General features: G+C 35.5%; 2 protein-coding genes across 2 annotated transcripts; both read right to left on the bottom strand.

Annotated features, from left to right (window-relative positions):
* Positions 1-26,507: 26,507 nt before the first annotated feature.
* Positions 26,508-33,196, bottom strand: LOC131857834 (bidirectional sugar transporter SWEET4-like). Its single transcript, XM_059210575.1, has 5 exons — positions 33,078-33,196; positions 27,305-27,521; positions 27,029-27,190; positions 26,748-26,867; positions 26,508-26,642 (listed from the first exon to the last, which is right to left on the bottom strand). The coding sequence occupies exons 1-5, from the start codon at positions 33,194-33,196 to the stop codon at positions 26,508-26,510; spliced, it is 753 nt and encodes a 250-aa protein (XP_059066558.1).
* An 87,247-nt stretch (positions 33,197-120,443) lies between these two features.
* On the bottom strand, positions 120,444-254,606 carry LOC131857833 (receptor-like protein 33). The gene is made up of 4 exons (XM_059210574.1): positions 254,055-254,606; positions 240,961-241,045; positions 121,195-122,301; positions 120,444-121,090 (listed from the first exon to the last, which is right to left on the bottom strand). The coding sequence occupies exons 1-4, from the start codon at positions 254,604-254,606 to the stop codon at positions 120,444-120,446; spliced, it is 2,391 nt and encodes a 796-aa protein (XP_059066557.1).
* Positions 254,607-288,358: the final 33,752 nt, after the last annotated feature.

The raw sequence follows: 288,358 nt of genomic DNA, 5'->3' as shown, positions 1-288,358 counted from the left end.
GAGAAAAACCTTTGAACCATCAAAATATGCAAGACCCTGATATACTCAAGATTACCTAAAGTATCATCATCAAAGGGTATAGAATCTACATGTGTAAGGGGAATGGGACAATATACAACATAATCCTTTGGGAATGGAGAGATATGTGTTGGAAGAATGAGCTTGTATGGTTTTCATTGATATCAGACTTGGTTAGCCAGATGGATGTTGGTCCAAATATGCTCTTGGTTTTTGCAGTTGTGTTTTGTGTTGCAGATTGAGTTTAGTATTCTTGGTGTTGGTTGTGGCATTTTTTTTTGGAAAATTATCTCTATTATTTGGAAAGAAGTGTGTTTGTTAGAATGGTCCAAGAAGCCTTTGGTGCCCTTTGGATATGTTGTAGATTATGTTGCAGTTTAATGGACTTAGTTTCATGGCATGTGTAGTATTCTTAGTATGTTTCTCAAATGGTTTCTTTGTTCCGTAAGAGAGATTTACGTAGGTCCCGGAGACAATTGAGAGGGGGGGGGGTGAATCAATTGTCTAATAAATTCAAACCAAAAACTTATTAACCAACTTAATGCTTAATACCGGTAAATTAGTTAAGTATGCCGGTGGACAATGTTAATAGAAAATTGTTTTACCGGTAAGAATTAATGCATGAAACATAAGCACAAAGTCATCCACAACACATGACACCAATATTTGTACATGGAAACCCTGTAAGGGGAAAAGCCATGGTGGGAAACCTTACCCACAATCAGATGATACTACTGTAGATAGTAAGTGTACAAAGAGGGGTCTGCACATGCAGAAAGGCCAACAACCTAGAGCTCACTGCTCAATCACAAATGGGAGTCACACTGACTACAGTTGGATGGTTAAATCCAATGAGAATGTACTGCACAAAATAGCATCTTCATATGCTGGATTCAGTACCGGTGTAATGCTGATATGCTTCTACAAAAACTTAACTTCACCTTCAAATGATGTCTTCGTGTATATCCCTGCTTGATCTCACATATACCTTTCCTTAGATCTTTTTTGCATTCCACACTTGATCTTACAAATAAGATCTTACATTTATACCATACCCTAAGACCAATTTTAGTAGGTCGGCTCTACAAGATATTACAATAAAAACATTTTACAAACAATACAATATCCGATGCGATAACTGATTGAACATGTTGGCTTAATGCATTTACAACAATAATAAATCATCTCCATAGCGTGCCATGCTAATCTGGAGAAGATAAACCTGCCGGTGTAACCCTAGATAACCTGGACCTATTTGCCGGTAAAAACAAATATGCAAATGAGAATATACCAATGATTATTACTTCAAAGTAAAGTGTCCACATGATGTCTTCGACATTACCAAGTGTCTTCCATGTCAATGCAGGTACCGATGAACATTATATCCCGTCGGTTAACCATATACTGGTAACTGTTTGCCGGTGAATGTTGCTGGATCTCAAAAGTAGGTGTATTTAGCAGGTGTTGACATCAATGACAAAACCATACCAAAATACCAACAATCTCCCCCTTTGGCATTGATGGCAACACAAGATGGAAAAACCATCAAAGTGCCAAAACAGAAATGCCAAGTACAAAAACCAATTCTCCCCCTGGGAGTAATATGTGTTTATACCAATCTCTCCTCAAAAAGATAATGCATTTTTCATACATCTCTCCCTAATGTTTTTCCATATATCTCTCCCCCTTTGACATCAAATGCCAAAGTCACAAAAGGTCAAGTTCATACAAAATACCAACCAAGTCAATATACCAACTACTCCCCCTGGGAGGTAGCCTCCTCATCAAATACCGGAATAAAAGATTTGTCCATTTATTTCTGCCGGTTGATGACAATCATCAACTGTCTAAGTCTCTACTAGTGGAGGTAAGACTCCGAGCTGATCTTTGAGATACTCAAAAGTTTCCTTAGGCAAAGGTTTTGTGAAAATATCTGCAAGCTGTTCTTTAGTATTCACATAAACTAGTCTTATCTCCTTTTCTTCAACTTTTTCCCTTAGAAAATTTAGTTTGATAGAAACATGTTTTGTTTTAGAATGTAATACTGGATTCTTAGATATATCAATTGCTGCAATGTTATCACAATATATAGTAATAGGTTCCTTGCATTTTACCTTTATGTCTTTCAACATTTGCTTAAGCCAAAGTACCTGTGTACAGTTTGTTGTTGCTGCAACATATTCTGATTTTGCTGTTGATAAAGATGTACAACTCCGTTTCTTACTTAACCAAGAAACTAATCTCTTTCCAAGAAAGAATGCTCCTCTAGTGGTGCTTTTTTTATCATCCACATCTCCTGCCCAATTTGCATCTGTGTATGCATATAGATCAAAATTTTCATCTTTAGGATACCATAATCCAAGATTTGTTGTGCCTTGTAAGTACCGAAAAATCCTTTTTACTTTTGATTCATGATTTTCCCTAGGATTACTTTGAAATCTAGAAACTATACACACTACATTCATAATATCAGGTCTGGTTTGTGTCAAATACAGTAATCCTCCTATCATAGATTTGTATCTAGTTGGATTAACAGGTGTAGATTCATCCCTTTGAGATAATTTGTCATTTGTAGTCATAGGTGTGCTTACCGGTTTAGAGTTCTCCAGCCCAAATTTCTTAAGTAGTTCTTTCAAGTACTTAGATTGACTCAAAAATATGCCTTTATCAGTCTGTAAAATCTGCAATCCTAAAAAGAATTTTATTTCTTTAATCATAGACATTTCAAATTCATGCTGCATTTCAAGAGAAAATTCTTTGCATAATCCATCTTCTCCTCCAAAGATTATATCATCAACAAACACTTCCATAGTCAAGATGTCATCATTAGTTACTTTGTAATATAAATTGCTATCTGCATTTGCTTTAGTAAAACCAATCTTTAAAAGATACTTATCCAATCTTGCATACCAAGCTCTTGGAGCTTGTTTTAATCCATACAGAGCTTTTCTTAATCTGCAAACCATATCATTGTCATCTGTCAAAGAAAATCCATCAGATTGTTCAATATAGACTTCCTCTTCAAGATCTCCATTCAAGAATGCACATTTAATATCCATTTGATAAACTTTGTAATCCTTGTGAGCTGCAAAGGCCAAGAATAATCTAATTGCCTCAATTCTGGCTACCCGTGCAAAGGTTTCATTGTAATCAACTCCTTCTTTCTGAGAATATCCCATACATACTAGTCTTGCTTTATTTCTGACAACCTTACCATCTTCATTGAGTTTGTTTCTAAATAACCATTTGGTTCCAATTAGATTTTTATTTTCAGGCCGGGGAACTAATGTCCAAGTATTGTTTTTCTCAATTTGTCCTAATTCTTCTTCCATAGCTTTAATCCAAAATTTATCTTCACATGCCTCATTGATAGATAATGGTTCAATTTGAGAAATAAGACATACCTCTTCATTAGCCAATCTTCCTCTTGTCATGACTCCTTTAAATTTGCTTCCAATTATCTGATCTTAAGAATGATTCAGTCTTACATACCAGGGTGTCTTAGTCTGTTGTTGTTCTTCAATTACTATGGAATCCTCTGATGATACCGGAGTAATTGGATCATCATTCTATACTGGTGGATTTACTGTTGGTTCATTTGTCATAATTTCTGTTACCGGTTCAGAGTCTATATACCTTGAAGTTCCTCTGAATTGTTCATCAATCTTTACATTTGTACTTTCAACAATTTTCTGTAATCTTTTATTAAAACATCTATAAGCTTTACTCTTAGATGAATAACCAAGAAATATTCCTTCATCACTTCTAGGATCAAACTTGCCAATATACTCATCTCTTCTAATATAACATTTACTTCCAAAAATTCTGAAATACTTAAGAGTAGGAGTATTACCAAGCCATAGTTCATGAGGGGTCTTACCGGTTTCACCTTTGATGTGAACTTTGTTGAATGTATAGACAGCAGTACTTACTGCCTCTCTCCAGTACACATGTGGTAGATTTTCTTCAGATAACATACTTCTTGCTGCATCCAAAATAGTTCTTTTTTCCCTTTCAACAACTCCATTCTGTTGTGGTGTCCGAGGTGCTGATAACTGTCTTTTGATTCCATTTACTTTACATAATGTATTAAAATCTCTAGATGTGAATTCTCCTCCTTGATTTGATCTTAAACATTTAATTTTCTTACCGGTTTCATTTTCAACCATTGCTTTGAATAGTTTGAACTTCCCAAGTGCTTCTGATTTTTCTCTGAGAAAAGTAACCCAACACATTCTAGAATAATCATCAATAATTAGCATGAAATATCGATCACCTTGTAAACTTTTAGTTCTAGCTGGACCACATAAATCAGTGTGAATTAAATCAAGAGCATTATTGGATTTTTCTAGAATACTTTTGAAACTAGCTCTAACTTGTTTTCCAAATTGACATTCCTTGCAAATTGTATTATGAGGTTTCACAATTTTAGGTAGATCTCTAACTGCCTTAGAAGTATTGATTTTTACCATGGAATCAAAATTTACATGACATAGTCTTTTATGCCATAGCCAACTTTCATCTATATGTGCAATTAAGCATGCCTTTTCACTGTTATTCAAATGAAAGATATTACCTCTAGTCTGATTTCCGGTTGCAATTTCCAAACCAGTTCTATTCATGATTTTGCATTTTCCATTTTTAAATTGTAACTGAAAACCTTTCTCAACTAATTGACCAACATTTAAAAGATTGTGTTTTAATCCTTCAACATAGTAGACATTGCCAGTGTTATGTTTACCATCAAGAGATATTGAACCCTTACCTTTGATTGAATAGGCTTTGTCATCTCCGAATCTTACTAAACCTCCATTGTATTCTTGAAAGTTCAAGAATTTACCTTTGTCTCCAGTCATGTGATGTGAGCATTCCGAGTCAATAATCCATTCATCCTTGGATTCAACTTTAGCTGCTAGGGCTTGTTCTACCGGTTGAGTAATAGGTACCGGTTGATCTTCTATTATAGCAACAAAGACCCATCCATTGTTTGCTGGATCCTCATCAGAATCATCAGTCACACCTTCATAAGCAATGTAACAAGATTTATCTTTGTTTTTCTTAAATCTGTATCTCTGATATTTAGGATTAGGTTTGTATGTCCTTCTAGCTTCTTCTCTTAGTCTAGCATGTCTATCAGGGCATCTTGAAGCCATATGACCAATCTTATTGCAGTTGAAATATTTAAAGGGTGCTTTACCTTATACTTACTTCCAATTGGACCTTTTGGCATTTTTCTTGCAAATAGTGCTTCAAGTTCTTCAAGCTCTTCATTCTCCTTCCTGGTTTCTTCAAGTTCTCTTGCATAAAAGGCTCTCTAGTCTGATTTGTCGAAGGATGGAGCAGATGATGTTGATGCTTTGAAGGCCAAATCAGTTTTTATAGTAGCAACAGGACCAAATTCCTCAATTTCAAAAGTTGAAAGTTTTCCAATCAATGTATCCCTAGTTACTGATGTGTTAGGCATTGTTCTCAACTCATTTATAGCAATAACCTTCATTTTGTATGCCGGTGGTAAACCTCTTAAGATTTTTGAAACAATCTCATCTTCACTCAAGGTTCCTCCACAACATTTGATACCCAAAACAATTTCATTTACTCTTTCCATAAAAGCAGAAATCCTTTCATCTTCTTCCATTTTTAGATGTTCATACTTGACTCGGAAGCTTTCAAGTTTTGCAATTTTGACTGTGGAATCCCCTTCATTTAGTGTTTCCAAATGATCCCAAATAGCTTTTGCAGTGGATCTATATGATAATCCCATGATTTGTTGATCTGATAATGTGCTCAAAAGTGCTTCTCTTGCTTTGCAATCATTTTCTTCATCTTTGGCTAAAGTAATGGGAGCAGTCTGACCAGCTACAGTAGCAGTATAACCATTCTTAGTAACTTCCCAGATGTCTTTACCAATGCAATTTAGATGTGTCTCCATTCTGATTTTCCATATCCCATAGTTGGTTCCATCAAGTTTAGGACTATCCTTTTTGAAATAATTAGTAGACATTGGATCTCCTCAAGTTGTTAAACTTCTGCAAAAAGAGGACTAGGCTCTGATACCAATTGTAGGTCTTGGAGACAACTGAGAAGGGGGGGGGGGGGGGTGAATCAGTTGTCTAATAAATTCAAACCAAAAACTTATTAACCAACTTAATGCTTAATACCGGTAAATTAGTTAAGTATGCCGGTGGACAATGTTAACAGAAAATTGCTGTACTGGTAAGAATTAATGCATGAAACATAAGCACAAAGTCATCCACAACACATGACACCAATATTTGTACATGGAAACCCTGTAAGGGGAAAAACCATGGTGGGAAACCTTACCCACAATTAGATGATACTATTGCAGATAGTAAGTGTACAAAGAGGGGTCTGCACATGCAGAAAGGCCAACAGCCTAGAGCTCACTACTCAATCACAAATGGGAGTCACACTGACTACAATTGGATGGTTAAATCCAATGAGAATGTACTGCACAAAATAGCATCTTCATATGCTGGATTCAGTACTGGTGTAATGCTGATATGCTTCTACAAAAACTTAACTTCACCTTCAAATGATGTCTTCGTGTATATCCCTACTTGATCTCGCATATACCTTTCCTTAGATCTTTTTCTCATTCCACACTTGATCTTACAAATAAGATCTTACATTTATACCATACCCTAAGACCAATTTTAGTAGGTCGACTCTACAAGATATTACAATAAAAACATTTTACAAACAATACAATATCCGATGCAATAACCGATTGAACATGTCAGCTTAATGCATTTACAACAATAATAAATCATCTCCATAGCATGCCATGCTGATCTGGAGAAGATAAACCTGCTGGTGTAACCCTAGATAACCTGGACCTATTTGCCGGTAAAAGCAAATATGCAAATGAGAATATACCAATGATTATTACTTCAAAGTAAAGTGTCCACATGATGTCTTCGACATTACCAAGTGTCTTCCATGTCAATGCAGGTACTGGTGAACATTATATCCTACCGGTTAACCATATACCGGTAACTGTTTGCACAGTTTACTGTTTGCCGGTGAATGTTGCTGGATCTCCAAAGTAGGTGTATTTAGTAGGTGTTGACATCAATGACAAAACCATACCAAAATACCAACAATTTATCTTCAGTATATTCAATTATGTTATGAATCGATGTGTCTAATTAAGTTTGAGATGTGGTTATGGGTGTCACCATGATGTGTGGAGATCCCCATGAAGTATTCTGCATTAGTTGTTGTTTTGTGTTCAACTGATTGCTATATCTACACATTAATTTTGACAACAACTTTGGAGAATGTATTAGTATGTGCAAATTGCTGGATTAATCTTGTAAGGATGTATTGTAATATGTTTTGGTTCCTTCTTTCACCTAGAGTGGACAACTTTAAGGATTTTTGGTCTGAGTGGCTTATTTTGTGTAATATTGCTTATTCTATTTTGGTCGACCCCAAATTAAGTTTTCAATGATTTATCTCATATTTAAGAAGTGTGGATGCATGAGTTGAGTGTGATATGGTAGAGTGGTATGTGGTAGGAAGTGGAGTATGTGCGAATTGATGAGAAGTGTATGCAAATGATATGCAAGCAGATTTGAGATTGCAAAAGTGAGAAAGACAAAGATTTGAAGGTGATATATTTAGTAAGACAGTGGGTTGTGATTGTAGAGGTTATCGAAGATGTTTTCTAGGATGTTGGTTTCTTGATCCATTTGTTCAAGGATAATTTCATGTTTAGTATAATCCTTCTGAGTTTTAATACAACCATTTCCTTCATTGTTGATTGACAGTGAGTCCTTTGACAATAGTGTGTATCTTGTCCTGAAGCAGTGAGTATCAGTTATGCAAGTCATTGTATCTTGCCCTCCCTAAGGAAGTGTGCATTATCCTTGAAATTTTTTCAAGTGTTGTTGCTCCTTGGAAGTTAGCCTAAAACTTTGTAATCATTCTTATTTAGATTGTGAGTTAGATTCTCACCGTGGTTTTTCCCTATTTGAGTTTTCCACATAAATTTGGTGTTTAATGGTTGATGCTCATGTGTTGATGAATGATGTGTTGATTTCTAAGTTAGTTGATGTTTATAACTAATCTATTTTGAAGTTCTAGATTGATTCACCCCCCCTCTTAGTCCTTATGTGTGTTCAACAATATGAACATCTCCATGGATCTCTCAAAGTACAGTCCAAAGTGTGTGGGGAATATTAATGTATGATACAACACACATAGTGTCAAGATCAACATTAGAAAACATAACTCCCACAACATGATCAATAATGTTACTCAAAATTAATCTATAAGTAATTATCCTTTGCCAAGATGAAAAAAATATGAAAGAACCCATAATACCTCCTCAAATGACAAATTTAGAGACCAATAACCTCAAAGCATGTAAAAGAGATCAAATAAAGTCATCTCATGCAAATGGATCCTTTCTAGGTGCCAAAACATCCAAGTAATTGACTAGAATATGGAATGATGAAAAAATGAAAAAATGTACTTAAGGAAGATTTTGAAAAAAATGCATGGATGGAACTAAAGAGCTTGAAAATACCTTTTCAATGTCGCCAAAAACATGAAAATGGAAGAAAACGACGAAGTTGTAATCTTAAAAGAAAAAAATGATGATCTAATTTTGACTAAAAATAAACTCTACTAGTTCTAAATATGATGATGAGAACTACACTGCTAGAAGGTACATGAAGGTAGCTTTCTGTTGATATCTTATTTGCTTGATTTTGACTTTGTATGCCCAAATTATGGTCAAAAGAAAAAATAGCTAGTTTGGGGGCAAATGGGGGCTAGGATGAGGTAGGTGGTCAAATGTAAAGTTGATGTCATGTCACGTCAACATGACATTAGTGAAATATTCAAAGAATATACTCATTGATAAAAATGTTGACTCCCGAAAAGAAACAATTCATCAAAATATGCCTTAGATTCCTATGAAATAAACTAGTTGGTAGGGAATATTCTTGTCAAATTTTTTAGCATCACCATATAGATAAAATATTTGGTTATGTCTAGATATTGTAGATTTTGATGAAATATTCAAATAGACTTGTCATTGGTCTATTCACAAAGAAAATTTGTGAGGTGTTAGATTTTCCATTATGAATTTATTTTTGATCATCAATTTTGGTTTAAGTTGATGGGATGATTTTAGTCATCAAACAGTGATGTGAATCACTTAGATTTGAGGTTGCTGACAAGGTGAAATGACCACTAGTCGATTTGAAGCCACTGATAATTAACTTGATATCAAAGGAATGACCCCTCTCCCATGTCAAACCCTATCGACTTGTCAAATCAACAAAAAGATCATAGGGTATTGTATCCTTAGGCGAACCAAAAATGCCCCCTTTTTTATTTTTATTTTTAATTTTTAAATATATTTTTGGAAAAAAATGATAAAACCCATTTATTGGAAAAAATAAAATAAAAATTTGTTTAAAGATCAAAAAATGTACTAATATTATGTAGTGAATGTAATGGTGAATTTGGGGATAGGGCCATATGTACTCATATAGATCTCCGCGTTCTTAAAAAATTGCCAAATTTTTTCTTTTTTGATTTTAGTGATTTGATAGGTGTTCTTAGGTTTTTTTTTTCATTCTAAACTCAATGACAATGCTTGTTTTGCTCCAAGATGAGCTAATTTCCCCCTCAACATCACATCTCTCAAAATTTGGATAGGAAGCTATAAATATAGTTTCAATGATACCATGTTGGAGTTGATAATGAACACCACAATTCTTATAAATCACATGTAGCCAAATGCCTATCAAATCTAAGGATAAAAAGTGAGTTCTATGCAACCTTGAGAGAGATTGATTAACACAAGCATCTTATATTGAGATTAATATGTATTGAACTGATTGAAAAGATTCAATTACATGATTACAATTAATGCTTATAAATAAAAAAGGATAAAACCCTAGATGAAACATATTAGACACATTAAAATACTAAGAGGGGGGTGTTGGCAATTGACACTCATCTAGTGGACTCTAGTTCTTGGATAATGGATTAGGGTTGCCATTGATGGAAACTCTATTTGGAAATCCTATCTGGTAGTTATGGTTTTTGGTAACCGGTAGAGAAAGTGATCCAGTAGTCTGTCTTCGGTATTTCAGGATATGTAGAGCACTTTTGGTCCAGAATCTTTGCAATGATTGCGATGGTGAGATTCATGCATGGGATGATAAGGCCGACATGTAGAAATAATTGAGACATCATTTGATTGATCTGAATATGTTATGTTGATCCAGTCTAAGCCGACACCCGGTTACATTACATTGCATATTGTTCTTAGCTGACTTAATGATTGTTTTATTTTTGTGATTGCAAATATATATGACTGATGTAGAAGGTCTTTTTGGGTGATGAAATGAGCGAGTAGTGACCGAGAAACCATTTTGGAACAATTTCATGTGCGCATTCTTGATCTGGTAGCTGATTGAGAAAAAGCATAGATCAGAGTTGCAGAGGTGTTACAGTTAGACTTTATGCACTTAACCATAACTCATCCAAGCATTGTTTGATGCTATTTTGGAGTTCAATAATTGTAGTTAACATTGTAAATGATTTGTAAGTCATTGAGACTTCCATATTGTATTTGAACCTTTGGTTCTAGGTGGTGAGCCTAAATGCAAGTGCATTCCCCTTATGTAATAGTTATGTACTCCTGATAAAAGTATATGAATATTATGGGTTCCAATTCCACCATGGTTTTTCCCTTTCCGGGTTTCCATCTAAAAATCCCGGTGTTATGATTTTGTGGTTGATTATCTCATGTTTCTACATTTTACTTTCTTGCATTTTCTTCCAGTGGTCTACAAATAAGTTTGAAAATTCATATACTGGTAGAACACTAATTCACCCCCCTTCTCAATGTTCCTTGATTTTAACAATTGGTATCACCGGGAGATGGTGGAAGGGAAAGTTGAAGAGACAAAAGAGATACCTAAAGATAATATTGCACCAAGTGGTGACACTGGTGCACAAGCTGAAGGAAAGGATAAGGATAAAGAAGTTCATACTGAGCAAGAACTAGATACAGGAAAAGGAGAAACTAAGAAGGACAAGGTACATGAGAAGGGAGAAGAGGTCGATAAAGAAAAGTAGAAAAATGGCAGTATCCCAGTAATCATGGCAATTGACACTCTGAAGGACAAAGGGAAAAGAATTCTCTCGCAGATCTCCATCAATTTTGATAGATCTAGTGACATTGGGTAGATGTCTCCAGTTGAAAGGCTGATGGTTGTTGCAGTGGTCTTGGCTCAAGCTAGTCAGGACTTAGTTAAATATGAGAATGAGGACAACAAATTGATTGAGATGTCTGTAGGTGTTTTACAAAATTTAGTACCAGAAGTGCAATTAGATCCTAATTCTAACTCCTCTCGCAAGCTTCTATACTTAATCAACAATATCAATATTAATTTTGAATAATTGGAAAAGGCAACCACCAAGAAAGTATTGGACATATTCAAAGAGGTGCATATGCAGACTTTCCAGAAGATGATTGAAGATGACAAAGTACGATTGAACAAAGGACTACAGACTATCTCCGAGGCATTGAGTGAAGGAGGAAAGATATACAAGTCATGCCCTATGCTGCCCAAATTCACCTCAGATATAGAAAAGCATATAAGTGTTTGTTAAGGCAAGCTTGATAGTATATCTCAGTAATTTGACTCCAATGTAGCCCTTTCCAACAACATAGAAGGACATGTGATGGCTCTAATTGATCAAATCTCAAGCCTAAATTCAGAAAAGGACAAGATACTAAGGCGGGTTGGTGAACTCCAAAACCTTATTGCTCCCCGGATGGACACCATGTTGAGAAACAAAGTTGATTTCTTGAAGACAATGGCTCAACCAGTTCTGTCAGAATTAAAAGATGTGGAGATATATGCTTACATTTTTAGTGCATTAATCACAGTTTTGGACAACATGAAGAATGGGTGGGATACCCACTTAGGATTTTTGAAGACCATTTTTGCATATATCTTCAAGTATGTATAGTACATCCAGTATATACCCCTGCATATAATTTTTTTGAGCAGCACCCCATCTTTGGCATTGCTATCAAAGGGGAAGAGTAGAGTGACAGATGTACAAAGAAGGATACAAGTTTTTGGGTTTTTGGTTGAAGGGGGAACCTCAAATTTTTTGATCCGGTATATTGGTTTCAACACTTAGTCATTTTTCACGAGTAGAATCTAGTGCTTGGATAATGGATTAGGGTTGTCATTGATGACAACTCTCTTTGGAAATCCTCTTCGGTAGTTATGGTTTTTGGTAACCAGTAGAGTAAGTGATTCAAGTAATCTGTATCCAGTATTTTCGGATATGCAGAGCACTTTTGGTTTGAAATATTTGCGGCAATTGTGGTGGTTAGATTCATGCATGGGATGATAAGGCCAATATGTAGAAATCATTGAAACATAATTTGATTGATCTACATATGTTTTGGTGATCCGGTCTAAGCCAACACCCGGTTACACGTTACATTGCTTATTGTGCTTAGCCGACTTGATGATTGTTTTACATTTTTAATTGCGGATATATATGATCAATGTAGAAGGTCATTTTGGGTGATGACGTAAGTGAGTAGTGATCGAGAAACCATTTTGGAATAGTTTCACATGCGCATTCTTGATCCAATAGTTGACTAAGAAGCATGACAAAGCAAAGTTGCAGAGGTGTTACAATCAGACTTTATGCACTTAACCGAAACTCATTCAGGCATTGTTTGATGCTATTTTGGAGTTCAATAATTGTAATTATCATTGTGAATGATCTATAAGTCAGTGAGACTTCCACATTGTATTTGAACCTTTGGTTCTAGGCAGTGAGCCTGAATGCAAGTGCATTCCCCTTATGTAATATTTATATACTCCTGATCACAGTATATGAATATTGTGGGTTCCAATCCTATCGTGGTTTTTCCCTTTCCGGGTTTCCACATAAAAATCCTAGTGTTATGATTTTGTGGTTGATTATCTTGTGTTTCTGCATTTTACTTTCTTGCATTTTCTTCTGGTGGTTTGAGAATAAGTTTGAAAATTCATATATCGATAGAACACTGATTCACCCCCCTCTTAGTGCTCCTTGATTTCAACAGGGGGTTGAATCAATATTTAATCAAATCTCAATCCCTTCAACACCACTAGTAACAAAAAAATCTTCTTAAAGGAGATAAATGGAAATGAGACACATAAATAACTAAACATTAAAAACCATTGCACATGAAGACAACGTGGTTACATGGAAAACCCAACAAGGGAAAAATCACAGTGAGAAAGCTACTTAGAGCTATTATCCAAATCTAGCCTCACAATAAAATAAGTGGATTTACAACTTTGTTTTTGTGCTACAATCTAAGGAAGCTACAACTCCTCGAATAATCATTTTATGGTTTGAACCAAAGGAAGTTCACTACTCCTTGTAGATTACAACACTTATAGAAGAGGCTACAACCTTATAGTATCACAAATGATTCATGATTTCCCATAGTAATACTTTTGCACCATCAACTACCTTCAACTCACTACCTCTTGCAAACTTTTGGATTTATCTAAATGTAGATACCTTCAACTCACTGCTTTCAGTGTGTATAAAGAATTTCAATGCACACTTGACAACTACCACATTCATCACCCATCAACCACACCCTTGCAACTAATTTGGTCTTTCACTTAAATATCCTCTACAAGCATCAATAATATTCTCTAGGTCAACCAAGTATAATGAAACATGAACTATCCAAGAGGCTAGCTTCAACATCATCAATGGATAAATGCAATAAATTATGGTCCAATCCAAAAGATAGATAGTACCTAGTTCAATCTTAGATCATATCTCCATGCTTATAAAAACATCACAATAGTGGCACATGCACTCCAAATCAGTTGAGATGAAATGTGTAGGCATGAAACATGCATACCCCAAGGAGGTTGGTCCTAAACACTCTTATGATGGAAGGGAAGTAAATAAAGATCAGGGAAAGAGATATACAAGACCCAAATCATCTTGAAACACCTCTCCATGCTGACACAAACCACAAAGTATTAGTGCAAATATGTCATGTTGGCTAGACAACCACTTATCCTTCCAAACTACCACTCTAGTCAACTGTTCCAAAAAGATCAATAATCACAATGCGGAGCATGAAAAAACTTCATACAACATTCAAAAATAATTTTGTTCAAACTTTTCATACTATCATGTCCAATTGAGCTAGCACAAACACATAAGTACTAAAACCAATCATCAGGTTCCCCAAACTGTAATAGAAAATATTGAAATGCATAGAAGTACGAAGCATTCCTTTGACCCAACTTGATAAGCAATACAATCGTCTCAAATTAGTATGTCTTGGAAATGGCTATATTGACTTTTGTGACGCTAACTAAGAAACATACAAACTAAATATCCTACTTTGTCTAACTTCCATGTTGTAGAATCATATCTTCAACTATAGAGAAACATGGTACAATCTTTTGAGCCAAAAACACCAAAACTAGCACAACCTACTTGAGTTGTTTCATTACAACAATTTATCAGTTAAGAACATTTTGATATCCAACCATGAAATTTATAACATCATTTATTTGACATCTGATCATTAATGTTATATCAAGATTTTGACATCCAATCATGAATGCTAGATCAATATTTTGACATCCAATCATGAACATTCAAGCATACAAGCATAGATTGACCACACTATCACTATACCAACATTCCAAACAAGAATATTCAATATCATATTGTTGAAATCAATAGACAACTTCTCCATGTTTGCAATAAACCTATCATCAATTACAACACCATATTTGCAATAATCTCTTGTTGACATATTTGCAATACACATATCACCAATGGCAATACCACATCAATGCTCTATATATGCATTAATTTTCTAGTTGATAGGATCAATGACAACACCATATTTGCAACAATATCCCCCTTTTTATTGATGACAACAACTACTATGCGCCCTCAACACACTCCAATTTCTCTCCCATTTTGACAACAAGGGAAAAGGGTAAGGGGTCTTCATCAGGATCTACAACAATAATCTTTCTCCTCCTACCAATATTAATCCACTACCTATTCCCTTTGAGAGGTAGGCTTCATCAGTTTAAGAAAAAGATATATCATGAATTGCTACCCCTAGATAGATGCATCATCTTATACATCTAGTTTGAAGGAGTGGCAACAACCCCTAGATTCAATCTAAGATGCTCAAATGTGTCATTTGAAAGATATTTTATAAAATTGTCTGCAACCCGATCCTTGGTAGGTACATATTCCAGTTGCACCTCTTGATCTACAACTTTCTCCCTTAGAAAGTGATGCCAGGTAGATATATGATTGCTTCTAGAGTGCATAACTGGATTCTTTTACATATTAGTGGCACTTGTATTGCCACAAATAATAGGAATGGACTCATAATATGTTACTTTGATATCCTTTAAGGTTTGCTTCATCCGCAATGCTTGGGTACAATAGGATGCTACTACAATATACTTTTCTTCTGCTATTGATAAAGACATTGATTTCTAAGTTTTGCTAAACCAAAAGACTAATGTACAACCTAAGAAAAAAAATCCATTGTATGTCCTTCTCTTTTTATCAATACTACCAACTCGAATAGTATGAGTACAAGCATTCAAGTTGAATTCATTTCCTTTTGGATACCATAATCCATAGTCTGGATTATTCTTCAAATATCTAAAGATTCTTTTGACTTCCTTCACATGAGTTTCTTTTGGATTTGTTATCCTCAATTTTGGATTGCTCAAAATTGTGGGATAACCCCTAAAAAATTTGTCCAATTTGTAGCCCATGTGTTCTAAGCACGTTGATCGAAGTAAAATTTATTGTCTCCATTCGTGTCTTGGCCCTCAAGAAATCATCTCAATTTGAAGTCTCAAGTTGTCAATTTGAAGGATTGAGCAAAATTCCTTTTAAGAGTTAGTTTTATTTCATCTTTGTTGATTTTGGTGTCAAATTGGGTCTTAAACTCGAATTTACACTTGTATAGGGTTTTCTAGTGTGAAATTTGGTCTTAAATCCGATTCTACACATGTAGGTAGTTTTGGTGCAAATCAGGCTCGTAGACCCGAACTGCACCTAACTTAGTTTAGTTCAGATATGTAGACCCAAACTACACCTAACTTGCACTTCCACTCTTTCTTGGTGTTGGTCGAGTGTATAGGCTTGACCTACACCATGATCTTACTTTTTGGTATAGTTTGGATCTATAGACCCAACCTACACGTGTTTCATCAAGTGTAGTTCAGACCTATGGATCCAATCTACAATGATGATATGTTTTGCCTACGTGTAGTTTGGGTTTGTAGGTCTGAACTACACCTAATTTTGTTCTTCCCTTTTCAATATGTAGTTCGAGTGTACGAACTCAAACTAACCTTTGATCCACACTTAGCCTTAAGTGTAAATCAGGTCTATGAACCCAAATTACACCAAATGCACACACATGTAAACAGGGTTCATAGTCCCAATTTACAATTGTTCTACCATGATACAATGAGGTTTTTTGTAACTTTGATGGCACCAAATTCAACACATACATGATCCTGTTCAGTTTAAATTATCAAGATGATTGATGATTGTTCTTCTCAAGTATTGATGATTTCTCTATGCTACAATGCCATTCTTGTATAGATGACAAAACCATCTCTAGATAAGAAGACAATAAAGTTTAAAAAGTAAGACTCCTAGCCATCCTTCCCAACATTCTCAGTGGCATCAAACATTGCAAACACCAGATGATTTTGAAATACAGGCTACCTGGCAACAATACAAAGTTTTTTTGAAGAAGGATGATCATAATAAAGATGTGTCGAGTTGAAAACTTATTCATTTTTATGAATCTCTAGTGCAGTAGAATTTTGTAATTTCAATTGACACCTTAGGTGCCATTCCATATATGCACTTGTACCCATATAGGACTGCATGTGTCCTAAGTCTAATAGGTTTCTACTTTTGACTTAGTCACAATTAGTTGTAATCTTTCCCTATTTTTATGATCATCCCTCTTCTATATATGTGAGGGATCTTTTTGTATTATCTATCTTTTGGCTAATACGTCAAAACTTTGTAGAATTGAAAAGCTATATAAGGCTTTGAGCTTGTAGTGTATTCAAGAAGTTTAATCAAAGAAGAAAATAAGTTGCATCCAATATTTGTCTTGGAAGTGATTTATTGTGTGAGGGAATGTTCTTATGTCACTCTTTTCTACTTTGTTTGAGATTAAATATTTCTTTGTGAAAAGTATTTGAGTTGAAAGAGATAAAGTAAAATATTGTAGACTTTGTGTTATGATATCTTACTAAAAAAATTGTATTAAGTGGATAATAAGGTGAAGACTTTGTGCTTTGTTGAGTTATCTTGTTAGAGTAGAAAGTTTTGTGATATATTTGGAAGACTTCGTGCTTGCAATAGATTGTGAACCTTAATATAGCATTGACAATAGTCATTATTTGGGTTATAGTGGTTGATATGACTTGATTATTTGAAGGAGACTTTGAGCTCTTTATATACAAAAGACCTGTCTCTTAAGCCAATTTTAGAAAAAAAGGAAGCAACGGAAGAATTTGTACTTTCATGGACACTTTTCTTCCAATTAGAATAGATTTTTAATATTACTACAAGTTAGAATTATTTTTTTGTTCTATTCAAAATAGAGAATTGGATAAACACTTGTTTTGAAAAAAGAGAACTAAGTTATTGTATCATCCTGAAATTAATGTAAAGTTAGCAAGTAGATTAAGAATATATATATATATATATATATATATATATATATATATATATATATATATATATATATATATATATATATATATATATATATATATATATATATATATATATATATATATATATATATATTGTAGTATAAAGGGTGAGCCTTCCCTTAGAAATAGGAGAGACCATATCTTTCATTCTAAGAGACCGTATTGTTTCACACACTATGGTGAAAATCCACATTTTGTAAGCCTCTCGGAGTTTACAAAATTTTCACCCAACATGATTTGATTAAAAAATTGAAACGAAACATACTTCATGTATAATGTAATGTTTGGATGTAGTTAGGTATAGTATGCCCCCCAAAATAGATCTATATTGAGTTTGATCAACAAGAGGTGACTTGTCATCCTTGATCAAATGACAACTTGTTTCCATAGGAGTACTCACCACTTTGCAGGCTTCAATACCAAACTTCTTCAACATCTTGTTAGCAAAATTATCTTGAGAGATAAAGGTTTCATCATCTAACTGAGCAATTTGAAGACCAAGAAATAATGATAACTCACCTAGCATAGATATTTCAAGTTCCTTTTGGATCTCTTCAGCAAACCTCTTACACATTGCATCATCTCCATCAAATATTATGTCATCAACTTACACAACAATAATAAGAACTCCTCCATTCTCAATTTTGATATAGAGAATACTATATGTGGTACCTTTCTTGAAACCTTGCTGATGTAAACACTTGCCTAATCTTTCATACCAAGCTCTAGGAGCTTGTTTGAGTCCATATAATGCCTTCTTGAGTCTGCATACTATGATTGGGTATTCTACTAGTTGAAATCCATCGGGATGCTCAATCTAGACGTCTTCCTCCAAGCCACCATTCAAAAAGGCAAATTTGACATCCATCTCATATACCTTTAAATTCTTGTGAACAAAAAAGAAAGAAACATTTTGATTGCTTCCATTTAGGCCATTAGAGAGAAAGTATCTTCAAAATCAATTCCTTTCACTCAAGAATAACCTTTACACATAAACCTTGACTTGTTTCTTACAAATTCTCCATCTTCATTCAATTTCTTTGTAAACAACCATTTTGTTCCTATCACATTCTTATTGGAAAACCTTGGAACCAATTATCTATTAAACAATTGATTCTAACATTCATTTCATTTTCTACTACCAAGTTTAAAATATTAAACATACTTAAGGCTTATGATTTTTCTTTTAAGAATGTAACCCAAGTCATCCTAGAGAAATCATCAATAAGTAACATAAAGTACCTTTCACCTATAAGACTCTTTATTCTAGTTAGTCCACATAGGTCATTATGAATCAGTTCCAATGGCCTTGTAGATGTGAATTCATTTGTCTTGAATATTTTCCTTTTCTACTTCCCAATATGACATTCTTTGCATAGACTATGTGCACGATTGATTATCTTTGGCATATCTCTAATGACATGTATAGAGGTGATCTTCCCAAGACTCTCAAAGATAATGTGTCCTATTATTTTGTGCCATAGCCAACATTGACTAGTTTGTCCTAGAAGACAATTTCTTTCATTAGCTTCCTTAGGTTAAATACATTTCCTTTGGTTATGGTTCCTTCTACCACTAATATTTCAAACCTTGAATTCTTTATTTCACATCCTTTATTATGAGAAGTAATATTGCAACCTTTGGAACACATTTGAGTTAAATCAAGAATATTGTGATTCAGACCCTTGACATAAATAACATCTTCTCTCTCATTCTTTCCATCAATAGTTATTATGCATTTTCCAAAAATATTTGTAGAAGAATCATCTCCAAAATAAACTAATCCTTCATTCCACTTTTTGAGATTGATGAACTTACTTTTATCAATTTTTGTGTGGTTGGAACAACCACTATCAATCACCTAAGAGTTTGTTTCTTCTTTTGCATGAAAGGTAGTTTACACAATCATATACCTTTCAATATTTTCATCTTCTAAAGTGCAATATGTCTTGATAGGATTAGGATCTTTAAGAACAATCTTCTTCACACATTTTCTAAGGTAAAAAATCGTTGTTTCCAACATTCACAACCATGAAAAGAGTATTCAATCTATCATTATTAGGAGCACTAAAATCCTCATCATTTGAAGAGTAGAAAATCTCTTTGGAATGGAGACTTAGTTTAAAATTGTTTCTCATGAAATTTTTGTTACTATTTTTTGATTCTTCATACAGACATTTAGAAGTATAATGACCAATTTTTCCACAATTAAACACTTGAAAGATGACTTATCTTTGTATTTTCTAGTGCCCTTCTTCAATTTAAAATAGAGTTTACTTCTTCCTCATTAGAACCATTCTTCTGATTAGATGCCTCATTCTTCTCCTTTCTACTAGTTTGAAGGTTGCTTACTTCATAGGGGAATCCTTATCAAAATATCTTATCTCAAAGTGAAGGAACACACTCAATCCATTGAAAGGGGGGGTGGATCAATAGATGGAATTTTTTTGTTTATTTAGAACATAAAAGAACTTGAAGGCATAAATAAAAGAAAAAGATCATTAAACACACAACCACATAGAGAGAAAACTCACAACACAATATTTATGAGTAAAACCCACAATAGGGAAAAGCCTTGGTGAGAAAAAATGCTAGAGTCTACTGTTCTAATCTAGCCTCTCAAAAAAAATATCTTTGATTACAAATTTATGGAAACCAACCCAAAAGAGAACCAACCTCTAGTTCTTGGACACCAATCCAATGGAGCATCAAACCCAAATTATTGGACACCAATCCAATGAAGCACCAACCCCAAATTTGAGCACCTACTCAGATGTCTACAATACTGATAATTAAAGACAGTTTAAATACCTTGTTATAATTGAAATTTTGTAACCCTTAATATTCACTGCAAACCTAAGTAGTTTACCATACTCTATATCCTTCTTTTGTTTATATCCTCTTCTTTTAATCTTTTCAAAGTCTCTTATTTGGGACAACTAGTTCAATCCTTTGTATGTTTTGTACCTTTGCATGCTATTTTACATCATCCAAACACTATCTCCTCTTGCTAACAATGTCTGCTCTCTTACGTTTAGACTTAAGTGGTTTTTGTTTTCACTGAGAGCATCCACCCCACCAACTAACAAACAATCACTACATTCTTTCTTCTTGCTACGTTTTAAAGCATGCACACTTCACTTTAAATCTGGAAGATTTTTTCACACCTTCTCAAAGATTCTCATTTAATAAATATTAGATTGTACCTTAGGACTATAGGCTCTAGGAAGATAACTGAGTACCTTTTGTACTGCAACTGGTTCTTTCAATTCCTCACCAAGACCTCTGATTTCATGGACAACTTCATCTACTTGGAGCAAATAAATAGAAATATCCTCGTCTTCTAATTTTTTTTAGATTTTCAAATTTACCTCTTTAGATTTGTAGTTTGGCTTGCTTTACTTTTGTATCTCCTTTATAGATACAACTAAGCATCTCCCAAACATCCCTAGTAGTGTAGTAGTGCATCACCTTTATAAACTCAGCATCGATTAGTCCACTAAAAATAAAATATTTTTCTTTAGCATTATTTTTTATATGCCTTGATCTTAGCAAGATTAGTTGGAGGAGCCAAATGAGGAGTATAATCATTCTCAATAGATTGCCAAACACCAAATCCTAACGAGGTCAGCTAAGATTCCATGCTTACCTACTAGAAAGTGTATTTTGTTCCATCAAACTGAGTTAACTTGTGAGATCCTTCTTGTGCCATCCCAATTATTTCTCAAGTTATTGGACTTCTTCCAAGGAACTTAGCTCCTATACCGATTGTTAGACACACAAGAATACTAAGAGGGAGGGGCAAGGTAGGATTGAATTAGTATTCAATTGAATCTCAATCTCTTTAGCACCATTAATTACCATAAAAACTTCTTGAAATAGAATAGCAACAATGAAAAATAGAAAGAACTAAAAAGTCAACATCATTGCACATGAAGACACTAGATTCATGTGAAAACCCCAACGAGGGAAAATCCATGTTGAGAAAGCTACTTGGAGTAAATAGATTTTAAAAAATGTTTTATGGCTACAACCTTAGGAAGCTACAACTCCCTAAGTAATTATTGTATGGCTTCAAACAAAGGAAGTTCACTACTTCCTGAAGATTACAATAATTACAAAAGAGGATAAAACCTTGGATTATCACAAATGGTTGATGAATTTCCATCGCAACACTTCTACACCATCAACTGGCTTCGTCTCACTGCCTCTTGAATTTTTTTGGACTTATCTAAATGTAGATACCTTCAGATAACTGCTTCTAGTATGCATAAAGCATTTCAACATAGAATTCCCAATTGCCATGTTTTCCACAATTCAACCACACCCTTTCAAAATTTTTTTCTTTCATTTATATCCTCCACAAGTATCAGTAATCTTCTCTAGGTTGGCCAAGTATGATGAAACATGCACTATCCAAGAGGTCAATCTCAACATCATCAACAAAGAAAAGAAACAAATTGTGGTCCAATCCAAAAGATAGATAAGACCTCATTCAATCTTAGAAAATGTCTCAATGCTTGTAAAAACATCACAACAATGGTGCACATACTCCAAGTTGTCTAGGATGAAATGTGTAGGTGTGAAGTGTACATCCCCAAGGAGATCGATCCCAAACACTTGCAGTGAAAGATAGTAAATGTTTACCAAGGCAAGAGATAGATTGGACCCAAATCATTTTGACACACCTCTCCATGTTGGCACAAACCACAGTAAAGTATTGGTACAAATATCTTAAGTCAGGTAAACAACCACTTATCCTTCCAAATGACCATTCCAGTCAACAACTAGTATTGAAAAGATCACAAATCACAATGCAAAGCAAAAACAATATCATACAACATTTAACAACAATTCTATTCCAATCTTTCATACTATTATGTCCAATTGAGGTAGTGCAAAAATAGAGATATTGAAACCAACCATCATATGCATGTCAAGAAACATAGTCAAGAGATATAACAATTTGATTCATACTTATGGTACACTTGAACACCTAAAATTTGAGAAGTAAAGTACACATTATGATCACCCTAAACCATAATATCAAAATTGAAATGTAGAGAAGTGCAAAGTATTCCTCTGACACATTGATAAGCAACAAATTGTCTCAACTCAACATACCCTAGATTGGTTGTATTGACTTTTATGACTTGAATTAAGAAAGATACAAACTAGTCATCCTCCATTGTCTAACTTCCAAACCGCAAAATCATATCTTCAACTATAGAGAAATGAAGTACAATCTCTTGAGCCAAAAACACCAAAACTAGCACAACCTACTTGAGTTATTTCATTATAATAATCTATCAATCAGGAACATTTTAACATCCAACTGAGAACTTTAGAACATCATATATTTAACATCCAATCATTAATATTATATCAACATGTCCAACCATGAAAATTAAATCATACAAGCATAGATTGAACACACTATCACCATACTAACATTCTATTTTTTTTTCAATATCATAGTGTTGACATCAACACACATCTGCTCCATGTGTTTGCAAATAACCATATCATCAATTGCAACACTGGATCTGCAAAACTCTCTAGTTAACATATCTACAATACACATATCATCAATGACAATACCACATCAATGCTCCATATTTGCAATACTTTTTCTGTTGACATTAATGATGATACCATATCCACAAAAAACCCTAGGTGAGGATTAAGTTGGATCATGACAAGTTTCCTCATCCTATGCTATGAGACAACATGACCTATAATTAGATCAATATAATATAGAAAACACCCCTAATTTTAAACTAAGTGTAATAAAGTAATAAGGGAAAGTAATTAATGATTGATTAATTTATTACTAGGGTGATTATGCCACATTTGGCTATCTATAACCTCACCTCACATGTCCTCATTTTGCCTCACACTCTCCATGGCCCTTACCTCATATCCTACATGAATTATAGCATCCTGTGGATCCTTCCCACCACATCTCCTATCTATGCAATATTAATCTTCATTTAATCTTACTATGCCTCCTATCCTACACTACCCCCACTAGATGCAACACAAGCTACATGTTCTTCCTTCTAGATCTAGGGAGATCATCATGTAACTCCGTTAAAATCCTTTTTATTATAGAATTATAACTAATCCATTTCCTTCTACATTTTTTCTCCCTCATTTTACTCTTTAAGATTGCAAGGGTGTTCCTAAATGCATGTATGCTCTTTCTATACCACCTACATTAACTATCCATATGACAACTAAATTCTAGTGAAGTTATTCCCATGTACTTTCAAGAGATATTCTCTTGAATGATTTAATTCATTTCCTCATGGCATTATTCAATCATTTGATGAACTTAATTAATAATTTGTAACCCCCACTTTTGAGTCTAAATAGAAATGGAAGTTAACTTTTGGAATTAATAAATTGTATGAAAGGGATGAATGGGTAGGTGAGTGATTTTATTCTATGATTTCAATTGATTTTAGAAAAAATTAAGGTATGACATGCTCAACATTGAGATTCATTAAGTTTTCGAGAAAAATTAGTAACCATCCATCATGAAGAAATTTATCTCCCAAAAATACACCAATTTGTTGATAACTATACTACATTTGTTTTTACTATGAGACTAACATAACTAAAGTTCTACAATGTTTTATAAGCCTCATTTGATTTGATTAGTAATATAAAAATAATATTTTATTTGTCTACTAATTGAATACCTAGAGTTATATACCTTAAGTATTTTTAAGGTATTATAAAGTCACACCTTATAATGATACTTGTATATGTTATTTAAGCACACTTAAACTTAAGTGTGGACCCTAATAAACATTATGTTCTACAATTTTCCATTCATGTTGCATGATTTCATGTTTATAGCTTTTTATTATTTAATAGATTGATCATTAACTTTCATCTATACAAGTCAAAGACCTTTCCTAAATAACTTGAAGCAAGTTTGATTGTGCTTCTTAGTATGAGTAAACTTAGAAAGATGTACAAAAGATAAGGTGATTTATTTTTGAATTTTCTTCTAGTAAAGGTTAGGTCACATCATCTAGACCACACTACATGACATAAACTAGTCCAAGATGAGATCATATAACGATGCCTATTTCATGATCAAACCACACATTGTGGCCTATTCTAGGGTGAGACCACCACACAACTTATGCCAAGATTAGATCATATGAGAAAACCTATTTCATAATACAAAAACCTCTAAATAAAACTATAACAACTTTCTAAATGCAAATCCACATCCTAATCCCAAATTCAATAGTTACCATGCAAATTAGATAAACACCTAAACCTTTCTCGACTTAATATAATTACACCACTCATTTAATTTTTTTATGTTATTGTTTAGATTTGGTTATATAATTAGATCTAGAATAATGGTAGATAAAATAGAGAAGCACATATTTTTGGCACATATTTAGCTAGGATACAATTTTAAATTGCATTGAATTATGATAAACAAAATTCTCCACTAAGATATATCACTTAATTTAGAAATTGCTTGATAATAAAAACTTATAATAAATATAGGAAGAAAAAAAACCTAAAACTAGAATGAAACAACATGAAGTTGTCAAAATGAAAATCGCCCACTTTGCATTTTTTAATCTTGTTTAGCAAAAATATTTCTAGTGTATTTGTTTAATAAGCATGATAGTGTCCATTTTTAATTATCCCTAGACCCACACTATATAACATTCTTAAGCCATTTTTTTCTAAAGGATCTTTTTCTATTTTAGTCTCCATCTTTCCACAACTTGTATGTTAATTTTTCGCAGCTGCATTTGCAACAATATAAAGCTGTTTTTCCTATTTTAGCTCCTACATTTTCATTTCATTTCACATTTCTATCCTCTAACACATCCAAATATTCATTGGTAACCTAGTTATGCTTGATAAATGAATAATTAAAGGAATCAACACACAAACAAAACATATAACAAAAATAGCTAAAAGCAACACCACCTAAAAAGCACATAGACACTATAAGAAGCATGATATACACTTGAAGATACTCCATTAATGTATTCTCTATGCCACATATATGAACCTAGTACTCACAATATATGCATTTTCCAAGAAATTGTAATATTCATCTCTTCCAAATCCCCATGAGACTTGATTGTTAATAAATTGCCATAGAACAAGTCTCCCAAAGTTCCTATGATGCAATACCCTATTCAAGCTAGCAGTTTTTTTGTTGCCCTAACTTCAAACAAACTTCAACATCTTCACCATATGCCTAAAATTTTTATAATCCCTTCTTTATAATTTCTACAAACATCATCTTTTCAAATATTTCTATTTAAAATCTGAAAATATAAATTCTGAAATAATTCCTTTATTTAAAAAAAGAACAGGTCATTATTAACTCAGCGCATTCATTAAACACTCAAAACTTTCCAAGTTATTTTATCTTTCAGTCTACAAAACAATCTCATAGAATAACCAACCACCATAATGCAAGATAATACAATGTGACATACACAATTAGATATTATTTCTAAACAATACTCCCATATAACAGTCGCAGATCACATGGTACTAACTTTTGTTTCTTTGAGTTGGATGGTGCAAAATTTTGTTTGGAGCATGTATTCAACCAAAGACAGTTAAGGGTTGAAATTATACTTTCAATTCTAATTATTTCATCAAACTGTGAGCTGAACAACTGGGTTCTCTTTTTTTTGTATTTATATGTTGTTGCTTTGAGTTTCTGTACATTGCATACACTGTAACCTGAACAGTTGCCAGAAGGCAGCCAACACCATTGGGTACCTACAAGAACTTAAATCTGTTAAGAAAAATGTTGAAAGTAACACTTTAAAAAAAAATAATAATTCAAAAACAATGAAAAGTAAACCAAAAAACTGGAATCCTTACACCAAGGAATATGTCCTTTGTGAGCAAAGAGAATGAAGCCCAAACAGCAGCATTCAGGAGGTTAAATACTGAGAGGAGGAAAGGCATGTACTCAACACTCTTTGTTCTAATCACAAGTCCCTACAATATTCATCAGTATAGTCAGTAGTATAACAGGTAAGTTCATAGCAGACAATTTGTTTATAGAGTAGTGATGAACATAAAACTTCAAGAGCTAGTTAGAATAGGTGCAATAAAAAACAGTTGAGTTTAGAGAAGGTAATATGTGTGTGTATTCTTACCATGACAGACAAAGGTGAAGCATACATTACTATAGACAAAAGACCACCAACAGTGCCTGCCAAAAGCTGCCTTGCAGTATATTGGTGCAGGACTGTAATAACAACCACTGCTAAAGTAATATATGCCATGATCATTGAAACTATAATCTTCAGTGTTTTCACCTAGAAATGATTTTCAATGTCAGCTTAGTTAGTACATGAATTAGTACAGTGCATGCACTCCATTGAATTTATCTAAGGCCTATTCATGAAGTTACATGTTTGTAGAAACGATACCTTGATCTTTTTTGAAGCAAATGCGAGAAAGATGATGAGATAACAGAGTTCCAAGATAAAGCCAGTCCCATTGACAGTGAGTATTAAGGTGCTATGAGGCTTCACAAAAGGCATTCCATACAGTAACCAGAGGCTACAATTGAAGAGAGTGCAAACATAAGGCATGGCCGAGTACTCCTTTGTTGATTTTAGTTTGAGTATAGTACAAATAGCTGGCCTGCAATATTAACCATGGATAATACTTAATGACTGCTATAGTGAGTGAAGTTTAATTGTCCATACTGCACAGAAAAATCAAGTTATTCATAGCACTCACATTGGTGAGAGGAAAAGTGCTAATGCTGTTCCATTCCCTGTGTAGAACAAAATGTATTGTAAGGTTATATGACTTCAACTAAGCATCTTTCTTGACAGACAATTTATTCAAATGTATTAACTTTTTGCAATCTGTGATCCATCATCTGGATGAAAATGTGTGATCATATTTTGTTTCTATTTCTTGAGCATTCTTTCATTCTGATGATAGATCGCAGAGTGTGATCCAAAACATTGATGCAAAAAATCACACACACAATCAAAACCAAAAATTACAACAATAATCAATTTGTTAATATACCACACCACCACCCTACAAATAAACTATTGTACCAACTAAGCTGACAATCCCTGCAACTCCAACTTTACAGTACAATTTTAATTGGTCTGTAGTTAAAATGAATGTGCCTCTTGTTTAAGCCCTTCCATGCACATTAATTATTAGACAACATGTAATAGATATATATTATGTTATAGAAAGAGATACATACACAAACACACGGTTATTATATTTCTATAAAGTAGCACAGGCAATACCCAATATGCACATATGACATATCTTCAAAGCTCTAAACAGTTAAGATATCATATGTATGCAGCATACCTAGAATACCCAAAACAAGTTTTAGAGGGAACATCATAGTGATACTCAATACTGGTTAACAGCCCCAAGAGTTTTATTTACAGCAGAAGAACATATAATACCTTATATATTCTTATGTGCAGTATTGATTTGGGAGATAGTTGAAGAATTTTCAGTGTTTATAAAGGCCACCATTTGGTGACCCTGCAGTTGTGGTTTGCTATCATATGATAAGGTTGTCCCTTCATTTCCTGCTAAATTTTGTTCTGCCCTCCACATGCCATGATCAAGAAAGCAAAATATTTACTAGTAATAAATTAAAGCAGAAAACTTTATTTGTGAATAATACTTTCACATGCATATACTCTCTTTGCAAGTACTTGTGCTTTCTTATAAGGTAAAACTTCTTGTTGGGCATGCCAGCAAGGCAATGGAATATATGTTAGATTTGTAAGGTTTGGAGTCATATATCTTCTTAAAGAAGGTATTAAAAGCCCATTTTCTTTTACCTTCCCTTCAAAAGAAATTGCAACCAATTTTAAAAATCACTCTCCCGGTTCCTCTTTGCTATGATTATAATGTCGTGTTTAGGTTGATTATTTTTTCTAGGGAATTTGTTAGAGTGCCATGATGGGGTGAAGGAGGGCATCTTGAGCCTTTAGATGTCAACTATAGAATTTTTTTTTATTGAGCTTGCACATTTAATTCATTAAGCAATGGCCCATGGAAAACTATAAGACTTTTTAGCTGGATTAGAGCAGGTAGCTTGTTATTTTGGGGTAATTTTTTTGTTTTCTTGTATGAGTTTTGATTAATGGGTAAGTATTGAGTGTTTTTTAATATATAATTTAAAGTTAATTTTTTTGGAGGTCAATAGTTCTATTGATATAAAAAGTATAGTTTATTTGATTTTGTGAAGAATGATGAAATGATTCTTTTAATTCTTTAAATACCAAAATTTTAAGTTATGTAATATCAAAAGCTAATAATACTTTTTCTTTGAAGAGTTTATTGAATTATTTAGTCAACGCTCCCATCTTTATGGTGGGCATTCACTAAAGGGCTCAATACCCTAACAATGTAAGGTGGAGATGCAATCACTTGAGCTTAGAGTGACCCATATAGTAATTATTAGTCTTTTTGAGATAAGTCTTTTGTTTATTTTCAAATAATAATTAAAGAATAAGTTGATAGCTTATAATTTTCAATGAGTATACCATAATCTATAAAAAATATTAATAACACACACACACACAAAAAAAAACAACGCGCGCGCGCACGATTTCCATTATCCAAATGAAATGAAACTACAAAATTAGAAAAAATAAGATGCCACAACCACATGGGATTTCTCATTACAATAATTTGCAAGCCAAGGTCACAATCTACACTAGTGGAAGTATTTTGTGAAACACTCATTTTCCTTCTTTGTCTAGAATGTTTAACCACCTACAAGATTCTAGAAAGTGTAACTCCCTTTTGGGAACCATCAGTCAAATCATTCATTTTCTCACTCAAGAAGACATTTTAATTTTTTTCGATTTTAGTAGTCAACTTCTCAAGGTCATAACTTTTGATCTGATAATTGGATCTTCAATTATAATATATTGTTGGGAATCTCCCAAAAAGGATCACTCTACAAAATAGTACTAAAGCCTATATTTTGGTTTTCAACCGCTTTTTGGGCCGATTTGGAGCCTATAAGTGCCTTAAATTTGAATTTTAACATTTTAGAAAGATTTTGAAAAATGAAAATATTAATCTCACAAATAAAAAATGATATTGAAGTACTTTCTTCACAATTGGCTCCATTTTACCATTCCAAAAGACTATTTAAGTTTTTGTGTCCATACATGCACAAATGCCAACTTATTAAAAATAGTAACCCTACGATTTTAGTCCTTATTGAAAAGAAACAATATTTTTGAATGATGCAAGATTGATCTTACACTCTGGATGCTCCTGTATCAGATAACTAGTGTAATTTGAGAAGTGACCTTGTCATATCTCATGTGTTCTTAGGAAAATAAAGACAATCGACCTTTTCCTTAGATACCTATGACAAATCTTCAACAGGTCTTCCTTTCCATTTAAATACTTACTCTTCACATTTCCCATTTCTTGGGCTTCTACCCACACGAATATCCAAGATGTCATCTATTTGGACTCCTTTTCTAAAGTAGGTGTTGGAATATTCCACTATGCTTTTGTTATTTCATCTTCAATACCTCATTCATTATACTCTATCAAATCTGATATATTAAACACAAGTGGGATGTTAAGTTCACTTGGAAACTCTACCTCATAAGCAATCATGCTTCTTTAGGATTCTACATGGCCCAAATTTCTTCATCTTCAACTTATTATATGTTCATATTAGAAACCTTTCTTTTCTCAAATAAACTATGCCTTCATCTCCAATATGAAATTCCTTATATCTCCTCTTTTGATCCTCTTTAACCTTGTATCAAATAAATTCATCTTATTAATATGCTTCCTCACCTCTTCATGTAAGTTCTTCAAATGCTCTACAAAGTCTTCAAAGCATTAACACTCTTTTTTTCTTGTTTATCCATATTCCTTAATTCTGAAGCAATTCTTGGACTACTTCTATTTACAATTTGGAATGGTGATTTAGCAGTGCTCCTATTGGTAGATTGTTGTTTGAAAAATATACCTATGGTAAAATCAAATGTCATCCCTTGGGATTATCTCCTACTAAGCATCTCGATAGGTTACCCGAAATCCTATTCACCACTTCGGTATGTCCATTAGTCTTTGGATGGTGCATGCAGAACTGAATTTTAATTTTGTCTTCAGCTTCTTCCATAATGCCCTCTAGAAATAACCGACAGACTTGGTATCTCAATATGAAACTATGCTCTTTGGTAGACTATGAAGTCTCACCACCTTTCTAAAAAATAATCCTACAACATGAAAAATATCATTAGTCTTTTTAGAAGGAATAAAATGTGCCATCTAAGTTAAGAATCTATCCACCACAACAAAAATGGAATCATGTCCTCTTTGTGTCCTTGGTAAACCAAAAACAAAATCCATACTAATGATCTTCCATGGCCTCTTGGGTATAGCTAGTGGCTGATATAAACCAATGTTTTGACTTGTCCCCTTTTTCATTTGACACACTCTACAATTATATACAAAATTAATCACATCTTGCTACAAGTTTGATCAATAATAATTTCATCTAGCAAGTGCAATGGTCTTATCACAAGCAAAATGTCATGCAAGTCCTCCACTATGCTTCTCCCTTATTAGGTTCTCTCTTATGGAACTTCTCGGAAAACACAACTTGCCTCCTCTAAAAACATATCATCTTAGATTATGAAATCCAACCACTTCATCCTATACAATGCAAAATCTCCATACAAGCTTTCCAAGCTTCTGCTAAATCTAGATCAGGCTCTAAATACAAACTCTTGAGTTTATTTAACCCAACCACTTCAACCTGAATTTATGTCAAAAAAATAATCCTCCTACTTAAGACATCTATAGATCTTTTAGATTTTCCACTTCCATGCTTCAAAAAAATGTAAAATTTGCAAAAATTCAACCCATTTCAAATGTCTTTGATTTAACTTTCCTTGACTATTCAAATACTATAAGTTTGATGATCAATAAACAAAAAGAACTCCTTAAGAAAAATATAATGCCTCCATTTCTTTAACACATGTACTATAGCTTAAAATTTTTGATCATAAACACAATACTTCTTTTCATCATTGGACTTTTCATTGAAATAAGCATTGGGTTTACCTTCTTGACTCAAAACAACTCCAATGACACTACCACTAGCATCAAAATATACTTGAAATACCTTATTAAATGTAGAAGTTCCAAAATATATTGCTTTGCAACTTTTCTTTTCAACAATCAAAAGTTATTGCTACCTCTATAGTCCATTTGAATTATTTCTTGTCCCCTCTAACTATTTTAGTTAGTGGTGCACAGATACTACAAAAATCTTTGATAAACTTTCTATAAAACTTGCCAAACCATTAAAATATATCACTTTCATCGCACTCCATGGGGTAGGCTATTCAAGGACAAGTCTTTATCTTTCTTGGGTACATTTTAAGACCATCTGCTAAGATGAAAAAACCATAGGTACACAAACTCTTTCTTCACAAAGTTGTACTTCTTGAGCTTAATCAACAAATTTTTTGTTTTTAAAATTTTTGAGGACCTCGTGGATATGAATCAAATGCTTCTCCAATGTATCACTAAAAATCAAAATATCATCCAAGTAAACAATAACAAATTTACCCAAAAAATCTTTTAGTACTTTGTTCATGAGTTGCCTGAATGTACTTAGTGCATTGGTTAGCCCAAAAGGCATGACTCACCACTCATACAACACCTCCTTGGTTTTGAAAGTAGTTTTCCACCATTCATTCTCCATTAGAGTGTCGAGAGAATCCATCCATCCATCTTCAATCTTCTTGCTTTTACCTTTAGTAGTTTCTTTTACTTCCAAATTCTTACTTTGTTTCTTCCTTTACTATTTTATGTTAAATTGTTAAGAAAATTTTCCCATCACTTCTTTTTGCATTAAATTTCATTAATAACTAAAATTATGCTTCCAATGGAATTTTCCATCACTTTAAATTTCTCCACAATTTTAGCTAAGTCTATCCTAGAATCCAAATTAGAGATGTAGACATGTAGGTCTGCAATTTGTATTTTGAGCTCATCAATATTCACCTTATCGATCTCAATCTTAGAAGTTCTAGTTCCTAAAATATCCTCTTCTTTCTTTAATTCTTCTTCCTCACAACTAGTCTTAGTCTCATACTCTTTCTCAATATTTACTTCTTCAATATTTATTCCTCATAACTAGTCTTAGTCTCATACTCTTCCTCAATATCTACTTCTTCAATATTTATCTCTTGACTATTGTCATTATCAATATTATAGTCTTTCACGTAGTCCGTTTGAACCTCCTCCTCCTCCTCTTGATTATTGTTCTCCATATTCCTTTGAAACATGGGAGTAAAATTGTTTATCTATAGACTCCTCATCATCATCATCAAAAATAGGTTCTTTACATTTTTTCTCATTACCTTATCTTGAGAAACTTAGCCTTTTCCAAATGTGTAGACCTCCTAACACCAAACTATATAGAACTAGAACACTCTACATTCTTACCCTCATTATGATCTATGTCCACATCATAAACAATGTCAATAGTTTACCACTTAGCACCATGACCAATGTTGAATTTTAATTTCTTCTTTTTGGAGGAGGTAGAGAGGGAAGATGAGGGATTTATTTTCTCTAAGGTGATCTTCAATAGATCCTCCTCAATGGAATGGGTAGTATCAACATTAATTTTTAGAGTACACTTTTTAATTTTAGCAATTTCTCCCTAGGTGAATGGTTTTATAAGCCAAGTGAGGTTTACTCCTAATAATTTTTATATTGATCGAATTTCAGGTGAGGTTTACTCCCAATAATTTTTATATTGATCAAATTTTTATTAGGAGTAGGGTTGGGTTGTGAGATGGAGGAGAGGACATATACTTATACAAAGCCATATTTAGGCCTTGGTTCAAGGGATGAGAAGCCCCATTTTCAATACAACGTTCCACAAGTAGAAGGGAATATTGATATTGTCCTTATGACGAATGTGGTTTAAATTGAAAAATTGTACCAATAAATCATCAAAAATATACCTTATAATGTAAAATACTTTATAAAATACAAACTAACTAGACCCCAGGGGACAAGAAGATTTACTCTTTTAAAGCTATTATGGAAGTTCATTTTTTCTCCATCTTTAAAGAACCTATCAATAAACCTCTAGTACTTATTGTTTCTCTTCTTTGCAACCTTGATTCCATCACAATTCAACTTTGTCATAGCCACAATTAACTAGGGGGTAACTGAGAAATGGAAACTCCCAATTGTTACTTCATTGTCATTCCAATATTTACAAACTTTAAGGTGAGCACATCATTATAGCCCTTCATAGCATGCAAGAATGGGGTTAAGCTAACATTGTCAAAAATTTCCACACTTCAACATTCTACTAAAGTGAGTCACATGACATTAGTTCAAAATGTTTCCTTGGCTTTTACATTATAATCCACCCAATAGTCTTCTCAAGGAAACTATTCTTCTACTTTGAAAATAGAGTCACTACAGAGTATATAGAATAGGGCTTCAAACTGTTATTGTTGTGAACACAAACACAAGTAACTTGGTGATTTAATTTATAAAATCTACAAAGCAATCTATGACACATACAACTAAAATTTTTTGAGTGAATTTTTCCATTTGGTGTGATTGTAGTACATGAAAATACTATAAAAATTATTAAATCCAGGTTTTTGCATCATTCCCAATCAATTATACCTAAATATGAAGTTAGAATCCTTGTATAGAAAAAAATTATCATACATGTGAGATAAGATAGAGCTCATCTTGTAATTGTAATTTTTTTAAATAAAATTAATTAGCCCTTGTAAGTTATTATCAATAATAATTATAAGCTAGAGCTACAAGCCTTCTTACTTATGCTCTGCATTGAATGACTACACTCTAAATGCTTAAAATTTTATCTCAAGCCCCTATTTATTGTTCTCTTATGCCTCTTGCAATTCTCACACCCCCTATAAGAGAGAAACATATGGCAATCAAGAAAGCAAGTTACACATGGCCAATATATGACCTTTCAACTTCTCTAGGAGGCCAGCTAAAGAGGTGTCTTTTCAATTTTCCGAAGTGGGTTCCTATAAGACATATTTTCTATTTTTTATGTAACCATTTAATAAATAGGAGTGTGTGACTCTTAGGATTCATTATTCCCACATCAAGAAGTGTATTTTTATGATTTTAGTATTATAAATGACAGAGTAAGGTGTCCCTTCTTGAAAATTACAATTTTCATTGAACATAGGCATTAGTTATCTCATATATTATTTAATTACTCTTGGACAGATTAAAATCACGTTAACACATATTTTATTGAATTTAATTAATTAATTGAGTGATAGAATAACGTATTTAAATTCGACTATTAAAATTAACTATATCAGATATAAAAATAATCTAGTCAATAATCTCATTTTATTGTCATAATAAACTCCTCAAAACATTAAGTATTAAATATTTAATATTTGACATTTAAATTACCTCTTGGATTAAATTTAATCACTAAACTATATAAAAATTCCCATAAACAAAACTCTTCTAATAAATTTACTCAATATGAGTATATTGTTACTCTATGAATAATTAATCCCCAAATTTTAAACAAAACTCTTCTAATAAATTTACTCAATATGAGTATATTATTACTTTATGAATAATTAATCCCCAAATTTTAATTATAATCCCAATAAAAAGTACCAAAATTAATAATAACATAAACTAAATGGGGCAATTCCCATTTCAAATTTTAAAATCAATTTTCCTCCACTTTTTATCATTTCCTCTTTTATTATTATTTAAATTCCTAACCCTAACTAGGGTTTCTAGTTTTAAATCCTTATGACTCCCCCATTTATTTTTTTTATTTTAATTTTATTTTACTTTACCCTAACCCGAAATAGGGTTAGGGTTTTATTAAGCCTTACTAACACATTTTTTTTTTTTTTTTTGTGTGTGTGTGTGTAGGTGTTCATGGCGGAGGAGGCAACGTGAAGAAGGCCAAAGGGACAGGAAAGGAATGGCCGCAAGGGCAGGGGGGGTTCAAACTAGCGGCGACAGGGAGGTGGATGGCTGCGGCGGCCATTGTGAGTGACCACCCACAGTGGCGGCCAAGACCACCACTGGGCGTCGCGGCCCACAGTGGCGTCGTGGGCGCCATGTGGGACACGAACCACAGTGGCGGTCGAGGCCGCCCCTGTGGGTCTCGACCCATAGTGGCACCGCGGGCGCCATGTGGGACACAGCCCACAGTGGTGGCCGAGGCCGCCCCTGTGGGTCACGGCCCACAGAGGGGCTTGAGCCACCCTAAGGGTACACACGCAAGGAGCTCGGCTCCGAGGGTAGGGTTTGCCATTATGTATTTTTTTTGTTTTAAGAATAAATGAAAATGAATATATATGAGCCTAAATGGCCGAGAATATGAAATTTCTTTTTGCATAACTCAAAATAGGATTAACCCACCCTTTTTTTTATTTATAGGGAAAATGTATATATATATATATATATATTTTAATAATGCAACATACATCTCAATTTATCTTTCTAAAACAACAAATTAGTTAGATGTAAAATAATAGATGTTTTAAATAAATAAATAAATAAATATATATATATATATATATATATATATATATATATATATATATATATATATATATATATATATATATATATATATATATATATATATATATATATATATATATTTTCATACACTTAAATCTGCACCTTTTTTTTCTTTTTCTTTTACTCTATCTTAGAGCAGGTATGTCAAAATGAACAAAATGGTTTTCTGTTATCTTTTCTATTTAGATAAAAATGCATAAATTAAATTATTCCTCTAAACCATGCATTTTCAGATTAACTAAAAGTAGAGTTCTATAAGAATGCAATGATGAACTCCCATTTTCAGAATATAAATTTTAAGAGAAATGATTTAATTTACAGCTGCAAATAAACCTTCTTAATTTCTATTTGTTCAATAAACAACAAGGTGCAAATGTAAGAATAAAATCAACTCTAAGATGTCTATTAATTTTTTTGTTTAAACTATAGACATAAATAAACGTTTCCTCTCTTTTATTAATAACTACACTACAACATTTTATTTATTTCCTTTCTTTTTTATTTATAGCTAGTAGGCAGAAATAACTTTCCTAATCTTTTTCAAGCAACTATATCAATACATAAATAATCAACAAATACATTCTTCTTTTTGCAAGGATATAAATACTTCAAATTTAAAATACATCTTTATTACATGGTAAAAACTATTCCAATAGTTACATTTTCTTTTCTGCAACTTAAGTACAATAAGAAACTCTTTTTCTTTTCTGCAACTAAAATACAATAATAAACTCCTTTTCTTTTTTGCAACTAAAATACAATAAGTAATAGGATCATTCCAAAGCTTCCTTTCCAATCTTTTCCCAAGCAACCTGCAACAAAAACTTGTAGGTTGTGACCATGGAGGCTCACCTCCCAACCTAGGCTTACAAGAAGCCACCCCCGAGCTAGGAGAACCAAGGCTAGACGAGAAACACACATTCAAAACACATACAAGCAGAAAACTCATAACATAATTAACACTCCCATCCCAAGGATAGACAATGTCACTTGTGTGACTTTTCAAGTGGGATGAAGGTGGACCATATACCTAGAGGAGAATTCTCCAAGTAGAGAACATAATGCCATAGAAAGGCCACAAATAAACACATCCACAAGTTCCAAACTTGTCCCTATAATCCCTTATGTCCCCCAAGGCATACAAGCCAACAAACTCCCCTTATGACCCCCATTTTATAAACAAAATATCATGTAGCAAGGGTCCCATAACCCCTTTTAAATCACTCTCTTCCAAAGAGAGCCTCTACACTCATAGGCTGTCAAACAACCCTTCACCCCAAGGCCACTCTTCTCTCCCAAGGGCGAGTTTGGCCTTGAAAACTCCCAAAAAAAAACTAAAGAAAAACACAATAACAAAAGAAAAGAACACATTGGGAAGAAATCAACATCTTCCCAACACACTAAGATATCAATAATGAAAATAAACTATAACAAGCAATCTTTTCAACAATACAACAACATACATGAGCTAGAAAACAACCAACTTTAAATCTACCAAAAGGGATGATGAATCTTGTAGAAGAGTTTCCCAAATCCACTATCTTTTCCCCCTCAAGACTTAGCCAAAATCTCCCAAAAAAACTTACAAAAATTGCTCAAGAATCTAAGTCTCCAAAATGGAGAGTGGGTGATCAAACTTCTCCCTCCCAAACTATTCTCTATGAAGACACTCCTCACTCTTTCCAACCCACTTGGTAAGGGTGAAAGATGTTCATTGGTTGGTCTTTCCAATACCTTACAAACTCTCTAGCCAAGACACCTCAAAAAAGGTAAAAGGAATGGGGAAGAACAATGTCACTCATGAGGAAGGTTATCTAACCTAGGAAAACTCCTCTAAAGTTGAAATTCGGCCAACTTGAGAAACTCAATTTCTGGGGAGTCTAAATAGGCCCTAGGGAGTGGACACATGGCTAAATTTGACCTTCATCCATAGGTATATCACATGGCCCACTAAAAATGCCCCTAACTTGACCCTAGGAGTTAGTTTAACCCCCTAGAAACCCACCCAAAGTTTACCTATGGATCAACCCTGAGTTGACCTTTTTAATGGCTCCCTATCCAAGACTTTCTTGGGACCATACTAGGATAATTGAAAAATAAACATTGTTAAAAAAAATTTCTTCCAAAGAGACATGTCATTGCCAACTCATCTTACAACACGTGTCAAGTGACACCACAAAAATAATTACACATCACTAAAGTACACATGGCAAATGTCCCTTTTTTGGGAATTAATAAATTAAACAATTTCCAAATTAAACACACATCCAAAAATAACATTTACAAATTAAAACACATTTATAAACGAGGTGTTGTCTCTCCAAATAGGCAACCCTTGGCTTCACAAACGCACATAGGTCTAGGCTTGATTCTTCGAATAGTTTCCATGGTCACATGGAATAATTTTCCTGCACATCTCACTTGCACATTAGTAATTCCAAAAATCACATATAATATTATCATATAAAAAGAATACAATTCAGACATTGCATACAATTTCAATTATAAAAATCAAGTATCCAATTATCTGATAACATCCATATAAAATAATCTACTAAATGACATCATCATCATATTCACGAAATTAAATCATTTATAGAGCATGCATCCATAATTTCAAGCATCAAAATAAAGTACTGCAAATCAAAGTAAATGACATAATCATATCAATGTTATCCAAACACTGGATCATATAAAATCTATGTCCATAATGCATCAAAATATAGTATCAATAATAGGTCCAACATGAAAATAACTGAAATGCTATGACGGCTCAGGGTAGAGCCTCACATCACAAATATTAAATAATTTTTGTTGGTATTGGATTGTCATTGATGTCAACTTGGTACAAATTTTATTGCCACAGAGAAGTGATGATATTAAGCAGATCATCAGAAATGAAGTTGTTGAGCATATTAGGCAAAGCATAAGTGGTTTTGTGTAGATGAGAAGGTATGCATGCACTTGAACAGACTGAAAAGAATTATCATGATGCCATATGGTTGGATCACTTCTATGTTATGGCTGTGGGCATTTATAGGAGAGATGGGCAAAGTGCTGATCATCATCAGATCGGTACAACATAGAGATCAAGCATTCTAATGGACACACGTGTGCGTATAATGGTCTAAACCATTTGTCCCACATTGGAAGTGCGAGGGTAGTTTTGAGTCTTTTTATAGACCATTGCATAGAGTTGAAGTGAGCAATAACTCACATGTTTAGCGTGCGTGAAGGCAACATAAATTTCTAGATGCATGATTGCAACCACCAGAACAAACTACCAGAGGGTGTTGCAATGCTACGATGGAGTGATGGGCACATGATTGTAACAATTATAGTTAACCACTAAATGGAGTTGTGATGTTGAGATGGACTATTATAGATGACATTAATTTCTCAGGTGCAAGATCACATTGCTGAAGATAAACCACTGGTGGAGTTGCAATGTACTAATGAACCATCAAGGATGACTATGATGTCTGAGTGTAGGTTTACAAATGTCAAGGTAGGTTGCCAAGAATGACCGGTATGTGATCAAATCATAAGCCATCACATATATTGTTAGGCACACAATTGCAACGATAAAAGATAACCATCAATGTGACCTATGACTTTGCAATCTAACCTTAAACGGTCATAGTAGGTGCTACCCCACAACCTTGTGGCTTGGAGGTAACCATGAAAGTTTATCCTACAATGTGGTGAGAGTCTGCCACGTGTCATGTTGGGTCCCATGAATCTAGAAGGATAGAAGAGATCAAACCTTTGCATGGAGATGGGATGTCATTAGGTCAGAGTTAGAATGTTTTGCGCAACTGCCATGTTTCGTGTTGGTATCCATGTAGCTAGAAGAGATGAGTAAAGTGTAGCCTTGCAGGGTTTGGTGAGGTAAGCATATAGTAGGTCACGATGTTGCAAACCAACTCCACATGTCCAAGATGAAGTGTTGAAGTCCTCACAATAATTTGATTAGATAGTTGACCAAGCTAATGTGCAGACATGGTCTAACATAAAGGTTAATTGTCATCTATACAAGCATTTAGTAAAGTGGCTCTATTTTGCACAAAGGAATTTTTTATATATCTTGGTCGATTGTCTTTCTTGGGAGATGCCTTATTGAATGAATGACCATAGTTATAGGTGAAACTACTATTGTCACAAAAGTCTACTTGCTTGATGAACAACCTTGATCATCAACCTTGTGACACATTGAAACAATCTCCAAGTGTGGGAACTTGCATAATTGAGGCTGAGTCTCTAGAGAAGGCCAACTTCCTTATCAATTTAGATGCAGGTGTTGGTCTAACCTAACACATATAAATCCTATTCTATTAATCTAGGGAGGAAAAAGGGGAAGAAGGATTGTTTGAAAGGGAAAAGGTTTGCACCTAGATTGAAGTTGTGATCCTCGCTGCCTATAACTGCATAAGACATCAATAGGACTACCCAAAGCATGCACAAGATCCTATCCTAATTAGCTTCCTAAGTGAAGAGTGAATGGTGGAATTCTTGTAAGATGGCAAGAGGAATTGATATTAGTTCACAACTGACATCCAAACATGATCTATTTAACTTAGTCACCTACAATTAAGAAACAAATGAGAATGCATCTGAACAATAGATAAAATCACTACACAAATTGTAAGAACTGAATGAAGGCAAAAAAAGTAAATTCTATTGATGCAAAGGCTAAGTAGTTTTTACAATTGTAGAGAAATGTGTATTCTGCAATAGAAAGAGAAAAGGAGATCCTTGTAACTAGGCTATAAAGTTGCCTTTATAGTTCAGGCATAACTTCAAGATGATTTACAATTAAGAAACCCTAACCCTAGCTATCGTTAGGCTACAAAATATCAGAGAAGGGATAAAAATCATCAAGATGATTTGATCTTCATTTATTATAGTATCTAAGAATGTCCTTCATTATTGGGAAGAAGCAAAAATATCTGCAGATGAGGGGAAATCCCTACGTTCAATGCATATCCTTGTCATCTATAGGCCAAGAAAGTATCCATTTTGAATTAAATGGGCACAATTTCCATTTGGAATCAACCCTAGGGTCACTTGTGGAGTTATGGCGGAGCTCTAAAAGTGGTTGGATTGAAAGCTAATTTGATTCAAGTGTCGACCAATCCTATAAATGGTTGTCTCCTGTCAAGTTGACAACCAACTCTCAACAAAGATTTAAATTTTAACTTGCTTGTGAAGTTTGAATTCTGGCCCTTCGATCATCTAGATTTCTCTAAGATGGATGCATGAGATTATGCCACATAGCCCTCCACAGGGCCAAATGAAAGTTTAAAGCACCATCATCCAATTGGGGCCTTTAGTGAAAATGAACGGTTAAGATCGCTCATTGAAGATCAGTTGGGACCATCAGCTTCACCCCCTTCACTATGGTACTACAAGGAATGAAAACACTTTTCTCTTGACCACTGTGGTAGTGTGGTAACATCTTCCTTCAAGCCTCATCAACCTCACTGCCATACTGTAGGGGTGCCCTAATCTTCCAACCAAGCCACTGCGGTAGCATGGTAACAACCTAGTGGTTACTGCAATCATCACTGCAAACCTATGGGGAGGGGCCTGCGATGAGCTCCAACTATTGCGGTAGAACGGTGAGCAAAACACTTACTGCAATACCGTAGGGAAGCAAACAAAGGGGATGTCGGAGGCTACGGTAACATCGTGATGGGAAAAATAGACTATCGATTTCTATGAAAAAAGAGATTGACCCCAAGATGAAACTAATGGCCCTCCAACTAGTTGAAACTTAAGTGATTTGACCGGCTAGGGTGGTCAACACAAAAATGGATTTTTTAAAGCTCGAATAGAATGAAAGTTATAAAACCTTTAGAGTTTAGGGTTTTAGGGATTCATTAGGAGTTTTTTGTAGGGTTTTAGCTAGTGTGTTTAGTGTCAGACCATATTTTATCAGGGTTGAAGTTAGCATTAAATCTGTCAAAATTTTGGCAAATCAGAGGGGGTCCTTGTTAGCAAGAATAATGAAGGAAAACTGAGACGGGGGGTGAATCAGTTTTCACAGGATTTACAAACTTAATCACAAATACATATTTGATAAATTGTAGTAATAACAAAGATAAGAAAATTGATAAAACAACACAACACCAAAATTTTGATGTGGAAAACCTGATAAAGAGAAAAACCACGGTGGGAACCTACCCACAATAAGATGATACTCTACAGTAGTATATGTAAATATTATAGTGGGGAATGCACATGCATCTAGGAACACTTCCTAGAGATCATTGATCAAAATATAATGACCTGGAAGGCTACAACCCTCTGGGAAGTCTCACTGACTTACAACAAGATTTGGACTACAATCCAGAAAGAAAAAACTGCAATAATAGCATCTCCAAATGCTTGATGATAGTTCTGGTTAAGCACAATTGTTTGCTCTATAACACCAATATTTTCTCAATCACAATATCGAAGGATGAATCACTTGTTCAGACATACACTACTCTATGATAATGTAGACACAATTTTGATACCTAAATTACATGACAATATCACCTATTTATACAAATCATCAACCTTGACAACAAAGTTGGCTAAACCCTCAACTCACAATTACAAAATTACATCACACAATACAAGGATCAATCAATGGACTAATATAATGATATACATGACATACCATGGACCTAAATCAAATCTCTAAATGCTTAACACCACCAGAAATCATGCCAAGATCAACCGCATAACACAAAGAACATCACTGATTCAACAAAATCATTGAAAAATCGCACAACGATCAATATGGATCATCAAAATAAATAGGACACAATTAGGAAACACTATCTAGAATCATCAGAGATAGATGCACCAACACCACTTATCAAATCTTCATCTGTCAATGTCTGAAACTCAAAATACTCAAATAGCAGCATCTGTCAGGAAGAAAGATAACTTGTGGAGTACCAAATCATGAACCATCTGAAATGAAGATACACAATATCATCCCAAACATTCTCCTAAAGACTCAACTCAAGATTTGATCACATCGAAATATAAAAGAGGAAATACTAAGCTCTGCAAAGTACTGATCAGAAATACAAACTGCAAACTAGATCATATGCTATGATCAATTAAGCATCCCATATCAAAAAACCAATACAAAAGAATATAATGATACTATAAATACTCCATACACCAAACTAGAATCTCAATAAACTAGTTTGCAGGCACCATAACAATAAATCACATGAATATGTTGACATCAATGACAACAACATATCCTAGTAGCAAGAATGTCCAACAATCTCTCCCTTTGGAACTGATGGCAACATATGAATGTGAAAAACAATCAGTGAAAAGAAAGAAAAACAACTCCAACAAACTCCCCCTAAGATCAAGTAGATAAATTTTTTTTTCACATGCTTCTCTCCCCCTTTGACAACAATGCCAAAGATAGAGAGCGAAACTCTCCCCCACAAAAATAGATAAGCAATCCAACAAACTACACTTCCAGAGTAGCAACACTAACTCATCAATTTAGATAAAAGGAAAAAGACTATGAAGTCCACCAAATCGATGCAACTTAATGCATCTAGCTCTCATTAGGAGGGGTGGATACCCCTAACTTGTCTCTCAAATAGACAAATGTATATGTAGGCAAAGGCTTAGTGAAAATATCAACAATTTGTTCCTTTGTAGACACATATTCCAACTTCACTTCCTCTTCACTGACTTTTTCTCTCAAGTAATGATATTTGATTGACACATATTTAGTTTTTGAATGTTGCACCAGATTCTTTGACATATTAATAGCACTAGAATTATCACAATATATGATAGTAGGCTCATCATAGATAACTCTGATATCCTTCAACATTTTCTTTATCCAAACTACACGAGTGTAGCTACTAGCAACAACAATGTACTAAAATTCAACAATAGATAAGGACACTGAATCTTATTTCTTATTATACCATGAAACCAATTTCTTACCTAAAAAGAAAGCACCACCAAAGGTACTCTTTCGGTCATCAACATCACCAACCCAATTAGCATCAGTGTAAGAACATACCATAAAATCATCATTCCTCAGATACCACAAACCATAATCCACAACGCCCCTCAAGTATTTGAATATTCTCTTTACATCAGTGACATGACTCTCTTTCATATCAACTTGATATCTAGCAGCCATGCACACAACATGCATAATATTTGACCTAGTCTGAGTAAGATATAGCATTGCACTAACCATAGATCTATACAAAATCTGATTATCTTTCAAAGATTCATCATTCTTAGATAATTTGTATCCAGTCACCATAGGAGTTCCAACTGATTTGGAGTCATCTAATCCAAACTTCTTCAACAATTCCTTCACATATTTAGTTTGAGATATAAAAATATCTTTTCCACTTTGTGAAATTTGTAAACCTAAGAAAAATTCCATCTCTTCTATCATAGACATCTCAAATTCTATCTGCATATCATCAACAAACTTCATGCTCAAGTCATCATCTCCTCCAAAGATAATATCATCAACAAAGAATCCAACAATCAAGATGTTGTCATTCTCAATCTTAAAATACAGATTACTATCAACAGTCCCTTTATTAAATCCTAATTTCAGCAAATACTTATCCAATCTAGCATACCAGTCTCTAGGGGCTTGTTTCAATCCATAAAGACCTTTCTTCATTTTAGATACCATGTCTCCATCATCTAATAATGAAAATCCATCAGGTTGCTCAATGTAGACTTCTTCCTCAAGATCACCATTCAGAAAAGTTGACTTGACATCCATCTGATACACTTTGAAATATTTATGGGCAGCATATGCAAGCAACAATCTAACAACTTCAAGTCTAGATACTGGAGCAAAAGTCTCCTCATAATCAATTCCTTCTTTCTGTGAATATCCTTTGCATACCAATCTTGCTTTATTTCTGACAACTTTAGTGGCTTCATTCAATTTATTCCTGAATACCCATTTAGTACCAATCACATTCTTATCTTTAGGTCTAGGCACAAGCTCCCATGTGTTATTCTTTTTAATCTAATTTAACTCTTCTCCCATAGCTCTCATCCAATTTTCAGCTTCGCAAGCCTCAACAACATCTTTAGGTTCAATTATAGAAATGAAACATAGCTCTTCAACAACTAGCCTTCTCCTAGTCATCACACCTTTATTTGTATCTCCAATAATCTGATTTTCAGAATGATTCAATCTTACATACCTAGGAGTCTACTGATTGTTTTGATTTTTAGGTTCCTGCACCTCTCCACTGGTAGCAACAACATATGGATTAACTATCTCTACCAGATCATTCTGCTTCAATTCTTCAGTCTGAATAGGATTTAGAACAATGTGTTGAGCATCATCATATCCGCAAGATCTGATTTCTTTTCTAAGGTTCTCATCCACCTTCACATTTGCACTTTCCACTATCTTTCTCAGTCTCTTATTGTAGCACCCGCAGGCTTTTCTCTTTGTTGAATATCCCAAGAAAATTCCTTTATCTTTTCTTGCATCAAATTTTCCTATGCCATCATCTCTCTTGATATAACATTTTCTACCAAATACTCTAAAATATCTCACAATAGGAACATGACCAAACCATAGCTCATAAGGAGTCTTACTAGTATCACCTTTAATATGAGCTTGATTGAGTGTGTAAACAATAGTGCTAAAAGATTCTCTCCAATAGATCTTCGGAACATTCCCTTCAATCAACATAATCCTTGCAACATCCAAAAAAATCAGGTTCTTCCTTTCAACAACTCCATTCTACTAAGGGGTTCTAGGAGTAGATAATTGTCTTCTAATCCCATGCTTCTCACATAATGAATCAAACTCACTAGAACAAAATTCTCCTCCCTTATCAGATCTCAGACATTTTACCTTCAATCCTAACTTAGTCTCAACCTTTGCTTTCAATATCTTGAACTTGTCTAATGTTTTAGATTTCTCCTTCAAAAAGAAAACCCACATCATCCTGGAATAATCATCAATTAGAAACATAAAATATCTATCTCCATGCACAATTCTAATATTTGTAGGTCCACATAGATCAGTATGCACAAAGTCTAGAAATCCACCGGATTTATACTGTTTGCTCTTGAAAGAAATTATTGTTTGCTTACCCAATTAACATTCCTTACATACCGAATTAGCAGGCATAAAAATATTAGACAAATCTCTAATAGTTTGAGTAGAACTGATCTTAATCATTGAATCAAAATTAATATGACACATTCTCCTATTCCACAACCAACTTTCAAAAATCTGAGCAATTAAACAACTTTTCTCATCGACATTCAAATGAAAGATATTACTTTCAGTCTTAGTTCTAGATGCAATCTCTATACCGAAGGCATTTAGGATTTAACATTTACCGTTCTTGAATTGTAAATCGTAACCTTTGTCCACCATCTGTCCAACACTTGAAAGAGTATTCTTCAAACCTTCAACATACAAGACATCATCAGTGTTATTCTTACCATCAAAGGAAATAGAACCTCTACCACATATCACACAAGCTTTGTCATCTCCAAATCTCACTATTCCACCATCATATCTTTCCATACTAACAAATTGGCTTTTATCATTGGTCATATGATGTGAAAAACCGTCATCAATCACCCATTCATCTTTTTCTTCAACTTTAGTAGCTAAAGCTTTCTCCTCAATAGTGCACCTAGTGGAATCAACACATGCCGATCCATCTTCTTTAATGGAAAGAAACACAACTTCACCTCCTTCTGATTCTTCATTTGTAACACCTTCATCAACAACATAATAGAAATTCTTTTGATGCTTGTACTTCTGGTTAGACTTGTAAGGATTATCATACTTCTCATGCTTCTCATATCTATCATTTCTATCATGCTTATCATATTTAGCTATTCTCTCTGGGCATCTAGAAGAAAATTTTCCTACCTTATTGCAAGAGAAACATTTCAAGGGAAATTTTCCATCATACTTACCGGCTCCTTTAGGCAATCTTCAGGCAATCAATGCTTCAAGCTCATCCAGTTCTCTTTTTTGCTCTTCCATCTCTTTCCTTTCTCTTTCATATATTGATATTCTGCATTCATCAGGATAATACTTCTATTTTTTGGATATAAATTATGTAAATACTATCTTATACTTTCCATGTGGTTCACCAAATTCGCTCAGCTCAAATGCAACAATCTTTCCAACCAACATATCTCTTATTACTGTAGTCACACTCCAAATTTCATCAATAACAGCTACCTTATGTTTATAAGCAGGAGGCAAAGATGTTAGCACCTTAGCAACAATTTCATCTTCTTCAAGGGTTCCACCGACACATCTGATACCTAGGACAAGATCATTCACCTTAGCCATAAAGGTATTTATGTTCTCATCTTCTTCCACCTTCAACATCTCATATTTTCCTTTTAGGCTCTGCAACTTATCAACTTTGGTTTAGATGATTGAAAGCCAGTTAGTACTCCTATAGTGACTAGATGCAAGTTGACAAAGAATGATGATTCTTTGAAAGCAAATCAGACAAGATACAAATCTATGATTGGTGGATTATTATATTTGACTTAGACTAGATCGAATATTATGAATGTTGTTTGTCTTGTTGCTAGATTTCAAGATGATCCTAAGGAATCTCATGTTGTAGTTGTGAAAAGAATTTTTAGATATTTGAAAGGGACAATTGATTTTTGTTTTTGATATCCTAAAGATGATGATTTTACTTTGAGTGCCTTTACTGATGTTGATTGGGACGCTGATGTTGATGACCGGATAAGTACTAGTGGTGGTGCATTTTTCCTATGAAAGAGATTGGTTTCTTGGATGAGTAAGAAGGATAATGCAAATTCCTTATCTACAATATAGGTAGAATACATTGTTGCTGCCAACAATTATACTCAGGTGATGTAGATGAAGAAGATGCTAAAGGATATCATAGTTGTTTTTGATGAACCTAGTACTATATACTATGATAATTCAAGTTCTATCAACATTTCTAAAAATATGGTGCCGCATTCAAAGACCAAGCATATATCAATCAAGTTTCATTTTTTGAGAGAACAAGTAAATGAGAAGGAAGTCATATTGGAGTATGTATCTACAAAGGAATAGATTGCAAATATCTTCATGAAACCTTTGCCTAAGGATACTTTTGAGTATCTCAGAGAGAAACTAGGGGTGATTGCCCCTCTTGATGAGAACTAAGATGTATTGAGTTGCATCAGTATTTTGGATTTCATAGAGATATCTTGTGATACAAATTGATGAGTGGTGGCTGCTACACACCCCAACTTTTTGCTTCCTGAGTTGGGGGGCCCCCTTTTTTGGCATTGTGTTGTCATTGATGTCAACTGGTATGGGATGACTACCAGCATGAGAAGTGTATGTGCAACATTGTTATGAAAGAGTAGAGGATGTGATATCTTGGATATCACCTTGTGTTGCAGAACACTGGTAAGGTAAGGCAAAGTGATCACTAGTGACACCGATACACAAGTTAGTGCCTGACTTATTTGGATGAAATGGTATCGACACAGTGTATCACTGGCAAGGAAAGGATGTCAACTGATAAGTGTTGTGTTGACAATATGTGGTTACCAAGGATGGGCAAGTAGGAAAGGCAGGATGCTTGGATGGTGTTTGTGATGAAGAGGCAAAATGTTACCTGAATCACATCAACACTAGAGGAGAAGAATGAATAGGTATTATACTGTAAGGTTGCAGACAACATGACTCCCACCTAATGAAGATGCAATCACCATATGAAGAGATGACTAACAGGGAATGTGCCCACAGTAGATCACATGTTCCTGTTTGAAGAAATGTTGCACAAATAGGAAAGTCAGATGAGAACACTGCAAGATGCAGAAGGCAAGATGCCACTCCACCGATAAGTGGAACTTATCTCCAGGTATGCATGGTGTGCATCATGATTCTTTGAGATAAGAGAGAAGAGGTAAAGGCATGTTGAAATGCCGGTATAGAAGGAATGTGATGTGTTTGTCATCTTCACAAACTGGTTGTGATATGATCCTAGCTGATCAAGGAGAAGGCAAGGCTGAGCAGATGCAAACAAAGGAAGTGGCCCGACTGAAGATGGTGTTTGGTGAAGGTTGATGACAGAGTGTCATCAAGAAGGTTTACCAGTATGTAAGTCCACTAGTAATATAAGCAAGGTGTAGATGAAGATGTCTTCCCACCTTGTGGGAATGAGCATGCTCAAGAGAGACATGTCTGACGATCGGTCAAGGTGTTCCACTAACAGTTTAGGAGAGAGCAGACATGATGAGTTAACCGGTAGAGTGTGAGATACCAACAAGGTTTGTATACTGGAAGAGAAGAGTAACTAGTAGAAGTGTTTGGTCGGTGATCCTATCTAGACCGACATGAAAAGCCAAGCTGGCAAATGGTCGACATGGGTGCCACTTGGAGTCAAGGTGGAAAACTTGCATTTGGATAAGGATGGAATGTACACTGACGGGGTAGTTGCTGGGTTGGTCGACATTAATGGAAGGTCCCACAAATCATGGGACATGTTGCAGAAGTATTGCAAGGGTTTGTGGCTCGAGGTCTGGAGGACAACTACGAGATAGCTAAGAGTGATTGAGGAGATCGAGGTGGATGAAGGAAACAACAAAACCAAATCTTGGTGTTGGACCAAGAGACCAGTCGATAGGGTAAAAACAAGATCACCAGAGATGGAAGGAGTGATCTAGGAGGTGCGTAAATGACAGAGTTGTGCAGACTGGTAGTCTGGAAGATCAGATTGGATAGGGTCTAATTGGATTTGGTTTGCCTCAAGGATGGTGAAGAAACCCTAACTGCCTAGAATTTGAATGAGCCTTCGACAGGAAAACCAGTCTATAAATATGAAGGCAAAAGACATTGTTAAGGGTTGCTGCTGCTGCTGAAGAGAAGAAATATATTGTGCTATTGCGAAGTGATTAACTATTGCTTCTGCATGTTAGAGTAAATCAGCCAAGTGTTCAGAGAGTATCTAAGACAAGAGGGAGAGTGAAGAGCAGAACCGATAGTGGTTATACCGGCAGAGAAAAAGTGAAGACAGCTGCAGAGAAGGTAGATAGTGGACTGGTAGAGTTTAGCACTGGCAAAGTGCAAAGAAGTGAGGAGAAGATCCTATAGAGAGAAGAGTAGAAGAGGTGTACCGGTAGGGCTTACCAATAGAGAAGAAGAAAGTGAAGAGCAGCAAGAGAAGTGAGTCAGTGTTGTAGAGAATGTATCTCATCGACAGAGTAAGGTATATGAAATGGTTGCAAGATTCACTTGTAACAAGATAAATACTTTTGTATTTGAAGTTTACTTTAAGAACACTGAGTTGTAGCTCAGTGCAGGGGTCATAACTCCTTTGGGTTGTAGCCCATAAAGTTAGGTGTTGGTTATCCTTGGTGTCATGCCCACTCTTGGGCACGAACGGAATTTTTTTTTTTGAAACACTTAACTAATTAACGACCTACTTAACTAATTTAATCAACTAAGTGCAATGATCTTATATAAAATGATACATCTTGGGTTTGGTCTTAATTACATTTGTGTCAATCGGGTAATTAAATTCAATTGGGAAACATGGTTTGCTAAGTTATCAACGGGCTAATGTTACCCCAAAAGGGAATCTCTAAGCTTCATTAATAATGAATTAAAATCTTGAATACAACGTTTAATTTTCGAATATAAGCGTTTTAAAATTTGCCTTATCCTCCGTAATCCACTAGACTTTTAAGTTCAATTATCCTCGTAATTTAAAACATTTTATTTAATTGAAACCACTATATTTAAAATCACTTTATAATCTTTTACCGATTTGGCCCTCTTGGCCCTACAAAGGACTTAACGTTTATACCCCTTTATTATTATTTATTTATTTATTTTTTAAAGCTAAACTGCTTAAGATTAAAAATCCCTCTTATAAAGTTACTTCTACATTCATTAGTAATTTTAAAAAGGGGAGAATAACATTACTTAATCCTAAGATCAAATGCTTGAACCCAATTTATTAAAGAAGTTAATCCCCCTCAATAAATTAAACCCTCTTATACACTTGTCAATATTTGTAAACTTAGTTTAACAACTAATTATTTTAAACCTTAATAAATATCGTTTTAAGTCTACTTATATAAACATATATATATATATATATATATATATATATATATATATATATATATGTATATAAATATATATACACATATATGTATATATATATATATATATATATATATATATATATATGCTTTATATAATTATTTATATGTGTTTAGTTATAACCCACATATATGTGAGTTCTTTTCTTTCTATTATCATCTAACCAGGGGGGGGAAAATGAAAAGCCCCTTTAAATTGTTATATTAAGTTTCCCGAGAATGTTTTTCCCTCTTATTTACTCCTCTCCTTTTTTTTGAGTAATTTAATCATGTGTGCCCTAACCCGAATATAGGGTTAGGGCTTGCATAAGAAAACATCCTTTTTTTTTTATTATTCGTGAGTGTGTGCAGGTGAAGGGGGAGACGGCGGCCACGAAAAGCACGCGCAGGGGGCGGACCGTGCCAAAACCCCATTGTTTCGAGCGATTTTGATGCCGGTTCCAAGCGCCGTTTTAAGTTTTTTTTTTTTTATTTGTTAAACTTTCACTCGGCAAAATATATTGGAAGTGGGAAAGGCCGAGCGGCAGCCGCTGCGGCACCCCGCAGGGAGCGGCCGCCGTCCACTATACGTGGCGGCACCGCTCACTGCGGGTGGCCACAGTGGCGGCCACCGCCGCTATGTGCCGTCGTGGTGGCGGGCTACGCCTTGCCCACTGCGGCGGCCCACAGCGAGCGGCGCCGCTCGCTGCGACCTCCGCAGGGTGCCGAGGGAGCGGGGGTAAGTGCTCGTTGACAGTTTGTATTTGCATAATGCGATTTGCTCCGTGAATAAACGGGGTTTAAAACCCTCGGTGATTTCTAATACGGTTTTTTTTTGTTGATAATATTTTTATTTATATATATATATATATATATATATGTAAATATCGTTTGGTCAATTAAATACCTGCGGTTCTCTGATTAAAACTAACAGATTTTTTTTTGAAAAGGAATAAAACAGAAGTAAATATATATATATATATATATATATTCATTTATCATATTAACAGTTTTCATCATTTCTTTAAATATTAAATTCTGTAACAAAGCATTACTGTGTTATTTTGCTATAACTGATTTTAAAAAAAACAGTAAGTAAAATATATATATATATATATATATATATATATATATATATATTTATATATATATATATATGTATATATATATATATACATACGTTTTGTATTTTACCATTTAAGCTACTTGAATACCCTTTTTTTTGAAATCCTAAAGAACCATTCGTGTATTCATAGCAGATTGTTTAATGAGAAAGAAACATAAATATCATCTCTTTTTTTTGCTAATCTTCTAAGACTAAATGCAAATCTCTTGGAAGATAAATAGATTTCAACTATTAGGTTTCTTTTTGCAAATAATGGAAAGTAAATTGCTGTTTTTTTTTTTTTTAACTAATACATAGCAGCTTATTCAACTCAAGGAAGATGGTGTAACATATAAACTTTAAATTTCAGTTTACTCTATAGTGCCTACTTTTCTCTCTTTTCTTTATGCAAAACATTAAAAATCAAGGTGCAACTTAACATTTTATTTTCTTTTGCAAACTACAAGTAGGTAAAATCAGTGTCTTCATTGACAATGTAAATACAGGCTAGTTTTGAGTACAAAATAAACATGAGTTCATAAGGGATGAAATCCCAACAATACTTTTTTTCTCTACATAATAACTTGAAAATAATGCAACTTTTTTTGAAAGAGAATACTACAACATAGAATGCTTCCATTTCTTCCCTATTTTTTTTTTAAACATTTTTCTGCAACAAAATCAGCCACATAGCTCTTTAATCCATCTTTTCCCATTCCCATGCAACCTGCAACAAAGCACATTTTGACCATGGGAAGCTCACCTCCCAGCCTAGGCTTACTAGAAGCCACCCCCGAGCTTGGAGAACCAAGCACTAGACGGGTTACAAACATACATACCCCACAACAAACATAGAAACACATTTACATTCAATTATCCCTTCCCAAGCTACATATTCACCACTTTCATGGTGACTCTTCCATGGGTGGAAGTGGACCAAGTACCAATGGGGAGAATGCATGCCAAAAACAATACTACATTAGCCACCTCATGGCAACACAAATGCAACCCAAAAACTTTCACAAACCTTATGCCCCCCAAAAAGGCTCAAGGCCATATATGCTCCCCTTATGACCCCCAAATGCATACACAAGGCTATGCATCAAGGGTCACCAAGGACACCCTTGAGAACACTCTCCACAAGGAGAGCCTCTCACCCATGGCTGTCATACTTCTTCCACCCCAAGATCTTCCTACCCTCCCAAGGATAGGAGATCTTGGACACTCCCAAAAAACAACAAGAAACACAAACAAACACATAGAAAAGAAAACTACACATTTTACTTCAACACAAAAACTTCATAAAACACAATCTTTCAAGCAACTCTTTCCTTTTACAAAACAACATAAACTATCATTTACAACATAATAAGAGAAGGAAGGGAGTAACCAACCTAATTCTGCCAAAAGGTTTGCTAACTTTAGTTGGGGATGAGCTGCCCAATTCCACACTAACTTTCTCCAAAATTCCACTAAAAATGCCAAACTCCTACTAACTTTCTCAAAACAAGCAAAATCTCCAAGAAAGGAGAGTGGGTGATTACTCACTAAGTTTGCAAATTCTTGCCTAAGAAGACCTCTCACACACTTCCCAACCCCTTGGGTGAGGTGTGAGTTCCCATTGGTTGCCCTTCCCAAACTCTTGCACATTACTCAAATTGGAAAGGGAAAAGGTGGAAGAGGATGGGGAAGAGAGTTTAACTCCTAAGGGGAAGGTTCTCTATCCTAGGAAGCACTTTCTAAGTTCAATTTTCGTGCATCTTGAAAACACCACTTTTTGAAGTAACTTCATAGTCACATGGGAGAAGCCACATGTTTCAAAGCACCCCTAACCCATAGGTATACCCTTTGGACCTTTGGAAAAGCCTAAAAACTTACCCTAGGAGTCCATTAAACCCTTTGGAAACCCCACTGAAGTTTACCTACGGGTCAAGCTTGAGTTGACCACTCCCATGACTCCCTACCCAAGGCAGATTTGGGACCACACTCAAGTTTTTGAATGGCTTGGGTAGAAACAAAACTCCCTCCAAGAGACAAGTCAACATCAATGACACTTAATCAGCACATGTGTCAAGTGACACAACAAAAATACAATATAAAAATCACACATGGAAAATTGGTCTCTTGAAGGATTACACAATTACATATAAATTAAATTTTACACTCAAGCATTATACACATCACAAATAAAATACATTACAAGGGGAGGGGTGTTGTCTCTCCAAATAGACAACTCCCGGCTTAACAAACGCACATGGGTCTAGGCTTGGTTCTCCATTAAATTCCATGGTCACATGGATAATTTTCCTGCGCATCTCAATTAACACATTAGTAACTCCAAATAATCACAATTATACATAATCAAATACATGGATTCCATTGCAAATCAAACACTCATACATTAGGCAACAATAATTCAATTTCTCATTTGTTTTCAAATTCAATTTCACATAAGCAATTAACACAATTTCCCAAAATTGAGCCATTCATAATTAAGCATCATTTTTCTATCATCAAAATGAAATCCTGCAAATTTCCAATAACGACATTCACCATCATAATGTAATTCTATTCTAGTAACATATCTAAAGTTTCATAATCATCATGCATGAAATAAAACATCAACAAATGTCAGTGTGATCCAAATCATGGAATCATATAAGTTCTAAGTTCATAATGCATAAACTAAAGCATCCATAATAGTCTCAATATGCAATAACTGAAAATGTCAAACTGAATCGGGGTAGGGCCTCACACCCTCCCCCTCTAGGCATGAACTTCCTCCTGGAGTTCATCAAAAAGGTGGGGGTACTGTGATCTCATAAGTGCTGCATCCTCCCATGAGGCTGTGACCTCATCATAGCAATCCCACTGGACTCTAACCTGGTCCAGCTCTCGCCCTCGAAGGCTCAGCGTCTGACGTGCCAAAATGTGAATGGGCTCCAAAGCTAGCTGCCCGTCCGACTCCACCTGCAAGGCATCCCAATCTAGAATATGAGACTCATCATAGATATACTTCCTCAAAACTGAAACATGAAACACATCGTCGATGCGTGACAGGCTAGGTGGCAATGCTAGACGGTAGGCAACTGGCCCTATCCTCTCAAGGATCTCAAAGGGTCCTACAAATCGAGGTGCGAGCTTAGAACCCTTTCCATAATGGATTGGACTCTTATGCGGTCGCACTCTCAAGAAGACTCTGTCCCCAACTGAGTAGCTACGATCAACCCTCTTTGCATCTGCATATTTCTTCTGTCTATCCTGTGCCTCTCTAAGACGCTGCCTAATCAAATCCACCTGCTGCTCCATATCCCGAACTATCTCTGGACCAATAGCAACTCGGTCCTCTATGCGGTCCCAACTCAATGGTGTCCTACAAGGCCTGCCATATAATGCCTGATAGGGTGGCATCCCCAAAGACGTGTGATGCCCATTGTTATAGGCAAACTCCACTAAGGGAAGATACTCTTCCCATCTAGTCTGGTGATCCATGACATACATGCGAAGCATATCCTCTAACACCTGATTAACTCTCTCTGTCTGGCCATCCGTCTCCGGATGATAGGCTGTACTGAAATTGAGTTTGGTACCCATAGCTGCCTGTAATGCCTTCCAAAAAGAAGTGAAGAGGGTATCCCTGTCGGAAATGATCTTACGTGGAACACCATGAAGTCTGACAATGTCTCGCAAAAACACCTGTGCTACTGCTGGTGCTGTGAAAGTGGTACGAACTGGTGAAAAGTGAGCCACTTTGGTCAACTTGTCAACCGTCACCAAGATGGCATCATGGCGGCGAGATGACAGAGGGAGACCAATGATAAAGTCCATGGATATAGTGTCCCACTTCCACTCTGGTATAGCATTAGATTGGAGCAACCCACCTGGATGGCTTTGCTCCGCCTTGACTCTCTGACACTCAAGGCATCGGGCTACCAACTCGGCGATAAGCTGTCGCATACCTGGCCAATGATATAGTTCTCTCAGGTCTGCATGCAACTTCTTGACACCGGGGTGCGCTGCATAAGGAGCCCTATGTGCCTCTGTGATAATGAACTCCCGCAATCCTCCGGAAGAAGGTACATAGATGCGCCCTCTATGGCGTAATAAACCATCGGGCTCTAAGGAATAATCCACATATTTCCCTTCTAAGGTTTCCTGAGATCGAATAGCCTCGCAAACCTCTAAATACCATCTGTCCTCTGGCAGTCACTGCAAGATCCGATCTCTCAAATCCGTGCTCATAGACATGGTATATACCTCGTGACGTCTCCTACTCAAGGCATCTGCAACTACATTTTCTTTCCCTTTGATGTAGTGAACGTCAAAATCATACTCACACAAGAATTCCATCCATCTCCTCTGACGTGCATTAAGATTCGGCTGAGTGAATATGTACTGAAGGCTCTGATGGTCTGAGTGCAACTCAAAATGATGACCCAAAAGGAAATGTCTCCATCTCACAAGTGCATGCACTACAGCTGCTAACTCAAGGTCATGAGTGGGGTAATTAAGCTCGTGAGTCTTGAGTTTCCTAGACTCAAACGCTATAGCTCTGCCATTCTGCATAAGTACTGCTCCTAAACCATCTAGGGAAGCATCCGTGCAAACCATGAAATCAGCTGATGGATCTGGTACTACAAGGATAGGTGCGGTAGTAAGTGCCTTTTTAAGTTCCTGAAAGGCCTTCTCGCACTTCTCCGTCCACTCAAACTTCTTCCCTTTGCGCTGAAGAGAAGTGATAGGATGAGCAATTCTAGAGAATCCCTCAACAAAACGTCGGTAATAACTTGCTAAGCCCATGAAGCTCCTGACCTCTGTCACACTGGTAGGTGCTGGCCAATCCATAATTGCTCTGATCTTTGATGGGTCTACTGAGATCCCATCACCGGATATAACATGACCAAGGTACTTGATCTCAGTCTTAAAGAAAGCACACTTTGACAAACTGCCATACAACTGATTTTCCCTCAAACACTGCAAAACCTATCTCAAGTGTTCCTCATGTTCCTCCTCATTCCGTGAATATACCAAAATGTCGTCAAGAAACACAATCACAAAGCGGTTGAGGAATGTACGGAATACTCCATTCATGAGACTCATAAAGACTGCTGGGGCATTCGTAAGACCGAATGGAACCACGGTGAACTCATAGTGGCCATATCTAGTGCGAAATGCGGTCTTGTGGATATCACTTTCCACTATTCTCAACTGATGGTACCCTGACTTTAGATCAATCTTGGAAAATACTTTGGCACCTTGAAGTTGGTCAAACAAATCGTCGATCCTGGGCATTGGATATCGGTTCTTGATGGTTACTTTGTTCAACTGACGGTAGTCCATGCATAATCGGAGAGATCCATCTTTCTTCTTCACGAAGATGACTGGTGCACCCCAAGGGGATACACTAGGGCGAATGTGGCCCTTCTCTAGGAGTTCCTCAAGCTGAATCTTGAGCTCATTAAGCTCATTTGTAGTCATTCTATATGGTTCTCTTGAAATTGGTTCGGCTCCTGGAACAAGGTCTATATGAAAATCAATCTCTCTACGGGGCGGCATACCAGGTAACTCTGAAGGAAAAACATCTGCAAATTCTCTAAGGATAGGATGGTCGTCAATAGATGGTTCCTTTTCCTCCTCTTCTTCTCTATCACTAATGGTGATGGCAAATAACTGACATCCCTTTCGCATGCTTCGCTTAAGCTGCATGGCAGAGATCATACGAAGAGACACGGGTCTCTGAATTCCAGTGATCACTATAGGAGAGCCATGATCATCCTCACACTCGATCTTTTTCAGGCGACAATCCATCTTGGCTCTATGGGCATAAAGCCAATCCATGCCAAGTACAACGCCATATGATCCAAGTGGTGTAACTCTAAGGTCTACTAAGGTGGTGATGTTGCCAATCTGAAGCTGACATCCCTTAACCTCTGATTCCACTGACACTCTAGCCCCTGAAGCTAATTCCACTTCCCAACTGACCTCTTGCCTAGTTGCCACTAGCCCGCAACGCTCCACAACCGATGGAGATATAAAAGAATCAGTAGCTCCCGAATCAAATAGTATAGATACACTGCTACCTCTGATCATACCTGCTACCTCAATAACCGTGGCCTGATGCTCTGCCTGGCGGTTGTCAACCGCTGCGAAGACTCTGTGGGACTTGCCCATGTCCCCAACTGTCGGCTCTGATGCTGCCATCCTCTGATTCCCTGTCATCTGACCCTGAGGACACTCTCTCGCTATGTGTCCCATGGCTCCACATGTGAAGCAAGGGCCTCGTGCCTGAAACTGTACTCCCTGTGGTCTAGAGAAAGACTGTCCCCCTGTCCTACTAGAACCACTGTACCCACCTCTAGAGGACTGCTGTGTCCTAGCCGGAGGTGTGTAAGGAGCCTGAGATTTCTGATCTCGCCTCTGACCCTGAGACTGCCACTGCTTGGGCTTTGTGCCCTGCTGATTCTGCGGAGGCTTTTGCCTCTGGTTTTGCTGTGACTGCTGCTGCGGAGGGGGTTTGGAGAACCCCGATGAGTGCCTGTTGTTACCTTTCCAATGGGGTTTCTGAAACCCATAAGTCTGTGGTGAAGGGTTACGGTTCTGAAACCGATCCTTCGAGTCATGTGGTCTGGCCTGAATCTCCTCGGCTATCAAAGCCTTCTCCACGACAACCCAAAGGCTCCCTGGAGCGGCCATTCTCACTGGTCCTGCTATGCCGGAATTCAATCCTCTGATAAATCGGTTGACGAGAAGCTTTTCATCTTTCAGGTAATCTACATAAGGTAATAGTTCAAAGAACTTGTTCTCGTACTGTGTCACTGACATACCCTTCTGCTGGAGGTCATGAAACTCATCCACCCTACGCTGTCTGAAATGCTCTGACAAATACCTCTCCCTGAATCTTTCTGTGAAAATCTCCCAAGTGAGGGTCTCTATCTCTAATCCACACTTATATTCTTCCTGTCTCCACCATGTGGAGGCTGTTCCTCGCAATAGGTGAACTGCGGCTCGTGCTTTTAGATTGCTCTCATAAGAGCGCAATGCAAAGCACCTATCTAGGCTTAAAAGCCATGCCTCTGCCTCTACCCCATCGGTAGATCCCCCAAATGATGGTGGCTGAAGACGCATAACCTCTTTGATTAGATCCCCTGGATCTCTTCGTGCCCTCTCAATATACACTGGTGCTACGGCTGGAGGTGGTGCTGGTAGGTGAATGGGTTCGGGCTCATGCCCAGCCTGACTCTCCACGGGATTAGGAGGTGGACTCCTACTCCGTTCCCGTTCTACTGTTCTATGACTTCCTGAGTTCTGGTTTTCAACATTATGGTCTGCTGCTGGAAGCCTATCCTGTACTAATCCAATCAGGTTCTGAAGGGCTACCAAGATGTCTCGGTTTGGGTCAACTGATTGCTCAGGAGGAGCTGCTGGGTTCATTTCCTGAACCGATTCCTCCCTAATGACCTCTTCGCGTGCCATGCGTGCATGTCTAGGGCCTCTACCACGTTTGCGAGCTTGTCGCGTAGTTGGAGGCATCCTTTTTAAGAAAATAAAACAAAATGAAATAAATAACTATTTTATGAGAAAATATTTTAGCTAGTTCAAAAATAAAATTGAATACAACTTTAATTAATTAAATAATTGTAGCGAAACGTAATGGAGTAAGGTTCCCTAGTGTTGGCAACCTGGCTCTGATACCAAAATGTCATGCCCACTCTTGGGCACGAACGGAAATTTTTTTTTTGAAACACTTAACTAATTAACGACCTACTTAACTAATTTAATCAACTAAGTGCAATGATCTTATATAAAATGATACATCTTGGGTTTGATCTTAATTACATTTGTGTCAATCGGGTAATTAAATTCAATTGGGAAACATGGTTTGCTAAGTTATCAACGGGCTAATGTTACCCCAAAAGGGAATCTCTAAGCTTCATTAATAATGAATTAAAATCTTGAATACAACGTTTAATTTTCGAATATAAGCGTTTTAAAATTTGCCTTATCCTCCGTAATCCACTAGACTTTTAAGTTCAATTATCCTCGTAATTTAAAACATTTTATTTAATTGAAACCACTATATTTAAAATCACTTTATAATCTTTTACCGATTTGGCCCTCTTGGCCCTACAAAGGACTTAACGTTTATACCCCTTTATTATTATTATTATTATTATTTTTTAAAGCTAAACTGCTTAAGAATAAAAATCCCTCTTATAAAGTTACTTCTACATTCATTAGTAATTTTAAAAAGGGGAGAATAACATTACTTAATCCTAAGATCAAATGCTTGAACCCAATTTATTAAAGAAGTTAATCCCCCTCAATAAATTAAACCCTCTTATACACTTGTCAATATTTGTAAACTTAGTTTAACAACTAATTAGTTTAAACCTTAATAAATATCGTTTTAAGTCTACTTATATAAACATATATATATATATATATATATATATATATATATATATATCTATATGTATATAAATATATATACACATATATGTATATATATATATATATATATATATATATATATATATATATATATATATATATATATATATATATATATATATGCTTTATATAATTATTTATATGTGTTTAGTTATAACCCACATATATGTGAGTTCTTTTCTTTCTATTATCATCTAACCAGGGGGGGGAAAATGAAAAGCCCCTTTAAATTGTTATATTAAGTTTCCCGAGAATGTTTTTCCCTCTTATTTACTCCTCTCCTTTTTTTTGAGTAATTTAATCATGTGTGCCCTAACCCGAATATAGGGTTAGGGCTTGCATAAGAAAACATCCTTTTTTTTTTAATTCGTGAGTGTGTGCAGGTGAAGGGGGAGACGGCGGCCACGAAAAGCACGCGCAGGGGGCGGACCGTGCCAAAACCCCATTGTTTCGAGCGATTTTGATGCTGGTTCCAAGCGCCGTTTTAAGTTTTTTTTTTTTTTATTTGTTAAACTTTCACTCGGCAAAATATATTGGAAGTGGGAAAGGCCGAGCGGCAGCCGCTGCGGCACCCCGCAGGGAGCGGCCGCCGTCCACTATACGTGGCGGCACCGCTCACTGCGGGTGGCCACAGTGGCGGCCACCGCCGCTGTGTGCCGTCGCGGTGGTGGGCTACGCCCTGCCCATTGCGGAGGCCCACAGCGAGCGGCGCCGCTCGCTGCGACCTCCGCAGGGTGCCGAGGGAGCGGGGGTAAGTGCTCGTTGATAGTTTGTATTTGCATAATGCGATTTGCTCCGTGAATAAACGGGGTTTAAAACCCTCGGTGATTTCTAATACGGTTTTGTTTTGTTGATAATATTTTTATTTATATATATATATATATTTATATATATATATATATATTTATATATATATATATATTTATATATATATATATATATATATTTATATATATATATATTTATATATATATATATATATGTAAATATCGTTTGGTCAATTAAATACCTGCGGTTCTCTGATTAAAACTAATAGATTTTTTTTTGAAAAGGAATAAAATAGAAGTATATATATATATGTTCATTTATCATATTAACAGTTTTCATCATTTCTTTAAATATTAAATTCTGTAACAAAGCATTACTGTATTATTTTGCTATAACTGATTTTAAAAAAAACAGTAAGTAAAATATATATATATATATATGTATATATATATATATATACATATATATATGTGTATATATATATATATATATATACATATATATATATATATATATATATATATATATATATATATATACATACATTTTGTATTTTACCATTTAAGCTACTTGAATACCCTTTTTTTTGAAATCCTAAAGAACCATTCGTGTATTCATAGCAGATTGTTTAATGAGAAAGAAACATAAATATCATCTTTTTTTTTTTGCTAATCTTCTAAGACTAAATGCAAATCTCTTGGAAGATAAATAGATTTCAACTATTAGGTTTCTTTTTGCAAATAATGGAAAGTAAATTGCTGTTTTTTTTTTTTTTTAACTAATACACAGCAGCTTATTCAACTCAAGGAAGATGGTGTAACATATAAACTTTAAATTTCAGTTTACTCAATAGTGCCTACTTTTCTCTCTTTTCTTTATGCAAAACATTAAAAATCAAGGTGCAACTTAACATTTTATTTTCTTTTGCAAACTACAAGTAGGTAAAATCAGTGTCTTCATTGACAATGTAAATACAGGCTAGTTTTGAGTACAAAATAAACATGAGTTCATAAGGGATGAAATCCCAACAATACTTTTTTTCTCTACATAATAACTTGAAAATAATGCAACTTTTTTTGAAAGAGAATACTACAACATAGAATGCTTCCATTTCTTCCCTATTTTTTTTTTAAACATTTTTCTGCAACAAAATCAGCCACTTAGCTCTTTAATCCATCTTTTCCCATTCCCATGCAACCTGCAACAAAGCACATTTTGACCATGGGAAGCTCACCTCCCAGCCTAGGCTTACTAGAAGCCACCCCCGAGCTTGGAGAACCAAGCACTAGACGGGTTACAAACATACATACCCCACAACAAACATAGAAACACATTTACATTCAATTATCCCTTCCTAAGCTACACATTCACCACTTTCATGGTGACTCTTCCATGGGTGGAAGTGGACCAAGTACCAATGGGGAGAATGCATGCCAAAAACAATACTACATTAGCCACCTCATGGCAACACAAATGCAACCCAAAAACTTTCACAAACCTTATGCCCCCCAAAAAGGCTCAAGGCCATATATGCTCCCCTTATGACCCCCAAATGCATACACAAGGCTATGCATCAAGGGTCACCAAGGACACCCTTGAGAACACTCTCCACAAGGAGAGCCTCTCACCCATGGCTGTCATACTTCTTCCACCCCAAGATCTTCCTACCCTCCCAAGGATAGGAGATCTTGGACACTCCCAAAAAACAACAAGAAACACAAACAAACACATAGAAAAGAAAACTACACATTTTACTTCAACACAAAAACTTCATAAAACACAATCTTTCAAGCAACTCTTTCCTTTTACAAAACAACATAAACTATCATTTACAACATAATAAGAGAAGGAAGGGAGTAACCAACCTAATTCTGCCAAAAGGTTTGCTAACTTTAGTTGGGGATGAGCTGCCCAAATCCACACTAACTTTCTCCAAAATTCCACTAAAAATGCCAAACTCCTACTAACTTTCTCAAAACAAGTAAAATCTCCAAGAAAGGAGAGTGGGTGATTACTCACTAAGTTTGCAAATTCTTGCCTAAGAAGACCTCTCACACACTTCCCAACCCCTTGGGTGAGGTGTGAGTTCCCATTGGTTGCCCTTCCCAAACTCTTGCACATTACTCAAATTGGAAAGGGAAAAGGTGGAAGAGGATGGGGAAGAGAGTTTAACTCCTAAGGGGAAGGTTCTCTATCCTAGGAAGCACTTTCTAAGTTCAATTTTCGTGCATCTTGAAAACACCACTTTTTGAAGTGACTTCATAGTCACATGGGAGAAGCCACATGTTTCAAAACACCCCTAACCCATAGGTATACCCTTTGGACCTTTGGAAAAGCCTAAAAACTTACCCTAGGAGTCCATTAAACCCTTTGGAAACCCCACTGAAGTTTACCTACGGGTCAAGCTTGAGTTGACCACTCCCATGACTCCCTACCCAAGGCAGATTTGGGACCACACTCAAGTTTTTGAATGGCTTGGGTAGAAACAAAACTCCCTCCAAGAGACAAGTCAACATCAATGACACTTAATCAGCACATGTGTCAAGTGACACAACAAAAATACAATATAAAAATCACACATGGAAAATTGGTCTCTTGAAGGATTACACAATTACATATAAATTAAATTTTACACTCAAGCATTATACACATCACAAATAAAATACATTACAAGGGGAGGGGTGTTGTCTCTCCAAATAGACAATTCCCGGCTTAACAAACGCACATGGGTCTAGGCTTGGTTCTCCATTAAATTCCATGGTCACATGGATAATTTTCCTGCGCATCTCAATTAACACATTAGTAACTCCAAATAATCACAATTATACATAATCAAATACATGGATTCCATTGCAAATCAAACACTCATACATTAGGCAACAATAATTCAATTTCTCATTTGTTTTCAAATTCAATTTCACATAAGCAATTAACACAATTTCCCAAAATTGAGCCATTCATAATTAAGCATCATTTTTCTATCATCAAAATGAAATCCTGCAAATTTCCAATAACGACATTCACCATCATAATGTAATTCTATTCTAGTAACATATCTAAAGTTTCATAATCATCATGCATGAAATAAAACATCAACAAATGTCAATGTGATCCAAATCATGGAATCATATAAGTTCTAAGTTCATAATGCATAAACTAAAGCATCCATAATAGTCTCAATATGCAATAACTGAAAATGTCAAACTGAATCGGGGTAGGGCCTCACACTTGGGTAGGTGCCCTAAATTCAGGGGTTGGTGCTCCTTGGGTTGGTGCCCTAAAATTTGTAACAATGTTTTTATTGTGATGCTAGATTGGAGAAGTAGTCTCAAGTAGCATTGCTCACCGAAGTTTTTGCCATCTTGGGTTTTCCTCATATATATTGGTATTATGTAATGTCCCTTATGTTATTTCTCTTATGTAGGTCTCCCTACTAACTGATAAGTCTGCATAGAGTTAGATCCATAACCTAGTATGCTCATAGAGGACAACAAAAGAGAAAAGTTTGAGGACCACTGATTCACCCCCCTATCAGTGGTGCATTGTGTCTAACACCCTTTTCTTTTCTTTGATTTCATGTTTTCTTATCTATTTTTTTTTTGTCCACATGAAACTCCGGGTTTCAAAGGGATGATCATGTTGTTGGATATTGTTGAGAAGTTTGCTGGAATAATGCACGTTGTCATTGATGTCAACATATTCCTTTGCGTGTTCCAGTGTTGTAGTTAGATTAAATGAGTTGGTTTGGCTAGTGAGTTGTAGATGAATTATTGTGAATTAAAGGGCTTTGAGATAAGTATCTCTAGTTGAGAGTTTCGCATGAAGATTTGATCGAGTTATGAGATTTGGTATTGTGGTTTTTTTTTTAGTTATTCAATGTTGATCAACGTTTTGGATTTTGCTCCTCATTGCAATATCTTGGTTTGCAGATTTGGTAGAGTGTTTGGGATATTCTGGTGTGTTCTCAATTTAATTGGTTTGTGATTTGGAGGTCTGCAAGTGAATCTTTTAGTTTGATAGTCAATATAGTTGGTGTTCTTGAGGTTCGGTATAATGATGATGGTTATTCTAGTAAGTGGTGATGTTGCAGTTGTTATTGTTGTGGTAGTTCATGACACTTGTGGATGTTTCTAGACTGTGTCCTATTCATGTTGATGGTCAGCATTGATCATTGTGTGCGTTATTGATGATTTCTCTTGATCCGGTGGTGTTCTTCATGTTCTTGTCCGACATGATGATTATAGCATGTTGCAGAGATTAGAGGCATAATTCTTGGAGGTGTTTCTTGTTTGAGGTGTTGATTTAGGTCCATACTATGTCTTAGCTGACATTGTTTTGGTCTGCATGTAATTGTTACCAAATTTTGCTACACCTAAATTTGGTGACCTGTTACAGGCCTTATACATTGCATTTAAAAAAGGTACACAATTGTTTTTCAATTTCTCCATCTTTACATCATGGTTTGGAAGTCAAAATTTTATTTTAGATGTGCAAGGATTTTAATGTAATAACAACAAGATTGCATTGGTGACATTTGGAAAATATAAATTTCTGATTGCATTCATAAATAAACATGTATGCTATACAAAGTACTCATTTTCAGATATGAAATTGTTTAAACCAAAAACAAGAGATAATCAAGTTTAAGATTGCATAAAATACATATTTATTTATGAAAGCAAACTATTCACAAGATCCCACACAAGTCATGGGAATAGCTGAGAGAAGTACATCAATATAGAACTGTAAACATATAAGAAATAATATAGGGGTATGTGAAGAAAAGATAAGGAACCCATCATTGCCTGAAAAAGTTGACAAGTTCCTTTTGATAGTTGATTAGCATCTTTCGAAATCCAAGTGCCTCGTTGTCCGCTCCAAGGAATCACCTCAAAAATGAGAGAAGAAAAGATTTGTTAGAGCTCAGGGTTACTTGCCTCACCTTAACATACATACTACTATTCCCGATATGCTTATAGTGCTACATCTGATTCAGAAGACAAAGGAATCAATGCAGAAAATAGTGCCAAGCAAATAACAACATGTACTATGTTTTATCTAACTTATTGTGTCATGTGGAGATACAAATTTCATGAATATTAGGTATGTGGGTTAAAATGGGCTCCCACAAGGGTTGAGATTAGTACACCAGTCATCACTCATGAGGTTACTCTAATCATCTTGTTAGACAAGGAATACAACAAGTTCCACAATCCCATGTATTGTCACTCAATGACAATATAAGCTACCATTCAATGACAACACATACAACAATGAATAAGACTACATTCTATACCCAATGAGTGACTAGAGCCATCACATAGGTGTGAGAGAGCAACATGATACAATAATAGTCATTCAGGTAAAGAACAATTATAAAAAGGGGCTAACACAGAGTACAAAACAGTAATGGAGGTTTGTCACAAAGTGTATTCTACAGTTTTAACAAAGGACTCTATGGTTTTAATAGAGGTAAGTTCTAGGGTTAGAGCCATCCCAATATAGAGAAGTGATTGATATAAGAGAAGATAGGCAAAACTCAAATAGTAGCATCAATAGCCTTCTTTTTGACATTTAAAGTCTATAATAGTTCATTGTCCTCTGTCACCATTAAAGGGCATAATTGATTGATGTTTAATAGAGGTATAACAATTATTGAAATAGAGAATGATGCAGGACAACAATGAAGTAATCATTATCACAAGACATTAAGAGTAGCATTTAGAAGAAGACAGTGTGGCCACAATCACAAAGATTAAAGAGAAATCCCAATGTCCGCTATAGCAAAAAAAGAGGAGATAGAGGTATTATAGTAGCTTTACAAGAGAAAATAATGACACCCCTTGTTTTCAAAGAGTTTTCAAAGTCTTGGTAGTGCAAAGATCATACATAATAAACAATCCTTTTTATCAATACAAGAGCCTTCAATATTAGAAACACAATGATTGTCCTAAATCACAAATTTCAATGTAGGGAGCAGTCCCATGACAATATAAAAAGAAATCATTACCCCTAATCACTATCAAAAGATCCTTAACATAGTCAAGATCTAAAACCACCAATAAAGACATAAAAATTTGTCACAAACTCAAGAGAAGAACAACCTTGAGATTTTTGAATGCAGGCATAAAGAACTATAATAAAGGTCACAATGAAAACTACAACGGTATAAACACAAACATCATAGTTTATTCAAGGATATATCATCCATCAAAGCTAAAGGAAATATCTTATCCTTGTAGATACAGTGAGAAGCATTTAAAGGATCATGTACAACCAATACAAGTAAACATTCATACTAGTCATGATGGAGGGAAGAAGCATAATTAATATAAAGACAGTCTAGACTGTCAAAGACATATATAGTAACACATCTGACAAAGGAATTCCTTATCATTATCACCAAGACTGTCAAACTATGTTGAAGATAAGCACTCAGTCACAAAGACTGTCAAAGATATGAAAATATCAGTTAAATAGTAGTTACAGTCATAAGTCATAATAATCTTTGATCATTTTTGACAAATAATAGTCACAAGAAGATACAAGGTTCTATAAAAGATCCTAACAGCTAAATCCATGAAGGTACCATGTATGCTCATCTCTACCATCTGAGATGGACAACTAAATCATCTTAAGAACTCTTTCATAGATTACAGGGTTTCTACAACCCAAGTAAAAGAACAATCACAATCATAGCCCAAATAGTCTATACAGAGGAACAACTACAACAATGAATATAGAAGTTGCAAATTGTCTCTGAAAACATTTCAATTCACATGGACATATTGCAATCAATGAAGAGATTGAAAGAGAGATACTCCAACATAGTGCAAGTAACCCTAGGACGGGGTTATAAAGGAAATCACATTCTTAACAAAATATAGATGACAATCAAAACAATGATCTCCTAAATAGCAGCCATAGTTCTCAATCAAAACTCATGACAAAGACAATGAACAAAAAATGAGATTTGCAACCTTATTTATGAGAGAATAGTGTCATCGAATAAGGGTTGATAGTCATAAGACAACTGCTACAACTTAACAAAGTTATAAAACAATCATTAACCTCCAAGTTCCATTATTGGAGAAACAATCTTTGACATTGTGTAGGGGAAAAAGCGAGACTAGGCTAACATGCCCTAATCCTACCTTTTGACACACATTATGGAATATGAAAGAGCCTAGAGGTATCACACAATTGGCTGCTTCTTTTTGTGGAAGAGAGAGCCACGGGCTATCTATTAGGGTTTCTATTCCTTTGTTGTAATTAAAAGATAAAATGATGCAAGTTCAATTCCTAACCCCAAAGTGCAAGTATGAACTAATAACAAGATTGCAGAATTGAGATTAAACAATAGAAAGCTGTAAACACAAGGACAAGACAAGAATACAAATGCACACCTAGAGTTAAAATCTGAGTGAAAATGTTCAGGACGGGGGCGCAAGTGCCACTGTCCTGATTCTGCTCTTGAAACTGCTCCTGAAATTGCTGTTTTGCAACCTGAAAAGCTGTCGGAAATGCTGAAACTTGCTGTCTGACAGAGGGACCAGGGCACCCAGCGCCACTGTCCCAGGGACAAGGGCACCCAGGACCCCTGTCCTGGTAGGACCAGGGTGCCCCATGCCCCTGTCCTGGTCTTTTGCCCTGAAATTTGGTGTGTAGCTCAGTTTTTGTCTGCTTCAGCCGGATCTGCAATTTGCGGCGTCGTCCGAATCTCGAAATTTGCACTTATATCTGAAAAGGTATGGTGGGCGACTATATAGGGTTTTGCCTTAGTCAAACCCCCACTTTGGTGATTTCCACCTCCACGAATAGCCAAGTTGTATTGTAAAAGTAGTGTGTGTGCAGACCTTGTGTGTGTGCAAGATCCTAAAATGCAAGTAAGCAAACTAGAGCAACCTAGAAAGTAAACCCTAATTACTTGTAAATGATAATGTAAATGCTCCAAATCAAGATGCAAAGTGATCTAAAGCATGAATACAAATGATATAATGAGGCTTATTCAAAGACATGAAAACAATATGAAATCATACCCAACCCCAAGGGAGGGGTACAAGCCAATCTTCAGTCGGTGATCCCCTATTGCTCTTCAATGTCTTCAAAGCCCTAAATGGATGAATGAAATTGATGAACGCTTGATGGATGGATGTTGGATGTTGTTGAAGTCTTCAAAGATCTGCTCTTTCATTGCATAGAAGGTCCTTGAAACCAAAATTCAGATCCTTTCAAATGAAGAAAGAGAGCTCTTATATATGAAACCCTAAGTCTTAATTTCAACTTTTGGCCGACCTAGAGATTGAATCTCCTGTCAATTTCTTGGGGTTAAGCTTTATTTTATGATTGGATCGCGCTCCTAAAATTTCAAGAAAAATGTCTGGGACCGTGTGCACTCCGGGCACCATGGTCCCGACAGCTTTTCACCAAATTTTCAGGGTCGTCGGATATGATGATTTTAGAGAGAATCCCGAAGTTATAGGTGATTTCGAGATGTTTTGACCCCCGAAATCAAGCCCCCAAGTTCAAAATAGGACCTAATTAGGGTTTTTGATTAAATGATGTATTGGAGGAATAAAATGAAAAGGGCACACTTTAATGAAAGGGCCCAACTTTATGATGTGGAAGATGATGAAATAGGACCTTAGACCTAATTAATTTGATTAATTAAGTGCTAAAGGGGAAATGCAATGCAAAATGCAAAATGTGCCAAGGCGGGTGCTAAACTAGGTGTGAAATTGTACCACCCTAGCAAGTGCGCACAATTTACGATGCTACATTTAGCCCCCACTTTAGCGGTCATATGAGTACTATGTGCATGTGCAAGCTAAAGTATAGGAAAGTAAACATTATTTGAAAAAGGATATATCCATAAGTTGTCAGACGAAGCCCCTAGCGGTATCTGCAGTACACAGTTAGGAACCACAACCCTACAAAACAAACGTTAGATCACAAAATCACCTAATGCTTACTAAGGAAGGTGATGAAAATTCGAGGGTATCTATATGCCCCCCCTGTTTCGGCTTGCTAATTTTAGTGAGTTGAAACAGGGTATCATGTTTACCACTTCGAATTGTTAAAGAATATTGATGACAAATGCTCACAAGAAGATTTGATATGAGATCAAAAACTAATGGAGAATCATTTGGTAAGAAAGAGGACTAAATCTCAATTCCAACACAACAAAGAGTGTGAGGATTTGAGAGTTCTCTAACACAAGATGAAGGATGTAAATGGAAACAAAATGAAAAGAGAAGAAAAGAAAGGAAAAAAAAGCATGAATACACACATTGGTGATCCATGAGAAGAATAGTGAGAGAGAAAACATGGACTTCTCACCCCTAGATCTTGTCTAGGTGATCCATGGGAAAAAGGACATGGAAAACTAGCCCCTAGAGTCTGTCTATGTAAGGGAGGAGAGTGAGAAAGTCTAGCCTTATGCCGCTAGTTCCACTCAACCTTGTGCATGTGTGTGTAAGTGAGGTTAGAAGCACCTCATAGGAGTCTATGCCTGAGTATGCTACAACCTGTATATGTATAGTACAAAAGCGTGACATCTCGCTCTAAGAGTCTTTGCTCTGGTTCTGAGAATAATCACCTTGCATAAAAGAAAAATGGAGACATCTCGCTCTAAGAGTCTGTGCTCTGGTTCCAAGAATGACCCATTGCTCAAAAAGTGTAATGTTTATGTCATAAGTAAAGTAGAACAAGGATACCTACCTTCATCACAAAAGAAGATACCCCAAAAATGCAACAATGTCATAGATCCAAGCAAGAGAGTTTTGCACTCTTTAAGCAAGGATAAGATAGTTGAAAAGGGATATCTTGTATTATGTGTAGAGGAGATCTTTAGAGGAGAAGAGATCTTTGTACAAAAGACACCTATCCCCGAGAGGAATTGTCTTAGACAAATATAACATCTTCTAGAATAAGACAAAGAAGAGAATAAGAATGCAATACTTCCTTCTTTTGTGAGGTGAAAGTGATTCTTAATGAAGGATGATGCTCTTTTTAACCCAATTGGGAGAGTGAATTCATTATGGATGTATTTTACCAAGTGCAAAAGAGGTTGTAGTCAAGGACTTATACCTCTTGTAAGAGAGAATCCTTGAACAAACAACAACAAATGCATACAAGGAATAACATCAAGTAATAAAGTTCACACCATCCATGAAATAGGAAAAAGTGAATCCTTAGATAAAAATAAGGAAAGATCATTGCCTCCCAAGGATAAGGACAATGAGGACTTACATAATCTTCTAGGGAGAGATTTAGACATAAGAAAAATGTACTACATACTCACATGAGTTCATGCAAGCAAGACATTAGTGTATGTAAAATGCTCCTCACAAGAAGTGGTAAGGATAAGAAAGAGAATACACATCTTCTCCCATATTTGGGAAAAGAGAATTCTAAAGAAAAGATGATCAATATTTCCACACTATTACCCCAAAGGGAAATTTTAACCATAAAAAGAAGAGATGTATGAAATCACTCTTGTCCCCATAGGAACAAGAGATAACATAGAAAAATTAGGCTATTATGTTGCTTAAAAAAATATGATTGCACTTGTAATTGTACCATCATGAATGACAATGAGCCCCCAGTAAATGAGCTACCAATGTCACATAATGATGAGCAACATAATAGCCATTAATGTTATTTAAAGACATGATAGATTGAATGAGGTATTTGAATATGACATACTAAATGCTCAACTATAAGTGAGATGAAAAACATGTATAAAATGATAAAAATTGAAGAAGAAAAGTGACAAGAATTCTTAGAAGAGGGATGAGTGTAATTTATTAGAGCCTTATCCCTAGAGGAAAGGACTTTATGATGAATAGGAGATAAAGATTCATAAGTGGATTTAGAAATTTGAGGGAAGTCATAAAGAGATTTGTTCATCGCCAAGATTTCCTTATGAGGGGAATGAGAGTTGATAGAAGTAGAAGATGATTTAGTTGAAGTGAGATCATCATCACTACTAAATATAGCATTCACATTGAGAGATCGTCTTTTAGATGCTTTGGTGGGATTAGAAAGATTATATCCAAGTCCAAATGAATATTCATGCATGTCATGTTCTAAAGGAACTTTAATTCCTTGTTCATTTGTGCCACAACCATTTCCACTATAGCCACTCTTAGCCAAAATGTGAAAACCACGACCATGAAGGGATGCTAAATCAGAGAGGGATGGTGATGCCCCATAGGTCTCAGTGCTATTTGTATTAGAGGAAGATGTTGAAGAGTTATTTGAATCAGAGGTAGCCACAAAGTTGTTACTGAATTGCTTAGACAAAGTGGGCTTTTCTTTAGTTTCTTCCTTAGATTTTCCCTTCTCAATCTTAGGCGCTCTATATTCTCCTACAAAAGTAGGGTTAAAGTCTAAAGATCCCCAATCATCATCTAAGAGAGCCTTTTCGGGAGAAAAGATATCTTTGGGAGAAGATTCTGATTGAGTAGAAGGATCAAGAGTACTAGAGGGGACAAAATCCTTAAAGGAAGTAGATGCATTTGAAGTGGTAGAAGGATTGGAAGTAGTTGAACAAGAAGATCCAGTTCGTAATGGTTCTTGAATATTAGTATCAGCTAGCAAGGTGTATGTTATATTGTCATAAATGAATTTGACTCGCTCATGCAAAGTTGAGGGGACAACTTGCATACTATGAAGCCAAGGTCTCCCTAATAGAAGATTGTAAGTCAAATTACCAGAGATGACATGAACAGGTGTAGGTAAAGTAACATGACCTACTGTAATAGGTAAGATTATGATACCCAAACATTCTTTACCAACATTATCAAAGCCTCGAATAGAAATAGAAGAACATTTAATGAGAGAATGATCCACATTAAGCTTGTCCAATAAATCAATACTACAAACATTAAGGTTAGATCCATTGTCCACAAGGGTTCATCTTATAGCACTTTCATTGATAATAACTACAATCATAAGAGGATCATATTGATTTTGAATTTCATGAGAAGGTAACTCATCTTGTGTGAACACAATTTGAGCTTTGGGTTTTCTTGTAGAATCAATCAGGGAAGCCATGTTATTATTATTATTATTAGGTGTCACTGCAGGTGGGACATCTAAATTTTTTAAAGCATCTTGTAACATCCCATGATAGGCAGGTGAAGTTTGAACTAAATCCCAAATAGAAATCTTAGCCAGAGTAGTTTTAAGTTGTTCAATAAGATCATAGTCCTTACTAAGCATTTGTGAAATACGTGGAGCTTGCGGAAGAATTGGTTGAGGATTAGGAAGAGAAATTGGAGTAACAAGAGGAGGATTAGGCTGCCTATTATTTCTAGTATTGTAAGTATGGGCAACCACATTATAACTCTCTCTAGTTAATTGCTTGGCATAACTATAAGGACTTATAGGTTTTCTTCCTTGCACAATGATGATAGGTTTATTTGGAGTAAGAAAGGAATCATGACCATACCCTCCTTGGACAGTAAGGAGAGGTGATTTAGGAACTTGAAAGGTGGGAGAAGGATAAGCACCTTGGACTTCAAAGAGAGGCTTATTATGCTCATTTAGGTTTATCATGTTAACTAATTTAGAAGTCTTGTTCTTGTCCAAAGATTTCGATAAAGCCACAAAGTCATCAAGAGCATCATCCAACAAAGCATGATCATATCGATTAAAAGGTTTATCTTTTGATTCAAAAGGAGACATCTCTTCATAGAGGGGATCATTGAAAAAAACCATGTTACTAGATTTAGTGGAAGAGTTGATAGGAATGTACCCTTGAGAGGGATCATTCAACTTATCTTTCTCATCACAACGAAATGGCATAGTAACAATGTTTATGAGTTTTTGGTAAAATGAAGGTTTGGTATCTTTAGGGTTCAAAAACTCATCTAAAGCTTCATCTAATTCATCTTGGCTATACTCATGATCAACATAATTGCATACATCATCATAAATATGAACATCTCGCAAATAAAAATCTGATATTTTAAAATAAAAATTGCATAAAACTTAAACACACAATGCAAAGAAACAAAACACACTCTTTCTTTTCCTTTTTTTTTTTCTTTTCTTTAATGAAAATGAAACTTAAATGAAACACACTAAATCTAGATCTAGATCTAACAAATGCAATGCCAGAGAAAGCAATAATAAGTTCACGTCGGGTTCACCAAAATGTGTAGGGGGAAAAAGCGAGACTAGGCTAACATGCCCTAATCCTACCTTTTGACACACATTATGGAATACGAAAGAGCCTAGAGGTATCACACAATTGGCTACTTCTTTTTGTGGAAGAGAGAGCCATGAGCTATCTATTAGGGTTTCTATTCCTTTGTTGTAATTGAAAGATAAAATGATGCAAGTTCAATTCCTAACCCCAAAGTGCAAGTATGAACTAATAACAAGATTGCAGAATTGAGATTAAACAATAGAAAGCTGTAAACACAAGGACAAGACAAGAATACAAATGCATACCTAGAGTTAAAATCTGAGTGAAAATGTTCAGGATGGGGGCGCAGGTGCCACTGTCCTGATTCTGCTCTTGAAACTGCTCCTGAAACTGCTGTTTTGCAACCTGAAAAGCTGTCGGAAATGCTGAAACTTGCTGTCTGACAGAGGGACCAGGGCACCCAGCGCCACTGTCCCAGGGACAAGGGCGCCCAGGACCCCTGTCCTGGTAGGACCAGGGTGCCCCATGCCCCTGTCCTGGTCTTTTGCACTAAAATTTGGTGTGTAGCTCAGTTTTTGTCTGCTTCAGCCGGATCTGCAATTTGCGGCGTCGTCTGAATCCCGAAATCTGCACTTATATCTGAAAAGGTATGGTGGGCGGCTATATAGGGTTTTTCCTTAGTCAAACCCCCACTTTGGTGATTTCCATCTCCACGAATAGCCAAGTTGTATTATAAAAGTAGTGTGTGTGCAGACCTTGTGTGTGTGCAAGATCCTAAAATGCAAGTAAGCAAACTAGAGCAACCTAGAAAGTAAACCCTAATTACTTGTAAATGATAATGTAAATGCTCCAAATCAAGATGCAAAGTGATCTAAAGCATGAATACAAATGATATAATGAGGCTTATGCAAAGACATGAAAACAACATGAAATCATACCCAACCCCAAGGGAGGGGTACAAGCCAATCTTCAGTCGGTGATCCCCTATTGCTCTTCAATGTCTTCAAAGCCCTAAATGGATGAATGAAATTGATGAATGCTTGATGGATGGATGTTGGATGTTGTTGAAGTCTTCAAAGATCTGCTCTTTCACTGCATAGAAGGTCCCTGAAACCAAAATTTGGATCCTTTCAAATGAAGAAAGAGAGCTCTTATATATGAAACCCTAAATCTTAATTTCAACTTTTGGCCGACCTAGAGATTGAATCTCCTGTCAATTTCTTGGGGTTAAGATTTATTTTATGATTGGATCACGCTCCTAAAATTTCAGGAAAAATGTCCGGGACCATGTGCACTCCGGGCGCCATGGTCCCGACAACTTTTCACCAAATTTTCAGCGCCGTCGGATATGATGATTTTAGAGAGAATCCCAAAGTTACAGGTGATTTCGAGATGTTTTGACCCCCGAAATCAAGCCCCCAAGTTCAAAATAGGACCTAATTAGGGTTTTTGATTAAATTATGTATTGGAGGAATAAAATGAAAAGGGCACACTTTAATGAAAGGGACCAACTTTATGATGTGGAAGATGATGAAATAGGACCTTAGACCTAATTAATTTGATTAATTAAGTGCTAAAGGGGAAATGCAATGCAAAACGCAAAATGCAAAATGCACCTAGGCGGGTGCTAAACTAGGTGTGAAATTGTACCACCCTAGCAAGTGCATACAATTTACGAAGCTACAGACATAAACAAAGATTGGTGATAAATTTGTCATTAACACAAATAACATGTTTATAGATAAACAAGGACAACTACCCAAATCACTGCTCATAAGTAATAGTAGTAAGTATTCAATGGATTGAAGAACAACAATGAAGTGCAAGATATCATGTTCAGTTAAGATAGCCTCCAAGTCAAGGAAAACAACCAACAATTATGGGTGCATGAATAGTTTAGAAGCAAGGTTTGTTTTCTTGTATGATAGTAAATGACAAGCTCTTGAGCAATTAAAGCCTTCAAACCCTAACCCGAGCACATATTTCATGCATGTAGGCTGCCATAGTAACTCTTCAACAAACACCTAGTGAAAGTAAAAAGCTTTTTAGGGTTCAAGTTTATTTTACTCGCCTACCCTAAAAAATAGGGTTTTCTCTTTCTTATTTTCTTTGTTTTATTAAAACAAAGTTGCATGTAATTTAGAAAGCTTTTTTTTGGCTTTCTTTTGTTTTATTTTTACCATTTTATAATTTAATTTAAAATTATTAAAGTTTATTTTCATTTAAAAACCTTAATAAAGTTAAATTAAATTACATAAAAGAGGGTATTTTGAAAAAAAGGAAAAATAATTTTATTGTTTTATCAATTTATTGAAAATAATATTATTAATTAATTCAAATAAATGATAAATAAAATAAATTATCTAAGTAAAGAAAAAGTCAATTGCAACATTTTGTTTTCAATGAAGAAGAATTTTGTACGCCTATATTTGGCATTTTAGAATGTATGAAGAAAGGTGGATGTTTTTTGAGTTCATGAGCTATTTTTGGTGTCATATCATGGAGATTTTCAATGGAGGGGGTGTTTCTTTTTCAGTTCTATATTTAGCACAACAAGGCATAAAGATTTTTGGAACCCGTTTCTTTTTTCAGATTGGCTATTTTTAGTAGAGGTGGCAGTTCTATTTTCAGTAGAGGGGTTCTTTTTCCATGCACTATCAGTTGGGGACCTATTTTCAACATTGGAGGCTATTTTTGGTAGGGTTTGATAACTCAATGATGAAAGAATAGTACCAAACCAGTACTGAGAGGGGGGGGGGTGAATCAGTACAGACAAAATACAGTCCAAAACCAGTTTGATAGCAAATACCCTAAATGATTGGCAAGCAGTGACACTGGTTGAAACAGAGTGCAATCGGTAAGACCCAGAACAACTAAAACAATCATAAACCGGTTACTCACTTAGCTTTCCTCTTAGCTCAATACTATAGTACCATTACACCCTCATGCATGAACAGGTAAACTATCATCAGATCTTCACAATAGTTAGTTCAATATGTTTTATAGACAGGCATAAAACACAAAACCATCATATGCTTAACAGGTAATAACAAAGCATCACAAGATAAAAGCATCACACATGACACACATATTTTTCATGTGGAAACCCAACTGGGAAAAACCACGGTGGGGATGAATACCCACAAGTAGCTTTTTGAACTCTTTAGAAGTTCGCTCTGTTAGGAGCCTTGTCCGGTTAAAGACATTACAATAGGTTCTGCTAGGAATTGATCCTGTTAGGGATCACCTAGTTAAGGGATGGCTATAATAACCAGTTAAGGGTTAAACCTGGTTAGGGTTACCTTGTTAGAGGATTTCAAGAACTTAATAGCTAAAGGATCTCCAGAGCTCTATAGCTTCCCAGAACTCAATAACTTCAAGTTGCCCTGTTAAAGGATTTGTATCAAGATGGTTAAGGCTACCCTGTTAAGGGATTTCACAACTGTTGAAGTGGTTAAAGATCAACAGGAATTACAATGATCTGGTAACAACACTCAATGCTAATGCAGATCCATTTTGGCTCCTCTTCACCTTCTACACATTCACTTTGCAAGTATCTCTTCTCTCCTTTGGTCTAGAAAGAATCACATATCACTTCCCTTGGATACACACATACAACTTTTGCCAACAACTTTAGAAAGAAACACAAAATCGACCTTATAGGAAACAGACAGGTTGGTAGCAAAAACCCTAAACCCTAAACCTGTTAGGTTAAGCAATTCAAATGGTTTAATCTTGACCGTTGAATCACACTGCATTAAATGCAACAATCTTGAATCGATCTCAAGACATTCTCCATCATCCATTATCCACCAATTTCATGGCGGTTGATAACCCATCATGTGTTATTGCCGTTTGACAAACTTCGCACATTCCCAAGGTGGATAGGGATAGTCTTCTTCATGCAAGATCCTTCACGTGCACAGGGCTTATGTGGCAACACGATCTGCTCTCTGTTATACTACTAACTCATCACACAAATATCACCGATTGAGTCACACAGGCTTGAGGTACTCCAACCAAAAATTATGAAGTGGAAACTACCTACCAACTAGTAGTCATACAATGCTTCCATGTGCCGGTTCCCATAACTACATGTCGGTTCACCTTGACATGCCGATTCACCTTGAATAAATATACCGCTTCACTTTGGCATATATATCGGTTCACACATATGCCGGTTCTCTCTTCTCACATATCACATATGCCGGTTCACATCATATCACATATTGACATCAATGACAACATACAATATCATTATGTCCTCATACCGGTTCACATAATGCCAACAATCTCCCCCTTTGGCATTGATGGCAATATACAAAGATATCTCTCCGCTTTACATTTTCTCCCCCATTTTCTGTAGATATCTTTTCCACTTCACTCCTTCTCCCCCTTTGACAGCAATGCCAAAGTGGAGGCACAAGCATCCCTGTTCCATTATGCTACTCGCCCTGAGGAGTAGCATCCTTCAACACATCAATCAACAAAAAATTGACTATGCAATACCGGACTGATGTGGAACAAATACTTTTAGTTCATCTCCTGAAGGGGCAGTACCCCCAATTCACCTCTTAAATACACAAATGTAGTCTTTGGGAGAGGCTTGGTGAATATGTCTACTAACTACTCCTTACTGGAAACACGTTCCAATGCAATCTCTTTATTTTGAACCTTTTCCCTCAACAAATGATACTTAAGCTGAAAATGCTTGGTTCTAGAATGTAAAACCAGATTCTTTGAAATATTGATAGCACTTGTGTTATCACAGAATATACTTACCAGTTCAGATATAGGGATTTAGAAGCCATTTAAAACATGCTTCATCTAGATTGTCTGAGTACAATTCATGAAAGATGCAACATACTCCACTTCTGCTGTAGACTGAGAGATACAACTCTACTTTTTACTCATCCATGAGACCAGTCTACCATTGAGAAAGAATGCACCACCGGTTGTGCTTTTCCAGTCATCCACATAACCTGCCCAATCAGCATCTCTGAATACTTTCAGAATGAAATCATTGTTGTATGGGTACCACAATCCATAGTCAACTATTCCCTTCAGATACCTAAGAATCTGCTTGACTGCAACCAAGTGGGATTCTCTTGGACTTTTCTGGAACCTTGCAGTAATGCCAACTACATGTGCAATATCCGGTCTACTATGTACTACATAATGCAACTTACAAATCATTGATCGGTATTCCTTCTCATCAACAAGTGTGGAATCATCCTCTTTTGACAATTTGCAACCGGTCACCATCGGTGTACCAACCGGTTTTCTATCTTCCATGCCAAAGGTCTTCAACACCTCTTTGACATATTTGGACTGAGTGATAAAGATTCCATCTTTCATCTATTGGATCTGTAGTCTAATGAAGAACTTAATCTCCCCTATGAGTGACATCTCAAACTCTTTCTTCATCTCGTCAACAAACTCATGACTCATCTTGTCATCTCCACCAAAGATAATGTCATCAACGAAAACCTCACAGATCAGGATCTGATCTCCTTCAGACTTCAAGTAGATATTGCTATCTTCACTTGTTCTCTCAAATCCAATCTTCACAAGATGGGAATGTAGGCACTCATACTATGCCCTAGGTGCTTGCTTTAGACCATATAAGGCTTTATGTAGCCTACATACCATGTCACTATCTTTAGATAGGGCAAACCCATTTGGCTGCTCAATATACACCTCCTCTTCAAGTACACCACTTAGGAATGCAGATTTTACATCCATTTGATATACTTTGAAGCCTTTAAAAGCTGCATATGCAAGAAGCATACGAACTCCTTCCAATCTGGCTATAGGAGAAAAGGTTTCTCCATAGTCTTCTCCTTCTTCTTGAGCATATCCTTTGCACACCAATCTAGCTTTATTCCTAATCACTGTGCCATCCTCATTCAGCTTGTTTCTGAACACCCATTTGGTGCCAATGATATTTTTATGCTCTGGCCTGGGTACCAAGGACCATGTACCATTTTTCTCTATCTGGTCAAGTTCCTCTTCCATTGCCTTGATCTAGTCTTCATCTTTATGAGCCTCTTTGAATGATTTAGGCTCAAATTCAGAGATCATACATGAGTTTTCTCTGATCTTTCTTCTTGTAAGGATTCTTGCATCCTTATCTCCTATGATCTGCTTAGGATCATGATTCAGCTTGACATACCGAGGAATGGTCTTGACTGGTTCTTCTTGCTTTTCCTCTTCATCCTCATCTTCATCAGTATCAGCATTCACCGGTTCAGGAACACTGTTACTGGTACTTGGTTGATTGACAACTGGTTCCTAGAAGGTTGCAACCAGTTCATTTACAACTTGCTTACTGCCAGTTTCCTTAGTTTTCTCAGAGAATTCATCAACTCTTACATTGATACTTTCCATAATTCTCTGAGTCCTATTGTTGTAACACTTGAGAGTTTTACTCTTGGTGGAATATCCTAGGAATATTCCCTCATCGCATTTAGCTTCAAATTTTCCCTGATGTTCAATCCTCTTGATGTAACATTTGCTACCAAATACCCTAAAGTAGCTAACCACAGGTGTCTTACTGGTCCAATACTCATAAGGAGTTTTGTCCTTACCTTTCTTGATGAGTACCCGGTTCATTGTGTAGACTGCAGTGCTCACCGCTTCTCTCCAAAAGGTGTGAGCTACCTTTCCTTGAATCAACATGGTTCTAGCTACTTCAACCATAGTCCAGTTATTCCTCTTTGCTAGGCCATTTTGCTGTGGAGTCCGGGGGGCGGACAATTACCTCTTGATGCCAAATTCTTCACAGTACTTGTTGAATTCACCGGAAGTGAATTCCCCTCCTTGATCAGTTCTGAGATACTTGATCCTTTTACCACTTTCTGTCTCCACTAATGCTCTAAAAACTTTGAACTTCACAAAGGCTTCAGACTTGTCTTTCAAGAATGTGACCCACATCATTCTTGAGCAGTCATCAGTGAGAATCATGAAGTACCTATCACCCTGCACACTTCTAGTTTTCATAGGACCACACAAATCAGTATGCACAAGATCAAGCAAGTTGTTAGTAGTGAAAGATTTACCTCTAAAGGTTGAGGAAGACATTTTCCCCAATTGACACTCTCTGCACAAGGTATTATCCGGTTTGCTTAGCACCAACAACCCTCTAACCGGCAACCCTCTAACTGTCTTGATCTTACTAGCCTTCAAAATGTTATCAAAGTTTACATGGCAGAGTCTCCTATGCCATATCCAGCTATCATCAAACTTAGTCATAAGACATGAAATTATATTTGCATTTAGATGAAATAGGTTACCTTTGGTCCGCATGCCGGTGGCCACCAATTCACCATCTTTTCCTTTGATTCTGCAAACTCCATTCTTGAATTCCAGAGTGAGGCCACTGTCATTCAGCTCGGCAACACTTAGAAGGTTGTGTCTGAGACCATCAACCCAGTACACATTGTCAGCACTTCTCTTTCCATTCAGAGAGATGGACCCTCTACCTTGACCATGCATGGTGCATCATTGCCAAAGCAAACCACACCTCCATCATACTCCTCCAAGGATAGAAACTTGCTCCGGTCACAAGTCATATGGTGAGAACAACCACTGTCAATGATCCACTCATTGGAATTATCAAACTAGGAGACAAGAGCCTTCTTGTCTGACACATCTTTGATAGCAACAAACACAATATCTTCATTTTCTTCATCCTCTGATTCTTCATCTTTGACACCTTCATCAACTGCCACAAAATAGTTTCTTCGATTTCCTCCTTTGAATTTCCTGAACCTTTCTGGTTTGTCCTTGTTATCGCCATTAGGACAGTTTATAGCAATATGTCCTATCCGGTTACAAGTAAAGCATTTCAAAGGTAGCTTACCTTTGTATTTACCGGTTCCTTTAGGAAGCTTCCTGGCAAGGAGAGCTTCAAATGCCATCAGAATCTCCTCATCATCCATTTCTCTGCTCTGTCTAGGTTCACCACTGGTGCTAGCTTCTTTTCCTTTTCTAGATGGTATAGCAGAGGCTTTAAAAGCTGATTCAGTCTTTTGAACACTTCCATCAAAACTATTTAGCTCATAGGCTATCAAATTGGCTATGATGGAGTCCAAGGATACCTTGGTATTGTCTATTGATCTCAGCTCCTGAATAGCAGCAACCCTTATTGCATAGATCGGCAATAGGGATCTCAGGACTTTGCTTACCATAGTGGAATCTTCTATTTTACCACCTGCACTCTTGATTTCTCCAACAACTATTTTGATTCTTATTCCATACTACTGGATGGTCTCACCTTCAACCATCTGTATATCTTCAAACTTCCCTCTCAGGCTTTCTTCCTTAGCCTGTTTTACATGTTCATCACTTCCATAGATATTTTCAAGAGCATCCCATACCTCTTTGGGATTTACCTTGTCTTGAACATCAATAAACTCAATGTCAGATAGACTACTAATAAGGGCTTCCATGACTTGCCCATTTTCTTGTATCTCTCTCTTTTGGTCATCGGTGAGAGCACCGGTAGGGACAACATAGACATTCTCAACATAACTCTAGTGTTGAGCACCCATGCTTCTGATGAATATCTTCATCCTATCTTTCCATATATTGAAATTCTCCCTGTTAAACTTTGGACCTTCCCTCTTCATCATTTGACTGGGATCTTTACCTTGAGCGGTTAAGCTTACAACACAGAGGACCTAGAGGGCTCTGATACCAATTGACAACTCAATGATGAATGAATAGTACCAAACTGGTACTGAGAGGGGGGGGGGTGAATCAGTACAGACAAATAAAGTCCAAAACTGGTTTGACAGCAAATACTCCAAATGACTGGCAAGCAGTGACACTGGTTGAAACCAAGTGCAACCGGTAAGACCCAGAACAACTAAAACAATCATAAACTGATTACTCACTTAGCTTTCCTCTTAGCTCAATACTATAGTACCATTACACCCTCATGCATGAATAGGTAAACTATCATCAAATCTTCACAATAGTTAGTTCAATATGTTTTATAGACAGGCATAAAACATAGAACCGTCATATGCTTAATAGGTAATAACAAAGCATCACAAGATAAAAGCATCACACATGAAACACATATTTTTCACGTGGAAACCCAACTGGGAAAAACCACGGTGGGGATGAATACCCACAAGCTACTTTTTGAACTCTTTAGAAGTCCACTCTGTTAGGATCCTTGTCCAGTTAAAGACATTACAATAGGTTCTGCTAGGAACCGATCCTGTTAGGGATCACCCAGTTAAGGGATGGCTATAATACCCGGTTAGGGTTACCTTGTTAGACGATTTCAAGAACTCAATAGCTAAAGGATCTCCAAAGCTCTATAGCTTCCTAGAACTCAATAACTTTGAGTTACCCTGTTAAAGGATTTGTATGAAGCCGGTTAAGGCTACCCTGTTAAGGGATTTCACAACTGTTGAAGTGGTTAAAGATCAACAAGAATTACAATGATCTGGTAACAACACTCAATGCTAATGCATATTCATTTTGGCTCCTCTTCACCTTCTGCACATTCACTTTGCAGGTATCTCTTCTCTCCTTTGGTCTGGCAAGAATCACGTATCACTTCCCTTGGATACACACATACAACTTTTGCCAACAACTTTAGAAAGAAACACAACATCGACCTTATAGGAAACAGACAGGTTGGTAGCAAAAACCCTAAACCCTAAACCTATTAGGTTAAGCAATTCAAATGGTTCAATCCTGGCCATTGAATCATATTGCATTAAATGCAACAATCTTGAATCGATCTCAAGACATTCTCCATCATCCATTATCCATTGATTTCATGGCAGCTGATAACCCATCATGCGTGATCACCATTTGACAAACTTCACACATTCCCAAGGTGGATAGGGATAGTCTTCTTCATGCAAGATCCTTCACGCGCACAGGGCTTATGTGGCAACATGATCTGTTCTCCGTTATACTGCTAACTCATCACACAAAGATCACCGATTGAGTCACACAGGCTTGAGGTACTCCAACCAGAAATTATGAAGTGGAAACTACCTACCAACCGGTAGTCATACAATGCCTCCATGTGCTAGTTCCCATAACTACATGCCGGTTCACCTTGACATGCCGGTTCACCTTGACATGCCGGTTCACCTTGAATAATTATACCACTTCACTTTGACATATATACCGGTTCACACATATGCCGGTTCTCTCTTCTCACATATCACATATGTTGGTTCACATCATATCACATATTGACATCAATGACAACATACAATATCATTATGTCCTCATACCAGTTCACATAATGCCAACAGGGTTACGCATGAGTTTTTTATGCTATTTTGGGCAAATTCACCCAAGGCTTTTTCTCATAGAGTTTTTTCATTTTAGGGTTTTTGAAGGATAATCTTCTATATATTCATTTCTCCTCCTTTTTTTCCCTTTGGTTCTTTTATTTTCTGCTACACACATAGCAAAAAAAGCATTGCATCTCAACACTTTTTTAGTTTTCAGCATTGTAATAGAGATTATTTTTCAGTGTGCAAATAGAGAATTTCAGTTTCCTTGTCAATTATCACTATTTTTCTATTGTCAGATGAATAATTTGATAGAGTTATTGTGATTTAATTTCAAATCCTTTGCTCTGTCTCATTCATGCTTTGCAAAAATCAAAAGATTTCATAATAAATTCAGGTTGTGGGTTGTGTTCATCTGGTTTTCAATTCTTTGCATGTTGCAAAAATGACTTTTCCTACATGCAGAAGTTGGATCACTTTGAGCCTTCACATGAAATATTGATGAATTTCATGATCTAATTGGATTTGTGAAATAAATATTGGTCTTTGTTGCAGCTGATTATAGTTTTAGGACAACAAGTAGAACTGCATCATTTTGGTGTATCACCTCCATTAGGATAGGTTTTTCGTCACATGCAAGCCTTTTAACCCTTTTCTCATAGGAAGTTAGTTGTAGGAGATCCATCAAGATAGGAAGTCAACCTAGTCTCTGGGGATTCACATTCACTTTGAACAACCCACAAGCTAGAAGGTGTTTCCATGACTCATAGGATTGTTGAGTTTCATACTTAGCATCATAGGCGCAATCCTTCGTGACAATAGTTTTTGGCACGCCCAGTGGGGCTCGTTTGAGTTGTCACAGTTAAAAAAAGCTCCATTTTTGCTACTTTTTTGGTATTGGCAGTAGTATTACAGCCTTGAGGTTTATTTTTAGGGTCTTGGTGACTCTATTTTCTAGTTTCTATGTGTAGAACAAGTCTTAAAAACATATGAGAAATATTCAATGACCATAAAAGAACATGCTTTTGTACCATTTGATGGGGGAAACCCATTAGATTTGACTCAACATGATCCCATACTAGGATCAGCTCTGAAACATTTTCCTATCTTAATTGGTGAGGATCAAACTACACCAATAAAACACATTAGAGATGTTGCATCTCTGTGTAGTGTTCATCATGTGACCCAAGAGAATGTAGCACTCAGGCTATTGACAACATCATTCAAAGGCAAAGCACTTCAATGGTTCAAAGGTTTGCTTGCAAATTCAATTAGTTCATGGGATGATTTGGGTGATAAGCTGACAAAGCAATTTGCAGATAAGTCAGATCACCTATCACTAGTTGAGCAGATGACAACTATCAAAAGAGCTCTGCAAGAGTAGATGACAGATTTCAATTAACCTTTTGAGTGAACATGGAATATAATTTATACAATGGTAAAACCCACTCTTGAACATGCATTTTTATATTATTTGACAACTTTAAACAATGATATTGTTGTTATGATTTATTCTATGGGTGGGGTTACATTACCAGCAACTTATGATATAGCTATTAGAGAAGAAAACAACCTTATACGGGCTGGTAAAATAGCTCGTAGACCTCCTATGCCTATTTTCCTTGACATTCAGCCATTAATGCCCTTACAAGCACCTCCTATAGTTGCATTACCCATTGTTCCAGCATTAGGTTTTCAGAATTATGCTCAAAATAGTGTTGTTATAGATCCATCAAAGAAAATTCAATAGCTAAAGGAGATGTTTATAAAGAATGTTGAGGAAACTCATCAAATACAATAGACTATGCAAAATTTTGGCAATGAATTGGTGAGCCTTAAGAAAAATCAAAACCAAAATCAGAGGTATCAAGTCCCATACCAAGCTCATTATCAGCCCAATAGGCCTAATTACAAGAATGACCTTCAAAATCAGAGGAGGAATTACAACAATAGGCCAAATCAACAGTACAATCCAAATACCACTAATAATACTAGAGATATTGTACCTTCTTAGAACAATGTGGCTTGAGACTATTATTTTCCGTTCCATTAGCCTCATAATCAAGCATCCTTCTTGGATGCAATGAATTCTTAGTCACAAGTTTTGATGGTATGAAATAATCTATCTTATCAGGATGCAAGTGTTATTGAGGAAACAAAGGGTCCCAAAGTTTCTCTAATGAATTGACAAGTTGAGGAATTTTGTGGAGTTAATCATCCACAAGTGCATAATAGACCTTATTCACCTATTATAGCTAACATAAGGTCAAAAAAGCATACAATGGACATAGGCCAGTATGCTGCAAATTTCCAACAACAAGCTGTAAATCATGGACAACGTGCTACAACTAATCAACAACAAACTGATAAGAGGAAACAACAAGAAGATAACTCATAACAATAGGTTTCCTCAAAATAGCTAGCTGCTAATGGTCCTCCTAATATTCCAAAAATACAAATTCTATCAAGAAGACAACCTACAGAACCCAACAAACAACAAATTGTTCACTATCGGGCTATATCATCTCAAGCAGAGACTGCTAATTCAATAATGCAAGAAAGACTATTTGAGTATAATCTAGAGCAACAAATTGCCATAAAGGAAATGGAGATGAAGTTATTATTTGCTAAGAAAGAGGTTTCCAAGGTTGAACCACTGAATTTCACACAAGAAGTGTTTGAGCATGATCAAGTACAATAGCAGGTTGTAGAGATAGAAAAGGGTGTTGAAGTTCAGGTTTCAACTGATTTATTTAAATAAATTTCATTATTAATTAATGATGAGATTGATACATGAATATACTAACATCATTATCTAGTTATGAGCAACAAATAGTTGATAATCATCAGGATAAAGGGCAGATCTATCAGGAAGAAAATGAAGACAACGAGGTTGTAAAAGAGTTATAGGTTGGTATAGATACAATTTTGTTTCAAGTAGAGCAAAAAAATCAACGAAGCTTAGATTTCCAAGGTATAAATACTAAAGGCAATCAAGAAAGTGTATTGGTAAACACTTTGCACGATGACATTGATCATAATATAGCTATATTCTCAAGTATTATTGAAGATTTTTGCTCTAACCTTGATAACGAATTGATTGGGGTTTTTTCCTCTAACCTAGATAGTGAATTGACACCCTTGGAAAGAAAGGATAATGATTAGCATACTCAGGTAAAATAAGAAGATATTATGGTCAAGATGGTTAACAAACAAGAAATCATCAATCAGGTTCTAGAGTTTAACATCTCAAGAGGCTACCCAATCAAGCATCTAGCCAATGTAGAAGTCGAGCATGAAGAAGCTACTCAAACAGAGCAAGTTGCAGCCCAAGTGAAACAAGCTTCAACCACCTACCCACTCCAAGTAAATTGCATACACAATCATCTCAGTGAGGTAGGAGACTTTGTTTCCACTTTAAAGATATTTTGCAGCAGTTGGTGATGCATATGTTTATTCTTCATTTCTTCTCAGTTGTTCTTAAATTTTTGAAACATCCCAAGTTGGCAAGAAAATGATGTTACTTCTCAAAACCAGTGAATGGTTTTGTATAACCAAGTTTTTCTCTTGGTTAGCATAGGGTAGAGTAGTTTCATTTTTAGTTTAGTTGCAGTTTTCAATAAGTGTTCTAGGCAACTTTTAGTTTTCAGTTTTCAGCTCCAGTTTTAGTTTGATTGATGTTTTCAATAAGTGCTATTGCATAGTTTGTAGGCTCAGCTATAGGTAGAGGCAAATTAGTTTCAATTTTCAGTTGTTTTGGTTTTGTTTGAAGTGCTGAGTTGTAGTTTTAGATTTTGAAGAAGGCAGAATTGACTCATGCCCAATGTATATGCTTTAAGGCATTGAACTATTTGTTTATTAGTGAAACACCCCTGAGAGGTCACTATAAATATTACCAAATTTTGCTACACCTAAATTTGGTGACTTTTTATAGGCCTTATACATTGCAATTAAAAAAGGCACATAATTTTTTTTTTCAGTTTGTCCATGTTTACATCATGGTTTGAAAGTCAAAAGGTTGTTTCAGATATGCAAGGATTTTAATGTAATAACAACAAAATTGCATTGGTGACATGTGGAAAATATAAAATTTCTAATTGCATTCATAAATAAACATGTATGCTATACAAAGTACTCATTTTTCAGATATGCAACTGTTTAAACCAAGAAAAGAGATATTCAAGTTTAAGATTGCATAAAATACATCTTTATTTATGAAAGCAAACTGTTCACAAGATCCCACACAAGCTGTGGGAATAGCTGAGAGAAGTACATCAACATAGAACTGTAAACGTATAAGAAATAAGAGGGGTATGTGAAGAAGAGATAAGGAACCCATTATTGCTTGAAAATATTGACAAGTTCCTTTTGATAGTTGATTAGTGTCACCTTGTGAGTGACGATTAGTAGAATTTAATTTAACTTTATTAAGATTTTTAAATGAAAATAAACCTTAATAATTTTAAATTAAATTATATAAAAGAGGGTATTTAAAAAAAAAAGGAAAAATAGTTTTATTTTGTTTTATAATTTTATTGAAAATAATATTATTAATTATTTCAAATAAATAATAAATAAAATAATCTAATTAAAGCAAAAGTTAGTTGCAACAAAAATGAAGGAGATATTTTACAACTATATTTGGCATTTCAAAATGCATGAAGAAAGGGGGGTAATTTTTCAATTCATGAGCTATTTTTGGCATCATATCATGAAGAGTTTTAGTGGAGGGGGTGTTTCTTTTTCAGTTCTATATTTGGCACAGCAGGGCATGTAGATGTTTGGAACAAGTTGCTTTTTCAGATTGGTTACTTTTAGCAGAGGTGACCATTCTATTTTTAGCAGAGGGGTTCTCTTTCCATGCACTATCAGTTGGGGACCTATTTTCAACATTGGAGGCTATTTTGGCAGGGTTACACGAGTCTTTTATGCTATTTGGTCAAATTCACCCAAGGCTTTTTCTCATGTAGTTTTTTCATTTTGGGGTTTTTGAAGGAGAATCTTCTATATATTCATTTCTCCTCCTGCTTTTTCCCTTTGGTTCTTTTCTTTTCTGCTACACACATAGCAAAAAAAAAACATTGTATCTTAGCACTTTTTTAGTTTTCAACATTGTAATAGAGATTATTTTTCAGTGTGCAAATAGAGAATTTCAGTTTCCTTGTCAATTATTCCTATTTTTCCATTGTCAGATGAATGATTTGATAGAGTTATTGTGATTTAATTTTGAATCCTTTTCTCTATCTCATTTATGATTTGTAGAAAGAGTAAGATTTCATAATAAATTTAGGTTGTGGGTTGTGTTCATCTGGTTTTCAATTCTTTACATGTTGTGAAAATCACTTTTCCTACATGCAGAAGCTAGATAACTTTGAGCCTTCACATGAAATATTCATGAATTTCATGATCTTGTTTGATTTGTCAAATAAATATTGGCTTTTATTGCAACTGATTATAGTTTTAGGACAACAAGTAGAAGTGTATCATTTTGGTGTATCACCTCCATTAGGATAGGTTTTTCGTCACATGCAAGCCTTTTAACCCTTTTCTCATAGGAAGTCATCTTGGTCTTCGAAGATTCACCTTCAATTTGAGCAACCCACAAGCTCGAAGGTGTTTCCATTATTCATAAGATTGCTAAGTTTCATACTTAGCATCACAGGCGCAATCCTTCATGATAATAGTTTTTTGCATGGCCGAAGGGACTCCTTTGAGCTGTCACAACTCAAAAAAGATCCATTTTTGTTTCTTTTTTAGTATTGACATCAATATTACAACCTTGAGGTTTATTTTTAAGTACTCAGTGACTCTATTTTCTAGTTTCTATGTGCAGAACAAGTCTTAACAGCATATGAGAAACATTTAATGGCCATAGGAGCACATGCTTTTGTACCATTTGATGGGGGCATCCCATTAGATTTGAATCAACACGATCCCATACTAGGAGCAACTCTAAAAAGTCCGCCTATCTTCACTGGTGAGGATCAAACTACACCAATAGAACATATTAGAGATGTTGCATATCTATGTAGTGTTCATCATGTAACCCAAGAAAACGTAGCTCTCAAGCTACTGGTAGCCTCATTCAAAGGAAAAGCACTTCAATGGTTCATAGGTTTGCTTGTAATTCAAGTTAGTCATGGGATGATTTGGGTGATAAGCTAATAAAGTAATTTGGAGATAAGTCAGATCACTTGCCATTTGTTGAGCAGATGACCCCTATCAAAAGGGCTCCGCAAGAGCAGATGCCATATTTCAATTACTGTTTTGAGTGAACATGGAATATAATTCCTACAATGATAAAAACCCTTTCATGAACATGCATTTTTTAAATTATTTGAGAACTTTAAACAATGATATTGCTGTTATGATTTAGTCTTTGGGTGGGGTTACATTACCAACAATTTATAATATAGTTATTAGAGAAGAAAACAACCTTATACGGGCTCATAAAATAGCTCCTAGACCTCCTATGCCTATTTTCCTTGATATTCAAACATTAATACCCTTACAAAAACACCCTATAGATACATTACCCACTGTTCCAGCATTAGGTTTTCAAAATTATGCTAAAAATAATGTTGTTACATATCCATCAAAGCTAATTCAAGAGTTAAAGGAGATGTTTATAAAGAATGTTGAAGAAACTCGTCAAATACAATAGACAATGCATAATTTTGGCAATTAATTGGTGAGCCTTAAGAAGAATCAAAATCAAAATTAGAGGTATCAATCCCCATACCAAGCTCCTTATAAGCCTAATAGGCCTAATTACCAGAATGACCCTCAGAACCAGAGGAAGAATTACAACAATAGGCTAAATCAACAGTACAATCCAAATACCATTAATAATACCAAAGATATTGTACCTTCTTAGAACAATATGGTTCAACACTATTGTTTTCCATGCCAACAACCTCATAATCAAGCATCTTGTTTGAATGCAATGAATTCTTAGTCACAAGAATTGATGGTATGAAATAATCTTTCTTATCAGGATGCAAGTGTTATTGAGGAACCAGAAGGTCCCAAAGTTGCTCTAATGAATTCGCAAGTTGAGGAATTTTGTGGAGTTAATCATACACATGTGAAGAATATACCTTATTCACCTATTACAGCTAACATAAGGTCAAAAAAGCGTACAATGGACATATGCCAGTCTGCTACAAATTACCAACAAGAAGCTGTAAATCATGGACACCGTGTTGCAACTAATCAACAACAAATTGATAAGAGGAAATAGCAACAAGATAACTCAAAACAACCGGTTTCCTCAAAACAACCAGCTACTAATGGACCTCCTACCATTCAAAAAGTACAACAAAAAGTTCATTATCAGGCTAAATCATTTCAAGCAGAGCTCGTTGTTTCAATAATGCAAGAAAGACTATTTGAGGATAATTTGGAGAAACAAATTTCCATAAAGGAAATGGAGATGAAGTTATTATTTGCTAAGAAAGAGGTTTCCAAGGTTGAACCACTGAATTTGACACAAGAAGTGTTTGAGCATGATCAACTACAACAACAAGTTGTAGAGATAGAAAAGGGTGTTGAAGTTCAAGTTTCAATTGATTTATTTGAAGAACTTCCCTTATTAATTAATGATGAGATTGAATGCATGACTATACTAACATCATTAACCAGTTAAGAGCAATGGGAAGTTGATAATCATCAAGATAAATGATAGATCTATGAGGAAGCAAATAAATACAATAGGGTTGTAAAAGAGTTACAGGTTGGTATAGACACAATTTTGTTTCAAGTAGAGAAAAACAATCAACAAAGCTTAGATTTCCAAGGTATAAATACTGAAGGCAATCAAGAAAGTGTATTGGGAAACACTTTGCATGATGACATTGATCATAATATAGCTAGATATTCTCAAGTATTATTGAAGATTTTTTCTCTAACCTTGATAACAGATTGATTGGCGATTTTTCCTCGAACATCGATAGTGAATTGATACCCTTGGAAAGAAAGGATAATGGCCAGCATACTCAGGTAAAAGAAGTAGATATTATGGTTAAGGAGATGGTCAAAAAACAAGAAATCATCAATTAGGTTCTAGAGTTTAACATCTCAAGGGGCTACCCAATTAGACATCTAGCCAACATAGAAGCCAAGAATGAAGAAGCTACTCAAACAGAGCAAGTTGCAGCCCAGGTGAAACAAGCTTCACCCACCTACTGATAGGGAGGTAGTGCAAGTGGGTTGCCCAATAGGCTTGTATGTTATTAGGTGATAGGTCCTTGCTGGTTTCAAAGTGGAATCACCAAAAATCAGAGTGCAAGAGGTTTAATAACAACCAAGCAACTCTCCTTGATCCACCTCCCTAAGTCCAACTCTTCTTGGTTGCTCAAGGGCTTCAAATCCATTGTTTTTGTCTCCCTCTCTAGTGCTACAACACCAACTTATGGAGTCTACCACACCAAATATGTTAAATGTATGCAAGGACAACTTGTCTCAACTGGACTTGATGGGTTTTAGGCTTTACATTCCCCATTTGTGTACCCGATTTGTCAAAAACCCAATTTTAGGCCTAAATCGGGCTACTAGGAATTAGCCCTCCTTTTGGGGTTTTGTGCTCACCCTGCTCCAGCGATGGACTTCCAAACAAAAAAAAGTTGATATTCAGACACCCTTTTGGGAGTTCTTGAATATTTTCCAAGTTTAGGGGTCCCTAAGGCCTTCTCCGTGATTGTCCCAAAAATGGGCATAAAAAGAGGGTTTTGGTAGGGTTTGTTGGTAAAATCAAATTTTAAGCTTGAGACCCTCCATATGACACAAGAACACTTAGTTATACCATGATACTGACTAAATAGGCCACAATCAAGAAGATTTAAACCTCAAAGGATGGAGAACAAGATTTTTACAAAATGCACATAAGGAAATTGCAACATTTGACAACTTTTCATTCTTGCCTTCTACAAACACAACTTTTGCATGAATACCAATTACAATTTGAAGCATGTGAACATGACCATCATTAGTGACAAGAAGGAATCATATTAGCCCTGCACAAAAGGCATTAGGCAATTACAAAACAACAACTAGTTCACTGTCAAGTTAATTATGACTGCATTTTGCCCTCTCACTGCCTTTTCACTTTGGACCTGCACTTCACATTGTTAGAACTCCTTTCCAAGGTCTGTTTTGTGCTTTCTTAACAATTCTCTACCTTTTGATGCTTAGTGTCCTTCATACCTACCATTTTGAAGAGGGAGATTACATATACAACCTCAAAACAAATGTAAAAATCAGTCCTAGATGATTGTGACAGCCTGCTGGGCGTTTACCATTTTGCCTAAAGAGATCATTGATTGATCTTGGCATTCAAAATACCCATGGGTAGGGTTTACACCACTCCTTGTTATTTTTTTCAAACAAACAAAGATTATACAAGGTTTACACACACCAATAAATGGTGGAGAGCAAACAAAAGAAGGAAAAACTACTACCAAACAGTGACTCACTGTTTTGGTTTACAATTCACAAAACTGAAACATGTAACCCTCCTTGTCCTTAGAAAGCCTCTTTTCTTGCACATATCACTTGGACATCAAGGTAGGTCTGTCCACCAAATGAATGCAATTGCTATGGAAGAGAAAAGCATCAAACTTCTACAAGACCCTAGCCAAATGGCACACTTGCCTAGGGCTCCATGGCCACAAAACTCCTTGCACATGCACTCTTGAAATAAAAATATGTATTTACATAATTTACAAATTGACCAACAGGTTCTTGAGAAGCCATGAACATTTTAGGACTTCAAGAAGCCAAGTTGGTCAAGCATCCTTGCCAAATTCCTAGACAAGGCAGTGAAACTGTCAAATCAAACTAATTTTGCTACAAACTCAAAACTTGATGAAATTGAATGCCACCAAAGGGAGAATTTTAAGAGAACATAGTAGAAACTGAAAATGCAAGAATAGTATGGCCAAGTACAGCAGGTGTACGGACTGCTGTTCACATGAAGTTAGAAACTAGGGAAAAACAAGGTAAAATGAGTGCAAACTTTCAAAATGATTAATAACTCCGATTGATCAACCCTTACAATAGTTCAAACAGGAGAATAAATACCACTCCAGGTTGGTTAGCCTCCTGTATGGACATGTACATGTCCAAGAACACTAAATTTGACATTTTGATGCCTAAATGACAACTTTTGATGCCTAGAAGGTGTGAGGTTGATCTCAAAGCCTACAAAACACCTAAGAACACTACTCACACCTACAAACCAAACAAAAAACATGTCTAGACATTTTCAAAACAAAAACACATTAAAAACTCACTTTTTACAACATTTTGCCAGGCAACTCCAAAACTGGCAATTTTGAGCAAAAGATGAAAACAGGAAACCAAAACCACACAATGAGTTCAAAACTCATCCAAACAACTTAAAACAACACAAAAACAACTTAATCAACCTTTCCAACTCAAAGCTAATAAAAATCAAACTTACTCTCAAACCTGTGTTGAAAATGAGGCCTAGGTGCCTGCACCACCTACCCACTCCAAGTAAATTTCATCCACAATCATCTTAACGAGGCAGGAGGTTTTGTTTTCACTTTTGAAGATATTTTGGAATAGTTGGTGAAGTATATCTTCATTCTTCATTTCTTCTCAGTTGTTCATAAATTTTTGAAACATCCCAAGTTGACAAGAAAAGGATGTTACTTCTCAAAATAAGTGAATGGTTTTGTATAACCAAGTTTTTCTCTTAGTTAGCGTAGGGTAGAGTAGTTTCTTTTTCAGTTTAGTTGCAATTTTCAATAAGTGCTCTAGGCACATTTTAGATTTTAGTTTTCAGCTTTAGTTTTAGTTTGATTGTTGTTTTCAATAAGTGCTATTGCACAGTTTGCAGGCTCAACTATAGGTAGAGCCAAACTAGTTTCAATTTTTAGTTGTTTTGGTTTTGTTTGAAGTGTTGAGTTGCAGTTCCAGATTTTGAAGAAGGCAAAATTGACTCATACCCAATGGATATGATTTAAGGCACTAGACTATTTTTTTAGCAGGCAAACACCCTTGAGACGTTGCCAGAAATGTTACCAAATTTTGCTATACCTAAATTTGATGACCTGTTACATGCCTTATACATTGCAGTTAAAAAAGGTACACAATTTTTTTTTCAGTTTCTCCATCTTTACATCACGGTTTCAAAGTCAAAAATTTATTTTAGATATGCAAGGATTTTAATGTAATAACAAGATTGGGTTGAGAAAATTCAATGGAGGGAACAACGGAAGGAACATCGTTTGCAGGGGGAAATTTGAATTCAAGAAATGGAGGGAACAATGATGCTGGTTCATCTGGGTTTGACTCCACTGTAGCTCAAGGACAAACATCTGATGATGAAGATGGAAGACAGGATGGGGACCCACAAACACGGGACCCTCCTCCCGATCCCAAAAACTTAAAATTCTCAAGATTCAAGCCCCGAGGCGGTGCAGATCGACTCAGAAAATACCAAGGAGGGGCGAATACCTAAACCCTGGAATAGTCTCTTCGCTAGACAAGCATCTGGTAAATTGACTAGTAAATCATCTTTCCCCTTTGTGAAGGATATATCAGACAATAGAATAGGTAAACTTGTGATTGAGATTCCTGATTTGGTTATTGACCATAGTATCTCTTTAATGACTATTTCTCTGGTGGGGAAATTTGTTGGACCCTAACCTAATATTGAGGATGTTAGATCCTTTGTTAAGAGAAAATGGAGAATGAAAGGACAGGTTGAAGTCTCTGCCCTGCCTAGAGGCTTTTTTGTTTTCTCCTTTTCATGTGGGGAAGATCTGGAAGTGGTACTAAGTGGTGGCCCGTGGATGTTTGGTAAATCCTCTCTTTCTGTTAGAAAATGGTCCCCTAATATGGAACTAAATGACTCTTTTTTTGAATCTGCTCCGGTGTGGGTTAGGTTGCTTGGGCTACAATTGGAATACTGGGTGGAGGATGTTTTCTTAGGAATTTCTAACTCCTTTGGGGAGCTTGTTGCGATAGACCCAATGACCACAGCTCGAAAGAGATTGGTCTATGCATGCATCTGCGTCAACATATCACAGAATATGGATCTCCCAAGTACTATTGACATAAAATCCAAAGTTGGGTTATGGGAACAAGCCATTGAATTTGAATCTCTCCCTTTTGTGTGTTTCTCTTGCAAAAAAGCAGGTCACTGGGCTAAGGCTTGCCCCAGCAACCCTAAAAGACTTGTGATGAAAGAAAAAAACATTCACAAACCGGTTTGGAAAGAAAAAAATAACAACAAAGACTACAACAAGTTAGAAGAAAAAAGTGGAAACTTGGTAAACAAACTAGAACATCTGAAAGTTAACTCCACTGACCCTCCTAAAGACCCCCCCCTGAAGGGGAACAAAAAGAATGAAACCAAGGAGTTTGAGATCAAAATAGGCAATACCTTTGAGGCCCTTCAGTCACAGGAGAAGGAGAATGAAATCAGCACAGAGACACTTGAAGATGGTGAGATTGAGGATATCACTAACTTTCATCCTGAGGAGCTACATGAACCCATATCAAAGAAAGAAGAACCCTGTTTAGGGGAAGAGCTTCAAGAATAGGAAATATAAATGGGAAGGAGTAACCATTTTGGGTCGCCACAAGAAAACTTAAATGCTTTATTCCAAAACATAGAAGTGAATATGACCACTTCATCCCAGAAAAGAGAAGATCTATGGAGCAACATGCAAGATGAATCTAGAGAAGAACAACAAGAAGAAAACACAACAGGAAATGGAAAGAAAATTAAGACCAAGAAGGCAAGAGGTCCTAATGGAGTAAAAACCAGAACCAGATCTAAGGCCGATTTTGGGGCCTCAAGATCCCCATCTGGATGCAAAACTATGAAATGGCATAGGGATCAGGAGAGTAAGCAAAACATAGCTGATGGAAGGCAGCGAACTATCAAGGAGTCCTACCCCCAGGCTTCCAAATGAAAGTAATATCTTGGAACATCAGAGGCCTAAATGGCCTCAATAAATAGGATATATTAAGGAACCTTATTCGAGATCAAAATCTGGATATTATCCTGGTTTAGGAAACCAAAATGAGTAAAGAGAAAGTGGAGAAAATAAAGTTTTTTAAAAATGGAGGGGTTTGTGGCAGTAGCTCGAATGGAGCCTCAGGAGGGGTTGCTATATTCTGGAATAAAAGCACAACCTCTGGAGATATGATAGATGTGGATGGCAATATTTTATCCCTAAAAGCTAAAAGTATCTTTGATGGTAAGGAATTTTTTATCACTAATATCTATGCCCCTAACTCCAAATCTGCTAGAAGTAAATTCTGGAATAAAGTTCAGCATAAAAGGAAAAAATTCCCTATGCACAGCTGGGTTGTGATGGGAGATTTCAATACTCCTTTGCAAGACATAGAAAAATTTGGAGGTAGTCAAGCTGAACCAGATAGTAGATCTAACCTAATGGACTTTATTAATGACAATGCTCTCATTGATTTGGATCTCAACGGAGCTTCCTACACTTGGTCTAACCGAAGAGATGGTGATGATCTCATCCAGGTAAGACTTGATAGATCCCTTCTCTCTGATGATTGGATTCTTTCTCATAGTTGTTCCCTTTCTGTTATTAATAGAATTGGGTCAGATCATTATCCCATTTCCTTTGTTGCTGAGAACTCTAAGAATAATCAGAGATTCCCTTTTCGTTTCGAAAAGATGTGGACCTCCCAACCTAATCTTGAAAATTCCATTGCTGAATGGTGGAATCTTGATGTTAATGGAACTGCCATGTATAAAGTTGCCAAAAAACTTAAATATGTGAAAACCAATATTAAGACCTAGAACAAGAAGGTCTTTGGTGATATCTTTGATTCAAATAAAAAATTAAAGGAGGAACTGGACCAGATACAAAATTCCATCCAGGAAGAAGGCTACAAAAAGTATTCCAAAGCCATGGAAGATAAGGTCCTAGGCAACATCCACAACATTATTTATAGGGAAGAAATATATTGGAGATAGAGATCCAAGGCTATATGGCTGAAGGCAGGGGACAGAAACACTAAATTTTTCCACATGACTTCTCTAAAACATAAGGCTGTAAATATAATCACAAGACTAACTGTTGAGAACAACACTCTGCTTAATAAGGATGAAATCAGGGATGAAGCTGTCAGATTCTTCAAGCAACTCCTTTCTAGTAACAAGGACCTTGATCAGACCCATCAACTCAATTTGGTTAATAATATTCCTAAGATCATAAACCCTATTCAAAATAAGGCCCTTACTGCTATCCCGTCTGCTGGAGAAATCAAAACAACTGTCTTCTCTTTTTAAGGGGATAAAGTTCTAGGCCCTAATGGCTTCCCTATGTTCTTCTTCCAAGAATTCTTTCATATTGTGGGGGAGGATACGGTTAATGTGGTTAAATAATTTTTTGGATCCAGAAGAATCCTTAAGGAATTGAATTCCACTTTTATAGCCTTAATCCCCAAAGTTTCTAGGGTGGATTCTATGGGAAAATTTAGGCCAATTAGCTTATGCAACTCTTTCTACAAAATTATATCCAAAGTTTTGACCACTAGAATTTTGGCGGTGCTTCCCTTCATCATATCTGAAGAGAAAAAAGGCTTTGTTCCTGGTAGGTAGATTCTGGACTCAATCATTCTTGTTCATGAGAACATTCATTCCCTCAGTGCTACTAAGAAAGAAGGTTTCTTGATAAAGTTGGATCTGGCAAAGGCTTATGATAGAGTTGAGTGGGATGTTCTCTTTAAAATCATGGGGGCTTTTGGTTTTGATGATAAGATTATCAAAATAATCAGAGAACTAATCACTACTCCTATGTTCTCTATTTTGGTTAATGGATCTCCAATAAAAATTTTTAAAACTTCTAGAGGGCTAAGACAAGGAGATCCCATATCTCCTATCCTTTTTACCATTTTGGCTGAAAGTATGAGCAGATTGATTCATAATTTGAAACAAAGAAAAACTATCAAAGGTCTTCAACCTTCCTCTGCCAATGTTTTTTGCACTCATCAATAGTTTGTTGATGACACTATCCTCATGGGATATTCTTCAGTCAAGGAGGCTAATGCCTTCAAAATAGCTCTCAACTCCTATACTTTGGCAACTGGTCAACAAGTTAATTGGGACAAATTGGCTATGTACTTCTTCAATACTCCGGTCATAAGACAACAGAAAATTGCTAACATTATTGGGTGCAAAGTGGAAATGCTCCCTTCCACCTATCTGGGTCTTCCTTTAGGGTTGGCTCCCCCAAATTCCTTCTGGAATATGATCATTGATAAAATTAATAAGAGACTTGTTGGATGGAAAGGCTCAATGTTATCTCAGGCTGGGAAAATGCAGCTCCTCCAAGCTACCCTTCAAAATCTCCCTGTTTATGCCCTCAGTCTGTTTGGTATTCCGGCTAAATTTGCTGAAGCTATGGAAAGAATCTAGAAGAGATTCCTATGGTCAGGAGTGGAAGAAAAAAAGAGAATACCTTTGATTGCCTATTACAAAGTGTGTAGACCAAAGAACAAAGGAGGGTTGGGGATTAAAGTTATAAAAACCTTTAACAAAGCTCTTCTTGCCAAGCAGTTATGGAGAGCCTATGACACTAAGAAAGATTGGAATCAAATTTGGTTTGACAAATACATTCAGAATCAGACTATCCAAGGAATCCTTAACTCTGAAGATATCCCTGCTGGATCCTTCATCTGGAATAGTATTACCAAATCCATAAAAGTTGCAAAAGCTAGGGCTGGATGGGTCCTTGGAAAAGGTGACAGAATAAGGTTTTGGGAAGACCCCTGGATGAAGAATGAAGCCCTTTATGATCAAAACAATAGTCAAATTATTGAAGAGTGTAAAGGAGGTTTGGGCTTATGGTATGTGACTATTGGAAGGAGAATAAGTGGGTTAGACTTGAGGACATCCATTCTGGATTTTCCTCTCTCCAGAAAGAGTTGTTGTCCTTTTCCCCTAATAAAAGCCATGATGATGTTTTCCTCTGGAAAAGTGATCCTAAAGGTGAATTCACGGTTGCTTCTGCCTATAAAAACACTTTCTCTCAAACCAATGATCCCATTTGGAGCAAAGTTTGGAACAACATCCTGATCCCTAAAGTCAACATTTTCTTTTGGCTTGCTTCTCATAATAGCACCCTTACTCTTGACAATTTAATCCGAAGGGGCTTCAAATTCCCTAATAGATGTGAGCTTTGTCAGAAGGAGGGGGAGTCTGTTGATCACCTATTTTTTCACTGCTCCTTCACCTGGGAAATTTGGTGCAAAATGTGGGAAAAATGGAAAATTAACTGGGTCATGAACAAGAGCATCAAGGATATCATCTAGCAATGGAATTTTCCTACCAAATGTCAAATCATCAAGAACCTATGGTCTTTGATCCTCCCCATGATATGTTGGGGCATTTGGAAAGAAAGGAATAACAGGATATTTAGGGAAGATAAGTGTAATACTCAAGTAGTCTTTGAAAAAATATGCAGGGCTATAAAGGAGAACATCAACATTCCTCACAAGAATAATCAGCAATGGGCTATTATTGATATGAATGATATGGAAAAAGATATCCTTACTGAATGGAACCTAATACATAAGGTCTACAGATCAGACAATAAGAAGAAGAGAGATAACATTATATGGAGGTTTCCTGATTATGACTGGATAAAGGTTAATTTTGATGGGGCGGCTAAAGGGAACCTTGGAAAGGCTGGTGGAGGGGGAGTTATTAGAAATGCTCAAGGAATTTGCATTGTTGCTTTTGCTTCCCCTTTTGAAACCCAAAATAACCATGTGGCTAAAGCTCTAGCCATGCTAAAGAGCCTCCAGCTAGCTTAGGAATTCAAATTTAAAAAAATTTGGCTGGAAGGGGACTCTTTAAACATCATACAAGCCCTTAAAGGTACTAGTTTTGTTTCCTGGAATATTGCCAATATTATTAAAAATGCTAAAGATATTCTAAATAACTATGTTAGCATTATTATAACCCATACCTTTAGAGAGGGAAATAAGGTAGCGGATATCCTTGCCAATGAAGGGGTCAAATTGGAGAAGGACGTCAAATACATAGGAGAAAATCACATCAAACGGTAGATTAAGGAGCAATTATACTTTGATCACCTCAATGGATCAAGCTAATATCATGATTGATTTCTGGGGAATGAGTACCAATGACAGATTTTGGGGGCAGATTAACTGTCAGATGATGAGTGTTTCTCGGCATCATAACCAAGATCATATGTGTGCAAAAGATAATAGTAATAATAGCTGGGTTTGTATGAACATGAGTAGCAATCTCAAAACTATGAAAGAGTCTTTATACGGGGAAACCAGAAATAACAAGTCTTCAGAGCTTTATCCGTGGATTGAAAATTGCAACAGAGGATATCTTTACTTGGAAAGAAGAATGGGAGGTAACCTAAATAGGAATGAGCCTTCAGGTTGTGAGAATTGGAAGAGCAAAAGAAAGGTTTGGAGAAGGCTCCACAGACACGGTTTCATTGATTATATGGAGAAGCTCCATGGTAGTAGAAACTCTATGTCTCACGATTTTGCTAAAAGATGGAGCAACAACAGGGCTACCCTGTTTGGGGAAATTTGGCAAATCGATGAAAATTTGATTGCGGAGGTCACGTGACTCAAGATGGAGGGGACAAAATTCTACCAGGATAGGAAGTATGCCACTGAGGCTTTCAAAAATTTCCTGAAGATGGAGGACGAGAAGGGCAACCTGGCGAAGAAGGACAACATATCATACTACATCCCCCAATAGGTAAAACCTTTCTGGCAAAAAGTTCTTAGGGCTTTAATGGAATATTTGACTGTGGATGGTAGATTTATGAAAATTTACAACTATCATTTCTCTATCCTGAACCACTTCCGCCATGGGGCTAAAATATCCTTGCCCTTCTATTTAGCCTCCTCTCTAAACGAGAGCCTGGCCGACCATGCCAAAAAGCCCAACTCCTATCCTTTAGCGCACCAGGGACTCATTCTGCTTATTTATGAACATATTAAGGATAAGGCTAGGGCTACCAGGGATGATCCTTTGATCATCAATGCTCAGATATCTGAGAAATGCATAGACTCTGATTCGACTGGGGAGCCCAGCACCCCTACCCATAAAAAAAGGAAGGTTGAAACCGAGCAGGATGAAAAGGATGTGCATTGTGATGAAGAAGAGGGAAAGGATAAGGACACTGATTCTGAAATGGAGCTTAACAAGGAGGAGAATTATGGAAAAGGAGAGGAAGGGGGAAATTCTGAGAATCGTCACTCCAACCCTAAGGGCTCGGAAAGTGAGAAAGAGGCTCTAAATCCTAAGGAGGGTGAAAACCCTAATGCTGAGGAGACTGAACAGAGCAAGGACTCTGCGGATACCATCATGGATACCACCCGCAACTGCACCCTTGAATTCTTCAATTTTCAGAAGTGGGTGGTTGAAAACATCACTAGCATGCAGGGTAAACAAAGGGAGCTGGAAGTTAAGATCAACAAGCTGATTAAGATGTCTGACTCTGGGAAACAGAAAGAGGAGATGGAAAATAGTGAAGCGAAGGAGGAAATGGAAATGGAGGACTGGCTGGAGAAAGATATGATAAAAGGCGACCTGAAACATTTGGAGGACGTTATTAAAACCATGAAGGAATAGGTGGAGGAGGACAAGGACAACGTCAACGCCCGGATGGCTCGAAATGAGAAAGCCTTGAAAAGCCTTATGAACCACAGCCTCCAGGTTCTTAAATTCTCCTCCCAGAATATGAATGCGCTGGTGAATCATCTGGAAAAGAAAAACTAGGAGAAGAACCTAGTAATTATAGAAGATGCTCCTACTTCCAGCCTAACCCACCAGACCCCTAGGCGCAGAACCAGGAAGACTATGGCTAAGAAGGACATGAAAATGAAAGAGAGTCAGATTGCTCAGGAAAATACCGACTTGAGGGAAGAAGCCAACGCAATGATGCTCTTGGTGTAGAATGCAAAAGAAACCATGAAGAGTTTTTAAATTTCTTGTAATGCTGGGCTTGGGGTCAATTTCTTGCTGGCCTCTTGCTATCCTTTTCTCTGTTGCTGGTTTTTTTGCTGGTCTTTTGTAGCTATTGTGTTTTGTTTCTTTCCTGAATATCCTTCGAATGTAAATGGGTTTCGGGTCCCTTAAAACCTGTTTTTACTTAATAAAAAACAACAAGATTGCATTGGTGACATGTGGAAAATATAAAATTTCTGATTGCATTCATAAATAAACATGTATCGTATACAAAGTACTCATTTTCAAATATGCAACTGTTTAAGTAAAAAACAAGAGATATTCAAGTTTAAGATTGCATAAAATACATTTTTATGTATGAAAGCAAACTATTCACAAGATCCCACACAAGCTATGGGAATAGCTGAGAGAAGTACATCAACATAGAACTATAAACATATAAGAAATAAGAGGGGTATGCAAAGAAGAGATAAGGAACCCATCATTGCCTAAAAAACTTGACAAGTTCCTTTTGATAGTTGATTAGTGTCACCTTGTGAGTGACGATTAGTATAATTTAATTTAACTTTATTTAAGGTTTTTAAATGAAAATAAACCTTAATAATTTTAAATTAAATTATATATAAGAGGGTATTTAAAAAAAAAGGAAAAATAGTTTTATTTTGTTTTATCATTTTGTTGAAAATAATATTATTAATTATTTCAAATAAATGATAAATAAATAAAAAATTTCCAAGTAAAGCAAAAGTCAATTGCAACATGCAGTTTTCAAAGAAGGAGATATTTTACAGCTATATTTGACATTTCAGGATGCATGAAGAAAGGAGAACGATTTTTCAATTCATGAGCTATTTTTGGCGTCATATCAAGCAGATTTTTAGTGGAGGGGGTGTTTCTTTTTTAGTTCTATATTTGGCACAATAGGGCATGCATATTTTTGGATCAAGTTGCTTTTTTAGATTGGTTATTTTTAGCAAAGGTGGCAGTTCTATTTTCAACAGAGGGGTTCTTTTTCCATGCTCTATCAGTTGGGGACCTATTTTTAGCATTCAAAGTTATTTTTGGCAGCGTTACACATGAGTTTTTGATGTTGTTTTGGGCAAGTTCACCCAAGACTTTTTCTCATGCAGTTTTTTCATTTTAGGGTTTTTGAAGGAGAATCTTCTATATATTCATTTCTCCTCCTTTTTTCCCTTTGGTTCTTTTTCTTTTCTGCTACACACATAGCAGAAAAAGCATTGTATCTCAACACTTTTTCAGTTTTCAGCATTGTAATAGAGATTATTTTTCAGTGTGCAAATAGAGAATTTTAGTTTCTTTGTCAATTATCCCTATTTTTCCATTGTCAAATGAATGATTTGATAGAGTTATTGCAATTTAATTTCGAATTCTTTTCTCTGTCTCATTTATGCTTTGCAGAAATATGATTTCATAATAAATTCAGGTTGTGGGTTGTGTTTATCTGGTTTTCAATTCTTTGCATGCTTTGAAAAATTACTTTTCCTACATGCAGAAGTTGGATAACTTCGAGCCTTCACATGAAATATTGATGAATTTCTTGATCTTATTTCATTTGTGAAATAAATATTGGTCTTTTTTGCAGCTGATTATAGTTTTAGGACATGTAGAACTGCATCATTTTAGTATATCACCTCCATTAGGATAGGTTTGTCGTCACATGCAAGCCTTTTAGTCCTTTTCTCATAGGAAGTTAGTTGTAGGAGATCCATCAAGACAGGAAGCCGACCTGGTCTTCGGAGATTAACCTTCACTTTAAGAAATCCACAGTCTCTAAGGTGTTTCCATGATTCACAGGATTGCTGAGTTTCCTACTTAGCATCATAGGCACAATCCTTCGTGACAATAGTAATATTGTAGCGTGTATGGTTACAACTTTGTAGTTTGTAATGGGGGTTGAGCATACCTTGAAATATAGGATGATGATTTGTACAAATATATGTAATAATCATACCAAAGGTGTATCTAAATGTGTGTGATTGGATAAGTGTGCAAACAAAAGTTTTGATCTTTTGGAAGTGTTAAGAAGTGTGACAGAGCATATCCAATTGTGTGCTTAACTAGAACTATAACCAAGCATGAGGAGATGCTATTTTATCAGTTCATGATCTTCTGGATGTAATCCAAATGTTTTTGTAAGACAATGAGTCTTCCCAAGGATTGTAGCCATTCTTGTTATGTATTTTGATCAGTGAGCTCTAGGCAGTGTACCTGAATGCACGTGCATTCCCCATTGTAATATTTCATATACTTCTAGTAGGGTATCATCATATTATGGGTAGGTTCCCATCATGTTTTTTCCTTTAACTAGGTTTTTCACGTCAAAAATCTTGGTGTTATGTGTGTTATTGATGTAGTGTTGATTTATGCTTTCATAGTTAATTATCATATCTAAAATTGTGTTTGAGTTAAATAAAGTTTGTGAGCAAATTGATTCACTCCCCCTCTCAATTTGCTGCATTATTGCCAACACGTGTGTCATTTGTTCCCTATGAAACCTTGAGTTCCATAGGTTCCTTTTCTTTCCTTTGATTTTGGTTTTCTTTTGGGATTTCATACTCTAAGGAACCTAAGTGTTTCACTCTAAAGTTCCTTTAGTTCCCTAGACTTAGGTTCCCCATCTATTTGTGTTGCTTTTAGGATTTCAAAGTTTGGGATCCCAAGAGTTTTAAGAACTTAGTTTTTGGAGTTCATGGAACCCCAAATCCCAAACCCCAACTTCCTTTTTTCTGTTGTGTCATCTTTGAGATTTCAGTCTTCATGATCTTGGGAACCCTAAGAACTTAGTTCCTAAAGTTTTTTGAGCCACAAAGCTTGAAGTCACACTTTTCCTTTGTGTGGCATTCTCATTGCTTGAAGTCACACTTTTCCTTTGTTTTGGTGTCATTGTTATTTGTCATCACTTCATGGCATTGTCTTCATCGTTGTCATGGGGGCTTCACTGGCTAGGCAATATTATATCATGTGCATTCATATTGGGGGGTTTAATATCCCAAAAATGGGCTATAGTTATTTTAGCTCCAAAATGTTATATTCGTACGTCCTGTTATATGACATTCGTGTGTTATTGACCATCGATAATGTGATTAACGACTGTGATTTTCACGAATGCCATATAACACGATGTATGAATATAACATTTTGGAGCTAGAATAGTTGCGTCCCCAAAAACTGCCTATCAGTGAAAATAGGGGGCTTTTTAATTCAGGCTATGAAAAAATATAATATTTGGTGAAAATAGGGGGCTTTTAATTTCGGTTGTGTATTAGGAGGGGGTGACAAAAAAGGAGTTTAGGGCAATATTTTTTGAAAATAGGGGGATTCTTTAGTATTCCATGAACACACGTGTTATAACCCAGGTTCACTAAGTGAAGCTTCCATGATCGTCATCTCTATTTTTTTTTTTCTCTAGTGGTTATTTTTGTAATCGCATATTTTTTGTCCTTGTTGTGTGTCTCTGTCGTCATTTGCATGTTTGTCCATAGTCATAGGTTAGGTTTAGGTCTTAAAGTCTCAAAAAATCCTAAAAAGCATAAAATTCGAAGAAAACCTTCAAAATTTGAAAAATCTGAAAAGTAAATAATTTTTTTGAAAATGTCCTTTGAAAATACAAAAAAGTCAAAAAATTACAAAATTAAAAAAAAAACTCAAAAAAAAGATTTTAAAATTTACCTAAAATAACTGAACTTTAAAATTAATTAAACATTATGTTAATATTTCAATTATTTTAAAATAAAAAATTAAATATGAATTTTCAATATGTTAATGTTTGAATTATTTTAAATTTTAATATTTAATGTTATTTAACTAAATTTTAGATAAAGTTTGCAATAAATTTGATGTTGATTTAAATTTTAAATTTTAAATTAAATTTTGTTTATAATTTTAAACCATTTCAAGATTGAAATTTTATTTAGATGTTCTAATTAATTAAAAGCGGGATAGGCCTGAACCATTACATAACTGCTAAAAGGTGCCACTTAGGGCACATGAGGAATGCACACCTAGATAAAGACAAAGAACACCAAAAATAGTGAGGAACTACCAAACAACTAGATGAAGACCAAAGATAGAAATATCAACCAAAAACCAACAACTAGCCACCCAACCACCAAAGACCCAAAGGGATGGTCTACTAGGTAAAGGCATTACCCTCTTGGAAATCTTTACATAGACCTCTAACTTTATCTAAGAAATAAATTTTCTTGTTTGAGTCCTTAACAGATGTTGGACTACCAAAATCTAGAGAATCTTTGACCATAGAGACAAGGGGCTTCATTGTAGTAGAGGGAGACAATGCATGTCTCTTTCACTTCGCATTCTTGAATCAATTTCATCCTGAATAGCTTGCAAGGAAGCCAAATTCTTTAGGGCCATCTCTTGGCTCAACTTGGACATATCTTCAATTTTTTGTTAAATAGGATCTCTTGGCTTTCCTTCATCTTCTTCACAACCTTATTCTCATTCCTCTGAGATATCCTTTCGCTAAGGTCATTCAATGTCCCCTCAACTTTGTCCCATTTCTCTATTTTCTCAGCCATATTACTAATGGCTTCCCAAACCCATTTGTCCTTTACCTCCATAGCCCATTTATCCAACCTCACTCCTACCTCAGCCAAAGCCTCAAGCTATTAATCTTTTTAATAGCCACATCAAACTATGAGAAGATCCATTTAATGACCAAGTGCTACCACTCCATACTTTCCTCTAGCTTCAACACCTTAGAGTCCAAAGTAGGGAGGTAAAGATTAGGATTGGAAATCTCCTACTCAGGGGGATAGGGGGAAACCTCCTTAGAAGATGGAAGGGACCAGTCTAATTCTGAGTTTGAGAAGGAACAAGAATCCTTATAAGGTTCCTCTTCTTCTGAATCCAATACCTCTACATCCTTAGAAGGCAAATTAAGACATATTTTTTGTTTCATTTCTCTGATGGGTTTAAAGTGGGTAGGAACTAATTTGGGTTTAAAAGAGGAGCCAACGTTGAGGTTAGGTTTTGCAATAGGGGAACCTGAGAGTTCCACCACTAAATTAGGGTATGGCGAAGGGCTAGGGGGACTTAGTAGGGACCCACTAGACGAGGTTAAAGCTTGATTATAGTTGCAGAGGCTAAGAATCAACCCTTGATGAAGGGGGAGGGGGTTTTTGGACTTGGCTCTAGCCATCAATTGAGTAAAAAAAGAACAAATCCAATAGCCAAAATTCATTTTAATACCATAACTGAGGTGGTTTAGCATCAGGAAAAAATGGGTATGAAATCTTTCAAATCACCCATCTAGAGTGAAGAATTTCATTGGCAAAAGGGAAACGTCTTTCCAAATACCAAGTAGTTCTTCTCTATTATACTTTCTTTGTAACCTTGAAACCCCTTTGCTGGGCTTGCAAATCACTTAAATTCCTCCTTATAAGACCATTTTGACTTCTTTGGGAAGGCTATTCCCTCCCGTGGTAGATTAGTGATAGCGACAATTGTTTCTAAAGTGATTCTAAAGGAAACTTCCCCAATTTTCACCTCCCCCTTCTGTCAAGACAACAAAATTCTTGGAGAGCTCTAGGTCAAAACCCTATATGCCTTCAATATAACTATTCAGGTTCTCCTTGATCACCTTTAATTTGTCATAACTAACCATTACTTTTAAATTCTTCATAGGAATCGAGTTCAGTTTGTATAAGGTCTCCTCCCATCACAATCACAAAGAGTTTTAGTGAAAAAACTAGGTGATAAGAATAAAAACCAATAGTTTGAACATGGTAGCACTTACAAAAAAAAGGGAAAGTGACACTATCATTTGAAAGAGATGTCAACTACCTAAACATAATTTTTTTATTTAGATGATGGTTGTATTAAACTTTAAATTTAATATGAGTTTTAAAAAAATATTTAAAATATTAAATAAAATTAAAGTTAAAATTAATTTTAAAAGTTAAGGTTTAAATAATGTTTGAAGCCTTAGTGTTTTTTTAGTTTAGATCTCTGTAGGGGAATAATGAAGTCCTTGAGTCCGACCACGGAAGCACCACAGACTAAATCTTTCATGAGCTTGAAACTCCAATCACCCTAACCTTGAAATCTGAAATGATAAGATGCAGAGAAAATGATAAACACTTCAGAGTTTCAGAATCCAAGGTACATGAATAACAGGGATAGAAATCCTCGAGTACCCAAAACCCCAAAACCTGAAGTATAATTAAAGGTAAGAAAATGAAAGGTTCTTTGGGATTCCAAACCACGAGGCGCTGAAGGAGAAATTTTTTTGTGAGTTCAAATCTGTGAAATTCTCAACTCCCGAAGCCCAAGGTGCTATGAATCCCTAAAACCTAAAATGACTTGAAAGACCAAAAACTTGAAATACCAAGTGTTGGTCATACGTGCAGAATACGAAAAAATGAATTTCTTTGAATATGCTTGCTAGTATTCACTGTAAGTCCTTCCAAGCTTGGATATTGAATGACATTTAGGGTTGCATTACAATTTTGTAAATGAAAAGAAACGTAGCATGAGAGGAAAGCATACAAATCTGAAGTTAAGAACATTGGGCCGATTCATGTAGCAACAGAGACAAACAACTTCAGGTATGATAACATTCACATTATGAGACCGTTAAAGTTTGCAAACGCTGCAGAAAAGCAGAAGTTATTGGGCATTCGCACAATCATAGAAGCCTTATCTTCATTTCTAAAAGTTGAGGAAGTGCACAAAGTGCACAATCAAGGAGGGAGTAAGAAGTGGATGGCTTAAATCACATATACTAATTTTTTATTTTTATATTTAAAAGTGTTAAACATTTAGAATTAACTGATATACTGTAAACTTAATATATTTTTTAGTATGTGGTTATAAGAAACTTGGATGTATCAGCTATGAACTGTTCAAACCAAATGAAAAGGAAAAAAGGAAAAATTATAAATCATTTTACATGACTTAAATATTAACATTGATCAAGAAATGTTGAAACATTTTAAAAGTAGAATCTTCACAACTAAGATCTAGCATCACAATACAAAAATCATTTTTTGTAAAATTTTATGGAATCTTTAACCTGAAGGAAAAAAAAGATTTCCAATGTCATACAAACCATGAAAACTTAGCTCAATTAACTAAAATATCTTCTTAATTATACCATCCTTGTATTTAGAAATTTTGGAGTTGTAGTTCTGGTGATTTCACTAAGGGAAGATGTGACTGCAAGGATCAAATCTTCATCCTAGAAACTTGGTTGGACCAAGGAAACCAATAATGGATATAAATCCCATTGCAAAATCTCGCTATCTCATCAACCAACCTTAGATAAACAAGCTTTTATTTTCTTCCAATTGTTAAGAAAAATATCTTTCTATTGATCTTGAAACTCTAGAACCATTCTTAATGCATAAACCACATTTTTGATGCAGAGGATATTGGTCCTGATCAAATCTAGAGGGATAACATCAACCTCTTTCCAAACTAGGTTCACAATCTACTCACTTTGTTTGATACTCAACCTTCACTAGGCTTCATTCAATGCACTCAACTATGGATTCCAACTCCAAAGGCTTATCCAACACATCCAAGGGTATCAAAACACTCACATTAACTTGACAAAAGGCTCTGCGCTCTTCAAATTCAGGATTCTAACTTCATTACACCCAGACCGCTCTATACGGCTTATTCCTTCTAGCCCTACTAAACGGGTATTTGCAACTTAACTCCGAATTATTCCAAAAAAATTGCCCAAAAAATTACATATTCAGACACCCATTTGAGAGTTCTACAACATATCCAAAAATAAGGTATAGGTACTTTCGACCAACTGTACCAACCAGCACCCTACTACGCATGAAACTAGGCTAATTAGACCACTTTTACAAAGCAACTACCTCAAAAAATCTTCACCAAGACTCCACACCACAAAAAATTCTTACTCAAGGATGAAAATAAATAGATTTTCAAGGTTTTAGGTAGTGCCATGAACTTTTACACTCCCAAACACAAAACCCTCCCTTTTAGGACTACAAACTAGGGCTTTCTCAATCTCACCCCTCAAATCACTTAAAGACTCCAAAAATGGACCAAAAACATTCCATATGAACTGCATAAACTCTAGAAACCATTAAAAAAACCCACTCATTCAATGGTTTCAGTCAACTCCACACATGGCACTGTAAATTCACTTACTCAACACACAATTCCTCACCACTCTTCACCCTAGGGTTTCACCATCACATCTCCATATCCATAACTTCACTCCAATTGTTAGAATAGGCTATAATACAACTTAAAAAACCCATTCAATAAGAAATAATGGATACATAAAGTGGAATGGGTCAATTCTTCATTGTGACCCTCAAACCCTTACAAAACTTGTCTAAAGTGATTGTTTTGAGGATAGTCAATATAAAATGCACAAAACAAATTAAAGGAACCTCAAACCAATGCCAAATGAAATTTAAAATATTTCCCTATCACTTCAAAAAATAATCAAATCAAAAGATGCTATGAATGGAAAGCTACAACAGTTGGAAGTTCAGGTTTTAGACCAAAATTGTGGGGAAAACTATGTATTTCATTACCAAACTTCAAATATTTACAATGCCAATCAAGTCCGACCATCAACAACCATTACTAGGCATGTACATGAGTATTTAAAATTGTATAATGCCCATTCAAGTGACATCAACCTCCTAACCAACTTTCAAAACTAATCATGACCGTTGGAATTCATATTTGACAACTTTAACAAGTTGTTCCATGACAACCTTACATTGTTGGAGATTTTACATCATTTGAGTAATCAACACATCTAATTAGACTCAAAATCACCTAGAACATGATCTTCACACCAATAAGGAGCATTTTTACATTTATTTTCTCATATGGCAACATTTGACACAATTTGAGAACTTTTTGACACAATTAGACAACATGACATATTGACCCCAACCATTACATCATGGACCATAAATGGTCTTATTACATTACATATTGATCAAAATGACCTTATTACACCTCATCTAGGCTCAACTTGACACATTTACTCATGTGGTCTCATAGGACCCTTGGGTGCTCCTGCACCATACACCCCCCCTGCAAAAAGTCTCTTGTCACAAGAGAATGTAATGAAAAGTGTTAGGACCCGGAGGCAACTAAGAGGGGGGGGGGGAGGGGGGGAAGGTGGGGGGGGGGGGGTGAATCAGTTGTCTATTAATTTCAACCCAAACTTAATGCATAATACTGATAAACCAAACTTTATGCCGGTTAACAGTTTAACAGTTAATTGCAATACTGGTAAAGTTTAATGCATCAAACAAAAAGACAAATAACATCCACAACACATGACACAAATATTTGTACGTGGAAACCCTGTAAAGGGAAAAACCATGGTGGGAAACCTTACCCACAATCAGATGATACTACTGCAGATAGTATGTCTGTACAATATGGGGTTTGCACATGCAGAAAGGCCAACTGCCTAGAGCTCACTGCTCAATCACAAAATGGGAGTCACATTGACTGCAATTGGATGGTTAAATTCAATGATAATGTACTGCTCAAAATAGCATCTTCATATGCTGGATTCAGTACCGGTTAAGCTTTGATTTGCCTTCTTCAAACCTTCATTGAATCTTTAAATGATGTCTAGGTGTATAGCTCTGCTTATATTCGCATATACCAAAATACCTTATGCTCTACCACTTATTATATTCCATATCAGTCTCACAAATGAGATCTTACATATATACCAAAACCTAAGACCAAATGTGTAGGTTGGCTCACTAAGAATATTACAATAAAATCAATTACAAATGAATCGATATGCAATGCATCATGTCAGCTCAATGCATTTACAATAATAACAAATCATCTCCATAACGTGTCGTGCTAATCTAGAATAGATAACGCTTGTCGGTCCATAACCTAGACCTATTTGTCGGTAACAAAAAATATGCAAACTCGATTAACCAATAACCAAATCACCAAAACATAGTGTCCAAACAATGTCTTTGACATAAACAAGTAATCTCCAAGTCATCCTTAGTGCTGGTGAACAATATAACCTGCCGGTGAACCAGATATCGGTGACTGTGCATAGGTCACTGAACATGCCGGTGAACATAGCCAAAGATCTCCAAGTGCTGATAGGTGTTGACAAGTGTTGACATCAATGAAAAAACCAGTGCAACACATCCAAAATACCAACAAAAAGGAGTCTTCCTCTTACTCCATTCATCCACCTTACTGGTCTTCTATTGTCCCGGCCATAAAAATAAAATTCCTTACCAACTCCATCATGCATTTGCACACTAGACTGCAGCAACAACAACTCCTTTCTGCACCTTGCTTCTTTCACCAACTTGTGACCCACACCTATATCAAATCTGCATGGAATATTAGTCCTCCAACATTTATCAATGATTCTCCACCATTTTTTCTCATGCCTTGGCTATCTAGAGCCACCATCAACTTGCAAAACATAACATAATTGTTGTCCCACCCTATTGGACACAATAGGAACCATACCAACACGTGGTTTGCCATTCAAGGAACATTATATGCTCCCAATCATTACACTAATCTGATTATCAACCAAAGTACTCTAAAACCTTGCACCGAGGTCTCCATAGGCTTCTCCATCTTATGACTGTCACAAACTTCAATCTGATGTTCACATGACTGCTCAACAAGATGCTTACCCTTGTCCATAGTTACTTCTTCACTAGGAACGCCTACATTCAACAACTCTTTTCTTCCCATGAAAATAACTTTGGAAGTGTTAGAAACTTCATCTTCTTGCAAAGAATGTAACACAAAAAATTTCCCATCCTTCTTGATGGTATAGACATTATTGAAACCATCATACATAGTCTCCCTATCATATTGCCATGGTATACCCAAGATCAAATGACAACAATCCATTGGTAATATGTCACACAATTGATATTTCCCAATCTTAAAATCAGCATAAGCTTGCTCATTAACCAAAAGTGATTGCTTATCATTCGCCCAAGATGCTTTATAAGGATTTTGATGTGGCAATATTGCTAGTTGAAGCTTATCTACCATTTCTTGAGAAATAATATTGCCTTGAGAACTAGAATCAATAATCATTTTACATACCTTACCCTTACTCTTGCAATGGATTTTGAAGAGATATTTCCTCAGTGTCCTTTGCTGCTCCTTTGGTAATTTCAACAATATTCTCCTAAACATTAGCATCTCACCAACCTCTGTAGTCACTGTGACCGGTTTACAAGATGTAACATCTTCACCTTCATCTTCTTGTACTAGCTGCACTCTTTTCTCATTCTTCCTCTCAAAATTTGAATTCTTTGCAGGACACTTGAATGATTTATGTCCTACCTCATTACAATGGTAACATTTGCCTGTGAACACACTTGAACATCTACCTGATCCAAATCCAAATCTACCACCTCCTTTAAATCCATCGCTTTGATCTACACTTGCCTCTTTGTTCTTGCTGCTATCTCCTCATCCTTGTCTCTCGGTGGTTTGCCTAGAGCCTCTTCCTCTATTAGTATTACCTCTACCACCACCTTGTCTTTCTTGTTTCCTCTTAACTCTTTCCTCAGCCCTAGTTGCAAGCTGAAAACATTCACCCAAAGTCCTAGGAACACTCAACCCTATCTCATCTTGTATGTTATACCTCAACCCATTCAAATACCTTGCTACCTTTTCTTCTTCATCCTCTAAACCACCTCTAATATTTAGCTTGTGGAATTGCTCAGTATTAGTCATCACATCAAGATCTTTTTGTTTCAAATTTTTCCTTAACCTTCGAGTTTGAATTGCATAATCAGAAGGAAGAAATTGATTCTTCACCATAGCTACCATTCTACTCCAAGAATTAAATTTTGTTCCTCCTTTAGCCACTCTCTCTACCTGCTCACTAGTCCACCCTGTCAATGTTGTTCCTCTCAACTTAGTTTTAGCAAACTTAACCTTTTTATCCTCACTCATTTCTCATACTCAAAGTAATTTTCAAGGGCATATATCCACCCCAACACTTCTTCACTATCCATCTTCCCATAGTATATAGGAAACTCAATGTTTTAATTAGTTTCATCACCTTGGACAACCTTAAGTAATCTCACCATTATCTTCTCATCAGGATCCAACTTCTCTTCATTCCCTCCATGTGGATTCTCATTTGCTTCAACATCTCCTTCTTGATCAACCTGCTCATCCCTTCTAGGATTCCTCTCGAAGGCTTCCAACCTTGCTTGTATTGCTGAATTCTCTCTTCTTACTTGTCCCTTGATGCATCATGTTCTCTACACTCTCTCAACTCTCTATCTCTTTCTTCCAATTATTCTCTCAATTCTTGCACCTCTCTAGCTATCTGGTTCTTAGGAGGCATCTTCACACACTATCTTCAAACTCTAACTCAAGGAACCACACAATGTTCCCACAAGGGTCTACTTTCTGCTTTGATGCCAATATGATGTAGAGGATATTGGTCCTGATCAACTCTAGAGGGATAACATCAACCTCTTTCCAAACTAGGTTCACAATCTACTCACTTTGTTTGATACTCAACCTTCACTAGGCTTTTTTCAATGCACTCAACTATGGATTCCAACTCCAAAGGCTTATCCAACAAATCCAAGGGTATCAACATACTCACATTAAATTGACAAAAAGCTTTGCACTCTTCAAACTCAGGGTTCTAACTTCATTACACCTGGACCGCTCTATAAGGCTTATTCCTACTAGCCCTACTAAATGGGTATTTGCAACTTAACTCCAAATTATTTAAAAATTTTCCCAAAAAATTACACATTCAGACACCCATTTGGGATTTCTACAACATATCCAAAAATAAGGTTAGGTACTTTGGGCCAACTATACCAACCAGCACCCTGCTATGCATGAAACTAGGCTAATTAGCCCACTTTTACAAAGCAACTACCTCAAAAAATCTTCACCAAGAATCCACACCCCAAAAACATATTACTCAAGGATGAAAATCAATATATTTTCAAGGTTTTAGGTAGTTCCATGAACATTTACACTCCCAAACACAAAACCCTCCCTTTTAGGACTACAAACTAGGGATTTCTCAATCTCACCCCTCAAATCACTTCAAGACTCCAAAAATGGACCAAAAAAATTCCATATGACCTGCATAAAATACAACAAACATTAAAAAACCCACTCATTCAAAGGTTTCACTCAACTCCACACATGGCACCATAAGTTCACTCACTCAACACACAATTCCTCACCACTCTTCACCTTAGGGTTTCACCATCACATCTCCATGGCCATACCTGCACTCCAATTATTAGAATGGGCTATAATACAACTTTCCTTACCCATTCCATAAGAAATAGTGGATACATAAAGTGGAATGGGTCAACTCTTCATTGTGACCCTCAAACCCTTACAAAACTTGTCAAAAGTGACTGTTTTTAGGACAATCAATATACAATGCACAAAACTAATTAAAGGAACCTCAAACCAGTGCCAAATTAAAGTTAAAAAAATTTCCCTATCACTTCCAAAAAGAATCAGATCAAAATACTCTATGAATGGAAAGCTACAACTGTTGGAAGTTCACATTTTAGACAAAAAATATAGGGAAAACTGTGTATTTCATTGCCAAACTCCAAATATTTACAATGCCAATCAAGTCCGACCATCAACAACCATTACTAGGTGTGTACCTGAGTATTTAAACTTGTCTAATTCCCATCCAACTGACATCAACCTCTTAACAAACTTTCAAAACTAATCATGACCGTTGGAATTCAAATTTGACAACTTTAACAAGTTGTTTCATGACAACCTTACATTGCTTGATCTTTTAAATCATTTGAGTAATAAACACACCTAATTAGACTCAAAATCACCTAAAACATGATCTTCAAACCAATAAGGAGCATTTTTACATTTATTTGCTCATATGGCAACATTTGACACAATTTGATAACTTTTTGATACAACTAGACAATATGACATATTGACCCCAACCATTACATCATGGACCATAAATGCTCTTATTACATCACATATTGATCAAAATGAACTTATTACACCTCATCTAGACTCAACTTGACACATTTACTCATGTCGTCTCATAGGACCCTTGGGTGCTCCTGCACCAATTATTCACTTCATTTTCTTTTTGCAAAGGCATCGGCTACAAAAACATAAATGAGTCTCTAAAACTTGATAGGGGAATTTTAAACATAAATTCAAGAAAATTATTCATGATTCATATCAACAAAATAATATTTTATACGTCGGAAAGAACACTATTCTAATATTAATGTATTATCTTAAAATAAAATATTTTTTAAACATATTCATATTTTGCAAGATAAAAAATTCAAATTCAAATCATTTTAAAATCATGTTTACAAGATTTCATGAATACCCACAATGATTTACAAAATTAATATTGAATATAAACATCTCATTTGACCAAACTTACAAAAATATTCTAGAATCTTATTCAAATGAGTTATATTAAATTTAATACATAAAAATATTCTACTACAACAACAAAAAATTTAAAATATACAACACAAATTTTACAAATTATTTTATAAAAATACTCAAAAAAATATAAATAGTCACACATTGCTAACACTAATTCACATCAAATAGAAAGAAGAACTATTTAACACTTGAAGCTAATTAAAATAACCCTAAAACATTTAAAACTAATCTATAACAACAGTAAATAATTATGCAAGATTCCATATAAAGTATTAGAAACAACTTCAATACAATTTCACTTACAACCCTACACACATACTCTCATTGAATCACTACCAAACTACACCCACAACTTAAAGGAATTGTCTTCTACCAAACTACACCCACAACTTAAAGGAATTGTCTTGAGAATTGATATAATAACAAAATAAGCACCATATGGCAACAAAAATACTCATATCAAATTTGCAAATCAAATTATGAGCCCACACTTGTATACAAGTACAACACACAAACTAGTTGATCTACAATAACCTTTGAAGCTTTGTTGCACTTACTTGGATGAGAAGATACAGGTGCACAAAATCCCATAGTCCACATTAGTTATGTATTGCACACTAGCTAGAAAACTTGAAACACTAAACACAACCTTCAAGTAAATTAAAAATTTTTTATTCAAGGTTACCAAATATTATAACATTATAATGACATAAATATAAGTGACAACAGAAATCTTAGGTACATACCTATGATATTGGAAGCAAAGATTGTGAGCATCCTTTGTTCTTCAATTTCATGGATTCAACATTCCAAAAGATGGTAAATAAAATTATCTATGAGAGAAAAACATGTTTATCTGCATTTTAGTCGTTGTAGTATTCAATGCTTTGTGATTATCTTTGCTTCCCAAAGTAGGAATCTGGGTCTTGTTTTGAAGGGGAGGTCCATGAAGATTGGGATATCCTAAAAAGGAAGAAGCCTCAAATGTTGAAAATTGCTTGCCTTGTGATATTAATCTAGAAAGATTCAATACTTCAAGGAAAGTGAGATTTAAGAGTCGGGGAGGAATCTTTCTTGATAGCTTGTGTTTTGAAAGATCCAAAGACTCCAACTCCCAAAGACTTTGGGATTGAGCCACTCAAATTATTTTTTGAAATGTTTAGAGAAATTAAACCCTTTTAAGAGTCCAAGTTCCGAAGGAATATTACCTGATAAATTATTACAAGAAAGATCCATGAATTTGTCTGCACTGATTATCTTTGTGTACGAAGTTGACCTCCCTTTTATCCAAACTGTTACTTCATCCTCAACTTCTAATCCATAAAGTGAGTACTTAAAGAGATATAGTCCATTTGAATAAGAAAGGATCTGTTGTACATCATGACTTTGAGATTGATTGACCATAGCAGATAGCTCGCTTAGATTTTGAGGGATGCTTCCTGATAAATGGTTATCAGATAAACCTAGAACTTGAATATTTTGTAATCTCGTCACCTGGGATGGAATTCTATCTTTAAACTTATTAGAAGCTAAGCTGAGAATTTAGAATCTTTCATCTTTTCAATCCAAATAGGAATGCTACCTTCAAATTTGTTATTTCCCAAATCTAATAATTGAAGCCAGTACAATTTACAATGGACGAAGGAATAATACCTTCCAACCTGTTGCCATTGAGATTTAGTGCTCTAAGAGTCTGCAGATTTCCCAACTCCTCTGGAATCTCCCTTTGCAAAGAATTTTGAGCCAATTTTAAAACTGATAATTGAGAACAACTCCCAATGCTTGTAGGAATCATACCTGTCAGCTTGCTCTTTGATAAATCCAAATTCACCAAATAATTTGAATCGATAAATGTAAAATTTGGAATTTCTCCAGTGAGATTATTCCTTGACAATAATAGAAAAGTTGATGTGCCAATTCTTGCAGGAATAGACCCATTAAACTCATTATCTGACTGATCTAATAAATATGTAACAAAATCAAGAGCAGGAAGGGAGCCATATAATTTATTGCCATGTAAATTCACCCCCCAAAAATTATGGGATATCTGCTGAGGTAGAAAACCTTCCAGTTGGTTGTTTGAAAGATTTAGCAGAAGAAGATTAGGCAAATCCCACAGCGACAAAGGAAGATTTCCCACAATGTTGTTATTTGAAAGATTTAGCTCCTTCAATAGATATTGCTGGGAAAAAATGCAGGTAACTCGCCTTCTATATTGCAATATCTCAATCCAAGGAACTCCAGGTGGGAAAACTGAGGAGCCCAGCTTGTAGAGATGTTAATGACAAACTGATTTTCAGATAGGTACAACTCTTGAAGTTGAGTTAGACTCTCAAGTAAATGAAGTGAAATGTTGCCTCTTAATCCTCTGGAAGGAAGTGACAATGCTTTTAAACCGACCAGCTTATAGATGCAATCTGGAATTGTTCCTAACAGTTGGTTATGGCCTAGACGGAGTTCACTTAATGTCGGAAGCTGACACAGAGACGGGGGAATCTGACCAGTTAGCTGGTTATAAGTTAGGTCTAGAGTTGCAAGGGAAAAAAGGTTGTCATAAGAAGATGGTACACCGCCTTGCAAACTATTATGGGATAAATCCAAGGTCTCAAGCTTTGAAAAATTTGCAATGGAGGGAGGGATCGCTCCTGTTAAATTGCAGCTACCAAGGGAAAGCACAACAAGGGAGGAAGAGTTGTTTAGAATGAAAGAAAGGCTTCCTTTCAAGTGAAGATTAAATGTAAGCACAAGATTTCTCAGTTCTGAGTGGGGCATGAAATTGGAAAGGATGTAGCCATTTAGATCACACTGTTGGAGATCAAGTGAAACCAATGAGGATACGTTCTCAAACCAAGAGGGTAGTTCAAACGGGAAAGAATTCAAGCTTAAATCTAGATGAGATAAATGGGTGAGGTTTGAGAGATCTGGAATATTACCAGAGAGCCCACAGTCAGACAGGTGAATCTGGGTAAGATTGGGAAGACCGGTAAGGGCTTCACCCCAGTGCTGAGATACCATTGTCAGGTTCACTTCACTCATATCCAAGAATTCCAAGCTTATTAGCTTGCTTACCCATGCATCTAACATACTAATAGTCAAGCAGTCATTACCTGAAATATCCAAATGCTGCAAGCTTGACATATTTCCCAGCTCCAGAGGGACTTCGCCCCCAAATCCAGCATTAGACAAGCTAAGAAATGTAACACTCGGCAAGTTTGACAACTGGAGAGGAATGGAAACACCCTCAAAGTCATTCCCACTCAAATCCAAGTGTTGTAGATGCTGCAGATTAAACAGCAATGGACAAAGTTCCCCACTCAACTGATGGTTGTACCAATAATCATAATGAGCTTCATCATAATAGCCTTGATTGCTTAAATCAAGGCGAATGACATGGGATGTATGGTAATCGCAGGCAACACCCTCCCACTCGCAACAGTTCAATCCCCGCCAAGAGGATAACCGACCTGAAGAAAGAATTCCTTTTATAAAGCATGACCAACAACAATGCGTCAACTTAATTTGCTGCAGACTCACTTCTTCTTTTCGTGGGAAGTGCCTTAATTCAATAGGCCCATGATGAAATGACCATAGAAAAGGAGTGAAATTTCTATTTAGTCTTTAGGGTGTATCATAAGGATTGTATAATCATTTTCAAAAAGAAGAAGAACAACGACGAACTTATTTCTTTTCTACCACTAACTATTTGAAACAATTTTTCCTTCATTGAAAAGAGGTGTGCGCGTTCTGTAATTCTTCAACAAATAATTAAATAACCACCTTAGAGGTGGTGGTGTATTTGTTATAATTGCTTTTCAAGCTTGTATTTGACTTTTATTGGAAATGCAAAGCAAAATAAGAGATTCATTGCACAATGCCACTAAAATCAATAACATGTTGCTTAATTTAATAATATTGTAACAATGCTAATTTCTGCATGTGAAAGAAATTAGATTTCTAGGATTTTTAAAAAAAAGGACGTGTCAAATTAGAGTTAAAGTTTCATATGCAATAATTTTTAATCGTTAAATTAAAATAAATTTTTATATAATTATAATAACTAAATAAAATTAATATATAATATGTAATATATTTAATAATAATTAATATATAAATATATATTATAAATAATTACTAGCAATTGCATCTTGGTGTGTAATGGGCATGCCAAAGAGGTGTGGAAGGTCAAATGGGGAAAATTAAGTCTATTGTTTGCATAAATTTGTGTAGTGCATGAGGTCAATTTCTAGGCCATGACATTGTTTGTGCAACAAAGGTCTCAATGGAGAAATGATAGCTTAAAATCAACTATGTAGACACAAGGATTTAAACATAATTGAACAAAAATCTTTCAATTAAGAAGATAACCCAATTTCATTACCAAAAGGCTCATATTATGTTTGCAATAGGGTGAGCATGAGAGAGAGGTTGAGATAGGGCTAGAAAGAGGGATATATAGAGGGGGAAAGAGTGTGACAGAGATAGGTAAAGAGGTAGAGATAGAGAGGAATATAGAGATAGTGATAGAGTTGAAGATAGAGATGGACAATGGAGAGAGAGAAATGGAGAGGAGGGAGATATGGAGAGATAAAGAGAGAGAGGAGACAAGAATGTAGAGAGATGGTAGAAAAAAGTAAACAATTGGATAGAGAGATAGGTAGAGATTGAAAGATAAAGATAAAAAAAATACATACATACATGTACATAAATACACACATGTACATACAAATACATACACAAACATACACATACATACACATACATACATACATACATACATACATACATACATACATACATACATACATACATACACATACATACCTACCTACATACATACATACACATAAAATAATTACATGTACACCTTAGGCATACACATACACACACATAAAAATACATACACATACATACATAGGTCTACATACATACATACACACACATACATGTACATACACATACATAAATACATACACATACATACATACATACATACATACACATAAAATAATTATATACACCTTAGGACACACATACACCTTAGGACATGCTATCAGGGGTTGTGTGTGGTCCAGAGAGGTCACACGTGTGTTCTAACACATGTGTGACCCCTCAGGACCACACATGACCCCTGATAGCATGTCCTAAGGTGTATGTATGTATGTGTATGTATACATCCTAAGGTGTATATAATTATTTTATGTGACCCTTAGGACCGCATAAGGCCCCTTACGACACATGTGCACCCCTAAGGACCTAATAGGACCACATAAGACCAAATGGTGTTGCAAGGGGTCTTATGTGGTCCTAAGGGGTCACACATGTGTTCTAACACATGGGTGACCCCTTAGGACCACATAAGGCCCCTTACAACACATGTGCACCCCTTAGGACCTATTAGGACCACATAAGACCAAATGGTGTCGCAAGGGGTAGATTATGTCGTCCTAAGGGGTCACACATGTTCTAACACATGGGTGAACCCTTAGGACCACACAAGGCCCCTTACGACACATGTGCACCCCTTAGGACCTAATAGGACCACATAAGACCAAATGGTGTCGAAAGGGGTCTTATGTGGTCCTAAGGGGTCACACACGTGTTCTAACACATGGGTGACCCCTTAGGACCACATAAGGCCCCTTACGACACATGTGCACCCCTTAGGACCTATTAAGACCACATACGACCAGATGGTGTCGATAAATGAATTGATACATGTATACATACATTTAAAGATGATTTAATAGGTGTTTCACACATTGAAGATTCAAGCTACCTATGTAACTATATATACATGCACCATGACCACTTTGCAAAAATCCCCTTAAGACCACTTAAAACACCTTAGGACAACATAATTAAATGAATCCATACAACATAATTAAATGAAACTATACATGTGTAAATATAAATTAAATAAATACATAGATGAATAAAATGAATCCATGCATGTGTACAAATATAAATGAATCCATACATGTGTAAATGACCCCTTAAGACAACATAATGAAATGAATTCATACACATAAATAAACTTAAAAATTAAAATCAATACATACATGTTCAATGCATAGACACAAAATATTTAATTCAAGAATAAAACATGTAAAATCAACATATAAAATGTAAAATAGATGCTTTGACAAAACTAAATTTCCACACTATCTGAATGTAAACACATGTCTAAATATCTAAATATATATGAGTTCATCAAAATAAGACATATATAATATAATTTAATTGTTCAAACATGACAAGTGAACTTAAAGCCCCTGGTATATATATAATTTGGATCCTCCCTACCTTTATAATCTCTAAATTTTTTTCATGATCTTCAATAGGCAACCTCCACTTTTGGTTGCCATGTCCTCTTTTTGGCAATGTCTCAAACTGCAATCTTGTTGCTATTACTAAGTGTCTATAGTGTAGAAATTTTTGGCTAGGCATATAATCAATGAATGTTACACCATTTGTATCTGTCTTTATTTGTTGATAATAGGTGCCTTCAACACAACTGAACTAGTGGGATATTGTTGCCCATCATCATCGTTGACTGACTCCAATAACTTGCTTTTTGGTTGTGTGCATCTCAGTAGATAATAATCTACACCTTCAATATTGTCAGGATCAACAATTACTACAAAAATATCACCTGTGAAAACAGACCGCATGTATATATATTTCAAGCAATATTAGTTCATTATACATTTTAAAATTAATTTCGAATAATATTAAATTAAATAAGAATTTAAAAATTTGCACATGTATGCATATATAATTTACAAAATATGCACGCACGCACCCGTAACAACTGAATCAGAAACATGTTAATAATCAGCTGAATATAGAGGATCATGAATATCAGTTTTGTCACTATCTTCGTAAGGAGGTATTGTGTAAAATTATTTCATTTCCCATTGCAAAACATATCCATCAGCGATATTCTGACAATGAGTATCTGTGTTGTTCACAATGGAATCAACACAAAAGCATGATTTTCTTCTTGCAAGAATAACAAGAGGCTTGATAAATCCTGTAGTCATGACTTGATGAAAACTTCTAATTCCATTAATTGGTTGACAATTATAAGGATTTGATCAATCAATATCTAATAATACAAATTATTTAGTCCATTTCAGTTCATTTCACACATGCATCTACACACACACACACACATATCAATTTTAAAAATAATTCAAGAACACTTGAGTGCAAGAATATATTTATACATGTACCTTTAACTTCCCAAAAAAAACGCTTGTTGTAAGTTGTATCACGACTAGCAAAATAATTTTTGCACCATTCAACAATATCATTAGAATTACGTATGGTGTTACCTATACAGGAGCTCTCACTTTAGAATTTCTTGCTTTATATATATATATATCTAGTTATTAAAGACTCTTTTAAATTAAAATTGTGCACAAATATGAAGAGAATTTGCATGCAAGTTCATGTTGGCAAAGTGCACACTTCATACATGCCCCTGCTCCATCATGTTCTCCTTTTCCATGTCCATTCTCAAAGAAGTTCCACAAAAACTTTATGTTACGTCGAGCATGTTGTAGGGATAACCAATTAAAAGCCTTTGTGGACTTAAATTGGCCTGACATGAATAACATATATACATATATATATGTCTATATATATGTGTGTGTGTGTGTGTATATATATATTTCAACCTCTTATACTTGATCAAATTATATATGAGAAAAAATTCAAATTATCAATTTCTAATATAACACTTACCGACACATCCATCAGACCAAATCTAATGTTGTGTACAATCTATCCCATGATCTTTAATATCTTCAAAAAACATTCCAAAACAATGTGCTACATAGCTCCTATCATGACACATATCATTGTTGATATACAAGTGAACCTCCTTGATGATAATGCGTTCGTTTTTAGTACTCTCTATACCACCCACTTGAAATTTTGCATGTCTATAAAAAACTTGTACAAATATTGCAACTTGATCAGAATGATAATATTGACTTTGAATTTCTGTGTGAGGACTAAATGTATAGTTCTCAGAGAAATCTACAATTGAAAGAATACAACTTGGTGGAAAACAATTCTTTGAGTCATGAAACTGTTTAGCCTGCCATCTTGCACCATGACAATGTTGGATATGTGGATACATCATATTACAAAATCTATCTATAAACCGGATGTAGGGCAATTCATTCTCTTTCGACATATTTTTTTTGGATTTAGTTCCTGACTTAGTTTGGTATGTCTCATATTCAAATCTCTTCCATATAACTAGTGCATGAATATCAATATTATCAGTTTGCAACACAAACTTATTCAAAACTCCACAATAATTGCCTTCACCTTTTATACATTATATATTGAACTCATCTAAATCTTCTAATTTATCACATAAAATAGACTTCATAAATTGTGTTGTACTTGTAGGAATGACTAGATTTGGATTAATTGTTGCCATGAACTTCTTATATGATTGCAAGTGTAGATGGAATTCAACATGATTTCGACAACAACAAGTTTCATGTACCTTATTTATGCGTAAAAAGAAAGGACGCAATCTCTCAAACATCCTTTGACAAATCTTTACATTTGAAAATTCTTGCTTGAATGTTTCAAATAATTCACTTTGTGTTGTATCTAATAAATGTTTTGGATGTGTAATATTTTTACCATCTTCATCTATCATCTGTATAGTGTCCCTTCTATTGGAAAAAACACGAGAGTGGTTGGTCCAATAATCAGTGACCTATCTTTTTACATCTTCAGAAATTTTGTCTTTTCTAGGAACCCTACAGATATTTACCCAATTCTTTTCAATGTTTTCATCCAACATATTTCTCTTCCTAATGTATCTTTGAACAGTTCTTCTAGATACATGCATTAATTGAGAAATTGCATTAACTTAATTTTTACGAGTCAATTTCTTACCAGTAATCATAGTCATCAATGCTCTACGTGCAACACTTAAATCAACACCTCGACTTGTATTGTTAATACAATTCAATGCTTCTTGTAAAATTTCAATTATAATTTCTTTTACTAATGTATTAGGAGAAATTTTATTATTATCAACACCCAACAACTCCAAAAAAGGGTTTATTTCCCTTTTCTTAAATAACTTAGCAAATAATTGTGTTCTTCCAATAATAGACTTATTTTTAAAATAATCATCCCATAATTTATTACAATGCAATTTTAATGTGCTTTCAGGTATCATATCTTCAGATGGAATTTTATTGAAAAGACTATCTTCATCCATTTTCATCAAATTTTCCATACCAGAATTTTTTTTTGAACTTGAGCCTGTACCAATTTTATCTCGTACTTGAGTAGATGTTTCTTGAATATCATCATGTTGATCTTGAACATCAACGGATTGTTGTTGACTACGTTTTGTATGACCTTTCATCTTATCGTCCCTTTTACGATCATACAACCTTGATCTAGTCCTCTTATTCCCAATTGCAAAAAATATTCAGATCTCCAAAATTTGGTACTTTGAACCTAAAAACACAAACATGCAAATATGCAGATCTTCAAAATTTAGTGCTTTGAACTAAAAAGGTTATATATAGTTACTTTTCCTCGGTTCTTAACAAAAAAAATGTAATTAGTGAAATGTATAAATAATTTTGCATTCTTAAACTTTCTACATTGAATAAATCAAACATGTGTAAATTTCATCCATTTAGATCATTTGACTTGAATTCCAATTTTTAAAATTTAGAAAATAAAAAAATAAGGCTCAAGAAATTTAAGAGCATTGATAAAGAGTAAGAAATTAAGTTTAATTCAATTAGATACATTTGACTATTTGCAATGTACATATGAATGTGATTTAATAACATTAATTGCTTGAAATCACTTAGCTAATATACAGAGAATTTGAGTCAAGTATTAGGAAAAAAAATATAATATAATTAAGTACTAAATAGCGTTGAATATATACTCAATTTCATTAAAGTGTTTAAATATATTTTACAAATTCACTAATTAGTTAGATTTTAAGTATGTATTTATAAGAATGAATCTACGCATATAGTAAATAAGTTATATCTAGTTGCTTTTCCTTGTTCTTAACAAACAAAATGTGATTAATGAAACATGTGTAAATTTCATCCATTTAGATCATTTGTCTTAAACTCCAATTTTTTAAATTTAGAAAATGAAAAAATAATGTGATTTTAAGTATGTATTTATAAGAATTAATCTACGCATGTAGTAAATAAGTTATATCTAGTTACTTTTCCTTGTTCTTAACAAACAAAATGTGATTAATGAAACATGTGTAAATTTCATCCATTTAGATCATTTGTCTTAAACTCCAATTTTTTAAATTTAGAAAATGAAAAAATAATGTGATTTTAAGTATGTATTTATAAGAATTAATCTACACATGTAGTAAATAAGTTATATCTAGTTACTTTTCCTTGTTCTTAACAAATAAAATATGATTAATGAAACATGTGTAAATTTCATCCATTTAGATCATTTGTCTTAAATCCCAATTTTTTAAATTTAGAAAATGAAAAAATAACATTCAAGAAATAAGAGCATTGATCTAAAGAGTAAGAAATTAAGTTTATTTGGATTCTACATTCGACTATGCAATGTTCATATGGACATGATTTAATAAAATTAATTTCTTGAAATCTAGTAGCTAATATATAGAGAATTTGAGTCAAGAATTAATTTCAAAAAAATAAAAAATTAAGTACTAAATAGCGTTGAATATACTCAATTTCATTAGTGTTTAATATATATTTTACAAATTCACTATTTAGTTAGATTTTAAATATGTAAATAAGAATGAATTTACGCATATATATGAACACGTATAAATGAATTCATATAGAAATAAAAATGGATTTGCATACATATATAAATAAAAACATATGGAATCCATGTGTATGTTTTTCATTTTTTAACACACAAATGATTAAAATAATTCGCATTTTTGGATGAGAGAAGACATTTGAAAATTATTTTGAGGGCAATAATTTGAAGATATTTGAAGGTTTTTTTAAAAGCATGGGGAACAAGAAGAGAAGGCAAAATAAGACTTCAAGGAATTATTCTCCCGAAATGGAACAAAGATATCGAGAACAAAGAAGACAAAGATATCATGATGCAAGTATGTATTTTTATTTTTATTTCTATTTAATTTTATATGTATTACGTACCAAAAATAGTGTTTATTTGTTAGTATTAATTAGTTCAATATTTTTTATCTAATATTTTTAATGAAAATTAATTTAAAAAATCTTAATTAAATTAATTGGAAATAGTAGGATTAAAAATAATCTCGTTTTAATTGGAAAGCATAATTAATTTGAAATAATATGTGTATTTGCAAATTTCAAATTCCATTAACTTGCTTGTTGTGTAATTGACTTTTTCTCCTATATAATTAAGTCCATTTATAATAGATAAGACCTATTAATTCTTAAAATTAATAAGACCTATTACGTCATAATTTAGGTTCTAACTTATATTGAATATTTAAGACATGTACTTAATTTCATGTGATAGGTCCTTTAATATCACATAATATATCTGCCTTAAGGGGAGTCAAGTATATTAATGTGAAATGCTTTTGCATACATAGTCATATTAATTTTAATAATAAGGCCTATTATGTGATAAATTAGGACTTATTACATTGATTATATGTCTTAAATGTGACATAAATTTAGAACCTATTATGTCATAATTTAGGTTCTATTTATATGACTTCACGTCTGCAAAAATATTTCAGATTATACTCAAGAGTCCCCTTAAGATAGGTATATTATGCAGATCTCATATTAGGGTAGGTATTACATGTGATAAATTAGGAGGTCTATTATGCAATAATAGGTCTTAAATACACATGTGACAAATTATAGTCCACCTATTATGACATAACAAATTAATATGACCGCCTTTATCGTATGCATGCATCAAAATATTTGTACTTTTAATTTTCAAAATTGGAATTTATAATTTATCAAAATTTAATTTTATGTGTTATTAGTGAGAGATTGAGATTTTCAAAATAACTCATCAATATTTCTTTCCACTTTATATGTTTATATTTCTTTGTTATTAACGCAAAATAAAATTTAATCTTAACACTATATGCAAGGAATAACATAAATTAAATGATAATAATAAACTAATTATAATTCTTTATGTAAATCTAGAATTAACATCAGAAAAAAAATTATTAAAATAATTATCATCTTCTTGAAATATTAATTACTGAACAAAATTTAACTCTAACTCTAAACCTACTTGCACACTTAATAAATTTGAGCCCTAATCCTAACCTGAGAACAAATTGAACTTTAAACCTAAACCTAATTTAACTAGAGTTATAACACTAACCCTGAAAGTAATTAAATAATAAACCAAATTGAACCCTAATTTTAACACAAATCTTTAAACCAAATTCACCCCTAATCTTAAACCTAATTGAATAATCTATCAATTTGAACCTTACACCAACTCTTAAATTATGTGTAGAACAGGTTCGAGAAGAAGGGAGTTCTGAAGCAGGAGACGAGGCAAATGAACCTGTTGAAGAACACAATATAGTTGATGAACATAGGGAGGAGATTGTCCAAGTTTAACTAATGGAGGTTGAAGGAGAGGGGTCAGGCTCCTTACCTCCTACAACTGGTATGGATGAGCATATTGTGGATCTAGCTAAATAGGTGAAGAGAAATATTTCTTATAAAAATTTTGATCATTTACTTGAATGTGGATGAGTTGAAACATCTCAGTGAAGAACCTAGACATACTAAAAGGAGGTCAATGAATAAAAGTGCAAAAGAAATAATGTCTCATTTCAACAATCTTGATACTACACTAGAAAAAGCTCAATTGTTATCAATTGTACTTACTCATAAAGACTTAATAGTTCCACTGAAATTGTTGGGTATAGATACAACAAGTCAAAAGAGGAAAACTTCTTAGCTACAAAATCTATTGTTGATAATGTTAAGAAAGGTTTGGTGAACATTGGTAAAAAATCTCGAACAGTAGATAAGACCATTTCAAGAAGAGTGATGTTGACATCTTTAATAAATGAAAGATTGCCTCAAAAAAGACAAATCTCTTCACTGTCATCCAAGTTTGGTTTTAGTAGAAGGACAATATCAAAATATGTTAAAAGGAGAAAGAGTTTGGCTGATACTACCTCAGAAGGGAATTGGTCAATTATGTGTAGAGCTCCTCGTTCTGATAGAATTAAAGATGTTGTTAGGAACTTTGTGACAAGTTTTTGGAATGATAATACTCGTCCTTCATCAAACAGTAGAGATGTTATCAAGCAAAGGATTGATCCTAATCGTTATGATCTCCATGTCAAACATTGGATAGACACAACAAAACATGAATTGTATGTGTTGTTTACTAAAACAAACCCTCATATAAAGATTGGACAAACCATGTTTGAACGGTTAAGGCCATATTATGTGAAGTTAAACAAAGTTTTTGAAACTTGTCATTGTTGTTATCACATTGAATTTGACTTGTACTATCAGGTGTTTCGAAAGATTAGAGAAGATAGTGATGGTTATGAAAATGCTCCTCCTAAACGAACAAGTCAATTCATAACATCCATCTTATGTGATAAATCAGATGATAATGCAACCGGTCAAATAAATTGCATAAGAGGAATTTGTGGAACATGCGGGGACTTGGCTAAATTGCCTTTGAGAGATGAAGATACTGACATGAGGAAGATGGTAAATTGCAAGAGTTACAAGTACAAAAAATTTGAAACAAAATTTGGAAAGGAATCTACAAGGTTAGATTATGTAGAAGAGGAAATACCTATTGGAACATTTATGGAAAATTTTTGTAAGTTGATAAAACCATACATATGCCATGGTTTTTTTCCCAAGTGGCAAGCAGAACAATTTAAAGGATTAAGAGACACTTTCCCACTTGGAACTATTCTATCCATAGTGGACTTCGTAGGGAATTACTCTTTTGCACATCAAAAAGAGATTCAATCAGAGTATTACTTTTCAAAGCAAATCACTATTTTGGTGCATGTGTGTTATCGACATGCACAAATGAATTTGGATGGTGTTGATAGTACATTTGAAAATCATGTCATTAAGAAAGAGTACCACTTCTATATCAGTGATGATAAGGAGCATGACACACTTTTTGTACAACATTGCTTTAAGAAGTTTTTTGAATATTTGAAAGAGAGAGGCATAACAATAGTTAAACATTTTGTTTGGTCTAATGGATGTGTGTCACAATTCAAATCTTTGAGGTCATTTTATGCACCATGTAGATATCATCGAAATGACAAAATACCACATGTTTGGATTTTTTTTGAGAGTGGTCATGGAAAGGGTGAACATGATGGTGTAGGAGCTTGTATCAAATGTGCTCTAAGAAAGCATCAAATAAATTACACAGGAGATCGTATAGAAGATGCACATGATGTTGTTGAATGGTGTAAGAAACACTTTGAGCAACCTAATTATCCTAGTGAATCATCATCGAGAACATACAAACCCATTCCATATAGACTGTTTTGGGAGATAACCGGTACGTGTTCTCTTTTAGTGTTTTATTTATTTATTTTTAATTTTTAAAAAAATGTTCCTAGTTCAAATGTTTCAATTTAACAACTTGATCTACATGTATATGTTCATGTACACATGTACATTTTGCAGATGTGGATAGAAGATCAATGCATGGATGTAAGAGCATGGAGAGGACAAGATCTTTGCATTGTGTCATGAGTACAGATAATCGCCCATGAACATTAAACACAAGGGATTATTCATGTTTTTGTTATGATTGCATTTTGGAAAACTATGTTGATTGCAAGAACCAAGAGCTTGGATATGTTAGTGAATGGAAATTGGTGCCACTAGATGTTTCTGACACATACGAGGATTCAAATGAGGATGAAAAATTTGAAGACATTCCTTTGATTTCTGGTGATTATGATCATATTTTAGGATTGATTAAAAAAGGTACATATGATGCACACACACACACACACACACACACACACACACACACACACACACACACACACACACACACACACACATATTTCCTTAAAAAATGTTGCATACATGTAAATATTTCCTTAAAAATGACATGTTTAGAATTTATTTAACTTGTTTCAAATTGCAGGAGATATTTTTGCAGTCATAGCAGAAGATGGAAATATAGAAGGTATTAGTTATTATTTATTGTGTTGCATAGAAGAGAGAAAGAAGTTATCAAAATCTGAAATGAGTGATGAAATGTCATTTCCCATAGGTTTGAACTGATTTGAATATGTATGTACAAATCGCTTACGTGCAAATTTTTAATTTCTCACGTTTCTTATATACATGTACATGCAGGCTTAGTTGTAGTGCAAGGGACATATTTCAAACAAGTTAAAATTGTTCAACATGGGATTCATTTCATTGAATACCAAATTGACAACAAGGTATATCAGTATAGCCACTTGTTCATTGATGTTGGCCTAATTCTTCAAATAGTTCCACGTTGCGGGAGGTCTCAAAAGTGGAGACTAGATAGTGAAGATCATGACAAAATATTAAGTGTTATTGAAGAGCGATCTGAACCACTTGATGTGGTATGAAATATATATATATTTAGTAAGCCAAAGTACATGTGGTTCAACCCATGAATTGAATTAATACTTGATAAATTCTAGAACTTAACTTGTTTTGAAACTTGGATATATATATATATATATATATATATATATATATATATATATATATATATATATATATATATATATATATATATATATATATGGCTTACATGTCCAAACCATATATTTTTAAAGTTTAAATACATTAAATTTTCAATTATATCAAATTAGGATGTATGAAGTTAATTTGTATGTACGTGTTAAAAATAATATTTACGTGTGCTTGTATGTAAAGTAAATTGGGACATGTGGATTCAAGTTGAAAATGTGTTAAAAGGCAGGCGATGTATGCAGTTGATTAGGATGTATATAGTAGATATCTAATTCTAAATGTATGTATATAGTACTGTATCTAATTCTAAATGCATGTAATTTGTAAGTCACTAGTTAAAATAATTTAATTAAAAATGCATATTTAAATTAGAATGTATGTACATGTGTAAAATTGATATATGGAATTAGGACATGTGTAATTAGGACACGTACATGTTGTGAACTATTTAACTTGTATACATACCTAGAAGCACATACCATGTGAACTATTTAGTACATGGTATTAAGTTTAGTTTGTTCATTTGATATTAATTAACAAGTGTGATTTTTATATTGTCCATTGGAGTGGATATACTCTTTTGTTTGAACACATTCTTTTAAATTAATGCATATCTACTGTATGTACATACATTACATGTAGTAAAATTTAAAATTTAAAAATTAAAAATTAAAAATTATAAACATAATCAATCTTTTTTTAATCTTTTTACATGTACACATGTAAATTCAGTCACATATATATAAATTTGAAAGTTTTAGAGAACATGTGCATTCTTGATCATATATATTTAAAGTGTACATAAGTATTTCTAACATGCACATGCATTCAATCATATATATATTTAATTATCTTCAAATACAAATGATACAATATATTTAATCTAGGATCAAATGCACAAACTATACATGAATATATAAAGTATTTAATCTAACCATAAATGCACATGATATATATCCATCGAACATAAAGTACATATATAATCTAACATGTACATGTGCACATGAAATATATAATCTAACATGTACATGTGCATGAAATATATAATTTGATCAAACACAAATTGTATAAAGTATAATCTAGTCTAAACTTCATACATGCATGAAATATATAATCTGATCAAACATGTAAATGAGGTATAAAGAATAATCTAGTCTAAACTTCATACATGATGCATGAAATATATATAATCTGATCAAACACAAACCACGTATAAAGTATAATCTAGTCTAAATTGCATACATGCATGAAATATATATAATATGATCAAACACAAACAAGGTATAAAGTATAATCTAGTCTAAACTTCATACATGCATGAAATATATATAATCTGATCAAACACAAACCAGGTATAAAGTATAATCTAGTCTAAACTTCATGTACATGCATGAAGATATATAATATGAAAGTCTATAAAAAGATATATGTAAATGAGCTATAAAGTCTGGAGCAAATCAACAGGGATCATGTCGGCCACGAACAAAGCGACCATCTGAGGGAGAGTCCTGGTGAGAGTCTAGATGTCCAATAGATCCCTACAAAAGTAGAATTTATTTAAATGTTAAAAATAATATATCTATCTCTCTAGACACGTGTAAATCAAATCCGAGTAGAGTTAAATTAAATTTAAATATAAATTGTAACGCATGTATACATACATGTACATATATGTACAAAAAACCATAACTAACATGTCCACTAACAACATCGAAAGAATATCTCCTACGCACACGCTCAGAGCTCAAGGTAGGAGTGACATGAGCTAACTATTATATATATGTACACACACACACACACACACATATAGATATGTATATATATATGTATAGATATGTATATATATATATATGTATAGATATGTATATATATGTATATATATATAGTCCGTGATCAATTTAAATGATACAAATTAACTTAGAACTAGATTATTTATTAAACATGATCTATATATAGATTTATTCTACATTGCATGTATACATATCTTCTAAAAATTTAAACGCACATGTACATGTACATACCTGTGTACTAGGAGTAGGTTGTATAGTCTGATCATGTCCTGTGATCATATCAACAACATCACTCATGCCTGCATATCTCTCTCTGGTTGTGTGTATCACTGAGGAGTGCAAGGGTCTAACTAGATGACCGGGCATTGTGGATGAAGTGTCTGACTATAGTAGCATGTCCATAAACCTAGTATGGCTCAAACCTCGCAGTTGCTCCTCAAATGAGTCCAAGCCCTCATCTATGATATGGACCTGATCAGCTCATATCTCCTCCTCAAATGAATCCAAGCCCTCATCTGTGATATGGACCTGATCAGCTCGTATCTCCTCCTCTACAGCAACAGAGTGATCTGCAGGTGGGTCAGTGCCTGGAGCATGTATAGAGTGATGAGAATGTTGTGACTGCCTCGGGGTATGCATTGATGCAGCGGTAGCCTTCCCATCTCTTAGAATCTCCTCTCTAACATCAGCCAATGGTAGCCCAAGTCGAGATGAAATAAAATGGTAGGAATGTATTAGGTCCTCGGCTAAATACTGTGACATTTGTACATGCCTACTACCTCCGACTATAGATGCTACCTCATTTGGGGAGGGGATGCCAACAGTAATATACTGATCATTTGAATCTGAAGCCCCCCCTGTGACTAGAAGATGCATGATCTATGGATGATCACAAACATGGTCGGCTCATCATATATCTGCCCAACCTGTTAGATGATATGGTGGCTGCTGCTAATGCAATCTATCCAATCCTATCAATTGCTTCTCTCTGAGAAGTAATCACGACGTGATCCACTATGGGGGCCAAGGCTAGGACTACTGCAGGAAATCTCTGGCCAACAAGGTCCCTATGTCTAGGTGGAGCTCTATCACGCCTACGATATGCATCTCTATCAGCAATCCTGCCCCTCCCCTGTCCATAATATGCTAGAATATCAAGGTAGCTTGGTTTCATCTGACAATGAACCTCAGCAAATACCTGTTGTGCAAAGTATAATGGTATCTAGTTGTTATTAGGATAACGACCATGGGTAGCTAAGAAGCGTGGGTAAATCAATGATGCAACCTGTGGGTCTATACATCTCATGACTTGATATCCTCTCACCTTACTCTTCTTTTGATACTGTGGAAAGAATCTCTCCTTGATGGTCTCCTTCAAGACCACCCTCACCACATCAACAAAAGAATTAGGACCCCTCACCTCACTCCTCAACTGTCTATAAATATCCTATATAACCTCAGGTGAGAATGAGGTGTGAGAAACTAAGCGGTCCCTCAATGTCTGCAAACTATCAAAAATGGATGTGCATGTACTCTTGTACACGCCTTCAGTATGGGGGTCATCTAATATGACCCTCAACCTATGCAGCTTACGATCAATGTACTAGAAAATAGTAGCAATATCGGGCAAGGGAGGATCCTGGTGTGGAGGATCAACATCATCAATGTGTGGCTCCTGATCAGGAGCCTGTGCAGGTGGATCCTGATCAGGAGCCTATGCAGGTGGATCCTGATCAGGAGCCTGCAAAGGTATATCCTAGGATGCCATCTATCTAGGTACATGTCATGAAGTTAAAATAAATACATAAGCACACACACACATGAAGTGCATTCAATTTAAAACATTAAAAATTAAAATCAGTTAAATTGCAAAGAGAGAGAGATCATTTTCATGATATATATATATATAATTATCAAAAATTTAAATCTTCAAGAATACATAAAAAATTCAAATATTTCAGAGAGAGAGAGATAACATATATATATATATATATATATATATAATTATCAAAAATTTAAATCTTCAAGAATACATCCAAAATTCAAATATTTTAGAGAGAGAGAGATAACATATATTTCAGAGAGATAGAGAGATAACATATATTTAAATCTTTGAAATACATAAAAAATTCAAGAACATGATATATATATAAAGTTTATAAGGACCAATATAAAAAAAAAATAGACCTATATTTTATTGTAACGTATAAATAATTGTAGATCTACAAAATGGAATGCAACTTCTCTAAATTTTTTGACAAATTGTTTGTTATTGAGCTCCATATCTCAAAAAAATAGAGGTCATTGTATTTTTGTAATGGGCATATGGTTATAAAGTTATTAAATCTGTAATATGTGATCTTAAGGGGAATGTCATATGTACACTAGGATGTTATAAGGGGTCATATGTGGTCCAAAGGGGCCGCGAATGTGTTTACACATGCGTGACCCCTTAGGACTCTATGTGATGGACTAAGGGGTATGTAAGGGGTCATGCATGTGTTATAACACATGTGTGACCCCTTAGGACCACATATGATCCCTTAGGACACTACGTGATCCTAAGGGGAATGTCATATGTACACTAGGATGTTATAAGGGGTCATATGTGGTCCTAAGGGGTCATGCATGTGTTAATGCATGTGTGACCCCTTAGGACCACATACGACCCCTTAGGACTCTATGTGATGGACTAAGGGGTATGTCGTTCACACTAGGATTTTATAAGGGTTCATATGCGGTTCTAAGGGGTCACGCATGTGTTATAACACATGCATGACCCCTTAGGACCACATATGACCCCTTAGGACACTATGTGATCCTAAGAGGAATGTCATATGTACACTAGGATGTTATAAGGGGTCATATGTGGTCCAAAGGGGTCACGCATGTGTTAACACATGCGTGACCCCTTAGGACCACATATGACCTCTTAGGACTCTATGTGATCGACTAAGGGGTATGTCATTCACACTAGGATTTTATAAGGGGTCATATGTGGTTCTAAGGGGTCACACATGTGTTATAACACATGTGTGACCCCTTAGGACCACATATGACCCCTTAGGACACTATGTGATCCTAAGGAGAATGTCATATGTACACTAGGATGTTATAAGGGGTCATATGTGGTCCTAAGGGGTCATGCATGTGTGACCCCTTAGGACCACATATGACCCCTTAGGACACTATGTGATGGACTAAGGGGTCATATGCGGTTCTAACCTGGGGTCACGCATGTGTATTAGAACACATGTGTGACCCCTTAGGACCACATATATGTGATCCTAAGGGGAATGTCGTATGTTCACTAGGATGTTATAAGGGGTCATATGTGGTCCTAAGGGGTCACGCATGTGTTAACGCATGTGTGACCCCTTAGGACCACATACGACCCCTTAGGACACTATGTGATGGACTAAGGAGGCATATGCGGTTCTAAGGGGTCATGCATGTGTGTTAGAACACATGCGTGACCCCTTAGGACCACATATATGTGATCTTAAGGGGAATGTCGTATGTTCACTAGGATGTTATAAAGGGGTCATATGTGGTCCTAAGGGGTCACACATGTGTGACCCCTTAGGACCACATATGACCCCTTAGGACACTATGTGATGGACTAAGGGGTATGTCGTTCACACTAGGATTTTATAAGGTGTCATATGTAGTTCTAAGGGGTCATGCATGTGTTAGAACATATGTGTGACCCCTAGGACTACATATGACCCCTTAGGACACTATGTGATCCTAAAGGGAAGGTTGTATGTACACTAGAATGTTATAAGGGGTCATATGTGGTCCTAAGGGGTCACACATGTGTGTGACCCCTTAGGACCACATATGACCTCTTAGGACACTATGTAATGGACTAAGGGGTATGTCATACACACTAGGCTTTTATAAGAGGTCACATGCAGTCCTAAGGGTCATGCATGTGTTAACACATGCGTGACCCATTAGGACCATGCGTGACCCCTTAGGGTCCACTATGCGATCCTCTATGGTCCTAAGGGAATGTATAGTGTCATTAGGGGCATATGTGGTCTTAAGGGGTCATGTTGTGTGTGTAATAGGATGTGAAAATGGGTCACATTATAGAGGATTTATTTTGTCTAATTTGTTTAAATTTGTTATCTAAATTTTCTAATGTTTTTTAAAATTAAAATTTATTAATTTTTCTAACGTTTAATTTATTATATTTAGGTTTGTGACATTTTTCTAATTTTCTTTTTTTGCTAATGTTTTTCTAAGTTCTAATTTACTACCTTAGTTTTCTATGTTTTTCATAACAATTTTTTAAAATGTTGAAAAAAAAATACATATATACAGTTATGTAATTTTAAAAACAAATTGACAAATTTCAATCAAAACAATAAATTATCAAACATTTTTCTAAAATGCTGAAAAACAATAAATACACAATTATTTAATTAAAAAAATAAATTAACAAATAAATTATTTATTAATTTTTGAATAAATTTAATTAAAAAAAGACATTATTAAACAAAAAAAAAGGGTTATTTTGTGCACCTGAAATAATGTAGGTCGAAAACTGAAATGTGAGACATGCTAGCTACTACAGATAGAGCACGGTGACGTGATGCTGACGACTAGTTCGATCTAACCCCCACTGGACAGAAATAAACAACTTCAACAATGACAGTTTAACTATCGTAATCGGTATTTATAAAAGTTTAAAAAAACCTAATTCAAATTGGGTTCGAGCGAAGGGGGGGTTCGCTCGAACCCCTTAAAAATTAATATTTTAAGGGGTTCGAGCGAACCCACGTCCGATGGCGGGTTTGCTCGAACCCTAAGGGGGGGCTCGCTCGAACCACCCTACTTCGTTCGAACCCCCCCAAAAATAATTTCCCCACTTTCGCCAATTTCCTTTGTTGGCGAAAGTGGGAACCATTAATGTGGGATTACCCACACATAAATAAAATATTCAAGATAAGATATACATGATTGAATCCACAATTAACGTTTATTATAAAAAAAAAAAATTGTATTAAGTATCAGAGAATTATATAGTTCACAAAGCTCATTTTTGCTCATTCGAGCATCCACGTTACAATTTTTTTACAAATACCAGCTCCTTTCGAGCAAACTTATTACAAATACTAGCTCCTTACGAGCACCAAACTAGAAACAACAATTGGAAGACCAAGGGTCACAACTTAGAAATCCACTTTAAACAATGTGACAAATACAACCAATGGAAGACCAAGAGTCACAATTTAGAATTCCACAAAGATGTCCCTCATGGGAGTTGAACTTGGGTCTCCACATTGAGAACTCAATGCTTTAACCAACTAAGCTCAACCCCTTGGACTATTAAAAAAATTTAAAAAATAAAGTGTAATATAATATACTTGAAAATAAATTATTGCACCAACAATTAAAGATTAATAAAATAAAATTTAATTAATCTAAATGATATAAATAAATTTCAAAAAACTTTCATATATTTGTATATTTGAACATAATTGAAAAAATAATTTAAGATAACATAATTGAAAATAAATGATTGAAGCACAATTAACGAATAATAAAATAAAGTTTAAAATTTAATCTAAAAAATATTTAATTTCCAAAAAACATCTAATATTGTAAATTAAGCATGATTGAAAAAAAATTTAAAATAACATACTTGGAAAGGGTAGACGTCTTCGAAAAAAAATCAAAATCTTCGCCCCTTTATAAAATTAGAAATATTCGCCCTTTTATAATCTTCCTGCTCACTCCAAAATGCCACTTTATTTGAGAAAAAAAAAATGATTTTATGCAAAAATCACTCTAATTATTTTCGCACTTGATTGTTTTGAATTTTTTAATGGGAAAAAAAAAATTTATATGTGGTTCAAGCGACCGGTCGCGTCGACCCTCACAGTTCCAGCTGGAACACTTCTAGCCAAAACATTTCCTGCTGGAACTGTCTATGTGGAATGCCAAGTGGTAGCCACATCAACAAAAATGATGATTTTATGAAACTTGTCACTTCTGCAGCAAAATTCAATAGGTAAATTAAAATTATTAAAAAAACTAAATACCCTTTTGTAGAGATCGAAGTCTCAATTCTACTCATATAATTTTTATAGTATTTTGATTACATTTAATATATAAAAAATTAAAAAATTCTACAACTAGGTATTCTTTTGTTCGATAATAGGCTGGTTTGAAAAACAAAAAAAAATATCGAATTACTTCAAAAAAAATTGAAAAAAATATGGTTCACTAGAAGAGATAGTCTTCTCCAAAAGGGTATTTTTAGTTTTTTTATTATCATAAATTGAATAAGCAAATTGTGGTGGGAGACAAAAACTGTCAAATTCTGGTGTATTTGACTTCCAAATGCTATAACAAAGAAAATATACATCAATTTTTTTATTTTTTTTCATGCAATGTATATATATGTCATCTATAACGGATATCAAAATCGGAAAAAAATAACTTGATTTACATTTTCTTTTGTGGTGGGTACTAAATGCCCTGATTTTTCAGTGTTTTTCAGCAATAAAAAAATGGAGCTTATAGCTTAAAAAAACATAAAAATTGTAGACACATAAATCTGTCCACTTAATTAAATGAATATTTAGTATTTATTTGATTATTTAAACCAGCAATCAACAATTAATTCATCTTGAACCTCTTCTCCTATTAATTAAATAAATTATTCAATCTATTTAAATTAATTCATTAAATCATACTCAAACAATTAATTAAATGAATAAAGAATATTTGTTTAATTAAAACCCCTTTCCCCATTTAAATAAATATTTATTTAAATCTCTAAACCCCTCCCACTTGCATTCTCCTACAAATGCAAGTTGCACAATTTTAGTTGAAATATATGAATTTTATTTTAAATAATATCTTATTTTCTCTCACCCACTTGCTCACTAACCCCCTTCTAGACTCTTCTAATCCCCTTCTAGAGTCTTCTAACCCCTTCTAATTAGCCTAATCCCACTCCCTAATTATTGTCACATTCCTAAGCAAAGAGAAGTTACTTCTCAAAGCCTACAAAGTCTTTGAAATGCATTAAAAGTTTTTTATCCTTCAACAAGTTAACCCCTAAAGTCTTCCAAACCCTTTATGACTCTTACATAACCATTTATGGCTCTTATATAACCATTTATGGCTCTTACATAACCATTAATGGTTAGCTCAACTTACCCACATGGTTAGAGGCTTTCCCTCTAACTCAACCCTCATTTAACTCATGGGTCTCTTCAGGCATTCATTTCTTTGACCATGGTTATCCCCATTAACTCTTGTACAAGAGTTTATCCATTGGATAAAAGCAATTACCTTTGGATAAAAGCTTTATTCACTAACTCAAGCCTAACCAAATCCTCCTAGTGTAACCTTCATGTCATCTCGAGCATTTAATGCTTCTTCCCTCTCCTCTTAAGCCATCTCATGTTGACATTTGTCATCATGGGATTGGGTTGAAAGCCATCACATGGATCACAAACCCATCAATCCTAGCCCTTGTTAATATTACTCAATCTTGACCATCCATTGTCCTGTTTCCCCTATAAATAGAACTCTTATTCTTCATTTTCAAGATCAGAAGTCTTTGTGCATCAAACTTATAGTCATTTTAAAGAGAGCATTTAGAAGCATCTGCATTGTTATTATACTAAGATTTACATAGACTAATTAGGTGCTTTCTCATAGTAACTCATTTACACTTGCATAAGCATTTGTTTTCATTTTCACAACCATCTTGAATCTTCATATGGCATCCATGGATAGTGTTAAAAGCTGAGAGCTACACTCATGTGGGACTTGGAGAGGAGAGGAACAAGGGAGGAGCATCTATGAGCATTTTGGGGAGCATCTTGTGGGGTATTCTTTCCCTTTTTCATTTATGTATGCTTCTTATTGTGTTCTTTATATCTCTCTTGATAAGCATGTTAAGTTTTTTAAGTTCATTTGTGTTTTATTTTGGTTGTAACTAATCTACTAACATTTGAACTTATCTTTTGTGCCTTGTGCCTCCTTTTGATGTTCATAAAAAATTATTGACAAAATTTTTTCAAAAAATAGAAGACTTAAACTTCAACAAATTTTACACATTTCATCAGTTTACATCATCTTCAAATTCAAAATGCAAATGACACTTTTATGGCGATGAAGTTGAACAATTATTGTTGTGTTAACCTTTTCCTTTGCAAAAGTGTGACACAAGTTATACTTTTACCCACAATAATAAAAAGGGAGAGAGAGTTAGAGATAAAGAGATAGACAGGGGGATAGGGAGAGAACGAGGGAGGGAGAGATGGGGAGAAATAGAGAGGAGGGTAAAATAGAGAGAGGGAAGGCTCAGAGAGAGAGAGGGGGGACTAATATAAACATATAGAGAGGAACAAGGATCCACATCTAGAGAAAGTAATTATCTACCATACCTATTGTCCCAACATTTTCTTATCTTGAAAAATCTTTCAATTTATTACCAAACAAAATTTTCATATAATAAAAGAGTAGGCAATATCCTGGTCACCATGGAGGAAAGGAGTCTTCACTAGAGGTTTGTTGAGACTATTCCAAAAATCAATTAGAGAATTAGCATGAATGAAAGCATGCTTCTAGGCTCCCCACCAAAATTGCCAATTTTTCTCGTAAAAGCACATTGAAGGAAAATATGTGAAATCCTCTCCTCATTATTGTTACACAAAACATAGACAAAAGGCCCCTAAAACTCTCTTTTTCAAAGATTCTCCCAAGTAAGATATCTATTCTGCACAACTAGCCACAAGAAAAAATTACACTTGGACCAAGCAAACCTATTCTATACATGTTTCCACAAAAAGAATAGTCACTTTCCAAAAGGTCACTCTATCCAACTCCATGCAACCTAAAGCCACCAAAAACTTACCCTTTGGATCTGGATCATAGGACAGAACATCCTTCCCCTTTATGGAATTTGATGGGGTCATTGTAATACTCATCATTTAATTTATCAATCCAGGGCGGTGTCCATGGTTGTATGCAATAGAGAATTGAGAATACTCATTTGATAGTCTATTCTAAATTGTAGGAAAGGAAAGATAATCTAAGGCACACTTGCAGGAATTGAAAAGGCAAAACTTGCATGAAAGTAAAAATTTAATCTATCTCACACCTGTTGGAAAGGAAAGAGGCTAATCTAATTCACACTTTCTGGAAATGAAATGCTTTCTTGAATTCAAATTAAATTTAGAAACCTAAAAATATATTGCTGGAAATGAAACTACAAACTATCATATTTCCTTAGGATAAAACAAGCCTTTCTAATCCCCCCTTTTCTTGATTGATTACAATATATTTATAGAATTCTCATTCCATATCTACCCAACCAATCTACTAAGAATGTGGATCCAAGATCCACTTTTGAAGGGGACGTTTACGAAACATTGACAAAATTGAACTTGTTGTCCTTCATCCCACCATCTTTGCCTCAGTCATCTTCAATCAATTATTTATCTCTCCCTATTGTTAATCGTACCAAATAATCAAAAGGGTTTTTATTCCTTCAAGTCTAGTTTCTAGATCATTTTGAATTTTTTAATTTCATTGAGAAATGAGGGAGATATGGTCGTTTTACTGATACTACATTTTTCATAATTTTTGGGTGGCTGATTTCTAGGAATTCTTCAAGGTCTCAACGTGAATGAATGAATTACTCATCAATTCACTTGAGAAAATAATATTTTATCATCATTAAAACATGCTACAATTGTGCAATCACATTTGAGTTCTTTGGTAACTTGAGTTATCTTTCCTAGAGAAAGATAACACATTGTAGTGTGCAACTACAACTTGTAGGAAACAAATACTTTGCTCATTAATTTAGGAATGACTGATGCTCCATGATTTTGCATGAATTTTGGAGTGTGTTTTTATTCTTCAAGAATCTTCTCTATCTTCTCTTAATTTCTTCAATTCCTTCTACAATATCTAGAGTTGTATGGAGCTAATGTCTAGAGCTCTCTGCTACAAGTGTTTTTGAAGCTTCTTCTTGTCATGAGTTATTCAATAACTCATTCAACCACATTGCAACATATTTCACACTCATAGAGACATATTAGAAGTAATTTGGATCACATTTGTTTATCTAAAATAAACCAAATATCTACTTTATATTCTACCTTGATCAAGCTAAAGAACTTTCAATCATAACCCAAATCCACTTTTACAACAATACACTAAGAAGAAATAGATGATTTTAATGGGCTAAATATGAGACAATTTATGGTCTCATCAGAATTATACATTCTTTACCCCCACCCCCCCAAAAAAAAAATATGAGAAAGAAACTCACAAGCCTCCACAAATACTTGAGGCCATTCATGCAGTTCTTTTCATCTAGCCACTTTCCCCTACCCCGCCTTCAAGGTAGCTTAAAAGTTTTCAACTTTACTCCCACCTACTTCTAGAAAGCTATCACATAAAGATTTAACTATAGAAATTACAAAATAATGGGTAGGTATGAATCCCGAGAGTCATGCCAGAACATAGCTTCGACACCTTTATTACATATCAAGAATAGCCCTTTCTTGATTAACTGCACTCCCCTCCTTAATTTGTTCTAGATCATTAAGTCTTTTCTTACCATATTATATTGTGGAATATCCCTTCTATCTACTCCCTCATATATTTTGTATTAAGGATTCTAGCCAAACGCTGGTTTTGATTGATGCACCATCACAAAAACTCTTAGTAGCGAAGATGAGGCCAATCATGCGTAGTTGATGCAAACTAGGAGTGCCATCTTGTTTTGGCCTACAAACATAATCCAACTGAAGTAAAATTCACTTTGAAGAAATAAAATTACCTATCCACACAAAAATTTGGAAGAGGGCATCAAATTCCTTAATTAAACTTGTTGGATCATTTGCACAAATCATCTATAAATAGGAAGAGTGTGCACCACCTACTTCAAGAGTGTTACTCTCCTAGCAATTGGCAATCATCTATGAGTCCAGTGATTGACCTTCCTATGAAGCTTATCTAAAATGTCCTACCAAAACCAACTAGGCAAAAGACTATTTGAAAGAGGAGCTCAAAGATAAACAAAAGGAAGGGAACCAAATTGAATCTTCAAATTTCTAGCAATCCTGGCCTAAATGAGAAAATGGGTAATAAAGAAGAAGATAAAAGAACTATCTTCATTAATATTTTATCCTGAAGCTACCAATAAATATCTAGATTCTTCCTAAAATTAGTTGTCTTAATAATTTTGGCCATACCCATCAAAGCCATGCCATTCTAAAATTGAAGATGATAAAAAGAAAGAAGTCCATTACAAAAAGTCCAACCTTGAATCAATTCTTGCCTTACTTGAGATTTAATAAATCTTCCCAACCCTTATCCCATCAAAATAAACAAGTAAGGGGAGAGGGGATCACCTTATAAAATACCTCTAGAGGCCCTAAATATCTCTATAGACTCACTGTTAATAAGAACAAAAAAGAAGAGAAAGTGACATAGTTGATTACCCAATTGATCCACTCATTTCCAAAACCAAAGGCAACTAGGACTTTTTGTAGGAAGGTCCATTTGACTCTATGGTCATATCTAATTTTATGAGCATATCCTTCTCCTTATAATTTTATATAGAATGAATAAATTTTATTTCTATGATAATCCCATCAAGGATCTATCTTCTAGTAACAAAACCTCCTTGTTCTTCAAATATTAACTTATTGAGCCATCACTTAAGCATTTATGCAATTAACTTCATGATCATTTTATAAATCACATTACATATAGTTATACATTGAAATAAGTCAAGAGAGTTGGCTCCTTCCTTTTTAGGAATGTGTGCAAAGAAAGTATCATTCATGTCCCTTAACATCTATTTGTTTCTAAGAGATTCATGCACAACCTTCAAGAGGTCTACCTCAATTGTCTCCCAGAATTCTTGATAAAATTTTATAGGAAATCCATCTAGATCAAGAGATTTGCCTTTTCTTATTCCAAACACCACTTCTTCAAATTCAAATAAGAAGATATCCCTAAGAAGGTTCTCATTCATCTCATTATAAACAATAGAGGGAATACAATTAAAAACAAGACCATCTTCCATACTGGTAGTGGGAGAATCCTCAAAAAACAAAGCCACACAAAATCTAGAGGCCTCATGAGAAATCTCCTTCAAATCAGAAAATTGAGCACCCTCCAAGGATATGAGAGAAGTAATGAAATTCTCATATCTTCTATCCTTCACATATTTGTGAAAGAACTTTGTGTTCCTGTCACCAACTTGGAGCCAATCAAATTGTGACTTCTGCTTCTAATAAATATCAGGTCATGTAGCTCCCATTCCTCTGATTCCTTCACCACATTAGAATCCTTTGTATATGAATTATCTAATAAGCCACGACCCTTGATTTAGTGAGTAATATCATCCAATGGAGATTGTGCATTCACTTTTGTTTAGAATATATTACCCAAACACTACCTATTCCTTCTTTTGATATTATACTTGATGAATTGAAATTTCCAATATAAATGAGTACATTGGAGTACCATAAGAAATCTTCACATCAAGCCACTATTACAGCATAAGGTCTTGAAAGGAAGGGTCTCAAAGCTTCATAAGATGAAACTTAAAGGAGGTATTTTTGGAGACTAAAAAATGAGCAGCAACAAACTTGATCAACCAATGGTTAGATCCTTTCCAAACTAGAATATCAAAGCTTGTCACCCACTTATCACCCATCTAATAACAAGAGACCAAAAACTTATCTAATCTCTCTACCATAGCCTCCTCTTAAACAAATTCCAAGTAAATAAGCCATTGGAAGACTTGACATCAATTAGCTTCAAGAACTCAATATTGTCCCTTAGAAGCCTCACAAAAGGATCAAACTTGATATTTCCTCCCATTTTCACGTCTAGGATAGAAACTACGATAAAATCCCCAGCTAGGATCCAAGGGAAAAAGGGGTTAAGAACAAAGATATCAGGTTATGGGACCAAAGAAAATATTTTTCTATAAAATTAGTTGGAGCATAAACATTAGTGAAAATAATATTCTCACAAAATTCACAAATTGTAGCAACCATAGAAATCGAAAACCTATTGGATATCCAACAAAGTGGGACAAGATTTCATGGGTCCGAATGGCAAGACAAAACTCTTGAGCTTCCCTAAGCCCCAATACACTGACAATGACTTTGAGCCCAAATTTTGGAAGCAATATTTATCATACCATCAACCAATAACTTAGTTTCTTTAATGAAGACCACACCAAGAGAATGTGATCCGATCAACTCTTGAATAGCCTTTTGTCTAGGGATATCATTTAACCCCCACACATTCCATGAGAGGACAATCATTTATAAGATGGAGAGGAATGGGAATCAATCATTTTCATAGAACTAGACATGATGAACATCTCACCAATTAGCTTCAATTTTTCATGATCTTTCTTCCTACCCACCTTAAAAGGCTTCTCAAGATCCCCCTTTTAAGAAATTTTTTTTTGTAGCCCCAATGCCAAGGGGTTATCTTACTAATTCTGAGAGTCTTTCTAAAGATTAGCTAATGCACCAACTAGGCTTGGAGAATTATTCACCTCTTTTCTTTCAATTGTCTCTACCTCACCTACAATCAACAAGAGAATATTTGTAGCCATCTACACATCTAGACTTCCACCCAAAGGAGCAACAAAAAGACTTATATTTGTGTAGGGATAAAAGTGAGACTTAGTGAATAAACCCTAATCCCACTCTCGCATACACACTCACAGAATAGGAAAGAGCCTAGGGAGGTAACACACTTCAACTACTTCTTATGAGGAGGAAAGAGTCAAGGATTACCTCTTAGGTTTTCTATTTCCTTGTTGAAAATGAGAGAGAGAGATGATGGAAAATGCAGATTAACCTAGAATGCAATTATGCAAGTAAACCCTAATCTGGAAATGTGAAACTCAGAATAATTAATATACTGCTAAAAATTACTGACTAGGAGGCAAAATCAGAGGTGCACCTATGCCATAAATCTGAGCCAAAATATCTGGGACCAGAGTGCCATGCCCCTGTCCTGATTCTGCAAACTGAAAGTTATAACTGATAGACTGGGATCTGAGAGCTACAAACTGTTGATCTGTCGAATCCTATTGAAAACAAGAAGGACCAGGGTACCACGCCTCTATCCTAGGGGTTTTTGTTGAGATTTGGACCCCAGGATAGCCTTTGTGTGCTCTGTTAATCCTGAAATTTCCAGCGACGCTAGGGTTTGGGGTGGCTATATAGGGTTTTTATATTAGTCAAAACCATATTTTGGTGATTTTCACCTCAACAAATAGCCAATTTGTATAGTAAAATAGTGTGTACAAGAACCTTGTGTGTGTGCAAGATCCTAAAATGAAAGTAAACAATCTAGAGCAACCCTAAAGAGTAAACCCTAATTATTTATAATTGACAAAGTAAATTCTCTAAATCAATGATGCAAAGTAATCTAAAGATTAAATGTAAATTAAAATGAAGCTCATACAAGACATGGAAACAACATGAAACCATACCCAACCCCAAGAGAGAGGTACAAGCCAATCTTCAGTCGGTGATCTCCTTGTTCTCCTACATCTTCAAAAGCCCCCAATTGATGGAATAATGTTTGATGAATGTTGAGTGTTGTTTAAGACTTCAAAGATCTGCTCTTTCACTGCATAGAAGGCTCTTTATGCTCCAAAAACCTGCAATTAGATTCTTAGAAAAAGGTCCTCTCAAATGAAGAAAGAAAGCTCTTATGTATGAAACCCTAGATCTTAATTTCATGTTTAGGCTGACCTAGGAATTGAATTTCGTGCCAATCTTTTGGGGTTAAGCATTATAATATCATAGAATTATGCTCCTAAAATTTCAAGAATAAAGTCAAGGACAAGGTGCAAAGTGCACCCGGCCCGACCAACTTTTCACGAAATTTTTGGGGTCATTACATATAATGATATTAGAGCGAATCCCAAAGTTACAACTGATTTCAAGGTGTTTTGATATGCGAAATCAAGCCTTAAAGGTTAGAATAGGACAAAATTAAGGTTTATGATTAAATGATTTATTGAAGGAATAAAATGAAAAGGGGAACACTTAGGGTAAAGGGTCCAAATTTATAACATTTAAAGTGGTGAAATATAAATTTAGATTTAATTAAATTAATTAATTAAATGCTTTAAAGGGAACTAGAAATGCAAGATGTGAAACACACTAAGACGGGTGCTAAACCAAGCGTGGAATTGTACCACCCTAGCAAGGGTGTACAATTTAGGATGATACATTTAGCCCCCACTTTAGCGGTCATATGACACTACATGCATATGCAAGCTAAAGTACATAAAAGTAAACATTATTTGAAAAAGGATATATCTATAAGTTGTCAGACAAAGCCCCCAGTAGTATCTGCAGTACACAGTTAGGAACCACAGCCTACAAAACCACATGTTAGATCACAAAATCACATAATGCTTACTAGGGAAGGTGATGAAATTTGCAGGTAGCTATATGCCCCCTATTTTGGCTTGCTTATTAGTGAGGTGAAATAGGATATCATGTTTACCACATCAAATTGTGATGGAGATTTTGATGAAACGTGTTCACAACAAGGCTCGATTGTTCATCCAAGCACTTTATGGAACAAATGTGGAGCAGGAGGGAGAATTCATGATTCCACAGCCACCGACGATGCAAAATTAGAGCTCCCTAGCTCAAGTTATGATAGATTGAAGAAAAAGTGTAGAAGTTAGGCTTTTTAACTTAAAATCATAAAATGAAAAAGTGCATACCTCATAAATATGAAAGTGACACTTTCATTTGTCACTTTTTGACTTTTGGCACTATTCACTACAGAGGAGCCCATGCATCAGTCATCATTCCTCGAAATCGACCCAAGTAACCCATGTGAATGGAGATCCTACACTAGGTCATGCTCTTAGACTGACCACTGGACGAGGTGAGTTGACTTCCCGTTGACTCGTTGTTGAATTGGTTTTGACTGCATTGATTTTTGAGTTGGATGATGTCAGCATTAAAATTGTGCACATGCCCCTTGTTCAAGTACCACGGTCTCCTAGGGCACTTTGGTCCTGCTAGGGTGCCCTGGTCCCACAGGGGTGCCCTGGTCCTACCTGGGCACCTTGGTCCCAGAAGGGTGCCTTGGTCCAATCGGGGCACCTAGTCCCTACTCAGAGTGACCAAGGGTTGTACTGGATTAGACGACTAATATGTAGAATAAATTTGATGATGTTTTTTATTATATGATGATGATTAACGATCTATTACTGATGAATGAATTGTTTTTTTTTGCAAATTCTTCCCTACATCCATGAGCACATTGTTGATCACACCTTTTAGAGCCTTCAGAGTCAGATTTTGTGGCTCTCACTGGAGGATAGAGAGTTACTACATGTCGTAGGTTTGTGGTATGTGATGACCATGTTCGCCATCAAGTTTCACCCTATGATGTTGATAGCATTGATGGAGAGATGGGACGCAGATACCTCGACCTTTCTTCTACCTATGGGGGAGATGACGGTCACCCTCGAGGATGTATACCACATATTGTGCCCCATTAGAGGAGAGACAGTGAGATATTGAGCTGATTGCTCTGCTACCAATTAAACACAACATGATATATTCCTACTTAACACATAAGAAATTGTATAACATGCTAGCACATATAAAATGTAAATCTATTATAATTTACATAAATGAATCCAAGACAAAAAATAAAGTTAAAGGAATATGCTTGTCAAGAATGAAGTAATGTAGACTAAATAATGTAATATCATTTAATTCCACATACTTTAATGAAGATATGCTAACACATTATCCAACTTTGAAGAAAGAAAAGGTACAAGGAGGGAGAAAATAGACTAGAAAGAGAAAAAGAAAGAGATAGAGGCTAGGCATAGTATCTAAGAAGGTGCATGGCATTTATAGGTTCCTTGAGAGGCATACCATCCACATCTGCTATCTTGTAAGCACTTGATCCATAGACCTCGACAATGATATATGGTACAAGCCAATTAGGGCTGAATTTTCCTTTCTCCTCATGTAAAGCATTCACGTTACGTTTATTTTCATAAAGTACTAGATCGCCCACTGAAAAGAAATGTTGAATGACTTTATCATTATAGCTTCATTGCAAAGTTTTATGATACGCTTGAATATGCTCAAGAACATTTATACGCCATTCTTCGAGCATCTGAAGTTGTTGAAGTCTTTGTTATCTATAGGAATCATCATCCACTATACCCTTAAGAGAAATTCTCAAAGATGGAATTTTCAACTCCAAAGGCATAATAGCATCAGCACCATAGACAAGATTATAAGGAGTACAACCTATAGCAATACACACACTCATCTGATAAGCCCAAAGAGCATAGATTAACTGAGTATGCCAATCATCACCATGTTTGTTTACAGTCTTTCGAAGAATTTGTTCGATTATCCTATTCGAAGACTCAACTTGATCATTTGATTGAGGATAGTATGGTGTAGAAAATTTATGTTGAATATGGTATTTTTTGAGAAAATTCTTCACATCCTTATTTTTGGATGACGTTCCATTATTTGAAACTAAGGCAGATAGTATTCCAAATCAAGAAATAATGTTATCTAAGATGAATTGATAAATTACTTTAGCGGTAGTAGATTGAAGAGGAACTGCTTCTACCCACTTCGTAAAGTAATTAGTTGTGGTTATGATGAAAGTACGTCCTTGAGATGAGGGAGGAGATATTTTACCAATGAGATCCAAAACCCATGTAGAAAAGGGCCAAGACACTACTTGAGATCCAAGTTCTTGGGCAGGAGCATGGATCAAATGGATATGTTGCTGACACTAATGATATTTCTTAACAAACACAAAAGAATCCATTTCCGTGGTTTTCCAATAATATCCCATTCGGAGAAATATCTGAACTAGGGATCTACCCCCGAAATTCCCCCCATAAGCATCTGAATGTTCTTCCTCAAGAGCAACAGGGATTTCAGCTTTGTTAAGACATTGAAGGAGAAGACCATTATAACCCCTCCTATAAATAACGTTAGAAAGGATCATGTATCTTGTGGCCAACTTGTGAATTCTAGCCCTGGTATTCTTATTTGTAGAGTCTAGAAAGGTACCGTCACTCAAATATCTCATGATATGTGAGTACCAATCATCAAGATCTATAATGAAACAATATGCCACATCGCTAGGATTATTAGCAATAGTCAGGGTAGTAAGGTTGTGAATAGTGAATTTAAGATCTACCAAGGGGTCCTCTAAAGACACAAGAGAGGCTACACATGCCACTACATTAGCATGTCGATTATCTTTTCGAAGAATAGGCTCCATGGTACAAGAATCAAACTTTTGCAACAAGGATATAGCTAGATCTCTATATTCATGTGATAATTTTTCTTGCGTAGCTTGACAAACTCCTGTCACTTGCCTTATGATTAATTGAGAATCTCCATAGATGTGTAGATGTTTTACATTTAATTCTAAGGTTTCTTTAATTCCAGCTATAAGAGCCTCATATTCAACAATATTGTTGGTACAAAAGAAATTGAGACGATATGATAAAGGGATAGGTTTCTTTTTAGGTGAAATTAAAACCACCCCTGCCCCTAATCTTGTATGACACCTAGAGCCAGTGAAATATAATTCCCAAATCTCATCAATCTTAGTAGAGAAAATGTATTCATTGAGAAAAGACTCTGGGTTAGGTAGGGAGAAGGGTGAAGGAGCCTCAACTAAGTGGTTAGTCAACCCTTAACCAATTATTTCCTTCTACGAGACAAACTTAAGGTCAAACTTGGTCAACATCATAACCCACTTGGCTAAGCATCCTGAAAGACCGGTTTTGGAGAAAAGATGCTTGAGAGGGTCAAATTAAATGATAATATGGACTTCAACATTCAAAAGACTAAAGCAAGACACTGCCTTTCTATCACAGAACATCAGACTTCGTAATCAAGTAGAGTATGACTTATATAATAAACTGAACACTCTCTACCATATTTATCATGTTGTGCCAATAGGGCTGCAAGAGCATTAAGGGAAGCATCTATGTATAGAAGAAAAGGATTGGAAGGGTCAACAGGTTGAAGAATATGAGGATTAGCCAAATATGTTTTTAAGTTTTTGAATGCTTGACAACAATCCTCATTCCATTGAAAGGTGACATTCTTTTTGAGTAATTGAGTAAAAGGAAAGGTGCGATCTGCAAGTTGAGAAATGAACCTACAAATAGATTGATTTTTTCCTTGCAGACTTTTTAGCTAGAAAATAGTTTTAGGAGGTAGCATGTTAACAATGGCATCTATCTTCTTCGTATCCACCTCAATTCCATGATCTGAAACTATGAACCCTAATAGTTTTCCACTATCCACACCAAAAACACATTTTTGGGGATTCAAGAGCATGTTGTACTTATGAATTCTCTCAAAAATCTAATGAAGGATCTTATCATGATCTATACAAAGAATGGATTTATCTAAGATGTCATCAACGTAATCTTCTAAGGTCTTATGCATGTAATCATGGAAGATAAGAGTCATAGTATGTTGATAGGTAGCGCCTGCATTTTTGAATCCAAAAGGCATAATAACCTAACAAAACATGCCCCAAGTGGTGGTGAAAGTTGTTTTATATTGATCTTGAGGATTAATGAAGATTTGATTATATCTTGAGAAACCATCCATGAAGGATAATAAAGAATGGTTTGCTACACAATCCACTATCATATCGATATTTGGGAGAGGGAAATCATCCTTTAAAGAGGCTTTATTAAGATCATGAAAATCTGTACACATCCTAATCTTATTATAAGACTTAGCCACAACCTCAATGTTTGAAATCCATGGGGAATAAATGATAGAATGAATGAATCCGACATCCAATAGCTTCTGAATCTCAGCCTTAACAAGTAATGCTACTTAAGGGTGAATCTTTCGAATCTTTTGCTTCATAGGTTTAGCATCGGGAACTAAAACAATGTTATGTTATGAGTGATAATCTTAGGATCTATGTCGGGCATGTCAGAATATATCCAAGAAAATATTTTGGGGAATTCATGTAATAATTTAGAATATTATTTTTGTTCTTCCTTGTCAAGACATTTCCCTATCTTAATGATTTTATTTTCAACACAAGGATCCATCTTGATATCAATAGTGTCACTTATTAGGAGATTACTTTGTTGAGGAGCATCTTTTAACTGAGTAAATTCTTTAACTATCTCATCATTATTTCTTTCTGTAGCATCGTAAATTGTACACCCTTGCTAGGGTGGTACAATTCTACGCTTAGTTTAGCACCCGCCTTAGTGTGTTTGCATCTTGCATTGTAATTTCCCTTTAAGAATTTAATTAATTAATTTAATTTAATCTAAAATTCATATTTCATCACTCCCCACATCATAAAATTGGGCCCTTTACCCTAAGTGTGCCTCTTTTTATTGTATTCCTCCAATAAATCATTTAATCATAAACCCTAATTATGTCCTATTTCAACCTTTAAGGCTCGATTTCACATCTCAAAACACCTGAAAATCAGTTGCAACTTTGGTATTTTATCTAATATCATCATATCTAATGATCCTAAAAATTTGGTGAAAAGTTGGTTGGACCATGTGCAAGTTGCATACGGTCCCTGACATCTTTCCCGAAATTTCAAGAGCATAATTCTACGATATTATAATGCTTAACCCTAGTAAATTGGTGGGAAATTCAATCTCTAAGTCAACATAAAGATGAAATTAAGATCTAGGGTTTCATACATAAGAGTTCTCTTTCTTGATTTGAGGGGATCTAAGGAATCGAATCTAAAGGAATCTAAGATCTAGGAACAAGCAATTACAAGGAGCCTTCCATGTAGTGAAAGAGAAGCCTATGTGGAGTCTTTAACAACATTCAACAAAATTCATAAATCATTCATCAAGTATTGATCATTTACATTCAGATTTACATTTACATTTACATGGATTTAGGGTTTACTCTCAAGCGTAGGCTAGCTCTAGTTTCTTATCTTTCTCATTTAGGATCTTGCATACACACAAGGTTCTAGTACACACATTTTCAGAACATTATCGACTATTTGTGGAGGTGGAAATCACCAACACAAGGGTTTGACTATGGCAAAACCCTATATAGCCACCCAAACCCTCTCTTTTTAGCTACAGTGCAGGTACAGGTACCCTGGAGGACTTACAGATTTGCAGAAGACACAAGAACTATGCTAAGGTCTTATATCTACCCAAATTCATCAGGGACAAGGGCACGATGCCCTGGTCCCCCTCATTTTTAGTGAATTTTGGCAGTGTGTAGGTTCAGGACCTCAGGTTTGCACCCCTTCAGTTGCAGCTTTATGTCAGATCATCAGGGACAGGGGCCTCACACCCTAGTCTTAGTCAGGTTGGTCCATGTTTCAGCAATAGGTGCACATTCAAATTCCTCCCCCTTCTTTTCTTTCAATATCTTAGTTCCAGATCTGTATGTTTGTGCAATTTCAATTTATGTATGCTTCATTATTCATTTCCTAGTCTAGTTGATCAGTCTTTAAAATCTTTCTTTCATTTACAACAAGAGGAATAGAAACCCTAAGAGATACTCCTTGGCTCTCTCTTTCTCACAATAAGTAGCCAAAGTGAGCTATCTCTCTAGGCTCTTTCGTACTCCCGATGTGTTGGCTAAAATGGGATTAGGTCCTAGTCACCTAGTCTTGCTTTTCCTGCCTCCACATTTTGGTGAACCCGACATGAATCCAATCTTACTTAATTATGAATTATGATCTTAGATCTCAGTGTTTTTGCTATTTCAAATTCAAATTTACCTTTATGAGTTTCAATTCCTTGCAAATTTCAAAATTTTAGAGGTCAATTTTGTTAAAACCCTAATTTTTCAATTCAAAATTGAAGTTGTGGATAACTTAATTTGGATCATCAATTTTAGATCTGATTTAGGAACACATTTCACTCATAAGTTTCATTTTCTAAATCAACATTTAGAGTGCTTTCATTGGTTAAAATTGAACATTTCCTTCTATTTTTCATATGTTATCATTTGAAAGAGGAAAATTGTTGTCATGATGCATTCATTTCATAAATGTGATAATGTGTTAGCTTCCCTTGCTTCAATTTTTCCCTCTCCTAAAGAAACTTCTCTTATCTTTGACAAAATTTTAGTGCCTAAAAGATTTGGTACCAACCCCTTCAAAACTCTCACATGCTCTAAGGATGAATATTTGAAGAGTGATCTTGACAATTCTCCCAAAATGTGTCATTCCCATCTAGTTATCTTAGAGGAAGAGGATGATATCATAAACATATTTCTTATTGTTACTTTACCTTCTTTACATGATTCCTCTCTAAGTGAAAAGGCATTGATGGACATTGACTTATGTTCTCCTAAATTTGGTCTTACCAATGGGGGCATGTTAGTGCAACAAGAGGTTATGAGCACTTCTTTCAAAGATATCCTTCCTAAGCATGAATCTTTGGAGAAATATTTTCATCTCCCTCCTAAATAATACTCCTCTCATGAGGATCATTTTGTGCAAGAACATGGTATTGTCCCTACTTTTCCTAGTGATGGAATTTCCTCTTTTGACTTCAACAAAATTCCCACTAGAGATGATGCATTAATGAGAAATGCTTGCCCTTCTCTTAAAGTTTGTCTTACCCCTAAATATGCCTTAGAGAAATAAGATGAAATCATAATCAATTTCCTTAAGGCTCTCTCCCCTAAAGATCCCATTGAGGATATTTTGAGGCAAGAGGATGATTTAAACACACGTAGTGATGCTCTCCTTCCTAAGGATGAAGAATTAATAAACAATGTTATCCCTTCTCTCAAAATTAGCAATAAAAATAAGAACATCTTTGTGCATGATATTTATAATACTTATTTAAATGATCTCACTATTTGGCAAAAAAATTAGAAGAAGGTGTTGATTATTCTCTACCCTATGAGAGAACCCTAGGCCAAGAGGATGAAATTATGATTGATAACTCCTTTAATAGAATCTCACCTTTCATGAATCTCAATCATTCTCCCTTTAAAAATAAAGCATCTCCCTCTCCTCAATAGGTTCTATTCATAAGGATACCTTAGTTCAAGGTGAGATTGTTGACATCTCTTTCAAAGATCTCCCTCTCAAAGGTGAGACTTTAGAGAGTAATGTTGATCCTTCTCCTAGAGAGTCTATTCTCTATGTAGATCCTTTGATGATAGAGGATGATATGACCTTTCCTACTAATATTCTTTGTTCTAAAACATCAATGCCTACTCCTAGTCTATCTCCTAAAATTGATCTTACCCATGATAACATTTTAGTGCAAGAAGAGGCTATCAACAATTATTCCAACAATCGTGTTCATTCTTCTTGTAAAATCATAAGGACACCTTTGATATTCCTAAACCATCTTCAATAAATTTGATACATGTGAATGAAACACCTAATAAATCCCTCTTCACAGTTCAAGGTGCTTGTCCTTCTCAAAGTTCTCAACATAATCCTATCTTAGTGGTTCAAGGTGGATATGCTAATGATTCCCTTTGTACTCCTAAGAAACCTGTTATTACTATGCAAGGATGTTGTCCTACTAAGAGCCCTTATGAGTATGCTAAGAAAACTACTAGAGAGAGTTATAATGTGGTTGCTCATACTTACAACACAAGAAACAATAAGCAACCTAGTCTTCCTCTAGTTACCCCAACTTCACTTCCTCCATCTCAACCTACTCTTCCATAAGCACCTCGTATATCAACTCTTAGCAAGGAGTATGATCTCATTGAAAAACTTAAAGTTACTCCTGCCAAGATTTCTATTTGGGATTTGGTTCAAACTTCACCTCCTTATCATGGGATGTTACAAGATGCTTTGAAAAGCTTAGATGTCCCACCTGCAATGACACCTAATAACATGGCTTCTTTGATTGATCCTACAAATAAAACCAAAGCTCAAATTGTATTTACACAAGATGAGTTACCTTCTCATGAAATCCAACATCAATATGACCCTCTTATGATTGTGGTTATTATCAATGATATTGCTATAAGATGAACCCTTGTGGATAATGGATCTAGCCTTAATGTTTGCAGTGTAGACTTATTGGATAAGATTAATGTGGATCGTTCTCTCATTGAACCTGCTTTTATTTCTATTTGAGGCTTTGATAATGTTGCTAAACAATCTTTAGGTGTCATAACCTTGCCTGTTAAGGTAGGTCTTGTGAATTTATCTACACCTATTCATGTCATGCCTAGTAATTTGACATATAACCTTTTATTAGGGAGATCGTGGATTCATAGCATGCAAGTTGTCCCCTCAACTTTGCATAGGCAAGTCAAGTTCATTTATAATAATAAGACATACACCTTGTTAGGTGATACCAATTTTCAAGCTCCATTGAAATCTGGATCTTCTTGTTTGACTACTTCCCATTCTTCTCTTAATCCTCCTATTTCTTCAAATACATATATTTCCATTAATGATCTTGTTCCTTCTAGTACTCCTAATTCTTCTACTCAATCATAATCACCTCCCAAGGATATCTTTTCTCCCAAAGGAGTGCTCTCAGATGATGATTGGGTATCTCTAGAATTCAACCCTACTTTTGTAGGAGAGTATAGAGTATCTTGGAAAAAATCTAAGATTGAGAAGGAGAAATCTAAGGAGGAACCTAGAGAGTAACCTACTTTGTTTAAACAACTAATTAATCACTTTGTGGCTGCTTTTAATTCAAACAATTCTTCAAATTCTTCATCTAATTCATATAGCACTGAGACCTTTGAGGCACAACCATCTCTTTCTGATTTGGTATCCCTTTATGGTCCTGGTTTTCACATTTTATCTAAGAATGGCTATAATGGCAATGGTTGTGGTGCAAATGAACAAGTAATTAAAGTTCCTTTAGAACATAACACACACAAACCTTCATTTGGACTTGGATATAATCCTTCTAAGCCCACCAAAGCATCTAAAAGACCTTCTCTCAATGTGAATTCTATATTTAGTAGTGATGATGACTTCACCTCAATTAAATCATCTTCTACTTCTTTCAACACTCATCCCCCTCATAAGAAAATATTGGCGATGAACAAATCTCTTTATGAATCTCCTCAAGAGATTTTTAATCCCACTTATGGGACTTTTGTTGGAAACTAATAACACTGAGAGGCGGGGGGGGGGGGGGGGGGGGGTGAATTAGTGTTATACCAGAATAGTAGTTTTTAATCTTAATAAAACATTCATACACTAACCGGTATACCGGTATAAACAGAATTGAAAGAAGTAATGCAACCAATAAGAAAAACACATAAATGAGAACCATAACACATAGATTTATACGTGGAAAACCTCAATGAGGAAAAACTACGGTGGGATTTGTGACCCACAATATCAATCCACTAGCCATATGAAGTGATTTTACAATATATGATGGGTCTGTACTTGTAGGAAGGCTTACAGCCTAGAGCACACTTCTCATCACAATAGGAGCCTCACTGACTACATAACATTCCAAACAACAATCCAAATAATAGTGAACTTCTTAATATAGCATCTCCTATGCCAGAATACAATTCTAGTTTAAGCTCTATCTGTTCTGGTTAAACCCCTAAACCTCAGCGCCAGAATAACCATTACAATAAATTCCTCACATTACATTACATCCATATATCCATTCCACATATCTTTCCTTATTACAAAATGATCTAATCAATCTCCCCTATATACCTTATACAATTTACATGCCTTATGTCAACTTACAAGGATATATACAATATTAGATTACATTTTGGCCATATAAATGAATAAGCATTAAAACAATTTGTTGAAGCTAGATCCAAGATGTGTCGGCCTCCAATACCGATGACCTTTATTATACCAAGTTGGCCTGCATTTCCAGTAACCAAAGAAATCCTCTATCTGTCAGTGTCGATGTTGGTGCCGGTGCCGGTGTAGAGTCTGTGAAGTGCCTGTCGATATACCATATGAAGTCGAAACCCAAAATAATGTTGCCATCAATGAAAACACAGTGAAACCTAACCAATAAAGTGTCTCACCCTTTGGCATTGATGGCAACACTCATGTGAAAATAGTCATGGTTTCAACTGCCAGTTTTATCGTACCCTTCTCCTCCTGAGTTGAATATACAAAATACTCCATATTTCCAAAATTCTAAAAAAAAATTTCACATATATACTACTCCCCTTTGACATCAATGCCCAAAAATTATAAAAAGAATGTCAAAGAATAATAACTGTACACTGAATACCTCCAAAAATGTCTTATCAGAGCTTGACTAGTTTCGAGATTTGTAGCTAAGATTTATCTAATAACTCTATATAAGTATCCTAGCTAGTTTTGAATGTGCCAGAGATGGATACAAGTCCACTCAGTAAATATGCAAGTGATTTTTTCTCAATGACTTATGTCGGTGTGAGCTTACCAATCATATCCATGCATTCCCTCTTATGTACACCAAGTGAATCCAATCTTGGACTCACCAAACCTCTGAGATTTATGGCTCTCCGAATGATTTTATCTCTTTCCTTTTCAAGAGAATAAATTTGGTTCTCCAAAGTCAAAAAATTTCCATCAATAGATGTTGTCAGTGAAGTTAGTTCATCAAAAGAGTTAGCAATATTAGCAATTTTGTCTTGTATCTCTTTTATCTTTTCATCTACTTTTGTTGTAAGAATCTTTGTATTGCAACATACCCTGTATATATTAGTACCTTGTTTCAAATAATTTTGTATCAAAATTATTTTCTCCTCTATCTTTTTCTTCTCTCTGTCAATGATTTGATCAAAAGCAACTCTCTTAGCCAAAGTGAATTTTTCAAGTGCAAGTTGTTAGAGATCTGTTGTAATGATTGAAAATATTTAGAGATGTGCTCTGTTATTATCATAAGCTTGTCGGAAGGGCTCACTTCATTCTCAATATTACATTTTGGGACCAATCTATGCAAAACAGTTATGGATTTATCTATAATCCCTTTGTCTGTAGTTCCCTCCATCATCAGTTTTTGAGCAGCCATCATCATTAGTTTTGTGGGACTCATCTTTGTGATGGATTTCTTCTCAGCTTGAGAAGTGTCAATTGTCAATAATGATGTGCCAGCAAATGGTTCCCTACCGGATTCCCCTATTTTCTCTGGTGATTTAACTTTTAATGTCTTCTCGCTTGCACCGATGGCTTCGCCACTTGGTGCAGTCTATGCAACTGTTGATTCCTCTCTAGGAACAAGATCCTCAACCTGTACATTAGTATCGAGAGGAAAAGTGTCCTCAATGTTAGTGTCCTATACAATGTTCTCAGCATTATACAATGTTCTCAGCATTAACCGATGTCTCTATATTTATCTATACATTTGTGTCAATTGGCGGCTCAATTTCCGCTACCTTGATATTCTTCAAAACTGAGGGTGGAGTACCCATAATTACTTTACCTTTCCCTTCAACCGGTGTATCTACAATATCAATCTTTATCTTTGGTGAAGTGAAAAATCCTCTATGCTCTCCCAAAAATTTAATCCAAGCCTTCTATGTTTCCTTATCACCTCATTCATCCTTCCTAATATCAGGCTAGTTATTCTATGTTTGCTATTAAAAACCTTTCTGTCAGCATCATCTATTGTCTTCTCCATTTCATCTGGAGTTATAGCAACACATATAGCTAAGAGTTCTTGCATCTTAATGTGTTTGTCTTCATGCATTGCAGATAACCTTCTAGCATCTAGCATGTTGTATAGCTCTATCGGTATTTGATTTTCTATTTCAATTAATGCCTTCTTAAAGATATACAAATATAGAAGAATTGCTTCCTCTACCTCTCTCTATTCATCAACTTCTAAAGTATCATAATAAAACATAACATTTTTCAACATCCCTTCTTTAGTGATTTCATCAACAATTTCAGCACAAGTCTTAGGCAGAATAATTGTTACATTACTAGTCTCTAGTGCCAAGTCAATGTCACTCTTCTTCCTCCTTCTGGCAGTACCGGATGCAGCTAATGATGTAGCCTTGGGTGTCTTCTTCTATGCCAGTAATTTGATGGTGACCTTCCTAACCGGTTGTTTATTTGCTTCTACCTTAGGTTCTTTTTTCTTCCTCACAACTCTTTTGAATGCTATCTGTGTATTATCTTCAGACTCAAAATTTGCAATCACAAGTTCAATGTGAACTACCTGATCCTTCCTCTTTCTCCCTTTCTTCGGGACAACATCAGTGAGGGCCTTAATGTCCTTTGAAACCTCCTGTACAAACTTTCTTGCCTTACCTTCTTGTTTTTCCCTCTTCTTTTGGTTGAACTTAGTTTCAACCTCAAGAGTCTTTTGTTGTGTTGTTCCACAAGGTTTTTCTACTTCATCTATATCTGTATCAAGTAAAATTTTCACATATGCATCAAGAATTAATGGATCCACCTCATAGCCCACTTCAGCTATCCAAATCTTTAGAGGCTTGATTGCCTCCATGAGGGTCTCATCCTTTTTTACCATGAAACATATGTCAGTAGAGTATTTCTCTACTATATGCTCAGGTACTCTTATTATAGACCTCATAGATTTCTGAAAATATTGGAAGTAACCCCATACCTTATCATCTCTAAGACTTCCCAATGCAGTAATTGATTTCTTAAGTTGTCTGCCTACCGGGATGTCAAAAGCCCATTGCTTCCTTCTAGAACCGGAGGTATCATTCAAAAAGTATAACATTAAGCAGACCAACAGATTTCCATACTGGAAGGTGCCCTTCTTCTCACCTTTAATCTTCTCTAAATTGATCAATAACTCCTTAGGCATCTAGTCACAAAGATCTAACTTGATATTTTCTCTCATCATCCTATATGTGGCCAAAATAGATGAACTTGAAATTGAATTCAGTCAGTTAGACTGAGTTACCTTGTAGACTACAACCATGCTTCCAAATCTAATGTCGGTGTTAGTGATGGTGATCACCTTCATCGATCTCTTGTTTGATGTGGCGCTAGTGATCTTCCTTACGAAGTCATTTTTGATACTTTCTTATTTGGATGTGGCCCTGTTGATGACAAGCCAGTAATTTCTCGAATGGATTCCTTAGTGATTTTGTAGGGTTGGTCCAGCCATATGAATTCCCCATATACTCTTCTCAGTACATATCTGACTATCTCATCCTCTAATTCTAGAATATGCAGAATATCTGTGAAACCTAGATCTTTGATGTGTTGATATGTCGGTTTGATTTTACTAGATTCTCCCATGAGTTCATTCATATACATCCCTTTAATCTTTGAAGTGCCTAAGTCTTCTATATGACAATGAATACAAGCCCTAACATCTTCCACATATACCACTCCCTCCGAAACGTGAGAAAATGCTCCAACTGAATCTACTTTAGTAGCCACATGTGGATACTATTTGAAGATTGGCCTGGGGCAGTCCTTAACTTCTACTATAGTTGGATTTGCAACAAAAATAGGAGAAGAAGATGATCTTGATTCCATGATTCAAGAAAAATACCTTTAGAACGCTTTCGGTGAAAACCTCTAACAAATCCTTGCAGATGTCGGTGTGATTGCTCAAGAAAAAATTTGATCACCTATTAATAGCCTCTGATTGTACTAAGTTGCTCCGAATCTCTCTGAAATCGCTATGAATGTTGGGTGATTAACAATGAATTGTAATCGACCTTTTATCCATTGATAAAACCCTAATCTTTTGTTGACATAAATGACTGTCAGTGAAATATACTGGATCTCACTCTAAACATATTAATGTCGGATAATCCTCTCCAATATCTGGAACATCTTCCAGAATCTCTTCTAGGGGCATATGCATCATCTTCCATGAAATTTGCCTACCTGTAAGGCATCTGCCTTAGTTATCAGATGAGCTCATTGTCAGTGTAGGAGTAGCCTCTTCTATCGGATAGGTAACCAGGACATTCCCATCTGATGATTGCTCTTTAGTCTTCCTAACCCATCTCTAAGTATGATCTTGTCGGATTTCACTAACCTTCTCTTTGCCTTTATCATTTGATCCTCCATTGCCTACCGGTGGATTTATGACTTCATTTCATGCATAACATGTAACATTGTTCTTTTGAATTGCCTTGCTAAAAATGGTGAAATTTCTTGACTTGCACTAATTAGCCATATGTCCAAATTTTCCAAAATCATAGCATTTTACATTCATTCTATAGTCTTATGTCTTATGATCAATTTTATTGCATTTAGAATATTTATCGGGAGCATAATCAGGGTTATGATTTGCTCTATTTCTACATTGCCTAGCCATGTGACCAAATTTATTGCAAACAAAGCATCTACCATTGAATTTATTAGCATTTAATTGCCTTACCGGTACCTTATGGTTTTGATTTTCATTAGCAGTATCAGAACTCTATCCTTTTTCAAATCCAAGTCCACTGGAATCTCCAATCTGCCTCTGTCTCTTCAGTAATTCATCAAGTTGTGCTGAGCTGATCTTGAATTTTTCTTTGTACTCACTTGCAGTAGTTAAATCATCTCTTAGTACTGTCATTTGTCTTTCAAGCTCTTGCATATTACTCTGGGATTGTACCAAATCAGTCCTCAATATCTCATTTTCATGAACCAACCTACCACATTCTTCAAATTTGTTCTTGAAGGATACAACAAGATTTTCTTCCTTTTTCTTTCTATCCTCAATCTCTTTGGACATCCTCATAGTCATAGTTTGCATCTCATTCTTCATAATCACATTTTCCTGACTCCATTTCTGACATTGTTCCTTAAGTACATTTTTCTCTTCATCATCCTGATTTTGCAAAAGTTCCTTTCTCCTAGCTTGAACAGATGATAGTCTCTCTTGTAGGACAAGAATAAATTCTTTAGAATAATTCAACTCATCTTTTAGCTTTAAGTTCTTCAACCTTTCATCATCATAATCTTCACGTGCCATCTCAAACTGCTTCTCCAAAGCCATATTCAATGATTTCGGTTTCAGGATCTTCCTCAAGCTATTAAACTTCCTCTGAGGTACAAGACTTTAATACCAATTGTTGGAAACTAATAACACTGAGAGGCGAGGGTGAATTAGTGTTATATCAGAATAGAAGTTTTTAATCTTAACAAAACATTCATGCACCAACCGGTATACCAGTATAAATAAAATTGAAAGAAGTAATGCAACCAATAAGGCAAACACATAAATGAGAACCATAACACATAGATTTATACATGGAAAACCTCAATGAGGAAAAACCATGGTGGGATTGTGACCCACAATATCAATCCACTAGCCATATGAAGAGATATTACAATATATGATGGGCCTACACTTGTAGGAAGGCTTACAGCCTATAGCACACTGCTCATCACAATAGAAGCCTCACTGACTACATAACATTCTAGACAACAATTCAGAGAATAGTGAACTGCTTAATATAGCATCTCCTATGCATGAATATAGTTTTGGTTTAAGCTCTATCTATTCTTGTTAAAACCCTAAACCTCAGTACCGAAATAACCCTTACAATAAATTCCTCATATACATAGTCTCTCTAATATATTTTGTATTACATTACATCCATATATCCATTCCACATATCTTTCCTTATTACAAAATGATATAATCAATCTCCCCTATATACCCTATACAATTTACATGCCTTATGTCGGCTTACAAGGATATATACAATATTAGATTACATGTCGGCCATATAAATGAATAAGAATTAAAACAATTTTCTGAAGTCGGATCCAAGATGTGTCGGCCTCCAATACCGATGACCTTTATTATACCAAGTCGACCTGTGAAGTGCCTGTTGATACACCATATGAAGTCAAAACCCAAAATCATGTTGCCATAAATGACAACATAGTGAAACCTAACCAATAAAGTGTCAATTTCCAACAACTTTATCTTCTACTCATTCTAAAATCCCTTCTTCTAGGAATAAGTCTCTAATGAATTAAACGTATCCTTCTCCTAAGATTTCTTGTGTGCAAGAAAAGTATGACTTAGTGGCCTATTCTTCTCCTATAAACTTCTCTCTTTCTAAAGAATTTTTAACATTCATCATATTATACATGTTTTTAATATCACTTATAGTAGAGCATTTAGCATGTCATATTCAAATACCTAATTCAGTCTATCATGTCTTTAAATAACATTAATGGCTATTATGTTTCTCATCATTGTGTGACATTGGCATCTCATTTACTAGGGGCTCATTTTCATTCATGATGGTACAATTTCACATGCAATCATACTTTTGGAAGCAACATAATATCCTATTTCTATCTCATCTCTTCTCCTTGTATATGGGGGGCAAGGGTGACTTCAAACATCTCTCCTTCTTAAGATTAAAATTTCCCCTTTGTGAAGTAGTGTCTTCTATAAGGATTTCTTATTGATTGTAGAGGTGTATTCATATTTGAATTCCTTCTCTCATATTGGAACAAGAATCCCTAATGGGGGTCTTAAGTACATATCCTTAATGGGGACCCCCTCCTTGGTGTTGGAAGTCTTTGATTATTTATCAATTTCTTTTCTTCATTGAGTAGTATCTTTTATAATAAACCCTTCTATTTTGTGAACGTGCATGTCCCTGATGAGGATCTCTTGGCTTCTTTTAGAAGAGTGTTGCTATAAATAATCTCTTTGATGTCATTTCAATCCTCCATTCTTTTCCAATTTCCTTTATGGAGTTGCATTTTTGTATTATATCTCTTTCATTTATTTCCATCTAAATCTTTCATCTTGTGTTAGAGAGCTCTTAAATCCTCACACTCTTTGTTGTGTCAGAATTGAGGTTTAGTTCTCTTTCTTACCAAATGATTCTCCATTAGTTTTTGATCTTGTATCAAATCTTCTTGTGAGCATTTATCATCAATCTCCTTTCACAATTCAATGTGGTAAACATGATACCTTGTTTCAACTCGCTAAATTAGCAAGCCGAAATAGGGGGGACATATAGCTACCCTCGAATTTTCATCACCTTCCTTAGTACGCATTTAGGTGATTTTGTGATTTTATCTAACATGTGGTTTTGTAGGGTGCGGTTCCTAACTGTGTACTGCAAATAGTTGGGGGCTTCATCCGACAACTTGTGGATATATCCTTTTTCATGAATGTTTACTTTTCTTTACTTTATCTTGCATATGCATGTAATGTCATATGACTACTAAAGTGGGGGATAAATGTAGCATCATAAATTGTACACCCTTGCTAGGGTGGTACAATTCTACACTTAATTTAGCATTTGCCTTAGTGTGTTTGCATCTTGCATTGTAATTTCCCTTTAACCATTTAATTAATTAATTTAATTAAATCTAAAATTCATATTTCATCACTCCCCACATCATAAAACTGGGCCCTTTACCCTAAGTGTGCCCCTTTTTATTTTATTCATCTAATGAATTATTTAATTATAAACCCTAATTATGTCTTATTTCAACCTTTAATGTCCGATTTCACATATCAAAACACCTCAAAATCAGTTGTAACTTTGTGATTCTCTCTAATATCAGCATATCTAATGACCCTAAAAAATGTGATGAAAAATTGGTTGGACCATGTGCAAGTTACACATGGTCCCCGACATTTTCTGAAAATTTTGGGACCATAATTCTATGATATTATAATGCTTAACCGCAAGAAATTGGTGGGAAATTCAATCTCTATATCAAAATAAAAATGAAATTAAGATCTAGTTTTTATACATAAGAGTTCTCTTTCTTCATTTGAGGGGATCTAAGGAATCGAATCTAAGGAAATCTAAGATCTAGGAAAAAGCGATTACAAGAGCCTTCTATGTAGTGAAAGAGAAGCCTATGTGGAGTCTTCATAAACATTCAACAATATTCATCAAGCATTCATCAAGTATTGATCATTTTCATTTACATTTTCATTTACATTTACATTTACATGCATTTAGGGTTTACTCTCAAGCGTAGGGTAGCTCTAGTTTCTTATCTTTCTCATTTAGGATCTTGCATACACACAAGGTTCTAGCACACACATTTTCAGTACATTATCGGCTATTTGTGGAGGTGGAAATCACAAACACAAAGGTTTGACTAAGGAAAAACTCTATATAGCCACCCAAACCCTCTCTTTTTAGCTACAGTACAGGTACAGGTACTCCGAAGGACATACAAATCTGCAGAAGACACAAAAACTATCCTAAGCTCTCAAATCTTCCCTAAATCATCAAGGACAGGGGCATGACACCCTAGTCCTAGTCATTTTGGTCCATCTTTTAGAAATAGGTGCACATTCAAATTCCTCCTCCTTTTCTGCTTTCAGTATCTCAGTTCCAAATCTATAAGTTTGTGCAATTTTAGTTTATGTATGCTTCATTATTCATCTCCTAGTCTAATTGATCAATATTTCACATCTTTCTTTAATTTACAACAAGATGAATACAAACCTAAGAGATACTCCTTGGCTCTCTCTTTCTCACAAGAAGTAGCCAAAGTGAGCTATCTTCCTAGGCTCTTTCATATTCCCAATGTGTTGGCTAAAGTGGGATTAGGTCCTAGTCACCTGGTCTCACTTTTTCCGCCTCCACACTTTCTTTCCTAAAGTAAGCTTCCACATTTAAACAATAGAGAAAACCATGATTATGGTGATAATGAGGAAGGTTGTCATAGGATCCTAGGAATTTGGCTAATGAATCATCAATGGGAAAAACATCCAAAGCAAGGACACTAGAAGAGTCACGGTCAATATACTCTGGATATTTTATTGGGAGAGAATTAGAGATGACATTAACACTAATAGATGGTCTCTTTGAAGCTTTAGTATGATTAAAGGGATCATATACAAGCCCAAATGTAGTATCACAGAAGTTATTTTCCAAGGGAACCTTGATCCCTTGGTCTTGAGCAGCACATCCATTACCATTATATCCACACCTAGCTAGGATGTGAAAACCAAGACCATAAAGGTTTGCCATTTCTGAAAGAGGAGGAGGATTTTCATAAAGTGAAGGATAAAAATCCTCTAGCTCAGAAACCAAGGGAGACGTAGTCTGAGAAGCCACCACAAAGTTATTACTCAACAACCCAGATAAAGCGGATGGATTTTTAGGTTCTTCTTCTTCTTTCTTCTTTTTTACCTTAGGTTCTCTAGGGGGGATTTTATATTCCCCTACAAAAGTAGGATTAAAATCAAGGGATCCCCAATCATCTTCTGCAAGAATCTTTTCAGGAGAGAATGTATCCTCAGTCATAGAATTAGGTTGAGAAGTCTCTTCCCCAAGAACCTTAGGTTCACTTGAGGAAGTATTGGGAAGTGAGTCAAAGGTAGGAGATAAGTTCGATGAAGTGGACACACTAGTAGGAGTATAATATTTTGAGTAATCATCTAAGATAGTTGATGAAGAACCGGTTGAAGAGGAATTTGATGGTATGATGAGAGAATAAGTATCTGGTAGAATACTGAGAGGGGGGGTGAATTAGTATACTAAAAAATTGATACAAAGTTCCCAAACTCAAATTCAAACACAAAGTAAACATATCACAGTCAAGATCAATATTCTTAAGAATACTTGACATCAACTGGTTTGACTGTTATGACAACTTAACAGTAAACAACTCCAATCTTGTAAACATCAACAATGCTTAATCATATCTCAACATATTCATCTCTCAATGCTTCTAGTTATCATGCCTTATCAGAAGTTAATCAAATCAACAAATAAGATCATAGCCATAAAAACATTCACCACTTGACACAAATGTTTATGTTAGACACAATGCACCACTGACAGGGGGAGGGGGTGAATCAATGGTCCTCAAATCTCTTTCCCTTTTGCAATCCTATGTGAGCATACCGGTTGATAGATTTAACTCAATGCAAACTTACCAGTTATGGAGGAGACTAACTTACATGCAAACACACTCATAAGGGGATATCACATAACACCAATATATACGAGGAAAACCCAAGATGGGAAAAACCTCTGTGAGCAATGTTGTTGGAGTCTACTGCTCCAATCCAACCTTACAATAAACACATTTACAAAGTTTAGGGCACCAACCCAAGGAGAACCAACCCCTACCTGATTTATGGGCTACAACCCAAAGGAGAACCAACCCCTGACTTTAGGGCACCAACCCAAGGAGCTACAACCCCTGCACCGAGCTACAACTCAGTGTTCACAAAGTAAACATCAAATACATAAGTGGTCACCTTGTTACAAGTGAATCTTGCAACCATTTCATATATTTTTCTCTGTCGGTGAGATATCCTCTATGCTACACCAACTCACTCTTCTTGGTGTTCTTCACCTGTTGCTTCTTTGTGGGATCTCCTCCATAAGCTCTCTATCAATTCTCTATTTACCTTCTCTGCAACCTCATTCTCTTCTGCTTGACTGGTATAAATACTACTGGTTCTTCACTCCAACCGGTTGAATGCTTCAAATAGATTCTCCCTCTCTCTACCCCTCTCTTCAAGGATGCTCATTGAGCACTGGGCTAATTTCTTCTTTCTTGTAGAAGCCTTCAACTTCTCAATCCCATGATATTCTATATTTCAGCAACTACAAACTTTCTCTTCTGCCCCATACTTATAGACCGGTTTTCCCTTCAAAGACCAATTCAAAATCTAGGCGGTTAGGGTTTCCTCACCATCCTTGAGGCAAACCAAATCCAATCAAATCTTTCATGATCTGATCTTTCTGACATCTGAATGCATGACTCCACCATATTTGCATCTCTTGGATCATGCCTTCCATCTTTGGCGACTTTCTTTTTACCCAAATAATTGATCCCTTGGTCAATAATGAAAGATCTGTTGTGTTGTTTTCTCTATCGCCTCGATCTTCTCAATCACTCTAGGCTGACTCATAGTTGTCTTACAGACCTTGAGCCTCAAATCCCTACAATTGCTCTGCAACAAGTCCCATGATTTGTGTGACCTTTCATTAAAGTCAACCAACCCTGCAACAACCTTGTCGATGTACATTTCATCTTTATCCAAACATAGGTTTGCCACATTGACTCCTTGTGGCATCCATATCGACTAACTGCCATCTTGGCACTTCAAGTCGGTCCAAGTGGGATCACCGACCAACCACCCTACCAGTTCCTTACTTTTGTTAGTTTGCTAACCCTTTCAATCTCAACCATTCTACTAGTTACCTTATCATATCTACCCTCATCTTGAACTATCAAAGGAACTCTCAAACCAATCTTCAAACTGGTAAATCCAAAGTATGCTCATTCCCACAAGTGGTAAATCTTCTGCAACTGCACCTTGCTTATATAACTGGTGGACTCATATATCGGTTACCACTCTTGATGACACCATGTCATCAACCTTCACAAGACTCCATCTTCTTTCAGTGAGGTCAGATTCCTATGTTTGCATCTACTCAGTCTTTCTTCCTGATTCCATGTTGTTCCTTCCTCTACCGATTTGTCAAGGTGACAAACACTTCACACTTCCTCTGTACTGGAATCTCAATCATGTCTTCTCTTTTGGTTTAGTGCATAAAATTGATCTCATGTACTTAGGGCATTCCTTCAATTCATTGGTAGATCCGGTGTGATCCTTCAAGTGCTTTCCTTTACCTCTTCACTCTTATCTCTCCAAAGTATAATGCACTTAATGTATAATAGGGGATAAGATCCACTTACTTGGTGGAGTAACACCATCTTCTTTCTACCATATGCTCATGTGATTTCCTTGTTATGTACCATCTCTTCAAATAGGCACATGTGAACGATGTGAGCACATTCATTATCATTCATTGCTTCCCATGATGACTGCATCTTCATCCGGTGGGAGTCCTATTGTTCTACAACCTCATAGCATACCGGTTCATTCTTCTCTTCTAGTGTTGATGTGATTCAGGCAATATTCTACCTCTTCATCACAAACAACCGCTCAAACACCTTTCTATCTTATCACACAAGTCAGGCACTAACTTGTTGCACTGTTAACTCCTGGCACTAGTGACTTCTGAGGTCATCTTCCTTACCATTACCGGTGTTCTACAACGCAAGTTGATATGCAAGATATCTCATCTTGTACTTCTTCATAGAAGTGTTGCACATACATCTCTACTACCGATGGTCATCGCATACTAGTTGACATCAATGACAACACAATGCCAATAGTTTATACATGGAAAACCCAAATAGGTAAAAACCATGGTGAGATGAGACTCACAAGGATAGTTATCTGAACTCTTCTGAAGTTTGCCCTATTAGAAGCCAATCATGTTAAAGTTTTACAATAAGTTCTATTAAGAACTAATTCCGGTTAGGAATCACCCAGTTAAGGGATTTACAAATATGCCTTGATGAAAAACATACTACCCTATTAGGAGTAACCTCACTAAAGGATTTAAGAATCCAAGCTAATGGACCACCTTGTTAGAGGATTTAATAAGTAACCAAGCTTGTTAGAGCTTACCCGGTTAAGGGATTTCACTTCTGTTGTAATTGTTAGAAAATAACAAGTTTTCTAGATATGTCTGAATAGCACTACATTTGCTTGATCAGATCCTTTTAAGCTTCAATCTGCCTTTATTCAAAGTGCAGATCCATTCACCAGTTAGGCAACTACACACTCAACAGGTTTCTACCAATCTTGCCAACAACTTTTTCAAACAACTTCATCGACCTTAAATACAAATCAATTAGGTCGGTAACACAACAAAAACCTAATTCTCATCATCGAGATTACAAACAAGTTGGTACAATCTGTACCCTTAGAAATCATAACAATCTCTTCACATTCTTCAAGAAAATTCCAACCGCTCCATGATCACCACTTCATTGGACTTTGTAACTCATCACACACTATGCATTAGATGCAATCCACTTTGCTCCTTCCCTAGACATCAAACAAACACACCAAAACAATATGAACTTATCCTCATACAATGATCACACGTGTCTCCATCATTACCACTCATCAAATAATAAACCAACAAACTTGATCAGTTAGGGTTTAACAACTGATAGGGTTTACCAATTACATTGCATAGAAAGGTTTAACCCTTTACACCGGTTTACCAGTTCAACTCACAAACTTAACATATCAGTTTATAACATCTTCCACAAAGCTCTTCTTACCGGTTACTAGCCAATGTCAAAAGCAACAATATCAGCAATAACATGAATACCATTATCATTTCAATTGACATCAATGATAACATATCATTAATGCAATCTATATGCAAAATGTCAACAAACTAAAAATGCCAACAATCTCCCCCTTTGGCAATGATGGCAATACAAATATCAACACCTCTGATTGCTATTGAGATTGGGAAATAGGAATCCTAGTTTACATTACAAAGTATTCACCTTGCTCTCTCTGTCTTCATCCTGCCGTTGGTTCACCTAATCAAACACATAATTCTTCTCCCCCTTTGACAGCAATGCCAAAGTGAAAGTAAAAACATGCAAACATGCTCTCACTGTGCATCAACAACATACTGCAACTTGATGATCCCCCTGTGGAATACACCCACTTCTTCATCAATCCATGTAAGATTCTACAATTAATTCAGGTACTGATGCAATCAACATCATGCTCAATTAACTTCATGAAGAGGAACAACCCCCAATTGACTTCTAAGATACTAAAAAGTGGTCTTAGGCAGAGGTTTGGTAAAGATATCTGCAAGCTGCTCCTTGGTAGAAACATGCTCCAAGATAACATCTTTACTTTGAACTTTTTCCCTCAAGAAGTGATACTTCAATTCAATGTGCTTAGTCCTTGCGTGCAAAATAGGATTTTTAGAAATGTTTATTGCACTTGTATTATCACACAAAATCTTTATTGGTTCTGAGATTTTCATCTTAAAACCTTCCAAAATGTGTCTCATCCAAATAGCTTGTGTGAAATTCATATAAGTTGCTACATACTCAGCTTCAGTAGTAGATTGTGAAGTACAACTCTTCTTTTTACTACTCCATGAAACTAGCCTTCCTCCTAGAAAGAATGCTCCACCGGTAGTACTCTTTCGATCATCAATATTTCCTACCCAATCAGCATCCGTGTATGCCTTCAAATTAAAGTTTCCACCATATGGATACCATAACCCATAGTCAGCAGTACCTTTTAGATATCTAAAAATTCTCTTGGTCGCCATCAGATGTGCTTCCTTTTGATTCTTCTGAAATCTAGGAACAATACCAACTTCATGGGCAATATCCAGTCGACTGTGAACAACATAGTGTAATTTGCCAATCATTGACCTGTATTCCTTTTCATCTACAAACTTAGATGCATCTTCCTTGGACAACTTACAACTTGTAACCATTGGGGTTCCAACTGGTTTACAATCACTCATACCAAAAGTCTTCAAAACCTCTTTCACATACTTAGATTGAGTAATGAAAATACAATTCTTCATTTCCTATATCTGTAAGCCTATGAAATTTTTTATTTCCCCAACCAATGACATCTCAAACTCACTCTTCATTTCATCTACAAAACTATTGCTCATGTCATCATTACCTCCAAATATAATATCATCAACAAATACTTCACTGACCAGTATTTCATCTCCTTCAGACTTGAGATAAATGTTCTTCTCATCATTGGTTCTAGCAAAGCCTATCTTCATCAGATGTGTATGAAGTCATTCATACCATGCTCTAGGTGCCTGCTTTAATCCATACAAATCTTTATGCAATTTGCATACCATGTCTTCCTTATGTGTCAATGCATAACCATTAGGCTTCTCTATATAAACCTCTTCTTCCAATATCCCATTCAAAAAATGCAGACTTAACATCCATCTAGTATACCTTGAACTTCTTATGAGCTACAAATGCAAGTAAAGTTCTGACACCTTCCAGTCTTGCTACTGGTGCAAAAGTTTCTCCATAATCTTCTCCTTCTTCTTGCGCATAACCTTTGCAAACTAATCTTGCCTTGTTGCGAACTACAACACCATCTTCATTGAACTTGTTTCTAAACACCCATTTAGTAACTCTAATATTCTTGTTTACCAGTCAGGGTACTAGGGTCCAAGTGTTGTTCTTCTCAATTTGATCCAATTCCTCCTCCATAGCTTTAACCCAATGATCATCACCAAATGCCTCCTTAGCACTTCTAGGTTCAAAGGTGGAGATCATGCAAGAGTTCTCTGTTATTCTCCTTCTAGTTAGTACTTCAGCATCCTTATCCCCAATAATTTGTTCAGGATTGTGATTCAGTCTCACATATCTAGGAATAACATGATCATTCTCTTCAGGTTTAGCTTCTTCATTATCATCTTCTTCTGAATTTATTTGTTCCAGTTGAACAAGTACATTAGGATTTGTTTTACCGATTTCTGATTTAACAGTTTCAGGTTCCAAAAGCAAAATACAAGAATCTTCATCCTTTTTCTCTAAAATGGTTCCTTCAGAGACTTCAGGACATTCATCTATATGAATATCAACACTCTCAACAATTCTTTATGTCCGGTTGTTGAAGCATTTACAGGCCTTACTCTTGGTGGAATAGCCAATAAATATGCCTTCGTCACTCTTAGCTTCAAACTTTCTTATGTAATCACCTCTTTTAATAAAACATTTGCTTTCAAATATCTTAAAATAGCTACCATCAGGTCATCTCCCATACCAGCATTCATAAGGGGTCTTGTCCTTACCTTTTTTCACCAAAACTCGGTTCATTGTGTAGACAGTTATACTTACAACTTCTTTCCAAAATATTTTCATTGCACCTCCTTGTATCAACATAGTCCTAGCAGCTTCAACCATTGACTAGTTGTTTCTCTTTGCTATACCATTCTATTGTGGTGTCCTTGGTGCAGAAAGTTGCCGCTTGATACCATTCTCATCACAATATTTAGTGAATTCCTCAGAAGTAAATTCACTGCCTTGATCTATTCTCAGACATTTTATCTTTTTGCCACTCTCTTTCTCAGCTAAGGCCATGAATTTCTTGAATTTACCAAAAGCTTCATTCTTATCCTTCAAGAATGTGACCCGCATCATCCTTGAACAATCATCAATGAAGATCATGAAATATTTTTCACCTTGAATACTTCTTGTTCTTATTGGTCCACATAGATCTATATGGACCAAATCTAACAAGTGCTCTACTAAGAAGGACTTTCTCTTGAAAGTTGAAGAAGTCATCTTTCCTAACTGACATTCTTTACAAAGAGCATTAACTGGTTTGACTAGCTGAGGCAGACCTCTTACTGTCTTAGACTTGCTCACTTTAACAATATTGTCCAAATTTATATGACCAAATCTCCTATGCCAAATCTAGCTATCATGTATTTTTGCAATCAAACAGTTTCTAACTTTAGGATTAAGATGAAATAGATTACCTATAGTATATTTCCCGATTGCAATCAATTCACCTTTGTTGTCAAATATTTTGCACATACCATTTCTAAACTCTAGTGGGTATCCTCTATCATTAAGTTGTGCCACACTCAAAATATTGTTCTTTAGGCCTTCAACCCAATAGACATCCTCAGCACTGCTCTTCCTATTAAGAGAAATAACTCCCTTACCTTTAACCATACATGGTGAGTCATTGTCAAATCTGACAACACCGCCATTAAATTCCTTCAAGAAAAGAAATTTGCTCCGATCACTGGTCATGTGATGTGAACAACCACTATCAATGATCCAATCATCAGAGTTATCCATCTTGGATACTAGTGCCTTCTGATCTGATATTTCTTCCTTAATAGCTACAAACATAATATCTTCACTAGCATCATCATCAAATTCTTCATTAGTAATACCACTGTCAATAGCTACAAGAAAATCTCTCTTGCCTTTACCCTTATACTTCTTAAATTTGTCTCTCTTGTATTCATTTTCACCATTAGGGCAATTAGCTGCTATATGACCAATCTTGTTGCATGCAAAACATTTTAAAGGTATCTTACCTCTATATTTACAAGTGCCTCTAGGCAGTCATTTTTCCAACAATGCTTCAAGTTCCACTAAGTTGTCTTCATCATCAACATCTATGTTGGATCTAGATTCATAGCTATGGACGATATCTTTACATCTTCTCATGATGGGTTAGAGACAGAAGCTCTAAATGCAGATTTTGATTTTTGTACACTACCATCATAGCCATTTAGTTCAAAAGCAGTAAGTTTGCCAATAATAGAGTCAAGAGATACCTTTGTCTTGTTAATGGATTTCAGCTCTTGAATAGTTACAACTCGGATAACATAGATCGGTAGTAGGGTTCTCGGTACCTTACTGATCACTGTGGCATCTTCCAATTTCCCTCCTGCACTCTTTATTTCACCAACTATCTCTTTTATCCTTTGACCATACTGCTGGATATTCTCACCTTCAGACATTCTCATGTCATCAAACTTTCCTCTTAGACTCTCCTCTTTATCAATCTTAACATGTTCATCACCGCTATAAATCTCTTCAAGTTTTTTCCATACTTCATATGTTGTTTCAAGACCATGAACATCTACATATTCAGCATCAGCCAGGGAACTGCTAATAGCCTCTAATGCTTGATGATTTTCTTATTGTTCTTTCTTTTGATCATCAGTCAAGGTTCTAGTTGGTGTAATATACTTAGTTTCTATATGATCCCAATACTAACTACCAAGACTCTTAATGTAAATCTTCATTCTGTCGCTCCATATTCTATAGTTATCTTTGTTGAACTTCTAACCTTCTTTCTTCATCATGATCTACAAGATCTTTTCCTCAAGTTGTTAGGCTTTTATATTAAAGAGGACCTGAGATGCTCTGATACCAATTGATGATATGATGAAAGAATAAGTATCCGACAGAATACTGAGAGGGGGGGTGAATCAGTATACTTAAAAACTGATACAAAGTTCCCAAACTCAAATTCAATCACACAAAGAAAACATATCACAGTCAAGATCAATATTCATAAGAATACTTGACATCAATCAGTTTGACTGTTATGACAACTTAATAGTAAACAACTCCAATCTTGTAAACATCAATAATGCTTAATCATATCTCAACGTATTCATCTCTCAATGCTTCTAGTTATCATGCCTTATCAGAAGTTAATCAAATTAAACAAATAAGATCATAACCACAAAAACATTCACCACTTGACACAAATGTTTATACGTGGAAAACCCAAATAGGTAAAAACCACGGTGAGATGAGACTCACAAGGATAGCTATCTGAACTCTTTTGAAGTTCGCCCTATTAGGAGCCAAGCATATTAAAGCTTTACAATAAGTCCTATTAAGAACTAATTCCGGTTAGGAATCACCCGGTTAAGAGATTTACAAATATGCCTTGATGAAAAGCACAATACCCTGCTAGGAGTAACCTCAGAGGATTTAAGAATCCAAGCTAATGGACCACCTTGTTAGAGGATTTAATAAGTAACCAAGCTTGTTAGAGCTTACCCGATTAAGGGATTTCACTTTTGTTGTAATTGTTAGAAAACAACAAGTTTTCTTGATCTGTCTGAATAGCACTACATTTGCTTGATTAGATCCTTTTAAGCTTCAATCTGCCTTTACTCAAAGTGCAGATCCATTCACCGGTTAGGCAACTACACACTCAACAGGTTTCTGCCAATCTTGCCAACAACTTTTTCAAACAACTTCATCAACCTTAAATACAAATCAATTAGATCGGTAACATAACAAAAACCTAATTCTCATCATCGAGATTACAAACAAGTCGGTACAATTTGTACCATTAGAAATCATAGCAATCTCTTCACATTCTTCAAGAAAATTCCAACCGCTCCATGATCATCGCTTCATCGAACTTTGTAACTCATCGCACACTATGCACTAGATCTAATCCACTTTGCTCCTTCCCTAGACATAAACAAAACTTGCCAAAACAATCTGAACTTATCCTCATACAATGATCACACGTGTCTCCATCATTACCACTCATCATATAACAAACCAACAAACTTGATCAGTTAGGGTTTAACAACTGATAGGGTTTAGCGGTTACATTGCATACAAAGGTTTAACCCTTTACACTGGTTTACCAATTCAACTCAGAAACTTAACATACCAGTTTATAACATCTTCGACAAATCTCTTTTTACCAGTTACTAGCCAATATCAAAAACAACAATATCAGCAATAAAATGAATACCATTACCGGTTCAATTGACATCAATGACAACATATCATTAATGCAATCTATATGCAAAATGTCAACAAACTAAAAATGCCAACAGATTTGGATGTTGATGTTTGCAGGCAAGCCTAGAGATTAGTGTCACCTAACAAGGTATATGTCTTATTGTTGTAAATGAATTTAACTTCCTTATGCAATGTAGAGGAGACAACTTGCATGCTATGAATCCAAGGTCTCCCTAATACCAAGTTATATGTCAATTCTCGAGACATAATATGAATAGGTTTGGGTAAAGTAACATGACCTACCTTAATAGGCAAGGTGATGATACCTAATGAAGATTTAGCAACATTATCGAAGCCTCAGATGGTAAGAGAATTGGTCTTAATAAGAGATGTATTGACATTGATCTTATGCAACAAGTTAATGCTACAAACATTAAGGCTAGAACCATTGTCCACTAGTGTTCATCTTATTGCACTATCATTTATGATAACCACAATCATTAAAGGATCATATTGATGTTGGATTTCACTAGTGGGTAACTCATCTTGTGTAAACACAATTTGATCTTTAGGATCTATAATAGAAATAATCAAAGAGGCCATATCATTGGATGTCACTGCGGGTGGGACATTCAATGTTTTCAAGGCATCTTGTAACATTCCATGATGGGTTGAAGAGGTTTGAATCAAATCCCAAATTGATATCTTGATAAGGGTAGCTTTAAGTTTTTCAATGAGATCGTATTCCTTACCAAGAGTTTGTGAAATGTGAGGTGCTTGAGGAAGGATAGGTTGAGGATTAGGAAGAGAAGTTGGGATAACTAGAGGAGGATTAGGTTGCCTATTGTTTCTCATGCTATAGGTATGGGAAAATACATTATAACTCTCTTTAGTTAATTGTTTAGCATAGCTATAAGGACTCTTAGTGGGATTTCTTCCTTGCACCATAATGATTGGTTTGTTTGGAGTACTAAAGGAATCATGACTATATCCACCTTGAACCATGAAAAGAGGTTGCTTAGGAAGAGGTGAAGTAGAGGAAGGATAAGAACCTTGAGCTACAAAAAGAGGTTTTCTATGTTCATTCACATTGATCATGTTGATTAACCTTTTAGATGTATTGTTTTTGTTTTAAGGTTTAGGCAAAGATATAAAGTCATCAAGGGCATCATCCAATAAAGCATGGTCATAGTGATTGAAAGGTTTATCCTTGGATTTAAAAGGAGACATAACCTCATAAAGGGAATTGTTGTTGTCAACCATGTTGCTAGATCTAGTGGAGGAGTTGATAGGAATGTACCTATGAGAGGAATCATTCAATGTATCTTTTTCATCACCACGAAATGGCATAGTAGCAAGGTTGATTAGTTTTTGGCAAAATAAAGGTTTAGAAGGCTTACGGTTCAAAAACTCATCTAGAGCTTCATCTAATTCATCCTCACTAAACTTGTAATCAACATAATTGCACATCATCAAAAGCATGAACATCTTGTAAATAAAAGTCTAACATATTTTGAAATAAAAATTGAATGAAATGTAAACACAATACAACCAAATGAAAGAAAACTTCTTTTTTTTTATATTTTATGTTTTGAAAGCAAATGAAGGATACTAAATCTAGATCTAACAATGTAATGAAATGAAAATGAGATTGGATTCACATCGGGTTCACCAAAGATATGTAGGGGGAAAAGGGAGACTAAGTGAATAAACCATATTCCCACTCTCGCATACACACTCATGGAATACAAAAGAGCCTAGGGAGGTAACACACTTTGGCTAATTCTTGTGAGGAAGAGAAAGTTGAGGATTACCTCTTAGGTTTTATATTTCCTTGCTATAAATGAGAGAGAGATGATGCAAAATATATATTAACCTAGAATGCAAGTATGCAAGTAAACCATAATCTGGAAATGTAGAACTGAGAATAACTGATATACTGCTACAAAGTACAAATTAGGTGGCAAAATCAGAGGTGCACCTATGCCAGAAATCGATTAAAATCAAAGCAAATAGATATTAGCTAACCACAAAGCCAAATTACAATGAAATAAATCCTAATTACAATCAATAGAAGAATTGAAAACAAGACACTCAAAATAAATGAAAATCCATCACCAATGCCTCTTTCAATTGACCTCCATTGTTCTCCTTTCTCCTCCAAATAGCGGATTTGTGTGGATCTCACCTACAAGTGCAAAATGCAAGTATGAAAGCAAGCAAGATTGACAAAGGATTGATTTTGATAGCGTGAGGATACTAGAAGCGTGGTTGATTGATCGATTAATTTTGTTGAAGAAAATCATCCAATTTATAGACAAATTGGAGAGAGGACAAGATTAGAATGAAATTGATATTAGAGACAATTGATTTCAAAAATGGCAAAATTGAGTTGAAGAAAGAAGGTTATGAGACCTTCTATGTCATGAATTATGACATATTGCCAATGCGAAGGTTAGAGGACTAAAAGCTTATGACATCTTGCTATGCCAACGGTATGATGCATGAGAAATTCATGCTTCCACCGAAGCACAAAAATAGGGAGAGACTAGAGAGGAATTGATTAGGTGGAAATTGAATTTAGAAAATGAGGTGGAAATTAGAAAATTATAAATTGATGAAATTAGAAAATTAGGTGAATTAATTAATATTTTTTCATCCATTAATTAATTCAGAAAAAGAGGGGGAATTAATTAGCCAATTAAATAAATATTTAATTGTGACAAGAAGACTTAGGATAAATAAATAAATTATTTAACCTAGAGGGAACATGACAAACAAGATTAAATGAATAACTCATATAACCCTAGAAGATGAATTAGAAATGCAAGGACGACAAATAGGTCTTGACAAAAGATAATTGATGTAGGGTCGATTTGATCATGATTCTGACTGACAAAGGACCAGTGTTGATAAATGATTAAAATTGGTTGACAAAAATCAATGACAAATTGACCAAGATTGAAAAGGAGATCAAATTGAAAAGTGCCAATTGACATGATTAAAGAGGACAAGGATCGATGATGAATAGAACGCAAAATGACAAAATTGGCAAGGACAAGGATCAATGATGAATTGATCGCAAAATGACAAGATTGACAAGGACAAGGATCGATGATGAATCGATCACAAAATGATGTGATTGACAAGGACAAGTATCAATGATGCATCAATCGCAACAATGACATGATTTGACAAGGACAAGGATCGATGACGAACCGATCGCACAAATGATGATATTGACAAGGACTAGGATCGACCAAAATCATGACTGAAGATTTGTTATCGACAAGACCTAATTCGAAAGTGATAAAAATGAGGAATGCAGAAGAAGGAATCAATGCTCACAAATGATAAAGACCAAGTGCGCAACATAGAAGAAATGTTAATGTGATGCAAGAACCCTAAAATAAGGCAATGCACAAATGTTAAAGTATGACTCCACAAGCGTTGACCATTTTTAGATGTCTACATTTTGCCCCTCTTTGAGATAATGCGATTCTAAGCGTTGTTTCAAAGAAATAAAAATGCCCCAGACAAAAACAATGACATATGCATGCCCCCTCGAGGAATTGACCGAAAAAATCCAGAAAAGAGGCCAAGTGATCGATAAGAATGATAGAAGACAATAGGTTCAAACGGATCAAATGGACTACCAAGACTGACGGAAGAAATGTTAGTAAGAAGAAATTAGACAGAGGACAGTTAGAGATGAAGGAAAACTTGCTTTTACAAATGCACATAAGTAGGTGAGAACCTTTATTTATTGTAGCAAAGCGGATGCAGAGCATCATGGCATTGAAGGCCAGAGCTAAAACGCAACCCCTTTTGCAAAAGATAGACACATCGCACACAAGGAATGAGTGAAGCATCCTAGGGTGCATACATCAAGGGTCGAGGTATGTGTGGCTTTCACAAAGCGAACGTACTTATCACAGACACCCAATGATATAGTTGCCCCAGTTTGTGAAAAACATTCCACAAACAGCAAACAAAACAAAAAAGGAAAGGGACCATGAACCATCCCAGTCACTCTAAATCACTCAGTGACATCATCGAGCAACATAGGAATATGATTGAAGCCAAAGATAAATCAGTAAAAAGATAAGACACACAAATTCAACCAAGTCAAACAAATAGTCTGATGGTCATTGTCAAAAGTGGAAAACAAGAATGATCATGTTGTCTGGTTCCAGGGAATGCGGTACCCCATCTTAAGACAGGACACAGTCTGGTTTCGAGTATACCACACCCTATATAAGACCCATGATAATGTTGACAAGGAACAATGGTAATGTTGATGCTATTTGGATTGATGTGACAACTGTGATCAGGTTGAATGCTTGCTTGGTTGAATAGTTTATCTGTTAATGCGTGATTTCATTAAAGCACAATGTTTGATTGAGTGTCGTTGGATGTATGCTCAGCGATCTATCTATGCATAAAGGGGACCATTTATTGACAAAAATGCAAAAATTCCAAAGAAATTGTTTTTGGATTTTGATGATTTTCACTTTGTAGGAATTTCGAGTTTTTTACAATTTTTTTGTTCGTTTTTTTAGGACTTTGTTTGACTTTTTAGGGATTTTTTCAGGACATTATTTGATTTTTAGGGATTTTTTCAGGACATTATATGATTTTTAGGGATTTTTTCAGGACATTTATTTGATAAGAAAGCTCCAGCCCGCACGCAGCAATAACTCCAGTAATTGATCATGACAAGGGGCGCACACCTAATGAAAATTTGAAAGACATATACAGTGACTAGGACCAAAACATATGCACAAGGACTGGAAACCTGAGTATGCAAGACAATGATGTTGACCAATCACAGACGTGGAACAAAACATTGGGTCAGGGCAAGGATAATCGTGATAAACCTGCGGGGGGGAAAGTACAGCTAGGAGTCATGATAGATAACAGAGCAATAGTCTTTTACACATGGTGCTTGTTTGCCAGGTTTTCACCATGGTACTTGCCCAATGTGCCTGTTTGCCAAGTTTTCACTAGAGGGCAAATTATTTTTCTTTACTTTTGTTCTTTTCAATTTTTTTACTTTTTTTTTTTTTGTATTTTTTTGAACTTTTTGATGTTTTTGTATTTTTTTTCACTTTTTGATTTTTTTGTATTTTTTCAGGATCATATTTGAAGAATTGCTGACAGAAAAATATGCCTAGTACTTTCAAAGGTGCATGCTATTTACAGGATCTTACAGAGGTTCGCCGTCTGGGGTTGCAAGCTGATATGCCCCCAAACCATAGGTTGCAGTAACTATGAAAGGCCCAACCCAATTAGGCTCAAATTTTCCTTTGATGATGTCAGTAGATTGTGTATTCTTCGGGTTCACCTTTAGGACCAAATCTCCCACTTCGAAGTGTCGCCCTTTGACCTTCTTATTATAAGAGCGACGGAGACGGTTTTGATATGCTTGCAAATGTGTTAGGGCTATCTGATGTTTCTCATCTAACATCTCAAGCTGATGCAACCGAGAGACTCTTTGTGTCTCATCATCAATCAAATGTTGCAGGGAAACACGCAAAGAGGGAATTTCCACTTCCAAGGGTAAAATGGCTTCCGCACCATACACCAAGGAATAAGGTGTTGTGCCAGTAGGTGTGCGGATGGAAGTGCGATAAGCCCATAGTGTTGGATTCAGCTATACATGCCAATCTTGACCAACGTCATTGACAACCTTTTTCAGGATCTTAATGATGGTTTATTTGATGGTTCGGCTTGACCATTACTCTGTGGATAGTAAGGACTGGAGAAACGGTGTTGGATGCGAAACTTTTCACATAGTTCCTTGACATCTTTATTTTTGAATGGACGGCCATTATTTGTGACAATTGCAAGGGGAACCCCATATCTACATATGATATAATTCAGTAGAAACTTCAAAATTTGAACACTAGTGATATAGGTCATAGGGATAACCTCGATCCATTTGGTAAAGTATTTTGTGGCTGTGATGATGAATTTGTGTCCATTGGCAGATGTCGGGTGAATCTTGCCAATAAGATCCAATCCCCATTGAGAAAATGGCCACGGAGATATGAGAGAGTGAAGTTCTTGGGCTAGTGCATGAATGTAATTTCCATGTATTTGACATTTATAGCATTTCTTGACAAAATCATGAGCATCCTTTTCCATAGTGGGCCAATAATATCCAGCACGAACCAACTTTTTAGCTAGACTTAGACCATTGAAATGGCCCCCACATATACCATCATGAACCTCACATAAAGCAGTTTGTTCCTCATTAGAATCCAAACACCTGAGGAGGGTGTGATCAAAGGAATGACAGTAAAGGGTATCTGTGATGATGACATATTTGGCAGTTTGGCGTATGAAGGCTCGGCATTGGTTAGAGGAAAGGTTAGGTGGTAAGGCTTGGGATTTGAAATACTGATAGATGTCATTGTACCACGGGGAATTAGGACCAACAAGAACACACATCACATCTGCTATCAAAATTTCAAAAGAAGGGACAAACAACTGTTTGACCAAAAATTCACATCTGCCCATATTGTGGGGCATATTTAACATGGAAGCAATAGTTGCCATAGCATCTGTTAACTTGTTTTGTCTTCTTAGAACTTGACTGAAATGGATATCAGTAAATTTTGTCTTGAAGAAATCTACCATATGCTTGTAGGGAAGAAGCTTTTCATCCTTTGTTTCATAGTCATCATTCACTTGATGGATGACTAACTGGGAATCTCCATAGACTTGCAAATGTGTAATGTTCCATTGGATCGCTACTCGGAGTCCTGTGACCAAAGCTTCATATTCTACAATATTATTGGTGCAATGGAAAGTTATTCTGTAGGATTTGGGAATAGCATCACCTTGAGGGGTGACAAACAATATACCTACTCCAGACCCAAATTTGGTATGGGATCCATCAAAATATAATTTCCATTCATTAGAAGATGTGACAGCAAAGACTGATTCATCTGGAAAATCCATCAACATTGGATGATCATCATGAATAGGTGCCTCTGCAAGTTGATCTGCTATGATTTGTCCTTTGATTGCCTTTCTCTCAATGTACTCAATATCAAACTCACTTAGGATCATAACCCACTTTGCTAGGTGACCTATCAAAGCTTCCCTGCTAAGCAAGTATTTCAAGGGATCAATTTTTGCAACTAGAAATGTCTGATGATTTAACATATAGTGTCGAAGCTTCTGTGTTGCAAATACCACTGCTAAACATGCCCATTCAATAGTTGAATAATTCATCTCATAGCCTACTAGTGTCCGATTGATATAATAAATAGCCCATTGTTTTCCTTTCTCATCCTGTTGGGCTAAGAGAACTCCCAGTGCCATTTCAGTTGCGGATATATACAATATGAATGGCTTCCCTTCTATAGGAGGCATTAGAATAGGTGGCGATAGTAGATAATCCTTGAGAGTTTGAAATGTTGATTGACATTGCACAATCCATTTAAAAGTGACACCTTTATGCAATAAATGTTGGAAGGGATGACATTTGTCTGCCAATTGAGCTATAAACTAGTGGATTGACTGTAACTTCCCTTGCAGACTTCTTAGTTGACGGAGATTGGAAGGAGGAGGCATATCCATTATTGCTTTAACTTTTTCAGGGTCTACTTTGATGCCTCTGTGAGAAACAATGTACCCTAATAATTTGCTGGCTGTGACACCAAAGACACATTTCTTTGGGTTGAGTCTGAGCTTGTAGGTTTCTATTTGATCAAAGATTGGGCCAAGGATGGCTAGAAGACTATCTCTTGTGACGGATTTACATAATAGGTCATCAACATAGTCTTCCATCAAAGTATGCATAAAATCATGGAAAATTGTCGTCATAGCTCTTTGATATGTTGCACCAGCATTTTTAAGACCAAAAGGCATCACATTCCAGCAGTAGGTACACCAAGCACATGTGAATGCAGTCTTATGTTGATCTTTAGGAGCAATGCAAATTTGATTATATCCGGAAAAACCATCGATCAATGATAGCATCTCATATCTGGTAGTCATGTCAACTATGATGTCTATATTCGGCAGTGGAAAGTCATCTTTAGGGCATGCTTTATTGAGATCCCTAAAATCCGTACAGATTCTAATGCCCCCAGTTACTTTGCTAACTGGTACCAAATTTGAAATCCAATCTGCATAATCAATTGGTCTGATAAAGCCCACATCTAATAATTTTTTGAGTTCTATTTTTACTAAGAGAGCCACCTGGGGATGCATCTTTCTGAGTTTTTGTTTGACAGGCTTGGCATCTGATTTTAATGGCAAGTGATGAAGGACTAATTCTAGATCAAGGCCGGGCATATCTGCATAAGACCATGCAAAATTGATCTTCTTTTCAAGAAAGAAATTGACAAAATCTATCTTTTCTTGTTTTGATAGAGAAGCAGTGAAATGAATGACCTTAGGGTTGTCAGGTGTACCCAAATTTATCTCTTCGGTCATTTCCACAAGCAATGTTGATTTATCCCGACTTGATGAGGGTATGTCCAATCTTCCACCTTTGGGCATCCCAGAGAGGTTTTCACCCACAGGTACGTCTTGTATTTTTACTTTTTCATGGTCAGAGAGTGCCTTACGGTTTTCACTCAAAGACCCATTCTTTTGATTTTTTAGTTTTGCTATTTCTTTTTTATGACTAGAAGATGGAGTTGACTCCCCAAAATATGTCATGGAATCTAAATCAATAGCAAACCCTGCCTTATGATCACCTCGTGGTATGCCTTCCCGTAGTCCAAGGAATTCTGCAATTGCTTCGTCATTTTGAAAACAATCCAATTCGAGTGGTTCTTGTTGGTCATGTTGGATAAGTTGTGGATAAACAAGGGGTATGTCATCATTGGTTTCAAGGAGAGTTAGGGCCAAGATGGTAAGGATAAGAATGTCCATGGTATCACTGTCTGAACTGCTCATATCTAATTCAGAGCTTGGGTCCCAGAATGACTCTATCCAAGCATTGGGACATGTTTTGGGAGGGGAAGTTATTTCATGTTTGTCTTCCATGGGCAAATCATCAGGGTTAAGGAAAACATTTTCAAGGGCATAGGAGCTAGAAGAAAAAGAACTCCACTCCCATTCATTGGAATCAGTTTCAGGTTGGGTATCCTCAGGTGTTGTTTCATCATCAGAGTCATGCCCCTTTCCACATGTGGTCACTTTGGTAGACAAGGTTCCAATTCACAATGGTACAAAACCTAACCCTAAAGTTGGATGTCGCATCTTAGGTATAATAGGTTCTAGTCTTCCTTTCTTGTCAGGGCCCAAACCACTGCAACCATCATATCCCTTTTTCTGTAGTATAGTAAACCCTTTTCCATACCGCTCCACTAGCAACTTGATAGGTGGTGTATCAGTTTGATCCTTATAAAGCCAATCTATTACATCATCATCCAAAGTTTCCTTCTTAAGTTCACCCCATTTTGTAAATGTAGTGCGGGGTTGATATTGAATGACTATCTTAGGTTCCTTTTGCAACAAATGTGGTTTACCATGTGATTTTGGAGATATTGGTAAATTCCCAATAAGGAATGTTTGAGCCATTGAATACTCTCTGCATCCTTGGTCCTGTATCTTCAATTTTCCTTTGACAGCATCTAACAACTCATTAGGATCCACATAATTATGTGAGTGGGCCTCTCTATTGATTGGGACTTGCTGCTACGGGGAATCCTTTAGATTAGCACAAAATTGAAATGGATTACGATCTCCTGGAATTGTTATCTCAGTCCCATTGTAAAGATATTTTAAACACTGATGATAAGTAGATGGAACTACTTTCATTGCATGGATCCATGGATGGCCAAGAATCATATTGTAAGGGAGATCGAGGTCTAGGACCTGCAGGAAAGTGTTTTCTATCACTGGACCGACTTTGATAGGCAATGAAATTACCCCTTTAGATGGGCGCTCAGCATCATCATATGCTTTGATTGTTATTCTTCTGGAAGAATCAATGTCATTTTCTATATAGCTAAGACCAATGACCACTCTCAAGGTACAGATGTTAAGACCTACTCCACCATCTATCAAGACTCATCGGATCTTGCAATTATGGACAAAGACTTCAAGATGTAAAGGATCATTATGAAGGAGCTTATCAGGAGAAATATCATTATCAAAAAAGGCAACATGTTGGGAAACAGCTAGATGTCCAATTTTGAAACTGGTCAACATCAATGTCTGTCAGGATAGTGGACTCAGTTAAAGCTTTATCTAGGACTGCGCGATGCATAGGGGACATTTTCAACAACTCAAGAATTGATATTTGTGCAGGTGTCTTTCCTAGATGATCTAGGAGATTATACTGACTCGTAGGAGTTGATTTGGGAGGAATTGCAGGAGCTCCTTTTAGGACTGTTTTGGATCAACAAGTGGTGACTGCACAAGAAGGATCTTGTCCCTTTATTCTTATGGTGGAAACATACTCATTTGATGCTCGAAAACAATTGATGACATTGTTATAACCATTATTTGCATAATTAAGATTCGTTGTTTGGGTAGAGTTTGAAGGAGATGCTTTACCCTTGTCATGATCAAGCAAAGGAGTTTTGAAAATTGTATGATCAGTGTTAGAGGTCGCGTTGGGCAGGTCTACCTCAATTACTCCTTGATCTAACAAGTCTTGAATCATATGTTTCAATTGAAAACACGATGTGGTTTTATGTCCTTTTGATCGATGATATTCACAATATGCATTATCATTCCACCAATGCGGCTTTACCAATGGTTCTTCCTTGACATCTGGTAACTTGATAAAATTTGCTTGTATTAATTGTTTCATTACTGACTCAATAGGCTCTCCCAATGGTGTAAACTGTCGAGGAGGCCCATCCCTTGATCTAAAAGGTTTTCGTTGCTGGTTTTGTTGCTGACCTTGTTGTTGATTATACTGTTGGTATTGCGGCTGTTGAGTAACATTGCTTGCTTGTGTTTGATTTTGTTGCATAGACAACATATTAGGAGCACTCAATTTCTTTATCATGAACATGGGTTGATTTGCATTCACTGCTCTTGCGTCGACAACTCCATCATTAGTGACATTCTTGGTTTTGTACCAAAATCTATTTTCTCCCCTGAATTGTTTATGTTATCACTGTCTTTGTTGAGTTTAATGAGTCCCTTAGCTACAAGAGCAGTTTCAATGTTCATCCCTTTCTTAATGAGCTTCTCAATGGTACTAGGATTTTTCAATTTGAGCTCATACATCATTTCTGGGACCAAATTTTGAATAAATAAGTTCACTTGTTGTTCTTTAGGTATATCTAGGGAAGAACGACTATACAAGCTTCGCCATCTTTGTAAGAAAGTCACTAATGGTTCACCTTGCTTTTGCTTGGTGTTGCATAAATCTGACATGGTCACTTCACTGTCAATGTTGAATGTGAAGTGGGATATAAACTTTTGAGCCAATTCCGACCATGTCTTTATGTTCCCTGGCAAATGCGAATACCAATCCATGGCTTGTCCTGTGAGACTTCATGCGAATAAGCGCATCAAATATGTTTCCTCATAACTCACTTCAGTACATGCTATGAAAAATGCTCGAATATGGTCTTTTGGATTGCCGTTCCCTTTATATTTCTCAAAATTAGGTGCCTCAAAATGCTTAGGGAAGGGAGGCATGTACAATCTCTTGTCAAATGGATTAGGACATAAATCTTGATTTGTGTATAATTTCTTTGTCCCTTTGGTTTCCAATGCGTCGACTTGTCGTTGCAACTTCTCAAGCTATTGTGCAAATGTGTCAGGTAGCGAAGATTTTGGAAGTTCATCATTCACTCTTGGGTGTACTCTTTGTCGATACATCCTACTCTCCATTGGCTGTTGATGCTCTGAAATTGTTGTCTTTGGTGTCTCTGGCATATAAAGTTCTTGATACAACTCTTGTTGTTGTGGTTGTGCCATGTCTTGACATTGACCCTTTTGCTATGCTTCTTGTGGTGGGATCATCATTTGTAGCCTTGGTTGATATTGTAGTTGAGGGTGTTGTTGATATTGCATGGACATCAGTTGTGGTTGTGATGTATGATACCTTGTTTTTCCTGGCCCATATTGAGGCACATGTTGCTGTTGATGCTAACGAATTGGAATTTTCTGACTTTGTGCCAACTGTTGTTGTCCTGATGTAAATCCCATCATTTGCAAAAAACTTTGTTTGGGAGGTTTCTGTTGTTTCTCCTTGAGATGGGGGATGGAACTTGCATTGACTTGTTGTGTTGTTTGTCCAATCCATTGTGGTGGTTGCAAGTTCGAATTATCTTGTAATGGTGCAGAAGACAGTGCAACGTGTTGTTGAATGTGATATTGTTGTTGTTGTGCATTTCTTGTTTGTGCATTCGATTGTGCCTTTTGTTCATTCCTCAATTGTTGCAACATTTGTTGTTGGTGCACACCACTATTTGTGGCTCTTTGTGTTGCCACTATCAAAGGATCTGTCACAATATTTTGCATAATGGGTACTTGAGTATTTGCCAAACATATTGAACTTGATAGGACATATAAACTTTGTTGCATTGTAGGATTGTTTTGAACATTCGTAAGATCAGGCATTCTAGTCGTAAAGCTTTCTTGCATCTTAGATTTTGATCCACTTGTAATTATTTGAGGAATCATTTCTTGTTGAGGGAAAGCTATCAAAATTTGTGTGGCCATCATTTGATCTTGTGTTAAAGGTGTTGTATTAAATAACAGATTGTTTATTGTTTCAAATGGTGACTTTTGTGGAATAGTCACTGTCAACGTTTTTGAAGCACATTTACTCATCAAGGTGTGTTGAGTTTCTTGTTGCACATTTTCTTCGTTTGGATGTGGAGAGAAACTTAACAGCTCACCACCTTGTTGTTTTTGCACATTAATTTGCACATTTGAGGAGGTCACATTACTCATCATATCAAGATATTTTTGTGGAAACATCTTAAAGACCTTGTTCAAGAATTTATCCATCTTTTTTGTCAACATTGGATCTTTAAGGAACATATCAATATCATCGGAAGCATCATAATCTGATGAAGAATATGGTAAAACATTTGGATTTATTTCTGTTGAATGCCTTGATCTGAACCAAATCCTTGTGAAAGACTTTGTTCCTCATGTAATGTTTGAATTTCATGCTACAGGTTCAGTTGATTCCAGTCAAAAGGTGCATTTTCCCTTGGTGTTGGTGGAACACTCCCATATCCCAATTTCATGGGTACAAACACTGGCTCATATAATGGAGGTGGTCCAAGTTGAACCATTCCATATGGTGGTAATGATGTGTTTGACGAACCTTCAATTTGTAATGATTGACTAGGTTGAAACTATGAGTTTGATACATTGTCAATGGGTTGATATGTTGGTTCGCCCATCTTCTTAGATTTTGACCTTGTTTCAACAGGCATGCCACTATGCAAATGCAATATTTTTTGGGATTTTTTAATTTTAAAAGGATGATGTATGATATGAAACTAAATGCAACCTAAATAAATGAAAATGCAATCTATGGCAAGAATGCAACCTATGTTTTTGTTGTTTTTCAAGATTTTGACAAACTTTTTGGAATGCAAACCTAAAGACTCAACCTTGGGAAGTTGAAATGAAGCCAAGACCTTAAAGGACAAATTTACAATGTCTCACCTATATGCTTGGATACTAAGCTAGGTTTGACAAAAATGATATTAATAAAAGGACAAGTTTTAGACAAGGTCAAGACTCCTTAACAACAACTTAGGGTATCATTCAAAGTTTTGATTTTTCAAGTTTGACAAACCAAATTTTTGAGACTAAATGCAAGAAGGCAATGATTATGACAATGACTTAGGATATGACATGAAAATGATCTAAGGATATGATATGACAATACAATGATAAGGATATGCGAAGACCAATGACTTGGAATATGCAAAATGCAACCTATGCAACCTAAATGGAAATCTATCTTGGATATGACAATGAAATGCAAACTTAGGGAAACGATTTTAAAACCTAAGTGTAAAATGAGGACGCTTGCAATGAAAAGGACTAAAATGAAGGGAGATGACAATACGCCCTAGGACTTAAGTTGGACGATGCAAAACCTAGCCTAAAGTGACATGAATTTTGAAACAAAGATATTCAATGTTTTGACAAGCCATGTTCAAATGTTGGATGAATACTTGGACAAATTTGGACTTTTATTTGGATTCTGAATTGAAGGTTGTTGATTTTGAAAATCCAAGTTGATTATGAGCACTTTTGAAAGTTTATTTTTTATTTAACCTTTGACAATCATGGAAGACAAAATGTTTGTTTGACTTTGACTCAAGACAATCAAGCACATTCACAACAAATCCTATGGCTGGCAAGGGCAATATCTATTGAATCCTCTAACCATAAAATACAACACTTAGCCAAATAGCTAGATGCTTGGTAGCATTGGCTCCCCCTTACAGTGCACTCACTTCTCGGGCATACCAAGCTTCGAGTTCAAGGGGCATCACTTCCCAAGAACTTGCTATCTCTAACTGAGGAGTACATGAGAGGTGTCTTTGGCATGCGCATATCACAACACCTGAGCCAACAAATAGAAGGATTTTGGCATCTAAAAATAAGAGATTCTAGTAAGGGCATCCGTTCGGGTGGGTATTGATCCGGCGAATAAATCTTCGCAATACCATTCCAGCACCTATTGTCTACAACTTTCATTGCATCCATAGGTATTTAGAGTGGTTTGGAAGAGCTTGGCTTTATCCCGTCACCACTTTGGGTCGTTCCCTCTCACCAATGCCTGTGCGAAGTGCCAGGCAAATCGGGAGGCAGGCACACTATCTAAAGGCTAAAAACATGCAAGCAAAATAAAAAAAGACATGATAAGCATTGATTTTTTGACCTTTTAGAAAATGAAATGAGTTTATTGATTCATTTGCATCCTAATTAAGACTAGATGAGATTAATTCCACATTAATTTGAAAAAGATTTGATCAATTTAAGCCATGATTAAATGCAATTCGTTGTTTATTTTAAACCCTTTGCATGCATGAAATGTGGAATTTGTTGTTGTTCTTTGATCCAAATCTTAATTAAAACTATGTGAGAATTGTAGGATTCATTCAAACCTCCTAATTAGGCTATGTGAAGATTTGTTGTTCATTAAATCCCTCTAATTAAACTATGTGAAGATTTGTTGTTCAGTGCATGTTAAGAAATCTTGCATAAATCATTGTTTAGACTCCATAAAACCCACATGCAATAATAGATCCTGTCATAAAACCTACATGCAACAACATATTAGTGCAAAAAAACCTGCATGCAACAATGGATTAGTCCAAAAAAATACACATGCAACAACAAATGCTCACATAAAACCTGCATGCAACAACAAACTAGTTTTAAAAACCTGCATGCAATAATGTATTAGGACAAAAAACCTACATGCAACAATGGATTAGTCCAAAAAACCTACATGCAACAATGGATTAACACCAAAAAATTGCATGCAAAAACAAATCCACACATAAAACCTGCATGCAAATATCAGACTCACAGAATTGTCAAATTTACGTGTTCACGTCAGGTTCACCAGAAAATGTAGATCAGGAATTCGATTAACATCAAAGCAAATAGATATTAGCTAACCACAAAGCCAAATTGCAATGAAATAAATCCTAATTACAATCAATAGAAGAATTGAAAACAAGACACTCAAAATAAATGAAAATCCATCACCAATGCCTCTTTCAATTGACCTCCATTGTTCTCCTTTCTCCTCCAAATAGCGGATTTGTGTGAATCTCACGTACAAGTGCAAAATGCAAGTATGAAAGCAAGAAAGATTGACAAATGATTGATTTTGATAGCGTGAGGATACTAGAAGCGTGGTTGATTGATCGATTAATTTTGTTGAAGAAAATCATCCAATTTATAGACAAATTGGAGAGAGGACAAGATTAGAATGAAATTGATATTAGAGACAATTGATTTCAAAAATGGCAAAATTGAGTTGAAGAAAGAAGGTTATGACACCTTCTATGTCATGAATTATGACATATTGCCAATGCAAAGGTTAGAGGACTAAAAGCTTATGACATCTTGCTATGCCAACGGTATGACGCATGAGAAATTCATGCTTCCACCGAAGCACAAAAATAGGGAGATACTAGAGAGGAATTGATTAGGTGGAAATTGAATTTAGAAAATGAGGTGGAAATTAGGAAATTAGAAATTGATGAAATTAGAAATTGATGAAATTAGAAATTGATGAAATTAGAAAATTAGGAAATTAGAAATTGATGAAATTAGAAAATTAAGTGAATTAATTAATAATTTTTCATCCATTAATTAATTCACAAAAAGAGGGGGAATTAATTAGCCAATTAAATAAATATTTAATTGTGACAAGAAGACTTAGGATAAATAAATAAATTATTTAACCTAGAGGGAAAATGACAAACAAGATTAAATGAATAACTCATAAAACCCTAGAAGATGAATTAGAAATGCAAGGACGACAAATAGGTCTTGACAAAATATAATTGATGTAGGGTCGATTTGATCATGATTCTGACTGACAAAGGACCAGTGTTGATAAATGATTAAAATTGGTTGACAAAAATCAATGACAAATTGACCAAGATTGACAAGGAGATCAAATTGAAAAGCGCCCATTGACATGATTAAAGAGGACAAGGATCGATGACGAATCGATCGCAAAATGACAAAATTGGCAAGGAGAAGGATCGATGATGAATCAATCGCAAAATGACAAGATTGACAAGAACAAGGATCGATGATGAATCGATCGCAAAATGATGTGATTGATAAGGATAAGTATCAATGACGCATCGATCGCAACAATGATGTGATTTGACAAGGACAAGGATCGATGATGAACCGATCGCAAAAATGACGATATTGACAAGGACTAGGATCGACCAAAATCATGACTGAAGATTTGTTATCGACAAGACCTAATTCGAAAGCGATAAAAATGAGGAATGCAGAAGAAGGACTCGATGCTCGCAAATGATAAAGACCAAGTGCACAACATAGAAGAAATGTTAATGCGATGCAAGAACCCTAAAATAAGGCAATGCGCAAATGTTAAAGTATGACTCTGCAAGCATTGACCATTTTTAGATGTCTACACCCTTGCTATAAATGAGAGAGAGATGATGCAAAATATATATTAACCTAGAATTCAAGTATGCAAGTAAACCCTAATCTAAAAATGTAGAACTGAGAATAACTAATATACTGCTACAAAGTACAAATTAGGTGGCAAAATCAGAGGTGCACCTGTGCCAGAAATCTAAGCCAAAATTTTTGGGACCAGAGTGCCATGCCTATGTCTTGATTTTGTAAATTGAAAGTTGTAATTGACAAATTGGGATCTGAGAGTTGCAAATTGCCGATATGCCAAATCTTGTTGAAAAAAGAAGGACTAGGGTGCCACACCCCTATCCCAGGGGTTTTTGCTGAGATCTGGACCCCAGGATAGCCTCTATGTGCTCTGTCAGTCCTAAAATTTCCAGCGATGCTCGGATCCAAACCTGCACTTGTAGCTAAAAAATAGGGTTTCAAGTGGCTATATAGGGTTTTACCTTAGTCAAACCCCTGTTTTGGTGATTCCCACCTCAACAAATAGTTGATTTGTATAATAAAATAGTATGTGTGAGAACCTTGTGTGTGTGCAAGATCCTAAAATGAAAGCAAACAATCTAGAACAACCCTAAAAAGTAAACCCTAATTACTTATAATTGACAAAGTAAATTCTCTAAATCAATGATGCAAAGTGATCTAAAGCATAAATGTAAATAAAAATGAATCTCATACAAATCCATGGAAACAACATGAAACCATACCCAACCCCAAGGGAGAGGTACAAGCCAATCTTCATTCGGTGATATCCTATTGTTCTCCTACATCTTTGAAAGCCCCCAATTGATGGAATAATGCTTGATGAATGTTTGATTTATGAATGTTGATTGTTGTCGAATACTTCAAAGATATTCTCTTTCAATACATAGAAGGCTCTTTATGCTACAAAAACCTGCACTTAGATTCTTAGAAAAAGATCCTCTCAAATGAATTAAGAGAGCTCTTATGTAAGAAACTCTAGATCTTAATTTCATGTTTAGGCCGACCTAGGATTTGAATTTCCTGCCAGTCTTTTGGGGTTAAGCATCATAATATCATAGAATTATGCTCCTAAAATTTTGGGAAAAAATTTGAGGACCAGGTGCAAAGTGCACCCAGTCTAACCAACTTTTCACCAAATTTTTGGGGCCGTTAGATATGATGATATTAGAGCAAATCCAAAAGTTACATCTGATTTCAAGGTGTTTTGATATGCGAAATCAGTCCTTAAAGGTCAAAATAGGACATAATTAGGGTTTATGATTAAATGATTTATTGAAGGAATAAAATGAAAAGGGGCATACTTAGGTAAAGGGCCCAACTTTATAACATGTGAAGTGGTGAAATATGAATTTATAATTAATTAAATTAATTAATTAAATGCTTTAAAGGGAATTAGAAATGCAAGATGCAAAACACACTAAGGTGGGTGCTAAACCAATCGTGGAATTGTACCACCCTAGTAAAGGTGTACAATTTACAACACTACACTATCCTTCACACTGACAATATGTTTAGAAGTGATAGGTTCCTAACCTTTAGGAATCCTAACAAGGGCCTCATTAAACTGATCTAAGTCACCCAAAGCATCTAATTTGTTAAAGACCTCAACACTTTGTTTATTCCTTAAGTTTCTCTTCTCCTCTCTCCCCTTATTATGAGCCTTAAAATCAGGATGAATCCAACATTATCCTTAACTGTAGGATCTTTTCCTTTGTCTTTCTTAGGTGGTGGATGAGACTATCCTTGACTAGGAGACCATATACTTGATTACTTGATTAGATTTGGGACACATCTTCTAAAAGTGACCATATTCATGATAAGTCTAGCATCTAAATGGAAGAGTTTCATAATCTAGCTACTAGATCCAAGTTGAATTTCTATCAAATTTGGTAAAAGATTTCTTACATAAATTTCAATACAAACATAGGCATAAGTAATTAGCATTTTATCCATAGAAATTGTTGTGATAGGCCCATCGGTTTTCCAAGCAACAACACAACCAAATGAAAAATATAACATCTCCATAATTCCAATGAAAAACATGATTCAAGTTAGACCCAAAATGGAACCCTTGATTATTACTCCTTTGTAGGGTTGAACCCAACATACCATGGCTTAACAAAAAGCACAAATTGATAATAAAAGTAAGGTCCTTCTTCAAAATCCTTATTTCTACCTAATATGCATGAAAATAACACTATAAAATAATTGTTTGTGGCCAACATCACCTCCATCTCACTCTCTAGGTTGCATGTGCACTGCACCCATGATTCTAAAAATGGTAGGGAGACCTAAATACGATTGAATTTGTAGAATTAAGGCATGATTTTTCAAATAGTTAGTTACATCCTCCTCCATTTTAGTAGGTTGAATCGCAAAAATAGGCCTATGCTCACTTCTTGCAAGACATCCATTCACCTTCAAAGGTTGAAAACCTCCATATGCTAAGAAGTACTAACTCCATAGTCAATATTATTCAACCCCATTCCTAAATGTTATTACATAATAGGAGAGGAGGTTCCCCCTAACACAACATATATGAAAGGGAGCATCTATATCAAGGTAGATCTTTCATGTAGGGCCACGCAAAGCCCCCTAGAGAAAAAGTAATTGCATGGACCCCTACATATAAAACATGAGCAAAACAAAACCCCTAAAAGTGCAAGAACAAATAAATTTCTGCTACAATCACAAGGAATAACACTCGACCACCCACCAATCACAACAAATAGTAAAAATCCTACTTGGGTTACCAAACGTAAAAAACTTTACTCTGCCAAAAACTTTTGAAATAATTGTTCAATTGCTCCAAAAATCTCAATGCTCTCTTCAAATCAATCATCACCCTTCCCCTTTCCATGTCCCAAGCACCTCATGAACAAAACCAAGGCAACGAACTCTTAGCTCTAGTCACAACAAGCTAGACATTGACGTAACTCCATCCTATCACAATCAACCTATTATTTAAATATTTAATTATATAATTATATAATTATAATTATTATAATTTATTTTTATCGACAAACTTGGGGGTTACAAGGGGGCCCTCCACTTTTGACCTCCCCAATCAATACATTCAACTAAGAAGCCACAATGAAAGTCCAAGACCCATAACTTGAAATCCCAACACTAGATGTCACTTTGGTGATTCAAACATTGATCTCAATTTAGAGAATGTTAAGGCTTTCCATTAGAGCACAATTAGGAATTGACTATATATTAATTATTATATAATATTATAAAAGGAATTTTTATCTCATCATTATATTTAAATGAGTTCATTAAAGTCATAGATTTGAGTTTTTTATATGTTTTTCTTACTTTTAAATTATAATTGTTAAAAAGAAAATGGCTTTATCAACTGTTGGATTGTGATAAGAAACAGGGCACAAAAAGTTACTATTAAATGTAATAGTGACACTTTATAAAATAATATTATGAAAATACCAAAACAAATTCAAATAAATAGACAAAAGCTTATATCATAATAGACTATAGATTACTATTATCCAATAGAATAATAGATGAAACAATTTGTATATTCCAAAATAAATTTTAAAAAAAATAATTAGTAGAAAACTTAGTCAATCTATTTTAATTCTTGGTTTTCATTAGATTATGCTTTGACATTTAATTTATTTGGTGAATGCAATAATATTCTTGTTGTGGCAAGAACTAATAATAATAGGAAAACAATAATGTGTATTGTCGACCCAAATACCCTAGAGAAAATAACTAATCTAACTAGCAAATAGAGAATTTGTTTTTAAACATCTACTAATGCAACATATTAAACTACCAATACTCATATGCATTAATCATCATCTACAAGAATTCATAAACATCTTAGACATAACCATATCATTACAACATATATCCAATTATAATATCATTACTCGACTATCAGTTCCCTAGGGTACTTCAACGTCATTACTTAATTAACATTAACACATAAGCACATCCATAATTATGATACCATTATCATCCATGACATTTAGTTCTCAATCAATTACTTCCTTCCTAATATGATAATTATGAACTATTGAACGCAAACCTATATATACCCATTAACTCTTGGATTCATTTTAAGGTAGCAAATCAAATGTTCCTATTTTCCTTTTAAAAAACCACCTAGCATGATAATATCTTCCTTCCACATAAAGTATCATCTAATTCATTTCCTTTAACGGTAACCATATAACCTACAAGCTATTCATTCATATTCATATTCTAAAGATAACCAACATAAGGAATAGCATCTTTTCAATTTAGTGCTTTCACTCATAGATATTCACAATCATTTAACATTCCCACTACTAACCATAGATACACACAAGATAATCCAATCACATTACTGGATCATTTAATTCCCTTCCAATCTATAATCACATATGTAATGAATATCCATTTACAAAAATCATAATTTATTACAACTCATCATGATTTCAACCTACTACAAGTCCTATTACATATGATCACGAGATACTAGTTACATAATCTTTCTTTACAATTACATCTTTCTCATGATATAAAATATGTGATTTCAACCTCAATTACATAGATTACATTCCAAGGATCCATCCACATAAAGAGAAGATATAAATCCACATCCAGGCATGCTAGCATCCTACAAAGAACATCCTAATGGAAGAAGGCATCAAACCACCCAACCATGTAGAACCATAAGGAACCAACCCATATAGTAGTAGATGACATGAGGTTCCAACTCACACTCTAGACCTAGGTTGACACCTAATAACCAAGGGACTCAACACGTCATCCATAAAAGATAAAAAACCATATAGCAATAAGCTATATCACATCACGAGGTTAAATAAAAAGCAATAAACTCCCACAGGTGTACAAACAATCAAGGCATGAAGATCATGGACACACGTAGGGAAGAGTTTCATCACATGCTACCCTCACATATAAGGGGCCAACCCACACCCTAATAGACATGTGGAACTGTCTCAACCTTGGATCCAATCAAGGGAGTTTGGTTTACCATCTCTATGGTCTTCCCAAGCTCATCCAAAGTCTTTACTCAAGGGACATGAGGTGGGGTGAAAACCAAATTATTATCTTATTAGGTGAGTCCTAATTACCCAGCCCACTAATTAATTATTATGGTTATCACTCGTAAATTAAAGGCAAACTCTCCATGTGGTTCCATGATGATTCTCAACCCTAAGCATCCTTACAATGAACATCTTAGAAGCCTATTGCTCATGACCCTGATCCTACACATGCAAGAGCCCACTCCCCTTGACCATGGACCAAGACCTTAGGGTGAAACATAAATAACGACATCAACAAGGAGGCTCAACAACAATATCATAGATATCCACATATACCAATACAATAAGAACAAGGCTAATGCCAACAAGATAAAACAAGAGCCTCAACAATAAGCCAAATTCAATCAGTAGACAAAAGAAAGGTATGATTCCTCCTGATCAGCCTTGCATAAGAAAAACCTTAACAATAAGGTATTGGTTCTATCGTTGGAGCATAAAACCATCCTCAACAAAAAGGCTTCTCAACTTGCTAGAGCTAAACAACAGTAATCCTCAACAACAAGGTATATGAACTTTTTAGAGCAAAGTACAATAATAAAATAGCCAAAACTAAGGCATAAGCCACTCAAAGAATCACAAGGAAATCATCAAATGCCTTTGGTACAAGAGCAGACCAAGAAAACCAGCCAAGAAAGCTAAAACCATAAAAATTCCCATTAACAGGGTAGTTTAACGCATCCATAGGAAAGAGTAGCACATAGAGAACTTCTTTTAGCACATAAAGTACTTCTTTTAGCACATAGCTACTAGACTCCGAAATCAGAAAGAGAAAAATGGTGCATAAAACACATAAAGTGGTGTATCTAGCGCCCTGAATAGCACATAGGACATATATTTTAGTGCATAAAACTATCTTGTAGTGCATACAAGGGAGAGTCCAGAATACATAGAAAATGGATTCAGATAATTATGAATTGAAAATAAATTATTCTAAGGCACAATCAAGGTCCCAAATCGACCTAGAATGAGATGCAAGACCAAATAAAAATCAAGGACTTAGTCAATTATAAAATATGAGTCACACACAATATAATTACTTCACTCACAATATAATCATGACTCTTGAATATACATAGGAAGCCAAAACTTCACAAAAACCACCAAGACTCTAGAATTCACACAATGCCAAACAATTAAAACTCAATAGCATAAAAACCATGACACTTCTCGAACTAGAATCATGCTCAAGGTGTCAAGGAACAACTCAAAAAAGTCACAGTACCTTTCACAACAAGGTAGAACAATCCAAATGAAATATAAAATTTCAAAGCCCCCAATCACCATAAAAAATACGCACATTCTTAATTTAATAACCATATAATGTTTCTCCAAAATTTTCACCAACAAACAACTTTTACATAGGCATGGAGAAGACATTCTTTTCTGGAAATGAAAATTGCAAAGAATGAGATAATTAAACTGACTTGGAGAAAATAAGTAACGGAAAGGCAAATCAATGAAGAGAAATCCCAAACCCAAATCCAACAAGCTTCTACCATCCAATCAAGCTCCAAATCGAAACCAAAATCTCTAGAAACATTCAAAATTCTTAGAGAAGCCAACCACGACCACTCACAAGGAGAACCAATAAATAAAAATTGAAACCAAAACTATAGAAAAATTACAACCAATCAAAAAATTCTCAAAAACTATATCATATACCTAACATGCATAGTTTCGAGGTAAACAATATAAAATAATATTATTTACTTACCCCCACAAAATCAACCTATAGAATAAAAGGGTAGGTAGTAAATATATTATATTGATTAACCAAATAGTGACAAAGGAAATAATAAATAAAAACTATTAAATAAAATAACCTCATGGGCAAAATAAAAATACAAAAGCCCAATAATCAAGTAAACCAAGGTCAATATAAAATAAATATCACAATTAAATATAAAATCATACATAATATAAAATAAACAAATAAATAATAAATCAAAGGCAATACAAATAAATGCCACCAATCAAATATAAAGCCACAACTTTATAAAATAATAAATCCAAAGCTCCACAAATAAAATAATTAAACATTAAATTAATAATAAATAATATTAAACCAATAAACCAAAGCTAAATAGACAATAATCAAATAGCATTAATAAATATTAAACCTCAATAATAAATTACCAATAATAATTGAATATCTAAACTATACCATAAATTAATTTAATTTAACATTAATAAACTATACAAATCAAATACTAATTAATCACATGTAATCAAATACTCACAACACCTCAATGCAACCCGATATAACGTTCTAACAACACACTGCAAGATGCCACAAGACAACTCAACTGAAACACTAGAATGACTAGGATATCAACTAAGACCTAGAGTATAGGGAAGGAAACTTATGCCATCTCCAACAACTTGCCATTGGTATAAGACACGCTCAAACCCGTGAGGCTAGGTGGAGTCAATGTCTAGTACCTGCAATCCTGCAACCACCAATAACTCGAGATAACATATCCAATAATATATATATATATATATATATATCAGGCAAGTGATAGAGAATTGTAACGTCATATCATTCTCATAATGAGTGGTATGACATTGTCTCTAACATGAATACACTACAAGACAATCACAATCATTATATCATCAACTCAATCATCATAATCATGGAATATGGTTAGCATTATCAAGATGCCATCATAAGCTCATAACAATATGAAACAAATTATTAAGATAATATAGATCATCAATGTAAATCCATCATCATAATAGTCTATGATACATCAATCATCCATAATATTTGCATTTGCATAGCATTTTTTTTCATCTTCAACCATCTTGAATCTCCATATGGCATCCATGGATGGTGCTAAAAGGTGAGAGATTCACTTGTTTGGGACTTGGAGAGTAGAGAAACAAAGGAGGAGTATCACAAGGTTACAATGGAAGCATCTTAGGAAGGCTCTTTTCCTTTCTCTTGTTATTTAAGCTTCTTTCATGTTTCTTTGAATCTCTTTTGGTATGCTTTGGATGGTTTTTAGTTCTTTGTTTTGGTTTCATGGTTGAACTAACATATTGATGTCCATATGTTAGTTTAACCACGAAACCAAAACAAAGAACTAAAAACCATCCAAAGCATACCAAAAGAGATTCAAAGAAACATGAAAGAAGCTTAAATAACAAGAGAAAGGGAAAGAGCCTTCCTAAGATGCTTCCATTGTAACCTTGTGATACTCCTCCTTTGTTTCTCTCCTCTCCAAGTCCTAAACAAGTGAAGCTCTTAGCTTTTAGCACTAGCCATGGATGCCATACGGAGATTCAAGATGGTTGAAGATGAAAAAAAATGCTATACAAATGCAAATATTATGCTATGAGAAAGCTCTAAATGTCTATGCTAATACCAGTATAGTAACAATGCTCTAATGCTTCCTCTTTTGCTTGAGGAGAAGGGTTCTATTTATAGGAAAAATAAAAGATTGAATTATCAAGATTGATTTGGTTTGTGGAGGGCCAAGATTGAATGATTCATGATCCATGATCCATGTGATGGTTTTCAACCCAACCCTATGATGACAAGTGTCAGCATGAGATGCCTTGAGAGGGGAGGGAAGGAGAATTTAATGCCTAAGAAGATATGAGGGTAATCTCATGTGGGTTGAGTTATTGGATAAAGATTTTATCCAAAGGTAAGGTTATTATCCAATGGTTAAACTCTTGTGCAAAGTTTACCCATGGTTAAGCCTTGACTAAAGGGTCAAGACCCATGTGGGTTGGAGAGTTGAAGAAAGAAAGCATTTATGACTCTATAAGAGTCTTAAATGGGTGAGATGATGGGATGAGGGTTAACCCTAGATTAGGATTGTGCAAATGATTAGAAGAGGGGTTAGGATAAATTAGAAGGGGTTAGAAGAATCTAGAAGGGGATTAGAAGAGTTTAGAAAAATCTAGAAAGAGGTGGGTGTGGATAAATAGGATTTATTCAAATAAAAATCTATTTAAATGTGCAACTTGCATTTGTAGGAGAATGCAAGAGGATGGTGCAACTTGCCTTTTTAGGAAAATGCAAGTGGGTGAAGGATAAAGGGGATTTAAATAAATGTTTATTTATTTAAAAGTGCAGGGAGGGATTAATTAAATAAATATATTTTATTTATTTAATTAATTGTCTAAATTTGTTTAAGTGAATTAAATCAAATAAACTGAATAATTTATTTAATTAATAGAAGAAGAGGGTAGGGTGAATTAATTTTAATTAATTGTTGTTTGAGGGTTAAATAATCAAATAAATACTAAGTATTCATTTAATTAAGTGGACAGATTTATGTGTCTACACATATGATTAAATGTTAATAAGGGATATTTAATTTAGTTTTGAGGTAAAATATAAAAAATTAAATTATTGATTGTTTTTAATAATGAGTATTGTTACTTTGAGCCTTGGAAATATATTCTGCAGCTGCAGATCTTCCTGTCACCTTCAATGCATCTTCCTATCACTTTCTCATCAAGAATTGTTGTGTACTACTTTTTAATCAACAAGTTATTTCTATCATCTTTTTAGCAGATGATGTCAGCTTCCATGATGGCAGTGGTTAAAACTCCTCATGATGACTATGCAGATTATTATCTTCTATTTGTAGAGTTTTTGCTAAGCTATTAACTACTTGAGTCGATTTTGTTATAATTGGCCATGTTTTCTCTCAATTTTTTTGCTCTGCAAATGGACTCTTCTCACATCATTATTAGTTCAAGATGCCAAATCTTCAGTTATTGTATGAATGCTTCCAATGCTTTCTTCTTTTTGCCAACTCAGTTAAATCATAGAGGGAAGCCAAACCACGTGGAGGAGAAACTCTACCTGTTTCTTATCTTTGTTTGTTGTTGCAACAAATTCATTTTTTCTATTAATGACTACTAGAAGAGGTTTTGCTTGAATCATTATATTGAATAGTATGTTGGCCACAGGCCAAAACAAACACACTATTCTTGCATGTAGTTGTTATAGGCCGTGTATATATAAGTAGTATAAGGTAGACTTTTCTATAATCAGATTATTGTAAGAAGTGTTTGGTATCGACTATATTATTTCTAATTGTATGATAGGAATTCAGAAATCATCAAAGCAAGTAACAAATTTGACTAGCTCAATCACAAAAACTAGATTGCAATGATAACAATCCTAAAAACATTCAATAGAGACATGAAAACAAGACATTCAAATCAAATGCAAACCATCACAAACGTGAATGTCTCCTCCAGAATTCTCCATTGTCCTTCTTTCTCCTTCAAATTGCTTTGTTTGTGGATCTCACCTACAAATGCAAAGGTATAGCATGAAAGCACGATTGACAAGACGAGATGACAGCATAAGGATACTAGAAGCATGATTGATTGATCGGATCGGAAAATGTGATTAATTGATTGATCAGATCCTTTGATTGAAGAAAATCATGCAATTTATAGACAAATTGGAGAGATGACAAGATTAGCATGAAGAGATTTGAAAGTAAATTTCAAATCAAGAATGACAAATATGACAAATTATGACAAAATTGACACTTTCTATGCAAGATTGATTGATTGACAAATTATGACAAAATTGACAAGGTTGCTATGCAAAATTGATTGATTGACAAATTATGACAAATTATGACAAATTGAAATGTCATTCCCATGAAATTAGGAGAAAATAGAAAATTAGATGAATTGGAAATTAGGAAATTAGAAATTGATGAAAAATTAGGAAATTAAGAATTAGGATAAATTAGGTAAATTAATTAATAATTTTTCATTCATTAATTAATTCACAAAAAGAGGAAAGAATTAATTAGCCAATTAAATAAATATTTAATTGTGACAAGAATACTTAGGATAAATAAATAAATTATTTAACCTAGAGGGAAAATGACAAACAAGATTAAATGAATAAATCATAAAACCCTAGGAGACGAATTAGAAATGCAAGGACGACAATTAGGTCTTGACAAAAGATAATTGATGTAGGGTCAATTTGATCATGATTTTGATTGACAAAGGACCAATGTTGATAAATGATTGAGATTGGTTGACAAAAATCAATGACAAATTGACCAAGATTGACAAGGAGATCAAATTGATAGGCACCAATTGATGAGGAACAATGACTAATTGATCCAAATTGACACGATTGAAAAAGGACAACAATCAATGACAAATCGATTGCAAAATTGATGAGATTGACAAGAGGACAAGGATCAATGACAAATCGATCACAAAATGACAAGATTGAAAAGATGACAAAACCCTAATTCTATCATCGATTAGGATTGACGATGTCAAAAAATGCCCAATGAGGACACACATTGATGCGATAGGATAAGATTGACCAAAATCATGACTGAAGATTATTATCGACAAGACCAAATTCGAAAGTGAGACAAATGAAGAATGCAAAAGAAGGACTTGATGCTCGCAAATGATAAAGATCAAATGTGCAACATAGAAGAAATGTTAATGCGACGCAAAAACCCTAAAATAAGGCAATGCGCCAATGTTAAAGTATGACTCCGCAAGCGTTGACCATTTTTAGACGTCTACATTTTGCCCCTCTTTGAGACAATGCAACTTCAAGCGTTGTTTCAAAGAACAATAATAAAAATGCCCCAGACAATGACAATGACATATGCATGCCCCCTCGAGGAATTAGCCGGAAACATCCAGAAAAGAGGCCAATTGATTGATAAGAATGATAGAAAATGATAGGATCAAATGGATGAAAGATCGGAGGTCGGATACACAGATTACAAGCAATAGAAGGCACAAAAGACCATGACCAGCATAAGATGGAGAGGATGTACGTCCATCTAGGCACTGACAAAGATCTATAAATGAGACAAGGAGAAGGAAAAATAGCTCATTTGCACTAGCCAAAGTGGAGGATTTGTTGCTCTGGAAAAGGACCCTTGCATAGAGATGACGAACATTCCAATGGCAGATCACCTTAGGGAACGTGTACACACCTACAGACGACCGGACGACGCGGGAGCAGTGGTATGTATCTCAAAAACCCATATTGTCAATTTCATGAATTTTTCTTGATTGCGGGACATTGTGGGGATGAGGAGGACAGAGGGAGCACCCAGTGACAGAGGCACGTGCTTCTATATGATGGAGACATATATAGTTTGACATTATGTACTCAGCCTACGGGCCATACTTAGGACAGACAGTCCAATTTTGTACTTCGATATTGTTTTGATATTAGATATGATATGCAGCTATATGATGGGATGTAATGTTGTATGGCGTATATTTACGTTCCATGTATGGATGGCTTATGCACTGTGTATGTACCATTGATGTTTATGTTTTTTGGATGCATTTATAATATGAAATGGATAAAATGCTTGATATAATGCAAATGTACTAACCAATGAATGCAGGATGCAGCTTATGATTTTGGAGATCGGAGAACTAGACCGAACTGACTACCCAAACTGATGGAAGAAATGTTAGTAAGAAGAAATTAGACAAAGGATAGTTAGAGATGAAGAAAAACTTGCTTTCACCAATGCACTTTATAGGTGAGAGCCTTTATTTAATGTAGCAAAATGGATGTAGAGCATCATGGCATGGAAGGCCAGAGCTGAAATGCAACCCTTTTTGCAAAAGACAGACACATCACACACAAGGAATGAGTGAAGCATCCTAGGGTGCATACATCAAGGGTCAAGGTATGTGCAACGTTCACAAAGAGAACGTACTTATCACAGACACCCAATGATATAGTTGCCCCAGTTTGTGACAAACATTCCACAAACAACAAACACAACAAAAAAGGAAAGGGACCAAGAACCATCCCGGTCACTCTAAATCACTCAGTGACATCCTCGAGCAACATAGGAACATGATCGAAGCCAAAGATAAATCAATAAAAAGATAAGACACACAAATTCAACCAAGTCAAACAAACATTGTGATCGTCATTGTCAAAAGTGAAAAACAGGAATGATCATGCTGTCTGGTTTCAGGGAATGCGGTACCTCGTCTAAGACAGGACACAGTCTGGTTTCGAGTATACCACACCCTGTATAAGACCCATGATAATAGTGATAAGGACAAATGATATTGATGTGGATTGATTGATATGACAATTTTAATCAGTTTGAATGTCTGGTTTGATCGAAAAGTTCATCTATTAATGCATGATTTCATTAAAGCGCAATGTTTGATTGATTGTCGTTGGATGTATGCTCAGCGATCTGTCTATGCACAAAGGGGACCATTTTTTGACAAAATGCAAAAGGCCAAAGAAATTGTTTTTTTGGATTTTGATGTTTTCCACTTTGTAAGAATTTCAAGTTTTTTAATTTTTTTGTTCGTTTTTCAGGACTTTATTTGACTTTTAGGATTTTTTCAGGACATTATTTGATTTTTAGGGATTTTTTTCAGGACATTATTTGATTTTTAGGGATGTTTTCAGGACATTATTTTATTTTTTTGGATTTTTTCAGGACATTATTTGAATGTTTTATGATTTTGCCCCCAGTGTCTAGCAAGGCAAGGAACATGACAGGTGAATAAATAGGCTTGTTGAAATGTTGGTGGATAGAGGGAAGACAAAGGCCTTTTATCATGGAGACAATACGGATGCAATTTTCAAGGGCTATTGCGTGATGGGACAAGAGACTGGTTATGACAATCTAAAGCAGGAACATGGCATGAGGGACATGTCAAGAAGTTTTTGAATCCATGTTTAAATTTTGTGTGCTTATGTCAGATCAAGATCAAGGAATGAAGAAGAGTGTATGGATAGTGATAAGATATGGATAGGATAAGCAAGACCAAGAATGGATAAGGGACATGGACTGAAGGTCGGGATTGGCTAAGGGATAGTGGCAGAAAGTTGCAATAAGCCAGGGAATATGGATGAAAGGTTGTAATAAGCAAATGGATAAATGACCAAAAGCTATGATAGACTGAAAGTTGTGAATAAGATGCATGATGCTCATGATGATCCTCAGCCTTGTCAAGATCAAAGGTGGAAAGGGAAACTGGACATGAGGGACAATATGATAATGGAGGAGTATGACATGGTATGATAGGATAATGAAGGGAAATAGGATATGAAGGAGGAAACTTGCCCCCAAGTGTGGTGTGCAAGAAGCTCATGGATTACACATGATGCCTATTTGCCAGGTTTTCATCATGGTACTTGCCCAAGGTACCTGTTTGCTAGGTTTTCACCAGTGGACGAATTATTTTTGCTTTACTTTTTTCTTTTTCTTTTTTTTTCTCACTTTTTTTTTTGTTGTATTTTGACTTTTTCAATAGAATATGGACACATGATAGGGGATGGAAGAAGGACTCAAACATCTTTTTGTTTGGATAGTAGCCTTGAAAAAAAAATGGACCATGACCGTTAAAAGTATGCTCAAAGACGTTGGTAGGATAAGGACATGGAGAATGAGATGAAACTAAGGCAGGGATTTATGCAAAGGATGGAAAATATGCATTGGATAATGGATAGGGTATTGGAAGAATTGGGCTTCATTGGATGGAAATGAATGCAAGATCAACATTGGAACACACCTTGACGGGTGGTGGATTGATGGAGGAAAAATGGATCTCAGGTTGTGAGATTTGGATGGAGGAATAGCTTGGGATTTTGGGACATAAGGGCCCAAAATGGATGAAGAAGGTGATGGAGGAACAAATTTGAGAGGGTTGGATGGAGGAATAGAAACTTTGGATGCCAAGTTGGATGTTTCTTTAGGCTTTTGTGCTTCAAGGAGCCGCTTAGGGATCCACATGGTTTTTGATTTTTCATGTTTTTGTGGTTCCTTGGAGTGCATTGCTTGCACAAGGGATTTAGGAACCCATATATATTTTGACTTTGCTTTATTTTGCTCAGTGGGCCTTTGTGGCCTTTTGGATATTTTTTTTTCTTTATAGATCATATTGTTCTTTGTTTTGACATGTTGATTATATTGGACATGTTGATTCTTGAATACATGTGGATTTCTAGACTTATGACTTTTATGCTTGGCATCCAAATTGCTTGGAGGGGGAAGGAATGCATGGATGGATATGAATGAAATGGACTTCTTTTGGATTGATTAAATTTACTCAAGGATGTGTGCCTTTGCTGACCTTGCATAGAGGAGGAAGGGATATAAGGACCTAAGATGGATGGAAGGGATAAAGGGGAAGGGATATGTTTGGATTTTGAAGGGATGTTGGATTTAGTAGGTGTACCCATGTCTTGAGGAATTTCACTGAGGCCATGACCCTTAATATTTTCTTTAACATGAAGGGATTCTTGCTTATGGAGATCTACTCCTTTGCCTTTATGAATATCTTGACTTGTAGGATACTCTTTTCTTTGGGAAGAAGATGCGAGTCCATTATGAGGTGGATATGATATGAGAGAAATAATGAGATCTTGAAGTGGATCGGATTGCACCAAAGTGGAAGAACCCATTATGCATGTCGAGGGTTCATGAACATCTTGCACTGACACATTAGAATCATGAGGGGGATTAGGATCATGAGGGGGACTAGGATTATGTAGTGGACATGGTTCAATGATAGGCTCTTCAAGAGATGGAACGGGAGAAATAATGGGATCATCAAAAGAAATGCGATCTTGGAGTGTATATGGAGCATGAAGACAAGGAGATGGAGGAACAAAAGGATCTTGTGGAGGATTTAAAGGAATAATTTGATCTTGACAAGGAGGAAGATCATTGGAATCCTCTTTAAAGGTGCTTTGCTCTGGACTTTTAATGGGATCATCAGAAAGAATGGAAGGGATATCTTGATCCTTCTTAGGAAGTGGAATGTCAATGGGATTTGAAAGGATATTTTTTTCATGAAATGGAAGGGGATCATTTGGGATTGGATGGACTGGGATATCTTGATCTTGCTTGGGGAATGGAGTGTCAATAGGACTTTGGATAGGATGGACAAGAATAGGGGAATCATCATGAGTGTCTGGGAACATGGGGTCTTGGTCAACAATTGGATGGGATGATAAGGTTTCAAGATCTTGATCTTGATCTGTTTCAAGACACGTTTCTTCATGCTCTAAATTATCCTCTTGACATGGGGTTGGACTTTGGATATGCATGGGGGATTCTGACAAGGAATGAATGTTTTGGCATGAAGGAAATGCACTTTGAACATTTGTGATGGATTCTAGTAAGGAATCAATGCTTGAACATGAGGAAGAGGGACTTCGAATGGGGTCCCCTAAAATAGGTAATGGCAATAAAGTGCATGGTGGCATTGGGTCTTGTATTTCTGAAAGATGACAAGGATGTGCATCATGAATTGGATTATCTTGGCAATCAATTATGGATAGCCCTTGGATAATTTCATCCTTGGGTGTATTTTTTGATGAGGACAATATGGAAGGTTCTTGTGAAACTTCTAGGGGTGTAGGGATAGATGCCACTTTGTTTGTAGGGATAGATGTCAATTTCTTTATGTCATTTTTTCTCCCACCCATTAAATAATAACCAAATAATAATATATCTTCACTTTAAATGCCATTCTTTTCCATGTACATAAATAATAATGGGAAAATTATAATGTATACTCACTTTTGATCTCATTCTTTCCCATGTTGCATAGAGAATAATAGGAAAATGAGGATATGGTATTCTTATGACCTTAAAAATAGGACAATATTATCGAGAGTATAAAGAAGAATGAGTTTTAATAGAATGTGTATGTATATAAAGAATTACTTTTCTAATATTATTTTGAAAAATATTTTAAAAAATATTTTTTTCTTAAAATAATTTATATATATAATTTAAAAGATTTATTTTTTGACATTTAAAATAGTCAAAATTTGAAAAAAAAAGTGATGAAGATTTATATAAAATATTGTATACAATATAATTGATTGATATTTTTACATATTAAAAATTTTATGTTGAAAACCATAATGTTATCATAAAAGGTACAAAAATAGGGTACTTCTTTAAATATTGTGTCCATACTCAGCTTAATGCATCAACTCTTTTATATACTTCATAAAAAGTTGAAAATGTATCAAGTTTTTCATAAGCCAGGGGCACAAGCATGGTCAAGAAAAAATGCATAAGGTTGCAAGGACAATTTGAGAATAATATTAAAACACAATCAAGAAATATGTGAAGACACAATTGTAAGATTTGAGAGTCTAAAAATAGTGGCTCTACATTGAAAATTGACTTGTGGATGTTATAAAGGGTCACAATAGATAGCCTTGATAAGAAAATATTTATAGTTGTATAAATGAGTCGAGACAACACTCATTAGTCATACAAATATCATAGAATGAATTGATGCATAATTAGGTTCCTTTTAGCTCTCCAAAGTGAAGTGTTCCTAGAATGGTGTTCCTCATAATATATATTTTTAATGAATTATGGATTATCAATGAATTCTCAAATGTGTATCATTAAATTTAATGATAAAATAAATTGTCACACAAGTGTGTACCAAGTTGACTCCCAATGGTTATGAGAAAAGGGCAAGTAAGGTTCATTTCAATTTTTTTTTTAAATATTTGGGTCAATCCATATCATGTGGGATCATTCTTGGATAGCACAAAAATGACTCTAAATGAGGAATCCAAAATATAAAAAATCAAATTTGAATTAATGAAAAGATAGGCTAGTTAATGATAGGAATATGTGGGAATGCGTCAAATTTTGAATGAAGGAAAATCTAGGCCAATATATGGTAGGAATGTGTGGGAACAAATATGAATATGAAAAGGATAAGGGTGTAGCTATCAGAATGCATGTAAAAAATGAAGATCAATAGTTATGAGGGAAGGAACCAAAATTAACACAAAAGAGCGGCACTTTGTTATGTAATGATATTTATTATGTCGAAGGCATATTATATTCAAATATGGATGCGAAAAGGTTCATTAATAAAAAACTAGAAGCATTTAATTTGACATGTTTGTGATACTTAAATGCATGAAAAACAAAAAAATGAAAATATATTATTATTTTTTAATTTATTTTTATTTATTTTCTCCTCTCATGCACTGAATTAAATAATTTTAAATTATTTGATCTAATTATATCCTCACTTAGACACATTTTAACTGGTCAATCAATTTTGTCTATCTTCGTCATTCAGTTAGTTAACTTTGTAATTATCTTGAACTCTAATATTGTTACTTATGGGGGATTGAAGTTGTCTCTACATCAAATTCATTGTTGTTTTCAATAAAGATAAAAAAGAATAAAAATAATAATAATTTATACTAATTTTTTTTACTTTTGTAAAGAATTTAATGAAAATATTAAAATACAAAAAATAATATATTAAAACATACTAATATAATCATATCTTAATAATAATTTAATATTAATTTAATATTAATTACAATATCAAAATATAACAATAATTTAATATTAATTATAATACAATAATATATATATATTTTAACAAAATAATGGAAAAAATATATCTATATATATTCTCTCAAGATGGCCCTAGAACCAAATGAGATTTCACAATTACAATTCTACACTTATAAATAAAAAATATTTTTCTAATGAGTTACTTAAGAGTGAAACAAAAAGTTGATTGTTATACCTATCCCTGAGAATTCAAATAATAACAAACCTAATGCAATATAAATTTTGTCATGCCTGTGAAGTGTGATACCTATGACTGCAACACAAACACTCAATAGATCATTACAAGCATGGTTAGAAAATTGAAATCAAATGAAAGATAAACCATGACAAAGTGACCTATCGCCTCCTAAGAGATGTGAGTATGGATTTGCTCTCAGATCTGGATAAGCAATCCCAGTGACTTGACTACACCTAGACGGAGGACTTGAAATAATAATAATATGCAAACTAGATGAGATTGATTATGCTAGATTGATCCAAGAGGTTAATTAAGCTAATGATATGCATGATTAAGCTAAATGATTCAATAATTATGTTAGAAAATGATCAAATTAAGCTAAATCTAAGATGCAATTGCCTATAACAACAATGCTCAAATTATATGCCTATATTAACAATGCCTAAATTGATAATGAGATGGGATCCTTTGTGCTCCAAAATGGGGGATATTTATAGGATTTCCAAGGCCAGGGGTGAGGTGGCAGGAATCAACGGTCAAGATTGAGTCTGAAGATATCAAGGGTGAAAATGGAGGTTGGAGAAGAGGTTGGAGGAAGGGACACTTGTCATCTCTGTGGTGACAAGTGTCAAGGAGCCTTTCTCATGAGAGGCCAAGTGTCCAAGGGAGGAGACATGTGGCCAAAGTGCCATGTGTCTCAAGGGGAGAATATCCACACCATAGGAGGTTAGGATAAGGAGGTTAGAATGTGAAAGATAGTATAGGGTTAGGCAAACCCAAGGTTAGGTGGAATGGGTTAGGTTAGAGAGATGGTTATGTTAGGAGGCATGTGGGTAATTTGAATTTAAAAATTCAAATAATAGGAAAAGACTAATTAATTTTCAACAACTCATAAATTGATTTGTTTTAATTAATTAGGGGATTAGAAGAATTGATTGAAATGGGGGGAGGATTAATTAATTTGAATTAATTAATCAAAGGGGACTATTTAAAATGAACCTATTAGATAAATCCTTAGATTTATTAATAAGTAGATGAAAGGGAGAATTTAATAAAATTGCTAATGAATTCAATTAAATTAGGGAGGAGGATTAATTAAATAATTGTTTATTTAATTAATTATCTTTAGGCCATTTTTAGGTGTATACATTTTGCCCCTCTTTGAAGTGAGGTGTGATGACGCATTGATTCAAAGAATAATCTCATTTTGATGATGATATTGGTTCGATAGGATGCCCTAGACATTTATTGATAAATTGCGGTACGATGATGCCCCCTTGGGAGATCAATTAAGATAATTGACCTTTGGAGTATATGAATTTTTGCGAAATTCATATCCCGATTAGAAATGATTTGATTTTTGCAACTGTGGTTGATGAATGTACGAGTTCTACGATCATGGTGATGTGGTTCTTGATTATTGATAAAGCTTGATTGATTAGATTGATAAGATCAAGATTCAGTCTGGTTTCAGGAATGACACCTCCTGTATAAGACAAAGATGATCAAAGCATCTGGTTTCAGGAATGATATATCCTGTATAAGACTTGATCAGAACGTCTAGCTCCAGGAAAGATACATCATGTATAAGACATGATAGAATCAATTTAGATGTGATCGATTGATAGAATCGATAAGGTTGATTGAGTAAAGAACTGATAGATTTGTTGATATCAAGTTGCAAGAAGATTCAAATATGCTGATGTTGGTTCGATTGAGGGCGTAACATAAGATTTGCGTTGGGTCGACAATATCTGGAAAGAGATGAGTCATTAGTCTGATTGTGTATACACTTATGATGATACCTTGATGATTCCTGCGATAGATTTAACCTTGGATAAAATGAGCTTGTGGGATCCCATGAAAAAATGAAATGCAAGCTAAATGCAAATGAAATGCAAAGCTACGACCGAACCAGTCACTGGGTTATTGCATTTTTTTTTAAATGTGGGAAGTGAGTGCAAACATCGATGGTATAATTAAACCATGATGACTTGAGCATTGCTTTCCTGGATCTTGATATTGCAAGTTAGCACAAGCATCGAGGTATAATTGAACCAAGATGACCTAAGTGTTGCTTGCATAAAATAGGCAGTATTAACCATTTCAATATGCAAATTGAAAATGTCTTCGATGATACTCTGATGATCATTTCCTCAGACAAATTTGCACATATTAATGATTAATTTGCAAACAGCAGATAAGAAAAATATCATGTTCCTTCCTTGTTCCTCTAGTCAGAGACATCCTAGAGTCACTCAGAAATCATGATAGCGAAAATCAAGATAGAAAAGTTGAACAATCATGTTAAAATCATTATCCAAAAGATAGCATCCATTGAAAGGTGTGTGATGTGCTTAGACTGACATGTGATAGTTTGATGGTTGACAATTTGATCTCGTGTTCAACGTTGGATGTGTGTTATTTTTCGCTTGATAAGAGTTGCCTGACTATTGTTCTCCCTGTTTGATTAAGCTCAAAATGATCAAAATTTTTGCCCCCGACTAGGTGCAGGATTTTACCCCAAGCCTCGAAACAAAGTCATTATGATATACCCAATGATCCAAACCATGACAAGAAGCCACCTAGGATGTCTGCGTATGTACAAAGGCTTTATTATGGATATGAACAGCGCTGATGAAAAATGAATGCAAGCGGAAGGATGCATGAACTAATAGATGGAAGAGCTAGCGGACAGATAACACCTGTTTGCCAGGTTTTCACCATCTGTTTTTATTACACTTTTTCTTATATTTGATTTTTTTTTTCACTGTTTTTGGATTTTTCTGCTTTTTCACTGTTTTTGGATTTTTCTACTTTTTCACTATTTTTGGATTTTTCTTCTTTTTCAGACATAAAACTTCTTCAGATGCATGTTATTGATGGGTTCCTCGAGTTGATCCTCATCCTGTGTTGATAGCTGATATGCTCTTGACCCAAATACTGTTGTGACCACAAACGAACATAACCAGTTTGGTTCAAACTTCCCTTTCTTTTCTTGATCAGTCTGGTTGCGTGGATTTTCTTTGAGTACTAGTTCCCCAACTTGAAATGTTCTCAGTTTGACCTTGTGATTGTAACTTTGACACATTCTTTGTTGATATACCTTTAAATGATCAAAGGCATTTTGTCTTCGTTCATGGATTAATTCTAACTCCTGCAATCTAGATACTCATTGTTCTTCATCTGGGATAAGACCTTTTAATGATACTCATAGAGAAGGTATCTCTACTTCTATCAGTAATATTGCTTTTGATCCATAGACAAGAGAGAAAGGTGTGGCACCTGTTGGTGTGCAGATACTGGTACGGTAGGCCCATAGAGTAGGGTTCAATTGAATATGCCAATCTCTTCCAACATCATTCATGGTCTTTTTGAGGATTTTCAAAATGGTTTTGTTTGATGTCTCTGCTTGCCCATTCCCTTGTGGATAGTATGGTGTTGAAAATCTGTGTTGAATCTTGAATTTCTCACATAGTTCTTGGACATCCTGATTTTTGAATGGTCACCCATTATCAGTGATAATGGTCATAGGTATTCCATAGCGATAGATGATGTAGTTCAAGATAAATGAAGCAATTTGTTTTCCTATGATATTGATGAGAGGTACTTCCTCAATCCATTTTGTGAAATATTTTGTAGCTACAAGGATGAATTTGTGACCATTGAAGGAAGAAGGATTTATATTTCCTACTAGATCAAGACCCCTTTGGCAAAAAGGCCAAGATGTTGCCAAAGCATGAAGTTCTTGTGTTGGTGCATGAATCAAATTTCCATGGATCTGACGTTGTTTACATGTTTTAACTATCTGAAAAGAATCTCGTTCCATAGTTGGCCAATAATAGACCAAGCGTATCAGTTTTTTCGAAAGGGTAAGACCACTTGAATGAGTGCCACAAATATCGTTATGGACTTCATGTAAGGCCTTCTCAGATTCTTCTTGTTCGAGACATCTTAAAAGAGTACCATCCTGACCTCGTTTAAAAAGGGTATTTGTGACAAGAGTATAATGGGAGGATTGGCGAATAAAGTTTCTCTTTTGATTTTTCGATAAGTCAGGAGGGAGGATATTATCTTTTAGGTATGTGTAAGTTTGGCCATAGAGGGAGGAATCATGTCCAACAAGGTGACAGATAGTTTGGGAATCGAGGTAATTATGAGCAGGTTAAAACAACTCTTCCATTAAGAATTCATAACGTTGTTGGTTTTCTTGTGTTTGAAGGAGAGAAGCAAGTGTTGCCATGGCATCTGTTGCTTTGTTGTCATTCCTTGGAATCAGTTGAAAAGTTATTTCTACAAATTATTTCTTGATATCATCAACCATGTTTTTATAAGGCATTAACTTTCCATCCTTTGTTTGATAATCACCATTGATTTGATTGATGACGAGCTGAGAGTCTCCAAAGACCTGTAGCTATGTAATGTTCCACTCTATAGCCATTTTGATACCTATAACCAAAGCTTCATATTCTATTTTATTGTTGGTGCAAGGAAAGCTTAATTTGTATGCTTTTATAATTATATGACCTTGTGGTGTGATGAATAGAATGCCTGCTCTTGATCCATGTTGTGTATAGGAACCATCAAAGTGTAATTGCCATATTTTTGTGGTGACTGTTAGGATATCAGCATCAGGAAACTCAATCTATAAAGGATGATCATCTTGAAGTGGTGCCTTTGCTAGTTGGTCTACAATGACTTGCCCCTTGATAGATTTTTTGTCAACATACTCAATATCAAACTCACTCAGTATCATGATCAATTTTGCTAGTCGTCATGTTAATGTTACCTTGCTAAGCAAATACTTCAATGGATCAATTTTAGCAATCAACTTGATGGAGTGAGATAGTCGATAGTGTCTTAATTTTTGAGAAGCAAAAACTACCGCCAAGCATGCTTTTTTTGTTGGAGAATAATTGATCTCATATCCTACTAATGTTTTGTTGATGTAGTAGATGTCTCATTCTTTTCCTTCATTGTCCTGTTGTGCAAGTAGAACTCCTAATGATACTTCAGTGGTTGATACATAGAGTAACAATGGCTTTCCTAAAATTGGTGACATTAGGATGGGTGGTTGCATGAGATAGGCTTTTATCTTATTGAATGCATCCTCGCGTTGATGGTCCCACCTGAAATGAACATTTTTATGCAATAGATGAGTAAATGGTTGGCATTTATCTGCTAGGTGAGCAACAAATCTTTTGATTGACTGTATTCTTCCTTGAAGTGATCTTAGTTGATTGATATTTTGGGGAGATGCCATTTCCATGATTGCTTTGACCTTAGTTGGATCTACTTTGATACCTTTATCTGAAACAATGTATCCCAATAGCTTGTCTGAAGTGACACCAAAGGCACATTTCTTAGGATTCAGTCATAGTTTGTACTATTCTAACCTATCAAAGATCTTTTCTAGTATTCCTATATGGTCTTCTCTATTGTACAATTTGGCTAATATGTCATCCACATAATCTTCCATGAATGTATGCATCATGTCATGGAATATCGTTGGCATAGCTCTCTGATATGTAGCACCTACGTTCTTTAGTCCAAAAGGCATGACGTTCCAGCAGAAAGTACCCCATGGACATGTGAAAGTTGTCTTTTCTTGATCTTCAGGTGCTATTTTAATCTGATTGTATCTAGAGAAACCATCCATTAGAGAGAATATGGAGTGTCTAGCAGTTAAATCCACAATGATGTCAATGTTAGGCAAAGGAAAGTCATCCTTTGGACATGCATTATTAAGATCTCTGAATTCTATGCATATTCTGATACTTTTATCTAGTTTGGAAATAGGAACAATGTTGGATACCCATTGAGGATATGCTACAGGTCTAATGAATCTGACATCCAATAATTTCTTTAGTTCTGCTTTGACTAGAAGAGCAATATGTGGATGCATTTTCCTTAATTTTTGTTTAACTGGTTTGGCTCCTGGACTAACATTTAAGTGATGCATAATAAGCTCTGGATCTAATCCCAGTATGTCTGCATATCACCAGGTGAAATTGATTTGTCATCATTTGAATAATTCCATATATTGTTGCATTTCTTGCTCTGACAAAGAAGTTGTTGGATGTAGGATCTTTGGTTGCTCTGTTGTCACAATGTTAACTGCCTTTATTGGTTCGATCAAAATGGATGACCTTTCTTGATAGTTCGTAGGTAAAGTGTCAAATCTCCCATCTTTCGGCACCTTGAGGGGGTTTTCACCATTAGATGTGTCATTTCGTTTTACTTTTTCTTGATCTAATGTTGCCAAGAAATGGTTTTTCACCATTAGACCTAATATTGTTTTCTTTATTTTTACTTTTGCGACTAGGAGATTTGGCACCCACTTGACTGGAAAATGCATTTTTGAAATTCCTAGTGAAATTTGTTGTGGGTTCGATTGCATTAAGATATACAGATATGGCATAGTCATTAGGAAAGGTATCAATGGCAGTATGTCTTTCATTTTCCCAGTCAATAAGTTCAGGGTGGATTAGAGGTAGGGAGTCATCAGGTTGAGATACTTCGAGGGTATCAAGGGTCATGATAGATGTGTCAAATTTTTTGATATGTATATCAATATCTAGAACGGTACTCTCATCAGAATGACCTTGCACAAGGAGCTCCTGATCGTCCTCGATTAAGTCCAAGTCAGCCGAATGTGATTCTAATTCAAGTGAGACAGTTCCTAACGTTTGCCCTACATATGTGTGAACTACATCGACACCTACATCTTCTTCAAAGAAATTTTCTTTAGCTGATTCTTCAGAGTGATAGGAATCCCATTCCCATTCATTAGAATCTATCTCACTTGTAGCTTGCAATCTATAGATTTGTTTCCTCTGCTTTTCTTGCTATATCTTTTCTTCTTTCATATTCAACCTCTTCTAGACTGAGATTGAGTTTTTTCAACCTTGCTATGAGTTCTCCTTGAGTAGTACTAGGTTCATGCTTGTTTTGATTGAGAGTTATGCTACTTGGGAGGTGCTTTTAGTTTGTTTTTCCTATTGATCTGAAGCTTGTTTCTTTTGCCATTTCATGTTTGCTTGTTCTTGTTGCTTGGCTGATGCTTCTTCCCTTTCAATTGCAAGTTGTTCTTGTATGTTTTCATATTCTTCTTGTTGTTGGTTAGACGGTGTGTCTTCTGGTAGAGTAACTTGTCCATACCCTAAGTTTGTTTTGTTTGTAGCCTACTGAGTGTAAGGTTGGATAGATTCTGATATACCTTCTTTTCTTTTTCCTATAGGATCTGTTCCAGTGTATCCCATTTTTCTAAGAATGTTAAATCCTTTTCCATACTTTTTTGTGGGTATGCGGACATTGTTGATATTTTGTTGGACTTCTTCATCCTTGTATAGCCACTTTAGTACATCTTTGTCTTTTGTTTCCTTTGACAAGGTCCCAGCACTAACAAATGCTCCATCAAATATTGGAAGATGTTTCACAATTGGTTGTTGTTTAGAGTTTGATGGTTTTCCATAGGACTTAGGAGAGAGTGGTAATTGTGATATTGAATTTTCTCTGTTCCCTCGAGCTCTTAGCTGCATTTGTTTTTCCATACTTGACAAAATTGAGGAAAATGATTTTTCTTTTGATTGTGTGTTTGAAGATGATGCCTCCCTATTATGAGAAACAATGACTTCTTGAACTATTTTGAGATTACTACAGTACTGAAATGGATTTGAATCTATTGAGATCATGATTTCCTGCCCATTGTAGGGAAACTTTAGGCACTGATGATATGTTGATGGAACAACTTGAATGTCATGTATCCAAGGTCTTCCCAAGAGTATGTTGTATGATAAGTCCAAATCTAGAACTTGGCATGATGTGTCTTTCTGTAAAGGTCCCACTCTGATGGGTAACATCACAATTCCTTTAGAGGAACGCTCTTCTTCATCATAGGCTTTGATGGTGATCTTTTTTTGGGGATCAACTGCATCTTCTGAATAACCTAGATCATGGACTAGACTCAAAGAGCAAATGTTTAAGCCAGCTCCTCCATCTATTAGGACACATTTAACTCGTGTCTTATGAATGATGACTTCGATATGCAAGGGGGCATTATGGGGATGTTGCAAGGACATGTCATCTTCTTCCATGAAGGATAAGCAGTGAGGGGTTGTGAAGTGTCCCACCATGGTTTGGAATTGATCTATATCAAGATCTTTGGACATTGTTGTATCTACTAATGCTCTTTCAAGAATTTATTTGTGTGTAGGTGAAAGCTTTAAAAGTTCTAAGATGGATATTTGTGCGGGTGTTTTTTGCAATTGCTCCACTAGATTATATTGTTTTGCAGTGGATGACATGTTAGTGGTAGGACCCGGCAAAACAACTTTATCTTTTCTTCTTGTGATAGCATGAGCAGGTTCTTGATTTTGCTTTTCTTTACCTACAATCACATTTACCACATTATCATATGTATGAGTGTAGTTTACCTTTGCTTTACCCTTACCATTATTTGTTGTTGATGATTCACCCTTCTCATTATTTGGAAGTGGAGTTTTAAAAGTTGCATGAGATTCGTTTGTCGTATGTCCATCCACAGTTATTACTCCATTATCAATCAAATCTTGGATGACATGTTTCAACCACTGACAATTATTTGTGTGATGTCCCTTGTTTCGATGGAAATCGCAATAATGGTTATCATTCCACCAACGGGGTTTTACTTGAGGTTTGTAGTTCCTTTCTTCTGGCAAAATAATCAATTTGTTTGCAAGAAGTGTCTTTAGTGTGGAACCAAGTGGTTCACCAATGTTCGTAAATTTCCTTCGAAAGAAATTGTTGAAAGTTGATTTTTGGTGATTGTTGTTTTGTTGAGCTGTTGTTGAGTGAGTGGATAAATTGAAAACTGGTTGTTTTTGTTTTACATTATTGTTATCCACTATTCCATCATTGATGACATTTCGATTTCTATTCCAAAATTTAGGCTTATCATTATTATTGTTGTTAACATTGTTGTTAGGAGGATTAATGCCTTCTTTGTATAGCTTCAACTCACCCTTCTTTACCATAGCTTCTTCCATTCTGATATCATTATCGATCATCATTTCAAAATTTTGATGGCATTGCATTTTTAGATGATAACTCATTTGTCCATTTAGGTTGTCGATGAATATGTCTATCTTCTCGTATTATGGCACCGTTTGAGGATATCGTGAAGCTAATTGTCTCCATCTCTGTAGAAATGTCATGAAAGGTTCTCCACTCTTTTGTTTAGTGTTACATAAATCGAGCATTTTTACCTCATGTTGGATGTTATAAGAGTATTGTGAAACAAACTTATCCAAAAATTATGTGAATGATCTAATCCTAGGTGGAAGTTTCGAGAACCATTCCATAGCTAATCCACTTAATCTTTTTGGAAATAATCTCATTAGATAGGTATCCTCATGTGCAAACTCCATGCTCAGCATGCAAAATTATCATATATGATCCTAGGGATCAGTGCTCCCATTATATTTATCGTATCGAGGAGTTTCACAACCTGTAGGAAATGGTATCATGTTTAGATTTCTATCGAAGGGGTAAGGACATATTTCTTGAAGCGAGTATCTTCTAACAGTTCCTCTCTGCATATCTTGAATTTGTGTTTGCAACATTTGTATTTGTTGTGTAAGAGCGGTGATAGGATTATCAACATGATTTGTCCTTGTATGAGTGTGTGTTCTAGTATGATCTTGATCTCTTCTTGTGTCATCTCGAACCCTTCTTGTGTCTTCATTAGATTTAACATGATTGAGAATTTCTACGTCATCCTTTTTGGGAATGGAAGTTTCCTCATTAGTTCTTGTGCTATCATGAATTGATGTGTCATTCATTTTGAGACCAAAAATATCCTCATGTCGTTCATTATTAGGGGAAGAGTCACTTCTCTTTTGTGCTAATTTGCTCACATCAAAATCTTGGGGGAGTGTAGCACCAGATTTAGCTAACATTAGGAAGTATTTTTCTTTTTCTCCCTCCAATATTTTTTCCATAAATTTATCGAATTTAGGATCTTGTATGATTTCTCGGAGATGTCGTTATGTTATTTCCCCTTCTTCTTGTATTTAATTTTTGGGTTCCATGGTTCTATAATCTTCAGTTGTTTCCAATGTTTCGATTTCCATTTCTGCGATCTTTCGTCTTTGCACTCTAATTAAAACGGGCATACACGTGTTAGATATTATGCTAGGATTCGATTGTCCAAAAGTTGTTTTGATAAGTGATCAACTATCAATGTAAATGTGATAGAGTGATATGACATGAAAAGATGATTCAAGTGTTTGAAAGTTTGCAATTTTTTTTATCTTCGGTTTTGGAGTGCAAAGATGATGATTTTGATAAAAACCAAGTCCAATAGGAACAATATATCCTACGATGTGGGACAAGGTTGTCTTGACCAAATGTTGTAGTTTCATGATAGAGGATGATAGATCTTGATGAGAAACTATGTTTTGAGTGATCAGTTTATCAAAGAGGGTGATAATGCACTTTGAGATGTTAGATCTTGAAGTTGTTGAAGGTGAATACTTGAAAATCTTGAGGTGTCTATTTCTAGAATCCGACTTGACAAATGATAACTTGACCAAGCGAACCAAGGAGACAATCTAAGCACAGAATGACAAATATCAGGTGTTTATTCTCATTGTAAACTGACCAAGCAAATATGATAGGTCTGAAAAGACATGCAATAAGACAGCTCTGGACTAACAGAGACAGAAATTCGTATGACACCTTATACAACTTCGAACGACAATTTAAACAGGCTCATACGACAAACCAAAAATCTCGCACGACAAAAGACATAAACTTGTATGAGCTTTCTCACAAAACCAGACGACAAAAGATGACACAAAATTCTCTGCTAAGTTGACTCATACAACAATTCTCACTAGACCACATGATAAACTAGATGCTTTGTACGACAAACTAACAAACTCATACGACTGAGGATAGAATAGAGACAAAAATTTTGTTTTGACAAATTTTTTATCAATGAAGTTTGATGTTTTGCTTCTATTTTTCAGTTTTTTTAGATGTCTGATTTTTTGTTTTAGGGACAAAGACACAGTAAACATGCGATATGATAAGTGATCTCAAGCACAACATGCTAAATCCTAAGGAAGTTGGCTGAGAGAGAAAAAATTTGCTTGCAAACTTAGGTACACACCCAATAGCTAATCAGAATACAGCCGCTGAGTCTCATGCAATGGATTCTCAACGTCGTATTATCGAACTCCAAATGCTAATGGGGGCACGATATGGCAAGTGTCTTTGGAGAGATACTATCTCTCTTGCACAAAGATTATCCCCCTTTCGGAGGTGAATCGGGTAGCTTCTAATTTTAATCGGAACTAGTAAGGGACCCGTTCGGCGCGTCGGGGTATAAACTCAATTAAGAGGTCTCCCAGCCTTGAAAACCAAGGTTTGATATACCCGAAGATATGGAGGAGAGTTATTCCCGAGCATTGTCATTGACTTGATTTTCATCAAATCACGTTTATTTTATAGTGGGTTGGAGTACTTGGTGTTAGTCGTTCCCACTTGGGTCATTCCCCTCTCACCGACCTTAATGGATTTGGCCTTATAGGCTCCTCGAGAGGGCGGGCCCGCTAAAGATATGCACTATTGAAAGGAAAAGATGAGTCTGGATTTCTGATCACCTAAGAAAGGTGAGAGCATACTCGCCTATCATCAAAACACATAAAAAATGTTTGTTCATTTCCATTAGCAAAATAAGTGTGCCTAGAAAACTTAAAGAAGACACAAAGTTTGGTTGAGTCCTCCTAGGCAACCTGCAAAATAGATATGTTAGTAGTCATGATGTTTGGACGAAATGAAGCTTTGACAAGAGTAATCTTTGACGATCGTCCTGCAAAAACTAGTTAGGTTGTCGAAAAACTCACAAATAGACCAGGGTTAGCATTAGTAATAATCAAATTGAAGCATGAAAACCCTAAAATAAAATCTATTTTGAAAACACAGAAGCAGAATTTCATATGACAATTCTCACCTGATCGTACGACGATTCTCACCTACTTGTACGAGGACACAAAGGAGCTCATACGAGACAGCAAGGGAACTTGTACAAAATTCTAAATCAGACCTGGCCAGAAACATACTAGATTGAAATTTTGATGATGTTAAGAGGCCAAAAATGAGATTTTCGGCCCCACGGTGGGTGCCAAAATGTTGTGTTTGTGAAGTGTGATACCTACAACTGCAATACAAACACTCAATAGATCATTACAAGCATGGTTAGCAAATTGAAATCAAATGAAAGATAAACCATGACAAAGCGACCTATCGCCTCCTAAGAGATGCGAGTATGGATTTGCTCTCAGATCTAGATAAGCAATCCAGTGACTTGACTACACCTAGATGGAGGATTTGAAATAATAATAATATGCAAACTAGATGAGATTGATTATGCTAGATTGATCCAAGAGGCTAATTAAGCTAATGATATGCACGATTAAGCTACATGATTCAAGAATTATGCTAGAAAATGATCAAATTAAGCTAAATCTAAGATGCAATTACCTATAACAACAATGCTCAAATTATATGCCTATATTAACAATGCCTAAATTGATAATGAGATGGGATCCTTTGTGCTCCAAAATGGGGGATATTTATATGATTTCCAAGGCCAAGGTGAGGTGGCAGGAATCAACGGTCAAGATTGAGTCTGAAGATATCAAGGGTGAAATTGGAGGAGGTTGGAGAAAAGGTTGGAGGAAGGGACACTTGTCATCTCTATGGTGACAAGTGTCAAGGAGCCTTGCTCATGAGAGGCCAAGTGTCCAAGGGAGGAGACACATGGCCAAAGTTCCATGTGTCTCAAAGGGAGAATATCCACACCATAGGAGGTTAGGATAAGGAGGTTAGAATGTGCAAGATATGATAGGGTTAGGCAAACCCAAGGTTAGGTGGAATGGGTTAGGTAAGAGAGATGGTTAGGTTAGGAGGCATGTGGGTAATTTGGATTTAAAAATTCAAATAATAGGAAAAGATTAATTAATTTTTAACAACTCATAAATTGATTTGTTTTAATGAATTAGGGGATTAGAAGAATTGATTGAAATGGGGGGAGGATTAATTAATTTTAATTAATTAATCAAAGGGGACTATTTGAAATGAACCTATTAGATAAATCCTTAGATTTATTAATAAGTAGATGAAAGGGAGAATTTAATCAAATTGCTAATGAATTCAATTAAATTAGGGAGGAGGACAAATTAAATAATTGCTTATTTAATTAATTATCTTCAGACCATTTTTAGGTGTATACAAATTCAACTTGATGTGGTATTGGGAATTGACTAGTAAATACTTTTGAGCTGTCATAATTCTTATGTTTTTTGTAGGTCTCTTAAGATTGAGATCAGTAGGACCACTAAACCATATGTTGTTTCTTGAAAAAGAAAACAAGGAACCATTATTAGGGAAGGAATAAATTCCCCTATATAAATTGTATGATATCTCTTTGTTTGAGTTGCAGATTCAACTTTTTGGCCCTTGCTTAACATTCAAGAATCTATGGAGAGGCACGTATTTTGTTCTTTGTGAGCTTTCCAAAAGCTTAGTTTTTAGTTTCAAATTTTGGATTAATTGAGAAGGATCACTTTCTCTCTTTAATTTATCAGAATTCCATTGATATTGTTCCTTTCACTAGTAGACATTATCTACTTGTGTTGATTAGTCCAATAATAATTTATACTTTTAAAATGCATGCTTACTAATAAAGGACTAATCAAATTAATTTAATAATTTTATAGTTGCTATTTATGATCCTAAGTGATCCTAAGTGGCTCTTTCGGATTTTGCATCTTATTCAAATTAGTTTTTGATAGCACATAGTTATATTTAATTCATAGGGATCTTATTTTTCTTATATTGATTGAAATATGAATTTCAAAGATCTTTTATTTTTGAATTCTGTTGAATTTGATTAGGCTAAATAGAGTTCATGTTGTTAAGAGTATCTCATATCATGATTTGCTAATGTATTTTTATTATCGTGTTTAGATATGGAGTTTTAATGTTATTTACATTTAGACTTCATTGAAAATAGAAACACTTTATATGGTTATAAAATTTATATGTTTATTTTCTTGTGGAGTGCATGACTTGTCTTGCAATGCCCTTCATGCCTATGGCCTTAAGATGTCTAGATCTCAGCATTGTTTTTTTGACTATGTATGTAGGAGATGGTTGGTCTTGTGCTTATTGTTTTTGGATGTTGCTTAGTATTTTACCTTTGCCATTTTCAATTTGAGTTTTGATTATGACTTCAATTCTTTTCTTGAATGGCATGTTTGGACCACACACATGTTTCATTATATAGTCCCTTGAAATGTTGATTGTTGATATTTGATTTGCATTGAGATGCATGTTTGACATTATGCAATTTGCAGTTTATAATTCTTCCCCTGGTGGAATATAAATAACTAGAAAATAAAATAATTCAATTTTTTTTAAAGATATTTTCTACTATTTTCCGAATTTTTTGGAAGGCAAAGGGATAGGTACCTAATTGAGAGGGAAAATGTCAGATACTCCAAGAGGGTGGAAAAAGTTTGACAGCACGATGCGGAAAAAGAATTACTCTTGGAACACGTGACCTCAACAACAACGCGCCAAATTGTTTGACTGGAAATAATGCTACAAACTCATTTTCCATTTTCACGGGAGACGTTTACAGGGGGTAATTTTGTGGTTGTAAGTGTTTTTCAAGCGTCTATCTGATTTTTGTTGGATGTGCATAGTAAAATATTGTTGGCCTATATCTATCTTCTACAAAATATTGTTGGATACAACCAGCTTACAACAGGTTAATTTGTGATTGTAAGTGTTTTTCAAGAATCTATCTGACTTTTGTTGAACATGCATAGAAAAATATTGTTGGCCTATCTCTATCTTCTACAAAATATTGTTGGATACAGCCAGATTACAACAGGTTAATTTGTGATTGTAAGTGTTTTTCAAGCGTCCATCTGACTTTTGTTGGACATGCATAGAAAAATATTGTTGGCCTATCTCTATCTTCTACAAAATATTGTTGGATACAACCAGCTTACAATAGGTTAATTTGTGATTGTAAGTGCTTTTCATGCGTGTATCTAACTTTTGTTGGATATGCGAAAACCGATGGCCCCAGTCAGACCAACTGACTTAGCCACCACGACCATGAATTAATGGTATCCAACATGTCCATCGCACCAACCGTCCTCAACACTAATCCCACAGACAGGTCAAACATATCACTCAATGCAATACTACGGGACAACTCATTTTACTCCGCAATAATCACCCGTTGACCATCCATCTTTCATGGAGAGTGAGAATAGCCACAATCTCGCCCAAATCGTTATGCAGCCGACAAATCAGCCAGCTTGTAAAAGTTTTTTATTATTGAATATAAGAGTCGATTTGTTGGCTGCATAGACACCGCCCAATCTCGTCCATACCACTGGCAACTTCATTCGCTAAATCTATTTGCTGCCCAATTCACCCCAGGATAAAATCCATTGTTTCCAGAATCCCTCTGAGTAACCTCCAATCCGGTGTAGATTGTTTCCTAATCTTATTTACACATCATTGAATCACCTTCAACGTCTACACTACACATATATATAAAGTATGTATGTGTACATATATGTATATGTGTATATACGATTAATTTAAAAATAAATAAATAAATAAGATATTCATCTTAGTATTGTGTTCATATTTAGCTTAATGCATCAACCCTTTTATATGTATTTTATGAAAAGTGGAAAAATGCATCAAGTTTTTCATGAGCCAAGGTCGCAAGCACGGTCAGGACAAATGTACAAGGTTGCAAGCACAACCAGGAAAGATGTGGAGGCACAAATGTAAGATTTGAAATTTGAACACTAGTGCCTCTACATCCAAAGTGAATGTGTGCATGTTGCAAACAAAAGGGTCTCAATAGATACCCCGAATGGGACTATATTTATAGTGGTGGAAATGATTACAGCTAACTCTTTAGTCATGAAAATATTAAGAATGAATTGATGTATAATTATGTTCATTTTGGATATCAAAAGTTAAGTTTTTCTAGAATAATGTTTCTCATAATGCATATAGTTTTAATTGATTTATAAATGATCAATAAGTGTCTTTAAATGCCATGGAATAATAAATTTCAACACAAGTGTGTACCAAGTTAAGTTACAATGGCTAGGAGAAAATAGTAAAGAGGGTCATCCGAATTTTAAAAATTCACATTTGGACTCATCCAGGTCATGTACTTTCACTATTAGACACCACAAAAATAACTTGAGATAAAGAATATAAAATATCAAAATCAAATTCAAATGAATGAAAATCTCAAGACACTAATAAATGATACAAATATGTGCGAAAACATCAATTTTAAATGAATGAAAATTGAGGCAATTAAATGATGGGAATGTAGAGTAGTAAATAAAGGTTGATAGTGATGAGTAAGGAACCAACATTTAATTAAAAGAATTTAATATTTTTAATGTAATTATACTAATTTATTCTCTCAAAATGGACCCAAAGCTAAATGGGAGTTATTTCACTATTATAATTCAAAATTTGTAAAGATGTTATATTTTCCTCATGGGAAACTTAGAAAATTAAATTAAATGTTGAAGAAATGCAATTAACATAGCTAATAAAGATAGGTTTAGATATAAACAATAATAAATATTCATTTAAGAGTTAAACAAAAGTATATATTGTACCTAGATCTTAGAAAGACTACATAGTACAATGTTGAAGAAAGAATGACTTTTGTAACATATGACTTCAACAACATGCAGGCAAGCACAAATACCATCTCAAATGTTGATCCTCCTTCCAACTCATCGAAAAATCTAATGTTAGACATCAACATAACACACTTCATAAAAAGACTAACAAAACAACATAATCTATTCTTAAATCTCTTTATTGTATTCCACACATAGAAAATAATAAGAAAACAGTAATGTATCGTCATTTTTTTTTTCATTCTTATCTACATGCATAGAGAATAAGAAGAAAATAATTATATTTTATCCTCACTTTTGGTACCACTCATTTCCACACACATAGAGAATAAGAGGAAAATAATAATGCATCCTCACTTTTGATTTCATTATTTTCCACATGCACTTGAAATAAAAGGAAAATAATAATTTGCCCTCATTTTTTATGCATTATTATGACCTAAAAAGGTGTTGAAATATTGCAGAGGATGTAATAACCCATCCATAGTACGCCAAATTTCCAACAATTTTTTTTATGTTATTAATTTTCCTTAATTGTTAAGTGTTCATTGATTTGTATACTCAGAAATTCATCTATCCATCAAACAAGATAGGAACCTATCCCTCAAGCAAGGTTATGCATCCATCTATCAAACAAGATGGTCATCTATCCATAAAATATGACAAACATTGATCCATCAAATAGGATAGGAAACATAGTTCTCTAGAGACTTAAACTTAGCCTGGATAGTTTGTCACCCTAAATCATTCTCCCTCATGGATACACTTCCTAATGGAGGTGTGCACTAAGGTTTGTCTTTAGGTGAAGAGAATATAACCAACTTGAATCCCTCCTCTAAATTTTGACCTATAGCCTTTGAGGAAACAAGTGATACTTTTGGGTCCCTTCTGAGTATACAAAGAGTACATTTTATCTTAACATTATATTAGAATTTTTATCCCCATCCCTTTACTCAAAAGAATTATCTTGATTTACTATTCTTTATTAATGCATCACCTTCCTTAAAACCTATCCCTAATTGCCTTTGTACTAGAGACATAGTTCATCCTTAGAATGCTTACATACACCTCTTACAAATGGAATCAAGAAATATGTAGTTTTGTTTCTATCTAGACTCTATGTAAAATGTATAGAGAGTACATAACTCTTTCTAGGATCCTTATCCTAGACAGCTTCTCTATTGTTTTTACCCATGTTGGGAAGCTAATAAAGCAAAATGGTCCATGACTTACCTTTTCTTGTTTACCATTTCAATCTAAGCCCTATCCTTGGGCTTGTTTATTTATATCAAAAACCCTATCGAGGATTTCTATGATTTCACTAGTGGATGTTGGTTTATTAAGAAATATCTTGTTAGAATATGGATATGAGGATTTCCTACCTCTTGGATTGTAATATCAAGATCTCTTATGACTCCTTACAAGTTTATAGGGACAATGCCATGGATTTCATTATTCATAAAGAATACTAGGCAAATAATAATGTATCCTCAATTTTTATTTCTTTTTTTTCCACATGCATAGAAAATTAAAGGAAAATAGTAATGTATCCTCCTTATTATGCATTTTTTTGATTGAAAAAGGTATTGCAAGATTGTGAAGAATGTAAAGAAGATTATATTTTAAAAAATGTATGTATCTTAAAGAATTATTTTTACTTTAATATTATTCCAAAAAAGAATATTTAAAATAGACTTCCTTTTAAATAATTTATAAATATAATTATAATAATTAAATTTTTATGCAAAACTTTAATTTATTTTTCAAAAATAAGGAAAATGTAACTAAGGTTTGCAAAAACTTGGGCGCACAATATAATTGATTTATTTTTTATAAACTGAGAATTTTGAGTTGAAAATCATAATATTATTGTAAAACATATTTAAAATAGGCTACATTTCTTTAATCTTATGAACATGCATGCCTATTTTCAATATGTTTTACAATAACATTATGATTTTCAACTCAAATTTCTCAAGTTATAAAAAATAAATCAATTATATTGTAAAACTTGAAGAATTTACGAAGTTTTTCATGTACCAAGGCCACAAGCACAGTCAAGAGAAAATGCACAAGGTTGCAAGGACAAATTGAATTAAAAAAGTAAAGCACAACCAATAATGATAAGAAGGCACAAATGTAAGTGTTAAGAGTCTAATACTGATGGCTCCACAGCCAAATTTGAAGTGTGTGTGTTGTGAGGAAAACAATCATAATAGATACCATTGATAAGACTATATTTATAGTTGTCAAAATGATTGGAGACAACACTCTTTATTCATGAAATAACTAAAGAAAATTGTTCTTAGAATGATGTTCCAAAGTGAAGTGCTCCTTTTGGTTCTCCAAAGTGAAGTGATCCTAGAATAATGTTCCTCTTAATGCCTATAATTTTTAATGATTCATGGATGATCAATAAATACTCAAATTGGTGTCACCGAATGTCATGAAATAGTAAATTTCCATACAAGTGCATACCAAGTTGATTCCCAATGGCTACAAGAAAAGGTAGGAGAAGGTCATTTGAATTTTGAAAATAAGAATTGTATGCTCATGCACATCATCTACAATCACTCTTGGACATCACAAAAATGAATCAAGACAAGAAATATTAAACCTCAAAAATCAATTGTTCCTAAAATAATGTTCCAAAGTGAAGTGTTTGTTTGGCTCTCCACGAATGAATCATTTTTCCTAAAACGATGTTCCAAAGTGAAGTGCTTCTTATAGATCTCTATAGTGAAGTGATCCTAGAATGATGTTCCTCATAATGCATATATTTTTTAATGTTTCATGTATGATCAATAAACACTCAAATGGGAGTCATCAAATGTCATGAAATAGTAAATTTCCACACAAGTTTATACCAAGTTGACTCCCAATAGCTATGAGAAAAGGTAGGAGAGGGTCATTTAATTTATTTATTTTTAAGATTTGGATGCCATTGACATCATGTAAAATCACTCTTCGACATCGCAAAAATGAATCAAGACAATGAATATAAAATTTCAAAAATCAAATATAAATGGATAGAAATCTAGACTAATAAATGATATGAATATGTAGGAATACATCAATTTTGAATGAATAGAAATATAGGATAATAAATGGTAGGAATGTGTAGAAATAAATATAGATATGAAAAGGATAATGGTATATTTTTAATAATACAAGTAAAGATTAGTAAATAAAGGTTGATATTGATGAGGGAAGGGACCAAAATTAACACAAAAGAATACAATATTTTGTTATACAATTATACTAGCATATTCTTTCAAAATGGACCCATAACTAAATGGGAATTAGCATGGGTAAGCATATTTGACTATTATAATTCTAGAATTGTAAGGATTAATAATATTTTCCTTATGGATTATTTAAAACAATTATTATGTTGCAAATATTTTCATGTATGAAAAATTTCGATGTCTAATAGTTGCAAATGTTTTCATTGATGTCAAAGTTCTAGCAAGAGCACAAATTCTTCTTCTAGCAGAGCAGGGCCAAGTTCTAGCAAGAGCAGGCCCAAGTTCTAGCAAGAGCACAAATATAATATTTCTACCAAGTTGCATGCTATATCAATTTCTTACACTTTTTATTGATTGCACAAGACCATAATAGTACAAGTATCTAACTTTGTTAGAGGCATGGTGTCATAAGATATTGCTAAGTGTCAAGCTAGCTTAAGAGAGCAAGAAGAAAGAAGATGGATCATGATGGTGCGAGATGGCTCCATGTTTCAAATTAGCACAAGATCACATGACAAAAGAAGAAGGTTCATGACTATGTGAGATGTTAGCACATGTTAGTTTAGACTGAGATTATAGGAGAGGAAAAGATGGACCCAATCCTATCCATGATGAAGCAATTAACCGATGTGTGTTTGTATCTATTTCATCTTATCTACTTGGATGACATTTGCAATGTGGTCCATGATTGATGACTTATAAAGGTTGACCTTGCTCTAATTAGTTAATATATGTAAATAGAGCATATCTTCTATATAAATAGAGAAAGAAATCAAGCATCCATCAAGCATTGAAGGATAGGTTAAGTTAAGTTCAAGCATTCAAGATGGCAACCATGATCAAACTCCCATGAAGACATTCTACATGACATCCTAAAACCTTGTGTGAGGATTCAAGCCAGCTCCATCAAGGTATTAACTTCAATTACAAGAATTCAATTTCCAGTCTAACATTTCCCTAAAAAAGAAAGCATCTTGTTGCAATTCAATTCTATCTTCATTACAATTATCATTTTAATTTCAAGTTTAATTCCTAATCAAGGTTTCACCCAAGGCAAACCCCTATCCACAACCCTTCTTTTCTTCTCTCTTTTTGTGCGCAAAAAAATGATTTAGGAGTTGTGATCAAAGATTCTGACATAATTGATGATGACAAATAGGTTCAAATTTTGAAGGAGTGAAGAGCGAAGGACCAAGGTGACAAACCACCACGGTCCCAAGGGTAAAGTAATGAACATGCAAACAAGGGATATAACAAAAATAGATAGAAGTAACAACACTTAGAAGCACTTAGATATGGGCAACATAATATACACTTGTAGACATCATTTATGTGTTTATCTAAGCTACACATACCAACTTAGTAGTCACACTTGGTATGTTCTCCAAGGAATTATAATATTCATCTCTTTGAAATCTTTGTGGAATTTGATTGTTTGTGAGGAAGTTCTATCTTTCAAAACCCATCAAGTCCTTGAGGTCCCTATCACACTAGACCCTATTCAAGATAGCAGTTTTATGTTGCAAATATAGGTTGTAGGCTTGCAAAGGACATCATTGTAGTTGTTTATGAATAAGGCATGACTATAGACACAATACCACGCAAGGTTGGATGAGGAAATTTGTAGATAAGTCCCTTAAAGATAAAGTCCAAGGATAAAAAGCAGAAACATAAATTAGAATATTGATTCCTTTTCCCAATTTCAAACAAATGTGAGAATCTTCACCAATTACCCAAAAAAATCATTTCTAATATTTTCTCTATAATTTCTAATTTCTACAAACATCTTCATTTCAAATATATAATTTAAAAGCTGAAAATATATATTTTAAAATAAATCAATTATTTAGTATTGATTTAAATTCTCACAAGAAAAAGCTGAGCCATTAACCCCTAGCATTTATTAAACACTTAAATCTGTCAGGTTCTTTAACTTTAGTCTAAGAAACAAACAATCTCATAGAAGTAACAATACAATGTGACAAATACACAAATAGATATTATTTCTAAACAATACTCCCATATATGAGTTGCATCCCATAGTACTAATTTTAGTTTCTGTTAGTGATGGTGTAAAGTTTCACATGGAGTTGATACATCATGTATTTAACCCAAGACGGATGAGGGATGGAATTATACATTCATTTCTCGTTAATGCATCAAACTGTGGACTGAACAACTACGTTATTTTCTTTTGTTTTTATATGTTCTTCCTTTGAATTTCTGTACATGACATACACTGTAAGCTGAACAATTGCCAGAAGGCAGCCAACACCATTGGGTAGGTCTACAAAAACTTAAATCTGTTTAGTAAAAAGTTGAAAGTAACACTTCCAAAAACATTAAAACAAACAATTAAAAGTAAACAGAAAAAAAAGACTGGAATCCTTACGCCAAGGAATATGTCCTTTGTGAGCAAAGAGAATGAAGCCCAAACAATTGCATTCAGGAGGTTAAATACTGAGCGAAGGAAAGGCATATACTCAACACTCTTAGTTCTAATCACAAGTCCCTACAATATTCATCAGCATGAAAATACCATATAGTCAGTAAAGGTACATATTAAAACAGGAAAGATCAGAGCTGACAATTTGTTTATAGAGTAGTGATCAAAATAAAACTTCAAGAGCCAATAAGAATAGGTGCACAGTTGAGTTGAGTTTAGAGCACTTAATATGTGAGTTTGTATTCTTACCATGACAGACAAAGGAAAAGCATAGATTACTATAGACAAAAGACCACCAGCAGTGCTGGCCAAAAGCTGCCTTGCAGTATATTGGTGCAGGACTGTAATGACAACTAGCACCAAAGTGATATATTCCATGATCATTGGAAATATTATCTCCAGTGTTTTCACCTTGAAATAATTTTCATTGTCAGCTTGGTTAGTTCACATGAATTAATACAGCATCTACTCCATGAAATTCATCTAAGACCTATTCATGAAGTTACATGTTTGTAGAAGCAATACCTCGATCTGTTTTGAAGCAAATGTGAGAAAGATGATGAGATAACAGAGTTCCAAGATAAAGCCAGTCCCATTGACAGTGAGTATTAAGGTGTTCTGAGGCTTAACAAATGGCATCCCATACAGTAGCCAGAGGCTACAGTTGAAGAGAGTACAAACATAAGGCATAGCAGAGTACTCCTTTGTTGATTTTAGTTTCAGTATAGTACAAATAGTTGGCCTGAAATATTAACCATGGATATATACTTAATGACTGCTATAGTGATTAAGTTTAATTGTTTGCGCAACTTAACATTCAATCTTATGGTGATCGTGATTTGCATTGTTGCTTATGTTTAAGCTAATCAAGGAGTTCTTGTTTTTAACTCCCTCTTCATCTTCCAGTTCTGTTTCATGCAAACAGTTGTTGATCTCCAGAAATTTCATGCATCTCATGCATAATTTCTGCTCCTGTGATCTATATATCATTTGTAATTCATACATATTTGTAGTAATGAAGATGATTGAATTGCATTAATTCAATTTTGATTTTCTCTATTTTGTTTGTGAGTTTTGCTTCTTTCTTTCCTACTAGATCTATTTTATTTTGCAGGGATACCTGCAAAATTCTACAATTTACAGCACTCACATTGGTGAGAGGAAAAGTGATAATCCTGTTTCGTTCCCTGTAGATCAATATATATTGTAAAATTATATGATTTCAACTAAGCATCCTTCTTGACAATCAATTTTATCAAAGGTATCAATTTTCTACAATTCATGATAGTTATTATTGTTGTTTGTGGTTTTGATTGTGTGTGATTTTTGCATTAACGTTTCGGATCACACTCTGTGATCCATATCCAGATGAAAGAGTGTGATCATACTTTCTTTCTACTTCTTCAACATGAAATGATAGATCACAAAATATAATCTGAAACATTAATATAAAAAATTACGAATAATCAAAATAAAAAACAATAACAATAATCAATTTATTAATATATCACACCATCACCCTAAAGAAAAACTGTTCAACCAACTAAACTTGCAATGCCTGTAACTCCAACCTTACTATACAATTTAATTGGTTTGTAGTTAAAAAGAAGGTGTCTCTTGTTTAAGCCCTTCATTAGACATATAATAAATTCCTTTTAAATATGCTATAGACAGAGATACATACACAAACAAACATATTTATGAATGAAATTATTATATTTCTATAAACTAAAGTAGCATAGGCAATACCCATTATGCAATATGCACATACAACATATCTTCAAGCTCTAAACAGATAAAATATCATATGTATTTAGCATACCTAGAATACCCAAAACAAGTTTTAGAGGAAACATCATACTGCTACTCAGTGCTGGTTTACAGCCCCAGGAGTTTTATTTGCAGCAGAAGATTATATAGTACCTTATATATTCTTATGTGCAGTATTGATTTGGGGAGACAGTTGAAGAATTTGCAATGTTTATAAAAGCCACCATTTGGTGACCCTACAGTTGTGGTTTGCTATCATACGATAAGGTTGTCCCTTCACTTCCTGCTAAATTTTGTACTACCCTCCACAGGCCATGTTTAAGAAAGCAAAATATTTACTTATAATAAATCAAAGTAGAAAACTTTATTTGTGATTAATACTTTCACATGCATACTCTCTCTTTGCGAGTAATTGTGGTTTCTTATAAGGTAGAACTTCTTTTTGGGCATGCCAGCAAGGCAATGGAATATATGTTAGATTTTGCAAGGTTAGGAGGAATATATCTTCTTAAAGGAGGTATTAAAAGCCCATTTCCTTTCACCATCCTTTCAAAAGAAACTGCAACCAATTTTAAATCTCAGTCCCTCCGTTCCTCTTTGCTATGATTATAATGTCGTGTTTAGGTTGATTATTTTTTCTAGGGAATTTGTTAGAGTGCCATGAAGCGGTGAAGAGAGGTATCTTGAGTCTTTAGATGTCAAGTTAGAGAATTTTTTGATTGAGCTTGCACATTTAATTCATTGAGCAATGCACATGGGAAAACTATGACACTTTTTTGTTGGAAGTTTGTCATTTTGTTATTATGGTTTTCTTTTGGTACTTGGAGTGTAGATGTTATGTTAGAATTTAATGTATGTTTTAGTTTTCAAATGTTTTTAAGTGATTTTTTTTGTATAGGTTTAATTAATTGATTAGTATTGAGTGTTTTCTAATGTGTTATTTGAAGTTAAATTTTGTGAATTAAATAGTCTTAGTGATCAATAAGAAGTATATTCATTTGATTGTGTGGTGAATGATGAAGGAATTATCTTGATTCTTTAGCAGCCAAATTTCTAATTTATGCAGTATCAAAAGTTATTAATTAAATTTGTTTTTTATGGTTTTATTGAATTATTTAGTCAAGGCTACCATCTTTATGATGAGCATTCACTAAAAGAGATCAATATCATAATAATGTAAGGTGTAAATGTAATCACTAGAGCTTAGAGTGACCCATTAATAATTATTGGAGTCTTTTTGAGAAATTCATTCAATTGATTCACTATATTGATGAGGTATGTCTTTTGTTTATTTTTAAATAATAATTGAAGAATAAGTTGATAGCCTATATTTTTGAATGAAAACAAAACTTTGAGACAATTAAAGTTGTTCATTATAGACAAAATTTGAATGTTGTTGGTAATCATTTAATGAACAAAGGAATTCAACAAGATCCAATATGACTAATTATAGCCAAAACATAGGTGCCTAGCCTAATCCAAATATAATTTTCAAATCCCCTTAACATCTCTAGTTTCTTTTTTGTTTAAGCCTCAAAGGGTATTATATAATTTAAAATGGTACATTTGGGGATTGATAAGTGGTATAATGGTAGTTTTGTAGGAGGTAAACATACATTAATGATGTATTTCTACTTGGTGAAGGTTTCAGTGGAATGTTCTTATTTGTAACATGGTTATAGAGGGATGATGGTGTTTATATTTAAGTTTTATGTCATATATCTATGGAAGGTGATAGTGTGTGTTTTGAGGTCACAAAGAACTTGTAATAGGGATCTTAGTATTTAATGGGAGAGATGGTAGAGCATCCTCAATAATTATGAGATGACATTATTGTGGTGAATGACACAAACCATGTTAGAATCAGAGATCACTGAGAGGGGGGGTGAATCAGTGATCTATTGGAAGACAAAACCATAAACTTATTCTTTATCCACCGGTTAACAATGCATAACAGATAAGAACATAAACATGCAACAATAAATACACAAATCCACAACACCGGTATTTTTACATGGACACCCGGAAAGGGAAAAACCATGGTGGGGCTGGAACCCACAATATTCATATATTATGGCCAGGAGTACATAAATATTACATAGATGGGGAATGCACTTGCATTCAAGCTCACTGCCTAGGGCTCACTGCTCAAATAAAGTTGTCTGGATGGCTACAAACCACAGGGAAGCCTCATTGACTTACAATTTGATTACAATAATAAAGTACAATGAAATGAACTCTTAAATAGCATCTGACTATGCAAAAATTATTTTCAGTTAAGGTCAGAATCTTTGACTATCTCTGCTCGATTGAATACTTTGTTTCTGTCTCAGTCAGCTATCGGTGGGTCTGAAGGCAAAATGCGCAAGTGAAACTGCGCTCAATCACACCAAAACTGATCACCACATCTCTAACATGTCGAAAATCAATCGCCAAATTGATCTTATATATCTAGTCATAACACAAAAGCAATCTCCTTCATGTTGGCTTCAAGAGATGTAACGTGTAGCTCAAAGTCGACATCAATCTTGAATAAAACATAGCACCAGACCAAAAGGTTATAACCACACACTTCCTAAAGGTCTTCCCAATCACCGAGATCACAAAATCAATCACCAAAAACACCACAATCATCTGAAATCATTCCGGACCAACACATTACCGAAATATCCTATTTTATTGGTTAACTGTCTACTGGTTAACACCAACTTCCGAATAAGATGAATCATGATTGCCGAATTGAATCACCATGAAGATTTGTCATCAATGACAACCCTAAACCAATATCCAGCTATCAGAAGCTACCAGAAATCACGGATGAGTGTCAATTGCCAGCAATCTCCCCCTTTGGCATTGATGGCAACACCTATGAAAAATGGCTAAGTGTTGAAACTTGTGAAAGAAACATGTTCATCGGAGGAAAGAATAAAAGAATTCTAAGGCTCCCCCTTAGATCAACAATCCAAGAATCTGCACCATCGTACTGTACACTCTATATACATTTTTCACCTCATCTGTCCCCCTTTGACAGCAATGCCAAAGATGGGATGCTGCCCAAAACTGATATACAAATGAATACTTTACAAATATTTGAATAAGTCATCATAAGTATTCTACAAAAATCCTAAGCGAGTTTCCCACCCACTCTTCAAGTTATCCAAAATTATAATAAATGCATTGAATACAGTGGCATGAATTTCTAACTATCTTAAGTCTGATGGGACGGGTCGGGCCATTTCCTTCATACAATCCATTTATTGCTCAGCATAGTATCTATCCAGACAACAATCAAGTTCTAGAGCTCACCCACTCTCCTCAAAAATTTCTCATTATCAGCTTGAAAATTGGAGATCTGATCATTCAAGGCTATAATTTGTCCTTCAATGCTCTTGGTTAGTGTTACATTAGGATCAAATGATTCTGAGATACTTGCCAGCTTGCCCTAGTAGTCATTTATTTTCTTATCAATATCAATAATGAATTTGGGCAAAATGAGACAAAATTTGTACAATTTACCAGCTTCTAACAATGTGTCAAAAATGGTCTGCAGTCTCTTATTTAATGTCACCCTGTCATCTTCAAGAATGTCTACTTTCTAACTTCCTTAAATCTATCCAAAACCTTTTGAGTAGCCATCTTTTTCAAAGAATAAAAATTGCTATTTACATTGTTAATCAATTGAATCAATTTACCAGAGGAGTTGTCATTTGAATCTAGTTGTACATTTGTAGCCACCTTCTATAAGACATCAATGGACATCAAAATTAACTTTCTATCTTCAATTTGAGATTTCACCAGGTCTTGGCTGGCTTGAGCTTGGACTCCAGCAGCAAACATAAGCTTCTTTGTAGGAGATAACTTGCCAAGATCAACTAACCCATCAAGATTGATCTAGGGTGAAATCCCTATTATCAGAGGAGTGGCAATTGTCGAATCAGCTATGCCTTTACCTTTGTCCACCTTAGCTAACTCAACATCCTTTTGTTGAATCTCAGGGGCTACAATGTTTTCAGTTACTAGAGGATTGTCACTGGTCTCAGCATAAACTATGGTGTTACCTAGTGCAGGGCACATAACACTCCAAGTATGAATTTTTTGTTTCCTTTAAAGTTTGTGAGTTATCTTTGTGATGTAATAATGGACCAACCATTTAGGGTTCAGTAGAGCCATGGTTGAGTTGTACAAGTTTTGGTTTGAATCAAGTGTGTTCAAGTTGTTGACAGCCTAAGAAGTGAGATGCTTAGGTAGTTCACAGGTGAAGTACTCCAGATGAATGTATTCATGTATTAGGGGGAAATTGTATTGTGTTTAAGTCTTCTAGGGTGTTTGAGGACCTTCAGGAGTCTTAAAATGCTTTTGAATGCAAATTGCATCCCGGAGCCAAAAGATGTAAAAAGTTGTTGAGCAACATTTTGCAATTTCTTGCAAAAGTTGCATTTTTGGTTATAGGCATTAAAAGTTAGTTGAACCGACTGAAACAGGAGCATAAAAACCAAAATTCACTTCATTGTATAGGTTGGAAGATTGGAAATACAAGAGCAAGTTTTTGGATTGTGAAGCAAACTAGTTTTCACCGGTTTTTGACAATTTTTCACTTGTTTTCATTGCTTGTACAGTCCAGTACAGACTAGATGGTGTAAACTCATTGAAATTCATGAGTGTTCATTGTATTTGTCTTCACTAAGTTTGATTTACAGGTTTGATTGTCCTAGGTTGTAGAGATTTCTTCCATTCTTTGCAACTAGATGCAAAACCCTTGCAAGTAGGGTTTAAGAGCAAGAAAATGGCTCTAACCTAGGCATTCTTTGATGGCACCTGTTAAAATCATTAAGAATGCTAGGTTAGGGTCTGCACATATCTTTAGGATAGGATTTGTGGTTTTGTGGGTCCTTGGGGACGAGAAACAATGAAGCCCTAGGCTCACCACTGGGAGTAGGTGAGTTAGGACAACAAGAAAAGTGTGATTTATGAGCACATGGGGATTGGTGTAGGAACAAGTGACACATGAATGGAAAGCCCTCTGAGTTCCCTTGAATATTTCTAAATTGTTTGGATCAGGAGTCTTGACTGGTGAAGAGTTTTAGACCCATCTTGCCAAGTCACCCGGTAAGGCCTAAACCCTTCAAAATAGTGTAGCATTGGAAACCCCACTTGTACGGATAACCCAGATGCACTTTTCTAGTATTGTCTATAACTTCCTAAAGGGTACTTGAATCCATGATTTATTTCTAGCCTTGTTTGGGAATTTTATAAATTAAGACCCTAAAACCGCCAAGGGAGGGCTAATGCAATTAAGCCTATTTTGGAACCGATAGAGACCTAGGAAGGGTAGGAAGCCCAAGCGATGGGTTTGATGACCCAAAAGCCTCAAAATGCTTTAAAGACACCTGGTAGAAGCATTTGGAACCCATTGGAAGTGGTAGTGTGTTGAGATCCTTGCAGGAGTGGTTGGAGCCCTAGAGTGGAGTGTGTGAGATTGAGGTGGCAACCTCAGGAGGAGGAATTGATTGTCCAAAAACCAATGGCTATACCTAGGAGGCAAGCCAAAGAGGTTCAAACCTTGGAGGTCTCATTAGCATAACCCCTACTAAGTGCCAATGGATGGACTTGAGTAGTTGAAGGGTTGAGTAGGACAAGTCACTCAAGAAGGTGTATTGAACCAAGCTCCAAGACTCTCTGCATCAGAGATGGTATCAGAGCCATTCTTTGAAAGATTTGGTGTATGTCAGATTGTGAAGAATCAGAAGCAAGTTCAATGCCTCCAAAGGCAATGACTCCAGAAGCCATCCGGCAGTTGGTGGCAGAGATGATAGAAGGATTATGCAGAAGGAAGTAGAGGAACCAAAGAGGTTAAGAAGGAGAAGGGGAAGGTTAAGACAGAATGGGGTGATGAGACTGATGAAGAAGTGGAAGATGCAGAGGAACCAGCAGCAGTAGCCATGCCTCAAGACCAAAAACTATTCTTGGATGCAGTCAAATCCATTTCCAAAGACAACTTGGATGGATTACCCACCTATGGAGGAAACCTCAATGGAGAAGAGTTGCTAGATTGGATAGAGGCTCTCAATAATCATTTTGATTACAAAGAGGTGGCAGAAGAGAAAAGAATAAATGTGGTCAAATCAAGATTGAAAGGATCAGCATTAGTTTGGTGGAATATGATGCAAGAAGAAAGGATAAAAGAAGGAAAGAAGAAGATAACCTCATGGGAGCGTATGAAGATCAGATTGAACGCACAATTCCTTCCAAGGGATTATGAGGTTGAAATTCATAAGAGATTGAAAAATCTAAAACAAAGGGAGTTAGATGTCAATGCATACACTGAGGAATTCCACAAACTCAGTTTGAGGGCTAGGAAGCATGAAAATGAAGTGGGGAAGTTGGCCAGGTACATGAATGGCCTTAGACAGAACATACAAGATGAGATAAGTATCCTCACACCCGACACTGTCCATAAGTGTTTTCAGTTGGCCCTAAGGGCAGAAGAGAAGATCAAAAGGAGGAGTGAACAAAATCAGAAACATAGAAGAGGTAAGAATTTCAGAGGTAGAGGAAGTTTTGGTAGAGGGCAGAAATCACCAAAAAATGAAGAGCAACAAGGCCAAGAAGGCAGTGGGGACTCTCAGAGAGGAGCATTTAGAGGATCCTATAGAGGAAGGAGCAATTTTAGGGGTAGGTTTGGAAACTCAGGAAGGGGAAACACAGTCTTCACTGGTAGGTGTTATCATTGCAATCAAGTTGGGCATACCATGAGTAAGTGCCCGGGAAAAGCCTCAAGCTCAGTAAGCTCATACATGGAGGAAAGAAGAACTCAATTGTTGCAAGAGGAGGATACTTAGAGTGTAACTTTTTCAATCAGCAAGGCAAGGCCAATGATAGATGGAGAAAAATTGATGATGAGGAGAACAATGCTCAAGATACCCCAAGCTCAAGAGCCGCCACAGAGGAAAAGTTTGTTTAGGACCACTTGTACGTCACATGGGAAGATTTGTAAGGTGATTGTAGATTCAGGTTCCACTGAAAATATTGTCTCTGTTGAAATGGTGGACAAACTCAAACTGAAGAGATTACCTCATCTCACTCCTTACAAGGTATCATGGCTCAATCGGGGTCAACATGTCTTGGTTGATGAACAAGCATGGGTGGATTTTGAAATTGGTGAGTATAAGGATAGGTTACTATGTGACATATTGCCTATGGATGTTTGTCATTTGCTGTTGGGCCGTCCATGGCAATATGATGTGAGAGCTACTCATGATGGAGAAAAGAACAACTATCTTATCACCAAGAATGGGAAGAAGTACCAAATGGATCCACTACCTGATCCAAAGGAAGAAAAGAAAATAGGCTCAAGTGTGGTGCTAATGAGAGGTAAAGAGTTTCTCAAAGTGTTGAAACAAGAAGGTCATCAAGGCCATGCTATAGTGTTGAAGCCTAGAGATGAAGCTAAGGCAGATCCAACGAGTGAAGTGCCTCAAGAGGTGCAAGGTCTACTCAAACAATATGCAGAAGTCATAGGGGATGACATGCCTGATTCTTTGCCTCCCATGAGAGATGTGAATCATCAAATAGACTTATTACCAGGGGCCAATCTACCAAACAAAGCTACCTATAAAATGACACCTAGTCAAAATTAAGAGATCGCCAAACAAGTCCAAGAACTCTTGGACAAAGGGTTTATCAAGAAGAGTTTGAGTCTATGTGTTGTTCCTATTGTGTTAGTGCCTAAAAAGGGAGGCAAATGGAGAATGTGCATGGACTCTAGAGCAATCAATAAGATTACTATAAGGTACCGGTTTCCCATGCCAAGGATTGAGGACCTATTGGACAATCTAGGAGGTGCAAGCTACTTTACAAAGGTGGACTTGAAGTCTGGTTATCATCAAATCAGAATCGGACCTGGAGATGAATGGAAGACAGCCTTTAGAACCAATGCAAGCCTATATGAGTGGTTGGTGATGCCATTTGGCCTCACCAATGCACCTAGTACCTTCCAAAGACTCATGAATGAAGTCTTAGTTGAGTTTATTGGTAGATTTATTATTGTGTATCTTGATGACATTTTGATCTTCAACAGGTCCAAGGAGGAACACCTCAAGCATATGGAGATGGTCTTGAAGAAGTTGAAGGAGGCTCAACTCAAGATTAACCTTGAAAAATGTGAGTTTTTGAAAACAGAGCTTGTATACCTTGGTTTTGTTATTTCTCATGGATGTTTAAAGATGGATCCAAGTAAGGTAGAAGAAATACTTAATTGGCCTATCCCTAGGGGCATATGTGAAGTTAGAAGCTTTCATGGAATGGCATCTTTTTATAGAAATTTTGTGAGAAACTTTAGCCATGTTTGTGCTCCTATTCTCATTACCATTAAAGGAGGGATTATGTGTCACTTTAAGTGGACAGAGGAAGCCAATAAGGGGTTTGAAAAGTTGAAAACCAAGATAGCAGAGCTACCAACCCTTAGATTGTCTGATTTCAATCAATTGTTTACAGTAAAATGTGATGCAAACCAAAGGGCGATAGGGGCAGTTTTGAGCCAAAAGGGACATCCTATAGCTTTCTTCTTAGAAAAGTTAAATGAAGCTAAGCAAAGGTACTCCACATATGACTTGGGGTTGTATGCAATGGTTCAAGCATTGAAAATAGCGTCATTACCTACTGCCCAAAGAATTTGTAGTCTTCACTGACAATCATGCCCTTAGTTTCCTCAATGGGCAAGAGAAGTTGAACCAAAGACACCTAAAGTGGGTTGAGTACTTACAATCCTATACATTCACTATCAAACACAAGAAAGGGACAACCAACAAAGTAGCTAATGCATTAAGTAGGAGAGTCATGACTATGCAGGAGATACAATTGCAAAGTGTGGGTTTGAGTGAGTTAAAAGACCTCTACAAGGATGATAAGGAATTTGCAGAAATATATAATGTTTTATCTGATTTCTCTAACACCTCACATGTCTCTTATTCAAAATACATGATACAAGAGAGTTTCTTGTTCAAAGGACATCTTCTTTGCATACCTCAATGTTCTATGAGGCAAAATATTATCCAAGAGAAGCATCAAGGAGGTCTAGGAGGTCATTTTGGCATTGATAAGACTTTGGAGCAGGTTAGTAGGTTTTATTATTGGCCCAAGTTGCAATCAGAATTGAGAAGTTTTGTAGAGCAATGTATCATCTGCCAAAGAGAAAAGGGAACATCAAGTAATGCAGGTCTATATCAACCCTTGGTCATACCTCAAAGGCCTTGGGAATGTTTGAGCATGGATTTTGTGTTAGGCTTGCCTAAGACCCAAAGAGGATTTGATAGTGTGTATGTGGTGGTAGATAGGTTCAGCAGAATGGAACATTTCATACCTTGCAAGAGCACCAATGATGCCACCTATATTGCAGGCCTCTTCTTCAAGGAGATAGTTAGAATTCATGGTCTTCCAATCAGCATTGTTAGTGATAGAGATGTGAATTTTTTGAGCCACTTTTGGAGGACACTTTGGAGGAAGTTGGGCACCAAGTTATCTTTTTAATCTGGCTATCATCCTCAATCAGATGGTCAGACAGAGGTAGTCAACCGGTCATTGGGTAACTTGCTAAGATGTCTTACAAAACAACATGGGCAGACTTGGGATCTAGTACTCGGACAAGCAGAATATGCATATAATGACTCAGTAAATCGTAGCACAGGTAAAAGTCCTTTTGAGATAGTGTATGGATTCCATCCTAGGGGCATATTAGAGCTCAAAGATCTCAGTTCAATGGCACCTAAGAGTGCACAAGGGGAGAACTTTGCAGAAGGTATTAAAGAAGTGCATGATAAGGTGAGGCAGTCCTTACAACAAAAATCCGAGTAGTATAAGGTTCAAGCTGATAAAACGAGGAAAGTACAATTTAAAGTGGGAGACTTAGTGTTAGCATACCTTAGGAAGGAGAGACTTCCAAAAGGGCAGCCTATCAAGCTCATGATGAAGAAAATTGGGCCTCTCAAGGTGGTGCACAAGTATGGGCAGAATGCATATGAGGTTGAACTTCCTCCTACCTTGGGGATATCTCCTATTTTTAATGTATGTGATCTCTATCCATACAAGGGAGAGTCACCAACAAATCAGATAGACATGCCAACACCAGTTCATGAAGATTGGATAAAGGATTTGCCACCTAGTCAACCGGTTAAGTTGGAGAGTATCTTGGATACCAAGATAGTAAAGAAAACAAGGAAAGGAGTCTACAAGCACTATCTTGTCAAGTGGGAAGGGTTACTTGATTCAGATGCCATGTGGATGTCAAAGGCAGATATACTTCAACATGGAGTGGAGATTGCAAACCTTATAACTCAAGAGACTTGAGTTCTTTGTCCCAGGGGAGTATGGTGCAGGGCACCTAACACTCCAAGTATGAAATTTTTGTTTCCTTTCAAGTTTGTGAGTTATCTGTGTGATGTAATAATGGACCAACCATTTAGGACTCAGTAGAGCCATGGTTGAGTTGTCCAAGTTTTGGTTTGAATCAAGTGTGTTCAGGATGTTGACAGCCTGAATAGGAGATGCTTAGGTAGTTCACAGGTGAAGTACTCCAGATGAATGTATTCATGTATTAGGGGGCAATTGTGTTGTGTTTAGGTCTTCTAGGGTGTTTGAGGACCTTTGGGAGTCTTAAAATGCATTTGAATGCAAATTGCATCCCGGAGCCAAAAGATGTAAACAGTTGTTGAGCAACATTTTGCAATTTCTTGCAAAAGTTGCATTTTTTGTTATAGGCGTTAAAAGTTGGTTGAACCGACTGAAATAGGAGCATAAAATCCAAAATTCACTTCATTGTACAAGTTGGAAAATTGGAAATGCAAGAGCAAGTTTTTGGATTGTGAAGCAAACTAGTTTTCACCGGTTTCTGACAATTTTTCACTTGTTTTCATTGCTTGTACGGTCCAGTACGGACTAAATGGTGCAAACGCATTGCAATTCGTGAGTGTTCATTGTATTTGTCTTCATTAAGTTTGATTTGCAGGTTTGATTGTCCTAGGTTGCAGAGATTTCTTCCATTCTTTGAAACTAGGTGCGAAACCCTTGCAAGTAGGGTTTAAGAGCAAGAAAATGGCTCTAACCTAGGCATTCTTTGATGGCACTTGTTGAAATCATTAAGAATTCTAGGTTAGGGTATGTACATAGCTTTAGGATAGGATTTGTGGTTTTGCGGGTCCTTGAGGAGGAGAAACAATGAAGCCCTAGGCTCACCATTGGGAGTAGGTGAGTTAGGACAACAAGAAAAGTGTGATTTATGAGCACATGGGGATTGGTGCAAGAACAAGTGACACATGAATGGAAATCCCTCTGAGTTCCCTTGAAGATTCCTAAATTGTTTGGAGTAGGAGTCTTGACTGGCAAAGAGGTTTAGACCCATCTTGCCAAGTCACCCGATGAAGCCTAAACCCTTCAAAATAGTGTAGCATTGGAAACCCCACTTGTACGGATAACCCAGATGTACTTTTCCAATATTGTTTGTAACTTCCGAAAGGGTACTCGAATCCATGATTTATTTCTATCCTTGTTTGGGAATTTTACAAACTAAGACCCTAAAACCGCCAAGGGAGGGCTAATGCAATTAGGCCTATTTTGGAACCAGTAGAGACCTAGGAAGGGTAGGAAGCCCAAGCGATGGGTTTGATGACCCAAAAGCCTCAAAATTCTTTAAAGACACCTGGTAGAAGCATTGGGAACCCATTGGAAGTGGTAGTGTGTTGAGATCCTTGCAGGAGTGGTTGGAGCCCTGGAGTGGAGTGTGTGAGATTGAGGTGGCAACCTCAGGAGGAGGAGTTGATTGTCCAAAAACCATTGGCTATACCTAGGAGGCAAGCCAAAGAGGTTCAGACCTTGGAGGTCTCATTAGCATAACCCCTACTAAGTGCCAATGGATGGACTTGAGTAGTTGAAGGGTTGAGTAGGACAAGTCACTCAAGAAGGTGTATTGAACCAAGCTCCAAAACTCTTTGCATCATTACCTTTGTCTTCTAGTTGATCCTCAGGCTAAGTTTCAGCCTTCTGACTTCCGGAATCACCTAGCTTGTCTTCTGGCTGAGATGGTTTAAAGGCATCTTTATATAGAGGGTCATTCTAAATGATCTTCTTCCGGATTTCCTCTGTCTCTTTTCTCACCTCCTCAACAGAACCAATCATTAACCTGTTTATTTTGATCTTTCTTCTAAATTCCTTTTTTATTGGCTTCTTCAATCAATCTGTTAACTTTATCATGAGTTATACATGTACATCTATTTACAAGTTCTCTCTCTCTTTCATCTCTCTACCCATTTTACTCACATTCATCCTTCTAGCATCAATAATACTATACAGGTCCTTTGGAATGGACTTCTCTAACTCAATCAATGTCTTACTAAAATTATGTAAATATAATACTACGGCTTCCTCTACCTTTCTTTGATCACCATCATCAAAATTGTCAAAATTTTCTTGAAGATTCTTCAAATTTTCATCCACTAATATCTCATCAATCAACTGGTTTGCTGTTAGTGGAGGAATTATTGTGTACTTACCTTCTATATTACCAGATTCTAGGTCCTTGTCTGATTGACTTTTGATCTATCTACTTCTTTGAGGTCTTCCGGAGGGAATAGGATCTGACTTTGTCTTTTTGTTGGGCTGCACTCCACCGAATTAGGCTTCCTCACCTGTCGGACAAATTCACCCTTTTTCTTCGCTCTTCCTGCCTCTTCCTCAGATTTAGTTTTTGAGGCCACCAAAGATACTACAACATAAGTTCTTTTAGGTTTTTCTTTTTGTTTCAGCACACCTTTTCCGGATGAGATGGGTTTAGCAAGTTGTGCCACTGGAGCAGGAGCAGACTTAGTTGCCTCCTTTTGAGAATATTTCTCTCTGGCCTTCTTCACCTCCTCCTTGGTGAAGCCCATCTGAGCAGCTACTTCTTCTGCCATCTTGGCTACCTTTATCTTTTGGGCAGGGGCAGTAAACTGTTGGAGCAAACTAAGATCTTTCTCCTTAAATGTCCCAAATCTCCCTTCCTTGGGATCCACCGGTTGACTCAAGAGATGTTGTGCATAAGATTCAAGTGTAATGGAGTCAACTTCATACCCCATGGGTATGATCCAGACAATCCGGGGCTCCAATGCTTCCATCATGCATTGATCCTTGTCCACCATGAAGAAGATGGTTTGCTCATACTTCTCTACCACCTCCTTAAGAATCCTTTCCCTGTTCTTCATTGAGGCTTGGAAGGTTTTTAAGTATCTTCAGAGGGCAGATATCGTCATAGTATCATCACCAATTCCCCATAGACCTTCCTTAATCTGCATGGCCACAGGTCTATCATAGGCCCATTGGACCTCGCCATTGATACCGAATATCTCTTATAGGAAGTAGAGTGCTAAGAAAATAAGGAGTGTACCATACTTGAAAGTATTCTTTTTGTCCTACTTTATTTTCTTAAGATTTCTCTATAACATTCAAAAGTATCATGAATAGATCATACCTCTTTTCCTCCTTAAGAATCTAATATGCGGAGTATATGGTAGTACCAGAGATAGAGTTGTACCAGCTGGACTGGTAGACCTTATATCCGACCACCATAGAAGGGAACTTTACATCATTCTCCAAAATATCATTTATAGTCATGGCTCTGCTATCAAACTTTGATCCAGTGGTATCAATGACGGTGTCATTTGATACCTTCCTTAGGCTGGGCACAACACCAGTTTTCGCCAAACCAGTTACAACATAGATCGCTTTATTAGTAATCTTGTGGGGTCTATCTAGCCATATGAATTCGTCATGCATGTGGCTTAGGATGTAGTGGATCCATTCAGCCTCGTCAAAGAGCGAAAAATGAATGAACTGCGAGAAACCCATCATGCAGCACCTTATATTCAGGGTTGAGATTTCCCAAACCGTCGGCCAAATACTTGTTATAAAGGTCCAACATGTCAGCATTCCCAAGTTTCTCAAGGTCACAGTGAATGTAAGCCCTAATGTCCTCATTGTGCAATACGTCGTAGGGCACGAATGAAAACGCACCTGCTGGATCATCCTCAACCGATTTGAATGGATATTTCTTGAAGATTGGATGAGCCCTATCCTTGATCTCAACCACCAAAGGAGTCGCAATGCCAGAAACTGAAGCCATTTTAAATTCTAGGGTTTGCAAAAAACTGAAAAAATATGAACAAATAAGTACCTCGCTTCACAACCGGGCGCTAGAATTCACTTAGAAGCTAAAATCGTTGTTAAGATCGCCACATTGCTTGCTCTCGCTTTTCTCTTACTCTACTCTGATACCAATTGTTAGAATCAGAGATCACTTAGAGGGAGGGGTGAATAAGTGATCTACCAAAAGCCAAAACCACAAACTTATTCTTTATCCACCAATTAACAATGCATAACAGATATGAACATAAACATGCAACAATAAATACACAAATCCACAACACTGAAATTTTTACGTGGAAACCCAAAAAGGGAAAAACCATGATGGGGCTGGAAGCCACAATATTCATATACTATGGCCAGGAGTACATAAATATTACATAGATGGGGAATGCACTTGCATTCAGGCTCACTACCTAGAGCTCACTGCTTAAATAAAGTTTCTCAGAGGCCTACAACCCTCAGGGAAGTCTCACTGACTTACAATTTGATTACAATGAGAAAGTACAATGAAATGAACTCTTAAATAGCATTTGACTATGCAAAAATGAGTTCCAGTTAAGCTTAGAATCTCTAACAATCTCTGCTCTATTGAATACTCTATTTTTGTCTCAATCAGCTCTTGGTTGGTCTGAAGGCAAAATGCGCACGTAAACTGTGTTCAATCGCACCAAAACTGATCACCACATCTCTAACATGCCGAAAATCAATCGCCAAATCAATCTTATATATTCGATCATAACACAAAAGCAATCTCCTTCATGTCGGCTTCAAGAGATGTAACGTATAGCTCAAAGTCGGCATCAATCTTGAATAAAACATAACACCAGACCAAAAGGTTATAACCACACATTTCCTAAGGTCTTCCCAATCACCAAGATCACAAAAGCAATCACCAAAAACACCGCAATCATCGAAAATCATTCTGGACCAACACATTACCGAAATACCCTATTCTACCCTGTTTTACCTATTAACTGTCTATCAGTTAAAACCAACTTCCAGATAAGATGAATCACAATTTCTGGATCAAATCACCACAAAGAGTTGCCATCAATGACAACCCTAAACCAATAGCCAGCTACCGGAAGCTACTAGAAATCATGGATGAGTGTCAATTTCCAACAAACCAAACCATCTATTGTAGTGTATCTTTTATTGACAAGACCCAACTGTATTGAGAATTATAAACTGGTTCTTAGGACAAAAGATATTAGCAATGGAGTGGTGCTCAAAAGTGGACATTAGAATGGATTTACAATTAATCTATTATTCTTTGTCTCTTCTCATTCCCAACTCAATTATTGAAAAAAAGAGAAGGTTGAATCCATGCACTTGTGATTACTTTGATTACTTTTGTTTAGCCAATGGTCTAGCATGTCTAAACCTAATGGCTTGGAAGAAGGAAAAGAGAAAAAACCTAGGGGATAAATGAGGAAGGCTTGAAGTCCACCCCTATCGATAATCCTATTCAAAATGAGTGTTGTTTGATCTTAGGTATGTGTGCTAATTCTACAAACATTTGTGATATAAATAAAGTGATATCTAGTCTCTATGTTCACCATTTTAGGGAAATGTTGTAATTGAAGTGATCACATTATACCCCACATACATAAACCATCATTGCGGAGAGATAATGGTGGTAAGAGGTCTACTAGAAGATAAGATTATCCTATTTGGTTAGTCCTCCAAGTTGAAGACCTACAAATGAAATGACACCATGCGTAGGAGAGGTTGAAGATACTAGACACTATGTGAAAGAGTCTCATGAGCAATAGGGAATCAAACAACATGGTATAGATAGTGATGTATCATGTTCATGTTGAGTTCCTAAAATGTCTTTATAGTGGAATTTTTTCCCACTATCATGTTGGGTTATGGTTTAAGGAATAGTATCTAAATTTTTCTATTGTGATTTATTTTAGGGTTATTCTTCAAAGGCTCTACATAAGTAGTATGTGTTATGTGTTGGTGATGACAATCTTTAACGGCAAGGTGAGCTAGTATAATGGTTGATGTATCTATCAATAGGATTGTATCTTTTCTATCATCTAGAGGAAAGGGTCACTATAAAACTCCCACTATCTTATATAATAATATAAATATAATGTAAAGTTTACAAACAATACAATATAAAATAAATCAAATTATAGATTAGATAAAAGAAATTTAAAATAAAAACCTCAAATTGTAATGAATCTGTAATAAATGTCTGATTGTTGTTATATTGTTTTTCTAAGCATGTTAGTTTCCAAACAAACTTAATTATCTTTCTTATGACACATTTATGGTGAATACTTTTAATCCATTTACAACAATGGTGCACATACTCCAAGTTGACTAGGATGAAATGTGTAGGCATGAAGTGTGCATCCCCAAGGAGATCGGTCCCAAAGACTCTCGCAGTAGAAGAGAAGTAAATGCGGGCCAAGGTAAGAGATGACTAGACCCAAATCATTTTGACACCCCTCTCCATGTTGGCACAAACCATAAAGTATTGGTACAAATATCTCAGGTCAGCCAAACAACCACTTATCCTTCCAAACGACCAATCCAGTCAACAACTAGTTTTAGAAAGATCACAAATCACAATGCAAAGCACAAAACATCATCATAAAGCATTTAACAGTAATTCTATTCCAACCTTTCATACTATTATGTCCAATTGAGCTAGTGCAAACACATAGATATTAAAACCAATCATCATATGCATGTCAAGAAACATAGTCAAGAGATATACCAATTTTATTCATACTTATGGAACACCTAAAAACCTGAAACTTGAGGAGAAGTAAAGTAAAAAAATTATAATCACATTCCCCAAACTGTGAGAAGTGCAGAGCATTCCTCTAACACATATTGATAAGCAACAAAATTATCTCAACTTAGCATGCCTTGGATTTGATGTATTGACTTTTGTGACCTGAACTAAGAAACATACAAACTAGTCATCCTCCATTGTCTAAATTCCAAACTGCAAAATCATATATTTTACTATAGAGAAATGCAAAACAGTCTCTTGAGCCAAAAAAACCAAAACTAGCACAACCTACTTAAGTTGTTTCATTACAACAATCTATCAATTAAGAAGATTTTATCATTCAACCATGAAATTTAGAACATCATATATTTGACATCCAACCATGAATTCTATATCAATATTTTGACATCCAACCATGAAAATTCAATCATACAAGCATAGATTGAACACACTATCACCATACTAACATTCCAAACAAGAATTTTCAATATCATAGTGTTGACATCAACACACAATTGCTTCATGTTTGCAATAACCATATCATCAATTGCAACACTAAATCACAAAATTCTGTAGTTAACATATCTACAATACACATATCATCAATGACAATACCACATCAATGCTCTATATCTGCAATACTTTTCCTGTTGACATCAATGACAATACCACATCAATGCTCTATATCTGCAATACTTAGATCATTGTAATATAGAAAACACTCCTAATTTTAAACTAAGTATAATAAAGTAATAGGGGAGTAAATAATTAATGATTGATTAATTTATTACTAGGGTGATTATTCCACATCTGGCTATCTATAACCTCACCTCACATGTTATCATTTTACCTCATGCTCTCCATGGCCCTACTTCATATCCTACATCAATTCCACCATCCTATGGATCCTTCCCACCACATCTTTCATCTATGCAATATAAATCCTCATTTAACCTTACTATGCCTCATATCCTACACTACCCCCACTAGATGCAACACAAGCTACATGCTCTTCCTTTTAGATATAGGGAGATCATCATGGAACTCCATTAAAATCCTTTTTAGTATACAATTATAACTAATCCATTTCCTCCAACATTTTTTCTCCCTCATTTAACTCTTTATGGTGGAAAGGGTGTCCCTAAATGCATGTATGCTCTTTGTAGTGAATTTATTCCCATTTACTCTCAAGGGATATTTTCTTGAATGCTTATATTCCTTTCCTCATGGCATTATTCAATCATTTGAGTAACTTGATTAATAATTTGTAAGACCCATTTTTCAGTCTAAACAGAAATGGAAGTTAACTTTTTGGCTTAATAAATTGTACGAAAGGGCTGAATGGATAGGTGAGTGATTTTATTCTATGCTTTAAATTGATTTTAGAAAAAATGAGGTATGACTTGCTCAATATTGATATTCATTAATTTCTAAAGAAAAAATAGTAACCATCCATCATGAAGAAATTCATCTTCCAAAAATACACTAATTTGTTAATATCTATATTACACCTCCTTTTTTTCACAATGAGACTAACATAACTAAAGTTCCACAAAGTTTTATAAGCTTCATTTTATTTAATGAGTAACATAGAAAAATAAAATCTTTTATTTGTCTACAAATTGAATACCTAGAGTTATATACCTTCGGTATTTTTAAGGTATTATAAAGTTACACCTTATAATCACACTTGTATATGCTATTGAAGCCCACTTGAACTTAAGTGTGAACCCTAATAAATATTGAGTTCTACAATTTTCCATTCATGTTGCATACTTTCTATGTTTACAACTTTTTATTATTTAATAGATCATTAACTTTCATCTATACAAGTCAAAGACCTTTCCTTTATCTCAAAGCAAGTTTGATTGTGCTTCTTTGTATTAGTAAACTTAGAAACATATACAAAAGAGAAGGTGGTTTAATATTTAAGTTTGTTCTAGTAAAGGTTGGGTAACATCATCTAGACCACACTACATGACATAAACTAGTCAAAGATGAGACCATATAATGAAGCCTACTCCTTGACCAAACCACACATCGTGGCCTATTGTAGGGTGAGACTACACCACACAGCTTATCCCATGATTAGGTCATATGAGAAAACCTATTTCATAATACAAAAACCTCTAAATATAACTATCAAAACTTTCTAAATACAAATTTCCATCCTAATCCCAAATTCAATAACAAGGTAACAAATTTACCATGCAAATTAGATAAACACCTAAACTTTTCTTAACTTAATCTAATTACACCACTCATTTAATTTGTTCATGTTACTAATTAGATTTGGTTATTTAATTAGATCTAGAATAAAAGAAGATAATAGAGAGAAGCATATATATATATATATATAGCTAAAATACAATTGTAAATTGCGTTAAAGTACTATAAACAAAATTCTCCACTAAGATATATCACTTAATTTATAAATTGCTTGATAACAAAAACATAATAAATACAATAAAACAATAACCTAAAATTAGAATGAAACAACATGAAGTTGTAAAGATGAAAAATTGCCCATTAATTATCCCTCGCCCACACCATATAACATTCATAAGATCTTTTTCTATTTTAGTCTCCATCTTTCCACAACTTGTATGCTAATTTTTCATGGTTGCATTTGCAACAATTTAAAGTCATTTTTCCTATTTTAGCTCCTACATTTTCATTTCATTTCACATTTCTATCCTCCCGCACATCCAAATAGTCATTGGCATCCTAGTTATGCTTGATAAATGAACAATTAAAGGAATCAACACACAAACAAAGCATATAAAAAAATAGCTAGAAGCAACACCACTTAAAAGCACGTAGACACTATGGGTAAGTACACCAAGATGGTGTGCAAAAAAGTGGAGACACCCCCAAAAAATCTTGAAAATACTAATAACGCGAACGCGTTATTTAAAATTTTAAATATCCCATTCGCATTTTGGCTCGGTTTACTGAGTCTAAACGAAGAAAACACGCGTATGGGGTTTATATTAGAATAAACGCGTATAGGTTTTAGTTTTTAAAACCCCGTCAGCGATTTGTTGTGAATAAAAAAAATATATTGTGGCCGACTGAGTCATTTTCACCCGCGATCGCACAAAATTGTTTGGAAGGGTTTTGAAGCAGCAAACACGCTATTGGAGTTGAGAAAAAATCAACTCTACAGCTCCCAAAGATCACCTGCATGCAAACCTGTCACAAAAGGAGAGAAGCGAAAAAACTATGGAGGCTAGAATTCAGAGATCCAAAAAAGAGGAGTCATACTGATTGTGCAACAAGAATGCAATTCAATAATTACAGTTGTTATGAAAATACAAAGAAAGAATCTTTAAAAAAGGATACTCGAAACCCTAAAGGTGAAAACCTTAAAGAATTATAAGATTCCTAAGTTTAGCTTAAGCATAGAGTATAATAGACTAATAATTAAATAAATAATTATTAGCTAATAAAAGATAACTCTAACACCCCCCCTTAAGATGAACTTAGGGAGTAGCTAAAAAACAACTAAGGACTAAAAAAGCATGTAAAAAATGCAGGAAAGTAGCAATGGCTCCCGACAACTAGGCCTGAGGAGGTACCCAAGTACAATAAAATCTTTGTAAGGTGGAAAAAAAGGAGAAAACCCTGTGGGAACAAAAATCCTCTCCAAGAAGAGATGAAAGCTCAAGTGAAGGACTCAGAAGCCTCCAAACAAGAGTGTTCCAGAAGATAGGAACAAAAAGAAGAGAATGAAGAACACCACTGAAGCATGAAATAACTGCAAACACTTTCTAAGAGTAACTGTTGATCTGAAGAACCTCCACTGAAATAGAACATGACCAGGTAGAGAAGACTGTAATCTGCATGAGTGCCCTCAAGTGACACTATTTGAATCAAATGGCAAACAAAACGCAAACAACTGAACTCAAAGATATAGATGGTATGAAACACAAAAGCCTGAAGAGCTGATCTATCGAACCAAGGAAGCATTAGAACAACAAGACAAACCTCCCCATAATGCTGAAAAGGGAGAGGGACAGGTACACTGAAAAGAACGGTCAACAAGAACTGCATAACGAAGAACAAGGAACATCGAAGGTACAGAGAAAGTACATAGTGTCGTGGAAGGAACACTCACTTGACACAAATCATGAGGCTAATGTCGTGGAAGGAACACTCACGTGACAAAGGTAGATGGTAAACAAAGGCAAACATCAACCCCCCCATAGCACTTTATAAGTAGTGCATGTACAATAAGGCATAAGATGTGCAAGATCCTAAGTATACAATGCACGGTGGCACTTTATCTCAGTGTGTTTGCATAAATAAAATGCTACAATGATTAGAAGAGACATAAGACTGGAAATGGAAAGAACAATCAAATACGAGACATCATACTCAAAGAAAGAGATCCCAGGACCTGAAAAATCCAAGATATTCACCAGAGTGTTGAAAAGAAAAAAACTGAATAAAATATACCTGGAGCAAAATCTGGAAAGAAAACTCATATGAATGGAAATAACACAGAACAAGCTTTCCAACGATATAAATTTTTCAAAAAACGGAGTTTGGATGCTCAAGTTATGTCTCTCAGAGTGCAAAAATGAACCTCTAGCTTTGACAGCAAAACACAATATCATAAAAGAAAAATCAAAAGATCAAACCTCCAGATATGAATAGAGCTCGGAAAGAGTTTTCCAATGACATAAGGTTTTTGAAAAAGCGCCTCCGTATGACCAAGTTACGACCAAAAGAAAAAAACCCCTCTTGTAGGGCATAAAGAGGGTAAAAAAATAAAAAAATAAAACGCCATTCAAGGCTTGCTAGAGGACGCATTTAGTGAGGAGAGGCACTGGTGCGATGGCTACATTTATGAAATCATATTGTGCCTATTGGTTGATGTTCTGCCATCGAAGGAAGCTTGCGTGCAGAAATTGGTGGGATTTGTGAGGGAAGAAGATGCAGAGGCTGTGGGGGGTGCGGTTTTGGAGGTGGAAGAGGAGTGAGCCAGCATTCTAGGTCCCTATTTCAATCCCGCTGCTATCTTGTCAGACGCAAAGTGTTCGGACTCAGAGGATGAAGCCCAGATAGCCGCAGTAGCTCTCAGGCTAAGGAAGAAGGAGTTTATGACAGAAGCGTGGGAGGTCTTCAGGGTTGGGTTCACGAATGCCGACATGGGCCCGTTCAGAAGGATGATGTAGAAAGAAGACGGTTGGCTTTCGGAAGGGAGCATTGATAAGATGGTGACTATAGGAGAGCGGGTGGCCACCATTTTAAGGCTATTGTAATTTGGTTTTGTTTAGTTTGGTATGGTGTTGTCAATCGAATATATTATGTAATCTCTCTTTTTTGATAAATATAGGGCGTTATCCCCACCTTGATAGCACTTGATTAAAAATAAATAAATTCAAAAAAAAAATTGACAAAAATTTTCTAACGCATTTGCAGGTGCAGCCGTACGGATTTTTGTGCCTCGAAAAATGTGTTAATAAAAAATCATGTCTCAGATGCCCCTATCACCGAAAATAGGCAAATTATATATCAAAATTCATGGAATCGGCCTTTTGAATCCAATTGTGAGGTCTTGTCGGCACCAAAATGTACCAAAAAATCAGCTACCCCCAGAAATGGAAAAAAGCAACTGCACAAACCCTTGAATACACAGATCTGAAGAACATGGCCCAAAATCTCTCATGAAGAGAACAGGGGCATACAGATCTGGAGATTTGATACCATATTAGAGTTGAGGAAAAATCAACTCTACAGCTCCCAAAGATCACCTGCATGCAAACCTATCACAAAAGGAGAGAAGCAAAAAAGCTATGAAGGCCAGAATTCAGAGATCCAAAAAAGAGGAGTCATATTAATTGTGCAACAAGAATGCAATTCAATAATTACAATTGTTATGAAAATACAAAGAGAGAATCCTTATAAAGGGATACTCGAAACCCTAAAGAATTATAAGATTCCTAAGTTTAGCTTAAGCGTAGAGTATAATAGACTAATAATTAAATAAATAATTATTACCTAATAAAGATAACTCTAACATACGCGAATGGGGTTTTGAAAACCAAATCCATCCACAATGCCAAGGCAACCAAGAGGTATGAAGCTCAGTTTTTTTCATCTATTTTATCTATTTGATAAATTCTATTTGGAAATTGAATGTGAATTCATTGCTTTTAATTATTTTTTTTATTTTTTGTTATAAATGCATGTCAAATTCTAAAAATACTGCCCCCCAACAAGACACACCTCCTGAGAACTCAGGGCAAAACCCACAAGAGAAACCACAACCAGGCCCTCAAGATACAAACCCTCCATCTTCTCCAATAGACCATTCACAAGCTACATAGGAGGATTTGATAAATCAATTAACACAAAACACTACCAAAATGACTAGATTGGTGAATAGATTGAAGGCATCCGAGCATGAGCCTCATGCATCCCTTGCCACAGCCCTAGAATCAATGGCTAGTAGTGCCAATGAAGTTTCCAAACAAGTTACAAAATGGGGAAGCTATAGGGATCGATGTCGAGCTTTTTATGCTAGTGGGTTGTCCTATAATGAAGTGAAAAAAAATTATAAGTAAAGCACAAATATGTGCTCTTTTTAATGACTCTAAAACCACTAAGACCTTACCTCTTAATTCAAAGAGGTTTCCTATACACTGGTGTAACCATTTGGCGATGAAAAATGCTTTTTGGAATAGGTGGTGGATGGTCTTTGACCAACCACCTTGTAATAATCTTGAGGTTCCATTATATTTTTTGAGGAAACTATATTGTGAGTTTGTCCTCAATGAGAAGCCAAACTATTTTGATATGAGAGAGTTCCAAGGTAGAGGTGGAGGCTCTGCCCAAGATAAACCTAGAGCCCGAAGGGTACTAAACCCCCAAAATCGCATCCCTCTAGCATCAAAACCTGTGGTCCATGTCACGGTCCCAATAGCCCTGAAAGAGTCAATGGAGGTACAAACTCTTTAGGCGGCCACTACATTGACTGATGCCATCATTCATCATGCCACACAGTTATCAAGCCCTCTTGGCCCAGACGATGATGCAGTAATTGAACCATCTAGTCATGGTGAGCCCATTCAACATGTGTGTCCCAGTTGTTCAGGTATATTCTCTGGGATAGATATCGAGGACAATGCAGATGGTTCCACATCCCATCTATGTACATGTTGTGGGGGTAGATGTCAGACTAGCACCACAGAGGATGTGGCACTGACTGATGATTTCATGGATATGGTGTTTGGTAGTTAGACGCAGACACAGGTGTGTTTATTTGAATTGATAACACTTTATTTATCAATCACTTAAAACTTGTAAATGTAAATAAATTTTCATTTATAGATTGATTTAAATTGATACAAACAATATGCATTTAAAAATGCAGCAGCTAGTGTTATTACACCATCTCATATTCCTCCCACTGTTGTTGCAGCTGCAGATTTGACACCAAAGGTAAAAAAAATTGTAACATGTTAAAATAGAATTTAGTATCTGGAATTCAAAAAAAAATTATAATATATACTAACTCTCTTTAGTGTATATTTATTTTGCATTTTATAAGCGTTGCCAGGGGATCAAATGTCCTAGATTGATAAGGTCACACTTTCGACCATTGATTTTAGCCTAAAAATTTATGTGATATCATATTTTGCACACCTCTTATTTATGTATCTTTTTGAATATGCAAGTCATTTAAATTTAGATTTGTTAAATTATATTTAATATTATCTATAGATATCTCTTGTGTTAATTTTGTTTCTTTTAGGGTACCCCATGTGTGTCTAGCACACCTCCTAGGTGAAAGAAATCCTCGAGGACACCGAAATGTCAAAAGGTAATTGAACACATTTTTAATTGATACAATTGTTTGAAAAGATTGAAATTATCTTAATTGGAACTCGGAAATTGATTAGTCATTTTTGTCTCTTTCATATACAACAGCAATTGGGCTTTGTAGAATTGATGAATGCACCTGATATGCCAGAGGATCAAGAAAGGGAAGAGGTATATATCTCTACTTTATTTTCTTGATTTGATGTACATGTGAACTTTAGATAAATTATAATCTTATCATTTTTCATATGGGAAATAGCCATAGTTGCTTCATCAATGGTGAGTCGTCCTAGGTCAACAGGAGAAGCATTAGAGGCTTTGATACACTTTTGTTCTATATGTTGTAGATTTTTAGTGTTTTCGATCTATATATGTTATTACCTTGTATTAATTGTATTTTACCTGCAATAGGCCCCTTCACGGTTTGGCCATAACATGGATCCTCTCAAGTTACAATTTAAGAGGACTCCTAAGGCTGACAAGGCAAGGAGAGAAAAGACGCTAGATCCCATATCAACATATGAGGTAATCTACAATTCAATTGCAAGGAAATTATAGTTGAATGTATAGTTATGTTGATAATTGCAAACTATTTTATACAAAAGAATTCTAACTTGGCTTTTGAATTGTCGTTGTGCAACCATCTATAGAGCCACGTACTGCATCAAAGAGGATCAATTTTGATGATCCACCACAACTATAGGATCATATAGTGTTATTTGTGGTCATCGAAGGACCAATATATCTATATATTCTACATTTTTATTGTATATCAATCTAGACATTACGTATGCCACATTTTTGTAAAATTTTTATTGACTTGGCATATATGTCATTTTTGTATATGTACACAATTATTGTGCATTTTTATATATAAAAATGTTGATATTTGATCCAATTTTTTCATTGTGCATGTTTTTGTACTTAGAAACTTAAATATTTACAATTGAAAAGTTTAAATCTTCCGGTAAATTTTAATTGATTTAGTTTTTTCCTTTTTTGACAAAGAAGTATGGATAGTTCTCTTTGCTCTTCAGTGAGGCACTAGACAGTTAGGATAAAGAAAAAATAAAAAGACATTGCTCAAAAATCAAGATTTTGGTATGAGGAAGAGATAAAGTAAGAGCCCATCATTTCTCAAAAAGAAGCATCAATTAAGTTTGTTAATATTTTTATTTTGTGAGCTTTCTAAAAAGAAAATTTTAGTAGGTCATAGCTTTCATATTTTTAGGTAGAGTTTGAATTTCTAGGAGAGGTGTCATCAAAACACATCAATGTTGGCATATGATGAAGCGATGATAATGTATGTTGTCATTGATGTCAATAAGTGAACCGGTATATGATGCTCAAGCAGGTGAACCGGTATGAACCGGTGTGAAGAATGGAAGCAGCTATAGTCAACTAGGTTGGAGTGAACCGGTGTCGGGGTTCACTGTTTGACTACCGGTTTGTAGTCTTAGTTCAGCTTGAGGGTTTCCAGTTTGGCGATCTGACTTGTGTGGTGCAACCGATGACATTCTGTGATGAGTTAGTTAGGAGATAAGGATGAGATCGAGATGCCACGTCAGCTTGTGCATGTGAAGAATCTCTTTGAGGATCTTGCGCGTGAGGAGCGAATGCATTGAATGTCTACCTTAGGAATGTGCATTTCTCTTAGTGGTATGAGAAAAGCGCGTGATGGGTTACTGGTTTCCAGGTGCGGTGAAGATTGGACGATGCAGAATAACTTGAGATCTTTCTCAGATTGTTTTATTCTATGCAATGCATTTTAACGGTCAAGATCGGACCACTTGTATCTGAAAACCTAAATGTTTAGGGTTTAGGGTTTATGCTACTGACCTAATTGTTGTCTATAAGGTCGATGATGTTTGTTATTGTTAGTGTTGGCAAAAGTTGTGTGTGTGTCCGCATGTTTTGATACTTGCCAAACTAGAGTGAGGAATCTGCAGAGTATGATTGCAGAAGAGAGGAACTTAAAAGGATATGCCTTAGCAAGAAGTGTTGTTATCAGATCGGAGTCTTACCTGTTGTCTTCTAACCATTTCAACAGAAGGAAAATCCCTTGACCGGGTAGCTTTAACAGGCTTTGTTGTAAATCCTCTAACTAGGTGGCTCAAGTTCATTGAGTTATTTAAATCCTCTAGTGAGGTAACCTTTAACAAGGTTTCAACCTTTAACAGGGTTTATAGCCATCCCTTAACCGGGTGATCCCTAACAGGATCGGTTCCTAATAGAACCTTATTGTAAAGTCTTTAACCGGACTAGGCTCCTAATAGAGCGGACTTCAAAAGAGTTCACAAACAAGCTTGTGGGTACTCATCCCCACAGTGGTTTTTCCCATTTGGGTTTCCACATGAAAAATCTATGTTATGGGTTGTGAGTTTCTTCATGTGATGATTGAGTAGTTTTTGATTAAGTTGAATATGCATGCAGTGCTAAATGGTTGTGGTATTATTGATACAACTCATGCGTGACTAAACTGGTAAAGTAGTTATCAATATCTGAGATATGTTGAATGTTGTTTGAAGTACTTTTGTTTAACTGGTTTAGCTATCTGAAGTATTTCTATTTAACCGGTATTGCTATGGTTAAGTACAACAGTATATGACAGCCGGTTATCTGTTTAGAGAGTGTCAAAATATTGAAGCAAGTTTTTGTGTGGAATGATTCCCCCCCCCCCTGGGTTAGGACCTTAGTAGTTCATCATTATTCATCAATTGGTATCAGAGCCCATCCAGGTCCTCGGTGATATAAGCTAAACTGCTTGAGACAAAAAAAATTTGTTTTAATGATGAAGAAGGAAGGTCCTAAGTTCAACAGGGACAACTTTACAATATGGAAGGACATGATGAAGATATATATTAGGAGTTTGGGTGCACAAAACTGGAGCTATCTTGAGAATGCCTATGTGATCCCCATTGGCACTCTAACCGATGATCAGAAAAGAGAGATACAAGAAAATGGGCAAGTCATGAAAGCCCTCATTAGCAGTTTGTCCGACATAGAGTTCATTGATGTGCAAGATAAGGACAATCCTAAAGATGTATGGGACAAACTGGAATCCATTTATGGCGGCGATGAACATGTCAAGCAGGCTAAGGAAGAAAGCCTTAGAGGAAAGTTTGAAGATATGAGGATGGTTGAAGGAGAGACCATTTAGCAATATGGTATAAGAATCAAGATAGTGGTTGGAGAGATCAAGAGCACTGGTGGAACAATTGATGATGCCACTATTGTTAGCAAAGTTTTAAGATCACTTTTACCGGTCTATGCAATCAGAGTTGCTACTATTAAGGAGCTAAGGTCTATTGACAAAACCAAGGTATCTTTAGACTCTATTATTGCAAAGTTGACTGCATATGAATTGAATAGCTATGATGGTAGTGTTCAGAAGACCGAATCAGCCTTTAGAGCATTTGTTTCCTCCGCACCGACCAGGAAAGGAAAAGAGGTCAGTACCAGTTATGAATCCAAGCTAAGCAGAGATATGGATGATGAGGAGATTTTGATGGAGTTTGAAGATCTTCTTGCCAAGAGACTTCTAAAAGGTACCGGAAAATACAGAGGTAAGCTTCCTCTGAAGTGTTTTTCTTGCAATAAGATAGGACATATAGTTGTTAATTGCCCTAACAATGACAATAAGGATAAACCGGAGAGGTTTAGAAAGTACAAAGGAATAGGTAGGAGAAATTGTCTTGTTGCAGTGGATGAAAGTGTTACCAATGAGGAATCTGAGGATGAAGAGAATGAGGACATAGTGTTTGTGGCTGTCAAAGAAGAGTTGTCTGACCAGAAAGCTCTTGTCTCACATATTGACAACTCTAATGAGTGGATCATTGATAGCGGGTGTTCTCACCACATGACCGGTAACTAGAGAAAGTTTCTGTCTCTTGAAGAATATGATGGTGGTGTTGTCTAGTTTGGCAACGATGCACCCTGCATGGTAAAAAGAAAAGGATCCATCTCACTGAATGGAAAGAGCAGTGCGGATGATGTCTACTAGGTGGAAGGCCTTAAGCACAACCTTTTGAGTGTTGCTCAGCTGAAGGACAAAGGACTTATTTTGGAATTCAAAGGTGGAGTCTGTAGAATAATTGGTAAGAGTGGTGAACTTATTGCCACCGGTAAGCAGACCAAAGGAAACCTGTTTCAGCTGAATGCCAAGATTAGTCAGTGCCTGATGGCGAAATTTGATGATAGTTGGATATGGCATAGGAGACTTTGTCATATGAATTTTGACAATATTGTAAAGGTTAGTAAGATCAAGGCAGTAAGAGGATTACCTTTGGTGAACAAACCGGAGAATGCCTTGTGTAGAGAATGCCAACTTGGGAAGATGTCTTCCTCAACATTCAAAGGTAAGTCTTTCTCAGTAAATAACTTACTTGATCTAGTGCACACCGATCTGTGTGGTCCGATGAAAACTAGAAGCATTCAAGGAGATCGGTACTTCATGATTCTTACCGATGATTGCTCAAGAATGATGTGGGTCACATTCTTGAAAGACAAGTCTGAGGCATTTGGAAAGTTCAAAGCCTTTAGAGCATTGGTGGAGAAGAAGAGCAATAGAAGGATAAAATGCCTAAGAATTGATCAGGGAGGTGAATTCACTTCTGATGAATTCAACAAGTACTGTGAAGAGAACAACATCAAGAGGCAGTTGTCTGCCCCAAGGACACCACAGCAAAACGGCATAGCAGAAAGAAACAACAGGACTGTGGTTGAAGCAGCAAGAACTATGGTGATCCAAGGAAATGTAGCTCACACATTTTGGAGAGAAGCGATGAGCACTGCAGTCTATACTATGAACCGGGTACTCATCAAGAAAGGTAAAGACAAAACCCCCTATGAGTATTGGAACGGGAGAACTCCCAATGTGAGCTATTTCAAAGTGTTTGGGAGTAAATGCTATATCAGGAGAGGTGAGCATCAGAGCAAGTTTGATACTAAGTGTGATGAAGGAATATTTCTGGGATATTCCACTAAAAGCAAAGCTCTCAAGTGCTACAACAACAGGACTCAGAAAACTGTTGAGAGTATCAATGTCAGGGTTGATGAATCCCCTGAGAAGCTTGAGGAAACTGGTAGCAATCAAACAAAAGATGAACCAGGTTTAGCCTTTTGGGAACCGGTTAAGAAAGAAACGAGTGACAAACATTGCAAAGACCTCAGTGTTTCTATACCGGTAGAAGCTGCAGTAGGAGGAGAAGAAGATGAAGTGGAAGAAGAAGAGGAAAATCAAGTGGAACCAGCTAGGGTCATTCCTAGGTATGTAAAACTGCATCATGATCTGAAGCAGATCATTGGAGATAAAGATGCAGGGATACTCACAAGGAGAAAGGTGAAAGAAAATCCCTACATGATTTCAGAATTTGAGCCTAAGACAACTAGAGAGGCACTTACCGATGAAGACTGGATAAAGGCAATGGAAGAGGAGCTAGACCAGATAGAGAAGAATGCAACATGGTCCTTGGTACCCAGACCGGAACACAAGAAGGTACCAAATGGGTCTTCAGAAATAAGCTGAATGAAGAAGGCACAATGTTAAGAAACAAGCAAGACTTGTATGCAAAGGATATGCTCAGGAAGAAGGAGAAGACTATGGAGAAACCTTTGCCCCAGTGGCTAGACTGGAAGGTGTCCAAATGCTACTTGCATTTGCAACATTCAAGGGATTCAAGGCATACCAGATGGATGTGAAGTCTGCATTCTTGAATGGAATCCTAGAAGAAGAAGCGTATATTGAGCAACCTGATGGGTTTGCTTTGTCAGAGGATAGTGATATGGTGTGTAGATTACACAAGGCCCTGTATGGATTGAAACAAGCACCAAGGACATGGTATGAATGGTTACACTCTCATCTCGTGAAGATAGGATTTCAGAGAACAAGTGAGGACAACAACATCTACCTGAAATCTGAAGGTGATCAGATACTGATCTGTGAAGTATTTGTAGATGACACAATCTTCGGAGGAGATGATGAAATGAGTCATGCATTTGCAGATGAAATGAAGAAAGAGTTTGAGATGTCTCTAATTGGAGAGATAAAGTACTTCATTGGTCTACAGATTCAGCAGATGAAAGAAGGTATCTTCATTACCCAGTCCAAGTATATCAAAGAGGTATTGAAGACCTTTGGCATGGAGGAAAGCAAACCGGTTGGAACACCGATGGTGACTGGCTGCAAACTGACTGAGGAGGATGATTCATCGTTGGTGAATGAGGAGTACCAGTCAATGATCGGTAAGCTACACTATGTGGTGCACAGCAGACCAGATATTGCTCATGCAGTGGGCATAGTGGCCCGTTTTCAGAAGAGTCCAAGAGAATCCCAGTTGGTAGCGGTAAAGAGGATTCTTAGGTATCTAAAGGGAACAGTTGATTATGGATTGTGGTATCCATACAATGGAAACTTTGATCTCAAAGTGTTTACCGATGCAGATTGGGCAGATAATGTGGACGACTGGAAGAGCACAACCGGTGGAGCATTCTTCCTCGGTGGAAGACTAGTCTCGTGGACGAGTAAGAAGCGGAGTTGTATCTCCCAGTCTACAACTGAAGCGGAGTATGTGGCAGCATTTATGAACTGCACTCAAACAATCTGGATGAAGCATGTACTGGATGGCTTCAAAGTGACTATATTTGAACCAGTGAGTATTTTTTGTGATAGTACTAGTCCAATCAATATTTCCAAAAATCCGGTATTGCAGGCTAGGACCAAGCATATGGAGCTCAAGTATCATTTCTTGAGAGAAAAGGTTCAGAATAAAGAGGTTGTATTAGAACATGTTTCCAGTAAGGAGTAGCTAGCAGACATATTCACTAAGCCCTTACCGAAGACTATATTTACCTATTTGAGAGGTGAATTAGGGGTTATGCCCCTTCATGAAGTAAACTAAAGTTGTGTGCTCCACATCAGTTAGGTACTACCATGTCAGATCTTACGGGATTGATTTGTTGAAGGATGCTACTCCATAGAGGGAGCAGCATAGTGGAGCTTGGAAGCGTGTGCCTCCACTTTGGCATTGTTGTCAAAGGGGGAGAAGATATCTGATGATGTGTGGGGGAGAAGATATATGGCAAAATGCACATTGACCAGTCCAGGTGGTGGTGGTGGTCTGTCAAGTTGAATCAGTATATGTCAACCGATATATGCTATTGAGCATGGTGCAGATACTGAGCAATGATACACTAAGTATTGCCATCAATGCCAAAGGGGGAGATTGTTGGCATATGATGAAGCGGTAATAATGTATGTTGTCATTGATGTCAATAAGTGAACCGGTATATGATGCTCAAGCAGGTGAACCGGTATGAACCGGTGTGAAGACTGGAAGCGGCTATAGTCAACCAAGTTGGAGTGAACCGGTGTCGGGGTTCACAGTTTGACTACCAGTTTGTAGTCTCAGTTCAGCTCGAGGGTTTCCGGTTTGGCGATTTGACTTGTGCGGTGTAACCGATGACATTCTATGATGAGTTAGTTAGGAGATAAGGATGAGATCGAGATGCCACATCAACTTGTGCATGTGAAGAATCTCTTTGAGGATCTTGCGTGTGAGAAGCGAATGCATTGAATGTCCACCTCAGGAATGTGCGTTTCTCTTAGCGGTATGAGAAAAGCGCGTGATGGGTTACTGGTTTCCAGGTGCGATGAAGATTGGACGATGCAGAATTACTTGAGATCTTTCTCAGATTGTTTTATTCTATGCAATGCATTTTAACGGTCAGGATTGGACCTCTTGTATCTGAAAACCTAAATGTTTAGGGTTTAGGGTTTATGCTACTAACCTAATTGTTGTCTATAAGGTCGATGATGTTTGTTATTGTCAGTGTTGGCAAAAGTTGTGTGTGTGTCCGCATGTTTTGATACTTGCCAAACCAGAGTGAGGAATTTGCAGAGTGTGATTGCAGAAGAGAGGAACTGAAAAGGATCTGTCTTAGCAAGGAGTGTTGTTATCAGATCAGAGTCTTACCTGTTGTCTTCTAACCATTTCTACAGAAGGTAAATCCCTTGACCGGGTAGCTGTAACAGGCTTTGTTGTAAATCCTCTAACCAGGTGGCTCAAGTTCATTGAGTTATTTAAATCGTCTAGCGAGGTAACCTTTAACAAGGTTTCAACCTTTAACAGGGTTTATAGCCATCCCTTAACCGAGTGATCCCTAACAGGATCGGTTCCTAACAGAACCTTATTGTAAAGTCTTTAACCGGACTAGGCTCCTAATAGAGCGGACTTCAAAAGAGTTCACAAACAAGCTTGTGGGTATTCATCCCCACCGTGGTTTTTCCCATTTGGGTTTCCAAGTGAAAAATCTGTGTTATGGGTTGTGAGTTTCTTCATGTGATGATTGAGTAGTTTTTGATTAAGTTGAATATGCATGCAGTGCTAAATGGTTGTGGTATTATTGATACAACTCATGCGTGACTAAACTGGTAAAGTAGTTATCAAGATCTGAGATCTGTTGAATGTTGTTTGAAGTACTTTTGTTTAATTGGTTTAGCTGTCTGAAGTATTTATGTTTAACCGGTATTGCTATGGTTAAGTACAACAGTATATGACAACCGATTATCTGTTTAGAGAGTGTCAAAATATTGAAGCAAGTTTTTGTGTGTACTGATTCAACCCCCCCCCCCCCCCACCCCCCCTCTTAGTATCGGTTAGGACCTTAGTAGTTCATCATTATTCATCAATCAAAACAATTGCTTAGATACCTTAATTGTATTCTCTAATTCAAGTGTGCTCAAGTAGACACTTGTGATACAAGCTTTTAAATCTACAAACATAATTTTTTGAAACGTTCTCTTGATAACAAACTTCGTTGTTTCTCTCCATAGACTTAATATGCCAATATAAATCCCTTCTATATATGAGTAAAATAATGGATGAATTGGAGGTCAGATTGATGGAGTTGTATGAAGACATTTGAGAATGAAGGGTAATTTCATAGATTCAAATCAAGTGGTGAATCATTTCAAAGAAGAAGAAAATTATAGAGTAAAATTTAAACTTTAATATTACATTAAATGAGATTAAAAAGAGATTGAAAGGTGTATTACAAAAATTTGTAGATGATAGAAAAATTCAAGTTTTGAATTGACAAATTGGGCAGACATGGAAATGATGTGAAAAAAAGTGGCATCAAAAGATGGATGTCACTATCTAGGATGATATCACTATGTGCATACGCCCATGGAATGCATCGTAGTCCTAATTTCACACTCATATCAATCTTTCACTGTTATTAAGAATACTTGCAAACTCTAAATTTTTCATCGAATTTAAAACCTACCTACACAGTAGGAAATAAGGACAACAACAATAGGGAATTTGGGGAAACCAAAATATATATAAATGAAGAAAAGTAATAAAACAGGTGCAAACCATAATTTAATAAAGAGCTTCAAATAAAGACATAAAAATTGAGAAGAGAGACAAATTTAGGGTTGCTACAAATGGTGAAGTCTTTGTTTTGGTCTTTCAACCTCAACAAGTAACCAAGATGTAGAAAATGATAAAATAGTGTACATGTGCTCTTATCTCAATTGTGTCCAAATATCATAAGAGTAGAACAACAATACAAAACTAGATTGAAAATAAGAATGATAGCAATAATGAGATGAAAACCACAAGGTTCCAATGACACTTAAAAACTATTCTACGGTAACAAAAAGAAATAGATAGAAAAATAGAGAAAAACAAATAAAATATTATCACCTCACAATCTTGGTGAAGCCAAGAGAGGCAAGAATGTTGTTGAGATTCCAAAAAGAGTGTTGTTGAATGCTATAAAACACTTATGTTGAAACCACAGTGCTCAAAAATTTTGGTATAAATTTGTAAACTTGACATGGCTTAAGTTGAATGAAATTGATATTTTTTATTAAGAATCAAACTAGGTTGTTGCCTCTTTAAAACCAAAAGCCCCAAAGATAGATTAACGTAGGTCATTAACAAAACACTTACTGAGATACATAGGCCATTAACATGCCACTTGCAACACACAAACAATAGTACAAACAATCCAACATCGAGTGGGTAGAACTTACACCCACAACTCAAGGATGATTTTGGGAAGACGAGGAAGAAATACCTTTCCTCCATCAATTAACAATAGTCCAGGTAATATTATCATCTACAAAATCATTAAAAAGGGAAGAAAGAGGGGAAACCCCCATGGAGGGCCTATCAATACATAAAGGCAAACATCCTCCACCAGATGTTGGAGTTGAACAAGAGCAACATGCAAAGAAAGCTATAAGAATAGGGCAGGAGGTTCCCCAACAAGGTCCACAAGGCATGACATGATCAAATCAAAAGCAAGGGCTTGTCATCATCTTGGGAGGAGTCATCATTATCTTGGGAGGAGAAAAAAGTAACATATGAATACATAAGACATATGAATATACTCAAGCAAACAATAACTCCTTCACGTAGGAAGTATTCACATGAATGCATGAAGACACAAATCATAATCAAAGTATCCACTCAATACATGCATTGTTATACTCTTTTGTATTAACTTCAGTGTCAATCTTTGTTAATGCAAGTGTCAACCTTTGTTACTACTTTGATTTTAAGAAGAAGAGGATGTGAACGTAACCAAAGCACTTAGAGACCAAATACAATAGGCTCCCTCAAAGTTTACAGAGAGAAAATACATTTATGATCATATTTGATCCATGGTAATGATCACTGGATGTTTTTTATTCCTTTCCTTTATATCTCTCAATTGGAGTTGTTTGAGAGGACCCTCATGCTCACAATGGTCAAAAAAAAAAATTGTCTTGTTTTTTTGTTTTTCCATCTAAATAAGGTCATTTGGGACCATTCATGATCATTTGGAGTCATTTGTGAAAGTTTGGGGTCATTTGGATAAAAGATGTAAAAGTTGCTCAGTTGATGTCAAAGTTTCTCAGTTGTTGTCAAAGTTGCTCAGTTGTTGTCAAAGTTGTCAAAGTTTGGAGTTAGATGATGGAAACCACTTGTGTGGTCATAAATAGGCATCTTCAACATGACCCAAGGTTTGAAAAACTTTGTATTGAAGTTTTGAATAAAGTTGGAATCAATTTGGAGACTATTTCTATGTGTTTCCTTACAATATTGTCACTCTTTCATATTGTGTGGATTTTTCAGATCAAATATAGACTTGAGACTTGTTTTAAATGTTAGATATGTGAATCTAGTTTCATTTTCACTTGGTTTCATCAATTTTTACCCAATACTTTAGGAGATATTGCAATTTCTTTAAAAACTGTATGAATACCGCCAGATGCATGCAATGCAAGGTAGCAAGATAGGCTAACTTTCATTCCATTTGTTGTGGGCACAAACTACCAAAACGAGCACATCTAGGTGGGTAGGTTTATTGTAGGCATGTTCCTATTGTGCCTCCCAACTCATCAAAACATCTAGAGCCATACCCTACCAGCACCATCCCTCAAGTGCCCTAAGTCCAAAAAATTGTTAGACTTTGATGAACTATTTCTTGAAATCCAGGACACATACAAATGATTTATTTGAAGCTATGGGTTCATGTGAGGCCCATCTATAATGACCTATCTTGTATTTTGAATACTTGGAGCCATTTTCATAGGGTACCATTTTTTCAGTTGGTGCGAAAATCGTCAGATGCTTGCAATGCAAGGTTGCAAGATAGGCTAACTTTCATTTCGTTTGTCATGGGCACAAACTAATAGCACGAGCGTGTCTGGGTGGGTAGGTTTACAATAGCATTCTCCTTTTGTGCCTCCCAACTCCTTGGAACGTCCAGAGCCATAACATATTGGCGCCATCCCTCAAGTACCCTAAGTCCAAAAATATTCAAAATTTGATAGACTGTTTCTCGGAATCCAATACGCATACGAATGATCTGTTTGAAGCTATAGGTTCATGTGAGGCCCATCTACAATGACCTATCTCAAATTTTGAAGACTTGGAACCATTTTCACAGGGTAGCATTTTTCAATTGGTGAGAAAATTGTCAGATGCATGCAATGCAAGGTTGCAAGATAGGATAACTTTCATTTTGTTTGTCATGGGAATGAACTACCAGCACAAGTGCATCCGAGTGGGCAATTTTATAGTAGGCATGCTCTTGTTGTGCCTCCCAACTCGCCGAAATGTCCAGAGCCATAACGTACTGGCATCATCCCTCAAGCACCCTAAGTCCAAAAAATTGTCAAACTTTGACAGACTATTTCTCGGAATCCAGCATGCTTACAAATGATCTGTTTGAAGATATAGGTTCATGTCACGCCCATCTACAATGACCTATCTCATATTTTGAAGACTTAGAGCCATTTTCACAAGGTAGCATTTTTTCAGTTGGTGCAAAAATTGTCACATGCATGCAATGCGAGGTTGCAAGATAGGCTAACTTTCATTTTGTTCATCGTGGGCACAAACTACCAGCATGAGCATGTCTAAGTGGGCAGGTTTATGGTAGACATGCTCTTGTTATACCTCTCAACTCGCCAGATTGTCCAAAGCCATACCCTACTAGTGCCATCCCAACTTGTCGGAAAATCCAAAACCATACCCTATCCCTCAAGTGCCCTAAGTCCAAAAAATTAACAAACTTTGATGGACTATTTCTCGGAATCCAAGATGCATATAAATGATCTATTTGAGGCTATAGGTTCATGGCATGCCCATTTACAATGACCTATTTTGGATTTTGAAGACTTGGAGCGATTCTCACAGGGTAGCATTTTTCAGTTGTTGTGAAAATAAAATTAGGTGATGTACTCATGAATAGTCATACAAAATTTCAAGTATAATCATAAATACAAAATGCATCACAAAATTCCATTTATGCATATTTATAATCAAACAATACAAAAAATAACATATACAAAAATTTGCCTCTAAATATTAATAGATCAACTCATGGCTATTAAAATGTACAAAAAGTTTATTTACAAATCAGCTCATGGCCATTCCTATATAATTTGGCATTTAAATATGCATAATTCAACTTATGGTTGTTTAAATATACAAAATCTAGCATCTAAATATGCACAAATTAGGTCATTGTCATTTAAATATATAAGATTTTGCCTGTAAATATGCACAAATTAGGTCATGGGCATTTATATATACAAAAAACAAATAAAGAAAAATTTGCCAATGATATATACAAAATTCTCAAAATCATTCTACTCTGAACCGTAGAATCATTGTAATGCTCCTATTGTCACGAAGGATTGCACCCGTGATGGCTAAGTATGAAACCCATCAATTATGTGAAACATGGGAATACTTCCAGGCCTATGGGTATGCCTATCATGAAAGTAAACCTCTGGATTATAGGTCGGCTTCCCGTATGATGAATCTCTTGCAAACTAACTCTCTTGATGGGAAAAAGATAGAAGGATAACTGGAACTTGAAATCCTAAAGCTACAAGAGGTGATTGCACCAAAACTATCTAATTATATTCATTGTCCTAACTCACAATCAGTCTCAATGAAAGAGATTTTTATGATCACAACTCAAAAAAATCAAAAAAATACATAAATATTTTATAGGAAGGCCTCTTGTTTTAGCTTTTGTTTGAAGGAAACATGAGTTTCACAACTACAAACTACTTTCAACAATCTAACACAACCTGTAACCTGCATTTACATGAAATCCCTCACCTTATCATTGCATCAATGAGACATATTCAAAGTATTCTTGAAAAGAAACACAAAAAAACAAATCAAAATCACTCATAATAATGATAAAAATCAGAAATATCTGAAAAGGAACGATGCCTCTTTATTGAACTTGAAAGGAATTGTTGTTACAGTACTTCTAGAATTAAAAAGATGAGTTACAATTACATTCTTCAGCCTAAAAGAGCTTTGCCAAAGCTACAATGTAAGCTGGAAATAGATAAGAACTCTCTCAGAAAAGAAGAGAAAGAATATATAGAAAAGAGAGCTTTCATCTTGATTGGCTATGCCTTTTTAGAATTGGGAGTAAGCTAAGTGCTTTAATATTTATTTATCCTTTATTCTAATTTGCATGATGAAATCTGCATGCATTTGCCTTCTTGGTCGAATTTACTCAAAAAGTATGCAAAAATGCTTCAAACTGAGTGCTTGTGGGACCAAGTTGATCCTTGATCCATGGTGTATGCATGTATGAGATTGAATTGAAGTAGGATAGCTATATTTGTCACCAAAAATCCCCTTTTATCCTATCCTAATTTTGCATGAGCTTTCCTCTTGGGTCGAATTGGATAAGAAATCATGAAAAATAAGGCTCAAATTAAGTGCAAACTGAAGATGTACTGCTGGAAAGCAGCCTTAAGTGATAATGCATCCATATGGGGTCTGAACTAATGTATAATTGTTGCAAACTGGAGCTAAACTCCTTCGTTTAAGGTCCAAGATAAAGCATGAATAAAACTCCACCATGTTAATGCATGGTAGCTTCGGTAAGATAAATGATTGAATGAGAGATAAATGAAGTCTCTCATTCAATCATTTATCCTGTCGATAAACCATCAAGAAAACTTCAAGCTATTTCATTTGATAATCATTCCTCATTTATATATCAAATCTACTTAGTCAATCAATATCGATAATCATATTATAGCATGGCATATCGGTGATCACCGATGGTTATCGAGTTAACCATGTATCCCGATTTATATCAGATGCGTTCCCAGCAATAAACAAATAATGATTATTGAGTTGCTATCGAGTGGCAAAGTATGCATTGCTTGACATATATAACCATTAGTTAGTCGGTTAACTTAGACACTGATTTACATCGGTTAATATGCCACGCAAACACCGTTTGGCATACATCGTGAATACCGATTGGCATGTACACTAAGTTACGTGGACCCCAATTAGTATCGGGCTGGTAATTAAATAAACACCGATTGATAGTATATATATGCAAGAGGGGAGGATCAAGCAGTGTCTTGATCGGTCATGTCCATAAGACATGACCGGTCAAGGCACTGCTTGATCCTCCCCTCTTGCATATATATATATATATATATATATATATATATATATCAATTGATATTTGTGAAGAGGATATTGAAATCGATAAATACTCCTCTCACCTGCCAAACAAAGAAGATAGTCAGATTTATAATAGAGATAGATAATACATAAATATAGAGAATACAAATTAGAATACATCTTGCATATTGAATTGTAAATTGAACAACATTTACATGGTATCAGAGCCATAGTTAAATCGAACCTGAGGCTGTTCAATTTTACGTAAAAATTCAAATCAAACATATATTCAACATCACAATTCTCTCAATGGCTAGCGCTATCAGATTTGAAGACAGACTCAGAGGAGGTGATGACTTCTCAGCATGGAAATTCAAAATTCAAATGATTCTAATAGAAAATAAAGTCGAATTATTTGTAAAGACTGAAACTGCAGAACCTGATACTAAACCTGACAAAGCAACTTGGAGAGAAGGAAATGAAAAGGCTATTAAAATCATAGTTGATGGGGTAAGAAACAATATCATGCCCATCATAAGGAAACATGAAACAGCCTTCAACATGTTCAAAGCACTTGAAGATGCTTTTGAGATATCTAATGCCAGTAGAACCTTGGCTTAAAAAAGAGAAATAAATCACATAGCCATGATAAAAGGAGAATCAGTCAATGCCTACTTCATGCGAATATCTGCTCTAAGGGATGAACTGGCAACCCTTGGATATGAGATCCAAAGCAAAGAATTAACCCTCATTACTCTAGATGGGTTGCCTTGCATATGGGAAACATTCATCCAAGGCATCAGTGCAAGGGATGAATTCCCAAAATTCAATAGGCTAAAGGTTGACTGTCTCCAAGAGGAATTAGGGCAAAATAAGAAAGGGATCAAACAGAAGAATATAGATGAAGATCTTCAAGTTCTAAATACGAACTCAAACAAGAAAAGCAAGCAGAAGCAATTCAGGAAGAGGAAAATTCGTCACGACAAGAACACCTTTAAGAAGGACCTTTCTCAGATTCAGTGTTACAGATGTGACAAATTTGGGCACTATGTTGCCAAATGTCCAGAAAGAGCTAAGCAAGCCACATTTGCCAAAACAGGAAAATCTAAAAGGGAAGGACTCTGAGAAGTATGTACTCTATTCAGCACTCACAAACCAATCATCAAACAAAGTGAACTCCTGGGTGATCGACAGTGGCTCATCCAGACACATTACAGGGTTCAGAGAAGTACTAGACTCCATGAAAGAGGAGAATGGTGAGGAAGTAACTATCGAAGATGACTCTACACATCCAGTCAAAGGAGTTGGAACCTGCACCATCAAACTAAAGTCGGGTGTATCATTACAACTTAGAGGAGTACTATATGTTCCAGGCATCAAGAGAAATCTAGTGTCAATATCAGCACTGGAGGACAATGGATACAAAGTAACCTTCATGGACAACAAAGTATTGGCTTGGCCAAAGAACTCATCCATCAAGAAAGCTAAAACAATTGGTCAAAGACAAGGCTACTTGTATGAGCTATGCACAGAGCCCAACTTAGCCCTAATTCATGAAACTACAGATGCTAATGAAGTCTGGCATAGAAGACTAGGCCACCTAAATTTTAGAGCTTTATCATCAATGGGAGACCTTGTCACAGGTCTACCTAAGTTAAAGCAATATCATTCAGGGGCATGCACAGGATGTGCCCTAGCTAAAAATACTAAGGGTGCTTTTCAAAATAGTACTAGGAAAACAAGTAAAAATTTAGAGTTAGTTCATTCTAATGTATGTGGACCTATGTTCGTACCTTCATTGGAGGGATTTTTGTATTATGTAATATTTGTTGATGACTACTCTAGGAAAAATTGGATCTACTTTCTGAAATGTAAAGAATCAGAAGAGATCCTTAATACGTTTAAAGAATTCAAATCACTAACAGAGAAATACTCAGGGAATAAAATTAAAACCCTAAGAACTGATAATGGGGGGGAATACACATCAGAATTATTTCAAGAATTTTGTAAAAATTTTGGGATTAAGAGGGAGTTAACAATACCTTATAACCCTCAACAAAATGGGATAGCTGAAAGGAAAAATAGGACAATCGTTGAAGCTGCTAAAGCTATGATTCTTGATCAGAATCTAAATGTCAATCTTTGGGCAAAAGCAACTAGCATTGCTATATATATTCAAAACAGATGTCCCCACTCTCATCTTGAAGATAAGACCCCTGAGGAAGTCTTTACTAAATCAAAACCTGGTATTAGCCACCTTAGGATATTTGGATGCCCTGTCTATATTCATGTACCTAAGGAGAAAAGATTAAAATTAGAGCCTTCTGGAAAAAAGGGGAATCTTTGTAGGATATAGTGAAACCTCCAAAGCTTACAGGATCTATATACCTGGTCAAAAGAATATTGAACTAAGCAGGGATGTGATCTTTAAAGAAGACTTAGCATTCAAAAGAGCCCAAAGCTCTCTAGACCCTGAAGTCTATATCCCCACCCCTAGCATAGATAGAGATCCTACTCCTGAGCTTTAGAGGGAGAATCCTGAGGAAACTATAAGTGAAACTCAAAGTCCACCTAGAGAAAACCTCAAGAAAAGACCACTATGGGCCACCAAAACTGTAGCAGAAGCTCAGAAGTTTGTTGCTCCTTCAGGGACCTTCAAGGAAAGCAAAAGGCCTAACAAATTCACTAGCTGTGTTGCCCTTATGAATGATCTCTCTAAAGCCGAACCAAACAATGTATCAGAGGCTCTTGAACATCAAGTATGGAAGGATGCCATGTCTGAAGAGTATCAGTCTATTATGAAAAATGATGTTTGGGAGATTGTTCCTAGGCCAACTAAGAAATCTGTTGTTTCATCTAAATGGCTTTTTAAGATCAAACATGCTGCAGACGGTAGTATTGAAAAACACAAGGCTAGATTTGTAGCTAGAGGTTTCTCACAAAGGGAAGGAATAGATTATGAAGAAACTTTTGCACCTATTGCTAGATATACATCAGTAAGAGTTGTATTAGCCATTGCAGCAGCTAAGGGGTGGAAGGTACACCAGATGGATGTTAAGACAACATTTCTAAATGGTGAGATCTCAGAAGAAGTCTACCTAAAGCAACCTGAAGGGTTTGAAATTTATAATGCAGAGTCTCATGTGTGTAGACTCAAGAAAGCTCTCTATGGGCTTAAACAGGCTCCCAGGGCCTGGTATGAAAGAATTGACACCTATCTCTCAGGACTAGGCTTCTCTAAAAATGATGCAGATCCTAATCTCTACTACAAAAGAAATAAAGGTGATATGCTAATGTTGATTTTATATGTTGATGACTTATTAATCATAGGAAATGATCATCTTATAGATCAATGCAAGAAAGATCTATCCAAAGAATTTGATATGAAGGACTTAGGACTCCTTCATTACATCCTAGGATTGGAAGTATGGCAGAATTCTGACAACATTATACTAAACCAAGGAAAGTATACCTTGGATATTTTGAAGAGATTCGAAATGCTAAACTGTAGGCCCGTGACCTCTCCTATGGAAACCAATTTACACAAACTTAAAGAAGCAGCAGCAGAGTCACAACCCACTGACTCTACTCAATACAGACAGATGATTGGGTCCCTAATGTACCTGGTGAATACAAGGCCAGATATTTGTTATGCAATTAATGCCTTAAGTCAGTTCATGTGTGAACCTAAGGAGATACACCTGGTTGCAGTAAAACACATCATGAGATACCTACAAGGTACCCTAAACCTTGGTCTCAAATATGAGAAAGTTGATATAGACCTACATGGATTTACAGATTCAGATTGGGTTGGAAGTGTAATTGACAGAAAAAGGACTTCAGGGTGTTGCTTCAGTCTAGGTTTAGCCATGATATCTTGGATCAGCAAGAAGCAGTCCTCTGTAGCTTAAAACTCCACCGAGGCAGAATACATTGCAGCTTCTATGGCTGCTCGAGAGGCAGTGTGGCTTAGGAAGTTGCTTGTGGGGTTGTTTGGAGAACCTATGAAACCCACTATCATACATTGTGACAATCAGAGCTGCATAAAACTTTCAGTTAATCCAGTGTTCCATGACAGATCCAAACATATTGAGATCCCATACCACTATGTGCGAGATATGGTAGACAGAAATGTGATTCAATTAGAATATGTTTGTACGGGAGATCAAACGGCAGATATTCTGACCAAACCTCTTTCCAGAGTGAAGGTTGATCACTTCAGAAAAGGTTTAGGTATGATAGAAAGGTAATTTGCTTTGTAATCTGTATTTACATATCAATAAGATGTTTAATGTGTAAACTTCTTTGTCATGATAGGACATTTTGGATTTCATCCCCTGGGTTCATATCTAAGAGGTGACGATCTCTCAAGATAATGAACATTTGTATGGAGACATTATAAGGTGACGATCTTATTATGTCCAAACCGGTTATCATGTTGGATCTCTGGTGTGTCATGGATGAGCCATGATTGTGTTGTGGTAAAACATATATATGAGATGTTAGTGCACCTACCACAACTTGGATAAAGATGAGAATTGAATATTTTCTCATATGATTATCCTTAAGTATTGCGTGCTTAGGCAATACTGATATCACATGCTAAGGTGATATCCTATCATCACAAGATTGATGTGATGGACATTTTGTATCACGTGTTTAGGTGATGCTTCATATCATGTGATTAGGTGATATGATTTCCTAGAAAGTTAGATTGTGTAAAGAATGTTAACTATCATTTGAATTGTGATGCTTGATACACTGCTCTCATTTATCTTACCTAGCTAAGAGGGAGTGTTAATGCATGGTAGCTTCGGTAAGATAAATGATTGAATGAGAGATAAATGAAGTCTCTCATTCAATCATTTATCCTATCGATAAACCATCAAGAAAACTTCAAGCTATTTCATTTGATAATCATTCCTCATTTATATATCAAATCTACTTAGTCGATCAATATTGATAATCATATTATAGCATGGCATATCGGTGATCACCGATGGTTATCGAGTTAACCATGTATCCCGATTTATATCGAATGTGTTCCCAGCAATAAACAAATAATGATTATCGAGTTGCTATCAGGTGGCGAAGTATGCACCGCTTGACATATATAACCATTAGTTAGTCGGTTAACTTAGACACCGATTTACATCAGTTAATATGCCACGCAAACATCGTTTGGCATACATCGTGAATACCGATTGGCATGTACACTAAGTTACGTGGACCCCAATTAGTATCGGGCTGGTAATTAAATAAACACCGATTGATAGTATATATCAAAGGGTGCGATCAAGTAGTGTCTTGATCGGTCATGTCCATAAGACATGACCGGTCAAGGCACTGCTTGATCCTCTCCTCTTGCATATATATATCAATTGATATTTGTGAAGAGGATATTGAAATCGATAAATACTCCTCTCACCTACCAAACAAAGAAGATAGTCAGATTTATAATAGAGATAGATCATACATAAATATAGAGAATACAAATTAGAATACATCTTGCATATTGAATTGTAAATTGAACAACATTTACACACCATTTATTCCTTTGACTAGCTCATGAACAACTGCATGATCAAAACTCCAATCTTATTCTTTCTAACTAATTGTGCATGATACATTCACTGATTGGTAGCTTGTTTCAAAATTCTACCAATGTGTGACTAAAGCTGTCCATTCATATTTGTTGATGAGTATTCCTTTGTTACTGTCTAGGGTTGCTATGCTTTGTCATGAAGTCTTGTAGCTTTCATTGTTAGGGGGGTTTCTATCTTCTCATTGTCTTCGTCCCAAATGTGACCTCAAAAAGCACACCTCTTGACATATATCTCTCTCCTTTACTAGATGACATGGGTCCCTGTTAATGCTCAGGTCACTGTCTTCTTCTATTGTTCATAAGGCCTTGGCTTCTGATATGGTTTCTCAATTGCATTACTCTGTAAACTTTGCAGTTACTATATCTTGTGCTGCATTTACTGTCTTTGGACTGTCGAAGGAATTAGGTCATTGAACCTTTTGATGCTTCTCTTTTTATGACATGTGCCTTTGTTATAGCAGACTTCACTCTTTTGACCACTTCCTTGTGAAGACTGTTCCCTTTTGCTTATATACTTTGATGCTTTTATCCTTTACTTTTGGTCATGAATGAAGACAGCGAATGTCTTTTGACCATTAAAGGGCGTCATTGAACCTCACTATTTTCACCATTATTATGATGGCTCTTAAAAAATTAATCACTGTTCTTTTTGAAGATGTATGCTCTGTGATCTGCACCGTCATGACTACACCCTCTGGCCTTTGTGTCTATTCTTTAGGACTCTTTAATGATGAATAATATCACTACTACAGTTTCAATGTGACAGTTGTTCCTCAAACATTCTTGCTTTTTGATCTATCTTAGACTTGTATTTCACAACCATATTTCTTATATTCACTGTGATTCTTCACAGGTTCACTTCATGGTAACTATCATAGGCTCTATGGCTAAATCTCATTGTTCTTGGACTGTATGATTCTCTATAATGCTTTAGGTCTTCTTTGATTGCTCTCTTAAGCATCTCTGTGATGACTAACTGTGAGTGCATACTGCTTTTTGGACTGTATTTCTTGACTGTGAAAGACTCCTAACAATCCTACCTCACTATTTTTTTCTGTGTGGTAATGTTGATGGCTTGTATTTTCCCCCTGAAGACTGTCATAGTCTGTATGGCTTATTTTCACAGTTACCAAATACCTTTATGACTGCTATCACTAATGTTTTCTTCTCACTGCCTTCCTAGAGATAGGACTGCTCACTGTTATATATGGCCTTTAGAGTTTAGACATACTATTTGATCTACAAACAAGGTTGTGATGGTCGTATTGGTGACAGTCATGAATGACTGTGTAGATCATGTCTTTATACCCTCCATTCACTATGTTATTTTGATAATTGTGACAGTCATATATGACTGTGATTTGACAAATATCTATGCTTATACTGTCCCTTTAATCATTGAACATGATCACTGTTCTTTAGAAATACTGCTATTGTTCTTTATTATTTTTTCCTCATTGACTTTGATCTCAATAGAGTTACTTTGGACTATTGAGGATGACAGCTACAACACTTCATGGTTTTGTGACTATTATAGATCATAGAATCACCTCTCTCGAAGAGCTCTATGACTATCCTTTAGCCTATTCATTGTCCTTATTAGGATTTGATGACTTAGACAAGCTTTTGTTGCTCATTGACAGTGGTATTGGA

This window comes from Cryptomeria japonica, chromosome 8, assembly GCF_030272615.1.
Source record: "Cryptomeria japonica chromosome 8, Sugi_1.0, whole genome shotgun sequence".
NCBI lineage: Eukaryota > Viridiplantae > Streptophyta > Pinopsida > Cupressales > Cupressaceae > Cryptomeria > Cryptomeria japonica.
The sequence above is the reverse complement of the archived record's forward strand: the minus strand, read 5'-3'. Positions and strand labels throughout refer to the sequence as shown.

Excerpts from the sequence above, each read along its gene's own strand:
- LOC131857833 (XM_059210574.1), bottom strand. The coding sequence starts at position 254,606 with ATGAAGAACAGGGAAAGGATTCTTAAGGAGGTGGTAGAGAAGTATGAG. Across the intron at positions 241,046-254,054 it reads AGGGTGAATTTGTCCGACAG|ATTATATTTTGTGATCTATC; the intron begins GTGAGGAAGCCT and ends TTAATGTTTCAG. Across the intron at positions 122,302-240,960 it reads ATCTGGATATGGATCACAGA|GTCGGTTATCCTCTTGGCGG; the intron begins GTGTGATCCGAA and ends TTCTTTCTTCAG.
- LOC131857834 (XM_059210575.1), bottom strand. The coding sequence starts at position 33,196 with ATGGAGAACAATAATCAAGAGGAGGAGGAGGAGGTTCAAACGGACTAC. Across the intron at positions 27,191-27,304 it reads TTGCTTCAAAAAAGATCAAG|GTGAAAACACTGAAGATTAT; the intron begins GTATCGTTTCTA and ends AATCATTTCTAG. Across the intron at positions 26,643-26,747 it reads CAAAGGACATATTCCTTGGT|GTACCCAATGGTGTTGGCTG; the intron begins GTAAGGATTCCA and ends AAGTTCTTGTAG.